General features: G+C 39.1%; 2 protein-coding genes across 2 annotated transcripts in view; one reads left to right on the plus strand and one right to left on the minus strand.

The window, feature by feature from the left end:
* The window catches only part of Dhrs9 (dehydrogenase/reductase 9), an 11,036-nt gene extending 4,268 nt beyond the window's left edge, over positions 1–6,768 (plus strand). The window contains exons 3-4 of the mRNA XM_026389583.2: positions 1,319–1,482; positions 6,545–6,768. Of these exons, the coding sequence (XP_026245368.1) occupies positions 1,319–1,482; positions 6,545–6,768 (388 nt within the window). The remainder of the gene's footprint in view (positions 1–1,318; positions 1,483–6,544) is intronic.
* Positions 6,769–35,232: 28,464 nt separating this feature from the next.
* On the minus strand, positions 35,233–226,146 carry Lrp2 (LDL receptor related protein 2). Its single transcript, XM_077794842.1, has 81 exons — positions 226,013–226,146; positions 219,706–219,835; positions 205,294–205,327; positions 199,619–199,726; positions 196,900–197,022; positions 193,568–193,684; positions 179,474–179,584; positions 179,049–179,162; positions 177,606–177,722; positions 176,306–176,455; positions 174,778–174,897; positions 169,557–169,685; positions 167,420–167,589; positions 166,023–166,246; positions 164,653–164,859; positions 161,930–162,132; positions 159,085–159,225; positions 157,322–157,525; positions 154,234–154,426; positions 150,060–150,185; positions 149,086–149,216; positions 146,360–146,497; positions 145,478–145,759; positions 143,784–144,026; positions 142,259–142,378; positions 142,031–142,147; positions 139,449–139,826; positions 138,054–138,302; positions 136,209–136,420; positions 135,101–135,285; positions 133,882–134,110; positions 132,776–132,953; positions 131,158–131,286; positions 126,650–126,816; positions 125,584–125,727; positions 120,001–120,110; positions 115,551–115,728; positions 113,453–113,666; positions 112,084–112,323; positions 109,137–109,325; positions 106,298–107,218; positions 105,687–105,852; positions 105,132–105,290; positions 103,317–103,606; positions 102,411–102,614; positions 101,328–101,570; positions 97,701–97,826; positions 96,201–96,323; positions 94,924–95,055; positions 93,491–93,692; positions 89,795–90,090; positions 87,242–87,758; positions 84,089–84,241; positions 83,404–83,574; positions 81,468–81,691; positions 72,864–73,041; positions 71,680–71,876; positions 70,496–70,741; positions 69,707–69,835; positions 68,676–68,795; positions 67,416–67,532; positions 64,289–64,405; positions 63,615–63,752; positions 61,207–61,329; positions 58,877–59,005; positions 55,408–55,539; positions 54,337–54,468; positions 52,352–52,495; positions 50,834–50,999; positions 49,044–49,172; positions 47,805–48,025; positions 46,871–47,047; positions 45,480–45,599; positions 43,008–43,098; positions 42,109–42,176; positions 41,801–41,921; positions 41,172–41,301; positions 39,960–40,061; positions 38,392–38,493; positions 35,565–35,636; positions 35,233–35,394 (listed from the first exon to the last, which is right to left on the minus strand). Exons 1-81 carry the CDS (start codon positions 226,144–226,146, stop codon positions 35,233–35,235), a joined length of 14,178 nt encoding a protein of 4,725 aa, XP_077650968.1.
* Positions 226,147–288,358: the final 62,212 nt, after the last annotated feature.

Below are 288,358 nucleotides of genomic sequence, written 5' to 3' on the forward strand. Positions count from 1 at the left end.
AAATATATTTCAAACTTTACAATAGTGACATTGCTAGAAGATAGAATCTACAATAAATTAAATCACATTTTAAGTTCACAAAGAGAGCTTTTAAGAAACCTTTGGTGAGGATTTCTGTAAAACTCGTTATATATTTCTGGTGGAAACATATACATATCAAATTTAGGAAATGATTATTCATGCACTGGTTTGCAATACATTGTTTTACTTTAAAGGAAGGGGTGAACCAGGTGTGATGGCATGCACCTGTGGTGCCAGCTACTTTTAAACCCAAGAGTTCAGGGCCAGCCTGGACAACATAGAAAGATCCCATCTGTTGAAACAATAGAAAGAATAAAGGAAGGAAGGAAGGAAGAGAGAGAGAGAGAGAGAGAGAGAGAGAGAGAGAGAGAGAGAGAGAGAGAGAAGAAGAAGAAGAAGAAGAAGAAGAAGAAGAAGAAGAAGAAGAAGAAGAAGAAGAAGGAGAAGAAGAAGAAGAAGAAGAAGAAGAAGGAGGAGGAGGAGGAGGAGGAGGAGGAGGAGGAGGAGGAGGAGGAGGAGGAGAAAGGGAGGGAAGGAGGGAGGGAGGGTTGCTATGATTCCTTTAAAACCTTGATGTCCAGTAAATGAGCAGACTTCTGGTTTTCTGTGGTGATGGGATGAAAGACCTTGCTCAGCAGCAGAGGGCTCAGGTGGGCACAGCAGGGATCATCACTTTGTGTCCTTTACTTTTGTGCTGCCATCTATCACATTCCTAAGATGGAGGTAAACTTGTCCATCCAGGCCAGTCATCAGTCCATTTTCCCAGAAGGTACTTTGAGTGTGGAAAGGGAACAGTCTTAACCAAGAGCTCATCAATTTAATGAGGAGGGTATGGCTTCAGGAGAGGAGCACTGGACGGATGTGGGGCTGAGAGGTCCCACCCAGATCCCTTTCCTCTTTTGCCATTAACCAGCTCCCCCTTCACCATGAGCTTCAGTTTCCTTATTTGAAATGAGAGGGTAGAATGGAACACTTCTTTCCAGTGCACCCAATTCTGATATTCTATGAAAAGATGCATGAGAAAATAGTCACTCATATAGAATACATTCCCCAAATAAATTTGGATTAAACACTTAAAAATATAATAATAATAATATAAAATAAGGGCTACAGATGTAGTTCAGTGGTAGAGTGCTTGCCTAGTATGTGAGAGGCCTTGGGTTCAGTCCTTGGCATTACAAAAGGAAAGAGAGAGAGAGAGAGAGAGAGAGAGAGAGAGAGAGAGAGAGAACAAATAATTTTTTTTAAATAACAATAAAATTTAAAAAAAAAACATTTTCACCTGTTCTTTTCACAGACGGGATATGAAAGTTTTTGGCATTCACGTCTCATGTATTGAACCAGGATTCTTCAAAACAGAATTGTCAGATCCAATAAAGGCAACTGAAAAAAAGCTTGCCATTTGGAAACATCTGTCTCCAGATATCAAAGAACAATATGGAGAAGGTTATATTGAAAAAAGTAAGTTTCTGGGTGTGCCAGTGTCCTCTGGGATTCGTTGTCTTAGGCAGCCTGAAGGAGGCTCAAACACAAGTGGAGAACCAAGGTTCCCACAGTAACACACCAACAGGGATCTTAAATACGCGGATCAGGATCTCTGTTCATTCCTGTCCTCTATACTTCTCTGAGGATCAATGAACATTAACTGAGCAATTGATAAATGTCAGGTTCTATAAATGCCTAATGAATTATATCATTTACTCCTCAGAAAAGCTGCTAGAATAGTAAGCAGAGGCTTGGAAAGGTGAAGTGTCTTCCACAAAGCCAGGCAGTGCCTCCTGATCATACCAGGACCAGGCAGGCTGGCCCGGCAACCCGTGATCTTAGTCTCTACACACACCTCCCCTTCTGTTAAACTCCACTCAGCATTATTCAAGGAAGGTTCAGACTCTGACCCTCAACTAGCTTAACATCTAGTTGAGAATAAAAAGTAATCAAGTGAGGCTCTACAGTATACAGGAAAATTGGTCCTCCTTAGATGTGACCCTGAGGCACAGAAGAGGTGGAAAATGGTGTGGCCTCTAGTTGCTCACAGAGTTCAGACCAGGAAAAGAGCGTTTCTTGGGAAAGATCAGGTTTGAGTCAGGCCTGAAAAACAGGAAGGAATTATTTGGGTGGAAGTTTTATGGAGCAGGAACACATAAAGGAGGAAATGGAAGGAAAGGTAACCGAAGTCAAAAGACTGAGTCAAGGAGGAAGAATAATAATAAAGATTATGTAATAATGACTAACCCAGCAAACATTTACTACCTACTCTGTAACCATTCTAAGTGCTTTACGTGGACTCTTTCATTTATAATCCCCAAACAAACTTGATGAAGTAGATACTATCAGGGTTTTTTTTCCCCTCAGTTTTTAGAAATAGAGGCATAGAGAAGTAACTTACCTAAAATTGCACAGCTAGTAAGTGGAAAAGTTAGATTTGAACCCAGCCAGCCCCACTCTGCCATGTATTTTTGGATACTGCAATACGGTGTGAACAAGAAACTAAGGAATTGGATCGTATTTCCTGTATCAGTATTCCCCTTCCGCCTCAGACTCCCTGTTAAGATTTGCTTGCTATTACTGAGCTCCTGCTTCAAGTTCAACAGATTCCTGTCTCCATGTATCACTCTATCCCTCCAAACTGTGATCCTACCAGAGCCAAGTCAGATCCACCTGGAGAAGTTTTTAACATGACCGACTCCCCCAGATCCCCACCCCTCCACAGCACATGCACACACACAAACAATCACACACACACACAAACAATCACACACATACACAATCACACACTATATATATATATGTATATATATATGTCTTGATATATAGTTTATATATTTTTCTTGATTTATAATTTATATATTTTTCTTACTATATAATTTACATATATTTATATATTTTATATATAAGTTATATATTTTATATATAGTCTTGATATATAATTTATATATTTTTCATATATATCATATTTATCTATAATGTATATCACATATATATTAAAATATATAAATTATATATCAAAGCTATATAAATATAATGAATTATAAATATATATATATATATATATATATATATATATATATATATATAATAGAAAACCACTGGGTTCAATTCCCAGCACTATAAAGTTTAAAAAATTAAAATTAAAAAATAAATAAATAATAGACAGGTATATACATGTATATATATATATATATATATATATAATGTTTAGTTGACAAACCTCACAGTTTGAGTAAAAATTGTTTTGAATCTAATTGTTTTGATTTAAAGACATTAAAGGCTCTATTTCTTCAAGGCAGGAATAGGATTTCACAGGTTCTCTATGTGGGATATTAAGACAGGCATTGACACACTCGAGATGAGTCCCCCAGGTCTGGTGGGCACAGCCTGAATTTTCTGGTGGGAGCCACTAGTTTATTTCTATAGTACACTTTTACAATTTTTCTCTCTATACCTTTTCACCATAAGCAAGAGGATTTTTGCCAGGTTGGATTATGGATGGACTATGTCTCAGAAGAAAAGTTTACAGTACCCCCATTTCCACCAAGGTCAACCTTGGCATTATTGGTGCAGATTCCAAGCACAAAACAGAAAAGGAACATTCACTAAATACTTGTATGACGAAACATCAGGCACTGCTTTTTTCCCATGTCATTTAACCTTTTCATGTAAGGTACAAACAGTCCCCAGTTTCTGATGGTTCAACTTAAGATTTTTTAACTTTTCAATGGAGTGAAAAATCTAACCATACAAACATCTGTTTCCCATGTTTAGTCAAGTAGTCAATAAATTACATGAGATAGTCAACACTTTGTTATTCACTAGGCTTTATGTTAGGTAATTCACTCAACTGTAAGTGAATATAAATTTTCTGAGAACATTTAAGGTGGGCTGTACTAAGCCATGATGTTTGGTGGTAGGTCAGATATACTAAATATATTTCCAACTTATGATTTCAACTCACAATGAGTTGATCAGGAAGTAATCCCATCCTACACGGAAGAACATGTTGAAAACCTCAACACTACTGGGCTGGCATTAGGAGGTAGGCTTTGGACTTGATTGGATTGTGAAGGCACACCTTCATGAATGGGATTAATGCCTTATAAGAAACCCTAAAGGGTTGCCTTGCCTCTTCCATATTGACCATCTATGAATCAAGACATGAACTCTCACCAGAATGCAAATCTGCCAACCCCTTGATCTTGGACTTCCCAGCCTCCACAACAGTCATAAATAAACTTCTATTGTTTATAAAAAAAAAAAAAAAGGCTCTATTTCTCACATACTGATTCAAGTTTCTGTGCAGGTTCGGTGTAAGAATAAACTTAATCCTTCAGATTTAATACTTCAGAAAAAAAATCCCTCATTTAAAAGCCTTTCTATGTTTGAAATGGACACTTATACTTTTTAAATGCCTATGAGTACATCACCAAATTCCAAATTTCAAGCTATCTTTATTTAATTGACACATTATAATTGATACATATTTATGGAGCACCGTGTGATATTTCAGTACATGTATACAAAGTGAAATGATCAGATCAGGGTAATTGCTATACTGATTATTTTCAATATCTATCATTTCTTTGTGTTGGAAACATTTAAATCTTCTATACCAAGATATATCAAAAAGCATTAGCCCAGTTTTATGCTGGTTATTTTTAAGTTTTTCCAAGTCTGGACCTAGACATCGGCCGTATCCACAGACCCAAAATAGGCCATACATTTAAAGCTAATTTTCTTCATTTTCCTGGCTAGGGTGGTAGGAATCTCAAATAATCATTAATTTAAGACTTATTGTATTCTTTGAACAATTTATATTTAGTTGGCACTAAAGTTATAAGAAAAATCTAGAGTCATAAATTTTCTCTTGAGAAGACAACTCAGGTATATTTTAAAAGCATATGAGAATCATATAGTACTTAGAATTTTTTTGAGAAATCTCCATATTGTTTTCCATAATGACTATACTAAGTTACATTTCCACCAACGATATGCAAGAGTTCCCCTTTCTGTACACCTTTATCAATGTTTGTTATCTCTTGTTTTTTTCATAATATTCATTTTAACAGGTATGATATGTCATTATGGTTTGAATTTATATTTCTCCGATAAGTAGTGATATGATCATATTTTTTTCACATGCCTGTTGGCCATTTGTATATCTTCTTTTGAGAAATGTCTATTTAGGTCCTATTCCATTTATTTATTTATTTATTCATTCTAAATTTTATTTTATTTTATTTTGCAGTGCTAGGGATTGAACCCAAGGGTTCTCCACTACTGAGCTATATCCCCAGCCCTTTTTACTTTTTATTTTGAGACAGGATCTTGCTAAGTTGCTGAGGATGATTTTGAACTTGCAATCTTTCTGCCTCGGCCTGCTAAGTCCCTTAGATTACAGGCATGTGCCATTGTGCCTGGCTCCCTTTCCATTTTGTAAATCAGATTTTTATTTTCTTGCTATTGAGGTTTTTTAGTTCCTTTTACATTTTTGGATATTATTCCCTTATCAGATGTATGGTTTGCAAGTAAATTTACCATTCCATAAGTTGTCTCTTCATTGTTTTAACTGTTTCCTTTGCTGTTAGAAAGATTTTTCATTTGCTGTAATTCCAACTATATTTTTGCATGGTTATCCATGTTTTGGGGGTCATGTCTAAAAAAATCTTTGCCCAGACCAAAGACGAGAAGTTTTTTCCCCATATTTTCTTCTAGTAATTTTACAGCTTCTGGTGGTACATCTAACTCTTTAATCCATTTTGAGTTGCTTTTTTATATGGTATGAGAGAAGAATCCAATTTAATTTCTCTGCATGTGAATATTCACTCTTCACAATGAAAGCCTGAGGCTCCAAACCATTAGCAAGCCCTCATCAAATACCTATCTCTCTAAATATGTCTTAGCCCATCACACAAGTACTTCACCTGCCTGAGAACCACATACTTAAGCTTCCTGATTAGGGACATTTATGGAATGAATTGCTCTTTTTACATAGAATTATAGAGTGGGGAAGCATGTGAGTGCACTCTCTCATAACACATGTGCATGCACACATGTGCCCAAGCACACGTGCACACCTACATTTCCTATAAACACAGCACTCCCTTAAAACAAATTAATAATCAAACCCATGGCTTCTTAGAGTCAGGAGCTTCATGATATACAGTATCTTTCCCCATTGCTTTAGAGCAGTAGTCTTCAAAGTTCAGTCCCTGGACTAGCAACATTAGCACCCCTTGGAGATTTGTTTGAAATGCAAGTACCTACTGACTCAGGAACTCAGAAATTTCAATATTTGTAAGCTCTCCAAGCAACTCTGCTGTCCGCCCTATTTAGAGAGCCCTGATCTAAAGAAAGCACTATAGCATCCTTTTCTGAGGACTAAGTAGAAAACAATCAGAGTGGGTCTCAATTATAATAATAAATTCAAAATAAATTCCCTCACATACAACCTCCACCTTGTCCCCTAGCCTCCCATTCTGCTCTTCCTCTTTTGAAGAATAAGTGTGCTTTTTGTCTCTTTTTATAGGTCTAGACAAGCTGAAAAGCACTACAACCTGGGTGAATTTGGACCTCTCTCTGGTGGTAGAGTGCATGGACCATGCTCTGACAAGTCTCTTTCCAAAGACTCGCTATGCTGCTGGAAAAGATGCCAAGACTTTTTGGATCCCTCTTTCTCACATGCCAGCAGTTTTGCAAGACTTTTTATTGTTGAAAGAGAAAGTAGAGCTGGCTAATCCCAAAGCCGTGTGACTCAGCTGATCACAGATACCTTCCCCAGGCTATGGGATTAGCCAAATTCAAGGACACATCTACTTTTCCATCCCATTCCTTACCTAATCCAACCTGGACTCATTTAAACCAGGCTTATTTATAGAAAAGAAGGAGTCTTACAATCATCAGTAGTGTCTCAGGGTCCCTTCTCAAGCCTTCTTTGACAAGAAGGATAGAGATGGCACATCACATAGGCAAAAACAGTCCTGAGGCTTTGCCTGCTGGATAGAATATAAGAGAAATTGGAAGACTTCCTCCAAATAATGTATACCTTATTGAATATTGAATAATCCTTCCCCATGCTTATTGAATAAGCCTGAATGTCAAGTACTATCTCCTATCAATACTAAGGTAACCAGAATGCTTTCATAAGTGGGTTAAAAATGTTCTGTTATTTGCTGAAAATAAGACCGAAGGACTGGAACTCAGCTCTCATAAGGTTGGATGGGAACCAGAAAGGAAGAGAGAGAAAGCATTATGTGACATTGGTATAAGTAAAGGGCAACAGAAAAGCAGTAGGTAGACCCGCAAGTAGAAAAGATGAAAAAGAGAGGAAAGGAAATAAGAAGCTGCAAAAAAATGAATATGTAGAGTGGGAGACTGCAGGATAACTCTTCCTGTTTAAGAAGGAGACATAAAGGATGGATAGCCTACTGAAGGTCACTGTGATCATTGATGCACACAGCTTTCTGGTGGAAGTGGGGATTGCAAAGTAAACAACCACTCCAAAGGAGAAAAATATAGGATATTCATGTTTATTCTGGTAATTGTCAAAATAACAAAAACCAGAATATCTGGTACAACTTACACCTGAGATGGTTGGAAGTCCTGCCTTTTAGGCATCTCTGAAGCCCAAAAAGACAGAACTGAAGTGAAAGGCTTTTCAGCCTACAGTGATGATAGCATCTTGCTATATCTATGGTTCTAAGTTGGGTTGATTATGAGTAGCACCACACCCAGAAGAAATTGTTCCCTAAACAGATGTTTCCCAGATTTCATTCCCAGTACCACTTGTTGAATGTTTACATGAAGAAGCCTGGACTGGAGTGGCAGAATTCAACATTTTTTTTGCAGAATAATATGGTGTGGAAGGGCCAGGAAAATGTGCAAATGCTTATTATAAAGAAAATATTTAACATCTGCTTTAACATGACCATTTAAAGGTATCAGTGATTCTATTCATTTCATTCACCTTTCTAGAAACATCTGCACATGTAATAATTTTTTTTCCTTTTTTTAAGTATACAACATAATAACTACTGAAAAATATAATTACCGATTGGTGTCAGTCCACCTGAACATATATGTTATAATTTTGAGGGAATATGGGCTCATCCTTTTTGTATCCAAAAAAGAAAAAATCACAGCAAGAATGAGAGAAGAATTCTCAAAGTTGGCTGAACTCTCATTACCATCTACCTGTGAAGTAGCTTGATTCTTGCTCAGAGACACTTCATCTATAGATTTCTGATTTCTCCTGGTTTCAGTTAACCACCTCACCACCTATCCGTGGAGCTGAAGTTCACCAATATTGTTTTCAATGGTCCTTTCTTCTGATCTTGAATTCCTAGCTCTTGGCTTCACTTCAGTGCCTTAAAATTTGTGACATGCTGTTCCCTGACTTTCCAGACCTCCCAGAGTTAACAGGAATTTAAGAATGTGAAGGAACCTCCTCTACTTCCTGCCACACTGTTGGGCCAACCTAATTTGTGTTGTTCCTTTGTTTTGCCTATTGAGTTCTTTCTCATTTCTTCTAATAGTTACAATTTGATAACTCTTTGTTTCAACCACCAAAAACTTCTCTCCTTAAAACTAGTGTCACCAAACATGATATCACTCCAAAATAAAGCCAAATATATTCACTCAAGCAACTTTAAAAGATCTATAAACTAAAGGAGAAGGTGAGGTGTTTCAGTGTAGAGAAGTCTCAACAAAACCACAGACCTGGGAGGGAGGGAGGAAGCAGGGGAAGGTCACAGGAGGGCATCATATGTGGGTTGCTAGACTTCTCTCCATCTCACCCTCACATCTTCTTCTCTGTGCTTTTGGGGGAAAATAACTCTTTAATTTTTTCTGTAAATATTTGAGGAAACATATTATGGACTGGGCATACTGGTCTACAATAAGGAATAAGTTAGATATGAACTTTTTCTTCTTAATATAATAATACAGCTTAATACAAATCGAAGACCGAGGCCAATACTCAGGATGCTTTAGAGGAGTTTCTCCCAGAGTTCAAGGCCAACATGAATTTCGATGTTTTCTGCCACATCCAGCTTGGAGTACCCTTTGTCACTTAGTTTGGAGGGACCAGGAGAATTTTCCAAACCTTCCTTCTGATCTGATCTACGAATCCCACTGGGCCCACTCTAGCTCCACCTAGACATTCACAATATATTCAAATCTGAAGTTTCTATCTCCCCCACTCCACGTATCCTTTCCCAAACCCAGCACCAACTACTCTACTGCTAATTTTATCTCCTGAAGAGCTCTCAAGTCCATCTACTTCTCTTCAACCCCAGCGTAATCACCTGTTCAAGCTGTCACCATGTCATCTATTGTATCAGCTATAGCCATGTTTGTCCTGGTGCACCTTTGATAATTTCCTCTCACTACAGTCATAATTATTCATTAAAATCAAATCTTCTATTCTTCTCCCCACCACCACTTTCTTAAACACTTCAATGCATTCTCACTATACTTGGACTAAAGACTAACATTCGTGACATAAACCCTGTTCCCCAACAAGCCTCATTAGCCCACTTTTGGGCCACCATCCTCTTCACCTTGACACCTTAGACCTTTGCCCATGATCCTTCCTGAAAAGTTCCCATTTCTCTGGTTGTCTAGTTTCTATGTCCTCAGAGAGCCTCAGAGAAGCCCAGAGTTTCAAATCTGACCACCATATTTTCATCCCAACTAGGTTTCCATTTTGGACAACCTCACCATGCCCTGTAATTTATTTCAGGACATTTATCAGAGTCTGTATTTGTATGGTGAGTTAGTCAGTATTGGTCTCCCATATCAGACTGTGAGCTCTATGAAATCAGAAACCATGATGGTTTGCTTATCTTTTATTCCCTGACCTGCCCCGTTACTAACATGCAGCCCGGTATTCAATGAAGATTTGTTGAATGAATGTAGAAATCAGCATATTCAAACTAAGGGGCAATCTACCATTAAGATAAACCTTGCCAATTACATTAGTTGTGCTATCAATGTCAGTCCATTTTAGTAACTCCCTTTAAGCCTTTGTTTCCTCCCTAGCTCGGGCTCTGTGATCAGCCTCCCCTTATAGACTGCTCAGGGTTGCCATAGTGATTTCCCTTAACCTGTTAGTTCACAGACACTGTGACAGAGCCTGCCACCATGAAAAGTCATCCTGAGCCTGGTGGTCACAGAATAAAGACAGTATCAGAATAATTTAGTCTGTGCCTACAGCAAGATGTGTCTAAATCCCCTCGCTGAAGAAGAACTCTTCCATTCAAACCTCTCCAGAAATTTCATAATGTCTGAGGACAACTCAGCCCAATATTTAATGAGGAAAACTTCCATGAAGCTTCTAAGAAAATTGTTCAATTTGAGCTTTTATCTCTACTATTAATCTCAATAGTTCTCAAGAACATAAGAGAGAGGGAAAAAAAGAACATAAGAAATCACTGTCCCATCAGTGTGGGGAAAACAGCTAAACATTCTTAAAATGAAAACCTATGGATATTTAGAAATTGTTACAAATTAATATAAGTTGTAGTTTATAAGGATAAATCTGGACAACAGTTTCATGAACTTTTGCATGTTGAAAAATAATTCTGTTGATATTCATAATACTAGCATACTTCCTCAATTTTGATTGACTTTTTAAAATATTTTTGGCTGTAGATGGACACAATACCTTTATTTCATTTACTTTTTTTTTAAAGAGAGAGAGAATTTTTTAATATTTATTTTTTAGTTTTTTCGGCAGACACAACATCTTTGTTTGTATGTGGTACTGAGGATCGAACCTGGGCCGCACGCATGCCAGGCGAGCATGCTACCGCTTGAGCCATATCCCCAGCCCCAATATTTCATTTACTTTTATGTGGTGCTGAGGATCAAAATCAGTGCTTCATACAAGTGAGATAAGCCCTCAACCACTGAACTTATACATAATTCCCCAGCTCCTAATTGACTTTTTTTTCCCCCAGTACCGGGGATTGAACTCAGGGTCACTCAACCACTGAGCCACATCCCAGCCCTATTTTGTAATTTTTTTTTTTTTTTTTTGAGTCGGGGTCTCATTGAGCTGCTTTCACTGAGTTGCTTGCACCTCGCCGTTGCTGAGGCTGACTTTGAACTCAGGATCCTCCTGCCTCAGCCTCCTAAACTATGGGGATTATAGATGTGCACCATCTCATGCGGCCTCCTAATTGACTTTTAAAAAAGGAATGAGTAATTCGCATCCAGGTGTATGAGGCCCTGTAACAGCAAGAGCTTCAACACAGTGTGATCTAATGGCATTTCCAGTCTCCTTTTGCATATAGCACCCACCCAAGAAACAATAAGATTGAAGCTTTTGTCTGGACCCTGGAAATAACACTTCAGCTTGAAATAGATAAGGGTGATACAGCATTCTGTCACTGTCACTTAATACAAGCAGCAACTGCCCTACACTGCTCCATTTCCTTTTTTCTTCTTCTCCTCCTCCTCCCCTTCCCCCTCCTCTGCTCCCCCTCCCCTCCCCCTCCTATGCTCCCCCTCTCCCCTCCTCATCCTTCCTCTTCCCTTACCTCCTACTCTTCTTCTCTTCCCCTTCTCCTCCTCCTCCTCCCCTTCCCCTCCTCCTCCTCCCCTTCCCTTCTCCTTCTCCTCCCCTTCCCCTTCCCCTGCTCCTCCCTTTCCCCTCCTCCTCCCCTTCCCCTCCACCTCCTCCTCCTCCTCCCCTTCCCCTTCCCCTGCTCCCCCCTTCCCTTCCTCCTCCCCTTCCTCCTCCCCTTCCTCCTCCTCCTCCTCCTCCTCTTCCTTCTCCTCCTCTTCCTTCTTCTTTTTAGTACTGGGGATTGAACCCAGAGGTGCTTTACCATTGAGCTATATCCTCAGCCCTTCTTACTATGATTTTGAGACAGGATCTCTCTACATTGCTCAAGCTGGCCTCAAACTTGGGATCTGCCTGCCTCAGTCTCTTGAGTCACTGGGATTACAGGCATGTGCCACCATGTCCAGCTCCATTTCCTTTTGAGAAACTGGAGACCGAAAGAGTTCTGCTATGAATTCACAATACAATCCAGGCAACATAGGCAAAACGATTTTGCCTGGATCCTCCTAGATGATAACTCTGATTTAAACACCATACCACCTAATGAGTGGTGGTACCTGGGTTATGAAAGGGCAACCCAAACCCTTGCCTTCACAAGGGCTTAATAGGAAAAAATGGCAGATTCTTAATACATTTGCTGAATGCTACATGAGTGATTTTATCTAACCCTAACCACATCTCCGTTAGCTGTGTTTTTAAGAAGTAGAGAAATGAAGTCATAGAGAGGTGAACACAATTTTCCCAAGGTCTTTCTTCTAGTAGGTGTGGGCCAGGGCTCAAACCCTGTCAGCTTCATGACAGAGTCCCTGCTCAGAGTAGTGTGCTATAGAATAAAAAATTTGAGTCTTACAGACTATTTTTCTAAACTTTGACTCTGGTTTTACAAAAACAAAAATCTTTATTAAATCAATCTAATATTAGACTTGCCTAGCCAATAATAATTATGCATAAGATTGATACGTAATTTTGAGCAATATTTGAAAAACTCTTTTTTGTTTTCCTGTATTCTATTTTTGGACTTTTCTCACAAATAAATAAAATAATAAAAGCCCTGATACATAATTCCCTAGATCCTTGAATTGTTCTACCCAGATTTCTGGATTTTCAATCTTTTCTTTTTTTTCTCCCCTCTTTTTTCTTGTTCTGGGTCTTATTTATTTGTTATTGATAGTTGTTTTAGAAATTCACTTGTAGTCACTTTTGCTAATCTCAATGAAGACTTTAGATCAACTGTCCTGACCAACACTTTAGATCTTTCAGCTTTTAAGATCAGACAAAGGAAAATGACCAAAGATTAGAGTCCCACAAATATTATGTTTCCCTATGGCTGTATATTCCCCCCCCCCAAGTAAAAGTGGGACAGACTGTCCTCGTCACTCTGGTGGGGCTATCCCTAGGTACTCTTATGAAAGAAAGAAAGGATCCTACCCAGAATGAGGTCAGGGCCTCCCAGGACTACCAGAAACAATCTAAGAAAATACTAGTAAGTCGCTGGGCCTTCTAATTTGGCTAGAAAAGGTCATATAGTCCAGCATCTGTCTCACAGAGACATTTCACCAAGAACATTCCCAATATGACAAGCTTCTGCTCCAATACCACTGAAGAATGGAAGGTCACCACCTCCTAATCACTTTGTCAATTAGCTCGAGTTACTAGAACGTTTTTTATTATTTTTGAGTAAAATCTATGGGGGAGTGGCTGCCACTTCTGCTGCCATCGTGATAAGTCACCCACATTCACTAAGCCTCTATGGTGAGCCCAGCTCCACCCCGAGTGCCGACCGACCATCACAGTCCTTACCTGGCAGTGATTTTTACTGTTCTGTTTTACAAATGAACAAAGATTTAAGACTTTTTCATCTTCAGTCATCTACGAGTCCTAACCTGCCCCCCCCCCATGTCCCTCCCCTCTGCCACCTTGGTCAAATGCTAGTTGAAAGGAACGAGGGATGGAAGGTAGACAAAGGACTCTTCTAGCCCAAAATGCTTCCTTAAAGTTCTTTCTTGCCGTGGGGCCATCCTAAATCAGAAACTGGAAAACTCTGAGGGTTGAAGCTTCAGACTAACCTCCCAGTCTGTGATCCCCAGGCTCCTTCTCCATACCTCGATCCCTTAAGAGGAGGGATGGACAAGGTACACAGGCTCTTCTCATTTCCAACTCACTCTCCATTCCCTGTTGCAATCATCTCCTGAGAAATACAAGTGGGTTGGTTTGTTTGTTTCCATTGGTAGAAATACAAACAGGTATCCCTCTTACTTCACACTTGATTCTGCTCATTATGAATGGAATAAATTAAAATTTTCCGGTGAGAAGATCCTCCAAGCACTTAAGTCTCCTTTGGGTCCTCCTCTCTCCCAGTTGGCCCCTCTTTTACCTTCAAAGTGGAAAGGACTCTGATCTGAGTTCTGTTGCTAAAGGGGGTAACTTTTGTCATTGATCTAGAGGGAGAGAGGGAGGCAAGTTTGTTGACACACCAGGGGAACACGTGAGAAGACAGAAGCTGGGTCTTATATGTCACTGTGAGGTCTAACCATGGCCTAACAAGATGAGATGCTAAAGGGAAAGGTGCAAGGTTCTTGTGAGCTTACAGAAACACAAGCATGGGACTCTGGGCCACGCTGTGGCCATGACAGGAGTTTTATGCAATAATCAGCTCAACATGAGTCAGCAGAGGGATGCAGTAGTGCAATATTACTACCCCTCACCCACAAGGAGAAAAAGGAAATGATGCTTTGATCCTGGCCTAAATTTTAAGTTGGCAACTTATAAAGGAAAGTTGGTGATGTCTGCTCCTGACAGTTCGGAGCACTGGTAAAATTTGCCTTCACCATTGAGAAGCTCACCCGATGTTATCTACCACAGGCATTGTGTTGGAGCTGCAAGAGGTCAAAGTTAGCTGAAGCTCAGGTTATGTAAAGAAGAGATGAAGAAACTGAGGTTGTTAATATGGGGAAGAGGTTGAGGGGAGACAGAATAGAACACTTGAAGGGCACTGATGGTAGGGCCGGGTCATGGGTGGAAGGTTCATAGAGTTCAAGTTCAACATTGCATAAGGATTATTTTTGCACGTAGGAGTTTGAGGGCAAGCATTTGAGGATGGGGCTCTGGGCAGGGATTTTGGATACAAATTCCAAAGATCTGGGGTTGGGTTGAGCTTGCTGACTTTGTTTAAGTTTGCAGATTCTTAATCACCTCAGATTCTGTGATGGGGAAAGGGTTTTCTCAGCTAGGCAGATACCAGGACATAGTAAGAATTTCTAGTCTCTAAAGCTTGAGGAACAACAAACTAAATTCCTCTCAGCCCAGTTCTCACAGGCATGAATTTTATTTCTTTAAGCCCTGAAAACCTGTCTTAGCCTCTGATAGGAAGAGGAGGCAGGTGCTAGAAGAGAGGGCCTAGAAACCAAAGTACACTAAATTTCAGACCTTGCCTAGAGGCAGCCCCACGCTGACACAGGGAAAAGGAGGTTGGAAGGATTCTTGGAGCAACTTGCAACCTGAGGTCTTTGGCTCATTCAGCTGCATGCGTGCAGTTATCAGAAACATGTTCTTACATTTGGTCCTCTATATCCATTGGTTCTGCAACCAGGGATTCAGCCAACCACAGATTGAAAAAATAAATTTTAATTGCACCTGTATGAACTTTTTTCTTGTCATTTTCCCTAAATAATACAGTATTTCAACTATTTCCATAGTTTTTATGTTGTATTAGATATATAAATAATCAAGAAATGATTTAAAGCATGTGGGGGCATAGCTCAATGGCAGAATGCTTGTGTACCATACACATGGTCCTGGGTTCAATCCCTAGGACCACAAAAAAAATATATCTATATCTATATATATCTATATCTATCTATCTATCTATATATATATATGCATATACATATATATATGTGTATGGATGTATACACACACAGAGGATGATATGTGTAGGTCATATGCAAATACTGTGCCATTTTTCATGAGACTTGAGCATCTGCAGATTGTGACATCTGTGAAGGATCCTGGAACCAAACCATGTGGATACCTTGGATGACTTATTAAAATAAGTACTATAAATGAACACAGTATAAATAAATCAATAAAAATATTCAAAAGATGTACAGTGAAAACTTAGTCTCCCCTACTCCCCGACCTCTAGTCTCCAGCTAGGAGTTTCTCATGTGTCCTTTTTGAGATATGTTGATATAGATGTATAGGCACCCTTCTTGCATACTTGTTTATACAAATTAGCAGAGCTAGATTCACTTTTCTCTACTTTGTTTTTTTAAATATTTATTTTTTAGTTTTTAGTGGACACAATATTTTTATTTTACATTTATGTGATGCTGAGGATAGAACTCAGTGCCTCAAGCATGCTAGACGAACCCTCTACCACTAAGCCACAACCCCAGCCCACTTTTCTCTACTCTGTATTACATGTTCAAATTTTAATAAAATAGAAGTCTAGAAACCCTAAAAAAAAAAAAAAAAAGATGCTTATGGTCATCCTGTTCAAGTCCAGCCCACCCTAGGCAATGGTTGGCTATAATTCCATTGGTTTACTTCATCAGTGCCCGACTTAACAAACCAACATGTAAAGTGATTAAATAACAATGCTGTTATTATATCATTAAATACATCTTGAAGTTAGTATTCCCTACACTCTGGTTTCCTCTCTAATTTAGTACAGCAATTATCTTTGTTCTGGATAAAATAAGAAAGGAGATAATTGTGTTGATTGTAAACAGTTCTTAAGAACATAATGCCATTTATCAACAATAGCAGCTGTAAATAGAATCATCTCTCCATTAGTAAATGATTCTGAAGGTAAGTTGTTCCTCTATACATAATTATTACTTCTTTTAGGAAACCATTTAGAAAATGCTACATTCCCATTTGTGAATATCTAATTCCAAAATGGTGCTTAATTCACTGAGAATCCCTTTTATGACATCCACAGTCATGTCTTCTAAAAGTTACACATTGACTAAAACTTTTTTTAATGTATTTTTTCTTTATTAAACCTGTTTTTTTCTGGTTTTTGAGGATTAGTACACAGAGATCTGCTTACTTGACTATTAACTAAAAGCTACAAATGAGTTATTAACAAAGTTATCCGATCTGATTCTAGAAGCTAAGCTTTTTTGACAGTTCTTTGTTAACAAATCACATCCCTGCTGTGAGGAAATGGAGTCATCACACTGATTATTACCTCAAAATGACAGAGGGGACTATATGTGTTGAAATGAAACTCCCCCTCCCCCACAAAAAGATATGTTGGTGTTCTAAGCCCCTAGTATCTCAGAATATGACCTCATTTGAGGATAGGGTCTTTACTGAGGTAATCAAGGTGAAATGAAGTCATTAGAGTGGACTTTAATCCAGTATGATTAATGTCCTCCTGAGAAGGAAACAATTTGGACACAGAAACAAACATGCTCAGAGGAAGATAAAAATAAATGATACAAAATGGTATGTACAAGCCAAAGAGAAAGGCAGGAATAGATCCTTCCTTCACAGATGGAGTGAAACCAACCCTCCCACCATCTTGATTTCTGATTTTTAGCCTTCAGAAACAGGAGACAATAAATTTCTGTTGTTTAAAACTACTTAATTTATGATTCTTTATTATGAAGCAATGTGGTGATATTAATGTGACATTTGAATTGGCAGAATCAGAGAGTGAAATCAATCTTCAAAAATTTATCTAGTCTACTTTCTTGTCACTAAGCATTTTCTCAGATTCATACTTAAAAATTTTTGTGAGTATATGTCTGGAAGTGCTTCATACATGGTCAAGAACAAAGACTCCTAGACAAGCTGCTGGAGTTAAAATTCAGCCCTGCGCTTAGCATTGCTTGGCTCCTCACAGGTTACTCAATTTCTCTAAACCTTAAGAACACTTAGAATAGCTGTAGAATGGGGATGAGAAGAGTACCTACCTCAGTCAGTCTTGAGAATGAAGATTGAGTGTATGTCAGAGCCTAGTGTGGTGCTGAATAAACGTCAGTTATTGTTCTTCATTTTGTAGACAGTTGCTCAAATTAAGCTAAGTTCAAGGCAAAGCCTAGTTATATGTCAATCCTCGTATTGATCTATTATTGGAATAAATTGACAAGGAAAAGAGCAATATTCCAATTTCTTCCTTCCCAAGGGCACACAGAATGATGAAATGGAGAAGAACCAAGACTTGTGAGATACAATAACCACACAGAACCTCTATATCGGTCGCCATTTTCCCTGCATCTGCTCTGTAAAGAGTTCTACTCTTGGTGCTATGGAGCTGGAAGAGTAGAGTCTGAAGACGAAGACCCAGCCTGGCAACACCTTCAGTTAACAAAAAGGAGGTTATGATCCAGAGTAACAGAGTTGCACGATCATTCAGATCTCTGACACACCTCCTAATTTCAAAGAAATTACCATCAGGTAATTTCAAAGAAAAGGGAACAGAAACCCTAAAAGGAAGGGGGGCTGGAACCCTATTATCTAACAGATTCAGGACAGAGCAAGACCTGGACAGGATGAAATGGGCTTCCTCTGGTTTGAGAAAGATAAGAGAGTTCTGTTACATAGCAGGAAGACTCAGAGAGTGACCAAAATAGAGAACTAAGAGCCCAACACCGCATCCTTGACTAGTTGCAAAAAGATGACAACCATGAGCACACCTAATATTAAGCAACTGTTATGTAACAGTGTTATGTATTAATCAACAACTGTTAATGGGACTGCATTAATTGCACGCATGGTGACCTCATTTAATCTTCACACGACAACCTTGCAAAATGGTTATGAAAAATAGCTGTGCTCAGATGGGTTATGTAACTGATCCTGTATCTCAGAGCCACAGGTAGCAATTGGGACCGTCAGTCTCTACCCTGGATAGTCTCTTAGAGGCTGCCCAAAGCCCTTCTTGTACTGTGATTATATATTTCTAGAACATCCACAGCACTGAGAATTTTTATCTTATAGCAGTGAAGTTGATTCACTGATTTTCCATATAGAGTTTTGAAATACAAATACCATAATTGTCAAAAATAATGACCACAATCATCTTTGTAAAAGGACAGGTTCTCACAAAAAATCTTGGTGAATTGGGGGTCTGGTGCTGATTGCTCTTCTTGCTTTTCTCCTGGGTAAGGACACAGCAGTGTCTCCCTTTGTACTTTTCTAGCACAGAGTAATGAAATACAATAGAAACCACAGGAAATACTGTGGTCAGGTTTTGAACTTGAGGTTTCACTCTCAGCCTAATACTGTGACAAGGAAACTGGAGAATAAAAAAAAAAAAAGAAAGAAAGAAAGGCATAATGGGCAGGTCTTCATCCTTATTTAGGTGACAAAAGTTTGTGGATGACAAGAGAAGCATCCATGGAAAATGAGGGATCCGACGTATGGCTCCTGATTGCAAATACCTTTGTTTGTACCTAAACTAAGAAATGTTTTCTGGCAGGATTTCATAAAAGCTCCTCTATGCCTCATCCCTAGATGGTTAAAGTAATGATTGCTCTTCCAGTTTAGCAGGAAGTGAAGTAAGAGCACCTGTGCTTCCGTAAATTGCCAAGGAAACTTGCAAAATTGTACAGTACAGACCCAAAATACATTAGCTCAGAAAGAAAGTGTGAATGAATTACAGGAGACATAGGATGTATTGTTTTTCTATCTCATGCAGTCTTCTCAACACCCTACGTGCCACAATGATATCTCATTTTACAGATGCAAAAAGTAGAGATTTTGGAAAGGTTGAGTGTCAAGGACACACACACACACTTAATTGGAGACTCCATCCTGGTTCATCAGACATTTATGGGTGTCTCCATCTCTTCTGGCCCTACCCCCAAAACAAGGTGTTATGGTTCAGATATGAGATGCCCCACAAAAGTTCATATGTGAGATTAATCCACTGATATGGATTAACTAGGTGGTAATTGTAGGCAGATAAGGTGTTGTTGGAGAAAGTAGGTCACTGGGGCCATAACTTTGGGGTTTATCTTTTGTTCCTGGCAAATGGAGCTCTCTCTGCTTCCTGGTTACCATGTCCTGAGCTGTTTTCCTCCTACACACCCCTCCATCATAATGTTCTGCCTCACCTCTGGCTCAGAGCTATGGATTCTGTCAACAATGAACTCAACCTCTGAAACCATAAGCCAAAATAAACTTTTCCTCCTCTGCTTTGTTCTCGTTGGGTCTTTTGGTCATGGTGATAACAAAAAAAAATATGACTAAAACACAAGGCAAGTTTTCAAAATGATCTGTGCATGTATTCAAATTTATTTCCCCTTTCTTTTAGATAAGACTATAGGAAAAGCAACTGGTCTTTAAAATATTTGCATTTTTACATAGGCCCACATTTAACCTGCTCTACTTAAGCTACCGATAATTCCTCTTATCTCTTTCCATAGTAAAAATGGAAAGGCAGAAAAGTATTTTCTAATTAATCCAAACTCTTCTTTAATAGAAAAGCTGCCCCTAAGTAAATTCAAAATAAGAGAAAATTAGAAGCTCTGCAGATTTGGCGATTGTTAGGATGTTTTAGTCAGTTTTTCCACCGCTGTGACCAAAAGAGCTGACAAGAAAAATTTTAGAGGAGGAAAAGTTTATTTAGTGCTCATGGTTTCTGAGGTCTCTCTCAGTCCTTAGACGGCCAACTTCATTCCTTGGGGCTTGAGAAGAGGCAGAAGATCATGGCAGAACTATGTGGGAGGAGGAAAGCAGATCAGAACACGACAATCAGAAAGCAGAAAAAGACTAAGCTCCCTAGGGACAAAATATAAATCCCAACGTACGCCCCCCAGGGACCCACCTCCTCCAGCCACACCTACCATTTACCATCCAGTTAATCTATTCAAGTGGATTAATGCACTGATTAGGTTAAGAGCTCTTGCATCGTCTCACATATGAGTTTTGGGAAATACCTCACAACTAAACCATAAAATAGGCGAAAGTTTTGATAATACCTTAGAGTAGGTCAGTAGGACAATTGATTTGAGACTTTCAGTGAAGCCACAGTGCTATGTCAGCAAGACATGGGTTATCATTTCCAGAGGTTCTCAGGGCCACCCATTCGTGAGCCACCTCACTCAGCAGCTCTGGCTCCAGGGCTATGGCCCAGCAGTTTTCATGACTGTCAAAGAGCAAATGGCTACATGTAAATTGTAATCAATTAAAACAGCGAAACAACGACAGCAAAACCCTCACCACCATATTTTTATGGACATAAATAGCATATTCATGAACACAACCACGGGAATCTGTTTCAAACTAGGGCGGAGGGACCGGCAAGAGGCAAAGGGGACCAGAATTTACTGAGAAGCAGCAAGCACTTCCTATAAATTGTCTCTCATTCTCTCAGGATTCTTCTAATAATCCTAAAAACACAATTCCCACCACCGTTTGAAAGAAAGGTTAAGTGCTTAGTCCAAGGGCACCCTGTTGGTTAGTGGATAAGCATAGCAGGAGTGGAACTCCAGTCTCTTTCACTCCCAGATCTAACTTGTTTCCACCACCTAAACATGGTCTCTAAGGAAGTCTCCAACGTCGACTGTCCCTAACCTAAGGGTTGAGGTTTGAGCACTAGTCACCGCAGCTTCCAGGGGATTGGACAAGCCGCTTCCCGACGCCAACTCCTCCCTCCGCCCATCCCCCCACCAATGCCACAGGCCTAGGAGATGAATGAAAATCAATTTTGGCAGAATTGAAGCATGCAAGGCCACTGCTGCCACGAGGGCGCTAGGGGGCGCCTGATGTTCATAAAATCTCGGGATCCCAACAAGGGTGGGGCAGCTGCTGCTTGATTTTAGGAATTGGGAAGGAACATATTCCATTCCTCTGACCCCGAGTACTACCATAATAATACCTTAGAGTAGGTCAGTAGGACAATTGATTTGAGACTTCTACAAACTTGTTTCAAATTCAACATGCCTCCAGCATAGTATTAGAACATAATAAACTAACAAGTACCCACTGTGTGATAGAAAACCAAATCCCTCCAACCCAGCCCTTTAGGATAATCCAGAGTCACACAGGAAACAATCAGTCCATGATAAATATGATATTAAAAAAATCCAAGTGATGAAAAATATCCCCAAATATTCCAAGGCATAAAAGAAGAATAGCCATGTCTCCAAAGTCTCACCCACGTCCTGTACCCACAGCTCTCTGTGCACACCCACCTTTATGGAGGGAAGCACATGTCTGAATTTGGCCACTTGGAGAAGCCCTCCATCCTTGCACTTGAGGAAGCCCAGAGAGCACCAGAAAGAAGATACAGGGGAGGCAGAGTGTTTTCATTGTGTGAAAGCTTTGCAGAGGTCCCAGGTGCCCCCCTGGACACAGATGCCTTTCAAAACTGGGCTCTTGGCAACAACCTCTGAAATGACTAGGTGCTGGCCACACAGGTTTGGCATTAATATGCAAATAAGAATACACAAGTCTCCCACTTCATGCTTCTGGATCATTTTAAATATGCAGCCACTAACCATGACTAACAATATACAAAGGAGAAAGAAAAAAAATGGTATGACCTTCTCTTGGTTTCTCCCACTGACCTCCTTGTGCGGGAGCCAAGACACTTTTCAAACCAGAGAGAGAGATGGCTGGGCTCCACCAGGAACCAGGGGCTGCAGAGGCCAAAGACATATTCGCCTCTCTTCTCTAACAAAACCATTGAGATGGATAAATAGGCACTACTCTGTCAATCAACTTCACTCACTGTTTTCATTGCTCCTAAGAGCTATAAAAGCCAAAGTTTGCTACAAAGCCCCCCCCCCAATGTATTCAGGGAAATCGTGGGGAGACTTCACAGGGTCCTGTTTGTAACTTGCCAGGCTGCTAATTGTGCGTATCATTTTCTTACAGTCTCTCCATCCTGTCACTCTGGACTGAATAATCACTTTGGCTTCCATACTTCTTCCTTTGTTGGCCTGCTCCCCAGTGATGGGCCTGCGGGGAGGAGCTTAAGAGGCAAGCACATCTCTATAATAAGATGTGACAATGACTTTGGGGAATTCACTGACTAAACATAATTACGAAAAAGAAATTTTGCATCATTATCCATTGTTTTTCTGAGACACGGTCATGAGTGGTAAGGCGCTCTCAACCCCACTGCTCTGAGGGCACAGGGAAGCACACAATAGGTATTGACTGACCAACCAAATGACAAAGCCACACTGCCAGTGGGGGAAGGGAAGAAGTTCAGTACAGCCCCAATCAGCTGTCAACCCAAATCAAATCCAAACACCTAAATGATGAAGGAACAACAACAACAAAAAATCATATTGTCCTTAGATGAATTGCACCTCTGTTAAAAAAAAAAAAATTCCTGATACCCTTTAAGAGGAATCAGAGTACATGGACATTTCTTTGTGGTAGTATCCTCAGGGATCAGGGGATTTCAAGATATTGCTGCAAGGATAATGCCTTGAGATACAGGACTAGAGACAGGGCAAGGACTACACAGTCAGGAAGAGGTAGCCTTGTGTCAAATGGTGCATGACAACCCTACTAACAAGGGTGGAAAGGCACCCTGCCAGCTCCCACTTCTGCAGATTGGCAGAAAAATAACTTCCAGGTTCCCAGCCCTACCATTGAATTCCCCTAGCTCTCCTGCTTTGGATAACTGACCTTGCCATATGCATGAAACACAGTCATGTCCCTACTGCTTACGGACCCTGCCCTTTGATGGGGTTTAGAACATGCTACCCCATAATATGGCACCTTGGCATTTGAGAAAATGGCAAAAGCAGCAAGGTCTCTCTCACGCTCCCTTTACCCTTCCTCTCTGAAGCAGGCCATAAGACTCCCAAGAAGATGGAAAGGACAAGAGACACAGACAAGTATCTGAGCAAACAGGACTTGCTGAGTTTCCCGTTTATTACTGTTGATCACACCCATCTGCTCTCCAAGCTCTCCACAGCTGTTCACTCATTTCCTGTTTCTTCAGTGTCTTTATTTCTGAAGGCTCCCATGTCACATAAAACTTACATTAAATAAATTTGCATGTTTTTCTCTTGTTAACCTGTCTTTGGTTCTAGGGGTGTCAGCATGGACCTAGGCATGGGTGAGGAAAGAAATACTCCCCTCAGCCCCTGCACATATCCTTCTTCCAGGTGACAGCACCTCCTGGCATTTCTTGTCATTGGTGGTGGTTGATCTTCTCTTGTTGGGATGGGGACAGATATTGGCAATCTTACTTTTCATTTTCAAGACACGGTCTCCCTAAGTTGTCCTTACCCTGTTCTGGTGCTTTCTCCTGCAGATCCATTGTGTCACCTCAGTGCCTTGGCTCTTCCCTGGGGCAGTGGACAACAAGCTGCCACTATCTGGCAACTCTCCTAAGATGGGGCAAGGCAAGAGAGTGAGTGAGTTTAAGTTTCAGAATTATCTTTCATTCTTTTTCTTTTCTTTTTTCTTTTTCTTTTCTTTTTTCTTTTTGTACAAGGGATTGAACTCAGGAGCACTTAACCACTGAGCCACATCCCCAGACCTTTTATATTTTATTTAGAGACAGGGTCTTGCTAGGTTGCTCAGGACCTTGCTAAGTTGCTGAAGCTGGCTTTGCTTGCGATCCTCCTGCTTCAGCCTCCTGAGCCTCTGGGATTACAGGAGTGCAACACCACACTCAGCTTAGCTTCTTTTGTATAATGTGGCATATTTTTTTTTAAGATAATCCAATATTTTCTAGCCTGTGAAAGAAACATAACATTCAGATAGTGTGCTACAAGCTCTGCTGTGTTAGGTCAACCCCCAAGTCATGTTTCTTCTTCTCTAATCCTTTGGCAAATAATTCCCAGCACTTTTATTGCAGACAGAGAGAGGGGAAGGGGGCAGTGGGAAGCAATATGGTGACCCTTTGAGTGAAATTTTGTCAAATCAGTTTCCCATAACTAGCAAGCGGAAGCAGGGAACTTGTTAGAAACAAATGTGTCTAATGTAATCTGTTGGTTCCATTGACATTTCAACCCCTCTGACCAGCTCCTCATATTCCTCCTCTCTCTTCCTCATTAGAGGGAAGGTGGGAGGAGGCTGCAAATTGAAATTCACAGGGTAAAATCCCAAATTTCAAAGGTTATGTATTGTACAAGTCTCCTTGGAAAACACTCAGGAGTGTTGGAGCTCAGCTAGCCTCCGGACCAGCTGGTGCATGGGCGCTTCTCATCATGTTGAGCTGTTCCCTCTGTTGAAACACTCTCTGGAATGTTATGGAGAGAAAGTATCCTTGGGCTCCAATTGCTCCCTTCCATTGATTCAAGAATTTTCTGCCCTGGGCCTGTCAGCCCAAGATTCACTTTCACTCCCTTCCTGGGGCCTACAAGCTCTTTTTATGCAAATGGAACTCCCTAAAACCCCAACACTCCCTCCCCCCCACATACACACTCATATAAATACACACACACACACACACACACACACACACACACACACACGTAGGCAGGCCTGATTTGTCTGGATTCCAGGACAAGGCACAGAACCCGCTTTATTCTGAGGCCCACACCATTAATCATCGGTTGGGAATTGACAATGAATTTCTCATAGCAACAATGCGTCAACTGGTGATTCAGGTCCCCTCCAGCTGGCAAGAGCTTACTGAATCCAAAATTTGGCCCAGTTGTAGAATTAACTGTACTAGGGTCTGGTTCTGTGATTTGAAAACAAGGTCACACAATCAGAAGGGAAGAGAATACAGTTAAAAGAGAAAGAATTTCTTCCTTTTCTGGGTACAGGACTTGTCCTGGGAAAGTTCCTGAAACAATCCAAGTATGTTGTTTCTTTGGCTTCCTGCCACTCCCTCAGGCACTCCTTCAAGAGGGACTCTTCTCAAGCATTCCAGGACCTTTGCTGTGTAAAATTTCATAGAGCACACCACACCCAGGCCTGGTCCACCCCTTAGCAGGCTTCAGGCACCATTAAGTCTATTTTCCACCCTGACCCAACAACCTTTGCTAGATTCTCATTAGAGAGCCAAATGCAAGAGCTCCCAGTAGACGTGCAGGTGGGTGAGAAGCCTAAGCAGCTACGTGGCTCTGAGCACCACTGTGCTCCAGCCCTCACTAAGTAGGTTCCTTACACCAGTTATTCAGCCAATGTTGTTCTTGATTTCTCAACTTCTTCTGAAGCTCTCTTGCCTTCTGCATTCATGGATTCTCAAGAGACCCCACATCTCCTCTGAGCTGAGGTGGGGTCAAGAAGGCTGGGAGACATGGGCCCCATGGGAAATCAAGCTGCCTTTGTGACACAGCCCCCATGGATCTAATTAGAGTTCTTCTTAAGCTTCCTTAAAGCCTCAAGAAAGGCTAATTATCAAAGAGGTGAGTCATTGTACAGACAACTTCATCTTAAAATAAAACATTTATAACAAGAGATTTCTTCAAGGGCTATTATCCGGAATCTAAATGACTGGTATATTTTACACACAAAAAAATAAAAATCATGAGCAAACTTCCCTTTGTAATCCAGTGTGAGACATACTGCACTCACCAGTCAGTGAGCTGAAGAAGCAAGGGGAGACCTCGGAAGGGGGCCAAGCTGAAATCTGGGTCAGCGGAGTCTGAACCCTGACCTTTCTGTCATTGAGTATTGGATCTGGGCCAAGTTCATAGTTCTGCAAAGGCAAATAGAAGCACCCAGAACGTGCTTCCTTGCTAACATTTGCTCTCAGAGAAACTCCCTTTTCATCTATAAGACCGGAATGCCTCCCTTCTGAACTGAGGAACTTTAAGTGCCACCTAGTTCTGTTTTAATTCTGTACTCTGGGAAGATGGTTGGCCATCACCTTCCACTTGGAACCACTGTCATATGTGCATTTCTGGTCAGCAAAACATTCCTCCCTACCCTCCCAGCCTCCTTCTCTAGGCAAGTCTGGGAGGACCAAGATCACAGGCCTTAAAGCCTGCCTCCGACTGCTTAGCTCGAGAACCAAACTAAGAGAGAAGCAGGGAAAAGATGGAGACATGAAGGGGCAGGGTGGGGTTAGGGAATCTTCCTTTAGGGCTTAGTCTGGTGATGGCTGCTTTATCAGAAAATCTGACAAATCTGACAATGGAAGGCCAGGTCATCTTTATTTGCAGGTTAATTTATCCTTTCCTAAACATGACAGTCTTGGCTAGGCTTTTTTTTTTTTTTTTTTTTTTTTTTTTTCACTAAATTGCTGAGTCTGGCCTTGAACTTGTGATCCTTCTGCCACGTCCTCCCAAGCTACTGGGATTACAGATATGTGCCACCATGCCTAATTTAGGCAATTGTTATGCTGCATTCTGTTCTGGCAAATCCAGTGCTAGGATATGGTGACAGCATCCAATGGAAGTTGAAGACACCATGATACCCTTTCTGGGTCCTGTGCACCCATCCCCCAGGTGCTGAAGGCTAACAGCTGTGCTTCCCACTAGATTTGCCCTGCAACCAGGATGCTGTCTCACCCATATTTATGGGGTGTCAGTGTCCCATGTCTGGCTGATGGGGAGATCCAAAGGTGTGGTACCTGCCTCAGTTTGGGACAAGTCAGTAGGACCACTGCCAATTCCAGTGAATCCTAAAGGATTAGCTAAAGCTTACATGGCAATGGCAGCCCTATCCTCCCCACGCTTCCCAGAACATTCCTGAGGTCTTGCAAAGTTAATATGTACTTTCATAAAAGGAAAGATCCAAGCATCTTTCTCATATATATGATGATGAAGGATGATGAGAAGTCTTTTGTTCCACTCCTTCAGTAGAAAGGGTTTAGGTTAACAGTAAGTTGGCTCTCTGCCATCAACCAGGATTTTGAAAGCTCTTCTTTGAAAGAGCTCTCTCTACCATGAATGGCTATGCTCTGTCACCTGATCTGGGGGATTACCTTGCCCAGGGTTAGATGGGAATTAGCAAGTGGCACTAGAGTACCCTCTATGCCATATCAATTCCTTCAGTGGGAAAAGACATTGTCTTGTGCCTAAACTTCCCTGTATCTTTCAAGTAAGCTTCACAAAGAAAATGATTGAATTATGAAATTCAGAATCGAATGAGACCTTAAAGAATATTCCTTCCAGCAATTTCCAACCTAGAGTCCCCAGACTTTTAAAAAGCAGAAATGGAGCTCTTCACATATCTTCAACATTTTCAGCAACCAAACTGAAATGATGTATCTACCATTTAATTGCAGGAGCTAACAGGTCCATTAACACCAATAAATCAGATTCTTCAGCTTAACAAATCTTTTGAGTACCCAATAGGTAGTGGACCTTAGAGACATAGAAGTGAATAAAACAGACGGGCCTATGCATAAGCTTCCTTTCTGAAGGAAGAAATAGACAATATTAAGTGAACAGAGGGGCTTATTAAATAAAGATGGTGACTATATTAGTCAGCTTTGCATCACTAAAACAAAATACATGAGGCAGCTAACTTTAGAAAAAGTTATTTAGCTCAAGGTTTTGAAGAGTATAAAAATGTTCACATTGACTCGGTTCTGGAAATACCCTCGTGGCAAATGGCAGTGTTTTTCAGACAAAAAAGAAAAATAGCTAATGATGTAACACAGAAAAATGGAGGATGGAAACTACTTTCGATAAAGCAGACAGGCAGGACCTCCTGAAACGGATAACTCTCATTTGACTTAATTAGTGGGAAGTGAAAACAAAGTCATTGCTATTCAATAAATATAATTCTTTTGAAAAATACTTCTAAAAGCCCCACAGAACTAACAAAAGGGGAGTTCTTCTTTTAGGAAAGAGTCAAAATTACTGATCTGATTCAATTCCCTATTTATGATTACAAACAACTTGTTGGGGTCCCATTGACAATGCTTGGTCAACTTGGGACAAAAACTTGGGTTTGCAGAGCTTAGAACAGGGCTTTTCCCATTATATCATACCTCCAACCACAGAGATGGCTCCAAAGCTATGGACCATGGTTACAATATAGTATGAACTGAAGCCTCCTGGGTTCAAAGCCTGGCTCTGTGGCTTATTAGATTATGCTGTTTAAAGTCTGCCTCAGTTTCATCCTCCATAAAATGAGGATACACTAATAACAGTAACTTCCTCGCATTGTTATTCATGGTAAATGGGATACCACATACGGGTCCCTTGGAGCAGAGTAGAATGTGGTAACTGCTTGATAGATGCCAGTCATTATACCCTAGGATTCCTCCCTAGTCTGGTCTCAAATAGTCAAAACCCCTGAGTGGGCTTCCTGGATGGTTCTCTCAGTCCTGTTCTGGGCAGAAACTCTGCTAAATTTCAGGGATCAAATGACACAAAGAGGTGAGGAACCTTGCTATCTGTATCCCAGTGAACTTTCAGTAATGGCTCATTACCTCACTACCTCTCAGGAATCTTTTTATTATTCTTCATCATCACTCACACAACAATTTGGCTGTTCTAGTCAATTAAAAGCCTATATCCCAGGATCCTAGGAGACAAAAGTCAAGATACAGATTTAAAAGACACTGATGACCAGAGTAACATTGAGTTAGGAATTTAGGATAAAAAACGGTATGTACTGAGTTTTAAAGGAAACGCCCTGTATCCGTTGATACAGGAGATACAGGAAGCACAGATGTAAATGTCCTAGACGTGCCCTTGACCCAAGTCATTGTAAAATGAGGGAAATACGCAAGTGCAGAGTGGGAACTTGTGCAGCTCCACCATGAATCCATCAGAGTCTGGCCCTTAACTACAGCCCTTCTATAAATATTGGACCCCCAACCTAAGAGGGGCTTCTCACTCTGGAGATAGCTCTTATTCTCCCCTGAATGTGTATCTACCTCCTAAATAAATCTGTCTATGCCTTTGTCTGGCTCCTGCTGAAATTCTTTTCTACCTATGCCAAGAATACCACTGGTCCTGACTTGAATTCCCCCCTTCCCCTGGGAACTCCTCCAATGCTTCGCCCATGACAACATCACCTGCCTCAACTCCTAGGAATCTCTGAGTGCTCATGCTACACTAACCAGTGAGGCAGGCAGGATACAGAGGCACCTTGGGATCATTTGTTATCCCTGGAGGCTCAGGATTTAATGGAAGAATCTCTTTCTTGTCTTGACCTTTATCTTTTTTTCCCATTTATTTAGTTAACATTTATTCAGCATACAGTGAGTGTCAAGTTCAATGTTAGAGGCTTTGGGTGGAGCTGTGAACGCTGGCATTGCCCCCAAGACACACACACAGGGCAGCAGAAAGATACAAGAGAAAGGGCAGCCATTAAACACAGTTAGACTGGAATGGAGATCGGCTTGGGAGATCCTGGGAGTGCTGAGAGGGAAATATTTCCCACTTGACTGAACAAACACCTAACCAGGAAATTACAAATAAAAATTAAGATGAGCTTAGCTGTCCAAGCTGCTTAATGCCACCTTGTATTTTGAGACCAACCTTAAAAAACTCCCTTGAATTTTCTTTCACAAAATTTCTCCCTTTGTTTTCCAGGAATGAGTCAGAAACAGGGTCAAAATGCACACAACTAATATCTAGCTCCTCCTGGCAGATTTAATTCTTCACAGACTAAGTCAAGACATTGATGCATTATACATTTAAGTGCTAATGACTTGTGTGAAGACACACAAGACTTTTGTTTTGACAGTCTTGGCACAGACAGTCAGGGCTGCTTGGAGTTTTACACAGGAGAAATGTCAGCACTAACTTGGGAAGGAGCGCTCCAAGAGTCCAGCTCACCCCAGGAGGTCCCTCCAAGAGTCCAGCTCACCCCAGGAGGTCCCTCGTGAGTCCTGAGCCTTCTCCTCCCCAGGCTTTTGGTAACTGAAGTGTTTACTGAAGGCAAGGGAATGGCACACACATGGGCCAAAACTGATTTATCTGCCCTCAGTAGAACATAAGCCACGGAAGGCTTCCTTTGGGGCAGGAAGTTTTGATAGGAGTTAAGGTTGTAAGACTAGAGGGCTGTTGTGCAGTTGGTCAGAGTAGAATAGGGGTGGAGTGGAAGTTAGGAGTGGGGGACTAGAGTAGTTTTGTGATAGAACTGTGAAACATGATGGTGCGGAGTGCAGACTGACCCAGTTAGGGTCCTGGATCCAACACCTCGCCTCTATTTCCTCATCTATAACATGAGAATGATAATAATACTAATCTAATATCACAGGGTTTTGGGGAGAATTAAATGGACAAATACTAGGAAAGTACTTAGAAGTATTAACACAAAAGAAATATTCAACAAATCAATATTGTTATTGATGTTACCAAACGGTATGGGTCTCTCAAAGTCCAGTCAAAATGGAGATGGTAAAGGCAAATTTTTCCTAGGTCCCAATCTCATGGTCTAACATATTGTATGGTGCTTTATAATTTAAAAACATCTCCCCATATGTTATCTTGGTCTGGATACAGGGGATTGAATCCAGGGGCACTCTGCCAGCAAGTTACATCACCAGTTGTTTTGTTTTTTTTATTTTGAGCAAGGTCTCACTAAGTGGTGGAGGCAGGCCTTGAACTTATCATTCTTCTGCCCCAGCCTTCCAAGTTGGTGGAATAACAGGCATGCACCAGCACACCTGGCTTGTTATCTTAGCTTGCTGATGTGAAAAATGATAAATATAATACTTCCATTATAAGGCTGCCAGCAGGATTGAATTTACTTCACCTAAAGTGTTCAGTAAATGGAAGCTGTTGCTATTTGGTGGATGCTTACTCAATATTTGTTGAGTGAATAAATACATATTATCTTCATGGAAACCTTGTGAAGACCATCTCTGCTTTTTTTGATGATTTTTTTGGTGGTGGTGGTGCCAAAGATGTATCCCAGAGTCTTGCACATGATAAGCATGAATTCTACCAATGAGCAACTCCCCCAAGCTATCTCCATTTTTTTTTTTTTTTTTTTTTTTAAGATGAGAAGTTGAAAGTCAGTTAGGGAGAATCATGGTTCCAAGTAGGTGGTCATCTGCTTAAGTCATTAATAAGCGTGCATCTTTTTATTTTTCTTAAGTATTTATTTCTTAGTTGTAGGTGGACACAATACCTTTATTTTATTTTCATATGGTTCTGATGATTGAACCCAGTGCCTCATGCATGCTAAGCAAGTGCTCTACCTCTGAGCTACAACCCCAGCCCTGCTTAAGTCATTAACATGGTGGGTTTTTGCTCTCACCACCACAGCCATGGCCCACTCTGAAAAGTAATTCACACAACATCATAGCTGACCAATGACTGGGCCAGGCTGAGCTGTGTTTCCTTCTATTTTGGCAGGGAGGGGGAGCTTGGTCAGTCAGAATTTTAGAAGGAGATAATCATGACTCGGTGATTTTCAAAACCATCATAGGCAATTTTCCAAGGCCATCTTGCAAAACAAAAACAGACCCCACAAATCAAATTAATGATTAGAAGTTCAAGTTTAAAATGAAAGACAAAAAAAAAATCAAGTTAACTTCCAAAGAATGGGAAATTATAATTGATTTATTTTACTTCTGAACTTATGCATTCTTTAATCCAAAGTCCAATCCTGAGGCTCTGGTCCCATCAGAAGTCAGCAAGTTGCTGTTGTTCCTTCCCAGGTGGCTGCCTGCTCCTCAGGCAAGTTTTATTCCCTGAGCAGGAGCTCCTTTTTAACCTTAAGGAACTCATTGTGAAACCAGGAACCCTGCAGCCTCAATCTGATAAAGTTATTTGCAGGAGACTCCTGCAGAGAGGAATCCAGCACAGCAATTTTCAGCCCTGAAACTAATAAACAGGACTTCAGATACTATAAAAATAAAAAAATAAAGCATTTCCTAAAGAACATCTCTCTCACACGGCTCACCTAAAGACAGCATTGGAGGATAAAAATTAAGATGCCATCATTGAATCTGCTTTCTTAGAAATTGCTATAACAAGCTTAGAACTTACTGAAACAGCTGCAGTAAGTTTGAAATTAACAAAATTCCAAATGAAGACCGGAATAGAGATAAATTGTTGAGCCATTGCATTTGAAAGCTAGAAGAGAATTTAGAGATAAATTGTTCAACCCCTTTGCCTTATGAAGCTACTAATCTGAAGATGAAACTTACTCAAGGTCACACCGCCTGTTAGAGTTCACTCGCTTCATGAAAATTATGACTTGCCAACTGACTTGAGTCTGTACCGCCATGTTAAGCAGGGCTCTTAACAAAGATCAAAGAAAAAAAAACGGATTCCTCTGCCCAAAGCCTAGGTACCACCCCACAATGTGCGTGACCATTATTGGGGACTGCAAATAGCCTCCATCACCCTTCATGGAATAAATTTGTTTGCTTTAAGATTTGGGAAAATGGCATAAAACACTGAGCTCAAGGTTGCTTATCTCCCCAAACCAATGGCTCCCTTGCTTTACTTTACTCTTTACTCAAAATTCTCCCAAGGAAATTACAGCTGTAATCAGACACAGGGAAATTAACAAATAAGAACATAACTAAAGAAAAGTCCCTTGTAGTTAGGCCCAGAAACATGGGAAACAAGGAGAAAAGAAATTCATACATCAATTTGTTGTTTCATTTCACAAAGGTGCAAGGTGCTAGACTTAGGGACTTCCACACCCCTTTCATTGGGGCAAGGTGGTGTAACCTTGAGAGGTTCATGGGGAACCTCTGTTCCCCATGCTATGACCCAAACGTGCACTTGAGCTTTTTTTTTAGCCCTGGTTCTCCCATTTTTCATATGAAAGCATGTTTATCATCTTGTGTGTGTGTGTGTGTCTGTCCATAGACAACAAACTGTGACCAAACTTTTTATCATCTCCACCCCAGCTGTGCAGTAAAATCACCTGAGGAGGTTTTAAAGGACAGACGTGCCTCTTCAGTTTTCTCTCTACTTTATCAGTTATGACCATCATGGCCACTAATGATGGGGGGCTGACTACACCAGGCTCCGGGCTACACTCTTTACCTATATTTTCACCCTGGACACGTACAACCCATTTGATAGAAGCAGCAGCTGAGGCTCAGAGATATTCACAGCTGGAGAATGGCCTGGCCTTTGTGATGAAAGCAATGGCTGGTAAATGACTATTCTTAGGGAACAGGAACATGTGTCTTTCCTCTCTGGCCTGCACCAGCCACATACAGCGTTCTGGAAATGACTGGTAATATTGTTGGCTAAGCAGGACACTGACTTTTCCTGGTTTCTGGAGACCTGTTTGCTATAACTTATTCTGTTATATCATAGACACAAACAGAATGAATGCAGAGGTTTGTTGATTTTCAAACAAATGGGTCTAGGTTCGGGTCCAGGAAGTAGAATCCATGTGAATAGAAGGCATTCAAGCTTTCTGCATGGCAAAACACAACCCAGTCATGACTTTAAGAAGCACCCAGAAAACATCTGATAAAATACACATTTATTAGAAATTTTTCAGCAGCATCATTTTCCAGTTGCTTTTCTAATCAAAGTACATTTCCAAGGAATTATAATCAGCCCTCAAAATATGAACAACAAATATTTTGAGAACCGAGGCATAAAATAATCAGTAGTACATTTCATTCATCCATCCATTCGTCCATTCATTGTTCAACAAATGTGCAATATCAGCACGAGAACCAGGATTGCTACTTGCCGTGGTGATTGTGTTCCTGCCATGGCTCCTGTTGGGGAGACCATCCCGGCTGCTCAGAGGAGAGCCGGGCTGTACAGTACATTCTGATACAAATGTATGGATTTAGGCAAAGGACCTGAAAAAGGCTCAATAAGAACAGTTTCCCTTTCTATTCATGCTCAACTCACTAAATAAATAGTCATTATAATGATATTTTTCCACACACAGAAACAAAAACCTAGTTGAGGCTTCACTTAACTGGTATTTGTTTTGCACCTTACTTTAAGAAGACACAGTTTTGGTTTTAGTAATTCAGCTACCGAGCTCCAGTCACTGGGGTAGGGGACCACCTGAGATGCCAGGCGAGGGCAGAAGCTGCTCTAGGATCCGCCAAGGGAAAGAGCTCATTGAATTAGATACAAACATAGCCCAGGACACTTGTGCTTAATGACATGGGATTTCCTCAAAGACGTTAGGAATAAAAATGTTGACCTGGCAGCTAGCGAGAGGACACAGAGGACAGGGAGGATTCTGGATGGGCAACAGAAAACACACAGAAGGGTGAAATTGAGTCTCTTCTTCTACCTTCTGTACTGTCTGAGGCATTGGCAGTCAGATCCAGTGTTTCTACAACACTCAGTGGCCTCTATTGATAAGCCCATTCATCAAGTTTATGTGGAATATTGAACATTAATTAAGTGCTGATATGTAAAAATGGACCCAAGAGTGGGGCCTGGACTCCTTTCCCTGGATAATTCTAAAGAAAAGATGAAGGGTGCCCTTTCTTTAACCATGACAAAAAGCCCCAAGTGAACTCCTTTCCTCACTGGATCATTTACTAAGATCACCAACCCATTCAACAGATACCTTTATTAGCCAATTCAGTGATGCGACAATCTTTCCAAAATTTACAAATGTACAGTATTTTTAGCATTACCTTCAGACAGCTTTAGTGCAAAGATATACATATAGTACATCGTGATAATTATTTGTAAAAATATGAAACGGCATAAGTAAAAAACAAAAAAAGAAAAAAGACACACCAGACATTTCCAAATACAGGCAAACAGAGAAAAATATACTTTCTTTTTTTTTTTTTTTTGTAAAGGACTGAACATGAACATTTTTTTTCATTTGTTTGTAAAAAATATACGTGCAAAAATGTGTTTCTAATTATTCCCTACATCACTGGTGTGTGGCTATACCTCAGAATCTTCTTTCACAAGATTTGCCGTGTCTTTAAAAGTGTCCTCTGTTGCAGTGTAGCCTGGACTTGGGTCTTTTTTCGGGGAAGTCTTGGTAGGGAGAGAAGGAGATGGAGGTGGGGCCACGGCCACGCTTTCCTTCTGCTCCGGGTCCATCTACAACCACAAGGAAACATTTATTCTCCCAACATGACCAGAAACAGTTTTGAGTAAAGACTAATCTTTGCCAATTTGCTCAGAAAAATCTGAGCTTATGTCCAATGTAGTGTTTCTTTAAACAAACAAAAAAAAAAAGAAAATGCACTCAGAACAATTGTTAAAATTACCTCTGCGTAGATCGGATTTTCAAAGTTGGTAGTTTGTTTTGGCTTTCGTTTGAAGATATTCCATTTTGTAGCCTAAATGAAAAGAAAAGAAAAAAAAAACATTCAGTTATGGAATTTCTTTGGGGGTACCTTTTCCTTGGTGCAGCTTTTAAAATTTCTTCTTGCAGAAGCACAAAGGAGTTTGGAACCTGGTTCATGTGGTAAATTGTTCTATTCTTCTATTGCTCCCAAAACAATAACTGAAACTTGTCTGGGCTCTTCTCGTTTAATAATTTCAAAATGGTTCTTTCTTTGAAGTGTACAGTTTACCAATCTGGACCCACAGTGTCAAGACGCTTTGCCACGCTGATGGCTCTGGCTAAAACTAAGACACACAAGAGGTTTCTAGGGCTGCCCAGAGACTGGAAGAAAAAGCCAAATTGTAGCTCTTGTTTTCTAAAAGAGTGTCCTGATTCTTGTCTGGTTCAAGTGTGTCCTCTCTCACGTCATCATTTCCTCCCAAAATCATCATAACCATAGAAACAACTAACATTTATTGAGTGCTTACTCTGGGTCAGGAACTACACTAAGATTTTTACAAGTTTCTGATTTAATCTTCTCGACAACCCTCTGAGGTAGGTCCTCTTATGATCCCTGTATGACAGATTCTGAGTCAGAGCGAGATTGAGCAGCGAGCAGGCAGTGAATACTCAAAGGCTCAGGGAAGCCCATAAGTTGAAAGATCCAAAAGGAAACCACCTTAGTCAATGGTGGGTGGCTCTCACCTTACTGAAGCATTACCTGGCAGGAGATAAGGGAAGAGACAGCCTACTCCAACAGGGAGCGGAGGCAGTTTTAAGGGATGGTTCTTGCTCTGTGAAAGTTAGGACCAGCATGTGATAGGAAGCACATGACCACAGGAGATCCAGAAGAGGACATTCACTTAACCCAAATTGCAAAGAGCACCTACTCTATACATGGTGCCACCTCAGGAAGATGAAGACATGCAGGTCGAGCCCTGTCTGTCCATGGAGAATGGTAGAACCAAGCCCAGAAGTTCCTATTCGTGACTTTGAGGCCTTGCAGCCTATGTACTGACGAAAGATAAAGACTCCTTGGCATATTTGAGCCAATCTCCACTGATCTTAACCAAGTACCTCTATTGCTTTTAAGTCACACTAGTGCTCAGCTACCAAGAGACAACAGGAACAGAAAGATCCCTGGGTACACTGTGGAGAACAAATCTTAGAGGGTTTCAGCCTCAACTCACTTAAAAAAGTAAGAGGAAGAATCAATGTGCTGCAAGACAGAGATGAGAAAGGAAGAGTCTCATCTGAAACAGCTTTCTGTTTTCTTTCTTTCTCTGAGCACTGAGGAGCAGGCCAGAGGTGACAGTCCCCCTACTGCAATCTCCTTCCTGCACAGTCTGGGGGAGAGCTGTCAAACAAGGTCACTAGACTTAAAATGGAATTAGAAAAGATGGCGAGAGTATAAACTAAATCTGGCACTGCCCTGGGGTTGAGTCAGACTGAGGACCCAATATGGGACATTCAAGTATTCTGGTGTCTGTGGAAAATTTATTTGCAACATCCATTTTTAAATGTAGGGGAAAAAAGTTCAGTCCCTTGAAAATTATGAAACTGAAAATTCCTTTCTAAGACAACACCTATGTGAGTGTGTGTTTGTGTGTGTGTGTGTGTGTGTGTGTGTGACAAGAGAAGAAATAAATAATGAAAAGGTACACAGAGACCTTAGACATAAGCTCTTCTCATTAGCAACAATTTAACCAATAAGCTTTCATTTTGACCCAAATGAACAGAACCAATGTCTGAGGTGCTTCATAGCTAAACATCTCAGGAGATTTCCAAATTAACTTTGCAGATACCATTTTGTTTATGGATTATACAACTTGGGATATGATGACTGATTAAAAGGGTACTATCTTAAAATTTCATTTCTTCATATTACTTCACAAAATCACAGAATCTCAGAACTGAGACATTCTAGATCTTATTGTTCTTACCTGGGGGAATGTGAGAGAGAGAGTGTGCGTGTGTGTGTGTGTGTGTGTTTGTGTGTACGTGTGGGTAATGGATGATTTCTGGGGTCATAATGAGTATTATTGGACAGGCATCAAGAATACTGAAATATCCTACAATGCACAGGACACATTTTCTAGCCCAAAGAACTGTCCTACTCAATATTCTGATAGTGACCCTAGTGAGGCACATTATTGATGACTTTAGGGTCCAGAGAAAATGGCTTGTCCAGAATTAAATAGCAAGGTCTGGGATAGCTGCGTCTGTGTCCATTAAAATTGGAGATACATTATCCATTATAACAGCTTTACATCTAATGTATTTATTGAATTTCTATATGCATTCCAAATAATCCTCAAATTGCAAAGATCTAACAGACATGGTAGAGAAACTCCACTAGATGGTCTTTTTCTTTTAATCTCCACTACTAAACACTATGCCTGGTTGAGTGACACACCATTGGTTCACTGGCCAGAGAAGAGGGTATAAATTAGTGCCATCTAGTGGTCAATATTGGTAATATCGGTGGAGCTTAAAAAACAAACAAAAAAACCATCTCTACATTATTAAGGAAATAATACATTAGAAGGAAGAGTCATTTATATGTATCCTCAGCACAGTGAAATATTTATTCAAGATAAGTGAGTACCTCCAATTAGATTTCCCTGTTCTGCAGATACTGGATCTATAAGTCTGTTTTCCCTTCTTTGTGATATGATCTCTCATGGATTAATATCCACCCAGCAATTCCTAAATTCTTTGCAAATTCCACTCATTTGGAATGATGTTATCTGAGTTACCAGTGTTACCTGAGTTCCATCAGCATCCGGGGAGGTTGGTTTTGGCTCTATCTCAGAAGGGTTTATGGAACTTCCATAATTCTTATTATCCACATTTCCAGACATTGTCATCTGTAAACATATTAAGTCCCTTATCCAGTTTTCAAAGAATTCAGTAATAAATAGATTTACCACAAAGTTTCTTATCAACTTTTTTGGTCCTGTTTATCACTTTGTCCTCCCACATATGTGGTCAGAAACCATTTTTGTTATATGGATAGACCAGAATTAAATGCTACTTCCAGCTCCCCCCAGTCAAAAGCACCACCCCTACATCATCTCAGGCCTTAATCCTGGGAAGCAAAGGTACTGCTCACTGGCCACACTCCTAGTTATTAATAGCAATTCCTGCTGTTTTCTCTATAACTCTCTATTCCTGCTATTGACCATATTTTTAAATAAAAGTTGAATACAGGCAGCCAGGTCATAGAAGAACAGTGTGAATAATTCCCCAAACTCACTGGTGAACTAAGAATCCCACCTTCTAATACTAAAAATAAAATTAATAATTTCAGAGAACTGTTTAAAAGAGGTTGAATTTTTTAACTATAATGAAATTAAGACCCCTTTGCACATTTTTATAACATTCATATATTTCCAAGCTTCCCTCTTAAACCCAAATTACCCTGAATATATAAATTACAAGGAAGATAATCAGCTCCTTGTCCTCTAATTTCACATTTACCACTTTGTTTCTCTCAAACTTGGGTACGTGTTTACGTACACAGCCTCATTTTGTTTCAAGTGAAAATGCAATGAAATGTCATATCTGTTTTCACCATGCGTTAAAGTTTTGCTATCTGGTTATTAAAAAGGATCAGGGCAAATGCATTCAAGATTCAAATATTTCTGCTCTGAAGAAAGCTATTTGTAAAACATTTCCATATATTAAAATATGCTGAATTTAAAAGCAGTTTAGGTGTTCGGGTTAGAAGTTATTTATTGTCACTGAGACTATGGTTGTTTGTATAAATGAGGTAGAGGTGACAGGTGCTGGGGCTACTGGTCCAGACCTAATGAAAAGTTCTTTTCCTTCACCTGTACGCCCATCTCTTCTCCCAGCTCCACTTCTTGACTTTGGAGACCTCACACTTTTCAGAAAAGTAGTGCAAAGGCAACTATAGGGAGGTCCCTGGGCCTTTGACATACCTCAAATCACACCCTTGCGACACCAATCATTCACTCACTCACTTCCTACACATTCAGAAAGAGCCTATGACACATCAGGCCCTGTGCTTGCCTGGCCTCTGAACGACTCAGTTCTCACTCACTCTGACTCCTCTCAAAATGAGCAGCTGAGGGGAATGATAGCACCCCAGCACGGCTACCATGACTCAGGACCCTGTGGCAGCACAGGGTTCTGAGCATCCGCAGGGCGGGGTCCAGGGGCCAGCCAAACACTGCAGGGTGAAGCTGAGGCATGGGCTGCTGCACTTCCTTCCATTTGGAGGAAGGTTAGGAGACTCTCCCTGGGACACTACTCAATGCAACAAGATCCAGCAGCAGCAGCTGACAGGAAGAGCTGCGTGATGTCCCACCTGGGATGGCAGGACCACTTGGACGGCACCGTCTCTGGCTGCGTACATTGGGTTTTCAAATATTACAGGCTGCTTCCCCATTTCCATGGCAAATTGTTCATCCTGATGGGATAAGGAAGAAAAATCTTACTTCACTGATCTGATTCATAGGCAGAGAAATGGGCCCCCCTCGAACCTGTAGGCACACTAGGCGCCTCACCAAACTTATTCAAAAGACGAAAGGCTAAAGAGCATGATAAAATGGGGGTGCAGCTCAGTAGTAGAGGTGTTGCTTAGCATGCACAAAGCCCTGGGTTGATCCCCAGCACAGAAAAACAAAACAAAACAAAGAACAGAGACACAAAGCTTCCAAATGGCAAATCATTATTTAAGGTCACAGAAACGCACTAAAATATCAGCTCAAGAAAACAGAAACACTCTTTCTATATCTGAATTCTCTACACCAAAAACTCACTGGGGAATGGGTATGAACAACTGGAAAGAGTGGGTGGTAGAAGAAGAGAAAGCAGAATAAGAAGAGAGAACGGGATAATATTGCACTTTCAGGCAGGGCAAAAAGTGGCATTTGGGGGAGGAACAAAATACTGAAAGTGGATTATAGGGAGTCCTCTCTGTGCCAAGACTATGCTAATCTCCTCCTAAACTATCTTGTTTGGTCCTCACAGGAGATATTCATGTACCCATTCCACAGTTGGGAACAGCAAAGGTCAAAGAGAGCAAGCTCCATGCCTATCATCACATACTTAGAAGGTGGCAGGGCCATAGTAAAAATCAATTCTGACTTTAAAATCACTATTCCCTCAGTATACATAAATGCAAAAATATATAACTTGGAAAAATATGATTCTTTTCTCCTTTTATACACATAAAATGTTATTAAATAAAACCAAAATATTGTGTTCTTTCACCCTCAAAAAAAAGAGAGAGAGAGAGAGAGATGAAAAAAGAAAACCCACCCATAAAACTTTTTAGATTTTAATTAAATTTAATAAGACTATGGTTTCAGTGGAACAGTGAAGCTTAGAGTGCACATAAATTTCAACTTTATTATTACCATTCCTAATGTTTTTAGGTGAATTTCTGCAACATACAGTGCAGACTTTATTCTTCACTTCAATATTTTTAAGGTTAATTTTATTCTTTATAAAAGATTCTTTTATAAAATCACAAAAAAGGACAACCTTCAAATAATCATTTGGAAACCCTACTCACCAATGCCATTGATCTGTCAATAATAGACTCAGGGCCAAAATCAGATACTCCAATATCCATGTTCACATCTGCCCCTGATCTGAAGGTCACCCCATTTCCATTTTCAGAGGGTTTGACAAGACTGCTTAAGCTGGAAGGAACCACAACAGTGTTTTATCATTTAAAAAAAAAAATTGCAACAGTTCCCTTTCCTCCTTCACATGCTAACTCTTACTTATATAAAATGTGCAATTCCCACCCTGAATGTACAAACATCAAATATGGGAGTGAGTCGCTTTGTTTACCTGGAAACATTAAAACACATTCTCCAATGCTGAGATCTAAGAGACCTGTGGGGCACGTCCAGGAATAAAGCCCTGTGATACACAGTGGCACAGCCACCTGTCCTAGCTAACTGTCCTGTACCCTAACTGTCGTGGGGCACACCAGTAGACGCAACCATCTGGACTATAGAACATGATCTGTCACTCAAGCTTCAGAGACTACTCGATGAAGAAGTATTGACTTGAAATGACAGCTTTAAATCCTTAGTACTTTTTCTTTCTGCAGAATAGGTGAACTTTTGTACTTTTAAAAACCTATTTATTCATATGATCATACAGGCTTCTATTTCATATTATGAAACTGACCTTGGCAGCTTGGGCAGGGCAGGCAAAAGGGAGCCAGTTTTCCTATAGTGGAAAAATCCTACAATTGCCAGAGCTCCAATTATGATGATCAGGAGGATTGTCAACAGCGCAGCCATTGCTGCTGTTAAAAAAGGAAGAAACAGAGAGCATATCAACACACACGGAGAAGGAAAAGAACCCACAAGCTTAGCAGGAGGAGCTGGAGGCTAGGACCATGAATTCTTTAAAGACTAGGTTAAAAAGAATAAATGACAGCATTCAAGTTAGGAGCCCTGAGTGTTCCCAGGCTGCTCATATTCTTGACTTACTTGTTCCTGGAGGGATGCCTTTCGAAAGCCCAATTTGACAATGAGTTCCTGTGTAGCCACTAGAACACCTGGAAGTAAAAGGAGAAGCTTTCACTAGCCCTGTTGCCTCTTAGGCCCCACTACAATTTTATAAGCACTCCGAGGAAGAGAGAGCTTTGACTGAGTAAATTACACGTTGAGCACACCATGCTGCCTGCATAACTTCTGTTTATCCTGCCAAGAGATGACGAGTAGAAAGAACAGGGTCTGACTTCAGAAATTCACTCACAATGGAGTAGCTGTGACAGTACACGGTCAGTCCCATCAAATAAACCTATGCGTGTCTTCTCTACTCTATGGAATTTTCATCTAGAAAGTGCAAATGGAAACCATAGTTGTTTTCCTCTCCACTGAAGTGCTTTTGTTAAACTTTTAAAACTTTTTAAAAAGTTTCTGTTTCTCTTGCTCTGTGTATGAGCTTTCTCAACAGCTTTCTTCTTTGCAAATCTTTGGCCCTGTCTTTCTGCATACCAGGGGTGCTATGACAGCTATTCTCCCACCCTCCCACTGACATGTCATCATCCCAGGCGAGCAAGAAAGAGACAGTTGCCATTTCTCTAATTCCTTGCTCCCCAAGTGTGGCCCCCAGCTTGTGGCATCCCCAAGAGCTTGTTAGAAATGCAGAATGTGAATGAGAATGAGCATTTTTACCAGATCCCCAGATGATTCGTTGGCCTATTATAGTTTGAGAAGCACTGCTTTAGTCCTCTGAGACCACCCCAAAGGAGGGCAAGCTGGTTAAACTGAGAAAATTAGTGAACCAGCAAGGCACCTGCACTTGTTTTCCAGGCTACGTTAAGGTCTCGAGTTCCCCCAGCTGACACAAGGCCTGTGGCTGGGACCTCAGCATCCAGACTTACTTGCATTGGGGGAGGTTGTTCTCATCAAAATAGCAAGTTCCTCCGAACATACACCTGCATGGGGGGGGCATGGCGATAGGAGGTTCGATGGCTGCAGAAAGGGAAAGCCATGCATGTGTTAGTTGGCTACTCAGCAAGGTACCCACACCATGCAAATGTGTCCAGGGTTGGGGCTGGGGTGGGCCAGCTAACAGTCTCCCTGTCAAGCCGTCACCTGCCCCTTAAGTCAAGTGAATTTCCTTATCAATAAAAAGCTCTTCAGAGCAATATACATTTTGTAGAAAGAAAATAGGCAGTTGATAGTAGAGAGATGCTAAACTCCAGAACTTGTATGAATAGTTAAAAGAGCCTCATGGTAAGAGAATCTCTAAAGACATTTACATTCTCGTTTGAAGTTTTCCAAATTCTCCTCAATGACCATTAAAATTGAGAGTTTAATTTAGATGCACTTCAACACTATATAGCAAAGGCTCCAAAGCATCAGTGGATCAACTAATCAACACACAGATATACACAGGCGGACACCTAGATACTTGATGGACACTGAGCAGGAGATCTTCCTTCCAATGTAAGGAATAATTCCTCCTTCCCATAGGTCCTGAGCCTGGTTCAGGACCTATGATGTGTGGAAGATATCACCTGCCAAAGGTGTAAGAAAACTAGATGTTCCTGTCCAGTAAGACTTCACCACGTGGACCCCAAACGCCCCCATTGTCAAGACTTGTGCGGGAGATGCAAAGGCAAATGCCTGTCTTGCGGCAGCACTTTCAGCTTCAAATATATCATTTAGTGAAAGAAAAAAGTTCTGCTGAATGTGTGCTAATGGAGTTGGCATGGGAGCTTTTCCCAGGCTCCTTTCTACCTCTCCCTCCTCAAAATACTTGATGAAAGGCAGTGTATTTTGATGAAGCCTTCAAAATAAAGGTATTGCAAAACAGTTTTTTAAAAAAAGGAATATCAAAGGAAAAATCAAAGGAATATATGATGTCATATATTCCTTTGATGTGCCTGATGGGTCAGTAATGATCCAATGCCTTATACTTAGAACATGTTTCATAGATATTTTTGTGTATTTTACTTAAGGAGTTGACTATCCTCCTGGTTCAGGCCTTCAATTTGAGTCTCTACTCAATGTTACTTTTACCAAAGAGGCCCTCCTGATTCTGTCTGCAAAAGCAAGCAAAAAACCACCTGCTCATTCTCTCACTCTGCTTTCTTGTCTGCATGGTACTTTCCCTATTACATGTTTACAGGTTTCCTCTCTTTATTGTCCTGTTAGAAAGCACAATTAACGAGAGCAGATAGAGAGTTTTGTTCACTTCTGTTCATTCCAGTATTCAGAATGGTGCCTAGCACATAGAGGGCACTCAATAACTACTTACAGTGCTAACTGAAAAATTAATATACCGCTCCAAGACCATATGGAATGAATACCATCATTAATATGCTCACTTTGGTGTGAGTTGTTTTAGATGAGACTCAACATAACCCATTTGGCACAAAGTTTAAGAGAGGAAGGTAGCAGATGAGGTGACAACTTACACCTCCTCTACAACGTGAAACCACAATAAATGTCAGAAGGATCCATGTGCAGCATAGAACAAATTTTGTTCAAAATATTGCTCAAGATATTGAAATCTTGCCAATATTTCCCCAGCAGTGCTGGGATGAGCATGGGAGCAAAAGGGAAGCGGGTTTTTGTCTCCGAGTTCATTCTCCAAAATGGGCCAACTTTTCAGTCTGGTTTGGATGAGTAAAAGGGCTTAACCCTGTTTAAACACTTGCTCCCCCTGCTGGTAGAAGGAGATTAAGCCTCTCCATTTCCCCATCAGCTAAAAAGTGGAGGGCAGCCCCAAAGTGTTTTTTAAGCCTAGGAAAATAGTTAGAGACACTAGTTGTTCCCCACGATTTACTAACTCTTTAATTTAAAAGAGTCATTGAAAAACAGAGTCTTTCCCAGAAATTATCCACAGCATTTGCGATGAGAATTAAATCTCTTTCTTATTCTGGCCTTCATTTCCCAATGACATAAGGTATCTTTCAAAATATGGCTCCTTTTCAGTTGTCAGAACTCTGAAATGAGCATGTGAGAAAAACCATGAACATCCTCTAGCCCTCCTGTCTGTACTATACAAGCCCCTCCCACCTCAAGAATATGGTTCTTCGCCTTGATCTCAGGTAAGGCTAAGTGAATTCAGGGACAACAGAAATCCACTTCTGGGTGAAGGAAAGAGGAAGAAAACTCACCCTTCAAAAGGTCTTTACAAGGCAACACAAGTGTAGATTTAGGACCTGTTTCTCTTCAGATCTTAGCAAATCTCAGAAATCCTTGTTTGGCCCCTGGAGTCCACTCATCTCTGTTTGTGTTTCCCACACCACTCATCCCTCCTTCTAGCTACCCCTTTCACCTACTTTGTTCTGCAAAGGACACAGCACACAGGGATTCTCAGGCTGCCCGGAGGGTGTCCCTACCTGCATCACACATAGTGTTGCTCCCTGTTATAAAGTTGGACCCTTGGGGACAGGCACAGCTGTATCCTCCAGGTCTCAGTAGACAGAGGTGGCTGCAGATCTGTTTGCAAGGGTTGGACACTGGAAAGCAGATGAGAACAGCAGTTAGGTCCTGATAGGAGAATGAATACTCCACTAAGGGTGTGTCCATCCGCTGGGTGTGGTCCTACAGCTTCCCAACATCTCTAGACCATTATGTGTTACCTGGAAACTCACCTTCATTCACACTTTCATCCTTGCCACCCCACCAAAGTGGCACAGAACGCCCCCCCCCCCCGTGTCCTCCATCCCATCTCTCTATCGCTTGCATTGTCTATTGGTACCACTTATCTCCTCTATTGCCCTAGTAGGTTTGGAAAGTGGGTATCTGTTGGTCAAACCTCCAAATGTAACTAGTGCTAAGCAATTTGAGATGGTTCAGAAGACCAACAAGACCCCAGGATTACACCCAGATTTGGTTTTACCCAGATCTGGGCAGGTCATGATATACAATCTACCCAAGGCATACACTGGATGAGATTCCCACCCCAAACCTCTAAGAAGAATTTTCTTCTGGTCTCAGTTCACTAAATAAATGCAAGAATCTTGGCTTCCCCACTGACTCACATACAAGGATCAAAGGAAGTGCCCTGTCAGAATTCAACCTGCAACTAGGCATACTAACTACTGAGCCAGATCTTGCAAACTGAGCTTTGAGTTGGAGAGAATTAAACTTATCATTTCTTTTAGTAAGGAGAGAACCTGAAGTGAGGAACTTACTACAAGCTATTTATTTCCTTTTCTCATTTCAAAACTTTCCTCTCCCCTTCATCTTGCACTACACAATGCTGAAAAATGAACCATAATACAGTTAACCTGAGGAGGTAGGACCCAGAGCTAAGAAGCCAAAAGAGGGGAGAAAGTAGAAATTCACGTGACTGACAATTTTGAACTAAGACTCAAGTATCTGAGCAGTGTGGCCTGACCACTTAAAGAGTGGTTCAAACTGATATTCGTGAAACCCATTTTGTGACTTCTTAATTCAACTTCACAGGGGTCTGATGTCTACTGGATTCTATGGCCCAGAAGTACATATCCACAACGCCAAACAAGGAGGACTGAAATATTTTTACATTGACTATGTTTTTTTTTTTTTTTTTTAATGCTGGTGGTTTGTACGATTTCATTTGACCTCCAATATTCTTTCTTTTGTCAAAATGGTTCATCTTCCTACCATACCCCCACATAACCTCTTTAATGCACCAAGAGAGCAGCCTATTCTTACCCACTACCCCTTGCCAATACTATAGCCATTCTTTTGAAATGAGCCTTCCAGATAATAAAGAGCATTTTATCCCAAGGTTGGTGATTACCTGATCGATTATATCTCAGTTGATGAAAGATCCGTACTTGAGTGAGCCAAGGGTTCACGACCAGCATTTTCTCTTTCTGTCCTTTCCCAAATTTATTTTGTTTCCACACTTCTCCTTTATCCTTAGATACCCAGTATAGCTGATCTTCAAAGATGTCCAGACTGTAAGGCTTCAATGCTGCTTATGACAGCAATGGCAGAAAAACAAGACAAGGTATTAAAAAGATAAGATCCCAGTGCATATCTGATGATATCCAGACTGAATTAATCCCAAATGCCTGGAAACTCCTGGAACATTCAGGCATATTTTCTGTACATGTGACCATGAAAGTGCTGCACTGGGAGATCAAGGTGACAGAAATTACATGAGATTAATGCATGCTGCCTGACACCAATTACAGGGCACTAGCTCACATTCAAATTGCTGATTTGGTTTCATCTTTGGAAAACAATTTGTAGAGCAGAGATTTCAGGTTTTCCTTTGAACATAAGATACCATTGTTCAGATAGGGAAAATGTGACATGTACTGGACCACTGCAACTCTGCAGAGTCTGGACAAGAAAACAAAATGCTCCTTTTTTTTTTTTTCTAGATGTTTCCAGTCATGAACAATGAAACAATCTCGCATAACACACAGAAGCAATCAGACATGGATTGATATGGGTACTCATGAACATGCTTCAGGGCAAGCCAACAGAAATCTCAGTTATTACAATATCTACACTTGAGAGGCATTTCTTAAAATTCTGTAAAAGGAGCAAAAAAGAATTTAATTACTGCTAGGGATTCATTTGCATTTACTTTAGCAGCTGGGAGTTGATGGGCAGCATTATGGAATCCATTTCCTAAGATCAGGGTTCCTTCTTGAGAAAATGAGCAAAGAGACTAGAAATATGTTAAATACTTTATGTATTAAATCTAACTGATTTCTAACCTGTTTTTATAATGGTTCTCCTATCAGTTCCATCATAGTTTATGGTTTCAATGACGTCCTCCTTGGAGTCACTCCAATAGATCCGGTCATTGTTCAGATAGTCAATAGAAAGGCCAGTTGGCCAACCGAGGTCCTCGGAAACCAGGATGCTGCGATGCTCCCCATTCATCCAGGCGGACTCGATTTTAGATTCTTTCCCCTGGTCAGTCCAGTACATGAGCCTGTAACAGAAGTATTCTTCATTGTAGCTTCTTCCCTAGTGGTTTCCCCACTAGCATGGAGAGTGGAACAGTACCAACAAAGCACAGTCTTTCACAGAGACCTGGGTGCTAAGTGAAAATATTTTTATACTCTTCAGTATATAAGGAGCTTCAGTAGATAAGGAGCTTTTCTTTGCTCTTAAGATATTATATATGTAAGATACAAGAAGGAAGGACTAATGTTGAGGTTAGGTCCACATTACAGTTTAATCTTATCAGGCAAGCATTTTTTAAGTGTCATTGCTAAGTTTCTATGGGCGTTATTTAACATGAAAGAATGAAAGAATGAAAGTCAGGATAGTTTGTAGTACTTTAGGTACAATTACCCGCACTACAAAGGGTCATACTGGTCTTGTCCAAATAGGAGAAGTGTTTGGGGCTACTCAAAAAAAAAAAAAAAAAAAATTTTTTAAGTTACTACTCTGAAGCCAAATTAAATAAGTAAATATCAATTTATCTAGTCCTAAATGTCTTGAAATGCAGAGAAAAATGACAAAACTAGTTCTCATGCTGAGATGATAAACCACAAATTGGAACATTTCTATAAATCAATAGAACATATTTTATACATATGTTATTTGATGTACTTGCATATTTGGGAAATAAATGTTTAATTCTATCCAATGAAATATAACCAAATCCCTAGTTGAATTTCAATAAATGAGTTACTCTTATGAAAGGAAAACCAACTCTGATTAAGCCTTTGCTTAAAGAAGTAAAGAACCCAATATGCAAAGAATTTTAAAGTTCAGTCAAGGAGTTTGTGTAACGGGAAAGGTTCTCAGGAATGTTCTCAAAGGAATTTCTCCATCAGAAATTATTGGTCCTTTTATGATCCCAGGTCATATTATAATTCTTTAAACAGTCATAAATTCCATTCTAAAATATCAGAGGACTGTTTCAGTACAATTAGAAAAAAAATTTTATGGAAACCCAGTGGAGATTATCCCAATCATAGAAGATTCCTTGAAGGACTCACCCTAGTTTGGGATTCACAACGACGGCAGCGGGCTGGTCCAACTGAGTGGAAATCAGCCACTTTCTGTACCTTCCATCAAGCTTCGCCACTTCAATTCGTTGGTTCTTGGCATCAGACCAGTAAATATGCCTAAGTTCCGAGGGACAAAGTTAAACAATGGAAACGTCTAGACTGAATATTTCTGGGGGAGAGGTTTAAGATGAGAAAATTCAGTTTGGCAGCTCTGGTCAACAAAACAGCTACTGAGATACTGAGATACCTGTAATCGAGCACAGAGCCCCTCTCTCAGGAACACCCTAATCTTTCCAGACAAGGGAACATCTTTGGAAAGTTACCTATGGAAGAATGATCAGCCAAAGCAGCTGAATCAGCGAGAGGATTGGTAATAGAGGTGGATGCCGCAGTCGGGCTGGTCTCTTATCAGCCATTTTTATGAGACATGTGTTTCAGGTAGAACTCATAAGGCATAAGCCTGGCTGCCCAAGAGTCTATTTCCTCCTCAGCAAAGAGCCCCCACTGGAATCAATAGGAATCTGGTATCAGATGAGTGGAATCAGCATTCAAAATAACCAAGTCAGCAAGGCCACTCTGACCTTATTTCCACTTCTAAGCCTGCAGGTCTCTGTGGCTTACAAGCAGAAAGAGCTGCCAGGATTTCTTAATTCCCTCATCCATTAAGGCTGAGAAACGGGTAACACTTCAAACAAGAGGATCTGCCATTGCCTGGTTGGTTTTCCAAAGGAAGTGTTAAATGTCTAGAGTTTCAAGCTTCTGACTCCACTAATAGTTCTCGGAGGCCCCATTTTCTGACAGAAAAAAATGTTGAAGTGAGTCTCCTGGAAGCCTGCGGGCACAGTGGGGACCCAATTAACTTCTTCAGAGAAGCTCAAGTCTTCCAAGAGCCCCAGAAGGGTTTGTTAAAAGGTGAGAATGAATTTACACTGCAAATGAGTCTCCATTCTCCAGGAGGGCAGTGAGCTGCTGAGGCTTTCCTCTCCCACATCTCTCCATTATGAGTTCATTTGGAAGGACACAGGGGATGCTGATGCTATGAATGCTTGAGTTCTTTTGCATGTAATTACTTTCACTTGAGTGCCAGCCTCCTCCTTGAAGAAGGAGCTGAATAACTTTCTCGCCCTGGTTTGCATTCCTTGCATCTTCCTGAGGGTTCTGACTTAGGGATCACCCAAAATGTGTGGTTCTGGTCCCTAGAAAGGATCTTAAAGCCAGATGGTTCTATAAGGTCTAAAAGAAAAGAACAGAGCAGATGCCTCCATTAACTCAAAAGCCAAAGATGAAGCAGGAAAGTCAAATTCTCAATCAGTTCCAGAGAGCTAGCCTGCTACAACACAAGATGCGGTTTGTTCCTCCCCAAAGTCATTACCAGAGAGAAAACAGTTGAATCTCAACTGCTTTGCTTGGAGAATTGTGAGGCTGTTCCCTTGCTTCACAAAATGTACAGTGCTGCCATAACTGAAAGTCAATTTTGGAATCCAGAACTCTGTCTGCAAGAAAGCTCTACCCGCTAGAATACAGAATCTTGATCTGGGTGCTTTCTCAAACCTTCTCATGACACACATAGAAAACAGGAAAAGGATGATGTTTACATGACACACTAGGGTAAGCAGAGGAGGTTGCCAGGCCAAAGGCAAGCCCAGGCATTGCCAAGTGACACCAACAGCTGAGCACATCCATACCTGGGCCCAACTGAGTCAACTGCCAATGTGAGCAGCAGAGAGCTCTAGCCAGGAAAACAGAACAAGCAAGAAGGAGATGTGTGGCAAATTTACCTTCCAACCCAGTCCACTGCTAGTCCATCTGGCTGCATTACGTATTTCAGGCCCAGGTCAACTTCCTGAACGGGGTTATTGCTGCCGGATTCAAAGTTGGGGATGTAGGCACGTTTGATAGCACCAAACTCAGAGCCCTGTGCCAATACAGTATAATACACAACACCTACAAAGGAAGACACATGCCAGTTTCATTTTAAGAACATCATGTAAGGGAGGAAATGGGGTCTAATCAAGTGAACTGCTACTCATCTATTAACATCTCTACTTCCCCTTTGTTTTTATAATACTAATAATTCAATTACATCAATATGATCAAACCTCAAACCTATCATACTTGAGCTATTTGCTACAAATATTTCAACTGACAACTTATTAATATTTTCTTAGTCATCTCTATTTGAGGGTAACTCATTAAAATATTGATCAAGAGCCTATTTGCTCTCAGGTCTAGTTTCCAAAACAGAATGTATTAAAAAAAAAAAACCAATTCATATGCAGTATCAGTGGCAATAGAAGAGACAGGTAGATGAGGAGTTCTTTTTTATGTACAGATGAAAGGACAATATACAGCAAGTATGTTAAAAGCACAGGGAGACTGAGTTTTAAAGCATATATTGGGCATCTGCTGCTTTCCTAGATACACATCTTTCTTGAAAAGTTTATTTTTTGCATGAATACATGTGGAGGAAATACAACAATAATAAATCTTTCATTGATGTAGTTACTGATATTTTTCAAAGCATTTCATATGAATTATGTAATTCAACTTCCAAAATAACTCTCAGAGGTAGGTAGGAAGAATAAGATGACTACTTTCATTTTACATATAAAACATTGAGATACAGAAAATGGTTACAATTGCTTAAGGTTATAAATGTAGTATAGGAGGCAAACAAGGAGAGAAGATGAGCTATAGGTATAGAACACCAGTTTTCTGACTTTTACCCACTACTACTTCCCATATAGCCCCGAGAGGCCCAATTATAGGCTTTATACTTTTTCCCTGCACCCAAACTAAGCTTTTAGAGCACCCACCACATGTACTGTGCCAGATATTAGGCATATAGAAATGAACGAGATCTCTGTCTCCAGAGAGCACATGTTTAGTGCATAGGGAGAAAAATCTGTGTACCACTAGCTATATAGCTCAATGTCACATGTGCTTTGGTAGAAGTGTGTACACAATGCTGCAGGCTCATGGGTGCATTACACAATTACATTACAGATGTCCCAGAGGACATGACATTGGGACTTTGAGGTCTGAGTAGAAATTTCCCAAGTGTACAATGGTAGGGAAGAATGGGAGTTGTACAAGTAAAGATAAGATGTTGGGAGAAGGTTTGAAGCAAAATTGGGAGAAGTTGGCAGGAACTCAAGTCCACTGTAAGGCATCAGGAGCTTTTTTCCATGGGGGAAACAAAATCCCCTTGTTAAAAAACAAATTCCCCCAATTCAACATCTAAATATTAATAAAGTCATTTATTATCAATGATAGATGCCAAAGTTCATACTCACTGAGGTCTATGCCCTCGGGATCCCAGTCATAATCAAGAGTTTGGATACGTTCCTCCTCTTCAAGGTACTCTGAGAACTTCTCAGATGACATATTGTATTTTCGAATTCGAACATTCTCAGGCAGGAGCAACAATGGAGGGTCACCTGGAAACAAAAAGAGACTACTTTATCGGTTTGAATTCAACCTGAACTGTTAAAATATAAAGTAGGATCTAAGATGCATAGCAGGTATTCCCGCCTCCCTTTAAAAAACATGATGTACAACTGCAAGAATAAGATCCTAATTAGAATGTTATGCTCCATGTATGTCTAACATGTCAATATACACTATGTATCTAAAAAGAACACATAAAATAAATAAGGGGGGGAAAAGCCATGAATTTTTATAGGAATCTGACCATCTCTGTTAATCAATAAAGCTGACCATACAACTGAGTTCCAAAATCCATGACTGTGGACATTCTCATCCCCATTTCAGGTGGAAAGCTAATATCTCTGCTTAGCCATATTATCATTTCTTTATTCTGTGTCCTTAGTGACAGTTTAGAGCAAAGCGAGGCTGAGAAAATGAGATCCCTCATTTTCATTGAATTATTTTCTTTATTTGCTGACATTAAAACAGACAAGATTATAGACATTCAGTCTCACAGAAGGGAAATAACATTCACAGCCTCACCAAAAGTTTACCAGGAAGTTCTTGTTCCTCACTCTTTACTGACAGATTTTATGATTCTTTTAGCAGGTAATCATCTCTATGACCCAATTTAGCTCCTAGCTAGTGAGAAAAAAAGCAGCAGCTTGTTTTTATTTTTTTAAAAAATTACCTACAGCAGCTTTCAATGATGATTCATCCCAAGATGCTTTTCTAGAATTTTAAAAATTTAATCTACTCGCATAATGTCAATCAAATACAATTTAAGTAACTTCTAAAAGTTCATTTTATATATTTCCTCCATCTTGACATTATGCTTTGTATGAATATTCTAACTTATTTTAATCATCTCCTTAGTTAAAAGATTTAAACAGCTTAAAGTTTGCTGCTTAATTACCAGACCAACTGTTCAAATGCCATCACTCTGGTTTTCATTCACTGTCAAAAATGTTTGGAGGATAAAATACTTAAGTATTTGTCCTATTTAAGTCAAACATATGCTTTAGAAGCCCAATTTATATGAATATATAGAATATCCATTTGCCCACAATTAACAAAATGAAAGGACAATTTTCTTAAACTCTAGTAAAAATTTTAAATTCAAAAAAAAGCCATATGGGATTTAGAGCAGGCCTGTGAAATTTCATGTATAAAACCTCTGACTTATATTCCTTCTCTTTTGTCTTTGCTGTCTGGTACATATTACTGCTTTTCACTTGGCCTGAATCTAAATATAATTTAGCCTAATGCTAAATATAATTAATCTAAAATATAAACTAATGACTGTGCTATGAATGCACCAGACTCCTCCTGTCTGTTGCCAAAAGTCCATGAACAATAACAAAGGGAAGGGCAGCAGAGTGTCTCTGACTTGCCCCACCCGCCCCAGTTCAATGTTTTTTGTGCCCACTTTGGATTACACGGCCTCAGACCCTGACCTTGTTAGAGTGGCAGCTCAAGGGCCTCCTCAGTTACCTTCTATTGGTGACGATCCCTCCTGCAAGCTCTTGCTGCAGTGGAATCTTCTGGAGGGTAACATCTTGTCTACTTTTCGAAATATTTATATTAAGGTAGACAAGAGGCCAAACCCAGAATTATAAACAATACCTGACTCTTGCTTTAATCCTATGTATTGGTGGGAGATTGTAGTTAGCATTTCAAACTGACAGAGGCGAAGAGAGAAGTGGAGGACAGAAACTGGGAAGGTATTGGAAGAAAAGTATCTGGTCAGTTAACAGGAAGACTGAGAGTTGAAAGTTCATCTCCTGGTATGGGGTGCTCTTGGCATTTGCTTCCCCCTAACGTTGTCAGATGCAACTTGAGCCCAACATACCGTCAGCTGCACACCGTTCTCCGTAGCGGGCACTCATCGACCTGAAGCCGTCTGCACAGAAACACTCATAACTTCCCTTGGTATTTTGACAGTTCTGGGGACAGACCCCAAATTGCTCACATTCGTTGATGTCTGCAGGCAAAATAAAACCAAATATGCAACATCTGTTCACACCCATTCCTTAGAGACCCTGTTTTTGTTTAAATTCATATTCACAGGCAACAAGAATCAAGAAGAGTGCAGATGAAAATAAACAATGATACATTTGAGGACCACTTATTAAGGTTCAGATGCTGATTCTCATGGGTTTTTTTTTTTTACTAATTTCATATATTTTTTAAAAAACAAAACCTGTATGAAGTATGGACTATCATTAAGCCCAAAGTCCCAAAGCTCATCAGTAATGGAGATAGGGTTTAATTGAAGCTGTGTGAATTCATACAAAACAGAGCAATTCTTCACCCAGAAAGCATCTGTAGTGTTATTTTTGGTATCACTTCCCTTCAGCCAACTTGTTTCAGGAACAACAGTCATCGATTTGCTTTCTCAATTGAGTTCTTAAGCGTCAGCGTGCAAAAGAACTCTTACAATCATTTAAGTATGACACATAAATTAGACACAGCAAATTCACAAAATAAAAGACACCTAGAATCAGACTCATCATTGATATTCTTGATATGCTTCTTTCCAACTCTATACCTCATTCATGCATCACCTACACAGGTATGTAATAAATACTTGTTGTTGGACTCAAGATAAAGGTAGTAAGCCTGGTGATTGTCTTTAATTGATCATACACTGAGACAATAAATAGCCACCATCACCAAGGTCTTCACTATTCACCACAATTTCAGATATTTTGCGCACACACTAGTTGCTAGGCATTTTGCTAGGCATGCAGGGAAGAAAAGCAATTGGCATTCTTGAGTATTTTGATGCCCCAAAACCATGAGTTTAGCCCCATGAAGAGAATAAAATAGTGGTTTAACAAAAGGTAATAGCCAGAGATACTTTTTTTTTTTTTTAAAGTATAAGAGTCTCTTAATAAGGACTGAAGGAAATATACTCTACCTTGACAGGAGTTTCTGTCCAAAATACCAGCTTTGAACCCAGTTCTACAAGAGCAGATAAATCCTCCTTCACTTAACTGGGTACAATTCTGTTCACATAGATTTTCAGCACATGTTCTTTCTTTTCCCATATCTGAAAAATGAAATCCAGCATGACAAATGGAAGGCACAAGCCAAACAGTTGAGTGTTGTATCAGAGGGAAGAGCTGTAAAGCATCTTGGGAGGATCCCTTTCCAGAAGCTTCCAGAAGTCAGGGTGCATTTTTATTCTAATTTCTGGGAACAGCCTGAATGCCATTCACACAAACGTATGTAAGGTTACAGCCTGGAGGTGATTTTCCTGTTTCATAAGACTCTGCCAGGCTCACCCTCAGAGCACCCAATTCTGGACTCAAAAACTATGAAGCCAGGGGCTTTGCAACTATCACCACCTACCGTGCTATCTCTCATCCTATATCTATAACATCCTATATCTAGATAGACAGACAGACAGCACTGATTCAAATTAGAACCAAACTATAAATAAAGAGAAATTATATAGTTTTAAGACTAGAATTTGCCAAATATTGACCAATTCATTATACACATATCAAGTGTTGCCCAGGGTACAATAAAATGCATAGTCACGTCATATAATAGCATGTCATACATGGTATTTGAACCATAAGTTAGTATGTATGGAAGGGAACTTTATAATATCTCTATCTATCTATCTCTATCTATCTATCTAATATATATATATATATATCAAGGTTTTAAAAAATATTCTATCATCTATCTATATCTATCTATATATATATATCTATATATCTATATATCTATATCTATATATATAGATATATATCAAGGTTTTAAAAAAATATTCATACTGGAGTGGGATGTAGCTTAGAAGTAGAGGGCTTGCCTAGCGTGTGCAAGGCTGACCCTTCAGCACTATAGCATAAAATAATAAATAAAAGTAAAGATCTTTTACTTTTTTACCCAGTTATTTCACATTAATGAACTCTTCCCCCATGAAGGAATAAAACAAGACTTGTATTTAAGGATCATAACATTACAGCAAGAAAATGTTGAAAACAACTCAAATATCTATTCAACAGTAAGGAATAAATTATGTTATAGTGTATTTTATCAAATCTAAGACACCACTGATGATGCACCATTATTTTATGTAACATTAAAATAGAATAAGTCTGGAACTTACACTATGGCATGTTATCAACTGTAAGATGCACCTTGGTTTCAGAGATGTTAAAATATAAAAATAAGTATACATCTTAGAAGCAATGAGTTATGATTATTTACATGATTGATTTTTATGCAGTCATTAAAATTCAAGGCTTCAAATGATACTCTGACATAGGAAATATCTATAATAAAATGGAGAAAAAGATTGTAAAACTATTTAATATAGAATATTCTTTAAATTTGTTCAATATCAAAAAATTTATGTGCACATATATGTGCAAAAAAAAAAAGACAGCAAAAGTTTACAAGACTTTCAGAAGAGTTCTCTCTTAGTAATGGGATTCAAATTCTTTTCTTTTCTTTTTTTTTTTTTTTGATACTGAACCCAGGGCCTTGCACATGCTAAGCACATGCTCTACCACTGAGCCTCACCCTAGACCCTACTCTTAATTATTAATGTGTTTTCTAGGTTTTACAACCTTTGTAGTTAAATCAACCAATACTTTATTTTCATAGGGCCTATATGAATAGCTCATGTGGTCCCTGCCATTCTGGGTCCAGATGCTCCCAGATAGGCTTTTCACAGTTCTGACTCTACCCAAGCACTTCATTGCTCCCTGTTGCCCATGGTGCTGTCTCTGCCAATGTCTGTCCCTGGCATCTGGCTTTCATCCTTGTCATTCTTATCAGTGTGCTTCTTTCATCCTCAGTCTCCATCTACCCCCAAACCTCAGTCTTAGAGAGAAGCTGACAAAGATGGACAAAGATAAAGGAGTGGGGCATGGTGTTTATCTCCATAAAGGAGTCAAGTTGCATCCACCTGCCTGTTGGTCACAGGCTTCTAAATATTTTAGCCAAAGGAACTGTGGAATCTCCTGGTTCAGTTCTCTCAAATCCCAATAGATTTATATTTCTGTCCTCCATAGTATCTGATGAGAGGATCTTTAACCACATCTCAGGGTCCCTTAGGGTACAATAACTGTAATAGTTTATATAGTTTAAATAGACTAAACCACCAAATTTCAAGAAAAGAAAAATAACCACAAAGTACAATGACTCCCTAGTACCACCCGCTTCCCAAAGAAAAAACACAATGGCATCTGATGGAATACAGAAGTACACACTCCACACCATATTCACAAAAGCTTTACAATAAAGATCTATTCTGATCTTATAACAACTACACATTGCTAAACATATCTATTCATACTTTATTTCTTATTGAGCCACTCTCAGTGTCTTGTGTCTAAGAATTTGGCTATTCATATAAGCAGCCTAGCCACAGTTGTTCATAGCATTAGTCCCTATTATCTTCCAAATGTCTGCAGGACTGGTAGTCATGTCTCATCCACATTACTAAATGCACAACAATTATTATTAGCTCAGATATCCTTGAACAAGCCACAAAACCTCTCTAGGTCTCATGTGTATAGACTTTATAATCTTCTCCCAGCTCTAATATCTATAATATGATTAGGATTCCCAGGATGCAAATGTTCTGGATCAAGTGTTCACCAAGAGTCCTCAACAAAATCAGAAATTGCATGGAATTGTGGGCTTCCTCCTCAAATTTGAGGTCCTATAACTTCATCCTAACTGTGCCCTGAAGTTCAAATCTTGACACAATCTTGACACAGTGAGATCCTAGCCAATTTATATAATGTCTAAGCTGGTTTCTTCATTTGTATATTTTTTAAAAGGAATAATAGGCTGGGAAGGTAGCTCAGTAGTAGACAGTGTACCTAGAATGAGTAAGGCCCTGAGTTTAATCCCCAGTACTGGGAAAAAAAGCAGGGGTGATGGATAATACCCAACTCATAAGAGTCTTAAAAGGATGAAATGGAGATAACCCATGTAGGATATTTATCTGTTTGTTTGTTTGTTTATTGTACCAGGGATTGAACCTACAGGCTCTTAACCACTAAGCCACATACCCAGCCCTTTTTTATATTTTATTTAGAGACAGAGTCTTGCTGAGTTGCTTAGTACCTCGCTGAGTTGCTGACGCTGGCTTTGAATTCAACAATAGTCCTGCCTCAGCCCTGTGAGCCACTGGGATTATAGGCATGATCCACTGCACCTGACCCACATAGGATATTTAGCATAAAGCCTTGGTACAGGATAAATACTCAATAACAGGTAGCTGTGAGCTTGATCACAGGTTGGAGCACAAAGTAAATTCAAGAGAAGTACATGGTCATCACCCACTTTATCCTATTATATGTTTTAATTAGGTGAACTTAAGTTACCACAATGAAGCCCAAAAATAAGTGTTAACTTACTGCAGCCTGTTTCATCCGAACGGTCACCACAATCATCAACATCATCACATACATACTGCTGTGAAATACAATTTCCATTGCTGCACTTAAATTCATTTTCTGTACAAGGTTTCGGGGTTGGTTTTCTGCCTGTAATTTAAAAACAAGTTAAAGTTAAAACATGAAGATGAAACAAGATGCTTCCCTCTGGTAGAAACAGTTATTGCTCACCAAATAAATATATGCTTCCCTACATTTTTCCAGTCTTCCTTTCATCCAGTTTGGGACTATGTCCATGGGAGTAGTTCTAGCCAGTGGTAAATGAGTTGGCAGTGACATGTGTCACCTTTGAGCAGAAGCAATTAAAAGCCCATGGACCTCTCTGTCTCTTATGCTCCTGAAGCAATCTTGGAAGCCATGTGACAGGTGGCAAAACAAAGGGTGGAGAGCTGTACAAATCACACTGGCCTTCCCGTGAATGAAAAGGAAGTCTCTGTTATGTTCCACCACTGAGACTTTGAGATTTGTTGGTTGCAGCAGCTACAGCAGAGTGATGAGAGAAGAGTATTTCCAAAGCAAAAACCTAAAATGTCTGACATTGGCTTAACAGAAGGCAAGCAATGAGGAAACTGATATTGGAGGCAGAAAAGATGGAGATGAATGTTCTGCAATGGCAAAGCATGCGGGAAGGGTATACCACAGAAGATCTGGAAGGAAGCTTGCGTGCTTACTGAACTTGAGGATCTAAGAAGAGAGATAAGAAGACAGAATGTTAGCAATGTGCACTGGTTGCAATTACCTGAATTTGACCAGGTAGTATAAGAAAGAGAAAAGCTCAGGGGGAAATTGTCTGATTAGTAAGCAGAAATGAAAGGAAATTAAGCCCAGAAATTTGCAGTGTGGGAAAGTTAATTAAAAGTCTGATGTTTAAAAGGTTTTGAGACACAAAGGCCCAGTAAAACATCTTAGATGGATAAAATGACTGCCCATCTATTTTTTTTTTTTTAAGATGGCCTGAGTATAAGTGACCATCAGTTGATATTGAGGTGTGTAACAGAAAGCATGCAAAGAAACAAGGCAGATTTAAGAGCAAGGTCTCAAAAGGAACTCTGGGTGAAATCATTAAATTTTAGAACTGACCAGAAGCAATGAGTTCAAATGCCTGCTAGTTCCTGAGAGATACTGATGATCAAATAAACTAAAATAATATGGCTGACTGAGATTTAAAAAAAAAAAAAACACCCTTGAACCCAACATTCTACATGTAAGAAGCAGGTTTAGAAAACGGTACTGTCCCTAAGGAGGGCATATTTCCCCCTTCCTTCTTCATTAGAAGAGGAAAATGAACAAGGAAAACTGATAAAAAGTAGAATGAAAACATTAAGGGAAAATGGGCATAGGAGCTCCTCTCCCAGAGCAGCTCCAAGACCTGTAGGGGCCTTTCCCAGTATCTGCAGAGGGTGGCACTATAGTGTACTCTCCATGCCGGTGTGCTTATGAGAGTGAAAGCAGTGCTACTGCTAATACTGACACCAGACAGATCAAGTGTCACCCATGATACATGCCCATATCGTTTCAGAGTTCCAGTATTTCAGAACTGCTACAGACAGGTAATTTCAAGGAGTCATTAATTCATTCATTCCAAAGGAAACATCTATTTCTGCTATGCTTTCTCTGTTCCTCCACTATCTTCTGTGAAAGGTAAAACTAGGGTATTAGTTAGTTTATGGGTCACCACACCAAGAGGAACCCCTTCTGGAATTAATGGAGTCACTAAGGTCCATTACCCAGAGCTCCTGGGTTTCAGTTACTGAATGAGACTATGAGTTATGTCACGTAGGGACGGATGAAGCTTGTTGTGTTGTGAGGGAGGGGGAGTATAAAGGGATATTTTGTGGCACAAGGGTCAATTGTGATGGAAATAATTGATGCTCACTATGCTTCCCTGCATTTCCCAATGCCCTTTGTAGTTAGATTGGGGCCATGTGACTAGTTCTGACCAATCAACTGAGCTCAAGTGATGTCTGTCACTTCCAGACCTGGGAAGTCAAAAACCTGTATGCCCTCACCATTTCTCTCTTCACCTGCCTTGGCATCCACGAAGACCATGGGCTCCTGGTGGCATAATTTTAGGAAGGACACCTAATTGTGATGGAAAGCAGCAGCTAAACCTACTAAAACTCCTAAAACTCTGTTCCTCGGGAAGAGTTAGTTTACCACTACTTTTTTTCCCACTCTGGGATTTGATTATATCCTATAAAGCTGAATGTTGCAATGTTGTCAACAGCCTCTCTGACACACAGTCCCTGCTGGGATGGGGGCCCTTAGTGTCTCCTTCTCCCTTTTCTTACAGTTCTCCTCTTTCTCATCGGTTCCATCTCCACAGTCATCCACACCATTGCACAGTTGTTGAGCATAAATGCAGCGACTATTGTCACACCGGAAACGATGGGGTGTTTCACAGGGAACATTGACTGAAAAAAAAAAAAAAAAAGAAAAAGGTGGAAAAATTAAATTGCAAGTGAAGAGGAGAAAAAGAATGTCAATACCTAAAACTGCCACACCGGACCAGCACAGGCTTGCTTTGTTCATTCATTTGCTCATTTGATTAAATCAATCAGCAAATACATTTCGAGTGTCCAGCACACACCAAGGCACAGTACCAAGCACTAAACACATGGAGGGACAGAAAGACATGGTTCTTGTCTTCATGGAACTTGTAGCAGAAAAGCAGCCCTCCACCCACTGACTGTTCTGTTATATCTGAGAAGCACCTACTAGGGGATCTGTCATATGGCACAGGAAGGAAGGGTCATAAGAGGATGATTCTCAATCAGAGAGGAGCATGGCAGGTTTGGGGAGCTTTATAAAGGTTCCTGGCTGGAGTGCAGAGTGAGGAGGAAGCAGAGGTCATGAGAGGCCAATGGGACCACATGGGGCTCTCTTCCCAGTAGCGTGAGGGCCATTCATTGTTCAATCCTTCTGGCTACTGCTGTTCTCATAGAGTCTCTAGAGCATGAAGTCTTCATGAAGTTTTAACCCTGTGATGGATGTTCCTTGCTGAATTCCCTCACTTCTTAAATTTAATGGTGAATCTCACCATGAAATCCTGACTCATTTTATGGTCCAGATTGAGACCTCCAGCTGCTGCTAACATAGCTGAGAAGAAACTAAGGGTAGTACCCGGGTTCCTCATTTGTGGGGTACAGGGGACATGATCTTCTCTGCCCATGCCAAAAATTCAGTGAACTCTGTATACATGTGCATCTTCTTTCACATAGAGGACCTGGGCTATTTGATTTTTCCTTCTGACTTGACACCGCACATAGAGATCAAGAGGAGAAACTTGTAAAAAGATGGGTTCAGGGAGGGGAAATAGTCAGATCTGAGGATTGGTTCTTGGAAGTATTAATAGAACCATCTCCAAGAATTATTTGCTGTGAAGGGTTAAGGCAACATTAGAGCAGTGCTGATTATTGTCAAAATACGGGTGTGTCACCACCTATCCAAACCATAATTTTACTAGCTATGGCATTTTGGCTTATGAAAAGAAGTTACTTGCTAAGGACTTCCTTGAAAACTTTACATGGCTTCATATGTTTTTCAAGAAGCACCAAAATAAGAAACAAAATAATAAACAAAATAAAAAATAGCTAGCTTCCAACAATGAAAGAGATGGCCAAAAAAAGGTGTTGGAATGCCACTGTGACATGTACATACTTGAGGGAAAGAAATACTCTGATGTATCATAAGAAAGAGTAGAAGAGGTAATGTGAACTTCAGAAGACAAATGTAGCCAAGTCAGACCGGCAACTACCTCCATGAGTGCTCCAGGGATCCCTTCTCCGGCACTGATGATTTTACTTATACAAAGTCCTTTAATTTTAGCTTGTATCAGAATTACTTGGAAGTCTCATTCATGCAGACATAGACTATCAGCCCTATGGCTGGTGGGACCTGTGAATTTGCATTTCTCAGATGACAATGATATTCCTAGTCCACGGAAGACACTTTGAGAACTAAGGTCCTAGCTTTTCTACTACGAATTCAAAGCATGTGACCAGTTGGTTGAAATAATTTCTATTTTCATTCATTTTGTTAAAGCCAATAGTGACTAAACTAAAACGGTAAGGAGCTTTAAAAAACACCCCGTCCTTAGAGATTCCACCTCATTAGGCCTGAGCCAAGGCTGAGGCCAGGACACATGAGACCAGGACAGTCTTCCCCCATTGATTCTGCCCCATATCTGAAATTCACCAGTTTGAAAAATAAATGTGTATCACATAACAACAGGGATTTGATGGCCTTAGAATTATGACATTAAAGGGAAGTAACTTAAAGGACAAAGTCTCAAAAGTTTCTAAAGTACTCCAGGAAGCTCTAGGGATTTGGAGTGAGTATTTCAAGGGGCACTAAAATTAGAACGGAGCAGAACAGTCACAATCTCCCTCCTGCCCCTCCTTGACTTCAAACCAGCAGATCTGTCTCTATTCAGGCACACTGAGTGTCCAGGTAAAACCTCTTCTGAAGAAATTGTTTCCTAAGGCCACAAAACATTTAAAATCGTGGATGTTGGCCCAGTGTTCTCAGGTTACAGAACTGAAGCAAGAAGACCAAGTGACATTGCACCAATACCCATCATTCATCTAGTCCTCAAAAATTGCAAAACTGTCCCCCCAAGATCACACACTGCATGTAAAGAACAGCAGCTTCTGCCGGACACCAGCACCTCCTCTCCGCCCACTCTTCTCCCTCTTACAGCACAGGTGAAGTTCTTCATCAGAACCATCGCCACAGTCGTCACTGCCGTCACAGGTCCAGAAGGACTGGATACAAACATGGTTTTTGCATTCGAACATGGCAGCTGGGCAGTATGTACCATTGGGAAAGCGAGTTGCTGTAGGTGCGGGGAGACACATTCAAATCATAAGACAAATGAACTCATTCATTTGGGAAAGCTTTCCTGCTATTTCCCCCTCACTTCTGCTGTAATGTCCTACTCTTCCCAATTCATCCTGGAACACTCAACCCAAGTTCTTTACACCGGTCTACTCGTTGCCTGAATTTTCTTTATCTGAAATGTTTTTAATCTAATTAATGATTAGCATAGTAGTTAATAATAGAGACACACTTTGGTAACACAGATGACTTAATATATTCTCTATTCAAGATATTGTCACTGGGCACAGTGGGGCATGCCTATAATCCCAGTGGCTTGGGAGGCTGAGGCAGGAGGATTGAGAGTTCAAAGCCAGCCTCAGCAAAAGTGAGGCACTAAGCAACTCAGTGAGACCCTGTGTCTAAATAAAACACAACACTGAGGATGTGGCTCAGTGGTTGAGTGTCCCTGTGTAAGGAGTAGTAGCTAGCAGGTGTCTAAACCACCTGCTGCACATTCTCAGGTGAGCAGAACCACAGGTGTCAGGGACTTACGGCAAGTGGACTCATCAGAGGCATCCAAACAGTCAGCTCTTCCATCACATTTGAATTGGCTGGGAATACAGTGTCCACTGGCACACTGAAAATGTTCAGGATGACAGGTCTTCAGCTCTGAGGAGAAAAGAATGTCATTCCCGGAGGCCTTGTCATTTTCAACAAGTATGAGGGACATGGAGAGTGATGAGTGCTTCATCACATTCCTACCCACACCCTGACAGCAGCGCACAGCACACCCTCAGCTGTGGCTGGCAGGTGAGTAAACTCTCAAACTCACACTTGCTCCAGTCAACAGGGAGACAGAAGTACCTACCTCCCCACTATTAACTAATCTCCAGATCTTCAGCTTTTCCTCAGGAAGCAGAATTCTCCAATTTTCAATGTTCCCTGATTTTCCTCAGACCCAACATTTAATCCATAAAAAGCTATAGCAATTATTTGGTGTTGAGGATTCTCCTCCCAATACTTTGACCTCTACATAAAGGAGACCTTGTGGAATACCTGGAAGACCAGTGTGTGGTATGTGTATGTTTACAAGACCAAGGTAGATTAAAGTCTGCTCCAAGGGATGTCTAAACTAAAATGGGACTTAAAAATGGCTTCATATTAGTGCACCATGATCAAGTGGGGTTCATTCCAGGCATGCAAGGTTGGTTCAACATATGGAAATCAATAAACATAATTCATCACATCAGTAGACTTAAAGACAAGAATCACACGTTTATCAATAGATACAGAAAAAGAATTTGACAAAATACAGCATCCATTCATGTCAAAACACATTTAAAAAAAACTAGGGATAGTAGGATCAAACCTCAATATTGTAAAAGCTATGTATGCTAAACCCACAGCCAAGATCATTCTAAATGGAAAAAAAAATGAAAGTATTCCCTTAAAAACTAGAACAGGGATGCCCTCTTTTACCACTTCTATTCAACATAGTCCTGGAAATTCTAGCCACAGCAGTTAGACAGAAGAATGAAATTAAAGGAATACAAATAGGAAAAGAAGAACTCAAACTATCACTATCTGCCAATGGCATGATTCTATATTTAGAAGACCCAAGAACTCCACTAGAAAACTTCTAGAACTCAAAAATGAATTCAGCAAACTAGCAGGATATAAAATTAACACCCAAAAATAAATTTCATTCCTGTATATCAGTGATGAAACAACTGAAAGAGAAATTAGGAAAACTATCTCATTCACAATAGCCTCAAAAAAAAAAAAAAGAAATTGGGGAAATCAATCTAACAAAAGAGGTGAAAGAACTCTACAATAAAAATTAAAGAACTCTAAAGAAAGAAATTGAAGAAGACCTTAGAAGAGGGAAAGATCTCCCATGTTCTTAGATAAGCAGAATTGATATTGTCAAAAAGGCCATACCTCCAAAACCACTACACAGATTTTATGCAATTCCTATTAAGTTTCCAGTGATGTCCTTCGTGGAAACAGAAAAAGCAGTCATGAAATTCATTTGGGAAAAATAAGAGGCCCAGAATAGCCAAAACAATCTTAGCAAGAGAAGTGAAGCAGGAGGCATCACAATACCAAACCTTAAATTATACTACAGAGCTATAGTAACAAACATGGCGTGGTATTGCACCTAAACAGACATAAAGTCCAAGAGTACAGAATAGAAGACACAGGGACAAAATTTATGTGGATAAATACTAGACAAAGGTGCCATAAACACATTGAATAAAAGATAGCCTGTTCAAAAGATGGTGTTGGGAAAACTGGAAATCTATACATAGCAGAATGAAATTAGACCCCTATCTCTCACCATGCACAAAACTCAACTCGAAATGATCAAGGGAATAGGCATTAGACCAGAAACCTCACACCTACTAGAAGAAAATGGAGGCCCAAATCTCCATAATTTTGCCTTAGGAACAGACTTCCTCCACAAGGCTCCAAAATATGCAAGAAGTAAAATCAAGAATCAACAAATGGGATGTATCAAACTAAAAAGCTTCTTCATGGCAAAAAAACAATCAATAATATAAAGAGGGAGCCTAGAGAATGGGAGAAAATCTTTTAACACCTGAATCTCAGATAGAGCATTAATTTCCAGAATAGTAAAGAACTCAAAAAACTTGAAATACAACTGGTCAAATATATGAAAAAATGTTCAACATCTTTAGCAATTATAGAAATGCAAATCAAAACCACACAGAGATTTCATCTCACTTCAGTCAGAATGACAATTATCAAGAATACAAGTAACAAAAAATGTTGGTGAGAATGTGGGAAAAAGATATACTCTACTGGTGAACTGCAAATTGGTGCCACTCTAGAAAGCAGTGTGGAGATTCCTCAGAAAATGTGGAATAGAACCACCATTTGACCCAGCTATCCCACTCCTCAGTATATGCCCAAAGGACTTAAAATTAGCATACTATAGTGACATAGCCACATAATGTTTATAACAGCTCAATTCCTGAAAACTAAGCTATGGAACCAACCTAGGTACTCTATGAAAGATAAATGGATAAAGAAAATGTGGCACATATATACAATGGAATATTACTCAGCCATAAAGAAGAATGAAATTATGGCATTTGACAGTAAATGGATGGAACTGGAGACTATTATGCTAAGTAAAATAAGCTGATCACACAAAAAAATGCCAAATGTTCTCTCTGATATGTGGATGCTGACTCACAGTCAGTGAAGGGGAGGGAGGAGTGGAGGTTCACTGGATTGGACAGCAGGAGGCGGGTATGGGAATCAGAAAGACAGCGGAATGAATCAAACATAACTTTCCTATGTTCATATATGAATACGCAACCAGTGTAACTCCACATCATGTACAACAACAAAAAATGGGAAGTTATATTCCATGTATGTATGATATGTCAAAATACAGTCTACTGTCAGTTATAACTAAAAAGAACAAATAAAAAAATTTTTTAAATGGCTTCATATTTTCTCTTGTTTAAGTTTTAAAAAGCATAGAAAATACAGAGTGGAATATACCGTGTAATGCTAAGGTTTACATACTGCATAAATTACACAAAAGCCATTTTACTCTAAAAAGCCTTATCAACACTAGTTCGAAGTCCCTACTGTCACAGTGTGGGAGTCCACTATAAGCCTCTCAAAAACCCCTGACACTTACCACAGTCCCGCTCATCCGAGTTGTCCCCACAGTCATTGTCTTGGTCACAAACCCATCGAGAAGGAATGCAATGCTGATCCGCGCATCGAAACTCGCTCTCTGTGCACTCCCGGGGAGCTGAAAGAGAAAGCCACATGGCCATCAGGGTGCTCTGGGAGTCACTCAGGGAAATAGGCTATGAACTAGCCCCTGCACCCCCCCCCCAACACACACACGCGCACACACACACACACACACACACACACACACACACACTCTTCCCCCAATGCCCAATCCTTTCTCTTCCAAAACCAGACCTTTCTACCTCAACTTTAAGTGTGTAAAGAATAGCCTTTAAGAGGTTTATCCAAAGGTGCTTGGACCTTAAGATACTTTTTTATTTCATGAATCTTCAGATAATCTCTCTCTTTCCCCTGCCCCTTCTCTCATATCTTTCTCTGGTGCTGGGGGTCAAAACAATAAAATGCCACTGGGACCTCCCTGTTGCATAACAAGTTTTGAGCTGCAGGTATAATCAACATCCTAATTTTCTCAACTGCAAATGGCAAATGGTGACCACTTCTTACTTCCAAAAGGTAACTAAAGATGAAATGTATTTCATATTAGAAAAATTGGAAATTGAGTATATATTATAAATGCTCAGGGTAAGGCTTCATGAAAGTTGTTTGGAAAACACACTCAATTATTCTGGTCTGACCATTTGGTATAGTGGGATCCAGCCCTTGGGCTGCCTTGCCTCAACCTCCCTGTCCAATTCCTTGCAGTCACACCTTCACTTAGAAGAGAAAAACTAAAGCCTGACCTGATATTTAGCTATGATCCCTCCTAAAACAGCTTCTCCAGGAAGGATGCCATTCAAACATGAGTCTCTCTTCTCTGTTACAGGGCCATTTGGGGGAAAGAGCTGAGAAGCAGGTCTTAGGGTTCACACCTTTCCTTCCTCTACTTCTCTTGGTCCTGATTTTCTATTTTCTTACTACATTAGTCCTTTATCATAAGTTACTTCAAGTTCTTTTTGGAAGAGAAGGCGAATAAAGAAATTCAACAGACAAAAATATAATCTTCAATAAATACCGTCCTCCCATAGCTTGATTATAATAAGCATCTCAGGAAGAGACACTGATGTGTATAGTTAGAAAAGGAGAAATACACCAACCAGCATAAGCAGCTGCTGGGCCACCATTTGAGGAAGAATGGCACAGCAGGTCGGATATGGACAAAGAGCACCTCCCTGTCCCTGTGACACGTAAAGACACTCACCGCAGTTCTCTTCATCTGAGTTGTCTCCACAGTCATTGTACCCATCACATTTCCAGCGAAGAGGGACGCACTGGTGATTCTTACAGCGGAAATCCCCCAAAGGATTGCATGTCATTGCCTCTGAAAAGCACAGTCATCGAAAGGACTCCGTAAAGCAAGAAATGCACAAAGTAGCCTTTATTGGCTTGCTTGTGAGACAGTCTGACAATTTTGTTACCATGTTCTTGAGGCTCCCAAAGAGGGATGCTGGCACCACTCATTGTCAAAATCCCTTTCAGCTAAGCTGAACCCATCCTAACTGCTTAAAGCTAAATTCAACTCCTTTTTGTTGAAATTGTCCAAAAAATAGGAATTTGCAACGGAGACTTGGGAGGTTAAAATGTCACCTGTAGGCAATAGAACATCTTAGTCACTTTGCTTTTACTGGTTGAGACTCAGTGTTATGAAAACTACCCATTTCTTCCTTATTTCTCTCCTAACTAAACCACGTGCGTGTGCACACATACACACATGCAGACACTTTGGTTCCAAGTTAGAACACTTGCCTGATTTTGACAACCTGTATTGATTTATTTGATCTTTTGCCCATAAATTCTTTTCATGTTGCCTAAGTGACTATAGCTGTCCAATGGATGATATGGCAAGTCAGAAAGAAAAAAACACTCAGAATATGAAAAATCATCAAGTAAGAAAGATTCTTTTTTCCCTCCCCCCTTCCACAAAGTTCGATCAATCCATAAGATCAGAGAAATTATTTAAATTTGTCCAGTCTGAATAAGGATTCCACATTTGGGAGAAATAACACAAATTCATAATATCTTAATAATGTCTTTCTCAATTATAGCATCCTTTGGGATTGGAAGTCATTTCAGATGATATAAATTAAATTCCCTCAATAACTCTAAAAATGCTACAAAAAATGCAAAGTGCCATTAGAAGCATCAATGAGCAATCCTTTCTCAGGGAAACAAAGAATGATGACGTGGGAAAACACAGCCCTTTCCCCTCCCCCTTCCCTGCAGGCCTCCTACCACAGCCCTGCTCGTCACTGTTGTCCCTGCAGTCATCCGCCCCGTTGCACACGGCCCACTGCGGGACGCATCGGTAGTTCGTCTTACAGCTGAACTCTGTGTGGTTGTCACAGCTGTGGGCAGAGCTCACTGAAAGAGAGGAGACAGCAAAGTCAGGTCCAAGTGTCAGTCCTGCTGGGAAATGCCACCAAAAACACCTTTCTGTTGTCATACTGAGGACTGGAGGTGCTGACAAGCCACAAAAAATCACCATGTTATCAACAAGACTGACTCCAGTGACAGGTGATCTGTTTCCTGTGAGCGAAAAAACAGAGTCCTCAGTCTCAGTACCCCTCATTTATTCTATAATGTAAATTTGTAGGGGGTACAAAAGGACTGGATTTGAAGTTAAAAACCTGAGTTGAGGTAGTAGGGCGGCCACTGACCATCCACTTAATATGAGCCTCACATTCTTCATCTGTAGAATGGGGCCTGGTTAACCCTGACCTTCTCTGCCTCAAGGTCCTCAGGTGAGAAGTACTAGATATACAAAATGTAATACTCTGGGTGGGCAGACATACATTGTATCAAGAGGCAGCATCAGAGACTTCAGGAAGAGAACGTCTTATGGTTTTCTAGTTCAAACTGTCAGACATTGGACCATACTTTGCCTCGCAGTGCCAGAGTTTGCAGGGAGAACCCAGAGGGAGCCACTCACGGAGCTGAGTGAGGGATTCCATGACCCTTCTGGATGCACACAAAGGTTCTCCCTGCTTTGGTCATGCAGGGAGTCTTCCCCAAGAAACTTACTGCATTCACTGATGGGCTCATCAGAAAAATCTCCACAGTCATTATCGACATCACACTTCCAGGACTGAGGGATACAGCGGCCATTGTCACACCTAAACTGGCCTGGCTTGCAGGTCCTGCTGGCACAGTGAGAACTGTCTTCGTCCGAGTTATCCCCACAGTCGTTCACTGAGTCGCACTGCCAGGCCTCTGGGATGCAGCGTTTGTTGGCACACTGCCATTCATTGGATTCGCACCGGTGGTTCTCTGTAAGGGGGGACATTTGGATATCAGCTTACTTGGTATCCAGAATGAAAGCTCCTGCCGGACATAGTGGCGCACGCCTGTAATCCCAGTGGTTCAGAAGGCTGAAGCAGGAGGATCGAGAGTTCAAAACCAGCCTCAGCAAAAAGCAACTTGCTGAGCAACTCAGTGAGACCCTGTCTCTAAATAGAATACCAAATAGGGCTGGGGATCTGGCTCAGTGGTTAAGTACCCCCTGAGTTCAATCCCTGGTAAAAAAAAAAAAAAAAAATTGAAATCTCTTTAATTTACTCTAATGGAAACAGGAGAATTCAATCATAATTTCTTTTCATAGGACTTACATCTTAACATGCCTATTATCAACCAGTGCTACTTTGATGTGAGTAGTTATACCTTTGTCTATTACTGTCTTCCAAGTCCTTAAATATCACTCTCTTGCATACAGAATTAAGAGACAGGGACTTAACAAGGGTCTGCTAATCCCCTGTCCTGCTAATCTCTCCTGTCTTTGTTCCCCTATGAATAATGGTCTTCAAGCTTCCTGTGTGTTGCTATTGTTGGTGTGTGGTTTTTAACTTAGCAGCAGTGGGTTGGGGGATTTTTTTTTTTTTTGCATTTCTAAGTGAAAATGAAAATAAATATTGCAATTGAGAGTTCTTCTTTTAATGGGAGTAAGAAATTGCTCTCAAGGAGGGTTCTATGCCCTAACACGTGGTAAAGAAACACCAATCTAGAATATCTACCTCAAACATTTGCTCTTTAAAGACCTTAGAATTCCTATTTTTAAAGCTCTGTAGACATAGACCTAGGGTGGGTCCTGACCTTCCTCCTAAGACTTTGAACCAGTTTTCATCTTCTGACATTCAGGAAAAACCCTAGAAAATCATGATTGTACACAAATATAGAAGTGGGGAAAAGAGGTGTAAAGCAATTCAACACACCACAAAGAACCTGGTCTTCGTCAGACCCATCAGAGCAATCCCGGTGAGCATTGCACAAGGACTGGGGGCTGGTGCAGTTGCCATCCTTGCACTGGAACTGTCCGAGCCGGCAGAAGCGATGTGGGCACAGAGCAGATTCATCAGAACCGTCAGTGCAGTCTTTCTGTCCGTCACATTTCCACCAAATAGGAATACACCTGCATGAAAAAAAAAGAAAAAAAAAAGCACTGGGGTGGCAGTGAGCAACAGTTGTCAGGAGAGAAGAAATCAACACCGAATCCCAAGCAATGACATGCATGAGTTCTCCCATTGTCCCGAAGAGGAACCATTAAATCTCAGTTACCATGGTGTGTTTTCAGAAAAAAAAGATAACTCAGTGAGATAGCACAGGTGTGTTAAGACCGAAATACACTGAAAATATGTTTTGGATATGATAATTAAATTCCTTCCACAATGAACAATAAAGTGTGTGTGTTTGTGAGCTGTGGTTCTAGAAGTGGTGATGAGATTGCCTGCCAGGGTGGTATAAGACATCAGGGATTGGCTGGGAAACTGGAGGACCCAAATAACCATTAAGTGCCCACGTCATGAAGAGTACGATAGATTTGTAATCTCATATATTCTATCTAGGAACCAAAATAGTCTGCTGTTACATCTTAGATTCTATGATTTGCATTAACATCTCTCTCTCTACTCACTCTCTGACTCTACTCACTCTCTGAATTATCAATGGTTTGTTATGGAAATAACCTACAACCATATCTCACAGCAAACACCGATGATCAAAAGTGGACTCAAACTGTAATCCTGGATCCACTGACATAGGTAAATAAGGAGGTAGCACTGTATAAAGGTGGCAAAAATGGGGAACTTCTGTCCCTCTTGAAGGCTATTTTCATTAGATAGTTAGGTATACTCTGGCCCTAACACTCAGGACAATTTATTAGAAATAAGAAATAGTTTCCTTTCTCTCTACAAAAACCTACCCACATAAGCATTATCATTTTGGTTAGCCAATTCCTTCTGTTCATGAGAGGAATTATCTGAAGTTAAAGACGGAAAGTCTTGGTATGTTCCTCACAAAACAAAGTAATTAGCCAAAACCTTGGTTCATGGAGAACCCCCATCCCTAAAGCCTCCAAGTTCAACTTGCCTAAGTGGGGAGAGGGGAAAGGACACCTTACTTTTCACCATTAGCACACAGGAACTGGGTGCTGGAGCACATGGGCAGGCAGATGGTTCTGCCACTCAGCTGAAGGGACTGGAAGTCATCTGGACACTGACAGGTGAATCCTCCTCCTCCTGCCTTGATGAGGCAGAGATGAGAGCAGCCACCATTGTTGGTACCACAGGGATTGTTCACTAGGGAAAAAGGGAGAAAATAGATGTTCATTTGCTTAAAGAGAGTGTCCGGAATGGATTGGCTAATTATCCAGCTTGACAACTGGACTCATCACCTCTTAGAAAGAAGGAAAAATCATAATCCTAGTTTTATCCTTTACCCAAAGTTTCTAAATTAGACAGATGGTAGAGTTATAGAAGCATCGACCTTGTGCTTTGAGAAAATGCACTTATGTGCTACCAGAAGTGACATGCTCACTGAAGTCTGCTAGAAAAGACATGTTTCTGGAAGTCCTTGGGGAGCTTACGTACCAGAACCTGAGCAAGAGTTTTAACGTGCAGCCGATGCCTCCCTTGTCCTAAAGACACAGGCAGCAAAAGTCTGACCATGAGTGACATGGGTGGCTACATGAGCAGTGTCCACACTAGGTTTCTGAGTCATCTGTTGGAGGTGAAGACTAACCTGATCTTCTAGTAAAATAATATGAAGAATATCATCTTCCAGAAAGAAAATATCTGAAAACTTTTATTTTATTCCTTCTCATTTTTCCTTACTTCCAAGTTTGTCATCTGTGTTGGCAAGACATCACTCACAACAAAGCAGACCCAGAAAAGCCAGCCTGTCCCCAAGGCATCCTCCAGACATTTGCTAGACTATCTCTAAGTCACCAAATGACTTTCACTACATGAAGAGGAATACAAGATCACAAGAAAAGCAGATTCTCTTATTTAGGAGAAACTAAAGTGAGCTGTTCTTGCCATTATTATCTTCAATATAGGAATAACATTTGTTTGTTATATAATACAACATCATATGCAAATAGACATTTAATAAGTGTTTGTGATGACTATGATTTTCTTTGAAACACCTTCTCTAAGGTGATCTTGGTATTAAGGGATGATTGCTAATTTCTTAGGCATGAAAATTATATTATGGTTAGATAAGAAAATGCCCTTCCTTATTTTGCAAAGGTGCTTCTTTAAGTAGTTAGGGTTGAAATATCATGATATTTTTAATTCATTTTAAAATACTTCAATCCTCCTATGAAACTAGATGAAGTAACTATGGCAACATAACAACAAGAAAATCGCATCAAAAACAAATGAAACCCCCAAATTGTTCTTTAAGAATAGGAAAAGTTTTCAGAAAAAGAAGTTATTTGGCTGAGGAGGGAAGATGGCGGCGAAGGGAGTGCATCACCCCAGTGCGCCGCGTCACTGAGTGGGAGAAAGACGATGTGAATCGCCTGAAGGCTATCTTGTTGGGAATTTCCAGTGAAATTGAGGTGCTCCAGAATCTAGTGGACAGATTTCCATTGTGCGAAGTTCGACTGCGGGAGCTCCATTTCTCCCCACGGAGGGTCGCATAGCCTAATAGGCAATCGCCCCGCGGCTGGAGCCTGTGGTGCGCGCTGGGGAGCGGCAAGGTGCCAGAGCGGGGGAGCAGCGATACGGATTCGGGGGGCTCCCGCCAGTGGTACATTGGCAGCGCTGAGTGCTGAGTTCCGGCGTTGAGACAGAGGAGAGAAGCGGGCCAGTTTGGTTCCAGACACCGGTCGGACCACAGAGGAGGACAGCAGCCGCCATTTCGGAGAGATGATGTAATCATCCCCATGTTCTACTGATCTCAGCTCATTCAGCTATGGAACAGGTGATTTCAGGCTGGTATTTGCCTGCGTCTAGCAGACAGATTTCTTGCTCAGGCTCGGGACTGGGATCTTGTGGAGAATACTCCTAGAGGAGCGTGCCTGGCAAGGCGTGCACCGGGCACTGAGCAGCTGGATTCTGGTTCCCGGGGCTAACCTGGCCCAGGTCTGAGGAAACTGCGGAGACTGCCGGTGGAGGCCAGCTCCAAGTGGAGGGTGCGCTGAGCTTGGGGCGACTGGGCTCTGACTCCCGGAACAGTCTTGGCCTGGGGCTGGGGAACCCGTGGGGGTCGCTCGCTGGAGCCAGCTCCCAGCGGAGAGTGTATCGGGATCCGAGAGACGGGGTTCTGGCTACCGAAGCTGCTTCGGCCCAAGGCTAGGGAACCGGCGGTGACTGCTTCTCAATCAGGGTCCGGCGGAGTGTTGTAGGGACAGAGTGGAGCTTCCACCTGCGCCCAGAGCAGGCCAAGTGACTGGCCGGCGTGGTATCATGACACACCAAACGCAGCTGGGGCTGAAGAGAGTAGCCGCCCACGCCTAGAATAGGACCAGCGACCCCGCGGCATGGTAGCCAAGTAACCTCATTTGGAGTAGGGGCTGTGCAGAGCTGACATCCGAGCAAGCAGGGCAGGCAGACCTGCGGCCCACTGGAAAGACAGGCCAGGTAGCTTGCCAGCGTGGTGGACACATAACACCGAGGCAGTCGCATAACACTGGTTGGAGTGGGGGTGGAGCAGGGTCGCCGCCCGGGTCAGGAGGGGGCTCAGCGACCCGTTGGAGAGGTAGTCAGGTACCCCCATTGGGAGTGGGGGCTGTGCAGAACTGCGACCCACCGGCCTAGAGGCCTGCCAGCGTGGTAGACACGTCACACCAATTGGAGTGGGGACCCAGCAGAGCCGCCACCCACATCCAGATCAGGACCAACGACCCCAGGGCGTGGTAGTTACGTTACCACAATTGGAGTGGGGACAGAGCAGAGCCGCCACCCGTGCCCACAGGGGGGGCAGACCTGCGACCGATCAGCGTGGTAGACAGATCACCCTAATTAGAGGAGGAGCACAGCCACTACCCGCCCTACAAGGGAGACTTCCCAACTATACAAGAGCAATATAAATAAATAGGGGGTAAATTTCAAAAACACAACAGTTGCACCAAGGAGAAAGAAACGTGAGCAGTATGAAAAGACAAGGAAAGAAAGGACCACAAGCAATGCAGGTCAACTCAACTTTAGAAGAGGTAATAGCTGCAACAGATGGAATGTCAGATAAAGAGTTCAGGATATATATGCTTCCGATGATCTGGAGTCTCAAGGAAGACATGAGACAGCAAAATCAGACAATGAAAGATCACATTGACAAACAAATCCAGGAAGTAAAAGATCAATTTCACAGGGAGATAGAGGTAATAAAAAACAAACAAATAGAAATCCTAGAAATGCAGGAAACAATAAACCAACTTAAAAACTCAATTGAGAATACTACCAGCAGAGTAGATCACTTAGAAGAGAGAACATCAGACAATGAAGACAAAGTATTTCAACTGGAAAAGAACATAGACAGCTCAGCAAGTCTGCTAAGAAACCATGAGCAGAACATCCAAGAATTATGGGACAATATCAAAAGACCAAATTTAAGAGTCATTGGGATACAGGAAGGCACAGAGCTCCATACCAAAGGAATAAACAGTCTATTCAGTGAAATAATACGAGAAAACTTCCCAGACTTGAAGAATGAGACAGAATCCCAAATCCTAGAAGCCTACAGGACGCCAAATGTGCAAAATCATAAGAGATCCACACCTAGACACATTATAATGAAGATGTCCAACATACAGAATAAGGAGAGAATTTTAAAAGCTGCAAGAGAAAGAAAGCAGATTACATTTAGGGGTAAACCAATCAGGATAACAGCTGATCTCTCAACACAGACTCTGAAAGCTAGAAGATCCTGGAACAACATATTTCAAACACTGAAAGAAAATGGGTTCCAACCAAGAATCGTGTATCCGGCGAAATTAAGCTTCAGGATAGAAGATGAAATTAAAACCTTCCACAATAAACAAAAGTTAAAAGAATTCGCAGCTAGAAAACCATCTCTTCAAAAAATCCTTGGCAAAACATTACAGGAAGAGGAAATGGAAAATAACATTGAAAACCAACAATGGGAGGTAGGACAGTAAAGGGGGGAAAGTAGTCAAAGAGGATAATAAATCAGGTTTAGTAACATCAATAAACAAATATGGCTAGAAGAACAAACCATATCTCAATAATAACCCTAAATGTTAATGGCTTAAACTCACCAATCAAGAGACACAGGCTAGTAGAATGGATCACAAAACAAGACCCAACAATATGCTGCCTACAGGCGACGCATCTGATAGGAAAAGATATTCATAGACTGAAGGTGAAAGGTTGGGAAAAATCATACCACTCATATGGACTGCGGAAACAAGCAGGAGTGGCCATACTCATATCTAATAAAATAGATTTCAAGCCAAAGTTAATCAAAAGGGATAAAGAAGGACACTTCATACTGCTCAAGGGAACCATACACCAACAAGACATAACAATCATAAATATATATGCCCCAAATAATGGTGCAGCTGTGTTCATCAAGCAAACTCTTCTCAAGTTCAAGAGTCTAATAGACCACCATACAATAATCATGGGAGACTTCAACACACCTCTCTCACCACTGGACAGATCTTCCAAACAAAAGTTAAATAAGGAAACTATAGAACTCAATAACACAATTAACAACCTAGACTTAATTGACATATATAGACTATACCACCCAACATCAAGTAGTTACACTTTTTTCTCAGCAGGACAAGGAACCTTCTCAAAAATAGACCATATATTATGTCACAGGGCAACTCTTAGACAATATAAAGGGGTAGAGATAATACCATGCATCTTATCTGATCACAATGGAATGAAACTGAAAATCAATGATAAAAGAAGGAAGGAAAAATCAAGCATCACTTGGAGAATGAACAATAGGTTGCTGAATGATCAATGGGTTTTAGAAGACATCAAGGAGGAAATTAAAAACTTCCTAGAGTTAAATGAAAACACAGACACAACGTATCAGAATCTATGGGACACATTGAAAGCAGTTCTAAGAGGAAAATTCATTGCTTGGAGTTCATTCCTCAAAAAAAGAAAAAAACAACAAATAAATGATCTCATACTTCATCTCAAAATCCTAGAAAAAGAAGAGCAAAACAACAGCAAAAGAAGTAGAAGGCAAGAAATAATTAAAATCAGAGCTGAAATTAATGAAATTGAAACAAAAGAAACAATTGAAAAAATTGACAAAACTAAAAGTTGGTTCTTTGAAAAAATAAATAAAATTGACAGACCCTTAGCCATGCTAACGAAGAGAAGAAGAGAGAGAACCCAAATTACTAGCATACGGGATGAAAAAGGCAATATCACAACAGACACTTCAGAAATACAGTAGATAATCAGAAATTATTTTGAATCCTTATACTCCAATAAAATAGAAGATAGTGAAGGCATAGATAAATTCCTTAAGTCTTATGATCTGCCCAGATTGAGTCAGGAGGATATAGACAACCTAAACAGACCAATAACAATAGAGGAAATAGAAGAAACCATCAAAAGATTACCAACTAAGAAAAGCCCAGGACCGGATGGGTATACAGCAGAGTTTTACAAAACCTTTAAAGAGGAACTAACACCAATACTTTTCAAGCTATTTCAGGAAATAGAAAAAGAGGGAGAACTTCCAAATTCATTCTACAAGGCCAACATCACTCTGATTCCGAAACCAGACAAAGACACTTCAAAGAAAGAAAACTACAGACCAATATCTCTAATGAACCTTGACGCAAAAATCCTCAATAAAATTCTGGCGAATCAGATTCAAATACATATCAAAAAAATTATACATCATGATCAAGTAGGATTCATCCCTGGGATGCAAGGCTGGTTCAATATACGGAAATCAATAAATGTTATTCACCACATCAATAGACTTAAAAATAAGAACCATATGATCATCTCGATAGATGCAGAAAAAGCATTCGACAAAGTACAGCATCCCTTTATGTTCAAAACTCTAGAAAAATTAGGGATAACTGGATCATACCTCAACATTGTAAAAGCAATCTATGATAAGCCACAGGCCAGCATCATTCTGAATGGAGAAAAATTGAAGGCATTCCCTCTAAGATCTGGTACAAGACAGGGATGCCCTCTCTCACCACTTCTGTTCAACATAGTCCTCGAAACACTGGCCAGAGCAATTAGGCAGACGAAAGAAATTAAAGGCATAAAAATAGGAAAAGAAGAACTTAAATTATCACTATTTGCAGATGATATGATTCTATACCTAGCAGACCCAAAAGGGTCTACAAAGAAGCTATTAGAGCTAATAAATGAATTCAGCAAAGTGGCAGGATATAAGATCAACACGCATAAATCAAAGGCATTCCTGTATATCAGCGACAAATCCTCTGAAACGGAAATGAGGACAACTACTCCATTCACAATATCCCCCCAAAAAATAAAATACTTGGGAATCAACCTAACAAAAGAGGTGAAAGATTTATACAATGAAAATTACAGAACCCTAAAGAAAGATATAGAAGAAGACCTTAGAAGATGGAAAAATATACCCTGCTCATGGATAGGCAGAACTAACATCATCAAAATGGCGATAATACCAAAAGTTTTCTATAAGTTCACTGCAATGCCAATCAAAATCCCAACAGCATATCTTGTAGAAATAGATAAAAGAATCATGAAATTCATATGGAATAATAAAAGACCCAGAATAGCAAAAACAATGCTAAGCAGGAAGTGTGAATCAGGTGGTATAGCGATACCAGACTTCAAACTATACTACAGAGCAATAGTAACAAAAACAGCATGGTACTGGTACCAAAACAGGCGGGTGGACCAATGGTTCAGAATAGAGGACACAGTAACCAATCCACAAAACTACAACTATCTTATATTTGATAAAGGGGCTAAAAGCATGCAATGGAGGAAGGATAGCATCTTCAACAAATGGTGCTGGCAAAACTGGAAATCCATTTGCATCAAAATGAATCTGAATCCCTATCTCTCGCCATGCACAAAAGTTAACTCCAAATGGATCAAGGAGCTTGATATTAAATCAGAGACACCGCATCTGATAGAAGAAAAAGTTGGTTATGATCTACATGCTGTGGGATCGGGCTCCAAATTCCTCAATAGGACACCCATAGCGCAAGAGTTAACAACTAGAATCAACAAATGGGACTTACTCAAACTAAAAAGTTTTTTCTCAGCAAAAGAAACAATAAGAGAGATAAACAGGGAGCCTACATCCTGGGAACAAATCTTTACTCCACACACTTCAGATAGAGCCCTAATAACCAGAATATACAAAGAACTCAAAAAATTAGACAATAAGATAACAAATAACCCAATCAATAAATGGGCCAAGGACCTGAACAGACACTTCTCAGAGGAGGACATACAATCAATCAATAAGTACATGAAAAAATGCTCACCATCGCTAGCAGTCAGAGAAATGCAAATCAAAACTACCCTAAGATACCATCTCACTCCAGTAAGATTGGCAGCCATTAGGAAGTCAAACAACAATAAGTGCTGGAGAGGATGCAGGGAAAAGGGCACTCTTGTTCATTGCTGGTGGGACTGCAAATTGGTGCAGCCAATTTGGAAAGCAGTATGGAGATTTCTTGGAAAGCTGGGAATGGAACCACCATTTGACCCAGCTATTCCCCTTCTCGGTCTATTCCCTAAAGACCTAATAAGAGCATGCTACAGGGACACTGCTACATCCATGTTCATAGCAGCTCAATTCACGATAGCAAGACTGTGGAACCAGCCTAGATGCCCTTCAATAGATGAATGGATAAAAAAAATGTGGCATTTATACACTATGGAGTATTACTCTGCATTAAAAAATGACAAAATCATAGAATTTGGAGGGAAATGGATGGCATTAGAGCAGATTATGCTAAGTGAAGCTAGTCAATCTTTAAAAAACAAATACCAAATGACTCCTTTGATATAAGGGGAGTAAACAAGGACACGGTAGTGACGAAGAGCTTGAGAAGAAGATTTACATTAAACAGGGATGAGAGGTGGGAGGGAAAGGGAGTGAGAAGGGAAATCGCATGGAAATGGAAGGCGATCCTCAGGGTTATACAAAATGACATATAAGAGGAAAGGAGGGGTAAGACAAGATAATACAAATGGAAGAAATGATTTACAGTAGAAGGGGTAGAGAGAGAAAAGGGGAGGGGAGGGGAGGGGAGGGGGGATAGTAGAGAATAGGACAGACAGCAGAATACATCAGACACTAGAAAGGCAATATGTCAATCAATGGAAGGGTAACTGATGTGATACAGCAATCTGTATAAGGGGTAAAAGTGGGAGTTCATAACCCACTTGAATCAAACCGTGTAATATGATGTATTAAGAACTATGTAATGTTTTGAACGACCAATAATAAAAAAAAAAAGAAGAAGTTATTTGCATTCTTCCTGGAGCTGGGGATGAAGCTCATTGGTAATTCACTTGCCTTGTGAGACCCGGGGTCCAGTAAAAAAAAAACAAAAACAATACTCAAAAGTAGGGTTAGAGGATAAATTCTAAAGGTATCTGCATACTCCCAATATTCTAAAGGTATCTGCATACTCCCAACATTAACAAGTAAATCGTGATATTTGTAAATCATGGTATTTGTGCTTAAAGAAGGAATCATGATACCACGCAACCCAAAGCAACCTTGCCAAACTCCTCCATTACTCACTCACCGATCGGCTGCCGGTACGGATGGTACACATGGATGTCAAAGGGCCTGTGTGTGGTGTTCACCAGCACCTTCCTATCTGATCCATCATATTTGTTTCCCTTTTCAACTGTCCTTGTATTCCAGTCTGTCCAGTAAATAGTGTCTTCAAAAACGGTAATAGCAAAGGGGTGAGGCAGCGTCCCGTCATACACTGTGTGACGATGGCGACCCTCCAAATCTGAGTACCTGGGGCAGCGGGAAGAGACACTCCCTCAGTGAGGAAAATAACGTAACCCCACTTCAAATGCTTTGCAGGATGAGTGAACAAAAAAAAAAAAAAAAACACTTAATAAAACTACCCTCCTGGTCTTTAATGCAAACTAAAGCTAAACTTTTATTTCAACTGACCAAAAGATAGAAAAGTTAGAAAAGCCATGCTTCAAAATTAGGAACAGCCACAGAGGTAAACAATCACTGACTCCTAACCCCAGCTGGTATCCTACAGCTGCAGCTGGCATGGCTGTGGAAGGTTTGTGATCTCTCATGCTGATGTTTTCCATTAAGCAACCTTTGGATTTCCTAGGGTGAACACCATTCTTGTTTCCTAAAGTCATTGGAAGAAACCAGAAATGGCAACATAAAGCTGGAATCCCATCTTCTTGGGAACATTCTTAAGAGTGAAGCTGTTGTAAGAGACAGGTTCTCAGTGTAACCCCAGGTAATATGCCTTATGGGCCTGCAGGGTTAACTTAACACTTGTCAAAGAACATTTAGTACTAATCATGCCATGGGCATGAATAAACCATCAGAAGGGAGTCTCTGATTTTGAGATGTCACAGGGCATCCATAGTCATAGCTGAATTTCCAAGTCATCTTAGTTCTCAGTCATTTCTATGAATCTATGCCAAAAGTCACTTCTAAAATACTGATATTTTAATATTTTGAAAATTTGGAACAGCTCCTAAAATTCAAACAAGAAGTAGAATAAGTTACCAACCAAAAAGTATGATCATATTAGCCTTGAAGTGTTAGAAATATTTCCCCAGAAGCTAGGAAAACCTGAGCTAGGAAAGCCTGTGTTGATAACAATGAAGATAAAGGATCAGAACACAGCTACCAGGTGACAGAACTTCTAAGGGCCTTTGAAGTAGCTCTCCTGAATGACTGGTACTTCTAAGCTTTTGAATGCAAGACATTACTATGTTCCAGTCAGGGCCATAAATAGCCATGCCCCCAAAATAAACATGTACTAGTTGGTTAATATTATATTACCTTTTTTAAAATAAGAATTTTGGGGGCTGGAGTTGTGGCTCGGCAGTAGAGCACTTGCCTAGCACGTGAGGGGCCTTGGGTTTGATCCTCAGCACCATATAAAAATAAATAAATAAAATAAAGGTATTGTGTCCAACTACACCTAAAAAATAAATATTTTTTTAAAAATAAGAATTTTCACTGCCTATTATAATACTTCACACAATTTTAAAAAATTATCCTGATGCCAGAAAGGTTTCAATGCATTATGACATTGAATAAATGATAACAGACCCTGTTGCTAGGCAAAATATTTTACTTATCAATAAATGCACCAATGCTTTTGTTCCTTTTATTTTTTTCAAGGACTATATGGAAACTATGAAATTAATCATATATTTGGGAGGGGAAAACAAAGCAAAGGGAAAAGGAAATCAAGGTGGGTATTGAATATTAAGGGGAGAGATTACTAACTTTATTTTCTAGAGGAAGAAGAAAAGGAAGAAGTGAAAGTACCAAGTTATCAACCCTGATAGTACAACTTCAAAGTTCACTCTCTTTCTACTGTACCATACCATAGGACTCAGTGAACTACTTATAGGAATAAGGCCAGCTAAAAGATACACAGGACAAATACGCTGGAAGTACAAACCCTGGAATCTGCACTAAACAGTGGCCCTGTTGTTTTGTTCTTTTCTATTACTTACTCAATGTAACCCAGGTGAGCATCTGCCCAGTACAGGAGATCGTTGGTGTAATCGATGGTGATGGCATTGGGCCACTCTAACTTGGTAGAGATAATCACAGACTTATTGGATCCATCCATGCCCATTCTCCCAATGTACGCACGGTAAGCCCAGTCTGCCCAGTAGACATGCCTATAGGAGCAAACAGAGGGTCAGTCCCTGAAGCTGAAGGAAGTCAGTAGCCAAAAGACACAGCTTTTCTCCCTTTAGAGAAATGGAGTTTATATCCCACAGAGCCTCTTAGAAAGGGAAGAAAGCTAACAGAAAATAATCTAGAAGAGATTAAAGGGAATGAGGTACAGGAAATGCTCAAGGAAGAATGATTAACTATGGACTTCAGTGATTTGACATGGAGAGTCCAGGAAAAAAATGTTTCTTTTACCACAGTATTCTTTGCATGCAGCCAAAACGTGTAACTTGACAAAAAAAAAAAAAAATGAAAAGGTGTGCCATGGCAAAGATAACAGAAGAGCAGATGAGGATCACTTGAACAAGCCATGCTTCTACCCATGACACTAAACCATTTACCAGGTAGGAAAAGCAGAAGACAAATCCCAGCAAGATACTGGCCTTGAGAGAGCCTTTTTGATAACAGAGGCGGAATAAGGGCATGAAAGAAGAGCCCAAGATTACAGGGAGACAATACCCATATTGAGGGTGAAGGACAATTCCTCTGGGATTATCAAAGCAGAAGGTGTTGTTGGCATCCACACAGTGCTGGGCCAGGGTGCGGCGGTATCGACCTTCCAGGTCGGAGACGAAGAGGCTATCTAGGTGGGCATCCACCCAGTAAAGCTTCCTGAAATAAGAGAGCGAGGGGTTACTGACAGAATCACTTGGTTCAGCCTCCCAATCTCCTGTTCAAGCTTCCTGAGAATCACACAGGCAGCTGTTGGAAGGCACATTTCCCAGGCCAAAAGAAGGTGGGAGGGAGTCTGAAGTTAACTCTGCAGCAATGAGGCAATGGAAGGTACCAGAGTGTCTGCTACAGTTCCCACTTTCAGGGGATGTCATGCAGGGAATTCTGAGGCCACACCTCACAGCAGGAGTCTGGTTTTACCTCCTTCCTGCGGCCAAAGGCACCTTCTCAGGCAGTGCCAAGGTTTACTGGATGGGGAAGCAGAAACAGATGCCATGAATTACGGTTTGAATGGTGGAATCAAGGAAACGGACTTGTCTAGTGTGCACAAAGGAACTCTGAATTCTGACCCCCTTGATGTAAAGGGGTACCTCTCCCATCATGGCCCAGTCAGACTAGACTGGCAGAATGAGTTTCTTACGCTATGATGTATTTTACTTAATCGAACTTAAGAAGCCTTGGCAATGTATTAGAATCTGTTAGAAACTTCTGCCTCAGGGACGTTTCAGGTCTGAGTGTACTGATGTTCAATAAAACCAATTTATTTTCTGTAGAGCAGGTGTTTGTAATCAAAGAAGCCTGGACTTTGGGGGTCTGTACACCATCCAAAACTGATGCAAATTGTGTAAGCACAAGTGGGTAAGTGCTTTTATCCATCAAGGGGCCCAGGGTTTTCATCGGAATCTTAAAATATCCCAAAGATCAATATTCCTAGAATTGGAGGGTCATCAATACCAATTGAACAGAGAATGGTCTTCTTCTAAAGGGCTTAAATGCTTCTTTGCATGACATAAGCCCAGTCCAACTGTGCTAGAGGCCAGAATAGCAGCACCCTGTTCTTATGAGGAGGGATAAATGAATAAATGGACATGCCTTGCCAATTAAGACACTTGAGTAAGTCCCAATGAGTGAGATGACCACAATCTACATCTTGGATTCCATCATTGTAGTGGCCAAGAATACCAATAATAGTGGTAGCTATATATTGAATACTTACTAAATGCTAGGCCCTAGACTAAGAAATTTTTAAGACATTGTATTACTTAAGATCACAGCAACCCTGAAAGGAGATACTATTATTCCCATCTTCCTGATGAGACTGCAGAAGCCCCAATGTTATATAACTAGTAAGTGGCAGAGCAGGAATTCAAGATTGGCTACACTCCACCACAGGGCACTTGTACTCTGTTGAGGTTCTGCATTTCCATTAAGTTCTCTTCACTCCATAGTTGAAAGACTGATCCTGTGATCAGACGCTTGGAGAGAACATGAAGACCTTCTTTGTCTGCACTACTGGAAATATTAAGAAGACAAAAAGCCAGCACTATCTTCCAACATGCATAGTGGTGTTTTAAAAAATCAGTAGCTCAGACATTATTACCCTCTGTACATATATAACTATATGGCTGGTGTGATTCTATATCATGTACAACCAGAAGAATGAGAAATTATACTCCATTATATATGATGCATCAAAGTGCATTCTACTGTCATGTATAACTAATTAAAACAAATTTTAAAATTAGATCAAGTTTAAAAGCTTTGGAAACTAAACAATCTCATATTGGCTGTGCACTTTTGTATTAAGTTCTTGCTGAATAATGTATTAATTTGTATTAATGTTGTATTAATGTTAGGGGAAAACGTTTCTAATTTCAATGTAGTTCCTATCTTATGTCTCCTACCAATGCAAATGTGACTGAGTTCTATCTTTCGTGTTTTAAGGACTATTTAACCTGGCTGTGCTTCTTCCTAGACTTTTGAGAAAAGGTGTGGGCCATTTTCCCCCAGCCTCACTCAGATTTCCTTGCTCTGTCTTCCTCACTACCACACACAGAAATAATTCTCCTTTCTGATCAAGAATATGTCACAGTAGAGAAAAAAAAGGGCTGAAACCCAGACGGAAATAATATTCTACGAGTTTGGGGGGGAGAGGGTTAAATGACATTATCTTTGAGTTATAGTATTATTTTCCCCTGCACTGCAGCAAATGATGGGGACAGGAATTGGACCATGGTTAGTTCTGTTCCTGTAAATCATTAATCACTATGTTTTTGGACATGGAGTAGAGCCATATTCATATTCATGCTGTCAATGCTTCATACATTATTCAGCAAGAACTTAGGAGCACGTCTGGCAGGCCAGCTGCTCAGGGAGAACCGGGCACCAAATTCTCCCTCTGGTTTTAGGCCCTTTCCCCTGAAGATGGCCACAAAGCAAGGAGCCACCTGGAGGTCTGGGCTGACTGCAACTAGAATATTTACATTAGTGCCTATAGCTTCATGTCTATTAACCACACAGTCAACTGGCTTATGCTTCCAAGTATCTAACAGACTTGATATGTAACAGAGACATTAAGAAGTGTGCCTGATCAGGTAATGTTTCAATTATAACATCATCATCCTACCTTGAAAACCCTCAGTCTCTAGAAGAACTATCTCAAAAGAAAAGCATTTCAGATCAGCCATCCTCTGCCTCATGACGAACCCAGATTTGGGGATGATTAAGCATTGGAAGCAAGCCTGTGGACTCCAGAACAGCAAGGGCTTTGCCTGCCTGTTCACCTCCTGGTCCCCAGTGCCCACCATCACACCTGGCAGGGAGGAGGTACTCAGCATATTTAAATGACTGAATGCACCAATGAATGTGAGGATCAGTCCTTAATATCATCTCCAGTTAACTGAAGGCCTACGGATAGCGGGGTTCTTTCCTCCCTTGTGATACCCTTCTCCATAAAAGTAATATCAGAAATTCTTACAATCACTAAAGTTCTGTGGTATCCTATTCGAGTATTAAGTAAAAAGCAGAAAAAAACATGCAGAAGTATTAAATGCATCCACATATTAACACAGGTTGAAAAGATCAATTCCCTATCCAGATAAAACACAGTATTTTCCTTGTAATTTTTAACTTTTAAAAAGCTCATCAGTGTTTCCTCACCTGGCAACCCAGTCAACAGCCAGACTTTCTGCAGCTGGTAGTCTGTGGCTTATGATTGTCTCCCTGTTTGTCTTGTTCAGAAACATCCTCTCGATGACTTGCCTCTGTCTATCAATCCAGTACAATCTCTTTTCTACTCTGTCAAAATCCAGTGCCACAACATTGCCCAATCCTTGTAAAATGAGCGAGTAAGAATAGCCATCTACAGTTAAATTTCTCAAGTAGTAACGGTTGCTAAAAATGAGATAGGGTTCAATGTTACTGTTCTGCCGGCAGGTCTTCCCATCTGGCTCACGGATGTAGCCTGGGGCACACTTGCAGATGTAGGAGCCTATCTCGTTCTCACACTTCTGGCTGCAGACATAGGGCGTCTCCTTGCACTCATCAACATCAACACAAGTCCGCTTGTCAGACATAAGCTTGTAGCCAGGATGACAAGAGCAATAGAAACTGGTGAGGGTATCTGTGCAGTTGTGGTCACAGCCACTGATGGAAGGATCCTGGCACTCATTAATGCCTGTAGGTAAAAGACAGTTGTTATTATTATTTTGGTATAAAAAACGTCAGTGATGTCAACATTTCTCCTGGCAATATCAATTTTTTTTTTAAAGAGAGTGAGAGAGAGAGAGAGAGAGAGAGAGAATTTTTTAATATTTATTTTTTAGTTTTCGGCGGGCATAACATCTTTGTTTGTATGTGGTGCTGAGGATCAAACCCGGGCCGCACGCATGCCAGGCAAGCGCGCCACCGCTTGAGCCACATCCCCAGCCCCGCAATATCAATTCTTAATGAATCATGCCAGAAAACTGTCGACCATGGGGTGATTCAAAAGCCACTATTTTTTCAACTTTCTCTCCCACTTAATCCTTCAACTGTGGTTTTCACACTCAATACTGGTAACAAAGGTAGCTGACTTCTAGTGCTGTGCTTGCCAACCTCTCATTAAACAATAGTTTTAAAAATAAAATGGCAGGAGAAAGGAGAACAGAGGGTCCTGCCTAGAGTGTAGGCAAAACAGAATCCCCTTAAGGAAGAGGGAAAAGGCTGATTTGTAATATCCCCTATTGCAGTGATGGGATAGGCACACCCTGGCCATTCTCAAGCTACCAGCTTGCCACCACTGACTACAGAGTGGCAAAAAGTTATCACCATGTGCCTCTCACAGGACAGCATGAGCATGGACGTGAGCTCATCACCAGGAGCACCACAACAGTAGGTGTGCCTTGGCTGGTCCTGTGACGCATGGCCAAGCTCACTCAGAAACCATCTGCAAAGGGAGGGGAACAGGTGCTTATTAATTCTCTATTCAGCCAGGAGCCACAGATTAAAAATTACTTCATGTGCTAAAAAAAAAAAAAAAATCAGACCTTATACTGCTGCTGATTTACCAGGTAACACTAAGCAATTCATTTCATATCTACAGGCTAAAGTTGTATTATTTGCAAAAGAAAGAGGGTTTACATGATCAACCAGATTTGTTCTGGTTATAAGAGTAGATGTTTAGTACCTTTGGAAGAGACCTCATGAGATCAAACTAAAATTTTACATTTGCATTATGTACAATTGAGAATTTGGTTTTGGTTTCAATAGGCACAGAAAAATTAATTAAAGCCTAATGAGAATCTAACCAAATTAGGACTAAATATAAGAAAATTCTCTTAAGAGTTTTGGTATAAATGTCTAAAAGTAATAGGTGTATTTTTATTTATTTAATGGTTTCTGAAACTTTTGGTAGAAACTAACAGTAGTTTTTCTTGTATTAGAGCAAATAATTAGTTTTTGCATTTTTTATGTTATACGTATGTATTCCCTTCTCTAAATTTCCATAGCACATTCTCTCTGAGTTTCTCTGTCTACAGCTTGATTTTTATGTTAAGAACAGAAACCACATTATATATTCTGGGTCAATTAGGCAATGCACTTAATGACCACTGATAGTGAATCAGTGGAAGAAAAAAAATAAATAAAAAGATATGACCTTTCTTTCAAAGCATTTGTCTTTGATTAAAGAGACAATGCCAGCATACAATGTTCCTGTGATCAAACTCCACAAACAGGAATTCAAGATGCTGCTAAGCAAACAGTACCCATTTTGTAAATTCTCCACTGGTTTGCTTAAGGTGGTGGGGTAAGGAGGAGATTAAAATTCTCCTATTGAGCGCCTGAGGACAAAACTGAAGAGCCAGCTAAACAGTCCTAGCAGAGAGATGCTTCAGGCAATACGTCATTCCAAGGGTCTAAAGATCATCAACACTGTTCATTCTTGGGCACCTTATTCAGCAGACCTCTTAAAAAAAAATGGCCTGTATATTTGTTCATCTTCTATTCTTTCTAATGGTTGCTTAACTCAAGAATTATCTCCCAAAATATGGTGGTGTGCCTGTCTTGCATGCCAGGAAATCTTTGCCTTTTGATATCAAAGCCACAAGAAATTTTTGGAAATGTGCACACAGAAAACAGATGGTAAAGTCCTGGTCAGTCTTGAAGGATTGAGAATCCACACCAAGCCGTTAGCCACCTCTGTCCTTTTGGTAAGTTTTCCACTGTACTCACCACAGCCTTTCTCATCACTGTTGTCGGAACAGTCATCCAGGTGGTTGCAGACTTTCACCATCTCGAGGCAGCGCCCATTGTCACATTTGAACTGATGAGGCGGGCATGTGGCTTCTGGGGTGTGGCACAGGTGCTCCAGCTCATCAGAGTTGTCCCCACAGTCGTTCTCCTCATCACAGACAAAGTCCTCATTAATGCAGCGCCCATTCTGACAGGTAAACTCACTCTTACTGCAGGTGGGGTAGGAGCAGCCCCTCTCATCACTATAGTCACCACAGTCATTGCGCCGGTCACACCTGTGTGAAGGGACCCAGAGTGGCTGACAAGACTCATCTCTCATCCAAGTGTTTCTTCTCTATCCACCTGAATGACAGCTTAAGCTTGATCATTTCAATAAGATGGGCAATGACTCGGTCCCCTTCCCTCCAGAAACTTCATCTTCCTCACCAATAATAATGTGGCATTTGTACAGCATGCCCAGGTGCTACCATGAGAATGTGGATCTAGAGCTTTAAAAAAAAAAACCCACATTCATCCTTTCCCCTAGTTGATAGATTAGAATATTCCTCAGATGATAAGATAGCTTAATTGCACAGTCAATATCCCAGTGATAGAAGTACCCATACGCAAGTGGAAACTCAAAAGGGTGAGTATTGTGTATATAAAGGTTAAGATCATTGGGTGTGACTGCTAAGAACATGTTCTCTTCCAACTGGAATCATATTTGCACTAGCAGTCCTATTCATTCTATCCTTCCATAGTCCCATGGCCATTTGTCATGAGATATGGGCCATTATGGTTCTGGGAAGGAGGGAAAATTAATAGATTAACATGAATGGTATTGGCAAAGGAAGAAGGCCTATTGTAGTCCTAGAAGCTATTTGGGGACCTAACATTCCCAGGCACGAGGACCATATAGTTCCCTCAAGTGATGTGAACCAAACAGGTCTTTCTTCTCTACACTATTCCAAGATCCCATAAAAGTCATGATTACTAAAGAGGGTTCTGCTGACAATAGCAAACTCATCCTAAGTGTAAAGGAATTTAGGCTAAGGACAGACAAAACTCATTTTGATAATTCACACAACAATTTAGAATAGAAGGCCCAGGAGCTGGAGGCAGAACATTGCAAGACCTTAAAAGGCACAGAAGGTGAAAGTGATCAATCTTACCAACAACCTACAATCAACTTGCTAATCGCAGTTGCCATCCACAGACCCAGGTCCCTGCCAATGTGATTAACACCACAACATATGCATGGACCTGTGAAGAAAGCCAGGGCCACAGCACACTGGCTCAGCCCCACCTGGCCTCGTGGGAGCTATTACAACTCATTTCTGAATGCTTTGAGACACCAATGTTTTCCTCTCTCTAATTCCAGCTCAAGAGGGAAAGTCAGGTGAACAAATCACCATGATTTTAGGCACAATTGTGTGTCATTACTCCAGTGAGCTGCTCAAAACTCAATCTCGGGCAGGTGCTTTGGCAGCATTAGTAACAAGCCCAGGAAAATAGTCAACAGGAAAATAATCCCATCCATTGAACCAAATTGGGGAGCACGCATTCTGCCAAGCAAGCAAAAGGATGCACGTTTATAGGACACTTGGAGATGAATGGTGCTCCAGACACACAGAAGTTCAAGTTATTTTTAACCCTATAGCTCAGGCTTCCAGGCATATGGGATTTGGAATATTGGGTTTTTGGTTTTTGGTTTTTTTTTTGGTTGTTGTTATTACTCTCATTGTTTTTCCTGTTCTGTTTTGCCATATCCCTAGTCAAAAGCAATTTTGGAAATTTCAGGGGGAAAAAGATAGGAAGGGAGAGAAATAGGAAGAGGGGAGGGGAGGAGGGCAAGAGAGAAGAAGAAAAGGAAAGATGAATTAAGTCAGTAGAAATCTATTCAGACAGAAATAAGTCATCTGGGAGATCATAGTAAGAACAAAGCAGAGCTCAGAATGCTTAGAAAGGGAGCAAAAAAACCCAGAGTCTGACCAAAATTAAGCCTTGTTAGAATTGTATTCCATAGATTTTATGCCTAGGTTTTCAGAATATATTAATATCTAAGACTAATGATATTAACTATTTACTATATTCAGAACCAAAGAGAAGTATAACATAAAATACAGATTAATTTCACCATAAAAAGCAATCCAGAGATTATATCAGTTAAATACAAACAAAGCATGTTGAATGCAGTTTCACTACAAAATGAGACAGTTCCCTACTCCTGAATATCTTCCAATTGTCAATGAAGAAATTCTGCCCATTTGGCAAAGTCCACTTGGTCCTCATCAGGGATGAGACATCCTGTAGAGCACATTTTCTACATAACATTTATTTACTTTAATCATTTCTAATCTTTGATCATCATGCTAAGCCCCTGCTTCATTTTCAGCCTTCACAGAACATGACTTAACCTTCTCTTCTTCTCCAGGACCCCATCATAAACATGCAATTTATACCACACTGTATCCCAGATGCAAGTCAGCACCTATTGATGGACATCTGCCACTAAAGCAAATAGCCCCAGAAATTCTGTTGCTCCAGTCCTGGGCCTGCTTCCTCTAGCTTGCCATCTCCTTCCCCAGCAGGATATAAGCTGACAGTTCTGAAGCTCTCAGTATGCCTGTGAGGCCTTTAACCATCCATGGCACATGCAATATCTTTCTTAGCTTCCATTCCATGTGTCTAAATGCCTAGCATATATTTTCACCTCAGGAAGTCCTACGACATCAAACTCACCTCCTCTGCCCTTGTAAAAACCCCTTTCTGGGCTCCCCTATCTTTATTAATGCTCTTACTATTTTTCTTGTCCATCAGGATTACCCTTCCTTCTATATCCAAATATTTGCTAAATGGGGGTGATACAAGTTTGGGGTATTAAGAAAATATAAATCACTTGAAGTGGCATATTTGAAGAAAGTGCTAATAGGATACATAATAGGATATTACAGGAGTGATCCCCCAAACTGTTGAGCTATGAGCTAAATCAGTTTGACCCACAGAGTATTTTAAGAATTTAAATATTTTTTGGGGGGAGACATTTAAAGTCAGAATATTTTGCATGGAAATCCGTATTTCCAACTTTTCCTTTAAAAGGAGCATCAGAAGATCTGGCCCCCTACACTCCTGCATGCAGTATTCAGCTAGAACACACATCTCAGTTCACCCCCCACCCCCGCCTCTCCCTGTTGTCTCCTTGACCCTGAGCTAAGTGCCAAGCTCCATTTATCATCATGCTTGCACTGTTATTTTTCTTACAGCTGAGACAGGAAAGTGAAAAATTTTTGCTCCCATGCTTTTACTCCAAGTGGAAAATGAAGAGGGTCACTGGCTTTGAGAAAGAACTTTCTTACATCAAGCCCAGTGCATTCATCTCCCTATCTCTGCACAAGGCCACATGATAACTTTCATGGGTGCTACACACTTTTGCCTTCATGGGCCCCTTTATCCATAAAATTATTTAAAATTCTGTTAGGTGACCACATTGATATAAGGGCAGACATGTCAATATTGCATGTTAAAATGCTCCCTTTGACCAACGTTATTCTTTTTTTTTTCTTTGGATTTCAAAGGAATTCAAACATCTTCTTGCTGTGGGTTCTAGGTACTGTGGCTACTGGGCTTCATGGATAAGTCAACCCTGACCCTCAGGTATTTGAGGTTTCTGGGAGATTTTTTCCATCCCCAATTCACCTGTATGTTGATCGGATGCACAGTCCGTTACTGCAGGTGAATTCATCTCCAGAGCAAGATCTCCTGGTGCAGTTCTGATGCTCATCAAAGGCATCAGCACAATCCGCATCACCATCACAGACCCAGGACTGGGGAATGCATTTCCTGGCTGGAGGTCTGCTATTTACACAGAAAAACTCGGAACTTGAGCAGTTTTGAGCCTCTGAAACCAAAGCACACAAGAATCAGATGATAGTCTTTACAAATAGTCCGTTCTCTTGCTTATGGTACTGAACACTCTGATGGATGAAAGAAAATGGGAGGAAAGCAGGAAGACAAATCACCTGGCTACAATAATAATAGATCATGACATAAGTACCTCCAAAAGTCCTGTTTTAATTGCTTTAGACTCTGGATTTTTCAAAAGAAATCAACATAATAAAACACCTCACCCAGTTTTCCCTAAAATTAACAGAAGATCATATTTTTCCCCTTAGGCTTCAAAAATTCTCTTCCATTGTATTAATTGGATACCAAATGCCTTAACATTTTGATAACATTTTTTAGATTACAAGAAGTATCATAAATACAAAGTGAGATAGGTTTTTTGTTTTGTTTTGTTGTTTTTTGTTTTGTTTTTGTTATTGGTACTGGGGATTAAACCCAGTGGTGCTCTACTACTGAATTACATCCCCAGCCCTTTTTGTTTTTTGAGATAAGGTCTCACTAAGTTGCTGTCCATCCTCTTGCAACAGCCTCCCAAGGACCTGGTTAGTGAGATAGGTATTTTTATGACAATTTTACAGATGAGAAAATTTAAGCTTAACATGGCTAACTAGATGGCTCAAAATCTGAGAACTAGGAAAAAGAGCTAGTGCTTCAAACTCAGGTCTTTTTTCTCCAAAGGTAGTGCATCTCCAACTACATTATAGCAGCTACCCCAAGTAGAATGAGGGTGAACAGGAGAAATATGTGTCAATAAGAGCTGTCAGAAACCATGACACTGGGAAGAAAGAGATGTAGACACAGAATTGTTAGTGTCTGCAGAATAAAAGAATGTTACCCAAACCCATTGTTGATTCATGAGGCAAAAGAAGAAAGGGGTAAAGTGTTTGCTACAGTCCATGTACCCACCTCAAAGAGAGAGAGCATTTGAGGAGCTGTGGACTACCCCCAGAGTCATTATGTATAGGGCTAATGTCAAATACAAGAATCAGGAAGCCACTGCTCTTATTAACACCCTGCTAAGACACCTCAGATAAGAACTTCCAGCTCTGTTAACAAAAGAAAATGGTGTTATGCAACCCACTGAAAACAAATAATTGCAATATTCTATGAGTGTGCAGTCAATTAAGCAGGAATGTGCCTGACAATCAGACCTTCCAAACCCAGAAGAATGACTGTACCAGTCCCTCGAATGCCACTCTGCAGAAGATGTGACTGGCCTCACTCACCACATTGGTGTCTCTCATCTTCATCACTCATGTCCCCACAGTCATTGTCACCATCACAAATCCATTCTTTTGGGATGCACCTGCCACCATCACATTTGAACTCTTGACTTGAGCACGTTCGCTCATGGTGTGCTAAAAAGAGTTAAGAAGTAGTCTCAGTGAAAACAGTGGCTACTGTACACACCTAACAATTATTATATCTTGTGCAGATCCTCAAAATACTATGTGCCCTTTGTTTTCTGTGTAAGGGGAAAGAAACCTGACAAAGAGTTCTGGATAACACTCTGTAACCACCAGCATTAGAACTAACAATCTGCATTTAAATGTAAAACTATGCTAGTGGTGCTAAGAAAATATCCCCTAAATAAAAAGTTTTATATGTGATAGTATTTATATACATATGTGATAGTATTTACCATAACAATATTAATAATAGGAAAAAAGTAAACTCAATTCTTAATAATAGAGGCAGTTAACTCTATGATAACATAACCACTCAATGGAATATTATATGTCATAAAAAGGGAGTATAAAACAATACAACAAGGGTGAGTAAACTTTATCTCAACCAAACAGTAAATATTATAGGCTTGCAGGCTACATAGTCTCGGCCACACTTACTTGACATTGACATTGTGCAGGAAGCAACCATGGGCAATATGTGACTGCAGTCTAATAAAACTGTCTATAAACATGAACAACTGGCCCACAGTCAGAGTTTGATCACTTATATAGCAATATGATTTATCAACAGATTATAAAAGCAGTCTCCAAATGCAAACAAGGTACAATGGCTTCCAGGAATACAACAAGAGGGTCCCTCAAAGTTCATAGGAAGCTCAGGCAGCTGGGGAACTTCACCCCAGAAGCTTCACTGACACAAAACAGAGTTTGTGTGCCTACGGTGTGCTCCTTCTGTATGTGTGTGTGTGTGTGTGTGTGTGTGAAGAGTCCAATCATTTTTGCCTCTTCCCAGTCTTATGAGCCAGAACTCAGCCAAATTCAGAAGTTCCAACTGAGAGTCAACTACAAGCAGGCACTGTATTAGGAGCCTAATCTCATTTCATCAGCAGCAACCAGCGACTTCCATATTCTGGTCAGCAACTTACACAGGTCTTTAATGAACATCTGCAGAACTGTTGTGGCATCCCAGCTGGGAGCAGGAGCAGGGAGACCTAGTGTCCTGCAACATGACTCTACTCTGCATGTGAAGTGGTTGAAAGAGACCAGAGTTCTCTAGCTGCACCTTCTGCTTTCAAGCGCGATCACTCTCTTACCACAAGAGGCAGGTTCATCGGAGCCATCGAGGCAATCAATCTCTTCATCACAGTGCCAGTGTGATGGAATACAGCGCGGGGGAGTTGTGCACTGGAACTCACTACTGGTGCACGTGTGAGTGGCTGGGGGAGGGAAAGAAGATGACAGGTGTGAGCAGGCACAGCATGGGCCCATCAGCCTTAGCAATCTGCCTATACCTCTAAACTGCATAACAGCTGCTGAGAAACAGAGGCTGGGACCTGAGAAATAATGGGCTTTTATGTGAGCTTTGCATGGGGAGGGAGGAGTACTGGAGATAAATAGAAGGCAATATGCCCCAGTTTCCCAGAATTTCCATTCCAGATTCCAGAAATCCAAAATATAAATTCTATTTGATAGAAATACCAAAGAACTGTCTTTGTGATATATAAAATAAAATAAATCATGTAAAATACACTAGTTTTATTTTTCTGCTATAGTAGAAAATCAAACAAATTCTACTGAAGAAATTAAAAGCAGTGAGATTTTATCTGAGTTCACCCCACACACATCTTAACCATGTTAGACTATGATCGAGTTAGTAAAGTTCTCATCATCTTTATTTTTATAATCCAGAACTTTTATTTGAGAAAGCAGGAGAGTCTGCCAAATGTTTAAACATTCGTTCTCTTCTCAAGTAAACTTAGGTGGCTCTGATTGGATATATTCTTGAATACACAGGTACAAACCTGAATTAAGTCTTGTCATTCTTCTCCTCTACAAGGCTCTCTTGCTTTGGCCCAAAAGGTTTGATGATTTGCCAAGGAAATATTGTTAGGGAAACAAGGTCCCTGAAAGGTCAGCAAAAACTCCAATCTGCCAAGCCCTCTCTGGTGACTGCACCCTGAATTTTGCTTCCTTAGGTTGCTCTTAATACAACTGATTCCTGTCTCAGACGATAGCCTGGCCTAGTGAAAAATTTTTATCATGCCCTGTGGTTTGCTTGGGAGAGGACCAGTGACCAGTGACTACGGGGAAGGACAATTACTAAATTCTTAGAGTATGAATGTTTACACTAACAGTCTCAAAGTGATACTACACAGCTTAAAAAAGACCTTCTGATTTGTCTTAATGAACAAAGTTGCTAAATAAAGCTTCCTGAAATTAAAATATTAAAAGGCTATAAAAATACTTTCAGTTACTAATGGCCACCACCATCATATTTTGACTAAATAGTAGGAGTTTAATATGCAAACCCTGCCTGGAGCTCTGGAAGAGCTTCAACACTGGGAAAATGGCTTTCCAATTGTAGGAGGTCTCTGGAAATATTTGGGGGCTGAGCATTCAGGCAGGGCATAGAGGGAAGGGGTTTCTCTTGCCCCTCCACCCACATCCTAGAGCAAGTGCCTTCGGCATCTGCTCACAAACTAAACTTTCAGATGATAACTGAAAAAAGTACAGATACCCAGGTTCTATCTTTGCTTCAGCTCAAAATATGCACCTCCAGAATCAGGAAATGAAGCGATTTTTATCATACTCACTGCAATAAGTAGGGTTTTCATCGCTCATATCTCCACAGTCATTGTCGCCATCACACAAGTACATTCGAGGAATACAAATGTTTGTACTCTGACATTTTGTGTATCCAGACTGGCAAGTGCGATCAGCTTGAAAAGGACAACCAGATAAACATTTGGAACATATCCACCAAATATACAGTATCAACACTGTCTATGCCAGCAGACCTACTACAGACTTCAAACCACAGGAGGGGGATTTGAGAAGCCCAGTCCCTGACATTGATGTTACCTACAGATTATCTAGTGAAGAGATACTGCCAGCTGATGCTAAACAGGGAACCAAATAGAGAGCTGAGGAGAGAAGGAGAGGTAGATTGCCATTTAAATTCAATTCTTTATTTAATGAATTTAATGATATCAACAAAAGGCTCAACTCAACTAAACCATGGCATATCCACACATCTATAGCTATAAAAATAATGCTCTATAAGTGGATACACAATGGCAGTATGATCTCCAGGATATATTGTTAACAGTAATAGAAGATTACCTTTTGGGGGAGGGGGAGAAGAAAAAGATAATTATACAGCTTGAGTGTTCCTTTTCAGAAATGCTTGGGACAACAAGTCTTTCAAATTTTGACATTTCTGGATTTTGGAATATTTGCATATGTATAATGAGATATCTTAGGGATAGAACCCAAAGTCTAAACACTAAATTCATTCATGTTTTCATACAGATAGCCTGAGGCACTTTCATGTAATTCATGATGTGAAATTTTCTAACTGTGGTTCATGTCAGCAATTAAAAAGTTTTATGTTTTGGATTGGGGTTGATCAGCATGTGTCCGGGTATATGTGTGTGTGTGTGTGTGTGTGTGTGTGTGTGTGTGTGTGTAGTGAGCAAAAGAGAGAGAGATGTTTCTATTAAAAGCAATAATTATTATGAAAAATAAACTAAAGAAAATCATCACCCCGTGGGAAGATTGAGATAGATAGAGATGACAAAACTTCCGTAAATGCACCTTGTCATAGTTTTAACTTCAGAGCCACGTACATTATTTTGTACAAATAAAACAATGTAATCAAAGTGAAAAAAGAAAATCGATTCTTAAAATTTGGCAAAAATACAAAGGAGGCTAACTGTAAAACAAGTTGATACTATAACCCTACAAAGAAAAAAAATTCAAATGTGTTTAAAAGCAGTATATTGCCTCTATGTCATGGGGGCATAATCTAAGAATAAGAAAGACCTTCCATATATTTATTGTTATAAAATTATTTCTGTGGTTATAAAAATCTTGAAATTATTACAGGCATTTCAAAATTATTGCAAAATAAAGGAAACAAGTAACCTATGTTAATGTCATTAAGAACCAAAATTTTAAGCATAAGAGAAAGGATGGATTTATAAATCTATTAAGTGAACAATCTATAATCATAAATTTAAATGATAAATACAAATTTAATATTTTTTTCTTAAAAAAAACTGCATTTCCTAATTCTGTCCACCGAATAAGCCTATAGACAATGAAAACCCAGTAGGAAGGGGCATTCAACACTGCAATAATTTCTAAATACCCACAAAAAAAAAAAAAGACGGATGACATTTCCTTGGATAAGAGGCTAATTGCTGGTCTGGGACAGAAAACGTACAAGACAAAACAGACTATGCTATACAAGACCAAATGGGGTCACATCAAAAACAGAGAACTAACTTGATAGAACTTCAACTGGCCTAAAATAGGATATTCAGATACCAAAAAAAAAAAAAGAATAAACGTGGACATTGTATTTAAACAAATATGTAGATATCCTTGAATTCAATAATATTAAAACATAAACTTATTGTTCACTGATCACCAACTCCTTACTCTGAAAAACAAATGGAAAGAATTAAGCAATTCACTGTGCAGATTGTAATTACCATTAAATGGTTGATAAAGAAAATTTATTTTTAAAGAACTTCAGTGAATAAATGGAGAGCAAAAATAGAATTTTACAATGTCCACTTTGGAACATAATTGATTTATGCAATGACTATTCGTGGGTGCTAAAAGCACTGGGTGAAAAGTTGATGGGAACTTGGTAAGGAAAGACTCAGGATGACACCTGGGTCCACCCATGTTATGCAGAATGGGACAAGCAAACATTCTGTGCCTCATGATTTGATATAACAAGAAATGCACAGCTCCCCAGAAGCACTCCTACCCAAAGAGTACACCCTAACACAATCAAACCTCTACTCTAAATTCCATGCACAGAAAATAAGAGGGATGAAATTAATTCAATGGACCAATTATAGGAGTAGTCAAATTAAGAATGTGGGATATTTCCCAGGAAAAAAATCTGCCAATTTTTCTTCCAAATCAGTGACAAAAAGGATGGAATTGTTGTGACATAAAAGTGATTAAAAAAATCAAAAAAATCAATGTGCAGATCTTGTCTGAATCTTAATTTTGAGCAGAATTAACAGTAACTAAAGGTGAAAAAAAATTGAATGTAGACTGGGTGGTCAAAGATATTAAGTAAGTATTGTTGCTTTTTCTAGGTTTCATAAAGGCACTGTAGTCGTTATGGTTTTGATGTGAGGTGACCTCAAAAGCTCATGTGTCAGAAATGCAAGGTTTAGAGGTTTAATGATTGGGTTGTGACAACCTTAACCCAATCAGTGAATTAATCCCCTGATAGGGATTAACTGAGTGGTAACTGAAGTCAGGTAAGGTGTGGCTAGAGGAGGTGGGTTCCCTTCTATGGACTGAGACCTCTGGAACTGAGATCCCTCAAATAAACTCTTCCTCCTCCAATTGTTCTTGTCAGATATTTTAATCACAGCAGCAAAAAACATGACTAAAACAGTAGTTGTATTTTGAAATGTCTTTATCTGTGAAATCCATGTTGCTTTAAAATTCTAGAAAAAATGGGGAGAGAGGTGAAACAAGGTATGTATGGCTGATAATTGTTGAAGTTGGGTGAGGGTATACTGTACTATTTTTTTTTTTTTGGTATATGTTTGAAATTTTCATAGGAATTTTTTTTTTTTTTAAAGCTTGCCTGGCATGTGCTAGGCTCTGGGTTCTATCCACCAAAAAAAAAAAAAAAAAAAAAAGACCCAAATAAATACACTAGTGTATAGAATAGCTCTTATCTACAAAGCCACAAAACTGGTTTATCACAGCCAAACTAAAAATATCACACTAGAACCTACATTCTGGATCTTTTGTCTTCCTAAGATGCTAAGGTACAGTTCAAAAATCAATTCACTACAAAGCTATTTCCCAGAAAAACTAAAGAGTAAAACTAATTTAGTCAACATGGTATAATATAGTTTTTTTGCACAACAAACATTAACCACAATACACTTAGGCAATAAATTTTGCAAAGATTTTTTAAAAACAACAAAAAAAATTATTAAGAGGATCTGTAATCTAGCAGATTTGTAAACCAAGGACAAAATATTCAAGATTAAAATATTCAACAATTGCATGAACTCACCAATTTAAGTGAATAAAAAGGAGGTAGAGTTGTGTTTTATAGAATTTAGTGCACTGTATCAAAAGGAAACTGTGTTTCAGAAAGCCTTTGTTTTTATGTAAAAATTTCAACTCTTGACATTCGAAAATACAGGAAGTACTAAAGTTAGACTTACGGCAATTTATCTCATCTGAAGTGCTGTTATCATGGCAGTTATTTATGCCATTGCAGACAAACTCGATGGGTATGCACCTCCCATTACCGCAGGTAAACTCCGTGGTGTTATCACATTTCCTGTACAGACACCCGGCCTCATCACTGTTGTCCCCACAGTCATTGTAGAAATCACAGCGATAGCTATATTGGACACATCGCCCGTTGTCACAGGTGAAAGCCGTAGGCAGACAGGTGTGAAATGCTGGGTGGGGAGGGGACATCAAAAGAAAACCTCTAGATAAAAGCATCCTTCTAGTTTCTAAAACACTACAATAAAATAAAATGAACTCTGAGTTTACCTTCCCAGGCAAATATGGCTGCAAATCGGACTGCATGCCAAGCGAGATAACACTTTAAGCAAAAATAATGTTGTATGCCTTTTTTAAACAAAGTATTGCAAGAAAAAAAAATCAAAATCACTCCAATTCTCAATTTAAAAGTTTATGTCAGTCACAGGAAAGCATTTAAACACAGTTTATTTGGGGAAAACAAAAACTCCTAGCCCTTACATGATCTGTTAGGGAAAGTTTCCAACCTTCAACCTCCCTGATAAATTTTCATGGTCTTCCTCATTCCATTCACATGACAGCTGAGGACTGGGAGTGACTTCAATACAAGTATTGCATTAATAAACTTTGGGCTATGATAATTAATAAAATAACAATCACATATTAGATTTCTCAGTCTTGGGATCTTATCACACCCTATGCTAAGTGTTTTTATTATGGCTCTCTTGCTCCTCACAAGAACCCTAGTGATCATTCTATTTTACAGACGAGCTGTCTGAAGCAAATAACTCTCCCAGGGCTATATAGATTATAAACCACATGGCCAGGATTTTAATCCAGTGATTTTGCTTATAACCATTCCAGAGGTAATTTAACCAAAGTACAGTCTGGGTTATCCGAATAAACGTTTTTCAGCTCTGACAGAATTCTTAGGCACTAATTTCAACCTCATTCACACACAACAGGATTCTGCACCAAGCCCTATCGTAAAGATGTCTTCAGCGCCCACGAAAAGCATGGAGAGTCCAACTCACCACAGACGTTTTCCAGCTCATCACTGCCATCGCCACAGTCATCCTCATTATCACATTTCCACTGCTCTGAGATGCAGTGCCCAGTGAAGCAGGTGAAATAGGATGCATTACACCGGGCCCCAGTGTCCACAATACAGTGTTTATTATTATTGGCCAGATACCATTGACCCTCATGTGGACACTGGCACTCAGCTCCATTTGGACCTGGGAACAAGAGAAACCACAAGATTAGTGCAGCAAACATTCAGAGTCTCCTCCAGAGTAGCTTTTGCAATAGCTTCTACATGAAACACTTACCCATTAGCCTTTCAACCATATTCTGAGTCACTCTTCCATTAAGAATGACAACCACCGATTTCTAATAAATGTGCTAATTTACTGTAATCTTCAGACAACTACCTAGCATCTGCAAGAGCAATGATTCTCTTTTCTCGGTAGAATTTACAAAGTAACAGTACCAGAAAGCACATATTCCTTCAAATTTTTCTTCACGAAATACTATGAAACACATATCTCACCCTAAAATATCATCAGAAATACTTCAAACCACAAACAATACTTCCTAAGCAGAAAATTAAATCTTTTTATGAGGAACATAAGCTCATGGACGGAATTTTCTATGCAAGTCATGAAGTGGGATGGCCAAAGCCCTCATCTTATTTTCTACCTTTACCAAGTTTGTATTTAAGACACCTTCATAAGATGGCTCCGTGTGGAATAGAAAAGAAACCTAGCAAAGACTTTCCCTCAAAATATAACCCCATCTATTTCATAAGTTACCTTGAAATCAAGGATATTTGGGCTTTTTCTCTTCTTGTTAAGATGAACATTTCTTCCACCTCCCTTGCCAGGTGTTTTTACTATGATTATTCTATAGGTTTTCACCTTCAAGGGGCAACACCTTACCTGGCACACAGATGTGGCTGCAGCCTCCATTAAACTGATCACAAGGATTGCTACACTGCTGTTGTTCATTTTTCCTAACAGTGCAAATACCCTTAGGCTGAACAGGCAAACTTGGAGTCATGGCCATCAGATCTGACCCATCATATTTGTTAGCTCGGTAAATTCTTCTTGTGTAGAAGTCTGTCCAGTAAATATACTGGCCATAGAGAGTCAAGCCAAAAGAATGAAAGGCTGTGCTGACAATGACTTCCCGGGCCATGCCAGTGAGAGTGCTGCGCTCAATCTTCTGCCTGAAGTGGAGGGGGGGAAAAAAAGAACAAGAAATTGCTGAAATCTGGGAAGAATAATGATTAGGCCCACGCATTCATTTATACACACCCCAACTGTCTTTTCAATCGAGGTATATGGCAGCTGGAAATGTTTCTTTTGATGATGGGAGGTCTTAACAAACAATTACCTACCCATATTATTGACTTCCAGAAATGAATATAACCTACAAGAGACCCTACAAAAGGAACCAAGCTGTCATTAAAAACAAGAGAGCAGGGGCTGGGGTTGTGGCTCAGTGGTAGAGCACTTGCCTAGCATGCGTGAGGCCCTAGGTTCGATCCTCAGCACCACATATCAATTAATTAATTAATTAGTTAATTAAAGGTATTGTGTCCAACTACAACTAAAAAAATGAAAATTAAAAAAAAGAGAGCAATATGAAAAGATACATGTCATGCATGGTACTTGGTGTGGAGTGCCCTGTAAAGGCCCCCAAAATGTTCACTCTTTGTCCTGTCCACTCCCTTGGTGACTTTTTCAACTTGACATTTTTTGAGTACTTTGAGATATTTATCTAAAATGATCCAAAATCAGACACACAAAACTGCTCAAATATAAAATGAGCAGTTTTGTTTTGTTTTGTTTTGATGAGAAAATGAAGACAAGATCTGGATATTGAATTCTGGGCACCACAAGACCAAACTTGTGAGGAAATATGTTCCTTGTGAGGAAATGTGTTTACCAATTACAAAAACCATGCATATTCCATTAGGATGACTGGAATGTGAGACGTTTTGGGGTCACTTGGAGAAACTACATGCAACATTAGACATGACAAAATTTATAAGGAAAACATTATGAAATTTGCTGAGAAGAAGCATACCAAAGGAAAAGGATTATTTGAGAAGAGGGCCAAAAGTCGAAGACTAAAGAGGATCATGTTTTAAAAGACACTGAATGATAAAGCCCAGGAAAAATTTTAATATCACTATATATTTAAAAGTCATTCATGCCAGGCACGTTGGCACATCCCTGTAATACCAGCAGCTGAGGAGGCTGAGGCAGGAGGACTGCAATTCAAAGCTAGCCTCAACAACTTAACAGGGCCCTAACAACTCAGTGAGACCCTGTCTCAAAATAAAAAACAAAAAGGGCCGAGGATGTGGGTCAGTGGTTAAGTACCCCTAGGTTCAATTCCCAGTACCAAATACATATATATTTTTTTCTGAGAGTTACCTAGAATCTTTTGATCATAAATTGAGTAGTTACATTTGCAATTATAGTTGAAATTGCACATACAATTTAGTGATACATCTTTAGATATCTTTTAGCTCATAATTATTCAATCTCACAATAAAGTTAAATTTTCACAGATAGAACATACTCAAGCTAGAATATCATATAGTTCCAAAAACTGTGATTCTATGTTTTGGAAATAACTTTCTGGCAAATTATATTTCATCACATTAAGCAAATCTCTCTGCTTTGGAAGTAGGAGGAAGAACTCCTCTTCTTAACCCCACATGAACTACCAGAGACACATACAGACTAGCATCCGCCCAATACAGAAGGTCTGTCTCATAGTCCAGAGTGAGTCCATTGGGCCAAACCAGACTGGTGTTCACAATGGGGACCCGGAAGTTTCCTGCAAGTGTGGCTCTCTCGATTTTGGCATTAGTGCCCCAGTCAGTCCAATACATGTACCTAGTCATCCAAAAGAAGAAGTCATAATTAGTTCCACAAGAAACCTCAGAGTCCTTTTCACTTAAAAAAGTAGTAGCAATCTTTAATTACAAATTGTCATTAATATGGGTCTCAGGTAGGGAACCTACTCCATTCCTAGCCACATGATTTACCCAAAAGGGATTTACTGAGCATTGATTTCCTAGGATGCTGCCAACTTTCCTCCCACAGGAATGAAGCTCAAAACTCCCCTTCCCAGGTAAAAAACCACTTAACACTCATTTACCCTTCTATGCACAGTCACAGAGTTATGAACCCTTAAGATACTGGCTCTCTATGAACATAAAATAATTTCTGGCCCCACTTCCTCCAGAAACAAGCAAACAAAAATACAACAAAAGACGGGGACATACATACCCTCTGCAAGGATCTAACACAATGGCTCTTGGTTTTGAAACGCGGGCTATCACGGTACGCTGAGATCCATCTTCAGCCATGGAACTAATGGTCTGGTTGTGGTAGTCACTGTAGTAAATTCTTCTATTGATCCAATCAAAGGCAATGCCATCAGCAATCCCTACATCTGGACACACACCAGCAGGGAGACACAAACACACATGAAGACATCAGAATCATAGTGCACTCTAAGAACACTCGGGCCAGGTGCAGTGGTGCACACCTATAATCTCAGTTACTCCAGAGACTGAGACAGGAAGATCACAAGCTCAAGGCCAGCCTGGGAAACTTAACAAGGCCCTGTCTGGGGCTGTAGCTTAATAGCTTGTCTCACATGCATGAGGCCCTGGGTTTGAACCCCAGCACCACCACCAAAAAAGAAGAAGAAGAAGAAGGAGGAGGAGGAGGAGGAGGAGGAGGAGGAGGAGGAGGAGGAGAAGAAGAAGAAGAAGAAGAAGAAGAAGAAGAAGAAGAAGAAGAAGAAGAAGAAGAAGAAGAAGAAGAAAATTATTCATGCATGTTGACCCTGTTTTATCTACACCTGAGATAAACTCCAGTTAGAGTGCACTTACCCGAAGCAACGACAGTTGGAGTATGGATCCCAGAATACAGGCTGACATAGGAAATCTGTCCACGTTCAGAATCTACATTTTGTGTGAAGTAGATTCTATTATTTATGCTGTCATAGTCCACAGCAATGGCATTTTTTTCCACATTTATGCTTTGGAAAGGTGGACTATGGTCTTCAGGGTCAAAGTGTAAACTTCTCAAAGAATTATCCAAGGCAAAGATGAGGAAGTTTTCTGTTGAAATGGCACAGCTCTTGCCATCATGTTCCAAGGTCCCAAAGGCACAGCCACATTTTGGAGTATGCAAATCAGGTATAGCAAAGCAGAAATGAGAGCACCCACCATTATTTTCCAAGCAAGGGTTGTTGTTGACCTCTGCTGGTGTCCGGGGCTGGACACGTTCATCAAAGATGGTCACATCTCTCAGCCAGTTGATATCATCTCTTATTACTGTGACTGACTCATTGTTCTCTGGTTCCTTGCTGGCTTGGAAGATTTTTTTCAAATTCCTATCTACCCATATGATAGAATTTCCAAAAACAGTGATGCCATAAGGAGTTGGGTATCGATTGCCATAACGAACCACTTCAGATTCCCCTCCGTGAAGAGGGATCCTTGCAATTATGTCTAAGGAATCATCAACCCAATAAATAAAGCCATTGCTGTGGTCCACTGCCAAGCCCCGTGGTGTGACAATGCCCTCTGAGACAAGTACAGTTCGATTGGTACAGTCAAGAAAAGAGCGTTCAATCTTCGGTTTCTGCCCATAGTCGGCCCAGAAGAGATATCTGTTCTTGGGGTCTACGACAATGTGCCTAGGCATATCTACTGTGGTTTTCAGGAGAACACGGCGGTAGGTGGTATTGATCCGCAGCACTTCTATCAGTGTTTCAAACGCAAAGGCATTGGTGAAGTAAAGATTTCCTAAAGGAAAATAGGAGAGGATGCTGATGAATGGAAAACCAAGAAGAGAAAAGGAAGGGAAGACCTTTTCAAATTCAGGACAAAATATGTGAGGTTGAAGTTGGGGTCAGTAAATGCCATCATTTCCAAGATAATAAATAAATATCTCAGTGTAGCTTAGAAAAATAAGTACTTACTCTTAAGAACTAAAGAAACCATGTCTTCAAATTCAGAGAGAAGGTGCCCATCTTCAGCTTCTGAAGCAGATTAGAATGCGTAGCAAATGTCCTAGCTCGCTTTCTACCAAAAGGTAAATTTTCCAGAATGTCCTTCCACTTCTACCGAAAGCACTAAATTTTTAACACTCACTTAAAAAACCCTAAATACACATTATCATGGCATAATTTCTACTCTAACTTGACAAAAGAAGCATAGAGGGACAGCCATCAGCACCTCCTGTTGCTACCAATATTATGGAAGGCTCTCTGTGTTTATAAGTAACATGAGATGTTTTTCTATCTTTTCTAATGAATGTTGTTGTTCCCATTCCATGGACCTTCTAAAAGCCACCAAATCCATGGTCCAATTCCCTTTGAGTGTTACAGCACAATACAAACACTAGAACGAAACAACAATCACATGAAGATAGTATCATGAATAAAGAGTGATCCCGAATTATTGATTCCATATAGTTAAAAATCTGTTGTTGAACTATCAATACTGCTTACCAAGGCATACATAGTTTGTGCCTATATCTGACTCAAAACACCTCTAGAGAAATCAAGCTATATTAAATATGTTCCTGGTATCTTTTCTTCAATACCTAACTCTACTTGAGAGCTCTCTCTCTCTCTCTCTCTCTCTCTCTCTCTCTCTCTCTCTCTCTCTCTCTCTCTCTCTCTCAGAGAGAGATCCCCAATCCTTTAATCCAGAATTGCCAAACTTTCCTCAATAGAGCAGATATAAATATTTTAGGCTCTGCAGTGTATTTGGTTGCTTTCACAGTACTCAACTGTGCCTTGAAACATGAAAGCAGCCATAGATAACACATAAGTGAACGGGCATAGCTCTGTTGACTATACAACTTTATTCACAAAAAGAGGCAGTAGGCTATATTTATTCCACTACCCATACTTTACTGACCCTGCTTTTATAATCAGGAATGATGGTTAGGAACTCAGTTAAAGCCTTATTTAACTATGCTACCATATTTATGATTTGCAATAAACTATTATAGACCTAGATGTTAATATTTCATAATAGATATTAATATTTCCAAGTGTTGCCTGCTTACCACACTTGATAACACCCACTTACATCTATTTTGACTAGAATTGGATTATATTCCAAAAAATTATAACACATTTGTTTCCTAGAGTATAAGTAAAAATGAGCAGTAATTCAAACGTTAAGTGTATGAATCAATACAATTAATGTATACTGCACCAGTCATACCAAGAAAATGCTATTAGAAGCATATAAGGACCAAAAGGACTTTTATACATTAACAAGAGAAGCAAGTAAGTATTTGCAACTAAAAATTGCTTGACTTTAAAAGTATGAACTTCATTTTATGATTTACATCATATTTAATATCACTTTTTCTTTGAAAATTTAGGCATTTCTAATTCAGAAACAGGGGCAAAATCCAAGTGTAAAAACCACAAATTGATCTAATTTGACATTTCTAGCCATTTTTTCCTGCAGTTTTGATTGTTCTAATAATAGAAGAAAATGATATGGTTAATCTGCAATGAATCTGTCAACTGAAACACCTTATCATTTATTTAATACACACAATTTATCTCAAATGAACTCAATGATTGTCTGGAAAAATAAATCAATATCACTTGTAGTTAGGTTAAACTCCTCAGCATAAAATTAGATGACAGGCAAACACAAAAAAAATTTCAATAAAATCACTCTATAGTTTACATACCTGCCACCCAATCCACTGCAATGCCACGAATTCCATTTCCTCCTATCCCATATGTAACGATGTTTGTGAAAGAAGACCCATCTGGTTTGATTCTACGGATTGCATTGTAAGATGCCACAGAGCTGCTATAATCACACCAGTAAATAAAGCCAGAGGCCACATGGACATCCACATGTAGCACATTTCGCCCTAGAACATTTAGGAAAAGATCATCAGACAATGCCCAAACTGGAAACAGTGCTTTTAAACACCAGCACTTCCTCTCAAATACCCATTCCCAGCTCCTAGCTCTAACCATTCCCCTTGTTAGGAGGTGAACCTATTTGTTTACCAGTTATTTAAAACAAACATACTTACCAAATCTTGGCTTCTGAACAGTATTTCCTACAATAAGGAGCTACAGCTCCTGGGAGAAAGGGCTGATTATAAGTTTGGGACATCAATAGAGGTTTGGGAAAGGCATTAGCCTAGAATATCTTATGGTACCAAGAAACAAGGAAGCACTCAAACACTAATGGGATCATGTCAAAAAACAGGGAGCCACTTGAAGACAAGACTTTCCCTACCCAAGATGGATCAATCAGAGCATCCAAAGATTAATTATAATAATTGAACATAACACTAATTTTTGACAGCTGAAATTAACACCTTACAATTTATTTAACAAACATATAGATTATTTAATAAACATATAGATTAATCTGGGGGGCTGGGGTTGTAGCTCAGTGATAGAGCACGTGCCTCACACATGTGAGGCACTGGGTTTGATCTTCAGCACTATACAAAAATAAATAGATATTTAATAAATGTAATAAATAGGTATTGTGTTCATCTACCAAACTAAAAAAAAATATATATATATATATATATTTAAAAAAATAAATTGGGGTGGGAATTTTCCTTTATAGAGTATTATCTAGGAATGTAAAGAAATGATAGAATGAGAAAATCACCATTTATAATCCCCACTGAAATAATCACTGCAGACAAAAATCATCAATGGCTGCTTAAAAACAATGGGTAAAGGTGCTAGGCACCAAGATATTCACAGGACCAAAACATAACTCTATAGGGCTGGGGATATGGCTCAAGCGGTAGCGCGCTCGCCTGGCATGCGTGCGGCCCAGGTTCGATCCTCAGCACCACATACCAACAAAGATGTTGTGTCCGCCGAGAACTAAAAAAATAAATATTAAAAAATTCTCTCTCTCTCTCTCTCCTCTCTCTCTCTTTAAAAAAAAACATAACTCTATAGATTTCACAGTAATTAAAAGGGGGAATATACTATATAAAGGAGGGATTTTTGGTGACCAACTTAACCAAGAAATCAATCTTGAGTGTCACTACAAGCAGGACAAGTTATGTATATGATCTTCCTAATGAGATTCCATATCAAGTACACAGTACCACCTACCAAGTACTGCCAAATGTTTTTAACCTCAATATAATCAAGCAACTAGAGCTAACTTCCATTTGATAGGAAATGCAGAGTATAAACTGAGTGACAGATTAGATGACTTAAGGAAACAGACAAATCCTTCATGTAGAATTCTAAAAGACAATAGTTGATTTACCTCTTTAAAAAAAAATCAATGTCATTAAAAAAAACTAAGCAATTACTCCATATTAATGACAAATAAAGAGAACTTCCAAATGCAATGCATAACTATGGATTAGATCTTGGCTAGAACAAATCAACAGCTATATACAACTGGACAAATAATGTAAGTATCAGATAATAATACCCTTGGAGCTGCAAGCTAAATTAGATTGGGGGAAAGTGTCATGGTACCTGATATCTGATATTTGCTTTCAAAAGATTCATAAAAATGTGTGTATAAGTGTGTGTGTACATGTGTGTGTGGTTGTGTGTACATACATGTGCATACAGAGGGATTAAAAACTGAGAGGTGATGAAATGTTAACAACAGTTAAATTTTGGTGACAGGTATAAAAAGTCTGCTCTACCTTTTCTTTCAATTTTTCTGTTTGAGATTTTCCAAAATGAAAAGTAGGAAGAAATAAAATATTGATGTTTTAGTATCTTTACAAGATGATAAATTAGATCCACAACTTTTTAGAAACAAAAAGACAAAGATGAGTTGTGACAGCAGGTAAACATGAGCATGAGCAGGTACCAGGTGTGTATGTATCCTTCACCAGAGCCTTTCTGTCTGCACTGACCATTTCTCCTGCCCCTCCATTCCCTTCATCCTTTTTCTTTTCTTCCTACCCTCTATTCCTCTATTCTTACTTATGCCTTGTGACTCTCCTAAACTCTTAATTCCTCTTGTGGTAATGTATACCTGCAAAATTTGGCTCATCTAGGAGTCACGTTATCATTTTATACATTCAGAGTTCACAAGCAAAAAGAGGAGCAAAGATATGGTTATTAAGGAGTGACTGGTACTGTAAACTATTACTTCAATTCACCAAATATATGCTAATAAATCAGACCTCAGACTATTTCATTACTGTATTACATATTATTTAACTATTTTATTATTAAACTATTTCATTACTATATTAAATTTCATTAAAGTGTGCCCTCTACTCTAACTCTCTATTAACAGTCAGAAATAAGGGCACTGTAAACACTTCTTGAACTCAAGCGACTTTCTATATTGCTCTAGGTCTAGGGTCCTCGGGAATCAGCAACCTCTGCATGCCCTGGGAAAAGGTTAGGAATACAGATTACTACCCGTCCCCCAGTCTACTAATTCAGAAAAATCTAGGAATAGGGCTCTGATCTATGTTTAACAGTCCTCTCCAGATGATTCTGATACACATTAAAGTTTATAAACCACTCTAGGCTAAGACAGGTTATTTAAAGAGAAAGAGAAGCTTCATTATGTGCTGAATCTAAGCCTGAAGAAATGCTTTTATGATATCAAGGATTTCAGCTGGGCACCAGATGAAGTCAAGTCTTATTTCTGAGTTGGCGTACCTTGGCCGGCCACTGGCACCATGGCCTCTGAATGATCTGACAATTCCAAGCTAAAGCCTCTGATTGCATACAGCATCGAAACAACAATGAAAGAGTTATACGGAGAACAGGTCCGATTATCAGGATTGAGTTTAAATCCAGTGGCACAGGCGCAGGAGAACAGCCCTCCTGGTACAGGCAGGCAAATCTGCTGACAAGCATTCACATTGTTGCTACAGCCATTTGAGGATCCAGCAATGTCTAAATGAAATAAAAATCAGATTGTGACTTGATCCTACCTACTTGTCACTCCAACTCCAATTTTTAAAACTTTATTTTATTCTGCCCACCTATAACTAAAAAAAAAATCAATATTAAAAAATGAAGTGAAAAAAAAATAAAACTCAGTTACCAAATGATTCATTATAAAAATTAATAACACACATATGGTAGGTGGGTTAAAAGCCTAAAAGTAATATTGAGATACTGAAGCTTATGCAATAACACCTAAAAATATTAAAAGAATACCACAACTATTGCATAATAGTTATAAAATGGGGCATCAATTATTTTTCTTCCAGAAAGCATGCAAGAATTAGAAAAGTCAATATACAAATCTATTCATTTTTGCCCTCTTGACCTATGCACTGCCACTTAAAATTATATGAGTTTAATTACATGATGGATGTAATTATATGATGGATGTTTGTTTTAAACATATGTAATAAGAATACTTAAAAGGTATTTTTCCACATGCAAGAAAAATAAGCACCAAGCAACAAACCTAGGTTATAAGATAGGAAAGAAATTGACCATCTTTGGTTAGAAACTAAAAGCTATAGAATGCCCAAGCTATTTTTAAAATCTCTATTATAACACTAACATAAATGGACAAATTCAAAGCTAAAATATGTCTGAAAAAAATATATATTGAAATAGACAACATCTAAGAATAATCCTTTTAAGATTCTATCCTGTTAACATTTTCCCAGCAGATATCCAACCAATATTCTCTATTCTTGTTACTGGGCATAAAGCAGTAAACAAAACAGACAAGACATCTGTCCTTACAGAGGTTAGATTCAATAAGGAATGCAGACAATAAAAAAATAAATAAATAGATGATGTATCAGGGAGTGCTGAAGCAAAAGCAAATAGTTAAAAGTGATGGGAAAAGAATGGGAATAAGTTTATTCTGAAGACAATATGGTCTTTCAGATGATGTTTAACCATGCTTAAGGCATGGTCATCATTTAAAAAAATATATTCTGAGTAATTTCAATTCACATGTGCATATACACAGACCATGTGTGGACAGATCATTACAGAATGTGTAGAGTGTGAATCCACACCATACATCCATGAAGGTCTCTTAGTGGCAAATACTTACTGCGTCTATGATAAACTTGAAGACCCCTCAGATTTGGAACATTCTCTCTCAAGACTACTTTGTTGGCCCCAGAGGCCTTGTCAACTCTTTCGATGACCTCATACTGTTCATCAGTATAATATAGGAAGGAATCAAAGACTGCAATTCCCCATGGGTGGGAAAGATGGTGCACCAGGATCATTCGCTCTGTACCGTCCACATTTCCTCTTTCAATCTACAAAATCAGAGCTCTCATTAGTTTCACTGATTCATAGTGAAATGAAAGAACATTCTAAAGCTAATATTCTCCTAACAGTAATAACACCTCACACGTATAAGCCCTCTATTCTTTGTAGTGCTTTTTCTTATCTATTGTATGATTGGGGCATCACAAACTAGACTGAACAGGGGTTGGGTAAACATCAGTTTGAGTATTTCATTGATAATAAAGTCAGTTAGCTTTCTCAACTAGCACGGTGAAGAAAAGGGAGTTAAACCTCTAGTCCCTGAGTGTGATATTCTGGTCAAGGGTACCCTGAAATGTCTAATATCAGCCATCACATAGGAGCTGACTGACCCTGGCTTTAACGTTCACCAACAATTTCTGTAATAGAGATAGGAAAAGTCCCCCCGCCAATCACAGGGGAGCAAGACTAGATAGGAGCCAGATGGTGCTGTTATGTTAGAACAGGCAATAAGCCTTAGCCATAATGGCTTTGGTAAACTGGAAAAGAACCTACAAGAATGGAATTCCTCAGGGGAAATGAAAAGTCTTGTGCTTCTTGGAGAAAAATAAAATGTACCTGCAGCTATTTTCACTTCATTCCCAAAACCTGTTCCAAGTGCTTTCCCCGTGCTAGGATCTAAGCTGGGCATGAGGGAAACAAGTTCTGACTTACTGCCTCACTAGACAAAGGAACCAGCAGATTCATGATGGGATTATGCCCCAGAAACTATGGAACATTCCAGAGGCTACAGTACAAGGAACCTGAGTCTCAGAGTTGCTGGTGACCAGACCAGATTAGCTGAATGAGCTCAGTTTTCTGATGGAATTTTTTGGGTCTTCTAGGTATAGAATCATATCATTGGCAAATAGTGCTAATTTGAATTCTTCTTTTCCTAGTCCTATCCCTTTAATTTCTTTCCTCTGTCTAATTGCTCTGGCCAGTGTTTCAAGAACTATGTTAAATAGAAGTGGTGAAAGAGGACAGCCCTGTCTTATTCCAGTTTTTAGGGGGAATGCTCTCCATTTTTCTCCATTTAGAATGATGTTGGCCTGGAGCTTAGCATAGATAGCTTTTACAATGCTGAGATATGTTCCCGTTATCCCTAGTTGTTAGTTGTTGAACAGAAAATGAACTGAGAGGAAAACCTACTGCACAGTATTACGGAGATCGTCAGCATCAAAGATTAGAAATGACTACTGTTTAGAAAGCAAGGAAGAGTCTAGCACATATTCTTCATTCAAAGCAATGCTAAATTGATCAGTTATTTTTATCAAGCACTTCCTATGTGCCTCATCTCAGCTCAGCTGCATGAGCGTAGCAGTAAAGGTCAAGAACTATTTCAATGAAAGTTCATAATTCCTGTTCCTTATTAAAGGATTTAATGAACTTGATCTTGGAGTTTAAAATTACCAGTAAAGGAAATTTCATACATGCATCAACCATATTTGGACATTAGAGAAGAATCTGTAGCTAAGAGAGGATGCTGACCTCAGAAGCTTACAGCCCTCTCTCCCTCTGCTCTCTGCAATGAGAGACTCTAGAGTATTTTCAAAGAAAAGCATTAAAATCACTAAAACATGAAATAAATATCTCTAAAGGACAAATATGAACTGACAAATGGAGTTAATTTATCCTGGAAAATTAACTTTAACTTTTGGAAAAACCAAGAGTTAGTGTGTGGGGCAGAGAGGATTAATGAATAGCATTCTCTAGGGAACTGTTATATCCATACTATGAATCAGACTTCAACTAGGGCACAATTTGAATAAGGGAGAGAAGTTACTGGAAGACAGGGCAGTAAATACTGGTCAAGTTGTCAGACAACTTAGCACGTTCAGAATCAGCACTCCAGCTCAGCAGGGAAGAACCAAGAGTGCTCAGGGTGCTCGTACCACTCCTCTGCTGGTGACTCCCCAGTAGAGTTTCTGCTCCTTGATGTCAAGGGTGATAACCTCCAGGTGTTCAAGGTTCCCAGTGAAGAGAATTTTTAAAGATGTACCATCCATGTTAGCACTTGCAATCTTGGCAGGAACCCCACTGTCCGTTCCTTGATCTGACCAGTACAGTTTCCTACAACCGTGAAAAACACCAGCATTTAACAACAGGTAGATATGAGGGTGAATGGCATATATAACTTAAATATTTCATGAAAAATGTTTCTTTAGTTTTTAATTTAAAATATGTTTTATTTTTAAATTTGTTATAGATGACAGCAGAATGCATTACAATTCATATTACACATATAGAGCACAATTTTTCATACCTCTGGTTGTATAAAAAGTAGTCACACCATTCGTGTCTTCATACATGTACTTAGGGTAATGATGTTCATCTCTTTCCTACCTCCGTGTCCCCTCATTTCTCCTCCCTCCACGTTGCCCTATCTAGAGTTCATCTCATCCCCCCATGCCCCACCCTAACCCCATTATGAATCAGCTTCCTTAAATCAGAGAAGTCATTCAGCATTTGGTTTTTGGGACTGGCTAACTTCACTTAGCATTATATTCTCCAACTCCATCCATTTGCCTGCAAATGCCATGATTTTATTCTCTTATAGTGCTGAATAATGATAATATTCCGTTTTGTATATATACCACATTCTTTATCCATTCATCTATTGAAGGGCATCTAGGTTGCTTCCACAGTTTAGCTATTATGAATTGTGCTGCTGTTAACATTGATGTGGCTGTGTCCCCTGGAGTATGCTGTTTTTAAGTCCTGTTTCTTGTTCTCAAGGTGCTTACAGTCCAATGGAGGAATCTGAAACATCAGTGTCTTGTATACAATATGTTATGAGCACTTAACCAGTGTTCTATCAATGTCTACATAATTCCCTAGTTAATTTGGGGGTGTGGGCAGAGGCTTTAAAATTGGTATCCAAAACAGGATTTTCCATTGGTGGCTAAACTTTAGCTTGTATGACAGGTGGGAAGCTGATGACAACAGACTACATCAATTGCCAATCCCTCTTCAGAGAATCACATAAAACCCAGTACACTGGGAAGGCCAAAGTCTGTATAAAAAATTGCCAAGTATATCCCTGCTCACTAATCAAATCTCAATTCTCTTCCACATCACCATCTACCACAAGACCAGCTACTATCTTGATCTGATCTCTATTATGAAAAATGATAAGCTTTGCAGGGTGCAGTGGCACATGCCTATCATCCAGCAGGTGGGGAGGCTGAGGCAGTTCAAAGCCAGCCTCAGCAACTTAGTGAGATCCTGTCTCTAAATAAAATTTTAAAAAGGATTGGGAATGTGGCTCAATGGTTAAGTGTCCCTAGATTCAATCTCCAGTACCCACCCCCCCACCCCCCTCTGCAAAAGAAAAGTTTTGAAATTCAATGCAAAATACAAGAGAATGCATAAAACATTCCTGGGAAAGTAGAATACCATTAGCATGCTCACATCAGGGAGTAACTATGACTTTCTTCTCTTCGTATATCACAGTGAAACCAATGAACTATATTCGCTATGTTCACATACAGCATTACCACATCTGAGATATATGAAAATTCATTACAATATTTGAAGGGCTGCTTTCCATTTTCACTGACAACATGATTTTTTTTAAATCCAAGTTTTAATCCTCTTTTTACCTCATCTCCTGCTACAGCCTCAAGATGTAATCTTTCTACACCTTTTCTCAAAGTACTCAAGGCCTTTAATGCAAATAGTCTTTTTTCATATATCCACCATCCAATCAATAGACTCATCTCATTGACTTCTCTTCAGCTCTAGGTTTCTCTGCCTCTAAGTTCACAAACTTGAAATTATCTGCTTTGAATAAAATCTTCCATCCCTTCCATGCTCCAATTTTACTTTTCCTGTTAAACTTGTTCTTTGACCTTAAACTGCCTGAATTCCCAACTCTTCTGTCTTTCTGCATCCAGACCTCATTGTAGCCATTTTGATATTATTCTTATTTATCTCTTGAACTCACGTTGTTTCTATCTTGCTAATTTCTAACTCCTAGTTCCTAGTTCCTGTTTTTCCCTCTCCTCCCCCATTTTTCCCTATGTTTGCTAAACAAAGCACAAAGTAGAGTAGTAGAATGAGGATTCTCATCCCTCCCTGACTTTATGTCAAGTTCCCCATACTGTCCCTAACAAGTCATTTCTATTCTTCATAAATTCCTGTTTCCTTCCCCCTTAACTTTCACTCTCAATTATGTCTTAATCAGTGAATTTTTGTCTACTCCCACAAATATGCTCAGGCTCCCCTAGTCTAAAAACAAGTTTCCTGTTATATCTGAACTACAAGTTTATCTTTCCCTAATTCTTCAATACAACACTCATAAGAGAGTAGTCTAACCTTTTTACCCTTTCTATCTTGATTGAACTTCCTCTCCCAGATGTCACCAGGGACTCTATAATTGCCTCAACCATTTACTCAACCATTTATTAGTGATCATCCACAGTGATATTTTTCTGTAGCAAAAGATTAATGACACTGACCATAACTTTCTCAAGGCTGTTTCTTTACTGAGCATCCAAAACACAGACACAAGTCTCTGACCTGTTTCTCTTCCCACTTCTGAAGAATCTAAGCCTTTCTAATTGCTTCCCAACCCAACTGCTGTTCTATGCTACTTGAACATGATCTCGCTTTTCTATCCCTTTGCTCTTGACATTAATCCCTTCCATCATGGGTGATTCCTCCAAAGCCAACTCTGCCTATTAAATCCTATGGCTGCTTTAAGACCCAGGCCAAATGACCTGGATTATTGATATTTATACACAGGTTTTATCCTTCTTTTTAAGCTATAAATTCTTGACATTGCAGATTATGACTTTATTCATCCTTGAGTCTGCTCCCATGTCAGAGACTGCTTCTGCTCGCTAAAATCAATGTCTTCCTTAACTTTCTGGATAAAAAGCTAGACTCATTTCCTTCCTAGCAGGCAGCTATGTTCCAGTGACTGAATCCTAGTTGAAGGAATGTGAGCTGAGTGATGTTCACTATTTGTAGGTCTGGCCCATAAGAACCTCCCAGCACATTCCTGAATGTTCCTTTCTTTACTACTCCGAAGATATTGACACTCAAAATGACCTTGGAAACCTCCTCCTGAAGACAGCAAAGCCCCCATCAGCCGGGTCCCTGAATGACTATACAGAATAACTTCCTCCCATCCTCTGCCCAAGCTCTGGTGCCCACATGGAAAACCAATGAATTATTTCCTCTGAACCATTACATATTTTGGCACTTACGTGCTTCCACAGTTAGCCTGTCTTAACTAATACACTACCTGGCAATAGGTGTACAATACATAAATTTCATATGAATAAAAAAATGAATAATTGGACTCAGGTTTCAAGAATGGAACTTCAAATCAAGGAGGTCCTTCTTCTAGGAAGGATAACTGAAAACTAGGACCAGCCAGAAAGCACAGAATGAAATTTTTACTTTGATGGATTGAATTTAGTTAGTATGTCATCCTTATTTGAGCACTAATACAAACTACTCCTTCAGTTCCCTTCAAGGGCTAAGAATCTGATGACCTCCAAATAGAAAGTCCAAAATCCACTTGGAATGAAATGACTACTTCTTTAAAAACAAAAAATGAATGCTCATACTCTACAACTTGTTATTTCTGGTTTATAATACAAAAAAAATGAAGAAACAAAATTAATAACTGATTAAACTGACTGGCAGACTAGTCTGTATCCAATAAGACCTGTTCTTCTAGAGTCCCTGTGGCCAGCCTCTCTCCACCCCAGTCCCGACCAATCTTTCTACCACACAGATTCAATCCTTTCACTGCCTCAAAATTCTCTACTGTCTCTACTTACTTAAAAGAATAAAATCCAATCCACAGCATAACATTAAAGCCCCCCCCACACAATTTGTCTCCAAATGACCTTAGCGGCTGTATCACCATTGTGGTCAACTGCCCCCTACTCTTAAGCTTCTGGTTCAGCCCCTCCCACAATCATGCTAAATCCCATCATGCTCCTTTGCCTTGCCCACCCTCTGGCCTCACCTACCACTCCCCAGATTCAACCCACTCTCCACCTACAGGAAGCCTCTCATCCTTCAAGGTCTGCTGCCAATGACCTTAGTTCCCTTAGAGCTTTCAGTGTTCATTCAAAGTCAGAATGCATTGTAAGTCTTATAATTCTACTTTTCAATTCCTAAAGTTCTTGATTTGGAATTAACTTTCAGTCCAGTGTTATTAATTTGAAGAACACAGAACAAAGTATAAATTATATTCTTCACATTAAATACAGCTCAAAGCTATTTCTCGTCCTCACTGAGGTCTATAGTTTTCAAATGTTGACATAGGAAATCAGAAAATGCCCTAAGGAACATGTTGTTATGAACATGTGTGCCACTCACCCACGGGCAGGATCAACAGTTATGCCTATTGGAACACCTACTCCAAGAGCTGTGCCATCATTGGTGATCAGTGTTTTTCTGTATCTGGTGTTTCCCCGGAGTGTCAACACCTAAAGAACAAAGTCACTTATTAGAACTGAATTTCATTCTGGAAAACAAACACAGTTGAAATGAAGAACTTACACAAGAAATGCTAAAGCGTGATTAGGGATGAATGAGAAACAATTGCTAGAGATTAGGGTGATCTCTAATCACATTTGAGGGCTTCAATAAATCAGTCCAATAGGAAATTAAGAGTTTCTCACCATCGCTAGCAGTCAGAGAAATGCAAATCAAAACCACCCTAAGATACCATCTCACTCCAGTAATATTGGCAGCCATTATGAAGTCAAACAACAACAAGTGCTGGTGAGGATGTGGGGAAAAGGGTACACTTGTTCATTGTTGGTGGGACTGCAAATTGGTGCAGCCAATTTGGAAAGCAGTATGGAGATTTCTTGGAAAGCTGGGAATGGAACCACCATTTGACCCAGCTATTCCCCTTCTCGTTCTATTCCCTAAAGACCTAAAAAGAACATGCTACAGGGACACTGCTACATCGATGCTCATAGCAGCACAATTCACAATAGCAAGATTGTGGAATCAGCCTAGATGCCCTTCAATAGACGAATGGATTAAAAAAATGTGGCATTTATACACTATGGAGTATTACTCTGCATTAAAAAATGACAAAATTGTAGAATTTGGAGGGAAATGGATGGCATTAGAGCAGATTATGCTAAGTGAAGCCAGCCCATCCCTAAAAAACAAATGCCAAATGTCTTCTTTGATATAAGGAGAGTAACTAAGAACAGAGTAGGGACAAAGAGCATGAGAAGAAGATTAACATTAAACAGGGATGAGGGTGGGAGGGAAAGGGAGAGAGAAGGGAAATTGCATGGAAATGGAAGGAGACCCTCAGGGTTATACAAAAGTACATACAAGAGGAAGTGGAGGGAAAGGGAAAAATAATACAAGGAGGAGAAATGAATTATAGTAGATGGGGTAGAGAGAGAAGAGGGGAGGGAAGGGGAGGGGAGCAGGGATAGTAGAGGATAGGAAAGGCAGCAGAATACAACAAACACTAGTATGGCAATATGTAAATCAATGGAAATTTAACTGATGTGATTCTGCAATCTGTATACGGGGTAAAAATGGGAGTTCATAACCCACTTGAATCAAAGTGTGAAATATGATATATCAAGAACTATGTAATGTTTTGAACAACCAACAATAAAAAAAATTTAAAAAAAGAGTTTCAAGAAAGGCAAAATCACCTTCCAAATTCTTATTTTCAATGCACCCAAAATTTTAGGAGAAGGAACTAAGATGGATGAGAGAGATTCAAATGGATAAACATACAGAACCACTGCCTAGAGAGATTGCAGAATGCCTTCAGAAGCAGCGGAGAGAATTCCCTAGAAGACATAGGAGCCTCACAGCTTCCTGTGCCCCAGTGACAGAGCCATGGCACTAAGGGGCCCATGACTGCAAACAGTTGCTCAAAGCAGTCCAAATCCACTCAGAGTTCAGAGAATTCTGTTTCAAATCAATAGCCTGAGTTAAAACACAAATCTTTGCCCTGCCAGGTCCTGACCAAATGACCTGAGGCAAGAAATCCACCTCTGAATATAGTTCCTTCACCAGTAAAATGTGGGTTTTAACAGCAACTTCAGGCTAGAATTCACAGGACTGAAAGATAATATAGGGAAAGCACTCAGACCAGTGCACAGCATGACTGTGTTTAATACATGTCTCCTATTTTTTATTGGTCCATTCATGGGTCACTTGCTATGTGCTAGGCATTATTAATTACATATTCCCATCCTCACAAATAAGTTTGTGAGAGAGATACTACTATTATTATGCTCATATTATGGATGATGAGAAAGAGAACTGCAGAATGAAATTGACCAATTGTGCTATGTACATGAATGAATTCCATCTTTATGGCTATCTATAAAGCACCAATTAAAAATCAATCAATAAATAGAAAAAAGACTAGTAGAGTAGAGGAAGGGGAGCAGGGAGAGGGAGGAGGGGAGGGAAAGAGGAAGTACTGGGGTCTGAAATGGAACAAATTATACTCCATGCATGTCTGAGTAAATCAAAACGAACCTCATGACTATGTATAATTACAATCACTAATAAAAACAGTTGTTAAAAGGAGGCCTAGGGAGGTTTAGTGGCTTTCCCAAAGCCACCATTTTAGTTATTATTGTTGTAATCACAATGTTAACAAGACATGCTAGAAACCTGGATTATCAGACTAGCAGCATGTTTCTTAGGGGAATGCAGCTATTTTAATATGCATCTGAGACGGTTGGAGAGACACCTAGTAAGGAATTAGAAAATGCCTGTTGACTTGCATCAGGGCTTTCTACAAAACTGCCTTGAAGTACAAATAGATTATTTGTATGTCTGCTTCTCTCCCTCCCCTCTCCCCCACCACACACACACACACACACTCACACACACACACACACACACACACACACACACCCTCTTCTCTCCCTTATTTTCTCTCAGTTTCTCTCTCTCTCCTATCTCATGTCTTTTGCTCCCGCTTGGACTAAGATAATTTTCCTCTTTCCAGTCTGCCTCTCTCTCCTCTTCCTAGGCCTAAGGATCTCTTTGGTTCAAAATCAAGTTCCTCTCTGTTTTGCAGACTGCATCTCTCACCGCCATTCTGAGGGCTTCACTTTTCAGCTAAAAGCTCTTCAGTCCTTTAGTGCATAGACACACAGCTACCCCTAGTGGAGAACAATTTCTTCAACCTTTCTTTTCTATTGTCAAGCTGGAATTAAATGGCAATTACCAACGCTGAAAGAGCATACAAATAATAAGTGAACACTAGTCCAGTTTTCTTAACTAATATAACATTCACCTGAAAGAATTGTTTAAATTTATATCACTTAAGAAAAAATACAATAAAAACATTAAAAGGGCCATTTTCCCTTGGATCTTTATTCTCTTTTGGACCTTCTAAATACATTGATAATTTGAGGGAAATGGCACTCTGTATTCACAAAATGCCATAAAATACTTTTACTTATGGAGCCATTACCTGATTTCACAGATAAGGAAATGGAGGCACAAAGAAGTAATGTGTCCAAGGCCAAACAGCTCACAAACAGCAATTGTTTCTCATTCATCCCTAATCACAGAGCTATCCCCAAGTCATAAAAATGCATTTTCATATTTCAGGGTCTTCATTTAAGTGTTTATCTCTGACTGGGATGCCTCTTCCCTACTTTTTCATTGGAAGAAACAAGTATTGGTCATTCTTCAAGGCTCATCTCACAAGTCACCACTAACAGAAAGCCAACTCCTCTTTCCCTTCATTTCTACCTCTGACCTGAGACCTGGCACTTTATATTCACTGCTTTATCACACTGAAGCAAAGTTATTTGTTTATGTGTCTCTCAAATGGGTTAGAAAAAATACTTTATTCACTTTTGATCACTCAGGACACACCATGGGACTAACCCATAGAAAACATTTGCTAGTGATTGTTGAATGAGTGACCGATAGGAGTTGGCAGGATGGACTCAAGAGTAAGGTCTCTGGACTCCAAATCTGAAAGTCTTTCCCTGGGCTACAAGGCACTGGGGCACTATTACAAACTTTAGGTTTATGTGGCTGAAGTGGCCTTAACAAGACACACACAACACACTCAGTTATTCTCCAGTGGACAGCCTTTTCATTATACCTAACTAATGGAGAAGACTTGTTCCCTGCTTTGGAAGAACTTCCAGGTTAAAAGACAAGAACCCCATTTATGACATGGTGGCACACACCTATAATCCCAGTGGCTCAGGGGGCTGAGACAGGAGGATCACGAGTTCAAAGCCAGCCTCAGCAACAGTGAGGCACTAAGTAACTCAGTGAGACCCTGTCTCTAAGTAAAATACAAAAATGGAGCTGGGGATGTGGCTCAGTGTGGAGTGCCCCTGAGTTCAATCCCAAGCACACACACACACACAAAAAAAAAAAAAAAAAAGAAAACCATTTACCAAGTAAGGAACTGAGAGACACAAAAAGAGCATAATAATTGTCATTTGGGATTAAGACAGCTTTGCACCGATTGGCCTCCAGGGAAATATGAGTTTTTATTGAGGGTCATAGGCAGTCCATTTTACTCCTGTTTAAATGAGAGGATGATCGTTTTTAGTTGAGATTGTAAAAAAACACTTTCTGCCACTGTCAAAGGGCATTAGAAAGGCCTGGATTTCTGGAGCTGTGGCTTGTAAGAATGCAAAGGCAGACGGCCACCCAGCATCCAGAAGCTGACCATCCAAGGCAACTTTTCCACTTTTGTGAACCTCAGTTTTTTGTGTAAAAAACAAAAGGCTTGAACTAGAGAGTCTCCAGGGGCATTTCGTGTTAAGTGAACAGCTGTATGTCCACCTGCCCTTGGGCATGCCATGAGGAGTAAATGAGATGGGAAAGACTTTGTGAACTAGGAAGCACTGTTCCAGCTTGAGCCCCACCTGGCCAATCTATTCTAATTTGTTACCAGGCTGCTGTGCACTTTCCTCATCTCCAGCATCTATCTCCAAAGAGCAGCCCCCTTACTAGCTGGTACCCACCCAGAGCAGTGAATGGTCACTCTGCAGGACCCTGCTAAACTCAGAAAACCCTCCCTCTGCCTTACGAAGTTTCACTTTCAAAATTATCATGAATTAATAATCCTGTACAGGTTGTGTCCTTGTCCTGCAGCAGAGACACATAATATCAGTCAAGTTACCTTGGATTTAACTTACTTCATGTGATTTCAAACTTGCAACCTATCTAAAATTTCTTCTGGGAATTGGAGTAAAAAGAACACTTATTTCAAAGAAGACAGTATCAAAGGAATTAGAATCAAGTTTCTACTTTCTGTTTCACTGCTAGGAAAACTGTATTGGAGCGAAAGAGAGATCCCCATCTAAGAATAGTGGCAACTTATAAATTCAGTTAAGAACTCAAATAGCATTAAAGATTAGATGACAAAAAAAAAGCGAAATTTTCCTTCCTACCCTAATCTTCTCTTTTTGCTAAATTTCTTATTCAATTTTCATTTATCTTCTTACATATTATTTTTACAAATTACCTAATATCCTTTCATAGGAACACGGTAGTATAGTTCCAATAACTTATTTTTAAGGTAGTTTTCCTCCTTGGTTTCAGAGAGTTTGATGTTTAGTAACAATACTTCTCTGTGTTTGCTTCTTATTTGGGGGGGGGGGAGAGTTGGGAGAAGGGTACCAGGGATTGAACCCATAGGCACTCGGCCACTGAGCCACATCCCCATCCCTTTTTTGTATTTTATTTAGAGACAGGGTCTCACTGAGTTACTTAGTGCCTTGCTTTTTGCTGAGACTGGCTTTGAACTCGTGATCCTCCTGTCTCAACCTCCTGAGCCACGGGGATGACAGGCAGGCACCACCGCGCCCAGCTCCTGTTTGTTTCTTGTTTACAAATAATTTCAAAATTCATGTGAGACCATTTCTGAGAATCAATTGGACATGGATTCAAAACCTATTATTATGGAACCATTACCTCGATGGACTGACTTCCAGGAGTTGTGTAATAAATATTTCTGGATAACCAATCTAAGGCCAAGCTCATCGAGTCCCCCAGCTGAGACAGAGGAGAGAACAGCGTCCTATTGGTGCCATCTGTCTTCACTCTGTGAATTTCACCCTGGGAAGAAAGACAACAGAGGTGAGCTGTATGCAGGCCACATCAGGAGCTTTCCCCTACAGGTTGGCTGTTGGGTTTCTTTAACTTTCCTCACATGGTGGGGGCAAAGGCTCAGGGCTCGCTGTGGGTCCTGCTAATGCCAGCAACCTTTCAAAGACACTGATATTTTCAGTGTGTCACAAGAATACACAGGCTTACCATTCAGCTTACCTCAGGTAAGGGCCACAGAGATATATCTTAGTGACTACAGGTATAAAAGTCATAAAATAACTCAAGTCTCAGATGTGGACCAGAAGCCACGAACATATTTGACATCAAACACAGTGATCTTCCTCCCCTCCTCCTTTCTATTCTCCTTGTCCTTTCCCCATTCTTGCAGGTTGCTTTCATGAGGAAACGGAACCAAGCAGAAGGGTAGTGGAGCTTGCATTCTTACCCTGGGGCAAAGATCCTGATCAAAGGCTCCTGCAACCCCATCAAGAGCTTTGCTGGAATTCCCTTAGGAAACTACTGCTTTTGTCTTGAGTTATGATCATTTTTATATTAATCTCATCTACAAGCTCAAAGCCCCTCTAGGGCAAGCTTTGTGACTATGGTTTGCCAGCAGGTGCTCTACAGTTAGGTCATTCAGTGTCAGGCAAGTGGTAAACACTTAGTAAATGTTTGCTGAATCAATAAATAATACCCCTAAGCTTCTATTTGCTTAGTATTTTAAAGCTAAAGAGTTTTTTTTTTATCTTTACTCCAAACCAAGTTCACATTAAGATGCATCCCTAAATAAAAAAAAAAAAAATAGTGACAAATTAATTTCTGGACCATTTCCTTTTTATCCATCCAACAGAAGTCTGTCTATAAGAAGGCATCAGCATCGTTGGACTCTTCCAGATGAAGTTACAGACTTGAAATGTTAATCAAAACTTACTGGATTCTCAACCCAATAGATGAATTGTTCTGAGTCATCAAATTCAACTTCAAAACCATTGTGTATGCCGGCTATGGGCACCATAGCATCATTGCTCTTCACCTCAGGATTAAGGGAAATGCCAAAAATCACATGGTTTCTTACAGTTATCAAGAAAGGTTGGTCATCTGTGAAAAGAACAGGATATCTGTCAAAATTATATTAAACAATTCCCAGACCTTCACCTTACTCTTCATTAATTCCTCACTCACACTGTTGAGCCATCAGTGTTGGATAAACATCACAGTTAGAAAGTTCTTCCCTTCCGACACACAAACAAACCTCACTAGTTCCAGAAACTCAGGCAAAGGGGAGTTGGGCTTGGAAAAAGAAAAAGGAAATAATGCGAAAGGGAACATTGGTAAATGGCAGCTTACCAGCTTCAAGCATGTTCAAAAAATAAAATATTACGAAATGTCACCTAGGACTCGTTACTCTAATAAATAAATTTATAATCTCATCCGAGTTGACTACTATCTGCCTTCCTCACTAGATTCCCACTGCCAAAGAGTGATTATGTTTCATTTTTTTCACTGTTGTGTACCCAGAACCTGGCATACAATAGTTGCCCAATAAATATCTGCAGTAAATATTTATGGTCAGGAATGACCACATAACTGAATAAATGTATGAACGAATATGCAAATAGTGTCTTTGAAAGTTCTCAAAAATGCAAATATCTCCATAACATTTGAATTAAACCATTAGTCACTTAGGCTCTTGAACAGATAGTAAAAATTCATTTTTTAAAAATAATTTAATACTTATACTGGTTATTGCTCCATCATCAAATAATCAATATTAATAAAATTCAAGAATTCCTCTCTCAGAAAAGGAGAAACTTTTAGAACATAAGTTTCTAAAAGCATAAGATGTTTCACATATTAAGAGAAAGTATAAAATGATTAATCATTGCATAACTCTCAAGAGCTAAAAATGATATTTTCATTATTTTGATCATCCAGGAAGCTTTTCATGATCAGCAGGATTTTCTTGACACTTTTTCTTAATTTATTTTTGACAGTTCATTAACTTTTCCTTGTTCTTACCATTTTTATTACTGGGAAATAACTCTTCATTTACTAACCTAGTACAAATTTAAATTTGATTTAATGTAAATCATGCAACTGTTAATGCTTCACTTTTATAAACATCTAGTGTTTAGTACAACAACATCTAGCTTGCAAAGTTGTGTTCAGCTGAGGCAAATGAAACTTGCAGGAACTATGTCACTGCTGCAGGGAACAATGTAATAAAAGATGGGCCATTAACACCCAAACCCTTGTCTCCACTGCTCCACATTCCACATCAGTCATTGCTTCTGAACAACTGCAATTGCCAAAATACACCCCCCAATATGTTGAGATGGGGCACATTATATGTGTCACACAGCATGCATCAGGTAAATATAATTTCACTTAATTTATCTCCCTGAAGCCTCATAATTCTGTGTTACAGTTATCTCCCCCAGCTTGCAAATGAAGATCAAAAAAATTAAGCTATTTAGCCAAGGTCACAGACCAAAAATATATCTTCTCCATCACTAGATCACTATACTGCAAAAAGGCCAGGTACTAAATATTGACTATCAAATGACCACTCATTTAGTTTAACTGTAATAATGAAAAATGAGGGTTATAAAAGTTTCAGACATACCTTGAAATTATGAGATACTATTCAATGATTTATTGATTACATATTATAAATGCTCATTTGTTCAGTAAGAAAAAAACATTTCTTAATTTGTAAAATTAAGAAATAGTAAAATTTTAAACTTCACCCATTCAAAACCTGATCCTGTTTTTTGTTTATTTGTTTTTTTGTTGTTTTTTTTGGTTTTTTTGATGGGTAATCTTCCTCTTACTTAACTAGAGTAATCCTCAACCAAAGCCTGATTCAAAGCCTGGAAGACTGGGGTTCTCATTCATCAAATGTATTCCTTCCTGACTCTTCCCTTGAGCTTCACCCAGTTCTAGTCCTTCCTCACCCATTACTTCTTCCTGGGGATCTTGCCAGGTTCTTTATGTGATTGCTGCTGGTGTATCTGAGATTTACCACCAATGAACACTGTGAGCAGAAAAACCACAGTGTTCAAAAGCCAGGGTGAGGAAAGGTGCCAGAGCAGCACCTGAGAAGAAGCCACCAGTGAGGCACAGATGGCATGGACAGGAGGGGGCACATGAAAAGTGTTCAGTGGAAAAGAAAAAAGAAGTGACACTATACAGCTACCTAAGGGGCAAATGGGTGAAAAACAGAATATTCAACATATGCCACAAAGTACCATCAGCAATGGGCAGACATGCACAAATCAGCCAAAGGCTTGACCCTCAAGAATTTAGCACCTAGCGTTCAAGACTAGGCCCGTGGGTCCTGATAGCTTCCTATGATATGGAAGGAGCAGGCACAGAGGATAGACAGTAGAGGGCTCAGGAAAGGTGAGAGCTAAGCTGTCCTCAGTCACAGGTCTCAAGTCTTCTGAAATTGAAGATCATCTGCTCCTGTCTATTTTTCATATCATGATCCCTTTATGGTTAGTGACGGCAGAGGAGTGAAGGGACCATAGTCAGAATGGAAGTTAATGGTGACATTAAATGGTGACGTTTGTGATCCTCAAATAAACGTCCTCCTTTAGTCACAAACTGATGGGCCCTGCAGCCTCTCCTGGAGTAGAAGGAGTGTATTCTTCTCATTTTGCACAGAATACTAAAGCAAGTGCCCTGGGCCTCTCAGACTGAATGGAGATGAGGATATTAAGGGTTTCTGGACTGAGTTTTATTTTATTTAGTTTGGGCATTGTGGAGAACATATTTTCTAAATAAAAAGAATAAAAATTTAAAATTTATGACACTTCTCATTTTAAAATTAAATAATACAAAATTTGGGGGAAAAAAAAAGAAATCTCTCAGAATTCCCCATCTAACTGTAACCACTATTGGTGTTTATATATGTTTTCTTCCAGATATTTTAATGCATGTTTTTAAAAGGTGATCTTAGACAATATCAGTGTTTTCTTGTAAGAGTACCACTCAAGCACTTCCAAAGATATTCCAGACAATCAACACTACTTAAGACTATAGAATAATTAAATCAAGTAAAATGTTTTCATCTACATATGTTAAATCTTCTAAACATCTTACTTAGCATATGTTGACAGTCAAGTTCCCCAACTCCAGCTCAGAAACCAAGTGTGAAGTATGAGAAAGTTCCACATCAGCAAAGTCCACCCACGGGAACAACACGAGTGGAGCCATTTGTGAAACAACAAGAGGCACTATTTAGAATTAACATTTATCAATCACCATGAGGTCGTAATATTGATTACACCAATCCCCAATGCACAGTTAAAAACCTTTATGTAGTGAAAGAATGCTTTGTATCCAAAATGTCTATAGCCCAGATTAATCTTCTCCTGAAAGACTCTGAGGACACACTAAATTAAACAATGTCAACAAGGATTAGGAGCATAATAAGTCTCTGTAGAAAAATGGTAAATGCCAGTCCCTTTTGTAAGCATTACCAATAATTAAAAATCTTTCATCATGAAGGTATCATTGTACAATATCACATACTGATGGAATTTGATTTTCAGTAAGCCCATGGACCTACCTGCACAGTCTATAAACACTATAAATTTCCTGGACACAATATAAATTTTCCATTTGAAATCTGAATTTTACTCTAGATTCTGATTCTGTTATCTCTTCATTTAGGAGTAGGTTATCATTAACATTTTATTTGTATTTGTCTCTAGCTATTTTTATCAGTATCAAAACACATTTACTCCTCTTTACTCAGAAATGAAAAGGAACAAGTTTAAAATAACTTTTCATATTTTTAAGCAATGGAGAATAATCTTTTAAAGAGTTTATAATACACAAGTATATTATCCTGAAGAAATCTCTTTTCTTTCTTTTGTATTCCCTAAAGTACTTAAATAACCCTCCACATACTCTTCAATCAACCCAGTAAAATAACACTACGATGAAATGAAGATTAAATTGCTCCAACAATCACTTATAATATTTCACCAAGAGACAGCTGCCATTTTTGAAGAATCAGATAGTACTAAAGGTACTGAAATTGGGGTCAGAAGACCCAGACCACAACATGGACTATTGGTTATAAAATAAAATTGAGACAATGGACCTGAAAATGAAACCAGATACAAATGTCAAGAACTTCCAGTTATCATACTTCATCAGAAAGTCTAACTATAGTCAAGTGTGAGAAAATAGGAGGTTAAAAACTGTTTAATCATATGCATACATAACATTAGTTTCATATACAGAAACTGTATTACAGCGGAGGTGTTCAATGAAATCCCCCCACACAGCACACACTCCGCGGACCCCTGCACTATCAAAGGGAACACGGCACATGCTCAATCCCAAGTGGGCTTGGAGCTTCCAAGGTCTGGCACAAACTGTGACCAGCTCCATCTTCACAGCATAATGAAGGGCATACTGTACCTTTCACACAATTCACAGAATCCCGGGAGAGATTCCACCCCGAAGGACAAGCACAGGAGTAAAACTTAGGCCCCTGTGAGGAAAGCAGGCACAGGTGGCTGCAGGGGGCAGAGGCACACGGATTCACAGCTGTAGGAGAAAAGAGAAGTAGGCATCAGAGAATGGAGTGGCTCCCACATCACAGTGCACAGGGTCCTGCTCTCATTTTTCCCCCAGAGGCTCCCTGTTTGTGGAGACATGAGTACCTCTGCTGTCTTATCTTGTTTGATTTTCTCTAAATGACTTTACCCTTCCTTAACAACTTGCTTTCAACATAAAATTCAGAAGAGGGAAAAGAGGGAGGAGGGACTTATCCAAGGTCACAGATGGATACCCAGAATATGAACCAACAGCCACTAAGTCGCCTGAACTTGTAATAGAAATATGATGCTAAATAATATGTGTCCTTGCAGGACCTACAAGAGAACCTTCTGCAGCAAATGAAACCAGACTGTGTGTTTGCTATGTGACCTTGACATTTACTTGGGATTTTCCAAGATTGGGTTAGATAATAATCTCTTGGGTTTCTAATGATGACATGTTTTGTCTGAAAAGAGGAACCCTGTGTGTATCCCAAGCTGAAAAGCTGTTTCCTAGATGCTATCTGTTCATGTTAGAATTAGATTATTAATCTAATTCATTCATTCCCCCAAAGAATGCTAAGCATTCACTATATACCAAACACTATTCTCAGCACTGGGACTATTGTAAACATGGAGTATATATTCTACCCAAAAGAGACAGAACTAAACTCATAAATTGCTTGGGGCTAGGGGCTAGAATGTGAAGGTAATGAGCAAAAGAATTATGAGTGGCTATTTTACATAAGGTGATCGAGGATGGCTGCTCTGAGAAAGTTATATTTAAGCAGACTCCTAAATGACATGAAGAAGCAACTCCTGCAGAGACCTGGAAGACAGCAGTTCCAGGCAGAATAAAGAGCAGGTGCAGAAATTCAGAGGCGGGAACTGGCCTGGGGTGCTTCTGAACACACTGTAGTCCAGAGTGGAGAGAGGAAGTGGGCTAAGGGGGCAGGCAAGAGGAGGGGCTGGATTCTGAAGTGAGATGAGAAGCCACAAGAAGGCTTCAAGGATACAGTATGTTTGATTGACTTATTTCCCCTTCCCTCCAGAAAGAACCCTGCCAAGGCCAAATGTTGAAATCACCCAGCCACCATCACCACTTGCTTGAGAGTGGCTTGGGGTAGCCACAACAGAGCATCAGGGACACATGGGGCCGGAATAAGCAAGTCTTCCCAACAAGCTGCTTTAAAACACTGAGAGTTTCGGATAAGAGGCTTGAGGTGCTGTCTGGTCTCTGTTTGCAATTGTCCAATGAGGACACTGAGTCTCAGAGAAAAGCCAACAGAGGCAGTAGCCGCTTGCAGAAGAAAATGACACAATCCAGATGTGCCCTTTTTCCTGTCAAGGTTTGACTTTCCCAGGGTCAATAAAAGTAAGAGCAATAAAAGGACTGGGGAAAGCATGAAAAGAAAAGGAAAATGTGTCACCTAAACACGTGAGTCGGCCACAGTCAGCATTCCCAGAAGAAGCGGTTTCCACACACTACTCCCACTTACAATCTGGTTGTTTTGCAGGATGAACCGCGACGATCCCCAGGGGCCGGAAGATATTATACATTATAATTGACTGGTTTCCCCCATGCCATTTGTTGGCCTGAACGACATTGCGAGTAGCACGGTCCGTCCAGTACACGGATTCTTCAAAGAGGGTCAGGGTGTAGGGATGCCGCAGCACCTGAGAAGCAGAACCGGACCGACCATAAGACCTCACTCACCCAGCAACAAAGGCCAACTGAACTATGTAGCAAAGGATGTCTGCTCAGGAAGCCGCTTTCCCTTAGCATTGGAGTGTTCAATAAAGACACAGGAAAGTAATGGCACAAGAGACAAGCAAACAAATACATCACTTGTCCCAAATCCTACTGTACCACTGGAACTATTTCCAGATACATGCGTCTACTCTGATAATGACACTGGGCATCCATTTTAAAAATGAAAACAAAACTGAAACACAGAAAGTAAGGGGCTCTGTCTGGATCACCAACTAGTTACAGGTTAGATGTGACCAGCCAGGGGTTCTCGTCCCCTACCCGACTCTCAGTGCTACTGCCACTCACTGAATCACATCAACCTGTCACAGTAGGGAGGCTTTCCCAGAGCCTCTTCAAGTCCCAGGAACTAGAAACAATGGGAATCTTAAATGAAACATAATCTCAGCTCTTTGGAAAAATACTCCCTTTCTGAATTTCCCCATTTAAATTGTGTAAATAAGTAAATAATAGATTCATATTTTAATTGAGAAATATAAATATAAAATATAAATAAATTTATATATAAATATATATATAAATAAATAAATTTATATATAAATATAGTTAAGGTATTGACTGCTGTTAAACTTAATTTTTAAAAGCAACAGATCAGCATCTATAGGTCAACTAAATCATATGAGCTATTATTAATTCTCCCTGGAGTGTCACAATCTGACAATGAACTGTTTACTTTTCTGTTAGTAATAAGGACGGATTACCCCTTACTGTTGATATTCCCTGCATTGCTGTGGTAATGCCTATAACTCAAAAATTAATTTTAGTTTTCTGGAGTCTGTTTTCTACCTAGCTGCTATCATAGTTTTAATTTGGTTTTCCTCACTATCAACTTACCAAATCACTGGCTACCACCTGCCTCCGATTTTGCCCATTATAATCACAAAAGTCTATGTAATCAAGATAGGCATCCATGAAGTAGAGCAGTCTGTTGGGGTAGTCAATAGTTAAGCCACAGGGCCAGTAAATCTTGTCCTGGACAATGACCGTGCGCAAGCTGCCGTCCATGCTAGCACGCTCGATGCGAGGGTGATGGCCCCAGTCGGACCAGAACATTAGATGGTCACTGTGAAAAGAAACTAGTTACCTATTAGAAGGCACATATTTCAACATGAAAAATAACTCATTTAAAATTACACAGCATCCTGCTCACGCCCTGCTTAAAATAAATCATCTCTAGTTCAGAATGCATGCGCAGAGTTTATTATTTCCTCTGAGTGTCACAAAGTAAAACTGTAATCATAATGTAATCACAAGCCATCTGGGTGTTTTTATAATGTTCATAAACCATGCCGTACATCATGACACGGAAATGTCTCAATGCCAAATCATGTTTGTGTACAATCCATAAATAGTTGGTCTAGAAAAATCCATCTGTCCTTGTTTGTCTACCCTGTCGTGTTTTAGATAAGAGAATCAATTTATTCCTCTTCAGAGATGTGTCACAAATTTTACTGGTGTGTAATACTTTGTAATATATAGGAAGCCAGCATCACATTGAACACGAATTGCCTAATTCACCATCCTGCAGATAGGATCTATAGAATCTAAGTAAATTCAAGGAAAGAAGCTTCAAAGATTTCTAAACACATGGGCAAATTTCTTTCTTCCTTTTATAACCAGCAGGCAAAATTTTTCTTTTTTATACAATTTAAAATGTTGTTCTAGTAAATAACATGAGACTCAAGCAGGAAAATTTGGCTTTCTTCTTTTGTGACCATAAGGTATCAAAGTCACAGCTAAGTGACCCATCTATGGAATATTATAGCATGTGTTTGTTAGAAACTTAATTATATATTTATACAACAATCATTTCAACCATTGCACTGTCAAGCTCATAAGTCAGTGCCATCTTAAAGTGAACAACCAATTGCTCATATGTACTTTATGAGGAAGACTACTCAGATGAAAGAGTTGGTAATAACCAGTTGATGCCTACCATGCTAAAACAAGGGAGAATTTAATTCTGTGTTATGCATATCAGCTACATCATGTTATCATTTCTGTCATTATATTCATGTAAAGAAAAAATATATATATATATTTTAAGTCTTACTTCATTCTGGGGTCTAATGCAAGTCCCCTTGGATTTGTTACATTTTTGCTGATCAGTACCATCCTGTGGCTCCCATCAATTTTAGAGACTTCAATGGTTTCTAGAGCATAGTCTGTCCAGTAAAGATTCCGACCTATCCAATCTACCGCAATAGACTCAGTCATGCTGACGCCGCTGTTGTGCACCTAAAGACAAGTGAGTAAAGGAAATGTGTTAAAGAAAATGAACGCAAACACGGATGCTATACATGAAAATCTAGAATAAAGTATCTAATTTCTGCTACAGTGGCTTGATGGGCTTAGAAAAGTTTGGTCTTCCCATTAACTAAGCAGGAAATCAATATTGCAAAAATATACAAGATTTCATAATTCTGAATATTCTAAGATAATCCTATTATGGAATTAGTGGGTAGTTTCATTCTGACTTCAAAATGGTTTTGCATTTACACAAAAGCTCTACCTATTTGCTAACTTGGCAACTTTATTAAACTTTATAATGTTTGGAGCTGGGGTTGTAGCTCAGTGGTGGAGCGCTTACCTCACACATGTGAGGCACTGGGTTCGACCCTCAGTACCACATAAAAATAAAATAAAATAAAATAAAAGCATGTGTCCATCTAAAATTTTTTAAACATATATTCATATGCCAAGAGGAATATCTGCATTAAGTGCCAACATTTACAAAATAAAATTCTGAGGGCCAGAGGAAACAACAATCAAAGGTGGAAAACTGAAACTGTAGGAGATGGATTAATAAAATGGAACTAAAAGAAAGCCAGGAAAAGCAACCCTTTGACTCTCCTGTCCTCTCCTCTACTCTCATCCACAAAAGACTGCAAAAGGGACTCCAGAGTCTCCAGGTAAAGTCTTTGAATCACTGGACCTGGAATTCAGAATCATGGTGGGACCCTCAGACACCACACTCTTACTAAAATACCCACAGATTAGGAGCTAGGAACCTTTAGGCTTCTGAGTGTGATGTGCTTCAGAGGAACTATGAGAATACTCCAGGATTGGAGAGGCAGGGCCTCCTCTCACTAGTGAACAACAAGAAGGAGATTTAAGACGGGAGGACTAGGCAGGCAGAAGGTCCCCACAAATGTACTTACTACTCTCTTGTCTGTTCCATTTTGAAATGCACTCCAGGTTTTGCCCTGACTTGAGTCAGACCAAAAGATACGACCACTGACTGAATCAAAATCAAGAGCTACAATATGAGAACCATCCTGGATCAATGCATAGATATTGTGGAACTGGGAGGTGATATTGTCAGCAATAATTTTGTTCTGACTTGCCACCAGCAACAGCAGACTTTCGGATGCTATCCAATAGAGAAGGGGAAAGGCAAAAATGTCAATGATTCTGGGAGAAAACACAATTAAAGGGTCTCAAAACATTTCATATAATACTTTTGATAACAGAAGGAAGATGTGATTTTGAACTACAGTGATCAGGAGAGAAAAGCCCTGTAAGAATTATTTTAATATTTTTAACCTTAAGAGTTAACTGATTTTCATGAATATTTTAGGCTCTAAAATATCTTTCTTCCTTCAATACTATTTCAACAAGTATCTAAATACCCATCTGGAGTGAACTACACTTACGGTCCTCTTTGCATTGTGTTTATTTTTGTACTTTCTTCTCTGCTTTACTAGGCTGTCAGCTTTTTCACAGCAGGTATCATCTCTTAAACATTTGTGTTTTCCCTGAGGCATTTTGCTGCAGCAGAAGGTTCTAATTGTCTCCCATTATCCCCTCCCCAATTTCACCTCTTTAGTAACAAGACATGCCAAGTTTTAGCTTGGCACGTAGCCACCCAGCTAGACAGAGTCTCTGCCTCCACTGAAATTTGAAGTGACCACATGACTAACTTCTGGCCAACAGGATGTGAGTAGAATGACACAGGCCACAGCCTTAAAAGGAAGCTACTTGCCCTCCACTTTGTTTTCCCCTTTCCTACTTTCTGAGAGAAGGCAAAAGCATTGGATCCTAGACAGAATCCATGCCAGGTGTGGTGGCGCACACCTAGGATCCCAGCGACTCAGGAGGCTGAGGCAGGAAGATCACAGTTCAAAGCAGCCTCAGCAAGTTAGAATAAAAATTAAAAGGGGTTGAGGATGTAGACCATGGTAAAGTAACCTCTGGGTTAAATCCCCAGTGCCAAAAATTAAAAATAAATCCTGGATGAAAGTCACAGAATGAAGATAACAGGCCAGCTCTATTCCCTAGACTGCCTACAGACTCCTATTTATTTGTTTAAAAAAAAAAAACTTTCATTTTGTTTTATAGTTCTTCATTTGGTGACTTTGGAAGCAGCTAAATCAATATTCTAATATACAGTATAGCTACTTTAATCAAATAGAAACTTAATGAGTACTGCTGAATCTATTAAGTCTTATGTAAAGATATATGCATATCATTGGACTAGACAAAGGAAAGGGAAGGGAAGAGAGAGGCAATAGGAGGAAAGAGTAGAATGAACAGGATATAACTTTCCTATGTTCCGATGTGAATACACAACCAGTAAAACCCCACATCACGTACAACCACAAGAATGGTATCTTAATTAAAATAAGTTACACTCTCTGTATGTATAATATGTCAAAATGCAGTCTACTATCATGTATATCTAAAAAGAACAAATTTTTAAAAGATGTTTAAGTATAATTTGTTTTAAAATATGTTTTAAAAATTTATATTTTATAAATAAAATGTTCTACAAATATTTAAATAATAAAAAAGATGATTTTCTACCTACAAATGTTTTAACCTCTATTTTCCAAAATACATTAAGACTTTGAGGTTGAAAGACATTATGCAAATCTTTCCAGGATTCAAGTTGGTCTGACTCCTAATTAACATTATCCAATGATTCTGCACAACACTAGATCATAAGCTCTGGCACGTACAGTTAAACAGAATGGAGTTAGCTCATATATAAGTTCAATGATTACCTGTAACTTTGCAAGTCCTCCCGTCCTCTTCTAACATGTATTCTTTATCACAAGAGCACCGGAAAGAACCTCTCGTATTGTAACAGTGTTGGCTACAAAAGCCTGGAATGTCACATTCATCTATGTCCTCACAGGTTTTACTATCATTGGCAAGTTGGTACCCCAATGGGCAGATGCATTTAGCCCCAAAAGGCCCTTGAATACACTCATGAGTACAACCACCATTGAAATGCGAGCAGGTGTCCTCGTCTGGAATAAAGAAAGAGAATCACAAAGGGAAAAAGTCAGACATCTTTCCTTGATGCTCTCTGATGTAATATTTGCCATCTAGACCCATTCCACCTTCAATGTGATGCCCAGATCAGAGCTAATAACAACATTGACTTGGATGAACTCCACAGGCTATTCAGTGTCTGCTCTGATTTGCCTGAGGATTTACTATCCATTGGACTAGGACCACTTTCTCCACCACCAGCATAACTCCATTTAGTGCAATCAGAGAATCTTGAGGACATATGGTTGTCATTGATAATGCATGCAAAGACACTTCACACTTGCTGCCTCTGAAATTCTTCTATCTATATAGAAATGCAACACAGGACTTAATATTTTAAAAGAAAAGGCTAGAAAATCTACAAACAAATGGAAGGGTAAAGGTAACAGAATATTAGACAGCACAGATCCACTAATACACTGTCATTCCTTACTCTCAGGGCCAAAACAGCAACATTGGAAGCCACCTAAAGACAAGTCACATGCCTAGGGATACAAACCCCCTCTATTTCCATAAAAACTCTAACTTATTTATAAGAGTCATGACATAGAACATGCACTAGCAGGGTTAAGTCACAAAAATTAGAACATTTTCAGCACAAACACAACACATATGAAATCATAAAAATCTAAGATACTTCACAATCATACCTGGCTGCGGTTCATCTGAGAGTGAGCATTGATTAAATAGGAAAGAAAGAAAGGACAGAAATTAGGATCACATGCCAATCACAGCAAACACAAATCGCTGGACTTCATTTGTTTTGTGGCAAGTTCTGATTGAAATTAGAAAATACTGAAGTTAGAAAATTTCATGAGCACATTACCAACAGAATCAAATTTAATTTGACAGTCTAATGGCCTCACTAAGCCTCATTTTTCTAAATGGTGAAATGAAAATAAGGAAAAACACATAGCCAAGTGCAAAGGTTTTAATGAGAAATATTATCCAGTGATGATTTATTTGAATTCAATTATGCTTATCCCTACACAGAGTTGAAGTCATAGAGAAACTAAAAATCCCTTCCTGAAAGCTACACAGGGACTATGACAATGGCAAGGCACACCAGGCTACTGCTCAGAAGGAATTCACGTCCAGTAAACTGTGGTTGGGAAACTTACTGCAAAGTGGGGACTCATCTGTCCCATTGGGGCAGTCAAAGATGTCATCACACAGTGCACTCAGATTCACACAGATGCTATAGCCAGGACACTCCCACTGCCAGCTAGGACAGTGAAAGGCCTCAGCAGGGCAGTCCTTCTCATCACTCATATCCCTGCAGTCATTGTCCCCGTCGCAGACCCACTCTTTGTAAATGCAGTTTCCGTTGTTACAGAGGAAATGAGACGGAGAGCAGGTTTTGGTGACACAGCCTCGGTGCTCATCAGACCCTTGGGTGCAGTCTGGATGCCCATCACACTCCCAGGTGTCTGGAATGCAGGTACCATCTCCTTGGCACTGAAATTCATCTGAGTGGCACATACCAGGAGGCCTGGTTGCTAGGAGAAACACACGGGAGAAAACGAGCTTGTGAATGCAATTTATCACCCTTTCAATAGCCAAGATTCACAGGATGCTGTTTTGGATCAATAGCGGGTAGAATAATAACTATGACACAATTAGTACTAAAAGCTGAAATGCTAGAGGATCTTCTCCCACACTGTGGTACATAAAATATTTCTACGTGTCAGATTAGTGGATATGACAACAAAGTACAGGATGCACAATTTTTGAATAGAAGATGAGTACCTGAATCAAAAGAACATTCTGTTTCCTGCATTTATAATATTCATTCAGTTGCAGATTCAATAATATAATTTTTCCATCTCTCTATCAAAAAAATCACCATATCTACTGTCATGTATATCTAAAGGGAAAAAATTTTTAAAATTTTTTTAAATCACCATAGCATTTCAATAGAACTTAAATAGCTATGGTTGCATTGAACTTTATATGCTTAATATCATATGTTTAAATGTTCTAATTTTCCTTCAAATGAACTCTATATCCAATGAAACCAGCACACATTAAGTAAACTTAAAAGCATTAAGTAAATGCTTGATTCTTTGCAAACTTTACACTATTTATCAAGCAATCTTTGAGGGATAGGTAAGAATGGCTTCCCTATTTGTTAAAGCTACACCCAAGCTTCCTCCCAGGAACTTCATGAGGCAACAGCAAGTCAGAGGAATTAGCAGTTCCCCACAGATCAAAGAGTTCCATGTTTTCTATGTGCAATAGGAAAATTAGAGATTAAGGAATATTTGATTGCCAAACAAATAAAAAAGGATTTAAGCATTTTAGTTAACTTTCCTTTTTACCCATAGATTTATACACTTCCTTCCTAATTCAGGAAAATTAATGAAAATCTATTGTCCAAAACACCACTGTTCATGCAAATGACCAACTCGTTGATGATTTTTTTACAAGCCTAAAATCCATTAAACATGATCAGTAGGCAATTTTTTAAATCATGTTATTTTAGGTTTCCAGCCTATGAATACTATAGATTTTATATTATATAACATTCTCACTGAATCCCCTGACTAGAAGGAATTCTTTTCCCTAAACCTCCATAGAATTGTATTTACCACTTCTACCACTTCTTCCTTGGAAAACTAGGAATGGAACCATCATTTGACCCAGCTATCTCTCTCCTTGGTTTATACCCAAAGGAAATAAAACAGCATATTACAGGGATACAGACACATAATTTTTTACAGCAGCACAATTCACAATAGCTAAATTGTAGAATCAACCTAGGTGTCCTTCAGTAGATGAATGGATTTTTAAAAATGTGGTATATACACACAATGGATTATTACTCAGCAATAAAAGAGAATAGAATCATGGCATTTGCAGGCAAATGGATGGAGTTAGAGAAGATAATGTTAAGTGAAGTTAGCCAATCCCAAAAAAATCAAATGCTGATGTTTTCTGATATAAGGAGGCTGATTCATAGTGGGGCAGGGAAAGGGTTCATGGGAAGAATAGATGAACTCTAGATAGGGCAGAGGGGTGAAAATGGGAGGGAGGGGGCACGGGCATAGAAATGAGGGTGGAATGAGATGGACATCGTTATCCAAAGTACATGTATGAAGACACAAATGGTGTGAATATACTTTGTATACAACCAGAGATATGAAAAATTGTGTAACATGAATTGTAGTGCATTCTGCTGTCATATATAACAAATTAGAATTTAAAAATCAATAATAATAATAATAATAATAAAGAATTTTATCTACCACTTCAAAGGCTCTCCTAACTGTCTACCTTGCTTGAAGTGTCTTTTCCTTCTATAATTCTATAATTCTCCTTACCACACTACATATAACATTAGCAGCTATTCAACAAATGATAGCTGAAAGGGTGAATTTGCACAAGTCAAACAGCTCTGTGCCATTTGACCTCCTGACTGAGGTGTCCAAGGAAAAATTAAAACCGAGAACAAAAATATCTAAGAAATGCTTAACCCACCTGGAAAACTATCTGAAGTGCCCACTTGAATGGCTAATGATAAATCATTATATGGTAAGGCCTAGGCAATTTCATTGTAGTTCAATACTGATTGTTTTAAGAATATTTTTCAGTTCAGGATTTCTGCCCTCCCGTTTGTCAGAATAGAGAATATGTGCAGCGGCATCAACAAGTAACAATGACATGACCCCTGTCTGAAACACACTGGGTGGGTGGTACTTACGACAGCCTGCCTCATCAGAGTTATCGCTGCAGTCAAAAACACCATCGCAACGGTAACTGTTGCTAATACATTTACTCCCATCAGCACACTTGAATTGAGAAGCAGTACAGTTTAATACTAACAATGGAAGAGAAAAACATTAGAAATTAGTTCAGAGAGAAAATGACCAAACACTGAGATTTCTGTAAACGCTGAGGGGGAAAAAAAAAAGCAAAGCAATCCACTTACCACAGTCGACCTCATCAGACCCATCAATACAGTCCTTGTCCCCATCACAGACAAAAGACGGGTCAATACACCGATGGTTGGGGCAACGAAACTGACTAGGTTGGCATGTTCCGGAAGTTTCTAATGTAAACAAAGCCAAGTAAGTTTATTTACTATTCAACATGTACCAGAGCCAAATCGAAAAATACTAAGAAGCTACACAAGTTTTCTCGGTTATACGTGGGTTCAAGATTCTGTCAAATGAGCCCCATTGTCAGAGTCAGCAACATGAGAACTTTTAAAACTAGGCAATTTTTGGAATCAAAAATTAAAAGAATACAGAGCAGAGTCAGAAAGTGTGATTGCATCTTGAAAACTGGACTACATTTAGCAAGTAAACATGAAGGGCTTGGACAGCCACCACATCTCACAAACACTGTTAAGTCCGTGACTCGACTAAAGCTAAGCAAAGGAGCCCAAGGAGGCAACATGGGATCTGCAACCCACATGCCAATAGCTTCAGTGTATAGACAGATCACAATGACTGGGATTAATATAAAGTCTAAACAATTACAAAAACCAGGGTCCTACCTTGTTAAAACACCTTCAAGTTTTGCTAAATGCAGAAACTAGAATAGAATGCAAAAACTAGAAGGGACTTTAAAGTTCATCTACTCCAAGAGGAAACTGACTTGCCTAATCACACAACCAGGATTAGAATTTACTCTGGAGAGCTTTGCTTCACCTTAAATTATCATTGCAGACATGCAAATGAACAATAACTTAAAAGGGTAAGAACTGGAAAGAGGAAAACCAGGTAGGTAAGAGTACCAGAAATTTAAATTTTCTGTACACCTTTATTATTCTGTTGTCTTTTTGCCTTGCATCAAGTGAAAAGAATTGTATCTACCACTTCAAAGGCCCTCCTAACTGTCTACCTTGCTTTAAGTGTCTTTGCCTTCTATGATTCTCCTTACCACAGTCTATGGACAAACACTATATATAACATTAACAGCTATTCTACAAATGATAGCTGAAAGGGTGAATTTGTACAAGTCAATACCACATACAGCTCTTTACCATTTGACCTCCTGACTGAGATGTCCAAGGAAAAACAAAAAACCGAGAACAAAAATATCTAAGAAATCCATTGCCAAATGTCTGGATATGTTTATATGATTTCTTAAATTTGCTTTAAATATCTGAATAGTTAGTTGAGGGACTCTTTTTTCAGCAGGGTTTCACTATATGGTCCAGGCTGTTATCAACTACAGGGATCAAGAGATCCTCCAGCCTCAGCCTCCTGAGTAACTGGGAGTATAGGTATGTGCCACTTTTTTTCAGGTCCTATCTGAATGTTTGGCATGAGAGAACAGCCCATTTTCTTCCACAGAATTTAAGATCTGTAGGACTCTGGTACATGCCTTGATTTTTCAGCCCATTGATACACAGATGGACAGACAGAATAAGAGTGCCCAAAGAACAATGAAAATAGTTTGGCCTACTGACTAGCTGACCAACCAAGAGACACTCGTGCAAAACTTACGGCAGTGCTTCTCGTCAGATCCATCCCCACAGTCATTGTCTGTGTCGCAGACCCAGTTCCTTGGGATACAAAGATTATTATCACAGGTGAAGTAGGACCCTGAGCAGGAAGCAGGTGCGCGGGTGGGACAGTTTTGCTCATCACTGCCATCCACACAGTCATTTTGCTTGTCACAGCGCCAGTGTGCAGGGATGCACTCTCCTCCATGAGCACAGGTGAATGCCGTAGGCGAACAGGTGTTATCTGCAAAGCAGTGAACTGGTCATGAAGATATTTGCTTTTCCAGCATTTTACTTGAGTTCTTGCCTTGTGGGCCAAAGGCTCTCCTTTTTCAGTGACAGCATTATATAAAATACGGAGAGATGTGCATCAAATGATACCCTCTAATCATCAAAATCCTCTAAGTACTATACGTACACTTAATATGTTTATGTTTGTATATCTGTAAGGATATATATATCCTCTCTTAATTCTCACAACAATACTATGAAGTATGCATAATTATCTGCATTTTACAAATATAGAAAACTGAGACTCTGAGAGACTTAGAAATCTGCCTAAGATCACCAGGTGCAGTGGCGCACTCCTGTAATTCCAGAGGCTCAGGAGGCTCAGGCAGGAGGATCATGAGTTTAAAGCCAACCTCAGCAACAGTGAGGCACTAAGCAACTCAGGGAGATCCCGTCTCTAAATACAATACAAAATAGGACTGGGGATGTGGCTCAGTGGTTGAGTGCCCAAGTTCAATCCCCAGTACCAAAAAAGAAAAGAAATCTGCCTAAGATCCAAGCTGTAGTTGATGTGGTCAATAGGTACATCTTTAACTTCTAAAGGAAGCTTCACTTCCTCTAATCATAACTTCAAACTCAGTCTACAGAAACCTTGAAATAGATAAAATATCCAAGTACAAATGGACAATCTGAGAAGCAGGAAAATAATTCATAGAAAGATAAAACTTTCAGAAATTCCAGAAAAACCGCACAAGTGAACACTTCTATTTTTCAATTCTGGCACTCTTCTTTTTCTCCAAAAAGACAGGTTACTATTACTTTTGGTCTCACCTTCACAGAGATTTCTAAGATTTCAACTGTCCTCTAACTTTATTGTTTAAAACTTCAATGGGATACATATGCCTTCTGTAATAGCATTTTATTAAACCTCAAACTTCAAAGACTAGAAAACCAGCAAATAACAGGTAAAGGTTAAGACCGTCATTTCACCCTTAATTCATGTTACTCCAAAAGGTGGGGAAAAGAAATATAACATATGACATTTGCAAAGACTATGATGGCAAGTACCCATTGTGATAATATTTTCTCAGATACTAAAGGCTATATCCATTTTGATTCAACTGTGTGGGGGGCAGGGGCGGGGGATGGAATCAGGGCCTCATGTACACTAAGCAAGTGCTTCATCACTAAGCCAGATCCCTAATCCTGACTCAACTTTTTGAGTGCTTATCAAGATGTAATGACTCTGAATTGGTCCAAAGAGCTAATGTCCAAACAAATTTATTGAAGATAATCTAAATCAATGCTGGAAACTATTTGTGACATTATATGAAAGGCATTTATTGCTTAGCTTCCTAAAAGCCTTTGGAGTACATGTTAAGAATCTGAAATTCTAAAAGATATTTTTCCTATATAAATAACCTAAGCTTCTTCAGGAAATATCTCCCGAGCACAGCTACTTACTAGATGCACCACACAGATGCTCGTCACTGTTATCATGACAGTCGTCAACTCCATCACAGCGGTAGTAACTGGGCACACATCGGCCATTGTTGCAGGAGAAGGAAAAAGAGCCACACTGCTCAGTGGGTGGTTCACGGACCGGGTCTCCCTCGCAATTCAAGTGATTGGAAGTCAGCTTCATTCCATAGGGGCACCCACATACCCGCTGGAAATTTGGCACTGGGAAGCAGAAGTGGCTGCAATCGCCATTGGGGTGGCTGGGTTGACTGCAGTAGTTAGATCCTGAAAATGGAAAATGCAAAGCCCTGACAGAGTAAGTTCTGCACATGCCCATTACATTGATCACAGGTTTGATTCATGAAGGCACACAAACAGGAAAGAACACTGTTCATACCCAGTATTAAAACATAGCAAGCATCCTCTTGGAAGTAATAACATAATAAATATGTTATTATACCCTGCTACAAACACCAGGGTATAATAACATATTTAAGTAGATAGGAGCCTAACAGTTGTGTGCAGTACACAAGCTATCCAGCCATCCACAGAGCTTTGTTTTCAAAACTAAACAAACTAGCCATTTCATGGTGCAAGTTTACACTCTTATCCCCAGCAGCTCAACTCAGAGAAGCTTGTCTACCCTCAAGAAGGCGGCTGAGAGAAGGAAGGTTGAAATTTCTATTTAAAACAGAAAAGTGCTAAAAATGTGTATTTCTCAATGACACTTTCAGAATTGAAGAGACTTAAAGAGTGACAGGAATATAGAATTATCAAGAGCTATATTAATAAGTATTTAAAGCAAAAAGGAGTCACCATATTTGATATGGATGTACTTTTTATATGGATATATAAAAAAAAAAAAAACTTGACAAGCTCACTCACCTGTCTGGATGCTGATGTCATATGACTTCACATGCATTATGTTGTTGATGCCACTTCGAATGACCCTCATATCTCCCCCATCCGTTTTCCTGACTTGAACAATTGCACCCAGTCTCCAATCGGTAAAAAACACGTAATCTAAAAAGAATGGGAGTTCATAACTCACTTGAAACTAATGTCTGAAATATGATATGTCAAGAGCCGTGTAAGGTTTTGAACAACCAATAAAAAAATAAATAAATTTAAAAAAAAAAGGAATACAGAGGATTTGTACTTTCAGTCATCACTTACTTATAAATCAATCACTTAGGGAATTAACTTACTTATAAATAAATTTCTGAGAGAAAGCAATAGGCTTGTAATGCTTCTCACAATTCCAAGACTCTTCTCCCACAAATATCTCTAATCTGTCTCTTGTAACCATTTTCCATGACCAGTTATTCTCTATAAATGCTCTTTGGAAGTCTACATTTTATTAATATCATCGTCAGGTTCAGGGCAAGTATGCATGAAATTTTATGATGGCATTTAGATTTAAACTTTGATAGGAAAAAGTTTTTTTTTTTATTCTCAATGTTCTACATGAGGCCCCTTAAGACTAGGCTCTTCTCCCAACATTAAGTTGCCTAGTGGGTAAGCAAAATACTTAACTATGTGAAGACAACATCTAACATCCCTTCCAAGTCCAAAATTGCGTAGCCCATGTCTGCATGAGAATGCTTAATTTTTTAATGTTCAACTTTGATAAGTTATTGAGAAGGAAAAGTACAAATCTAGTCCAAAGAGGAACTTTCAGTATGTTTGGGGATTGGTAAAAATATCAACATAAGGGTTCATACACCTGCAACCTCATCCATGTTCCATGGTGCTCAGAATGGCAAAACAGAGGCAGCATAAGATTTTAACCTAACAAAAATTTAATCATGTTCACTTTATACTAACTACTGAAGCAAGGAAGTAAACACATAGACATCAACAGTGTTCAAAAGAAAAAACTGAATCAACATGGATTTTCTCTTGGGCTATCGTTGAAAATTCCAATTAACTAGAAAACATTTAAGATGCCACAAATTTGATCATGAGATCAATTTTCCTTATCTGTGGCCTAATCAATGACCAATCAGTTATTGGACTCACTAAATATTTTTTCCATGACAAAGTCAGTCCCACCATTCAGGAGGTATATATAATAACATATTTAAGTAGATTAGGAGCTCAATCAAACTTTCAGTCCTGTGCAATGTATAGTCAACCTAGTCTGTTGGTAAAAAGGGGCATAATGTCCACGGTATGACACAACAAAAGAACTTTCCATTAGAGATCCACCCTGTGAGCCAGGGTTGGAAGAAACTGCTCTCGTTATTTTGGGAATATCATGTTGTTCTCATGGGGATGCACTCGAGTTGTTGTTCATACTGATGAAACCAAAAGGTACTGAAATTGCATTTTTATTCAATCCCAAAACATTTCAGCACAGAGCAGAGAGAATACAACATTCTTATAATATTCCTATATAGCAGCAAATAGCATGTATCTGATATCATTAGAGAAAAGGGAGTAAATACTTGAGAGGGTGGCTATTTATAATTGACTCATCTCACCAAAAATCTCACAAGAGCATGTCTTAAATATTTTTAAATACCACACACTCCAAAGATAAAACAGACAGCAGGGTGGAATATGCAATATATTTACTCTTCATTCCACACTCTATGCACGTGAGAAAATTGTTGATTTATGGCCAATGTCTAGTTTTTTTTTAAGGATTATACTGATTATTCAAAGTAGTTTCAACTAGCATATACTTAGGGCCTTTGGTGGCCACTATACAGTGTCACCCTTCGAACTGATTATGGTTTTTCATGCATAACCAGAATAGACATCAATCTCTCCTCACTCGTGGCCTAACAGTTGTGTGAAGTACACAAGCTATCCAGCCATCCACAGAGCTTTGTTTTCAAAACTAAACAAACTAGCCATTTCATGGTGCAAGTTTACACTCTTATCCCCAGCAGCTCAACTCAGAGAAGCTTGCCTATACTCAAGAAGGGGGCTGAGAGAAGGAAGGTTGAAGCACTGGCTGGGATCATGGCGGCGGTGTTTTCCCAGAATCCCAAGCTTCCCAGCAATCTCTACGAGTAACATGAAAATTCTTTGGAAATAGTGTTAAAGAAATAATCATGTCTTTCTGTTTTTTTAAGTAGTACCCTAACATTTCTCTACAACAAAGATAATTACCCAACATTTTGATGAACAAGCTTCAAAATTATTCAATGGATACACGTAATCATTTTTCTACAAGGTTCTGATGAGGTTCTTGCAAACAGAGAACAATGAAATCCTATAATAGTTCCTATAAACAACTCTTGCTATCTAATTCTTGAATGACTTTAAATCATTCAATGACTTTAAATCATTTCTTCACGTGAAACTTAGTTATGTAAGTACATACTCAGGAATTGTAGAAGTGTAAACTACAAAGTGCTATGCCTAAATAATTAATCGACATTCTTATCTAAATGTGTCCAAAGCAACACACTCTAAAACTCTTATTTTCCATCAACAAACCAACTGTTTTGTCTACATATACTAGCACCATTTTAATTTTTTGTATTTTAAAGTAACAAGCTTTTCTGAAATTGTGAGAGAGACCAATGAGAATGGTTTTACTGTTATGAATTGCAAAGTATAAAACAACACACACTTTTTATTGATTCAAAACATACCTTTAAAGACAGTAAGTCCAAATGGATGTGTCATCTGCTCGATATGGCCCAGAGTTCTTCTATCTAAGCCATCAAAGGTGCTGTGCTCAATTTTATCAAAAAAGGCATCTACCCAGTATAATCGTGAAGCACTAAAACAATAAAATACTTAAGTTATCCATTATCCAAAAACCAGCAGATCACCCTGAGGGAATTCAAAATCAAAATGCTCAATCAACACCTTTATCAAACAAAGTTTGATAAAGTTTTAGGTCCCTCAGAAAAGGAGAGCTACTTTCATCAAATGACTTTCAATTAACTATCTTTGAAAACTTGAAATGTTGCTATCTTTGAGTGGGGATTTTATTTTTCTCCTTGTAAAATCCATAAATTAAGAAAAATATTGGTAATATCACCTATGTTTAAAAGGCTAAATACATTTCTTCCTTTTTTTCCCTCCCATAACTACTTTGGCATATCATATTTGTAAGCTAATTTATATTTTCCTTTTCCATATTCCTAGATGGATCATCAATTTTCTAGAACTATATCTCATACCTCAAAATTCTCCCAAAATGCATATAAACAAATGCACATTTGTTGACTGACTTCAAAATTTTCCTATCCTCAAGACACCCCTGGAGGAAATTACACATAACCAGTGTTTCATCAAATCCTTATTCTACTACTAATAGGGTTGGGACTCACTTCCTCCCTCTCGACCCTCCACTATGCCCTGTCATTCTGTTGCTTCTAGAAATTTCCTCAGAAAATTCATGAAAGCATTGGTTTTCATCCCACCAGTAACTGGCCAACCACGTTTGTGTTCTTATATCATTTAACATCCTCCTCCCATCTCAATTAATGATTAAAAAGTTTCTGAGGACATGGAGTGTGCTTATCCTTACTCCATCATGGCAACCCACTTTGCCTTATATCTGTGTTGCACTAAGTGGGAACTCAGTAACGAATGATATGGGGTGATTCCTACTTACCCCCAATCGATGGCCAATCCATTGGGCCATCCAAGAGTGGTATTCACTATAGGCTCAAGGTGAGATCCATCAGTCCATGCTCTCAAAATTTTTGCAGGACGGAACCAATCAGAGAAGAATATATACCTGGAAAAAGAGGTAATAAATCATGGATGTTAACGAGGGATAAATTACATGACTCAGGGATTTCACAAAAACAAATTTTCTAGAGACTTGCTGCAATTAATTTCATTTTCTGTATATGCTGTGAAGCTTAACAGACTATTGTATAACTAATATAATTCTTAGTTAAAAGTACAGTTATCAATATGTAATCAAAGTGAAAAACACACATGGTATTAAAATAAACATCCAAAACAGAAAACCACTGTCCTAGACTTTAAAACCTAAAACAATTGTCACCCAATACTCCATGTTATTGAAATAAAATAATAGACCACCATGAGCAATAAAGTAGATTGTATCCTCTCTTTCTCTTTGGATTAAACATCCAGGACCCACTAGATCTACTAGATTACTTCCTATTATTCTTCTATAAGGAGTTGATAAATTTGCAATAAAAACATTTCATCCCAGATGAAGAAAAGCATCCAAATCAATATAATACTCAAATAATATCGCACTCAAAGCATCTTTTTGTTTTTATTATGAGGACTGGGGAAAAAATGTAAGTCTATGGGGGAAAGAAATCCTTTCCTCTTTCATATAATCCCTAGGAATCAAAATTAGTCATTTCCAAAGTGTGACTTTCTGAAATGTGACTTCATATCATTTTAAATGAAAAAGCCATTAAGAATTTAACCACTTTACAAAACCACATGCCAAAGAGTTAGTTAAGATAAATTCACTAGAAAAAAATCTATGGTTTACCTCTCTATAGGACCACAGAATTTCTTATCAATGATATCAGTTTTAAAGTATGTTTCTTCTAGTGTTTTACAAAGAGAAAATAAAAATATAAAGTGCATACTGCAGAGGTGGCAGAGAGACCTGGGTTAGGCAGAGCTGTACATAGAACAGAGCTGGAGTATGAACACTAACTCTCAGCAATGACTGAGTCCTCCACAAGTCCCTAACATGGGCATTATACATACTTTTTCACAAACTGGTTTCGGGATTAGATGAGAGTATGTATGTTAAGGGCTCACTACATAAATGAATCGGGCTTCAGTGAATGACCACTGCTCTTTTTCCATCCAAATACAACAACCTACCTTGCTGCAAACAATCATGTCAGCTATTAAACATATTTTTAAAATCTTTTTGTTATTACATTATAGATACACATGATAGAGGGGTTCATTTGACATATTCATAAATGCATAAAACAGTTTGCTCCATTTTGATCTCTAGTACTTCCCTTTTCCCTTCTCACCTTCCCCTCCCCCCCATGATCTCCTTCTTTTACTCTATTGTTATTCCCCCTATTTATTTTTAATTGGTGCATTATAATTATGCATAAAATTAGAATGCATTATGATATCTTCAAACATGCACACAATGTGATCTGGAACCTTTACTCCCCAGTCGTTCCTCTTGCCCTCCCCTCCTCCCCATCCTTGGTCCCCTTTTTATTAGTTCTCTTTAGTTGTATATAACATTAGGGTTCATTCTGATGTAATTATGAAAGCGTGGAATCTACTTTGTTCTAATTCAATCCCCAGTACTTTTCCTCTCCCTCACCTCCTCCCTCCCCGTTCCCTTCCCTTTACTCTACTAATCCTTCTGCTATTTACCTCTAGGTTTTCTTTATCTAGTTTGTGTCTTGTGGATGTACAAGATGATGGGACTCAGTGTAGCATAATCACGTATACACATAGGAAAGTCGGGTCAGATCCACTTCACTGTTCTTCCCTTATAGCATCCCTTCTCCCTCCCCCTCAGTCCCTGTTACAGTTTGGATGTGTGGTGCCCTCCAAAAGCTCATGTGTGAAACAATGCAAGAACATTCAGAGGTGAAATTATTGAATTATGAGGCCTTAACCTGATCAGTGAATTAGTCCCCTGCTAGGGATTACCTGAGTGGCAACTGAAGGTGAGTAGGACGTGGCTGGAGGAGGTGGGTCACTGGGGGCATGGCTTTGGGGTATATATTTGGTGAGCTGAGCTTAGTGTCTCTCTCTCTCTCTCTCTCTCTCTCTCTCTCTCTCTCTCTCTCTCTCTCTTCTCCCCACCGCCTTTTGGATACTCATGTGAGCTGCTTCCCTTAGCCATGATATTCAGCCTTACTAAAGCCCCAAGGAATGAAGCCGGCTGTCTATGGACTGAGACCTCTGAAACCATGAACCCCCCAAATAAACTTTTCAACCTCTAAAATTATTCTTATCAGGTCTTTTAGTCATGGCAGAAAAAAGGCTGACCAAAGCAGTCCTCTTCATCTAACCTAGTGATCTTTTTTCAATTACCTTTCTCTTTCTTTTTCTCTCTTTTTTTGCCCCTTATTTTGGACTAGCTTCTGCAGACCAGAGAAAAACATTCAAACTTTGGCTTCCTGGGTCTAACTTATTTCACTTAGTATGATAGTTTCCTGTTCCATCCATTAGCTGGAAAATGTCATAATTTCATTCTTCTTTATGACTGAGTAATACTCCATTGTGTGTGTGTGTGTGTGTGTGTGTGTGTGTGTGCGTACACACACACACACATTTCCTTTATCCATTCATCTGCTGAAAAGCACCTTGATTCGTTCCCTAGCTTGGCTATTGTGAATTGTACTGCTATTGACAATGATGTGGCTATATCCCTCTAGTATTTTATAGCTAATTTTAGATCTTTTGGATATATAGCAAGGAGTGGGATAGCTGAGTCATATGGTGGTTCCACCCCAGTTTTTTGAGGAATCTCCATACTGCTTTCCAGAGTGGCTGCACTAATTTGTAGTCCCACCAACAACCTCTGAGTGTACCTTTTTCCCCACATCCTCACCAACACTTATTATTTGTGTACTTGATAATTGCCATTCTGACTAGAGTGAGTCGAAACTCAGTGTAGTTTTGATTTGCATTTCCCTGATGGCTAGCGATGTGGAACATTTTTTCATATATTTGTTGGGCCAATCATATTTCTTCTTTTGAGAAGTATCTGTTTAGTTCTTTTGCCAATTTATTAATTGGGTTATTTGATTTTTTTTTGGTGTCAAGCTTTTTGAGTTCTTTATATATTCCAGATATTAATGCCCTATCCAAGAAACAAAGACATTCTCCCATTCTGTAGGCTATCTAGTCATACTCTTAACTGTTTCCTTTGCTGTGCAGAAGTTTTTAAGTTTGATGCCATCCTATCTATTGATTTTTGGTTTTATTTCTTACACTTTAGAAATCTTGTTAAGAAAGTCATTTCCTGGTGCTGGGGTTGTAGCTCAGTGGTAGAGCGCTTGCCTAGCATGTATGAGGCACTAGGTTCAATTCTCAGCACCACATAAAAATAAATAAATTAAATAAAGGTATTATGTCCATCTACAAATAATCATGATTTTTAAAATAATTATGATTTTTAAAAAGTCAGTTCCTGAGCCTACATTTTGGAGTGGTGGGTCTATATTTTCTTCTAGCAGTTACAGAGTTTGTTCTCATTCCTGGGTCTCTGATCCACTTTGAGTTGACTTTACAAGGGCAAGAGATAAAGGTCAAGCTTCATTCTTCTACATATCCAGTTTCCCAGTGCCATTTGTATGAAACATATTTTAAAAGAAAGGTAAGAACCAAAAAGGAATACTGTGGACTGTTCTGTCTTTTCTTCTCTGACCCCCATCAATGACATGAAACTGCCTGTGATCTAGAAAACTTCTTACTCTGAAAACTACCGAATGATTAAGCATGTTTTGTTACATTTCATAAGAATTCATTAAAACAGGGCAAGAATTGGAGTCTTTCCTCCTAATTCTGCTGTGTATCTTGTTCCTTCCCCAACAAATCTGTACTGCAACCATGGTCCTCTGCAACCATGAAAAAAACCACACCAGTACAAACCAGGGAAGCTGAGACTGAGAATAGTTTTTTGAAGGAGATAAAATGATTACTTAAGCTTATGCTAATGGAGGAAAATTTAAGGTGATTTCAAGTTACATAGTTCAACCTTATATTTACTAAACTTGCCAAAAACCCCTAGGACATCACTTTTCCATGACTAAAAGAGGCGTGGTTTCAAGCTCTTAGAAAAACAGGCACATACTTACCCAGCAAGAGGATGAACCACAATTGACCGGGGATTATTTAAATTCTCAATGATTTCCCGTCTGGATTTATCAGCAAGCTTCATGACACTAACAGTCTGATAAGAAGGGTCTGTCCAGTAGAGATTCTTAGAAATCCAGTCAAAAGTCAGACTTTCAACATTTTCCACCCTATTTGCTGTGAGAATTTCTCTTCCTGTAAGTTCAAACATGGACATGGTTTAAACTAAGTATATCACATAAGACATAAATTTTCCTATTACTGCATATTTAAATTCTGTGTCAGTCAGAGCACATTTCAGGTACATGAGGAATTAAAAAAAAAAAAACACTGAGCAACAACATGAGATAAACCTCAAATTTATTCATTCCCCAAAGTTTGGATCTCAAAGAATAGATATGATACTTATAAATATAACCAGGAGTGGTGTAGTCTGGACTCACTCCCTTGTTCAAACTTCAAGGAAAAAAAAAAATTCTCATTGCAGAACATCAGAAAAAAAAAAAAAAAAAAAAAGATACCTGAGTTCACCTACTACCACCCCCAGACGGCTCCAAGGAGCTGATACTGCCAGGTACAACCAGGGGGTGACCGGAGGTGTTACCGCCCAACCCTCTCACCAGTCTTTCAACAGACTTTCACAACCACAAAGTTGCCAAGTTTGGAAAAGACCAGCAAAGATACCAGGAAGGAAATCAGAACTGGGTACAGGAGAAAAGAAACCACTTTCCTCTCTGAAAAAAAATTTATGCTTTTCCCCTCTCTTCTTTCTTTTCTTTTTCTCTAGTCAAGAAAAAAATCTCAGTCAGAATAGGTAATTAGATCTTTATTTTACAGTTTTTAAAAAAAAAAGTCCTAGTATTTTCTGTCATTGTTTCAGAAAATCATAAAAATAAAGCCCTCTATGAGATAGACAACATATTAGATATTTAGGTAACATAATATTGCTAATAATAGCTTACGGTAATTGAGCATTTACTATGATCCAGGAATTGATAAAAAAAAAAAAGACTTTTTATGGATTCACCCATCCTCATGGCCACTTAATCAAGTTGGCATTATTTTGTCCATTTTCTAGATGAGGAAAGTGAGTCATAGAGAAGTAAAGCATCTAGAAAGATGCCCTCAAAGAACTTTATGTCTCGGAGAGAGGAAGACACAATTGTGCCCAGAGGCAGAAATAAAAGAGTGCTGGGTGCTGTGATGGAGGTGTGCCGAGGATGGTGCCCAGCACAGACTCCTGGCATATGGCATGAGTGCAGACGGTGGGGACACATGGAGAGTTCCTCCAAAGGGAAGCAGGGAACTGGGGGCTACAGGAGAGCAAACCTTGTGACTGAGAGGGAGAGAGATTAAGAACTCCCTGGGGACCATGGGGGTCAATGGGTTAATAACAGAAACAAAAGCAGAGGAAGAAGATCACAAGAAATCCAGGCTGTGCGGAGGCAGGAAGGAACAAGCAGTTGTACTCTTCTTCTAAGGCAGAGAGTCTGGAAAGAATGGGATGAAGGGGTCCACTGGCCATGTTGATTTCAAACTGGTTGTGGATATCTAGAAGAGGCAGCCTGGATCTGAACCTCAGAGAGATTGCCCAGGCCTGCCTTTCATTCCCCAGGTTAGGAAGACACTCGACTAGTCAACATTCTGCAAAAAGGCTCCCACAGTAATTTAACAACAACTAATGCACAAATGGGAATCAAACACCTAGACATTAGGACATTATGCAGAAAAAGGACCAATGCTGAACTCCAGAGATTAATGTTAGGACAGGCAAAGGACAAAAGACTTCTAAGGGGGCTGGGGATGTGGCTCAAGCGGTAGCGCGCTCGCCTGGCATGCATGCAGCCCAGATTCGACCCTCAGCACCACATACAAACAAAGATGTTGTGTCCGCTGAAAACTAAAAATATTTTTTAAATTCTCTCTCTCTCTCTCTCAAAAAAAAAAAATTATAAAGACTTCTAAGGGACACAAGAAGGAATGGACAAGAAATGAAAGGAAATCGAAACATTTTTTGAGAAGATGACCAAAGAATCAAAGATAGGGACTAGAAAACATGGGATCCAAGATGATGGCGAGGAGGTAGGCTAAGATTAACTCCTCTAGGGTTGAAATCAAAGAAGACCGCTGACCAAAGAAGTGGGTGACGGAGAACATGCACAGCCTCACAATCTTGCAAGGTCAGAAGCTCAGAGAGACTCAGTAATGCTGGTTACTGGAACACAAAACAGGACTGAAGACAATTATTTAATTTAGCAACAAAGAGATGAGCAAGATGAGAGGGGTTCCAGGGAGGTGATGGGCAGATAGATTTTGAGGTGAGGAGTCAGAAGAGGGGACAGGAAAGGGCAGACCAATCTTTCAAGAAAATTGCCCATGAAATAAATGAAGGAGAAAGGGCTGTCACTGGAAAGGAATATGCACTGGCAAATGGCCTACATTTTAAAAAAAGAAAAAGACAAGTATACCTAATAGGGCAAAGTCAGTAGAAAAAGATAATTTTTTTTTAATTTCAGATTAATTTTTAATTTCAGGTATAGAGATCAACAGATCATGCCATCAACCAAATAAAGTACCCAAAAGGAAAGTGTGGCTGACCATAATTTATCTGTCTTCTTTGACCATTATAAAAATTTTAACAGAATTTTAATCAATTAAAACTTAAGTGTGGATTTACAAATCCAAATCTCATATAATTCACTTTTTAAGAAATTATTGTCATTCCAAGTTCAGCCATTGGCACAAAAGTAGGCCAGTATCCCCAAAGAAACATCATCCCATTGGACCAATCTGAACCTTTAAGCTATTGAGGGTTTCTAGACACTTGACCTTCTTCTCCTGTTAATATTGTCATTATTAAAATACACCATCACTTATAACTTGTTTTGAAAATAAAAAGTGCTTGTTTCCAACATAATTTATTTTTTAAAAAAAACAACAAATTTCTTTTCTCAATCCAAAAGTATTTATCAAGCCTAATAAAGATCCTGCTTAAAAAGTGGATCTTAAAAGTTAAACTGAATGAATTATTTGCATGATTACTGAAAATAGCCAACACACACACACACACACATACACACATTTTCTTACCTGTGCCATCAATCTTTTGCTTATAAATCATATCTTTTGATGTATCTGAAAAAAAGATTGAACTCTCCTGGGCATCAAAATCAATCCCAAGAAAAAAAGAAGGATTCCCCGTCACTGGAACCATGACATCCTCCTGGGTGGAGGGGGTGAATGGGATCCCACGCACAGCCAGTTCAGATGAAAAGATCAAGAAGTTCTTAATAGCTGTAGGAGGAAGAACAGCACAGTCAGCCACAGCATGGTTCTTGCCTTCACCAAATCCCAGACAAATCACATTGTTCATAAAGACACTTTACCATCATGAAATATAATTTTGAAATAAACATAACAAATTTGTGAAAACCATAGCTGGTAATAATAGAAGGGAAGAAGAAGAAAAATGCAACTACAAAGGTGATACATGTATTCAAAACTTCTTCCTGAGAAATTTATCCTTAGGGTTTATTGGCATTAAAAGCAGTGTCCACATACTATAAATTTTAAAATAGAATTTGCTAAACTCCACAGTAATTCCATCAAAATTCTCAAGTTGGAATAACTTTTGGACAGAAATTGACACCAACAATCATAAGGCAGCTTTTGGAGTGTCAAGATCAGAAAGAAAAAAAGAATCAACATCAATGGAATGAGACAAGGTGAGGGAGAGGAGGAACAAAGGAAAGGGATAGGAAGAAGTGATTATCAAAAGCCAAGAAGGAGACAGACAGTACATCAGGAATTCAAAAAGACAGTGATAAAGGCAGTAGAGCCAAGACATAATAACTGCAAAAAGGAATTTAAAAACAAAATCATTAGACAATGTACTACTGATAAAAGTTATATACATATGGCTTTTTAAATGAGGGAGATTTTTATCTGAATCTAGGACTACCCCCAATGTTAACAAATTTATCTTAGTTAGATAAAAAGTCCATAGAAGCTTCCAGAAGGACCATCTGGGAAGCAAGGATTTATCAAAGAGATGAAAAGAGAATTGCAAAAGGTAAAATGAAATAAATATTATAGTCACATATTTCATTGTTGGTTAGGGGCCTAGGCCATGGGTGAATAATGAGGAAACCTGCAGGCAAACCAAGAGGAAGAAAGGAAAGCTTCAATGGAAGAGTGAAACAGGAGCTGAGAGACAGGTGTAAAAATCAAAGTTTGAACTGGAATGAAAAACTTCATGAGGAACGCAAGAGTTTGTTACTCAAGAGTTTGTTTTGGATACAGCAATAAAGCCAGATGAGGTTAAGGTGCGATTACCTGGCTCAAAGGGGCATATGTGGTGGTCTAAGAGAAGTCAATAAAAGGGATGGGCTACCTCCCTTCCCATCAAAGCTCAGGCTAATGTCTAAAGTGGAAGTGGTAGGCTGGAGTACAGCACTTGTCTAAAGTACACGAGAGTCTGGGCTTCATCCCCAGTACTGAAAAACAAAAAGAATTGGAAACAGTAGACATAGTATGGAAAAGAACACCAAGAGCAGTCACATGGAATTCAGAAATCACAGTAAAAAGAGATGAATGCTTCAGGAAACAAAGAGGAAAGGAAGACCAAGAAAATCCTAGATGAGGATTTAAAGGAAAGACGGAATTTTACATCTTCAAATATAGCTATATGTACAGAGAACATGGTGCCTACCAAAGAAGCTGTTCTGTGGGCTAGAGAAAGCTTTTTTGCAGTGAAGAAGTCAGACAGAGACCTGGCCCAGTGCCCAGCAGCAGCAGCTGTCTGGCTATCCTGTGCTGCCTGCCAGAAGGACCCACCAACACAGATTTCTTACCAACACAGCGGCGCTCATCCCGATCCAGCTCAAAGCCAAATAAGCACTTGCAACGGTAACCCAAACCGTCGTTATCGGTTCTGTGGCTGAGGACGCAGACATGCTCACAGCCCCCTTTGTTATCTCCACATGGGTTGCTAGCTGGGGGAGAAATACACAGGATTCAATCACAATTAGACTGATGTAACACTCCAAGTCAGGTGAAGCCACTTCAGCCCTGTAGATGAACCCAGTGATGGGTTTGCAACACTGTGGAGTCATCACTCCAGATGTGGTTACCACATCCGGCTGCGCAAACCCTCCCAAGCCACTGCTCTCCTGTCCATTCTCAAACTGGTGATTACAAAAATCAGGACTCCCACCACCGGATAACCATGGGATTCTTTTCCCACAGTAATTATAGGGTCTGTCTGCTAGCCTCAATGATTAGAATTAACTACCCACCCCCGAATTTTTCTTTTCTTTTCTTTTTTGTTTGTTTGTTTGTTTATTTTTGGTACCAGTGAACCCAGGGGTGCTTAACCACTGAACCAAATCCCCAGGCCTTTTTTTTTTTTAATTTTATTTAGAGATAGGGTCTCGCTAATTTGCTGAGGCTGGCTTTGAACTTATGATCCTCCTGCCTCAGTCTCCTGAGCCTCCTGAGTTGTGCCACCGCACTCGGCACCACCCCAAATTTTTTAAAAATAAAAACCTTCAGTACTATCCTTATCATTCATAAAATATAATAAGTAACTATTACTCACTGGGTACTTATTTTGTACAAAACTCCAATAAATAACCAATAACCCCAAGGAGTAAACATTATTACCCCAATTTTACAGAAGTCTCTGAAAGGTTAGACAACTTGTCCAAGATTATTCATGCCTAAATAGCTAATTCTAATTGAGACCTGATTCCAAAACCCTATGTATCTGCCTCCCAAACTAGTTTATGTTTCCCAAAGCCATCTTTCAAGTTGTAACCTTGGGAAGCTCACTGCACACTGTACAAAACTGTCACAGAAAAAACTTTCAGATTTACTTTCTAAATTGTCTTCTGAACCTTTGAATGGTCTCTTTCTCTTCTCAAGTGGATTTATTTGGGGAAATAATCTGGACGATCAAACTGGGTAAAGGCACATGTGAAATTAGTAGCTTTATAAATTGAGTCTGCAAAGTACTCCAAATTGAGATTTCCAACATGTTTTCAGATATATTTTCCCAGGATGAAGATATCAAAGGTTATTCATCTTCAATATCTATTCAATTCTAGTATATTTTTTAAGCAACCTAATTGCCTGTTGTCTCTCTCCATCCTAAACAGTTTCATCACTTAATATGAGAGTTTGAAAACAAATCTGTATTTCTCCAAATTACCGTTCACCAACATTAAGCTTTCTACCAACTTAGTCTAGTTTTGGTGTATTTCTTTTCTACGATCCACAAACAAATACAGAAGAGCCATAGACAGTTCAAATGGACATGTCAAAGCTCAATTCAAAACTCTGAAACACAAAGTTATTATAAAATAACAAAAAAATAACCAGTGTCTGAATCAAAATATTTCTTTTCTTTAATAAGTGACCAATCAGAAACACCAAACCCAGTTGAACCATAACAGACCCAATACAAACCAAAGAACAGATCCATATGTATACAACAGTGAAGAAATAAAATGGTCCCCATGCTATGCAAAATGAGTGTTTAGAATATGCTATTTTCCTCTATGGGGCCTCGGTTTCCTTATCCTTAACTATAATATTAGAGTTTTGAAATAGGACAATTCTCCCAGTAGAATGAGGGTAGGTGTTGTGGTCTAAACTAATCAATAAAATCAGTAAGAGTGTAAGTTATATATTAGTAATATATATATATATATATATATATATATATATATATATGTGTGTGTGTGTGTGTGTGTGTGTGTGTGTGTGTGTGTGTGTGTGATAGACATAATAAGTGAGATAAGACAATTATAAGCAAGAACTGTCATAGATAGGTCTAAGACTCCATTTTGCTGCCTTGTATAAAAAATTCTGTTACAAGAACTATTTCTGAGAAACTGAAATGAAAGCTGTTTTCTTACAATATATTGTTTTCTGTACTTTGTACCCCACAAAATGTACTCAACCCAGGATATGGTAGTCTTGGTGACCCAAGACTTTGAAGTAGATTCTTTTCCCCACATAACCACCTGCTCGAACTCAGGATACGGCTGTCTAACACCTGCTCAGACCCAAGATGTAGTTAACTGAGTTACAAGCTGATTGCCTTTTTCTAGCTTCTCTACTTGCTTGCTTGCTAACTGGAAAACTCTAGTCCTGCTTAGGGCTCTCAGGTCCCGCTTGCTATTGTTTTAACTTCTGTGATTGGCTTGCTTGAATGATGCTCAGGAAAGCCCCTGAGTTGTGGTTTTCCTCTTTAAGTTCCCAGGATACAGGCCAGGAAATTGCTGCTCTCCCACAGAGCTTCAGTCTCTACGGGTGGGTGACAGTCCCTGGCCAGGTAAATAAAGCTTGTTTTATGAAGTGGCTCCCCATAACATAGGTATCTGGATTTGGTCTGTTTATAGCTAGACCCCCAGCACCTAGACCTGGCACCCTGCAGGGGCCAGTAAACATCTATTAAATGAATCTCTAAATTTCCTCTAGATTCAGTACTTTTAATTCTAATTTCATGAAAAGCCCATGATCTGCAGAGTCGATTCCTGAGGGTTTAATACTCTAGATAATCCTCTGTATGTTTGAGAATATCACCCAGATCCCAGGAGGAGATCTCTCATCATTAACTTCCACAGCTTTGGAAAAAAACGTTTCTAACAAATCTAGTACCAAACAGGGTCTCACCACTATTGTGTGGCTTACCAGTGGGCTGCCTGAGGGCGTGGTAAACAGTCACCCCATAGGGCCTCAGAGAAGACTGATGGTACACCTGTGGGCTGCTGTCTGTGAACTTGTTTGCCTTCATTACAGCCATCTTGGTCCAGTCAGTGAAGAACACTTGGTCCTCAAACAAGCTTATTCCAAAGGGATGAGGGATGATGGAGCCTCCATGAACTACGGTCTTCCTGTTACAAAAGATACGTAGACATCACACAATTTTTTGTTTTGCTTTATTTTCATTAAAGGTGTAGGTAGTTCAGTTAAATGCTTGAAAAAGCTAAATAATTTATTGTTGAAATAATAGAATATACAGAAAGATACACGTGAAATTCCATTTACATTTGATAGGATTTCCATACTGCTTCTTGGTAAAGACCATTGAGGTTTGAATCCTGGTCCTAGTCAATCCTCTAGCCTGTTCTAGATTTTGAGGTGAAATTAGTGTTTTCTCACTAATTCTTCATCCCTTTAAGGTTGCCTGGCCTATAAAAGGTAAGATTCGAAAGAACATTCCAAATTCCATAGGTGAAAGAGTATAATAAGGGTGAGAAGTCCAATGGACGATGTCCCCAACAAATACTTCCTATAACTGCACTGACCATTTCTCAGCAACTAGCACACGGAATGGCGAGCAGCAGAGTTCAACCCCCAGTTTGATGAAACTATCAATGGATCATACTTGTAACGGAGGCACAGAATGCGCAGAGCTGCATAAGAAGAAAACAGAAGCAAGAGGTGCCCAGCAAGGAAAAGAAATCAATAGCACCTGTCATGACTAACTCTATGTAAGTGATGAATCAGTTAGACACATGCACAAAATGAAGAGAAGGATGATTCCTGAGGAAAAACTCTTATTTTCTTTTTTTTTATAGATATACAAGGGAAAGAAAGAAAGAAAGAAAGAAAGAAAGAAAGAAAGAAAGAAAGAAAGAAAGAAAGAAAGAAAGAAAGATATTTGCAGCCCTTGAAAGCTAAAAAGCATAATAGGGCTCTAAGAAAGGAATTGGAGGCACTAAAACTGGCTAAGGTGACAAGTTGGTACACACTTAGAAACACTTCATAATGACATGGCACACTGAAATGAGAGAATGGTTTTCTTTTTTTTGGTTGGCAAATTCTAGAACCCTGAATGCCACCTGCTGGCAAAGCCAGAGGCAATGACTCTGTGATTACAGCTGTGCTCACGAGCTTTTATATTTCTTTGGTGTTTCTTCACAGCCAGCAAAACACTCAGATCTTTCTGAAACTCCACTGATTTTTGTCTATTGTATTTTACTTCAACCTTAGCATAAAAATATTGAGTATAATGCTAAAATGCCCCCATGGAAAAGAGAAAAACATTTAAGCAAATTTCCCAATTGGTTTTATAAGACATCAGGTTGACTAATACTTTCTCATTAAATTAATGTTCTGGATACAGCAACCTTTAGTGACAGGCAGTCATAGTATTAAAACCCAATAGCTTCACTTATAAAAGAAGAGATTTTTTTTTTCTAAGAATATGTAATCCAGTGGCAAACTGTGATATTATCCTTACAAAATAGAGAAAAAATAACCAGAATATTCCTTTCAGTGAAAAAACAATGAGGTCACTTGTAAAAATTAAATTGACCAGTCTATTTGCAGAATACCTGTGGCTTAGCATGCATTGACCCTGGATATAATCCTCAGCACCAGAACAGCAACAACAAAAATAAAAAATAAAAATAATTTGTCCTTGAAATTTGATATATTCAAAAGTAAAGTAAAATCCAATTAATACCCACTGAATAATGTTAAATAAATAATAAATATTTATTTATTATTTATTTATTTATCAAGGGAAAGTTTAAAAACTAAAAGGCAAATTGTGGTATATATACAAAATGGAATATTACTTAGCATTAAAAGAGAATAAAATTATGGCATCTGCAAGTAAATGGATGGAGTTGGAGAATATCATGCTAAGCAAAGTAAGCCAATCCCAGAAAGAAAAAAAAATGTTCTCTCTGATAAGTGGATGCTGATCCATGGGTAGGGGTTGGGGAGGCATGGGAAAAATAGAGGAACTTTGATTGGACAAAGGGGAGGAAGGGGTGGGAAGGGCCCATGAGGGCAGGAAAGATGGACATTATTACCCTAGGTACATGTATGACTGCACATATGGTGCGATGCAACATCATGTACAACCAAAGAAATGAAAAGTTGTGCTGCAACTGTGTACAATGAATCAAAATGCATTCTGCTGTCATATATACCTAATTGAAATAGATTAATTAATTTTAAAAAACTAAAAAGATACAGTGGTTCTTGGAAAACAAAGTATGAGGAACCCAGAAAAATAATGGTCTCAGGAGTAAATGAAAATAACAAATTCATCCAGGAATCAGAAATGGGTTTTATTTTGGTTTGGATTTTTTTTTTTTTTGGTGGGGGGTTGGGTAACCAGGAATTGAACCAGGGCTTTGCACATGCTAGGCAAGTGTTCCCCCAGTGAGCTACACTCCCAGCTCAGAGAAAGACTGGAGAAAATGAATGTTATTATGGAACACAAGAAAGTTTAAAATTAAGAGCCTGTCACTTCATGCAGATCTCAATGCATAGGTCAGTTAAACTATCATGTCAATCAACAAAGTGATATTTTAATTCTGGCCCCATGGCATGCATCTCTGTCAATTTTATGCACTTTCCTTCAAACTCATAAAGCCCCAGAAAACACTTCTTACCTTTGAAGTCCATCATAAGTTACAGTTTCAATGTAGTCGAACCGCGAGTCCACCCAATACACACGCTTGGCTGTCAAATCCAGGGTGATGCCAGCAGGCCATCCCAGCTTTGTCTTCACCAAGTCTTTCCGGATGCTGCCATCCATGAAAGCCCTTTCCAACTTAGGTTCCCCAGAAAGGCTCGCCCAATCTGAGAAAAATAGGTAACTACAAAAGGAAAACAAAAGACAAAAAGTCTGTTATTTCACAAGTTTACCTGAGTAATTTTTTTTTCATACATAGCATGTTTGGATCAATGGGATTTCCCATTGAATAACAAACCATGGCTGTATAAAACAATAGAAATTTTACAAGCATTTTAAAAAACAGACTGGGAGGGCCCATCAGGAGACTCAATAACTCTAAATAGCAACCTTAACATGCAATAATTTAGCAGCCTAAAATTTTATGTTCACCTTCCCTTACTGACTCTTTTACTTCTCATTTTACACCCAAGAAAATTTATATATATATTTTTTTCTTGTTGGTTCTGGGGATTGAACCCAGGGCCTTGTGCATGTGAGCAAACACTCTACCAACTGAGCTATATATCCCCACCCTGAAAATTTATATTTTAAATGAGCTATTAAATTCTCTTCCTCAACCCTCTACTCAGTAGTATAACCCAAAGAAAATGTCCCACCATTTTCAAGGAAAAATTGCTGATATTACAAAGTAGAAATGAATAATCACCAGTCACCAACACTTAAGTAGCCTAAATTTCATCCAAGGGGCCTAAGACTCAACTATGAAATGCTAGGAGAACTGTCTCTTAAGACTCTTCTCAAATGTGTAAAACAGGAAATTTTTCGTTAAACCTGAAGAAAAGTAAACAGGAGCAAGCATTCTGCTAGGCTGATTCACATTGAACAACCCAGCTTGACATCTCAACTGCCACTCACAACAAGAAAGCACTAAAAGAGATAGTTGCAACTATTTCCCTCTCTTAAAAATTTTTCAGCTAATTCATGTTAGCATGATCATCTTAATAATGGTAATTTGCAGTAATGTTTGGTGTAATAATTTAGTAATTGAGTCAGAACACAGAATTCAATCTCTTAGCTTGGCAAATACTAAGAAAAAAAATTCATATGCCCAAAACATCAAGTAGCACACCAATAAGTGTGTTTGGATGACATATCCTTGAACAGGATTATATTTAGTCAACTCCTTTAAAGCTTCTATGAATAGACACATAAAACAAACATGGATTCTAGAGTAGAGAACCTAAAAGAAATCAGAATTAACCTCCAATTAAGATATGTAAGATGTATAGGCAGAGAGACAAAATTCTAAAAATGCCGAAATCTATGTGTTTTCACATCACTCACCCAACAGTTGGGTCCAGAGCGATTCCTCTAGGATGCCCCAAATTTTCAGTTATAAGGGTAACCCTGTGGCTTCCATCCAAATCTGTCATATCTATGCGATTAACCCTGGTCTCCACCACATAAAGTTTATTATTAATCCAGTCCACAGCCAGATTTTCTGGAGTGTCAACAGAAACATTGAGAACTTCTTGGATATTTAAACCATTGATGTCAACTGAAAAAACCTGAAAGAAAACCCAAAATTATTATATTTCTGTTTTTTTTTATTTGTTCTAATTAGTTATACAGGACAGTAGAATGCATTCAACACATCATACATAAATGGAGTATAACTTCTCATTCTTCTGGTTGTACATGATGTAGGATCATACCAGTCGTGTAGAAATAAGCATGACTATAGGTACAGTTTTCCTGTCTTCATTCAGTGTATCTATTTTATAGGAAGCAATCATGTAGACCCCAAAAAAGTTCACTGGCAGCTTGCTATTTTACATTGTGTATTATTGGGAGAACATGGGTTTTTTCCAGAGTATAGGAGATACAAATACAGGAGTTGGTTTTCACTTTTATTTTTTTTATTTTTTTATTTTTGTTTTCTTAAAGCCTGTATTTCCCATTCTTGGAAGTTATCAAAAGCTTAATTAAATAATGTGGATTTTTGGTGAAGGAAGTGGTGGTAGTGGTTTGTTTTGATTTTTAGTTGTTATCAAATCAGAGTTGTTAGTAACCCAAATTCTCAATTTTTAGAAATTTTATGCAAGCTATCATTGAAGTGAATAAGAATTTTATTACCGGTACAAAGAAATGTAAGAGGAATAAATAAACAAAATTCCATAACTCTTTAGGAGTCTCTAAAATGTATGCTTTAAAAACTTCCATCACATTACTCAAAATTGAACTTAAATCCATGAGACTTTCCATATAAGATGCTGTAAATGAAATTTTGGCTGTTACACAAAATTCTGTCAATATTTGTTACTCAATCCTCCATTACAGTTCCATTTAAAAGATGCAGGCAAAAATCTGATTTTTATCATCCAGAAAAGTAGAGTATTTTTTACATTTTAAGTGATCAAGTTTCAAAAATTACTACCAAATATCTTTCCAGTTTTGAAAGAATGTCTACTATTTCTTTTAATTAGACTTTTGGACTCCTTTTTGAATAAAATTAAAAGTTGCTCAAGGCTAATCCATATAATAGACTGCTTTGTTTAATAGGTCACATGTAACAGTATAGCACAGAAAGGTGCTGATTAACATAAACTATCTCAAGGGCCTTTTTTGTTAGGAAACAAAGGAACTTTCCCCTTGACTCCCCCCAAAATGAGAAGCTATCAACACTTTGTGCTTGAGGTTCTATTCAGCTCCTAAGCTACACTCCTGAAATTTCTATTTACCTTATCTCGAACGGTGTCTGTCCAAAAAACTCTCCGTAGGTGATGGTGAAAATCCACACCCACGGCCACTCCACGATTTTGAGACTCCACCAGAATCTGGAAGCTTCTTCCTTGAATATCACCAATTAGCAAATCCCGACCATTAGAGAAGATAATGGAGGCCTCACCAGCTAGATGTGAAGAAGAAAACTGTGACTACTCCAGGTGAGTCAGGAAGTGGAATAGCTTACAACTGATAGGCTTCCTGCTTTTTCAAATGCTTTCTTCTGTTGTCTTCTTTGATTCTAAAATAAACCACTGATGCACACGGCAATCATTCTACCCATTTTGTTCATGTGCAAACTGAAGCACAAAGATGTTTAATGAAGTACCCCAAAATCACTGAAAGTTAAAAACAGAATCTGGAAAGATTTCAAGTGTCCTGATTGCTAGTCCATGAACTTTCAATGACACTGAAGAGACTATAGCAGGGATTTCCAAGAATTCTTGATGACATAGGCACCTTACCTCCATGTACAACTTTTGGTTGTGTTAAACACAAAACATGAATTAAAGAGTACTAGGGTAGGGTAGGGATGTAGCTCAGGGGTTGAGCACTTGCCTAGAATGCACAAAATCCTGGGTTCTAGCCAACACACACACACACACACACACACACAGATTTTCAGGAAATCACTCTGTAAAAACTGTAAAGGGGCTGGGGTTGTAGCTCAGTGGTAGAGCGCTTGCCTAGCATATGAGGTACTGGATTCGATCCTCAGCACCACATATAAATAAATAAAAAATAAAGGTCCAGAGACAACTAAAAAACATTTAAAAAAAAAAAACTATAAAAATCATTGCGATGGTGGATCCAATCTGCTCTGTCTATAAACTTACAAGTATGAAAAATCACATATGAATAATATACAATCTTTTTGCAAAAGCTAAAGACAAGAAATTATTTAAAACTCCATCAGAGGAGGACTGGTTAAATAAATTAACTAACTGCATACTAATTATATACAAAAATGGAATGTTTTGCCACTATAAAAAAAAGAATTGAGCTTTATATGCTAATACCTCTCAAAGGTATATTAAGTGACATTAGCAAGATGCAGTAATGAGCATACAGCTTGTGAGCATATTCACAAAGGAGTTAAATATCTATATTTGTGTACCCTGATGTATCCATTTAAAAATCTCTAGAATCAAAATAAAGAAACAGCAATTACCCAGGGAAGAGGGGAAGTAGAAACTTAACAATGGGGGAAGGGATAAAGGGAGACATTTTACTTGATTTCTTCTTACAATTTAAAATCATTGAACATACATTACCTATTTTAAAATAAATGAATTCAATGGTTAAAAATCAGCTGCACCTAAAAGTTAGTACACAACAAATCAGGTATTTTTATGCACGCAAAAACAAATAGAAAATGAACAATTCATGGATCATGTGACCAGTGAAATTTCAGAAGGCACCAAAGGCACTTCAAAATCAAGTGTGAAATCATAGCTGAAAAAAGGAATTAGAGCAGGGGGGCAGAGCACTTGCCTAGAGTGCACAAGACCCTGGGTTCAGTCCCCAGAAGGAAGGAAAGAGGGAAGGAAAGGAGTTGGGGAGTTAAACTTGAGACCCAGAAATTAATGATGACAAAACTGCTTTGAGCACTACAGTACTATTAGACCAATTCCAACAAAATGCCTGTGATAAGGATATTCACACAAATTTTAATCCAAAGACAATCTGTCCATTTTGAAATACTCCCAAATTTTGCATGAGCAATACCAAAATTATTTCTATAAATAAACGCCACCTACATTTGTGGTGAGTAAATTAATTAAAATTTCAATGTCCACGTCAGTCAAATACAGCCGTAAGAACTTATTCCACAGCTGTATATGAGGGGGTGATATAATAGCCTAGACCAATAAATATTTATTATGGCCACCATTAACATAAAGATTGGTCCTTAATAATCAAAGTACAAATTAATGTTGACTCATTCTTCGAAGCAGCCAGGACCACCCCTGATTTGTGATGATAAAACCCTGCTGCCTGCTTAAAGGCTGACATTTCTTTCCCCCTCGGCTGTGGAAAGACAGCTAGCAGAAGTCTATTGCTCAGAGACACAGGTGTCCACCATGTACTCACAGGAATCATTAGCTTTGCAATGGTTTCCTCGCTCCAGTATATACCCTTCTTCACAGTGGCACACATGATGGCCCATTCGGTTTTCACACTTCTGGTCACAAATGCCCCATATCTGGCAATCATCAAAATCTGCCACGTAAGAAAAATACACTCATAATCATGTTTATCAGCATTTCTTGAGCAGTCTCAGACAATACTCCTGGTCAAGATGACCCTCCTCTGAAGGTTGGTACACGTTCCAAATACTTCAAAGGGAAGTGTTTATACCCAAATCCATATATATATTTGGATATATGGATTTTTTTTGCAAAGTGTGCTTTCCAAATGCTATCCACTTGTCCCTATGGTTATCTAAATTCATATTTAGATTAATTAAAATTAAGTTAATAATTCAGTTTCTCAGTCATATGTGTCACAGTTTAGGTCCTCAATAGACCACTAGTTACCAAATTGGAGAGTGAAGATATAGGAATATTTGCCATGTTGCTGAAAGACCAATTGGATAGAATATTCCATAACAAAGACTGATCTATACTCATCTTCAAGAAGACATGATCTGTCACTGCAGTAAAGTGTTTGGAAAGGTCTATTTACCCAGCTGTCGTCCCTTTGATATCAAAAAATTATAACTGAAATTAAAAATATTTTCAAGGCATGAAGACTATCTTCTAGTTTTTCATTAATTTATTCATTCATTTAATAAGTTTTTTAAAAAATCCTTACATGGAAAAGCTCAATTCATAGCCATAGAAGCCCCAGTTCTGCTGTGTGAAAAATTTCAATGTAATTGGCAAAGATCAGATGGTGCCATCATTGGTGAATCATGGCTGTCATTTGAGCTCCAAGTCCACCACCACCCTCTATAATCCTTCTCTCTGCTCTCTTCCCTGGGAGGGTGATCTCCACAGCCTATACCAACAGAATTCCCATCCCTTCTAGCTTTAGGAAGTTCTCAAGATTATACTTTCTGAAACTGTTGCACCCTCGGGTCTAAAATTCTCCAGGTTTCTGCAATCTGATTTCATTTGCAGATGAATGTCAGTGGTGTGAACTGGGTTCCACTACATATGTTGTGTGGTCCCCCATCCCAGGACTCCCAACTAGAAAGGACCAAGAAAGTTCCGGGATCAAGCGAGAATTATTCCATTTTTTTCCCCTCCAGGCTAAAACCTGACAACATGGCTCATCACATCTTTCTTGCCAACTACTATGACTAACCAAAGGCAGGGAAATCAATCCTCTCTTGATAGAAGGTAAAAAACCACACAGGAGTGAAAGGCCCTCATGGATAAAACTCCTCACATCAACCCCAAGAAAGCTCCACCTGAGGCTTCACCTGAGTGGGAATGAAAAGTATAAGACATTCCCCTGAAAGCCCCCAGAATGTCATACCCTCATTTGGACAGACTATGTGTAAGGGTCTGGAGTCACCTGTGAGCAGGAGTTCTGATGTCAAACAGAGGAAAAGCAAAGTCAGAACAGAATTCTTAGGCTCAAAAACCTTTCGTATCACCTGTGCTCCAAATGCACTTTTGAACAAGTGCATAAAATCACTGTCACTTTTAATGACTGAGATTATATCCTTTAGATACTTAGGGTGGAAAACAAAGGCTAATTAAATATCTGTCATCAGTCAAAGACAAGAAAATGAAAGTGGAATTGAGGGTTTTCATGAGGGCAGAGAATGGTGGAAACTATGTATAACACGGAAACTATTTTACAACCTCTCTCTCTCTCTCTCTCTCTCTCTCTCTCTCTCTCTCTCTCTCTCTCTCTCACACACACACACACACACACACACACACACACATCATTTTCTTTTCTATTTACTCTTTGCCTCCTCCTACCAATAAATGCTGCTTTGAAAATAACTAAAAGCCCTTCTTAGCTTAGACCCCCTTGGACACCTCTGATCCATCTGACTGTGTGAAACTCCGCCAAGCCGAATGACCTCCCTGCCCTAACTCTGCACCACGATGTCAGCCTGTCAACAAATAGCATGTCCTGTCAATCAGAAACAATGAGCCCAGCAAACTGTTTCAGCATGCCACAGAGCTTCCACTGCCAGGTCAAGACTACCAAGAGCACATGAATGGCAAAAAGACACCAGATTCATGTCAAGATTATTCAGTTTTATTCTTGATTACTACCAAGGCATTCACGGGAGAACCATGTCTAAGATGACAAATGTTGCAGGGGCTTCCAACACCTGAAGCCTCTGGGACAAATCAGCTATGCAGAGGGTTACAGCCATACAGAGTGTTTGTTGAATTGAAGTGCCTGTGAGAGCAAACCAAAACAGCAATTCCCCTAGAATTTCAGCTCTGCTTAAACAAGTATAACTGGCTTTTTAATGTCATGTGTTTAAACTAAAGAGTTCTCTTTACAAAGAGAAAATTGAAGTCTTCTTTGAAACAAATATCAAATAAATGTTAAGTCAAGGGCAAATCGTGCATCCTTAAAGGACAGGAAAGGTCACAGAAAAGGTCTCCGCAGACGGTAAGGGGGCATCACATTCAAAAAGGACCTCAAACGTAGACTTCTGAGCTTTTCTCTAAATAAGGTTATCTGTAGTAAAGTTCCAGAAACACACTGGGGACTTGAAAGATGTCTGTTGTGGAACTTAAAAACTAGTGTGCCAGTGTTGGACCACACGACTTCCAATGTGCTATGAACTAAATACAAATCCTGAAAAGATCTTGTGCATAACATAATATTGCAATTTTCTGTATTGCATTCATTAGTAGTTTACATATAAAAATTTACAACCACAATAACCTTGTTATGTCAACTTTCATATCTTTAAGAGCTGCAAAAAAACTGAGGTAGCTCAAGCCTCTGACATGTAAGAAATCCTAGATACTTGGAAATATAAGCCAAGGCTCGTCACAGACTAATGTACGGAAAAGATGGCAAACATGCTATCTGAGCGCTAGAGTGAAAAAAAAAAAAAGGCTGAGAACAGGTTGTGGGCTTCGCAAGACTGAACTAGGAGAGAAAAAAAAAAAAAGGAAAAGGAGAGAAAAGTTGACGTAATCCTGAGATGAGGCTTCTGGTATTTCTATTGGAATTCCTTTTCTAGTAGGAGAAAAGGGACTCGCCCAAAGAACTAAAAAGCTGGAAATCGGATTGGCAGCTGGGTGGCAGCAAAGGGGAGTAGAGAAGCCTGACATTTGCCAAAAACAAAGCAGCAGCCTCACCCCTACAGATGAGTACCACTCAGAAAAAAAAGGGATGTTGCAGGGACACTGGGAAGCACGAAGAGCGCTTTCAAAGACACCTGCCAAATGAGGACATGTGTGTAAAAAGTGATTTTAAATTCCCCGACTACATCACCAATGCACTGATGATAATAAATTTTAAAATCACACTGAAGGCCAGTTGCAGATCACAATGCTTTACTTCTAAAATGTCTTGAAATGATGAGAAACTTGGGGGCTTTTAAAATAATTTGGGGGAGGTCTCCAGGATCCCTCAGACTGACTTGAATGAACCACTCGATCTTAACCCACTTTGCCAAATGCAGTTACTTAAGAGGAGCAACTATGTTGTGATCAAACCTGAGACACGGACTTGATATCAAAAACCTAAAAATATCTGCTTTGCACACCACAAGAACAAACTCAATTGGATTATTTAATCAACTGTGAAAATCCAGTTTTTCTCAGCATATTATAGTTCTCAGTTATACTGAAGAACAGACTTTCTCAAGAATTTCAAGTTAAATTTGCAAACTAGTGTTTACTTCTGGTACCAAAAGGTTCTTCTGGCCACACATACTTAAGATCAACCACTTGTAATAAAATATAATTATGTTGAAAGCCAAGTATTGAGTGAGAGGGAAGAGTGAATAGCCTCACTAGGTTTATCCAAATTCAGTATTTTTTGCTATTTTATATTAAAATTTTAGAAATTTATTTTAAATTCTAGGGTTGAGGATGTAGCATGTGCAAAGCCGTGGGTATAATCCCCAGTACCGCCAAAAAGTAAAAATGAAAAATTTAATAAAAATATTTCTTATGCATATCACGTTTGTTTATTTGTTTAAAATTTAGAAATCCCTAAAGAATCTCAAATTCCTAAGGATCCAAAGAACATCAATTCTGGGAAAATTCTGAATCATCTATGTTTTGGAGATCCATATATGGCTACTAAATTGAACTTTAATAAGTAGTTACAATTACCTCCCAAACACCTTTCTCCAATACCAATGAAAACAAAGTTTCTTTAAACCTCTGTGATTGGGGCTGGGGTTGTGGCTTAGCAATAGAGCACTTGTCTAGCACTTGCAAGGCCCTGGATTCTATCCATAGCTCCACATAAAAATAAAATAAATAAAATAAAGGTATTTTTAAAAAACTAAAATGGAAAAAATCAAAAAAAAAAAAACTCTGATCATGTCTGCCTATGTGTTTGTTGTTCATATACCAAAAATAGGGGGAAAAAATAAATCAGAGCTACAAACTCATTGTTCATATCCTAAGAAATCAAACATTGATGTCTAATTCTCCCAACATAAGTCTCCATATTTCTCACAGCAAATTATGCTGACATCAGATTCAAAAATCTCCCCATGGGAAGAATCATTTTTATAATTCAGATAAGAGAGATGTGGGGAATTATTCAATCAATTGGTGTCCAGCTCAAGGGCAACCACTAGCTAGAAGCACCATGATAAAGAATTTGCTCATCTTGAATGTCAATTCTAAGCAAAGGTGAAAAGCAGTGGAATTAACACTAAACACAGTACAGGCAGTGACCCACCAACGCGGTCACCAGAGCAGTGACAACTCTAGTTGCTGGATCCTAGGGATATTTGTGCTTCCTAGAGAAGAGGCCAACGGAGCTTAATGGACTGAAAGCAGCAACTATCTCTCCACCACATGAATGGAAGTATCTGAGCATTGCATAACCAGCCTGGCCATACCAATCCTGCTTCCAAACCTTGATAAAGGAAACCCAAAAGGACTACCCCTATCATCAGGCAGCAGACAGGTCCACGAGGCTAGTCAACTCACTCATCACAAATCCACTCCTAAGCTTACTGCACTTCACAAGAGCTTCTCAGAATTAAAAATTACTCTTTCCAGGTTTTCTTTTGAGTATTATGCTGCTCCTGTTATACAGGCAATCACTCCTACCCACAATTACAAACTCCTGCATGTCAGGATCCTGGAGCCCAACTGTGATGAAAAGTCAGGAGCTCCCACCTGTCACTTACCAACACAGGTGCGACTGTCATTTTGGTTGATGATAAAAGACGGAGGGCAAAAACAATCTCCTCCATATGGTGTCTTGTGGCATTGATACTCACAGTTTAGGAGAGGGCACATGCTCATACCTAGACAGAGAAAAAAAAATCTTTGTTGAATTTATGGTAACCTCTGGACAAGGCTGATCCACCCAAAAGCTTTTATTATTCTACAAGTAAAAGCCTAGTGTGCATGTCATAGAGGTACAGAGAATCTGCCCCATGAAATTCTTCTGCAACATTATATAATAAAAGCTTGATCCAAATTTTAAAAAATAAAACTCCTTTTTAAAAATTACAACTACTGTTACAACCAAGTGTAAGTCATTATAAATGCTATTTATGGAAAAATCAGGTCATAAGTCTTTTTGTCCACATCATAGAAGAGACTAAGAATTCCCAAGTAACTATCACGAAAATACACCTAAAAATGTTAAACATGGCTAGCTTCAAGTGGTGAGATTTCAAGGTATTGGAATTTTTTTCATATTGTTAAATGAAAGTTAACTACATATCTCATTAACTTTTAAGCTTTTATGATAGAACTCCCAAATGAAAGGGTAGGGGATGCCATAGAAATCTTTCTCTCAGCATATTTAAACATTATGAGTTTTGTCAGGGAAAAAAAGTTCTTGGGGTTACAGTTACTTGGGCACAGCTAGGCAGCCACAGGTCTGGTTAGAAGGTGTACAGCTGATGAAATCAGGGCACACATTGTATTTCCCTGCAGGACAATCAACTGTCCACACAGTTTATGGGTTGGGGGGGTTATATTCTACAACCACTAACTCTAGTGATTGACCACATAAAATATTATCAAGCAACACTGTGTGGCCAATCCAATGTTACCACTGGAAAAACAACTCAAAGTACATAATCTAGAAACTAGTCGCATTTGTGGGTAGGGAGATACAGCCAGACAAGACTTTTTTTCATAAGTAAAAGACAAGAAATAAAATATCCAGAAGAGGGCAGGAGTTCCAGTTCACAGACGAGCACTTGTCTAGTGTGCAAAAGACCCCAACACCTCAAATAATAGTAATAATGATAATGATAATGATATCTCCAGAACATCTTTAAAATCATCAAAATAGTCATTAAGACAAACCTCCCTATTGGAGGGGAAGGCACAATTTTTTTAAGTTCCCCCATCAAGAAATGGAAACTACTTCTTCAAGCCATTCTGGGCTCAGCCAAGTGTCCCACCATGTCACTAAGACATTAGCAAACATGACACAGGTTTGAGCATTAGGGTTTGCTCTTTCCACCACCATGATAACAAGCCTAGGCTAGCCCCAGCTTTTACTGCAACATTCTGACATGCGAGTGAGCTAGTCTAAGCCAGAAAAACCACTATTTAGCCTACAGAATTGTGAGAAATAATAAAAGGTGCAATTTAAGCCACTAAGTCTTGGAGAACTGTGTTGTGCAAATGACAACCGATACACTATGTATTTGAGAATCTGTTCTGAAAGCTACCCATATTTTCCATACTCACTACAAAAGTGTCTATTAGTGGTACTGTTTTCATCTTCTCCTCCCGGACAATCTAAATTCCCATCACAAACTTGAAATATTGAGATGCATAGTCCAGACTCTGGGCAAGCCCATTCTCTTGGGTAACACACATGATGACGACGATTGCTCTCTGTGGGGAAAAAAGAGAGAGTTACAGGCCATGAGAGGGAGAATCAGTCCTTTTTAATCCATGATTAAGAGAAGATAGAAGATATAAACCAAGTAGACAGTAGAAATCCACAAATGACCTATATTTTACAATAAATTCATAGTTTCATACGCTACCATTAGCCTTTTATTGAGATTCTAAAGAGTGAGAAAATGGAATTATTTAAGTTCCACTCTTTCTGAAAGAGGCAGCCCCCAGCCAAGCTGTAAGAGCAGAAATCTGATATGAACCTGAAATATCAACAAACTAGATTCACAGCCCTGAAGAGAAGGTTCATGTATTTAAATCATGAATTACAGAATGAGGGCCATCAAGGTAACTCCAGAGTCCCTAAGTTTGGGTTTTGGTTGTTTGATTTAGTGAAATGTTGACAGAAGAAGAAAAACCATAATTCTTGGACACTGAAACATGAGACAGATGGATGGTTCCAGAACAAACATCGTCTTTATTAGATCTAGGACAGGAACAGTGCAGGCAACTTGAAGTATGGTGTGGTGTTAGTAACTTCAGGACAGCTGATGATAACAGCAAGGTAAGGAAGGGCATGATATTTGCAATTATCTTTTCAAATAATCTTTAAACACTTGACTAAATAGTAGTCTGCCCTGCACCTGCTAGTCCCTAGTTCCATCCCACTGTTCCCAGTGTGGCCTGTCCATCACCACTAATGTCAATGTCTCACCTGGAAATCAGAATTTACAAAAACTCAAAACAAAACTGAACTGTTGCCACAGTTCAAAGTTATTTTTAAAGGTTGTAAGGTCTAAGAGAAATAATCACATTTTACCCTATTTTTCGTACATCCTCTAGTCTACAACTTTTACACAGGTAAAGCAGGCAGAGTGGAATACAGAGGAAAGGACCAGAATGTGATGAGAGAGAAAAGAGACAGTCCCAACTACTTTGCCTTAATAATAGGAAGGAAGAGGTTAAAAGTTATGCTACATTTGGGTTCAGACATTTTAGGAAAAGCTAGTGAAGTCACCTTCTTCTAATCCACCCACTAATTAATTAAACCCCAGACAATTCTGAGGGTTAAAAAATTCTAACAAGGAAGGGAGGAAAAACTTAAAAGAAATGCTTTTCAGTAGGAATCTCGCCTCCTCCTTACCACAGCCATCTTCATCTGCAAAGCCTTGACAGTCATCCTGTCCGTCACAAACCCAGTTTTGATGAATGCACTGGCCATTGGGGCAAGTGAACTGGTGGCCACCACAGGTCTGATAGTCTGGAAGAGAGAAACAGCTGCATTACACAGTCAAAAGTCCAAGTGCTCACCCTACTACCTGAACTGGGCTCCTAGAAACTGAAGTTTCTACATCAGTATCTTGACAAAACGTGAAAAAAAAAAAAAAAAAAAAAAAAGCAGGAGGAGAAGGAGGAAGATAAAAAGAAGGAAAGGAAAAGATAATAGCAGCTAGCAGCTTTGGGTCCAGGAAGCGAACTCAGGTGCCAGTCTCTATTTCTCAAGATTAAGAATCTAGGAATAGGTTGACACAGAACAGAGGAGGCAAACTGATCCAGATGCTGAATGTGCCAGTGACCAACATTCTCTTACTTTGCCACAAGCACCATCACAGCTATTTCGGACCACAGGATTCTGGGTCACCATCCCATGATGTCACAGTCTCTTTAAGACTGTCACCAAGGTCTGGGATTGTGGCTCAGCAGTAGAGCGCTCATCTAGCACGTGCGAGGCCCTGGGTTCAATCCTTAGCACCACATAAAGATAAATTTAAAAAATAAAGGTATTGTGTCCAACTACAACTAAAAAATAAAAATGTTTAAAAACAAATACTGTCCAGAAATAAGATCAGGCCCCCACTCATAGAAAATTAGGATGATAATGAAAATATTCAGTGACCCCATAAAGCATGGGTACCAACCAATCAAAACAGATGTAGAGAAAAATCATTCATTCTAGTAAATAAATGACCACAAAAACCTGCCAGTGAATTGGAATTAAAATTCCCCCAGAGTTTCCTTTCTAATGTTACATATTCCTAAAAAAAAGGAGATGGCAAAAGTAAGAGAAAGGGCATTCAAACTGCAGGCTACAGCACAAAAATAAAAGTAGGATCAGGGCAAAGAAGCAGAGGCAACAGAAGCCATCTATAGCACACTGAAACTTTCTTGACCCTCCAATTTGAATGTGGCAGTGATTTCAAAGAAGAAAGGAAAACCATTGCTAGTAGGGCGCTCCTTCCCTTTGGAGCTCTTCTTCCACTCCACTATCAAAGTGATTGGGTCCATTCCTGAGCTATGGGTAATCTGAATCCTGAGATACAATATACCCGTACCCCTGCAGCCTAAGGAAAGAATGCAAACTGTCCGTCAGCAACCCTTCAACTCTACACAGATCTTTGAAAGATAAAGGAATCCAGGCCCAATACATGGCTAAGGCTCAAGCCCACGGCCCCCAAATGAATTTTTGGTTCCATGTGTAATCAAATACAGTGACTCTTTCCTTAGAGGAAAATGGGTATCTGGTGGGAAAAAAAACAAACATAAAATACTCCTAACCACATGACCCAGCATAAGGGAATCACCGTACTGCAATTATGTTCATCACTGCTGTCTTCACAGTCGTGGTCATGGTCACAGACATAGGCGCGAGGGATACACTCTCCATTGCCACACTGAAATTCGTCACGCAAGCATGTCTCAGCTGGAACACAAGGTTAACAAAGGAAAGAAAAGGGAGAATTTCAATTCCACTGCAGCCATTTCATCTCACAAGAAGATTCTGTCTCAAGTTTAAAAAGAGACTCTTATTGTCGGCAGTGTGCTGGTAAATGTTTAACAACCCCTTCTCCAGCTTTGTGATGTTTACCGATTATCATGGTATAAATACTCCCACCAGAGGCTGACTACAGACCACCAAAATGAATTTGCTGAATGTGGGCTTGGAAAGATGTGCAGATAATTGGCTCTCTCAAGCTGCAACACACCACAGCACCTCTTACACACATTACTTACTGCAGTTGGCTTCATCAGAAGAGTCCCTGCAATCAACTTTCGAATCACACTTCTGACTCGTGTTATAGCAGGCTCCATTAGCACAAGTAAGCTGCTCACATACTGGATATTCTATTTTTAAAAAGAACAGAAACAGCAAGTGAACCTTAAGTTAAGACATTTCTTCAGCAAACATTTCTTGAGTGACAGCTATATGCTAGGCACTAAATGGTGAACATATATTGGTATACAAAGAGATATGATCCCTGGCCTCCTATTAGATAAGAGAGAGGGACCATAATCAAATAATGACACAAATAGCAGATGACAAACTAGGTTACATGCCAATGCAGAGACTACAGAAAGCTATGAGCTGAACAGTAGGGGGATTTGGAAACCCAGGGATCTCTCCCTTAAAGAAATAAGTGGCTTTTGAGTGAAGAACTGAAGAATTGGAAAGAATTTAACAGTTCAAAATGGAACCTTTTTTTACATGATACAAATGACATCCCAGGAAACTCGTGTACCCCCACACATGATCTGGGAAATAAAGGGTCATTTTTTTCATTGAAATGACAGAAAGAGAAAATAGGTCTGAGCCCAGGGATCTCACTCAGCAGCTATTTGCTCTTATTCAACTGTTTACCCTCTCTCTGTCACTACTTCTTCTTCCCCCTGTCTAGATAATCTACTGAAGCCTGTAGAGGGACCTAAAAAGACAACACCTGGGAACTGACAAGCATAATTGTTCCATAAGCACAAATTACAGTCATCCCTCAGTATCCACAGGGGATACTGTGGATTGGTTCCAAGACCACCCAATGCATACCAAAACTCAAAGATGCCCAATACCCTTTTGTAAAATGGTGCAGTATTTGCATTATTTGCAGTATTTGCATTACACACATCCTTTCATTTGCTTTACTTATTTATTTTTTATTTATTTTATTTTTTTAAATAACAGCAGAATGCATTACAATTCTTATTACTCATATAGAGCACAATTTTTTATATCTTTATATATAAAATATGTTCACACCAATTCATGACTTTCTACATGTACTTTTGGTGTGTTTTTTTGCATTACAATTCTTATTACACATATATACCACAATTTTTCATATCTCTGCTTGTATATAAGGAAGATTGACACCCAATTCATGTCTTCATACATGTGCTTTGGATAATGATGTCCATCACATTCCACCATCCTTGCTAATCCCCTGCCTCTTCCCTTTCCCTCCCTCCCCTCTTCCCTATCTAGAATTCATCTATTCCTTCACTTACTTTAAATAATCTCTAGTTCATACATAATACCTAGCATATAAATGCTATGTAAGTACTTATCATACTATATTCTTTAGGGAATAATGAGGGGGAAAAGCCTGTGCATGTTAGTTCAGGCAATTTTTTCCAAATATTTTTACCCATAGTTGGTTGAATCCAAGGAATGGGGAATCAATGTATTCTGGGGATAACTGTCTTATGGCCATATTATACATATATGGTCATCTCAATGCTATTAACTAGATGTTTAACCCTGCAGAAAATCAGGATGTCCCTTGAAGAACAAAATAGTGTCTGTCCCTCCTGTTTCCTCATACTTGAAACAGGTATCCCTCATGACTCCTAACCAAAGGATTTGTTCTGTTGGTTTCTTATCTGTTTTCCCCATAGCTTAATAAAAACCCCTGAGGACAAGGAACCTGCCTTATCATTTTAGAATTCTTAGCAGTAAGACACTACTCAGTATGCTCAAGAAATGCTCAGTACTGCTATAGAGTTATCACAGGAGACCATTTTAAACAGCTTTTGAAATATCTGAACATCTGCTTTTTATGGTCTTTGACTACCCTACTTCCCGCATGTATGATATCATCCTTGGTCTATATTTTTAATTAAAAATGTTTCCTAGTGATTCTCACGCAGTCTTCAGATTTCTTTTTAACCAAGGAAAAGGCATGTCTTAGTTAAGATTTCAAAGATCAGATTACACAGTTCCACATTGAGGCTAAATTTGCATTTAAGAACCCAATGTGATGTTTTAGAGACATATAAAGATGCATCAGACAGTTCTTTGGATGATCCCAAAGTCTTTTCAAGCAGAAGATGTGCACAAAATTCTGTACTAAAACTGTATTAAACTTGTCCTCTGTTAAGAACTCACACTTTTAAAACAAAATCTCTCAAATTATATTTTCATGTTTTGTGTATAGAAAAGGAATAAACCTAAATCTTCTCATCTCCAGAAGTTCAAACCTCATCTATCAAGAGTTCTTGAGTATCTAACTGGCAAAAGTTACAGAACCAGTCACATCAAACGGAAGGCTCTTTTCCATGACACTCCAAAGGCTTCAAGATGAAGCTCAGTATCTCCTTCCCAGCTACAGGCTGCCAAAAACTCACTGAAGCCAACAATGAACACCAGCTTCCTACTTTTTATGAGAAGGGTATGGCCACAGAAGTTGCTGCTGTGCTATGGGTGAAGATTAGAAGGATCATGTGATCTGAATCAGTGGTAGGAACAAAGAACAAGGTTTTCCCATGAAGCAGGTGTCCTGACCCATGACCACATCCACCTGCTACAAAGTAAGAAGAAAATTCCCAACACAAACCAGAACTGAAAAAAGTACAAATCTGTTAGGGGATGCCAATCTGAGTGTTTTCAACTTGACTACTGGGTTGAATAAAGGGGAAAGAAGAGTATTCCTGGACTAATACTAGTGTCTCTCATCACCCTGGGCCCAAGCTGGCATAATCTGCAAACCTTTCAATCTGTAAAGAAGATGTTGGCTGGGCAAGGGGGTACATCCCAGCGGCTCAGGAGACTGAGGCAGGAGGATCACCAGTTCAAAGATAGTCTCAGCAACTTAACAAGGCCCTAAGCAACTCAGCAAGATCCTATCTCTAAATAAAACATTTAAAAAAAAAAAAAAAAGCTGGGATGTGGTTCAGTGGTTGAGCACCCCTGGGTTTGATCCCTGATACCAAAAAAATAAAAATAAAAATAAATGTCCATCACTATATTGTCAGAAAGCCCTTAAACAAAGAAAGCAAGAAACAAAGTATTCAGCTTGTCACTCCATGTGTCCTGAAACATAGATGCCAGCATATTGCTCTGAAGAAACAGTATACTAAAAAGATAAGAAAGAGGCTACAGAATATGCTGAACTTTTGGCCAAGAGACTGACAGAAGCCAAAGAAAAATGCCAGGAACAAATTTCTGAGAGATCTGATTCTCAGTCCAGTCAAATAAAACTTTAAGTGTAACAAATAAATAAGCTGGATCCTAGAGGGTGGGGTGGGGATGGTATGCAAGGCATTTTTAAATAGCTGTTTAAATTTCTAAATTTTTTCTGAACTTCATTTTATTTGTTAATCATCCAAAAATGAGCAAGTGCTTAAGGTTATTGCTGTCTTTCCATCATTAAGATGGTATGCTTTGTAAAAGTGCCTTTAAAATGGTTCAGACAACTCTGTTTACTAATTCTGTCTTCAAGAGATGCAAAAGGCCAGGTGAGGCCAGCAAGCAATTCCCGTCCCGCCATGTACCAGATAGCTCCTGGTGTCAGTGTGTTATCTAGCCTTTTAAGAGCAGCAGCAAGCAGCAGGGAGAAAAAAAAATCTTTAAAAACCCAGCTCTTTGCAATAGATAAGCTATCTGTCAAGAGGAAAATTTATTTGAACTGGGACTGTACCACACTTTTGGTGATTATTATGGATATGAGGGATCTGGAAGAAATGTATTAGGCAGGTCTCTTGTTTTTTCTGTCCTGCTTTTTGAGAGCCATTGCCATAAAACTGAAAGGAGTAGAACAAAAACAGTACCCACTGACATGGCTCATGCCCCTAAACAACTGGGCCAGCTTGATGTCATCAGGGAGGGTATTGTGTTGGCCAAAGGTCAGCAGTTGACAAACAGCTTTCTTGTCTCCTTCCATGCTGATAATGAATCTCTCTCAATCAGCAGAGGACTCTCTCAACCCCCTGCACACCTTCTGGTCTTTGCTATGCATAGATAACCTGAGGTATATGCTGACTCACTAAATATAGAAAATACTTGGAAATATGTTTCCAAATGGTTTTCTCCTTTGGAGACCCACAAAGAGGGAACAGAGTTTTGCTCTGAGCAAAGAAATGAATTAGATCCTTCTTCTCTTGCTAAAGACATTCATGAATGAGTTTCTCTATACCCCAGGAAGCAGGAAGTCACAATCCTTTGAGTTTTCCATTGGGAGATATCTTAAAATCTTATTTGGTTTTTTTTTTTGTTTTTTTTTTTATGCTTGGCAAGACTGAGGCTAATCTTTTTCCCTTGGAGCAAATCCATCAAGGGGCTGAAACGTCCTACAGAATTCCAAGTATGGGGAAAGTACAATGTGAGAGGACACATACAAGAACACAAAGGAACTCTTCCTTCTGAGCTTAATTTGAATAGAAGGATTGACAAGTACCTATTAACCAGTGTCCAAACTGTTTATCAGAAACAAAAAACGTGGGAATACCCTTTTTCCCACCATCCCTTGCTTCTCTCTTTTTCACCTTCTCCCAGTTCCAAATGATACATGCTCTGGTTTATCCACACACACATATGCCCCAAAATATGCCTACAAGACTGGTGCTTGAGGATATTTTAAGTGTTTTCTCTGTCAATGATTTAATTCGGAGCAAGAAAGTTTCATGCTATAGTTCTATTTATATAATCAAGGAAGACGATGTAGTTTGAGGACCTTATAAACCTCCCACAATGGAAATCATTTACATCAGAGCATGATATAAAGTGCTATTCTTTATTATCTTGTCAGGGAGAATGTAAATATATCCTATTGTCACAATTTGACAAAATGGCCAAAAAGAACATAGAAAAAAAAGGCAAACTGATTATAATGGAAGTGAAGGCAGCTGGGCATGTTGGCTTCTTGGGAGACTGAGACAGAAGAATCACAAGTTCAAGGCCAGCCTGGGCAATATAGCAAGACCTTGTCTCAAAACAAAAATAAAGAGATTGGGGATATAGCTCAGTAGTAGGGCATCCCTGGGTCCAATCCCAGGTGCCACAAGAAAAGAAAAGAAGAAAGAAGGAAAGAAGGAAGGGGAAGGCAGCATCTTAAATGTAGATTTAAAAATGAGCCCAAGATTGAAAATAAAACAAGAAGTTATTGATGTAAGTGCAGCCCAGAAACCTGGGACTTCTCAAGGTTGCAGAGTCAACCTTGTTTCTTATTTTGGCTCTAAGACAGACTAATTCAGTTCAAGTAATGATTTGCCAGAAGAAGCTTACTAGTTGGGCTGCCAGGACTTAGTTGTGAATACTACCCATAAAATTAAATAAGCAACACCATCATCACCATTATCACCATCGTCACTGGTAACATACACTGAACAGTGTGTCACAGAAACATGTTATAGTACTTGATGTGTATGAAACTTATTCCATCCTTAGAACTACCCCATAAGGTATGCACTTTGATTTCTCCCATTTTCTACATAAGAAGCCTTTAAAAATAATTAGAAGTTGCTGGGCATGGTGGTTCACGCCTATAATCCCAGCAGCTCGGGAGGCTGAGACAGGAGTTTGGCAAGTTCTGATATATATATATATAATATATATATATATATTTTATATATATATATATTATATATATATTTTTTATATATATATATATATTTTATATATATATATATATAAAATCAGATTTATAAAATGGAAATAGAAAATCAACACCTTGGAAAGAGAAAGAAAATATGGTGATCCCAAGACTAGTAGAATTTCACTCACACGTCAAGTTCAGTCTAAGCCACTTTAAGGAAGCCAAGTCAAAAAGGGAGATCCATGAAGTTATCAAGGTTTCCTTATCCTGCTCCCTTTGTACTAGCCAGGGCTTAAGCCCCCAAATTCCTATCTAGTCTCTATCAGTTGGGACCTGATCTTAGAAATGTGTCTGAGAGGAACTCTGGATCCGGAGCCCCTCCATCTTCCCATACATGGAGCTATCACCAAAATCCGCAGGGCAGATAAAGACTGATACAATACTAAATTGCTTAAAAATAAGTTTGAAAAACCTCACCCAAGCTCTAATACTGGAGTAAATGAGACACAAGATGGAAAATTGTACATCAAAAGCTCCAAAGAACAGTGCAAAGAAGTAAGAGGCCTTGTCACGGATGAGCAAACATGTACAACGTGCACTGTATCAGAGACACTGGTTCTACATAGGAGGAATTATGGGCCCCACATGTTTTCACTCAGGGCCACAAAATACCTTGGTGTCTTTCCCATCTCTTCCTATTTCCAATGACTTTGGCAGAATATACAGGCAAAGACTAATCAAAGAGATAGGAAGGCTAACTGCTCCCCAGGATTATGGGAGGCCACATTCCAGTCACTAGAAATGGTGTAGTTATCCCCCTGCTGGGAACTTGGACCAAGATAATTCAGACAGTCATCTGGGTGAAATGTCAGTAGGCCAGGAACCAGTTATTCCTCAGGGCACACTGCCTGCCTTAGTTAGAATTCTGTCCTACTGAAGATATGGTTATTGAAATCTGACTTCCTGGATACTGTGAATACAGAGGTAAATTAAAAGCAAACTAGAAGTTCCCACAGTCTTTCTTAGATATTCATTCAAAAGAACTAAATAGCGAGAGAGAGAAAAAAATGAAAATCCCTGCTCTCATGGTACTTATACTCTGTTTGGAGGAAAGGAACACTGGACACAAAAGTAAATGTGCATGGATAAAAGTGTTACAAAAATAAAGCAGAGTCAAATAACAAACAGTGACAGTGGGGAGTATCTCTGGGGAGGAGATATTTGAACAAGAACCATTAGGTTCAGCAAAATGGCAGCCAGTGGTGCATTAACAAGAATGTTTTCAGAGGATTGGTGGAAATCCAGGATCACTTTCAGTAGCCTCAAGAAAAAAAGGAGGAGAGTAAATAGAAACAGTCATTAAAGACATTTCCACATCACATTGTTTTAAAAAGGAGCACAGAAATTGGGCAATGGCTGGGAGAGATCTCAAGAGTCTTTTTAAAGTCAGGAAATATTTAGAAAGAACTTGAATGATGGAAACATTCAAAAGATATACAAAAGATTCTCCTCTTTCCTCAAGGTCTCAGGCTCTGACTCCTGTCTCGACTGTGAGAATGCTGCAAAGGTGCATGTGTGCTGTGGCATGTGAGATGGGGTCACTGCAGCAAGGCTTGACAGGCAGGCTAACATGTGGAACTGAGTTGAAAGAAGGTGCCCTTCGGAAGCCCTCACAGTCGAGAGAATGACTACCATCTTCATCACTCCCTTCCAACTGTTCCCCCAGTTGGAGTTTCAGCAGTTAGATATACAAAGGGAAATGTTTAAATCCTAAAGAACAGAAAGTCAATAGGAATAAAACTTCAGGGACAAAGCGGCCCCAGTTGCAGGCAGACCAAACACTGCTGATTACCAGCAAGAAAGCCTTCATTGTAGCAGGGATTGTACCCTTTCTTTGGCATTCCTAAGGAACAAAGGAGAAGTGCTGCAAACCCACGATAATTAGCGATAGTTTTACTCACACCAAAATCATTCTAATATGGTACTCAATAAAACAAAATAATCTTTTTATTTCCCTGAAAAAAAGACTGCAGTATTTTTGAGCAACCCAAAGTCACTTCAATATATTAATTGAATGACCCATAATTGCTGCATTGTTCTGATGTTTATCTTACACTCTGCATGAGTGGGTTTTCCTTGATGCTAATCCCATTAGAAGTAAAATGGACTGCAGTTTTGAATCTGTTCCTTAAAAAAGAAAAAAAAATTAATTGACAAGTTGTTGAATATCAGATCCCTGATGACCAGACTGAATAATAAAATAACTTAGGGGGAAATATGAGTTTTTACCTGTTTCACAAATATAAATATAGGCTTAGATAGAGACACACACACATATATAGATACATATATACAAACATATTCAGAAATATTTCACAAGCTGTAGAATATTCTTAAGCCTCTAAGAATATAGCAGGTAAAAAGACGGAGATACGAATCTCTCATGCTATACCAAATTTATTTCCAAGGTAATCTTTTTATTGGGACCCTAATACCCTCCTCGCCTTTCTCACCACCTCATTCATTTTCTTACCTCCCTTCTCCCTACCTCCCTGAGAAGACTCTCACACACTAGTCTTTGTTCTAGAAAGGAATGCCTGGAATGGACACAAGTTTCTCTGTCTTGGAGCCCAATGTCTTGATTTTAGAAGCTTGAAAGTGTAGGCACTCTAACACAGGGTCTGGTCTAACAGGCAGGGCCCTGAGCTCCAGGGATAGGCTTCTTGATTCTTTCAAATATTGGGAGGTGTGTTGGGGGGAGGGGGGGGATGGAATTAAGTTCTTCCTTGAAACTTTTTCAACATCCCTCCCTGTGGTTTCTAGGTGCCAAATATATTTAGACTCATCCAGATAGACAATCTTATTTATTTCTGAGAAACAGAAAAAAGTCAAATCCATAGGCACATATGACATTTATAGAGAAGTAATGGTTCCTATGCTTCATGACTGTGGAAACAATAAAATAAACATTATTTCTGGTCAAATCTCACTTGATCCTTGATAACATGGGAAATACTCTAATAGCTTAAATTTCATTTAAAATATCTAAGCACCACTATGACTAAATGGATCTCAGCAATTATAATCAATGGCCGCTAACATCACAAAGAGAGCGGGTGGCATTGTGTGCCCCCTGATGGAAACATACAACCTTAAACACAAATTATTCTCACCTTGATGAACCACCTCCACCCCTCCTCTGATTTAAAGGTTCAATACTCTAGATTAGTCATTTTTATTTTTTTTTAATTTTTATTATTGGTTGTTCAAAACATTACAAAGTTCTTGACATATCATATTTCATACATTTGATTCAAGTGGGTTATGAACTCCCATTTTTACCCCGTATACAGATTGCAGAATCACATCGGTTACACATCCACTGTTTTACATACTGCCATACTAGTGTCTGTTGTATTCTGCTGCCTTTCCTATCCTCTACTATCCACCCTCCCCTCCCCTCCCCTCCCCTCTTCTCTCTCTACCCCATCTTCTGTAGTTCATTTCTCCCCCTTGTTTTTTTTCCCTTTCCCCTCACTTCCTCGTATATGTAATTTTGTATAACAATGAGGGTCTCCTTCCATTTCCATGCAATTTCCCTTCTCTCTCCCTTTCCCTCCCACCTCTCGTCCCTGTTTAATGTTAATCTTCAATAGATGAATGGATTAAAAAATGTGGCATTTATACACAATGGAGTATTACTCTGCACTAAAAAATGACAAAATCATGGAATTTGCATGGAAATGGATGGCATTAGAGCAGAATATTCTAGATTAGTCATTTTAATTGAAGCAGTACGAAGGTGATTTTTGTGCCAAAAGATGTTTGACAAAATTTGAGGACATTTTTTAGTTGTCACAACTGGGAGGTACTCAAATACACAGAGACCAGGGATACTGCTGGACATTCCATAATGCACAAGACAGCCCAGCATAATAAAAATTTATCTGGCCCCAAATGTCATTAGTGCTACAGTTGACATCTAGGTAATTTCAGATCTAGGCAATTTCCAGGTAATTCAAAGGCGAGAAGAACATGTTAAAGGACATTGAGGATGAAATAAGCAAAGTCCAGATTGTGGAAAACACCAAGACAAGTAACCTGTTTTGCTTTGTTTTGTTTTCACCAATTGTAAGGAGTAAAGAACAGAAATAGAAAAAAAAACCTCCAAATAAAAATTCTTAAGAAATATATCAACTACCTCCTAAATATTTTATTTGGATTCTAAATTAAGTAACAAAACTGTAAAAATAATAGCAAGACAATTTAGGGAATTTTTTTTAAAAACTGACTATATATCTAATTATTTTAAAGAACAGTTGTTTTAACTTTTTAGGTATGATAATGATATTGTGGTTTTGTTTATTATACAGATAAATACTAAAATATTAACAGATAAAATTATATGATCCTGAGAATTGCCTCATAATATGGTGTAAGGAGAATAAATGGATGTAGGTAAAATGAGACTATTCATGAACTGATAATTGATATAACTGAGTGATAAGTAGAAAGAGATTCACTATACAGTTCATTCTGCTTTCCTATGTTAAAACCTCCACAGTAAAATAATTTTTTTAAATAGCTAAGTAATCTTCAGGCAAAACTATTTTATAAATGTTTTTTATTAAAGAACAGTATTCTAAGAGCATGGAGCACTGGCAGTTTAAATGTAGGTTAATGTTACAACTCCTCTGCCCTGGCTTCTTGGTAAACTTTATAATCTCCATAAAGCAGGAGATTACACCTGCCAATGAGAAAAGTGCCCAGGATAGTGACTGGTGCTTAGTGAATGGCAGTCCCCTTCCCCATTTTCCACAAGGGCCTCAAACAGAGGGAAAACAAAACAGAGCCAATCCTGCCCCACCACCATACGGACACTTTCTAAGGACTTTGATCCTGGCCATTCATGTCCTTCTGTGTCTATCTGGCTATCAACAGATCAAAGCACTAATGAGTAAGTATGAAGATCCTTTTCTTAATTTCCTCCGAAGTGTGAGGGTTTTTAACACTCTTCCACAAATAAAAAAAAAAAATAAAAACAAAAAAATAAGGTAGAGGGGAAATAGGAAAGAAGATCTCATCACAGAATCCCTTATATGAGCCAGGCATGGAGGCACACGCCTATAATCCCAGCCAGGATTATCCCTAAGGAAGCTGAGGCAGGAGGGTCACAAGTTCAAGGCTGGCCTCAGCGATTTAGCAAGAACATGTCTCAAAATTAAAAATATAAAGGGCAGGGATGTAGCTTAGTGGTAAGTGTCCCTGGTTCAATTCCCAGTACCACAAGGAAAAAAACTTGTGTTTAGGGTCATGCTGTGTCCTGAAAAATTTATGATTTACATGATTCCAGAAAGAACCAGCTATAAATCCAGATGTCTTTCTTAACGAATTCTTATTTCACCAATTAGTTGTACTGAATTATTTTTTTAATAAAAATGTTTGATTAAAAATTCCTACTTGGTTATTTTATAAAGCTCAGCTTCTTCCCTTCATTCCTTTTATCAGGGCTACTTGCATGCTCATATCCTGCCAGGCTTTTCCAGACGGTCCATTGGCAAAGTTGTGAGGCAGTTGTACTAGCAACTTTAGACTTGGCTGCAGGGTGCTCATGGAAAACGTCCAAACCGTCTGTTTCAGCTGCCTTTTATTTTCCCCAAAGTAGCATTTCCATTGCATTTGCAATAAGGCACTCATTTTTATCCACTTGCAAATAAGGGATAAAGATACAGGCTATTGGCGGGTGACACAAGCCTCCAGTACTCTTTTAAACTGGCATAAGGGAGGACTCTCCTCTTCTGTCCTTCATGAGGGGCAATCTCTAGACATGAAACCAGACAATGAGCCAAGCACCAACTCTGCCACACAATCTTGAATGAGCCAGTCTAGACCCTTTGAAGTTTTCATTTCTTTATTCATAAGAACGTAAATAACTGCCTGCCTTATTGTTCTCATTAAGGAACCTAATAATAATAATAATTTATATAATGACCTGAAATTTACAAAATGTTGCAAAAATATATGATTTATCACCATAATTAATCAAAAATATTTTCTTCACTTGTCTCAGTGAAAGACCTAGTGTTTGCCTCACAAAGTCGTGAGAGTCCTTGACTTGCGGGCTGGCTGTGCACTACCATCTCTAAAACTACTAGTGTAAGATCTAAATGCTCTGCATAATTTCCAAAGTGAAGGGAAATTCAAATTGTAGGTACCATAATCTCTTTCAAAAGAGAACATTTAGAATGAAAATTATTCCAGAATATAAAAGTACCAGAAATTCTGCTAGAAAATAGATAAATAGCACAGACCTTTCTTTCAAAAAAAGAAAAATAAGTGAAGTAAGTAACATTTGATGGAAGAAAAACTGGAGAAGTATTGTTTTTAAAATGTCCAAGCGTGGGGTTTCAGGTGTAGTTCAGTGGTAGAGCACTTGCCTAGCCTACATGAGACCTTGGGTTGGATTCCCAGCATTGCAACACAAAATAAAATAAAATTGTACAAGAGTGGAAATGGTTCATATTCAATATGAATCTGGACATATAAAAATATAGGAATTAGTTACTGTGTCTTTCTTATTTTTTTGTATGATTCTAGGGATTGAACCCAGGCACAGGTCTTTCCATTTCTCATATACAAATATTTCCTCCATTAACAGAAGCAACTTGCTTACCATAGTTAATTTATGTAAGCTTCCACCCTATATATGGCACCATGTTGGAAAGATTAGTTTAAAAAAATTATAGAAAATAGACCTTTCATTAAGAGGCATAAAATATACCACTTGGCTCAAAGGAAGGGACTTAGAGAGAGCCCAGAGAACTAAAATTAAATCAAAATTTTCAAACAGTAGAGGTGGTATCCCATGAGAACAGGCTAAAGCTTAAAACTTAAATTCACTGGATACATAATAACTGAGAAGCATTTGATCAAAGTTTCTAAGATACATAAAATCTGTTCACCAGTTATTGGAATACTTGATGTTGTGTTTTAGATTTGAGGTGTCCACCAATAGCTCATGTGTGAAACAATACAAGAATTTTCAGAAGTGAAATGACTGGATTATGAGAGATGTAACCTAATCAGTGGATTAATCCACTGATATGGATTGACTGAGTGGTAGGGTATGCCTAGAGGAAGTAGATCATAGGGGGTATGCTTTTGGGGTTTATATTTTGTCCCTGGTGAGCAGAGCTCCTTCTGCTTCCTGGTTGCCATGTTCAGAGATGCTTTCCTCCACCACACCATAGCCCAGAGCTATGGAGTCAGCATATCATGGACTGAACCTCTGAAACTGTGAGCCAAAATAAACTTTCCCTCCTGAATATTGTTTTTGTCAGGTATTTTGGTCACAGTGACAAAAAAAGCTTCCTTGAAGCTTTAAACATAAATTTAAGAGCAAAACAAAGGAAGCATCTCCATGAAGCATGTGATAAACTTACACAAGAGTATGCTAAAAATAATGTCAGGAAGAAAACGTATAAAAACTCAAGGAAGTTATGGATAAATTCACAATGGCAGACTTTTAAGAGAAACTGGGTATTTCTAAGGTTAAAGACAGAATTAGATTGACTATAAACCTGACACAAGATCAGGTACTGTAGTGCACGACTGTAATCCCAGCCTCTCAGGAGGTTGAGACATGAAGATTGGAAGTTTGAGGCCAACGTTGGCAATTTAACCAGACTCTAACTCAAAATTTAAAAAACGGCTGAGAATGTAGCTCAAAGACAGAGCATTTGCTTAGCATGTACAATGACTTGGGTTCAATCCCCAGCATTACATTCAAAAATTAAAGAATGACACAGTAGCTAATTTCTATATTTTTATATTCATTCTAACAATTTGGTATAAACCTCAAGAGAGGCAGTTGACTCTTGTTAGTACATAATGCAACATGTCTGTATTTTCTTGCTTTGGTTATGGTAATATCTATGTATTACACACAGAATATTGTAACTTATATGCCTTAGCTTATGGCAATCAGTTACAAACTGATATATTGCCATTATAGGGAAAACCATTTGCTCTCCTTCTGCCTGTCATTTCCAGGCGGGGCGGGGAGGGGAGCTACACCCCAGCCCAGGAAAGCCATTTTCAGAATATAATACTTTCCAAAGATAATCTGGAAAATGTGGTATCCACAAAAGCGGGAAAAAAATTAATGAGAAACTGTATCCACCAATTTTCTATAGCAGTGTAATAAAAGTTAAAATTGACCAAATTCTATTTTATACTCAGCATATTCAATCATCTTTCTAGATTCTATGTTAAAAGTTTCCTACTTCAAAACATGCAAAAACTTGATGGGCTAAGTAAGGCAGGACAAACTTACAATGTCTTGTTAAAAATAGACTCCTATCAGAACATCACCCTTAATCCACAAAAGAATCTGCCAAGAGATTTCAACAACAAGAGGAGTATTGTAGGCATTTCTGTCCATCAACAAATCTAACAAATTGATTAAAATGCCAAAGGGACAAGGGTGAAACTAAATACAGTGCAAAGACTGAAACAGACTCACGGCAGTCTCTCTCGTCAGTTCCATCTGAGCAGTCTCTGACATGGTCGCACAGGTATTCCCTTGGAACACACTCACCGTTGGAGCACGTCAACTGATGGCTTGAGCATGTCCTCCCAGCTGTGAAGGGGAAAGACATTACTTAATTTATCATCACAGTCTGACACAAACTAACCGGCTGATAGTTCCCAAATATGAATGAGGATGTTGGAAAGCAGAGCAGATACTGGGCATAAAAGTTCACAGGGATACAAGGCAGAGTACCCTGCTACCACCAAGCTAAGCTTACCATGCAAAAGCAAAGATACTATATTGTCAAAATGCCCTCAGAACAAAAAAGACACTCCAGCATCCTAGTGTAGACAAGTGCATGATCCACCTGTGCTGAGAATACAATATATACTGGAAAGATACATGGTAAAGATGATGAGTGAAATAAGACATAGGGATTAAGCAAGGATTGGTAAGCACCCCTCCCCCACTGAAATCCTTTTTTGAACAAGGAAATATGTCAAAGGATCAACAGTGGTTATTCCTGAATGGTGGGAATATGAGTGATTTTATGGGCTTTTTTCTTTACAGTTTTCTGTTTTATAAAGTGTCTACATTGGCCATGTGTCAATTTTATGAACAAAAAAATCTTTAGTTTGATTTTATCCTATGTCGATGAGTTCAGGTAAAAGCAGGGCATCAGCAGTTTGTCAAGTGAGTCTCTGAACAAAACATAAAATAGAATGATTGTTGCCTGCAAGCATGAGGGAAAGGTGTTCTGTAGCTCAGGCAGGAACTACCTAGACTTGGTAACGTTATCTTATCCACATAAAAAGAGAAGCATTTGAGAAACATGATTGTCTAAAAAAAAAAAAAAAATGTAATCCTCTAATGGAAGAAAGAGGTTTTCGCCTGAATTTTACAGAGCTTCCTATACCTCTGTATAGTTAAATATATATATATATATATGTATATATATATATATATATATGTATATATATATATATATTTGTATGCCATCAAAATTGTTAGAAAAACCTTTCTAAGAGACAAGTAAAAAATGACAGCTTTAGAGTTTATACTTGAAATTTCAAACATTCAGAATTTCATGTATATTTTTTGAAAACCCTTTCCATGTTTAATTGATTGTATCTTTCCTGTCACTTTGTTCCTTCCTTCAATTTGCTTTCTCATGAATGTGTCATGTAATTCTTTTTTTTTTTGTCATGTAATTCTTGAATAGGAAATAAAATGTTTTGCAGTCTGCCTATTTCTGAAATGCTTACAGATTTCATATTTTCTCCCATCACTGAGTATCTGAAGACTAAATTTTACTTTTATTAATAAGGTCAGAATAGATAAACTCTTCTAGAAGGCACTTCAATGTCTAAATTCTACCCACGACAGAAACACTATTTTACCTTGAATAAGGTTTAAAAGATTATATTTCCACATAATGTATTTAAATATATATTTTCAATTGTCACATAAAATTAAAGAGATTTATTTTATTCCTGAAAAGGTAGGTTATGAGTGGTCTTAAGTATGAAAAGAAACTAAAGCAGGTGCCAGTATTATGTTAATGATCATGGCTTTCTTCTTAAAATCAAGCCCAAATAATTCTATATTTTGGACTTAAGATTTCAAAGAGTTTGAGGGAGTAATTAAAAGCTCATTAAATGTAGAGAAAAATTACATAATCCCATGAGCTGATCTAATGCTTTATTTGCTCATTACACAAACATCTATTGAGGGTCTACTAGGTGCCACCAAGTTCACCAACATTGAGAATCTAAAGATGAATTAGGCACAATCCCTGTCTTTAAGGAGTTCATAGTCTTCTGGGGGAGCCTTTTAAGAAATAATTAGAAAATAATTATGAAAGTAAATTACATGAACTATAGAAACATCACAGGAACTATAAAAACATCACAGAAGGGTCCCAAATTTACTCTGGGACAGGAACATGGGATTGGGACAGTTTCCTGAGGAAGGGACACCTCTGCTGGGTTTTAAAGGAGAAGTAGCAGTAATCTAGACCAAAAGGAAACAAGGACTATGTAGCAATGATTCTTCAGGCAGGAGGAATGGAGGAAAAAGGCTGGAACAGGAAACTGCAAGCACTACGGTGCCCCATATGGACATTTCCAGACAGGAATCACAACTGGAGGTGATGGAGAGTGGGCAAAGGGTTTTGGTTAGATCTTTTCATCAGTGTTGGGGAGACCCTGAGCGGGGCACAGGACTGGAGGCAAAGAAGCCAATCCGGAGGCTGTTGCAGCCATCCAGGTGAGAGATGCTGACAGTGAGTGGTCACATAATGGAAAACAAGAAAGAAACCTTAGAAATGTTTATAAGGTAAATTAGGCAGGAGTCGGTGAAGGAGAGGAAAGAATCAAGAACAACTTCCAAGTTTCTAGCATGGTCGCCAAGGGGGTTGTAATAACCTTCCCATGTGAATTGATTACCTCTTTCATGTCATTTACAAATTATTTTTATGTAATGAAATACTTACATTATGAAATGTATTTCATGAAGTATAGGTTAACAAGTAAAAGAGCCCCAATTAGGCTACTTCTGATTTTGTATTATCTTCCAGTAACTTCTAGTGGGCTAAATTTTATTTCTATTAATAGAGATAAAGCACATAGACCAGCAAATACAGTGGGAAAAGTCAGTTCAGTGGGGGAAGACAACTGGTTTCAGTTGAGGCAGCTTTTGTTTGAGGCACCTTGGAGATATTCAAAAAGTAGTTTAATCCACAAGACTAAAGTATAGGCATGGATTTGGGTCTCATCAGCCCACAGAAGGTCACTGAAATCATGAGCATGATGAGATTATAGTGGGGCCTTATCCAGGGATGCACCCATTGCCAGGGTCCACTCATTGCTAATATTTTCTTTCTTGTGGCAGCTCATACCATGTAGTAACACTGAAGTCACTACCAACAATGCCTCTAGCTTGTAGTAGTCCAAAAAAGAGAGTTTAATACTTGGGTCACAGAGGTGAAAGTACTGAATGCAGAGAGGGCCCCTGGAGCAAACGGATTTCATCCAACTGCCAACCATGCGAATGAGCAAATATTTTCTTTCTTACTTGAACATAATATAAACCAAATTAAAGATTGGGAACCTATCCCAGTTCCAAATTGCTGGGACATATTTCTAAGTCTTTAGTACATTCACCCTTTTCAATGTCATTCACCCTCTGAATTGCTGGCATAGGTTCTCTGGTCACTTAATATCTAGCTCAGTATTTATGTACAAAGAATCATCACATTGTGTGTAACCTGTGACAGATTAGAATTGAAATGTCCAAAAAAACAAAATAAGATAAACACATACGGCAATGCTGATGTTCATCTGAGCCATCCGAGCAGTCCTCCTCATTGTCACACACCCAGATATGGGGGATGCAGTTTCCTTCACTCTCACACTGGAAATTACCCGACTGGCAGGACTGACGAGCTGAAACAACCAAAAAAGAACTCACTATGGCAAACATCTGTCCCATTATACCAGAAAAACATTCTTACGGCAAAAGACCATATGTCACCAAGCATGGCAGCACCTGCCTATAATCCTAGCTACTAGGGAGACTGAGGCAGGAGGATCTGAAGTTCAAGGCCAGCCTGGACAACTTAGTGAGACCTGTCTCAAAAATAAAATAAAAAGGTCTGGGAATATAATTCAGTGGTAGAGCACTGTGGGTTCAATGTTCAGTACTACCAAAACAAAAAACAAAACAAAACACTATGTCACCAGGGGCAGTGTCACACTTCTATAATTTCATCTACTCGGGAGGCTGAAGCAAGAAGCTCACAGGTTCAAGGCCAGTCTCAGCAATTCAGCAAGATATTGTCTCAAAATAAAAAAATAAAAAGGATTGGGATGTAATTCATTGGTTCAGCACCCTAAACTCAATCCCTAGTATCACACACTCACACACACACACACACACACACACACACACACACACACGTCAAGTCCTGCTCAATATATTTGAAGTCTGAACTTTATTAAAGTTCATTTTCAGATAATCTCATCAATGGCATCAAAACAAACTGTTGACCCAAACATTATAAAAACAGAGAATAGCCAGACTCAGTGGCACACTCCTGTAATCCCAGCTACCCGAGAAGCTGAGAAAAGAGGATCACAAATTCCAGGCCAGCCTCAGCAATTTACTGGGCTCCAGGTTAACTCAGACCCTGCCTCAAAATAAAGAAAAAAAATTAAAAATACTGGAGATGTTGCTCCATGGTAGAGCACTTGCCTAGCATGCAGCAGACCCTGGGTTTGATCCCAGTAGCAAAAAAAGAAAAAACAATAAAAGAAATAGCCCAACTATACATTTACCAAATATATGACAAAATTATTAAATTAATTTAATCAAAATTAACCATGAGTGTTTGTTATACTGTTTGAAATGTTTTTCAAACAAATGTTTTTCATCTAATACTGAAGTATCATGATGAGCCAGAAAATCCATGAGATATGGAAAAGAAGACCCAGAATCAAATAATCATTATTCCCACAATTTATTTGCTTTAGGATCTTTGGCAAGTTCTCTGAGCCTTACTACATGCATTATAAAATGGAGACTATTCTTATCTCATAGTTCATTGTAAAAAAATAAATAAATAATATCTCCAAAAGTGCCATATGATGCTGGTTGCTATCATCTTTGTCTTTGGTATTGTTGTCATAAGACCTTGATATGTAGTAACACTCTCAGAAGACTTGGTGGTATAACTTTTCCTTTATTCCTCTATCCCAGATTACACTGTTCAATTTGCTTCCTCTGAGCTTTTTGCTCATATTATTTAAAAAAAAAAAAAAAAGTGAACTCAGTAAGACCAAAGGAAGCAAACTGATAGCACAGGATGATGTCTCCACAAAATAGCTGCTCTCCTATTCCAAGTATGAGCATCAAGTGTCAGCTGGGAACTTTGAGATGTGGAGAATCTCTGGTCCCACCCCATACACATGGAGTCAAAATATGCACTTTCACAAGTTCCAAGGTGATCCATTTGTGCCTGAAAGTTTGAGAAGCACTGGATGGGTCCAATTTCTTACCCTTCCCGACATTTTCAAATGAGTCATCATCAAACAAAACACCCAAGTTTGGCAGTTCTGGGGTGCCCACAGGATGTGGACAATTCAAAACAAGGGTTTTTCACCTACTTTCCTGGTCATGGGATGATAACCCGTGTCTGCTTACCTATTACAGCAGAGTGATTGATCACCTAAGCCAAGTAAGAAAGAGCAGTGGACTGAAGGGCAGGGTCTTGTGCAAGGCACTCACCAACTGTGAGGCTACAATAAGCAATAACTTCTTTAGAGCTCACTTTCCTAATCTAAAAGCCACATCAGCATAATTTTGGAAGCTATATAAATACATGTAAAAGTTATTTTATAATTACTTACATTTAGGATTTACTTTATCACATTTTTAACTAGAATTTTTAAAAAACAATATCACACTAAACACTTTTTTATTTCTTTATTCACAAGTTACACTACATTTGTTTTTATTTTTTTATTATTAATTTGAAACAGGGTTTCACTAAGTTGCTGAGGCTGGCCTCAAACTTGTGATCCTCATGCCTCAGCATCCAAGGTCACTGGGATTACAGGTGTGCACCACCACGCCCAGCTCTACATTACATCTTTTATATAAGAATAGACTCCTCATTGAAATACAAATCAGAGTACTTCAGATAACATATTTTTTTTTATTTTTGTTGATTTGAAAAACTTCCAGAGTGAATAGATCAGCAACAGTCACTTATAGATTTCAAAAAACTAATGGCAAAATCAATTTCCATATCAAAGTTGTGGCCATGGGACAAGGGTAAGATAGAAACTGATGTAAATTGAACATCTTTGGTAAAGGGAGTGAAACTATTATTAATACCATGGATTCTCTTTTTCAGTTATACAGATTACAAATGATTTGAGCCCAGCCCTGGATCTATCATTAAGCATAGCTCTTTTCTTTGATAGGCTGAAATCAACACAAAGCATCAAAAAGAGCTTAGCCTGGTCCTTCCCCACTTACGGCAGCCAGCTTCATCTGTGTCGTCCGAACAGTCCCCGGTACCATCACACCTCCAGGCTTCAGGGATACAGTGCCCATTTCCACAGCGAAAATGCCCACTGTCACATTCTATAATACCCAAGAAACAGAAAAAACAGTTTTAAAATAAAATTTAAAGCTTCAGACATTTTATTAAAGAAATACAAATTTTTGATAAAAATGAAAAAATATTCAACTAATTAGTAACCAAAGAAATGCAAAACATTTTTTTTAATTAGGAAACACTTTTTTTTATCGGTTGTTCAAAACATTACAAAGCTCATGACATATCATCTTTCATACATTTGATTCAAGTGGGTTATGAACTCCCATTTTTACCCCAAATACAGATTGCAGAATCACATTGGTTACACATCCACGTTTTTACATAATGCCATATTAGTGACTGTTGTATTCTGCTACCTTTCCTATCCCCTACTATCCCCCCTCCCCTTCCCTCTCATCTTCCCTCTCTACCCCATCTGATAATATTAAAAAAATTTCCTTGGAGGTCTGTAGAAAGGTCATTTTCATAATATAGTTGATTAGACCGTACCCTGATGTGACCAATTTGACAAAGTGCATCCTGTTTTTAAAAAATGTTCTCTTTTTTACCTTAGTAATTTTTTTCTAAGTATTTTTTTCTCAGGACCTAACCAGAGAATTAGACAAATATTTAAGTAAATATAAAGATTTTTATCACATTATTTATAATAAAAGAAATTTCAAGCCTCCTACTATGAATTTTTGAAAATGGTTATGAGAATTTCTAATTATTTTTGGAGAAATATTTACAATGGAATGTAAACAAAGACAAGGATACAAATTTTACCTCTAACAAAGTCACATACAGAAAAAAGAAAAATGTCAAAAAAGATCAAAATGTTACCAGTGGTTATCTCTGGTTGATAACATCATGTTTAACTTTTGATCTGCTTGACTGTGCTTTTTTGAGTTTCTCACCTTACATTTTTCAAATCAGCACTTCATCCTTAAATTCAGATCAATATTCTGGCTTTTTTAAATGAATTTGTAAATTGTCAAGTCTGTAAGCTCATTTCTTCAAATGAATACTTTGTTTAAAGGCAAAAAAAAAAATTCTGCAGCCAACTATAAGTGTACAAGCTTGGCACCAAAGGTTATCTCGTCCCCAAGTGGCAATAGTATCCCCTACTGACATTAGAAAGAGAACATGACTTAAACAAATTAATTTCATTCAGCAAATATATCCTGCAATTTCCCTGGGTCTCTCCAGGGAACTAATTTGGCAATTGGAAATCCTCCAAGCTTCCCCAAATATCTGGCCAGTGAACTTCCCAAGCATTATGTGCCAAGTACAAATTTTTTTTTAAAGAAAACAGCCAACAACCAGCCCAACTTGGAGAAGACTCAAAATTATTCTTTCACAAACCCAAGGGATAGGGAGTAATTTTCAGAGTTGGAAGAATGATTTTATTTTCCCCCCTTACTGAAGCAATCATGCTAAATTACCCATTTCAATTTTTGGCTAATTAACCCCAAATTAGGTAAATATACACATCAATTACATATTCCCAGAATAAATAAACAATGTGTTATCCTGACTTGGGTAAATGCAGGCATATCAACAACAGGACATAAACATAGTTAAGTGATCTATTCCTAGGGAATATGGGCTACTTTGTTCATGGAATGTTCAAATCTGATTGTCTGGTAGTGACATCCTGATTTATAATGTATGCTGCAAATGGTCAGAAACTTCCCTTGGCTAAATGGTGGTACCGAGTGGTACAGAAGCACGTACACCCAAATACCTTCTATAGACTAATGCATGATGGTGGTTGGTGGTGCAGGTCTGGGGTTGGTGGTGCAGGTCTCTTATCAACTACCTTTAAAACACAACAACCTCCCTTGCAAAAATGCCCCTAAGGAATGTACAAATTCACTCTGGAATCCCAGAACTTCTCATTGGATTTTGTTCTACAAAGCAATATTTCCATGGGAGATTAGAGGCTTTAGAGGCTTAGCTATTAACACTACATATATTAAGTCACTTTTACCAATTAGGTCTATTGTTAGTAATCCAACATAATATATTTGTAAGTTCAGTACATTTGTCTCTCTTAGTATCTAATCAGTTCTGATTGAAAAATTATAACTGTAAAGGATAGTCCACATACAGAGTTTCATATTGCTGTGGGAAAAAGAAAAGTACTATCTCAGAAATTGAGTATATAAAAGAAAATTCCCAGAATGATATATTGCCTGTTTTGAAAACACATATTAATACTATTTCTTTTTATCACAAGTCAAATTGGAAAGTTTTTTGTTGCTTGTTTTTAGCTCAAATACCAGGTTAAATACATCATGAAAAGAATACAAAATAGGGACCCAAAAGTTTTTTTGTTTTGGTTTGGTTTGGTTTTTCAGAACACTAAAAGGCCAATTTTCTAAAATCATACATATAAAAATTGAAACTGATGGGAAATATTGCAATCAGGTAAGTCTTTACAGGCAGTGATTTTCACAGCTGAGCTCACAATCACTCCATTATCTAAAGTAATAGATCACATCCAATTTACTCAATGTATCAACAGATCCATGATAATTCATTTGTCAAATTCACCTTTTCAATGGTAACTTCCATGCCTGTTAGAACTCCCAAATGACTATTGTTTGAAAATCTCTCTCCAGAAAAAACAAACAGATACTTTATCACTGCTGGGTGGCCTCTCAGCAACCATCCAAAATGTTTCATTGGTGTCAGAAGCCTGTCATTCATTTTATTATAAAGGGAATATACGTTGTTTAAAAATAAACTGCTAATAAAAAGGCCTGGATTAGACTTGATAACAATTTCAGGTGACCCTGGTTTCAGTGGGTTTGTACATACTTTATTTCCTTAGTATATTGTTTTAAATAAGTAGCCCTTACTCACACGCCCTACAAGGGGCTTATAACAGCCCTATGAGATAGATGTCATTTAGATGAACATCATTTAGATGAACATTTTACAGATAAAGAAATTGAGGCACAGAGCAGTCAGTAACTTTCCCAGCTACAAAGCAAATACGTGCAAAATAAGGATTTGAACCTGACAGTCCTAGGTTCTAGGACCTATGCACACCCTAACCCTTTCACAAAAAAAAAAAAAAAAAAAAAAAAAAAAACTAAACTCAAAATCAAACATAAAAATCCAATTTTTTTTCCTTCCCCAAACTTTGAGTTCATTTATTGTACTGATGTAGAATTCACAGTGCTTACATTCTTTGGTTGGAGGAGAAAGAGTCATCTAATTTGCAGCTAACATTGCACTAAAATATCCTTGGGCTTCAGAAAATTTGCAACAATCAAAAGCAACAAAGAGAAATGAGACCTTTGTCACTTCAGGAAAACTGATATCAGAAATAAGGACAGATTTGTTTCCCAAGCTTATAGAGCCCAAAGATATTAAAATACCCAAAAAAAAAAAAAAAACAAGAGTAATCCTTTCTTTATAAATAGCCATGTCCCAAGCTTCCTGGTCCAAGTGTTAGACTAAGAATGTGTTAAGATAAGATATTAGAGTCACAGATAGTGCCCAGAGGAGGGAAGGAGTCATTTGTTTGTTTTTAAGGGCAGGGAACAGTCCTGGATCGAGAAGATCTCTTCTTGTATCATCCACAGTGTCTGGCCCAGAGCTGGGCACACGTGGGATTGTGAATGTGTGTTCATCAGCAGTGAAGATTCCTCTTTGTAAAATTCAATCTATTGAGACACTTATACATCAAAGACATATAAAACCATCTGAGCAAACAGTGAGACTTAAAAGTGAATTTATGATCTTAAATCCATAGGGAAAAAATGGAATCTGGAATAATCTGAAATAAAAGGAATCTGCAAAAAGTTTATAATAAAGAAACACTGAATCATATTAGTTAGTTTCATTTTTTTACCCTTCCTATACAGTTTATTTTCCCTTCCATGAATTCTCTTCTGAAAAGAGAAAAGCAAGTGGTAGTCAATGGAACATTGTCCAGAGTTAACAGAGTAGGGTAATTTCTATGGCAAATCCTATTTTTCTGCTAGATCCTCTTAACCAGTCCTTCCAAATACTTGGTCCACTGGAGGGGTACATAAGTTCTTTTTTAAAAACGTGGACAACTACTTCATATCATAATAGTCCTACCTGCAATGAACTCAAAGAAACAAATTTAAGAAGACAGCACTTGGGCTGGGGTTGTAGCTCAGTGGTAGAGCACATGCCTCTCATGCATGCGTGAGGCACTGGATTCGATCCTCAGCCCCGCATAAAAATAAATAAATAAAAATATTATGTCCATCTACACTATTTTTTTTTAATTTTAAAAAGAAAAAGAAAAAGCTCTTAATTGACCCATAATTTTCACTTCACTTTTTCTGTACTTAATTTTCTTTACTTTGGACATACTTCTGATATTTACAAGGTGGGTGACACCTACAATTCCCACACACATTACTCATATAAATAAGGCCAATCCTCTTTTGAAGATTTAGGGTCACCTGCTAATTTCCAAAACTTTACACTGTAACCACGACAACAAATTACATGGAAGACCCTGCCCAGTCAAGGATTCAATTAATGGAACTGAAATAAGAGCATGCGGAGCAAGCCAACCTCCTACTGTCTTCCTTGGTACATTCTGGCTGCCTTCGTTTCCTAATTAGATCACCAAATAGGTGATCTGAAATTCTTTAGTTCAGATGATAAACTGTTAGATCAACTGCTTTTTTTTTTCCAAATTATTGTTTTAGAACCCTCCATAGAGTTTACAAGTTTACTGGGGACAAAAGTAATACACATTATAAATTCCATACCCACACAACAATAGCTGGTATTTATTGAGCACCTGCCATGTGTCCCATAATATACAAAGCTTTATATACACCCACTGGTTCCTCTTAAAACTGTATGAAAAGATTTATTCTTACTTAATAGAAGGGAAACTAAGCCTCAGTGACATTAACCAACTTCCCCAAGGTCACAAAGGTGAAAATGTCAAAGTCCAATTCAGACCCAGGACTGTGTGTTCCAGAGCTGCTGCTTCTCATCATCCCACTTCCTACAAAACAAATGCCATCTTATGTTCACCCAGAACTTGCCAGCCATTTATTTTAAGTAGATTGTCCTGCCCATCCTCAGAACAACCCTGTGAGAGAGTATCAGTAGCCCCACTTCACAGATGAGGATACTGAGGCTTGACCAATCTCACAGCTGGTGAGTGGTGGAGTGGGGATTCACACCCAGGCAATCTGACTCAACGCTATGCTATAAGGCAGTGGACAACAGAGATAATAAAAACCAACTGGCCTTGGTGGGAGCCTGGGTAACACACAGTGGAAGTGATCAGAGAAGTCTTTGAGAACAGACTACCCTGGGTGTTTATGAATAAGCAGAATTTGGGCAGGTAAAAATGGGAACCAAGTTTATATGGGGTTGAAACAACTTAAGGAAATCCCAGCACAGGTGAAGGGTAATAAGCAGGCCTCCATGCCCAAGCAGAGGGAGGATCTCCGGGAGTGTGGACAGTAAGGATAAGAAGATGGATCAAGACAGTGCCTTGATTGTCAAGCTAAAGAATGACAACAGCAAATGGGATGATCATTCATGCCAGTAACTGGGTCACTCTGGGGACATAACCCAGAACTAGCAGGCAGACTCTGGCCATAAGAAGGGCTTAGAGTTCCACTTTGCTCCCCAGAATTTCACCCACATGGGCCAGTGAGCAAGCTGGTAGGCAGTTCCCCAAGAGGCTGCTGGCAGAGATGGGTCTCACTATGTAGCCCTTCCAGTTGCCCCGGACCTAAACCAAAGCGGCTCCACTTGTATCTTGCATCTTGCCAATGGTTCCACAGGATATCACCACCAATATCCAGGTGACTTTAACCTTTCGTCCTCTCCAAGTTGAATGTGTCTGAGCATCCAGCCCACAGAATTCGGTCAGCTGTCAAGACAGTCAGCTCATCTCAAAACTCACTATCTTAGCTGAGTAATTAAAATATAGTGCCTTTTAGTGACCAAAAGTCAGCAGAATAATGGGACACGCTATTCAAGTAGCCTCTCAATGCTGAGATGAGGAATGAAAGTGACCACCTGCCATAACCAGCCTACTCTTCTCCACTTCCATCTAACTACTAGTTCTCCCCTTCCTGTCTCTCACATCCCATTTATTTCTCATTAAGCCTCTCTGGCCCTTGCAGTCTGGCTGACCATCAGCACTACAGAGCATCATAAACAAAGCCACACTTCTCAGGGGTTCTTGAGAGGTCGCTGGGGGCATTTAGGATGAGGCAGTTAACTCATCTTGCAGAACTGTCCTGAGCAAGGCAGGATCCACAGCATTCCTGGCCCCCACCTGTGGAATGCCAGCAGTGCCTCCCACCCCCAGTCACTGTGACAACAAAAAACACTCTCATTCACATCTAAACACCCCTTCAGGGTGGCAGTACCACGCCAGTGGAGACCAACTCAGAACCTCTAAGCAGCTTGGACATTCAGAGCTCAAAATGTCTTAACCCACATAAAAGAGATCATCTAAGAAAACCTCTATAATAAATTCTTCCCTTCTAAAGATAATAAAATTTCTTAAGCAGCAATCCCACTCCTTCCTACTCATCAATAAAAGGACCTGGGATTGGGCAATATCATGCCGCAGCTGCTGGTACCAGCAACTTGAAATTAACTCCCCTGGGAGTGTGATAAAGAATCTAATTCCAGGGAGGCTTGCTTCTCCCTGGAACATCCACTCTGTGTTCACAGGCTTACTAGTTCAAGGGGTGGGGGGTGGGGATGCAGATCAGGGGGAAAAAAATGATCCAAACATCTAAAATCCTCTAAATTCATTGACTGGGTTAAGGCTCTTGTAACCCAATCTTCTCCTCTGAATTTTCTTGCATTGTCCCACACATGAGCTTTTGGAGGACACCTCACATCCAAACCATAACAACTCTCAAAAAAATAAAAATAAAAAGATAATGAATAATCACTTACATGACCAAAACATTCAAAAGAATCTCCAAGATTTTACCAATAACTTTCAGCAATGAAAACTTGCTACCAGTTAGTACCAACCAAAGAGCTGAATCTGTGTTTATATTGTGTGTTCTGTTATATACCCTGAATAATTCGTGTAGGGCTTTCTCTATCATCACTGATGGTCTCTAGAGGGACTTCCCTTTGCATAGAAGAAAATTAAACTCAAGACCTTCCTCTCCCCAGCACTGACCCCTCTAGGAACTAACTGGCCATTTACATCTTTAATGGCAAAAAAAGCTACACTTATAGCATGTTAAAAAGAACACTATCTAAATAGCAGAAAACTTAAAAGTTAGTCTATCCAGACAGGTAAATAAGAATCCAATGAATCAAACTACTTAAGTAAAATGCCTTCCACACTTAATAATTTAACACAACTGCACAAAAATTATAAATAGCACAGGGCATGGTGGTACACACCTGTAATCCCAGTGACTAGTGAGCCTGAGGCAGGTGGATCACAAGTTCGAGACCAGCCTCAGCAACTTAGAGAGTCCTTAAGCAACTTAGAAAGAACCTGTCTCAGCTCAATGGTAAAGTTATCTCTGATTTCAATTCCCAGTCCAAAAAAAAAAAAGATAGATAGCTCACATTGAAAAGCTGCTTTCAATCCCAATCACACAAAGGATTCCTATACTCCTGATTACAGCAATGTTAACATTGGAAAATGAGTGAATGGAATCAAACACTAAAAAAGAAAATGGGTACATGAGAAATAAATGACTCATCTCCAGGCAGGGAGCCTCCCTGCTCAAAAGTTTTAAGATAAACACAGCTGGATGGACAGCATCAAACCAGAGCTTTCCTGATTTATTCAGGTCCAAGTGTTGAGCCCTAAGTGAGGCTGACATGGTTGTGGTAAGTGCAGACGTCAGTTATTTCAGTCATCTTAACAATCAGGTTAGATCACCACACTATCAAGTAAACAATGGTTTGATACTGCAAGTTGTGACAATAGGGGTAAGAGAAGAAACCGACTGCCAACTGGTGGAAATGTCATTCTCTAGAGTCACAGGCTATCTTGTTTATAACCACTGAACAGATCTTCCTGACTGGATCAAATAAACACCTTGCTATGTTCCTTCTCTCTGACTCCATCTATTTAGTTCTTAACCATCACAATGGTTACAACAACAAGCTCTAAAAACATGAAAAGAGAGAGAAGACACACACACACACAAAAAGGAGAAAGGCAGGAGGGAGAAGAGAGATGTCAAGGTTAGTAATCAGTGTGCAAACACTAAATTTAATTTAATTAAACAATAAATTTAATGTGCCCTAAACCTCTCTTTGGTACAATGGCAACTCATCCTTATTTAGCTATGGCCCAAATTCAGACTAGACTGGTATGTAATTGTTAAATGGGTTTATAAGTCGCAAATTACGTTCTCAGGACTAAATTCCTGATCATTTTAATTATGTATATTTCAGAAAGTAGAAAAAAATATATATATATATATAATTTATTTGGATGCAATCAATGCTTCAACCATTCTGATGGCAATTCTAATTTGGAATGTTGATGTTAACCAGGCACAGTGGCATATCCCTGTAATCCCAGTACTGCAGGGAGGGGGGGGAATGTTGATGATTATGGTGGAGCTCACTGCATTATTACTTACACAAACATTGAACTTCACCAATAGTTCATTTGTTAGGTGAACAGTGAGGTACATGTACATGCATGACTGAACCTTGACAATTTAGCTAAGGGCATGTATGACTTATGTCAACAAAATAAGAACTTCCTTCAATTGCCAAGAACTATTGCACAGCAAGAATGCCAAAAAGATAGGCTTCTTGGGCTGGGGTTATGGCTCAGTGGCAGAGTGCTTGCTTCACATATGTGAGGCACTGGGTTCCATCTTCAGCACCACATAAAAATAAGTAAAACAAAATAAAAATACTGTTTGTTTTTTAAAAAAAAAAAAAAGTCTTTTCTTGCCAGGCACAGTGGCACACACCTGTAAATCCAGCAGCTTGGGGGACTGAGGCAGGAGGTTCATGAGTTCAAAGCTAGCCTCAGCAAATAAAATACAAAATAGGGATGGGGATGTGGCTCAGTCGTTGAGTGCCCCTGAGTTCAATCCCTGGTATCCCACCAAAATAAAAAAATATATAAGTATTTTCTTGGTCAATAAGTACCAGAATTAATAATCTAGTAAACTAATCATTTTTCGTAAAGATGTATTATATTATTTCCTTTCTTAACAAATTAGTTTTGCTGACATTTTGAGCAGTATTTTTGTGATAGTTTTTCTAAAAAAAGTTACATCTCAGAAAGGACTTTATAAACAGATGTTCGAAATTGTCCCACCATGATCTGACAGATGAAAAATAAAGAACGAAGAACCAATAAGACTAAGTGGGGCTGGGGTTATAGCTTAGTGGTAAAGCGCTTGCCTTGCTCATGTGAGGCACTGGGTTTGATCCTCAGCACCACATAAAAATAAAGGAACAAATAAAATAAAAGTTTTTTAAAAAAGGCTAAGTAATCAAAAAAAGGCTGACAAGTGACAGGAGTTTATTATGAATCTACCATAAACAGAGCATTATTGGTAAGTGTAATCTAAAGGCAAAAATTAATGTTTCTGTATTCCCAGTGCCTAGCACAGTACTCCTAGGATTCACCTGACCCTCAGTAAATTGTGACTATTTGATGCAATAGAATATATAGGTGAAGCCAAAATGACTTCCAGAAAACTATAAGAGATCTAGATAATTTGTAGATTTTTAATAATGGATCATACTGTTACTGTTTCTTTCAATTTAATCAATTGTTCAACAACCATCTTCAAAGCTGTCCTTCAGGAGCAGAAAGAAAGACTCTTAGAAATCAAGCTGACACTTTGTGGCACATGCCTGTAATCCCAGCAGCACAGGAGGCTGAGGCAGGAAGATCATGAGTTCAAAGCCAGCCTCAGCCAAAGTGAGGTGCTAAGCAACTTAGTGAGACCCTGTCTCTAAATAAAATACAAAATAGAGTTAGGGATGTGGCTCAGCAGTTGAATGCCCCTGAGTTCAATCCCTGGTACCAAAAAAGAAAAACCCTCATGATAAAGCACGATTCTGGAGCATACAGAGTATTCTGTATCCAAAATAAAAAAGCTACAATAACATGCATAAATCAAAATTTTTAATTTTTATTATAAGCAATTTCTAACAAGCATAATCATAATTTTTCTTTCTTTTTGGTGGTACTGGGAATTGAACCCAGGGCCTTGCACATGCTATGCAAGTGCTCTATCACTAATGCACACCCCCAGTCCTAATAATGATTTTAATTTCATAAACAAAGGTAAAGATGATTTTTTAAATTTGTGAATCCATAAACAGCAGTTATGTCATTTTCAAAGACTCTTGTGGTAGAATGATACTAAACTTCCTTTGTCTTCTCTACTAAGTTGATTATAACAGAGCAAAAAGAACTTCGGAACTTGTCTCAGCAGCAGCTTATCTGTTGCACCAGGTGGCTGTTGGCTGTAGACTGTTTTGCCTGGGCTCAAACAGCATTTATAGGTCTCCAAATCACTTCCAGGCTCTATAAATGTCATCACATTATGTTATAATGTGATTGTGATGACTCATAACAGCTCAATGGCTTGTTGACACAGAATCAACAACATTACATTGTCACCAACTGATAGCCATGTGTGATGAACTAGGGTTCAGCTTTCTGCCCATATATGGTGAAGCCATGATGTGTCAATATCACTAGTTGCTTAAATAAAATTTCAAGTCTGTCTGCAATGACTGACAGACAAAAAGATTTTTAAAGATAGAGTGCATTTCCTAATACTTTGCCTATTCTGTGTTTTAAGTATCCTGGGTAATGAAAGTACAAATCTATTGTCACTCATAAATTTTTAACCATATATTATTATTATATTATTATTATATTATTGTATTACATTATTATATTATTGTCAAAAATAGAATTTTTAATGGTCATCTCAATTCTGGATACTGGATAGCTATAGTTACAGCATTGAATTAATCAATGAGTGAATGATCTAATATTCAAAATATGGGGCCTTAAGAATTATAATAATTAAATAAAATTTAAATTAAAGTCTAAGAACTTCAGTTTTTTTTTTTTCAATAAGGACTAAAATAAGAAGATAGCAATGGGAGAAAAAATAAATATTAGCCAGGCCAGGTATGATGGCACATACATGTAACTCAAGAGGCTGAGGCAGAGGATCACAAGTTAGAAGCCAGCCTTAGCAACTCAGCAAAATTGTGTCTCAAGATAAAAAAAATAAAAAGATCTGGGGATGTAGCACAGTGGTAGAGCACTTGTGAGGTACAATTCCTAGTATCACAAAAAAAAAAAAAAATTCTAGCCTAAGAGTCAAAGACCCATGAATTTCTCTTTTTTTTATTTATTTTTATTTGTTCTAATTAGTTATACATGACAGCAGAATGCATTTCGATTCATTGTACACAATTGCAACACAACTTTTCATTTCTCTGGTTGTATACGTTGTAGTGTTGCACCATAAGTACAGTCATACATGTACCTAGACTAATGATGTTCATCTCTTCCACCATCTTTCCTACCCCCATGTTCCCTCTCCTCCCCTCACTCCCCTTTGCCCAATCACAGTTTCTCCATTTTTCCAATGCCCTGCCCCCATTATGGATCAGCATCCACTTATCAGAGAGAACATTGGGCCTATGGTTTTTTAGAAACCCACAAATTTCAATCCTGACTCTCAAAAGCACTGACTCTGTTCCCACACCATTCCAAACTATAAGTTCCCTGAGGGCAGGAACTATTTGTCTTATCCATCAATTCAATAAATATTTGTTGCTTAAATGATGTAGCTTGATGAACTTGGGTTTAAAAATGATATGCAGTTTTCTCTCCTAAAAATTTTCTGACCTTCCAGCCCAGCATGGTGGGCCACAACTGTAATCCAGACAAGTCAGGAGGCTGAGGCAGGAGGATCAAGGTCAGCTTGGGTAACTTACTGAGGCCCTATGCAATTTAAGCAAGACCCTATCTCAAAAAAAAAAAAAAAAAAAAAAAAGAATAAAATAAAAAAGGGCTAACTGATGATGTAGCTCAGTCATCAAGTGTCTCTGTATTCAACCCCAGTCCCCTAACCCCCCAAAAGTTTCTGACCTGCAAAAGCTTGTTATAATGAGTATTAAAGAAAAGCATGTTTTAATGAGTATTAAAGAAGTTCCCATCAATGACCAGCACAATGTCTAAGCACAGCCTCCCTCCCAGGCTCTCTCTCCTATCCCTCATCCAACTCTAACAGTCCAAAGAGTTGTTTCCCTGCTGTCTAATCAAGATAAAACTTTGAAAACCTGAGCCACCTAGCTTGGCAGGAAGCTCAGAGGCAAGAGTGAGGAAGTTGATGGTTGCCTTACCTGCTCCCATAGACAAAGAATCATTGGCCCAGTCTTGGGTCAAGTACAAGATTGAAAATCATTTCTTCCAGGACATACATGTCTAGCTAAATCCAAAACCAATCCTATCACCAATTTCCTATTTTCTATTTTCTCAAAATGCACATTTTTTTATTGTTGGTTATTCAAAACATTACATACAAAATGCACATTTTTATGATTTTTGTCTATTTTATCTCTGGTGATTCTCGGGAGTTTTACGTGAAATATTGTCAGTATATAATTTTGACAACTCCCAATACTATACTAATAAATATAAAGGTTTCCCAAGAGTAGACCTTCCACAATTAAACTGTACATTAAACTTGATCATGGCTATCTTTCTATAATCATAAAAGGATTTCTGTTGACTTCAGTTTTTACCTCAGCATAAGGTACAGAATTAGGAACAAAGATTAATTCAGGAAGTAGGGCCCAGTGTGGCATGCCTGTAATCCCAGCAGCTCAAGAGGCTGAGGCAGGAGGATTGTAAATTTGAGGCCACCCTCACCAACTTAGTGAGACCTTGTCTCAAAATAAAAAACAAAAAGGATTGGGGATATAGCCTGGATTCAAGTTCATACCTAGCAGGGTAGGGGGAAATCAGGATCTTAATCTCTATCTAGGAAAAATATTTTTCAACTAAAATAATATATATAAAGGTCCTTATAATACATTCAAAGGAAGATTTTTATCATCCTAAATCATTATCTTATTTGTGGTTGAATAAGAATAAACCTGGGCTGGGCATGGTGGTCCACACCTGTAATCCCAGCAGCTCAGGAGGCTGAGGCAGGAGGATAATAAGTTCAGAGCCATCCTCAGCAATTTAATCAGGCCCTAAACAACTCAGGGAAACCTCGTCTCTAAATAAAATACAAAAAATGGCTCAGTGGTTAAGTGTCCCTGGGTTCAATCCCCGGTATCAAAAACTAAATAAAAACAAAAATGAACCTAGACATCCAACACCTCCAAAGGAGGAATGAAATATGTCTTTACCCCGACCACACCCCTTAACAGAGAGCCCTTATCCCCTCCTAAGTATTCACTGCACAGAGTGAGCCTCCAACCCACTTGACACAGCTAACATGTGGAGGCTCTGGTAAACCACTAACTAGTGGCTCTTTGGGAGGTAGAAGAACAGTGGTCAGGAAATGGCTGCCTTGCCCAGTTTGGCTGCCCAGGTTGGCAAGCCAGGTCAACCAGCCCATCTCCCCCCAGGAACCAAGGAGCTGGGGTAAGCAGGTACCCAGAAGGCCATGCTCACTGTTTACTGTGACACTTCCCGAGAGCGCTGGATAAAGTTACAAAGAGGAAAAGCAACTTAAACTTAAAAGGCTCTTCTGATAGTCCAGGAATGAGGCGATTAGAGCCTTATCTGGTCAAAGGATCCCACCTCAGCTTCATTTCCCCCACCCCCTCTAAAAAAATCCCTTCCTTCTCACTCCCTTAATGTGACCAGAGTTGCCATGGCTCTCCACCCTGACCCCAAAAATCTGTTCCCAAGTGAACTTATCCACGGAAAGGCTTAGTGATTTTTAAAGCCTTCTCTGGGTATTTGCATTTTCTAAAGAAAACAGGAAACCCTCAAGGGGATGAATTTTGTGATTGTAGCACTTTAGGCATCTAACACCCAAATGCCTTCTCTCTGTATTTTCCTTCTTCCATTTCTGCTTGATTGAGCAGATTTCAGGGGCACAGTGTATCTTATCAGGGTTCCTAACATCGTACCATATAGGCTGTGGTATGTGCACAAGGCCATCTCTGCTGATTACAGAAACCTAGTCATCAGTAAGACATTTTTCCATGTTAAAAGCACAGGCTAGTTAAAATAAAATCAAAGAGCTTCCTGGGACAATATGGTGACATTTCTGGATCAGTGTAATATGTTTTAGATTAATCCAGGCTGAAGAAATAGGCTCTAGGAAAATATTGCAAAACCAACAACTCCCAGGAACTCAAGAGAATCTACCAACAAAAGAATATGATGCGTTAAAACACTGCCGTTTGGGTTCCTTTGTAAACTGAAAGCCTTTCCTGTACTATTTGTAACTCAAGGAGTTCCTTCCACTAGAAACAAGATTCCCAGTTGCACCCAATGGACTACATATGTTCGTGTACGTGTACCACCAGTACGTGTACCACCAGCACGTGGACACACTCAAGCCTGACAGTGCCCAGAAGTCTACCAGATCAAGGAAAGGACTTGATACCCATTCATAAAGCTGTGCTGTAGAGCATCATCGCTCAGCCATGAGTTTGTTTGCCATCGCTGGATTAAGTCAAGATGCTTCCATGAACTGGACCCCTTATTGGTTCAACTACTGCTGCATATGGAATCATTATAACTTCAAGTATAGGAGTCTATATTTGCCTTCTTCCACTCTGCCCAGCATATCTAAAAGCCACCCACTCATCCACATAAAGCCAAGAGGCAAAGTGTACATTACTAGATGGCTACACACTACTGACAGAGTGATGTGAAGTTACTGTGGGGCAAGGAAAGGGGAAAGCGACAACCACTCAGAAGCCAAGTAACTCTCCAAGTCCCTGTCATCATGTACCCTGGGCTCAAAACCCAACCCCACCTCTGGACTCTGGAAGTCATGTCAATGTCTGTGCCTCGGTTTCCTCATCTGAAAATGGTGATAATAAGATAACATTCACAGGAGGATAGAGAGAGAAGAATGGCCTGGAGCTTAAAGTAGTGTTCAGCAAATTCTGGCTCTCCTTACTAGTCTTAATTAGGCAAGTGTTTCCTGATCCTTTAGACTCTACATATTGTCTCCCTTCGACTCTATAAGGGTTTGTTTCCAGTTTCATATATATTTGCTTATACACTATAGCACTTTCATATTTATAATCTGCAACAAAGTTGGAGAATCTTTTAAAATCAATCTAATTATGATAGTTTATTCTCCCATAAAAACTGATTTAACACAGAAATTTGAGTATTAAGTTATTACTAAATTATCATTTTTACTTTAATCATATTCTCCTTAACTAAATATTTCTTGTATCTCAGGTTCATACAAAATAATATAGTTGTGTCCAAAATAAAACCAAATTAGAAAAATGGAACTTAATTCACAAAACCAGGGAAGTTTTCAAGCCCATATCTATTACATATATCAAAAATATATCATCTACTCAGTGAAATAAAGTAATTCTTTGCTAGATTATTTCTATTGTTGATAATAGCTCTGAATTTTGTTGGTGTTGGTTATTTGTGTGTGGGTTGGGGGTGTTGTTTGCTTTTCTTGTGATTTGTTTTGTGGTGTTTGGGATTGAACCCAGGGTCTCCAACATGCTAGGTGAGTGCTCTACCACTAAGCTATATCCCAGCCCTTTTCTTTTTGTTTTAAGACAGGGTCTTGCCAAGTTGCCCAGGCTGGCCCCCTAAGCTTTCAATCCTCCTGCTGCAGCTTCCTGAGTCACTGGGATTACAGACATGTACCACGACAGCCAGTGGGAAATTGTCTCTGACCTGATGACATTTTTTTTAAAAAATCAAGCATGAAGGAAATATAGAACTTACATCTCACAAAAGGAAAAATACTGAGTTTTTCAAAATTCAGACTGTTAATAGTATTATCACCACACCAACCATTGAACCAAAGTTTTAATGAATAAAACAGAATGAGAAATATTTCTCACCTCAAAATCACAGATTCGGGGAATGCAATCGTATGATATATATATCTGTACTGTAAAGATCAAAGGTCAAGAAAGATCTTAAAGTCAAATCCAGCATTTCGGTGAGTAGATAGATTCTACATGCCTACAATTTCCTTCCTATGACTTGGAGTCATTCAGAATAAGTTTTATCATTCTTCCATATAATAGTCCCTCAAATACTTCAAGAGAGCTAGCCCTTGTTCTCATTCTTCTCTTCTTCTAAAGAAACGTCCCCAGTTTTCACATGATTCCTCCCAAAACACTGTTTCCAATTCTCCCACCATCCTTGTTTCTCTCCTCCAAACTCTTCAAATTTTCCATGCCTTTCCCAAAATGTGGTATTAAAAGCTGGATTAAAGATGCCCAGTGTCCACCTGACCATCTGTGGGCCAGCACCAGAACTAGTATATCACAACATTCATTTCCCCCTTCCTTTTTAATAATGGAACCCCAGTATTATTCAGGTGAACAATGCACTCAGCTAGGAGGAAGCTCCACTCCCAAATTTTAAATAAGTGTGGTCCTGGGACTAAGTGTCAACCAGTGAGATCAAATGCAAGCATTGGTGTTGTGCAGGACCTCTGGAAAGTCTTCCTTCTTTTTCCTCCTCTATTCCCGCTACCTGGTATAGAGAAAGGATGGCATTGGCAAGAGCAGCCATTTTGGACAACGAGGAAGCCACAAACTGAGGGTGGTGATCAGGAAAATAGGTGCTACGTCCCTGATGATACCATGGGAGTACCAAACCAGCCTTCTATTGCTGCTTATGTAATAGAAAAATGAATATTTATCTCACTCAAGCCAAACAAAATCCCTTTTGCAACAGGAATCCAGAGTAGAGAATGCCATCCTGCGTATGGACTTGCTTCACTACAACTCATGTTAGTCTTTTAAATTTCCATGAAGCAAAGATGTCTTGAGTTCTTGTTTATGCTGGCACTGTGCCATGCATAGGAGCCCAGAGGAAGCACAGATGACACCTCGCATCTATGCTCCTAGATTACATATACATAAATAATTATAATTCTTGGTATGATGATAAGTGCTGTAAGAGAGATTCAGGTAACATCCAGTGGAGATCCAGAAAGGCCCTGTAGAGGAAGGACCACTTAAACTACAAATATGTGGGTCTGAGGGGAGGGGATTCCTCCCAGAGGAAATGAACTGGAATGAGCACAGAGGCAGGAAAGTGCAAGACATGTTCAGGACAGAGCCACATTCTTCTTCTGATGTCACTGACACCTGTCTTCAAGGTCCAAAGATTGTACTTGAGACAGATTTTCTTTTACATTAAAATTTTTTTAAAAACCGTATTTCCAAGATTCATGATATCCTCTAAAGCTACTCAGTACCAACATGGAAACAATTCCTTTCCTTTTAGGCATTTATGGAGCACCAACTGTTTTTTTCAAATAAGTTTCTCCCAATCCACAAAGCCACCATACTTTTCAAAAAATGTTATCAAAATTTTTTTATATTTTAAAAAGAAAACACTTGGAGGTGGTAATTTGGCAGCATTCTACTGAACCAGCAGAAATGTTCCCAAGAGGTGTATTCTGATATATAATACACTAGAAACGCCTAAAGAAAATGCAGTTCTTTTCCTCTTATAACTAATCATTTTGTTAAATCGAGTACATGTTACATAAAAGTTACATGATATTAAAAGTTATGGAATCAAGACAGTAGAGCCTGTGGAAATAATAGAGCACCCGTGGTAAGTATGCGAGACCCAGAGTAAACTCTCCCACTCTGCCTCGGCTTGCTCATCAACAAAAAGGGGATCATTACTGGTATCTACCTCCCTAGGCCATCATAAGGTTCCATAATGTTCTAGTTATGGTGACTGTATACCAAGTTTCAGTAAATGACAGCTCTCAGTACCAATATGACCCTCCTGTCTCTCTCTTCACTCCCTACCTACCAAGACGGGCAATACTGACATCTGTGCCTGGAAAATTCTTTGAAGTGTGGGACTGTCCTGTGTATTGAAGCTGGTTTCCATCTTCATCTTCTGTCTCTAAATGCTAGTAATGATACTCAGGCATTGTGACAACTAAAAAATGCCCCAGTGCATTTCCAGATGCTCCCTCAGGGAACTGATCCAAGTAAAAATCCATCAACTAAACCAGAGAAAATGTCACTCACTACACCACAGTGGTCAAGAAGCTAGAACTTTCCAGGCGCAGTGGTATACACCTGTAATCCCAGCAACTTGGGAGACTGAGGCAAGTTCAAAGGCAGCCTTAGCAGCTTAGTGAGGCCCTAAGCAACTTAGCAAGACTCCGTCTCTAAATTTTAGAAATATATAAAAAGGGGTGGGGATGTGGCTCAGTGGTTAAGGGCCCCTGGGTTCAATCCCTAGTACCAAAAAAATGAAAAAGAAGATGCAGGAATTTTTCAAACAGGAAGATTTTTTAAACTGGGGATGTAGCTCAGTGGCTCAGGTGAAGAACCAAATGTCTATCATACACAAAGCTAGTTCTACCCCCAGCACTGCAACAAAACACTAAGAATTTATGCCACTATTTATGAATGTTAATTAACATGCACATACATTGAGATAACATGGCTAATATTCCTATCAATAAAACATATTTGCTTATAAAAATAATGGGAATTATCAAAAACAGAAACAAATGCAAGCTTTCTCTGCATCCCATGGTGACTCGGTCCCCTTCTCGTCACCTCTAGGTCCACAAGTGGAGTTTGAGCCTCATCATCTGTCACCCAGATAATTCCAGTAAGTAATCCTCTAACTTAACTGATTGCTCTGCTTTTCCTCATTGCAGCAAGTATTATCTTGCTGCAAAATGGAAGTCTGATGACAGTACTTGCCAGCTTACATAGCTCTGAAGCACACATCCCCCACAACGCACTCCCCAACATCTCCTGCAACACCCTCCTACAAGACAGGTTTTTTTTTTTCCTTTATCTTTCCTTTTGGTACTGGGGATTGAACCCAGGGGTGCTTAACCACTGAGCCACATCCCCACCCCAACTCTTGCTGAGTTGCCTAGGGCTTTGATAAATTGCTGGAGTTGGCTTTGAACTTGCAATCCTCCTGCCTCAGTCCCCCTAGCTGCTGAAACTCAATTCTAATAGCAAATCTACACCACCATCCTTGCCCTCAGGCCCCTCATGCCTCCTGCCCATCATCATCCCCTCTTCTGTGTTTCTAAACCTCTATTTTACCTCAAATGCTTATTTTCATGTCTCTTCATCTATATATCACAAGTTCCTGACACAACAGGCTTTCAGTAAATATTTGTGCAATAAATACAGCAGAGATAATTTTTATAGTTAAAATTACTAGCCCAGACTAGTTTAATAGCTTTCTCACCTGTAGAATTTCTCACTGACCTTTCTAAGTTTCATTAATAAGGGGCTCTTAAAAGAAAGAAAGAAAAAAAAAGCATAGACGATGATTCTTACATGTTCTGTTTAAAACTTCTCACAAAGTCAAGGGTTCATCTTCAAGTGTACCTTCCCTCTGGAAATGCTTCTCCTTGGCCAGAGAACACCCGTGACTTCTACTCAGACCCATGCTTCTATCATTCTTGTCCTCAGAGTTACAGAAATATCACCAGTAAACTCTGAACAAAGCCAAGTTTACAGGAAACAATTCCAGGGCACATGAAACTCACAGAAAACAGAGTCTGCTGAGAAGTTTGAACTCAGGAACATGACATCAGGGTCTGTGCCTTCAAGACCTGGGAGGTGAAGGACTAAATGTTCTTGGGGTGGACAGGCAGATTACAAGGTCTTGTCTTCTAATAGTGCCTCATCTGATAGTTCCATCTCCTTTAAAAAAAAAACTGTAGTTTTCCCCCCAGCAATTCCTATGAATAGAGAATTTGACAAGTGGTTTCTTTATTTCAAAAGACCACAGCATGCTGGCTGCTCTGAGGCACTGACCCAACCAAGAGCTGGTCAACTATGAACGATTTAGTACCAGGTTCCCATAGGGCCAAATGTTTGCTGAACACTCACCAAGTGCCAGGACCTTGCACACGATGTCCTTTAAATAGTCCCGGGAACCTGTGAGGTAGAAATGACTAATATCCACTGGACAGACCAGGAAACTGCAGAGAGGTCAACGGGAACACATCTGGAAAGCAGCAGATCAAAACCTCCAAGCTCTAATTCAGGCCATGTCCCAGTATCAGAAAGGGTTTGGCCACAGGTTAACTCTGTCCCTGAAAAACCTGCTGAGATTGGCGATCCTGGGCAAGTGAGAAAGGGCCCTGGGAGCATGACCCAGAACTTCTATAATAGTGGGAGAGCCCAGTTTGACTTGGCAGCCAGAGATTGAAATGTGCATCCCTGAATTCAGTTCATTCCCAAAATGAAGGCCACCTTCTATAGCTTTGAGGAAACCACAGAAATTTTTCTTTACAAAAATGGGAGTGATTTTAGCATAGAATTTTTTTTTGAAATTTTTTAATAGTTTTTTTTTTTTTTTTTTTTAATTATCGGCGGACACAACATTTTTGTCTGTATGTGGTGCTGAGGATCGAACCCGGGCCGCACGCATGCCAGGCAAGCGCGCTACTGCTTGAGCCACATCCCCAGCCCTAGTATAGAATTTTTGCAAATATGAAAATATTTACTAACTCCTCAAAGGCTATTCAAATATTCCTTCCTGGCTGGCACAGTTCTAAACAACCCTATGTCATCTGTCTTTCAATGCAAGTCCTCCAAGTGTTCAGTGTCTTTCAGAAAATGCAAAGGCACACTCAAAGCTATGAAATACAGTTTATAATAGTCTGGTCCATATTTCACTGGAGACCAGGACACAGTAAAGTCATGTAACCAAGGAAGGGAATTATAAATGATAAATATTTTTTAAAGTAACAACTTTTCAGTTGTATATGTGTGTGGTATCTTAACAATCAAGATTTAAAGATGAATGCAAACTTACATAGGTAATGACAGATAGCTATGAGTTCAATCCCAGTCCCAAAAAATAAAGGTAAAAATACATATACCCCAATGTTTTGATAAATTCCTTCTAAATAGAGTTCCTAAGTGTCCATTAAAGTTTACTGCTAGCTAAAACCCCAAATCTGTTTCATTTTATTATATCCCTCAATCAGCTTTAATATAGGAAAAGGAAAAGAAAACATTAAATGATTCAATAATTAGCTTATCCTAGAGTGAGTTGCAGCATTACTTTCAACTCCCATTATCCTTTAATGTTAATAAGTACACGCTTACTTATTAAGTTTCAATTCCCTAAATCATTCTTTCAAAATGTGCTGAGATGAAGGAGCAAAGGTGTCTCTACACTTGACTTTTCCTTAAAACCATATATTAAGCGTTACTCTGGTGTGTTCCTCTCAAACTAAAACTGGCTTAAGGATTCTCATTATTAAGAGTAAGGATGGCAGGGAGGGAATGAGGAGGAGAAATCTCTAATTTGTCATCAACAAAATAAATCAGGAAACAGTCTTTCATCTTAAGAGTACAATTTACTGATTTAGTCATTTATTTACAAAATTGATGGAAATTGTTAACAAGGAGTTAATTGATTTAAGTCACCTGATTACCACAGTTAATTAACCACACTGACTTAATCTACTTTGAAAACATCAACTAATCATTTCCCAGGTGTCAAGGGGTAAATCGTTAAATAAAAAATAAACCTCTGTCTCCTCTTCCAGGGAAATTTCTTGAGTGTGTTTTCTTTGCAGATTCCAATCTAGCAACAAGTAAGGTTGTGGAAAAAAAAAATTTATATGGCAATACTGAAAGAGCTGCCATCTTTCCAGAGTTTTTTCTCCCATTATAATAAAGGACAGGCAGTCTTGCAAACTTACTAACCATGTCATTTTGAATTACTTCAAAAATGAGCAAGGCACACTTCCTGCATAAAAATGAACAAATGAAAGGCAATGGAGACTTTCATCTGGGAAAGTGAGTTTTCAAAAAAGGAACTTGAGAAACACTGTTTAGATAGAGTGACTACAAAGAAGCAGTACAAGGGAATGGGGGTTACTGAACTGTTCTAATCCTGATTGTGGTGGTGGTGGTGGTTACACAGATACAAACATGTATTAGAACTTACAGAAACAGGGGCTGGGGGTGGAGCTCAGTGGTGGAGCACTTGGCTAGCATGCATAAGGCCCTGGGTTCCATCCCCAGTCCTGCAAAAAGAAAAAGGAAGGAAAGGAAAAGAAATGTACACACATCAATTTTAGCCTATGTTAATTTTTAAAATAAAATAAGCACTTCATAAATGCCAATACCTGTACAACCAGAGAAATGAAAAGTTGTGCTGCAATTGTGTCCAATGAATCGAAATGCATTCTGCTGTCATGTATAACTAATTAGAACAAATTAAAAAATAAAAATAAAATAAATGCCCATACTCAAAGCTTGCCTCTCTGGGAACTGTAAAATTTTATTCCCCTTTTTACAGACACCTGCCCCTTACAAAAGGCCTATGTGTCTCTTGCTCATCTAGTTCTCAATTAGTAGATCCACTGCTTCTCGAGAAAAACAGAGCTACTACTATCTTTGATCTACTAATATGCCCATGGAACAGGAAGGCCCTGGAGGGAACCAAAGTTCCCAGGTCACTATGACAAGGCACGCTGAGATCTCCTAAAGGGCAAGAGTACTGAGGCTTTAATAAACGTTCATTCCTCCTCCCTTCTCTTTTTCATTCCTTTAATCACAGCAAAACGCTTGAAAAATAAATCTGATTACAGTGAGATTTTGGTGCACATATTCACAATCTGCAACAACTATTAAAGACCCTTTGATTTCCCTCACAGAGAAGTCCAAGTGTTGGATAAAATATGCATCCTTCTCAGTCAAGTCTCTCTGGGTGCCAAGATCTCTCCTGTCTGCACTCTTGAGTTTAATTATTTACAGTGAGAAGCATCTACCTTCCACTGTCCTCCAGTTAGTATCTTCAATTTTTAAGCCATGCATTTTTGTTTTTCACTAGAATCTCAACCTCTAGTGATTACTTAGCAAATTCTTTCAACACCTCACTGCACCAAATATTAGGGAAGGAGTAAATTTTTACGACAGAAATAAACTGGAAAAAAATTTTGGTACATAAAAATTAACTATTTAAAAGACAGTTACAGTGGCATATCCCTATAATCCCAGCTACTCAGGAGGCTGGGGCAGGAGGATCACAAATTTGAGGCCAGCCTGTGCAACTGAGCATGATATAAAATTTTAAAAGGGTTGGCACCCCTGGTTCCATCCCTCATATGGTAAAAAAAAAAAAATCAATCTTTCAGTAATTGACTTGGGATATTGTGTATTTGACTTTATTCATTTGTAAATTCTTTACTAGACACTAACATAAAAGAAAAACAGAATTTCCTATCAGCAGCAGCAATCATTGTGATTTAGAAATATAAAAACTGCCATTGGCATTCCAATCCAAGATCTTCCTCTCAAACTTGTATACAGGTCCTGACAGATCCCTAAGGGATTATTAATAGAGTCTTCAACTTTATTGCTTCCAGGGCTGGTCTCTAATTTTCTTCTAACAATTCTATTTCAATCCAGTTAACTAAGGAAAGCCACGCCAGGTGGAAAAAAACTTCTCTTTGAGACCCACTTAATATCCATAGTAGAAACTTCCCCTAAAGCCACCCTAAGGAAAGGGAACACTACCTTTTGTCCCCAAAAAGGACAGGTGCATTCCTTTTAAGACTACCTCAAACCTTCGGGTACCTTCTTTAGTCCCCATCAAAACATATTAAACTCAAATCTCATTCTCCCTGAACCCTTCTCTGACAAGCATTGACTATGCATTACTATCTCAACCAACTATTTTTCCCTATAGGAGAAAACCTTTCTGCTTTGTAACTCGAGTTTCAGGGGGCTACACTGTCTTACTCTGAATAACTGGCTCTAGCAATGACAGAACAGACATCTTTGACAACAATGAATGGTATTTTGGGGCAAGAGACTTTTAAACATATCCAGCACATAGGAGATACCTTCTCTAAATCTACAAAGCAGACTCCTCTGGGATATAAAGAGACTTAGCTCTCATTTTGGATGTTCAGACTTTCTTCTAGGACTTTAAGAAGACTTGGGAATTTTTCCATCAATATGAAGCAACAAAACCTTTACAAATCTATATATCGCTGCCATCCCTGATGAGAAGTTTGGAATAGAACTTTGGTTAGATAAGGGTGCTCTGAATGAAAAGACATGTAATTATAGAGAAAAGGATGTTCCTAGATAATAGAACCCCAGCAGGCAAGAATCAGAATGAAGCTAATGAGTGTAGAAGGAATAGAAATGGACACACAGCTATTTTGGACAGGGCCCATATGGAGGTGATCCCTAAAATTTGTAGTACCTCATTACCTTATGCCTGGAACATGATAAGGTCATGATCAACACGTACTCAATGAACTGCCAAAAGTATTGCGAAAATGCCCAAAAGTTGAAACTGACATGAGAAGGTACCAGCCTCTGAAATGGCGTTGACTTATCATTGTAAGAGTCACTAAGTAAAGGTTTACAGAAAAACTATCTTCCACTTTCTCTTATTTATCCACAATGACAACATTGGTTTTCTGAGTTCAAATCTTAGCTCTAGCACCTAACTGAATGGCTTTTGGCAAATTATCCCACCTGTCTTTGCCTTGGTCCGTTACACATACAATCTGGACTGTTAATAAAGAAGCAAGTAGACTAATAACTGAAAAACATCTAGGACCTGGTACACAGAAGGTATTAAAAAAATTGAGTAATTATTAGAGCTGGGGATGTAGCTCATTGGTAGAGTGTTTGCCCCGCATACACGAGGCCCTGGGTTTGATCCCTGGCATCACATACACACACAAAGGTAGGTATTACTTTAGCTCATTCCTCCATCATCTCTACCCGTACATGCATGTAACCCAGCACTCCCCTCTAACTTAATTGCTACATATGGAATCCTAAAAAGAATGGGGACTGACATGAGAAAGTCTGTGCCCAAAGGACAAACAGCCACAGGCCTTTTTCAACAGTCTGGGGCCCTGTTTGGTTGGGCCATTTTTCCTTCATTCATCAAGAACAAGGCTCAGGAACGCCCTGACTGGACTTGTGGTGTTCTTGCCACCACTGTCCAAGAGGCCCCCCTGAGTTTGGAAGCCCCTCCCCTCTCCAAAGAAGGCCTTTTGTCTCACCAAGGCTGTTTTCACTGTGCCATGATCTCAGAAAGCTTTCCTTTGTGTTCTGTTTAAACACAGAATGACAGTCCACTAACATAATGTCTAAAAACTTTGGCTTATCTTTTTGTAAAAGCTACTGTATCAAATCTGTGGTAAAAATAGCAGAATGACCTATTCTGTAGCATAGGGAAATTCTCACAGGGTAACCAAGAGTCTGGGATGGAAGTTACAAAGACTGATGCAGAATCAGCTACTCTCAAGTGCACTGGGAGTCACCAGGGGGTGGGGGCCCATGGGCACAGAGGTGTACAAAAGCTGGGAGTCAAATGAAGAGAAACAGCGTTGCTAAGCCACTTGCTTTCATAGAGACAGCAATTTTCTTTTTTTTTCCATCAGGATCTTGATGGGGCCTCCAGAGGCCTGGGGGAATATAGGGCTGGTAAGACCAGGAGCATGGTGATGAGCTGAGGATGCCTGTTCTTAACATCCATGGTGGCATCTGTGCACCACCGTTCAACTTTATTTAGCCCTATTTGGGACACTACAGATAAAGTAATGAATAAAAGAGATGAAAATCCATCTCATCGCAGAATAGAAAAGACTTATTGGCAAATAAACAAATTAAGTAATTTAATTAACGTACCTTCTCAGATGGTGAGAAATGTAATGGAGAAAGGAAATCGGGAAAGAATCAGAGAAGACCACACCCCAGCAGGTATCCATGAGCAAATACCTGTAGGAGGCAAGTCATGCACAAACTGACAATCTGACAGAAAGCAAATGGAAAGGCCTGAGAGGGCTCACTGTGCTGGGGGAAAGCAATGTATCACTGTGCCTGAGGCATTGAGCTGGGGAGACGAGGACGTGAGGTCAGGGAGGCCAGATGGTTGGAATCTTATAGACCATTGGAAGGACTTAGACTCTTCATGAGATGCAGCAGGGCAGGACACCTAGAGATGAACAACTCAGTTTCCCCTTCAAGGTAGGACCAGCTGCAGGGAAGGACTTTCTACCTGCAATCAGCTTTTTGGGGGATCTGCCTCAGCTGGAGAAGGCCACCTGCCCAAGGTCATGTCTTCCCAGGGCAGGCCATATGCAGTAGCTGAGCAAGGATATTACCTGGGCCTGAAACAGATCTCTTTAATAGGCAACTCTTGCTCCAGGACTTCTGCAGTGTTGCCCAAGGCCTTGTCCCAGTTCAAGTTCTTCTTCTGCCCATCCTTTTTCTCTTTCCTCTCACAGGCATTGGTCATAGCAAATATCTTGTGCTCCAAGCTCTGTCTCAGTGTCTATTTCTAGACAAACCAGCCTGTTTGTGACAGAAACCACCAGAGCTTTTTGAACAGAGAAGTGCCATGATCTGACTGATTTTAGGAGAGGGCTCCTTGAGCTACTACAGACAGTAGAGAGGAATGGGACAGAGGAAAGAAGGTGACCATAAGGAAGCTGTTGCCATAATCCAGGCAAGATGGTGGTCACATGGACCCAAGTGATGAAGCCAAAGATGGTGAAAGTGACTGGATTCTACAAATAGTTTGAAGATCGAAACAATGGGGTTTTCTGAAAGATTAGGTAAGGGGTAAAAAACAAAAAGAGGAATCAACACAGAATCCAAGCTTTGGGGCCTGAGCAAGAAAGGAGCAGAGAAGACCACACCCCAGCAGGTATCCATGAGCAAATACCTGTAGGAGGCAAGTCAGGCACAATCTGAAAGCTTTGGGGCCTGAACAAGAATGGAGCAGCCATTTCCTGGGGTGAGGAATTCCAGGTGGAAAACAGATTTGGAGGATTAGTGGAGATCAGGAGCTTCCTTTGGGATCCATTAAGTCTGAGATGGCTATTGGACAACCAAATAGATAAGTCAAATGAGCAGACAGAGATATTGGTCTGGAGTTTAGGGTAGTGGTCTGGATTAGTACATAAATTTGAAAGATATCAGCATATAAGTGAGACAGGATGAGGCCAAAGAAACAGAGCGGCTAGGAAAAAAAAAAAAAAAAAAGGAAGAACACCAGGAGAGTGTAATTTTTTGGAAATCAAAGGAAGAGTTTCACTGAAGAAGACGGGATACACTGTGTCTAGAACTGCTCATGGGTTAAAGAGGATCTGAGCTAGAACAGGGCTATAACTCAGTGGCAGAGCATTTGCCTAACATGTGCAAGGACTTGTTCCTCAGTACCCCAAAAAGAATAATAAGGGGCTGGGGATGTGGCTCAAGCGGTAGCGTGCTCGCCTGGCATGCGTGCGGCCCGGGTTCGATCCTCAGCACCACATACCAACAAAGATGTTGTGTCCGCCGAGAACTAAAAATAAATAAATATTTAAAAAAAAAAAAAGAATAATAAGACCAGAGCTGAGAATGAATCAGTGGATTTAACATGGAGTTCATCAGTGACTTTGACAAAGAGATATGTGTCAAGGGTGATGGCAAAAACCTGAAGGGAAGAGATTTGAGGAAAAAATGGAGAGAAATTATAGTGGATATCGTCAAACTGTCAGTGTTTGCTGTAAAGAAGAACAGAGAAGTGAGAGTGGTATCTAGAAGGGGATGTGGAACAAAGAGGATTTTGTAGAAGAGAAAGGATTCGATTACTAAGAGATGAGAAAGAATGGGATCCAGAACATGAATGAAGCAGTTAGACTTAAGAGCAAGGACTATTCTTCCAGAATAATAGGAGGAAGACAGAATAAACAGGCTGAAGAGCAAGAGATGATGGTCAAGGGTTTCGAGCTCCTGCTGGCTTCTACTTTCACATTTACTAAAAACAAAAAACATTCGAGCAGACAGTCTCAAAGGTTGAAGGAAACAGGAGGTGTTAGTGGGTCATAAAATATAAGCTACGGAAGCAAATTAATGAGTAATTTGAGGGACGGTGCAGACAAGGTAGGATCAACAAACTGGAAGTCCCAGTGAGGGCCACAGACAAGGTTAAGAAATAAAGAAAATGAACTATCAGGTTTTACAATATTCCCATTCCAACCATGGAATCCATGGCTGTCCTAGACGCTCTTGGACATGGTCAAGGATGCTCTGAATAAATTTCTACCTTAAGTGAGAAAGGAAAAGAAGACCTCTCACTCACACTTGTTTACATCATGTAGTGAGAACAAGAGCTTCAAGTGTGCCCAGGGAAAGGGCAAAGAACACAATTAAGACACAAACAGTGGCAGAGATTTAACATGGAGGACCTGTTGTTCTGGCCAGGAAAGGAGATGGTCTTACCCTCAGACAATAAGAGTAGTTATTCTTATAACTCTGCCTTCCAGAGCAAGCAATAGATTTAACCAAGTACACTAACCTGCCACTCAAAGGACCCTGCAGTGACTGGTCACCTATCTCTAAGTCTCAGTTTATAAAACTAAAAAAATAAGAGGTATTACCTAGCTCAGTTGTTCCCAAATTGTCTGACCCTCAGAACCACCTAGAAACTCTTCAAAACAAATTCCCATATCTTTGATTTAGTAAGCATGGATTTTGACCTAAGAATATATATAGTTTATAAAGCTCCACGGGTGATTTTTATGATATGACAACTTTGGGAAGCTAACTGGCATCTATCTAAGGTCCTTAGAAATTATAACATTTTAAGTTCCTTTGATGAAATAATGCTTTTAAGAATATAACTAAAACCTTTTTCAAGGCTGAATATTCCTCTAAGCGTGATCAAGGAAACAAGCAGCCCCATTTGCCTTGGCTGCAATATTACAACCATATGGGAAACCAGACTGAAAACAAAGCTGAAACTTAGAGGGGAGTTGAGTCAAAAAAAAAAAAAAAAAACACAAAGAAAGGGAACCAGAGCCCTGACGACACCTCACCTGAACTCCACTCTGTCTCAGGGTTTTTCACCTACATGAGCCAATGAATACCCTTTGTTCTTTAAGCCAGTTTGAGTTGGGTTTTCTATTTCTGGTTTCTTGAAACAAGAATGTCCTCCAAACCCTTCCCCAAACCAAAATTAAGCTCATGTGGAAATAATAGCATTTTCCTCTTATAGTAAGGTCAAATGTGGGTGAGAGTGACATATTTCAGATAAACTATGTCAATTCTGCAGTTCAACTTTATGGATTATTCTATGAAATAAATGGTTTAATTTTTTGAGTCAGAAAAGTACTCCTCGTTAATGAGATAAAAAACAAAGAATTGGGCCTGAAATGACATACAAATCCCTGACATTGTAAGACAGGATATTTTTATATAAGAATCCAAGAAATTGTAGCATAACAAAATTGTGGCTACTTTCCTCTTCCTCTTCTTCAGGTTTCCTCAACACCCACTGGGCCCAAAAAGCAGTTATGTTGACACTTTAATGTCAATCAAGAGACAAATGAATTAAGGCTTATTTTCCAAGTTATGAGGAACCTTCATGTGTTATTGGCTGGGGTGCATAAATTGAAAAGAGACCTTTGGGTATTGCTTACAAACTTGAATCTCAAGATCTAAACAATACACAAGTCATTGTATCCTTGATAACAGTGGCTTAACTTTTCAATGCACAGAATGGCAACCCTCTCCTTTCACTCATTTCTCACTGTTTCCTACAACCTTGAGGTCAGGCATGACCCAAGGGCTAAGGACCAAAAAGTATCGAGATTTCAACATGAAACTTTAAATTGTCTAATATGTCATTTTTCTAGGAAAAATTGTGTGTCACTGCTGTCCTAAATCAGACATGCCCAAATATGAAAGTTAACCATCCTAGTTTAGGAATAATAATGTTTTCGTTTTCTTAGCACAAGCTATTCAAATTAAGAATGTAAATTAACCACCAACAAAATAGCCACCTGCACAGCGTATATTTTTTGGCTTTTGAAAATTACTCCAGTAAGGTAGAAAAGATATCTGTTCTACCATCTGTGGAAGAAGTCCCTAGGTTAAAGACCCCTAGACATGCACCAGGATATAGTCTATCTCCATGGAAGCATCTTAACCTATCTTCAGACTCTTCTCTCTTCTTTCCATCTATCTCATTCCCATAGCTGAGATCCATATGTGGAAAAGGAACAAACAAGGGAGTGAAATAAGCTGGAGAAGGAGTTAGGGGTCACAGAAAAAAAAAAAAAGGAAGCCTACAATGGACTCAAAGAGTTCCTATATTCTGTTTCTCTGCTCATTTTCTAGAATTTCCCTGTCCATCATAAAGGTCTGCACCAAATAAGAAAATATGGGGCTCCAAATAAATCTTCTCAAAGTCTTTCCTTCTCCTGTTCTTTCCCTAAACTTGCATCATGATTCTAGGAACACAGAGCACCATGTCTTTTAATATTTCTAATAAATATTTTTCTCCCTTCAATTCATTGAGTCATCTGAGGACTGTCAGCCTTTTCAAGTCTGATTTCACATACAGAATAAAAATAACATCAGTCAACCTTTTCTGTTAAGGTGTACTGGTCATTTTTGCAGCTCAGCATCTGTTTGCCCTTCTCCTGGTAGCCTTACCCCAAATCCCCTCTTAGGTCCACACTTAATCCATGACCTCAGGGACCAAGTAAGAGACACATGCCTAAGTTATAGGAACACTTCATAACCCTGGATATGGCAGTCATTTGTCCCAAGAGCCTAAGGCCTTGAAAAGTCCCTGTGATCCTCTGAGACATTTGCTGAAACCAATCAAACTCTTGCTCTTTCCCAGTGGAGATGATCGGACAGCAGATGACTGACAGCCATTTTACACTAAAGAACATGTTTGGGAGTGGCTTCATCTTAGTGACCACTAAACCATAGTGGTAACAATATTTTACCATTTTGTCAACAATTTTTAAAAAGGAGATGATGAGAAAACAAGACTGGTACAACATAGGGCAAGCCTCTATTTTGTATTTGATTGAACCAAATGAAACTGCCAATATCTGACTATTTCCGCCTGGAAAAAAAAAAAGGCAAACTGAGATAGCTCAGCTTAATATCTGTACCTTTTGGAATAATTTCAATAATTTTCCTTGGCTTCAGTTGGTTTAGCATAGATTTCTGTCATTTACAAATACCTTGAAAAATGTAAAATTTTCACAGTCACTAAGAGGACACATCAATCTGTGCGCGTGTGTCCTCGGAACTGACTGCAAAGAAGATACCTAGATACTAAAGTAATTCCACCCCCAGGTTATAAAAAATCAAATTCTTGAGGAAGATGATAATGTTGGATAGGAATCTATGAGACTTCACAGTCATTGCCTCATTCGATCTGCATAACCATCCTGTGAGGTAGATATGGACCCATTTTACAAAAAAGAAAACTGACCCAGAGCACTAAGAGTCATTGTACTGGATTTCCTAGATAGTGAAAAGCAGAGCTAAAATTCAACCCCAGATCCTCTAATTCCAAAATCTCAAATTCCTCATATTTCATAATAACAAGATTGCCGAGAAATTATTCAAGGAACATTCCCTTTCAATTCAAAATATTTTGTCAGCACCCTCTACTTTCTATGTACTCTGTTCTAGCTGGTAGGACTTAGCAGACACACCAAAGTCGTTATTACCATGTTTCTAGTAACACAAGAAATACATCTAGGTTCATAATATCATTATTTTAAATTATAATAAAAATTCTAATTCAAAAACCTGTCAGTGTTCTTAGAGTGCCACCTGGACAAATGATTAACCATGACCTAAAAAGTACCTTGAACAAGACTAAAAATCTAGTTCTATCCCAGTCAGCACTAGAAAATCCAAAGAATGTGTTTTGATGGTCCAAAGATTTGCAAAATGGATCTGGAGGCATGGTCCTTGGGAGTTGGGGGCTCCATTCCAATGTGGCAGAAGCGCTGAGTACATGCACATGGTTGTACTGACCCACCACAGGATTCCTCTTTGGCCTGGAGCAAGAGACCTACCCAGTTTTTTTAAAGATTCACGAAGGTCATCTACTTGTCATACTCTGACTCATCTGATAAGTGAGGATCAACTGAAAGGAATTAGAAATCTCTGGGACTAAAGAGGGTGGGGACTTTCAGATGACCTGTATCAAGAAAAAATGGTCAAGTGCAAAGACTGGGAATGAGATGCTCAGATGCAGATCTTAGCTCTACTGCAGTCTTCATACCCTAAGGCTAGGTACTTAATTCCCTTCCCTTTCACTCCTTTCAGCCCTCCTCCCTCCCCTCTCCTGGGTTAATTGTTTATCTGTAAAATAATACAAGCAGACCAGTTGATATCTAAGGCTCCCTTTAACTGCAAAAATTCTTGTTTCCACCACATGGTTGAAGGGAGTTCAGGCAGAAGCCCTATAAAGAACAGAATAGAGGAATCTCAAGTAGAGAAATATAAGCCAATTGCTGTGAAATAAAAGCATTAATCAGGTATAAGAAGTGAGATGTGACAAAAACACAATTCTTTGAAACATACAAACTTCACTCAAAGATGCAAATGTCATAAGGACATCACCAAATTTTACTGGACTAAAGATATAACTTTGTTGAAGGTCAATACTATAAAAAAAAATAAAAATAAAGAGTACATCCTCAAGTCTGGGAATTCCTTAAAGACCTATTAGTTGAAAATGCTTAAAGAAGACTTTTCTACATGCAGTTGAAAATTGGAAATATGAACAATAAGCAGGAGTATATTACTTTAAGTGTTGATAAATATAAAAATAGTACTTTCCTAACAAGTGTAAGGTCCTGGGTTCAATCCCCCAATACCTCAAAAAATATATACATACACTACTAGTTTATTTTCATGATCTATATACCATACATCATGCTAAGTATTTTACCATTTTAGCGTTTCATGTTCATATAGAATGCCACGGGATAAGTTCTTATTATCATGTCAATTTTGCAGTTGAACACCTGAGCCATGCAAAGTTAGGTGCCTTCTCCAAGGTCACACAGCTAAAATGTAGTGAAGCCACGACTGCAACCTAGAGAACTTAACTCCTGAAGGCACTCCTAATTTTTTTTTCTTGAAAAGCATTATGAAAAAGATGAAGAAAATGCAAATAATTTTTACAGACATGGAATTTTTAAAACAGAAAAGCTAACCATGCAACACTCAACATTCTGCTCTTCCAATTTCTAGTGGCACAAAGTTAGTTCTGGTTTTCTACCTAAAATGCAATGCTTAACTAAAGGTATTTACAATTTCATCATATTTTATTTCATATTTTATTTCATATCATATGATTCTATAAGGCAAAATCAAAACAAGGGGAATACAGAAGATTCTTCAACCAACCAGGCTCAGGACATTTAGAGGACATATATCTAAAAATATATCAGATATGAAGACTAAGAATGAAGAGACTTGAGTTCAGATCTTAGAAACCTGAAGTTTCTGAAAAAATATCCACCATCCATGGTTATGAAGCAGCAGGTGAATTTTACCCAGTAGGGACTTACAAAATGCTTCTGGCCTTCTTTAATAACCTCACACATGTACAACATTTTTTTTTAGCTGTTGATAGATCTTTTTATTTTATTTTTTTATACCCAGTGCTGAGAATTGAACTCAATGCGCCTCACACATGCCAGGCAGGTGCACTACCACTGAGCCACAGCCTCAGCCCCAACTTACCACAACACTTTTAGCACAAAACAAAAGAGAAACAGAGAAAACATACCATAATGGTTAAATTATGGACTCTATGGAGTCAGAATTCCCTAGGTTTGCCTCATACCTTTGCCATTTTCTAGTAATATGAACCATGGGCAATTCTTAATTGCTAGATGCCTCCATTTTCCCATCTGTAAATTAGGGATAATAACACTACTTTCTTTAAAAGGATATTATAAAGGCAAAGTGAATAGATAACTGTAAGATACTCAGAACAGGACTTGTCACATATGTAAATGTGTGCTGTGTTAGTACTACTACACATATTGTTACAATATATTATCATAGAATAAAGATACATGGATGTCAACTACCAAGAAGAGAAGAAACTGGTTATTTAAAGACTAAACCATCCACCCAGGGAAAAGAATATGTTTTAGATGTACAGGGACTTTGTAAATTAATCAGGGCAAGATGTCCTTCTGCCAGGCAGGAACAGAAACATGTAGTAAATCCTATTGCTATATTTAGCACATGAGATATATAGATATACATAAATATAATATATACATATATATTTGCACTGTGCAAACTTCCCACAATAAAAATAAATTCTTTCTGTTTCCAACACTGAAAAAGCTGTCCAAAGAAAGAATTATTAACGGTCTCACCCTGCCTCCCCTTCCTTTCCAAAAGATTTTTGCAAAACCAGTGGGGTTTGTTGGCATTTCCAAACTTCTTCCCAGGAAGTCTGAAATGGGTGCTGCTAGGAGTTGCTGTATAATTACTTACTTGATTCTCTCTAAGGAGCTTATGCTAAGAATTGAAGAAAGAAAGCAGATTAACCATTTGAATACATGCCACGGCCCATCCACAAGCCCTCCCCTCTCTCCTCCATAAATGGGGGCTTCCACAGTACCCACCCGTCAACCCCAATACGTGATCCAGGGAAATCAATTTATTGCTTTGGCTAATCCTGCAACAATAGGGGTTTCATTTTTATTGTAGGGCAATTAAGATGTCCGACGGGAAGGAGCAGGGGGGGGGGAAGGGGGGACTCCCCCATCCCCACAGACAGATTAGTCCCTGCAGTGGCAGCAGTGTCCGCTCTGTCTGTCTGGTGGTCGGTCACACGCAGCTCGCGGCTGCTACCTAGCAACGGAAAGCCAGGGAGAGAGCTCGCGGGTTCTCCGGTAGCCTCCTGGCCCTTTCCATTCATCCCAGCTCGCTCTCTCTCGGGCGCTGGCGCTCGCTCTCTGGCGCTGGCCCCCACCCCCAAGACCCCCATGCTCTCTCGCTCTTTCTCCCCTCCTTCTCTCCATGCCTTTCACTTGCTTGTCTTTCCCTCTCTCCTCAGCTTCTCTTACTGTTTTTATTCCCTCCACTTCTCCTCCCTTCCCTCTGTTTCTGTAAAAACAACTCTCCAACAACTTGAGAAGTTTAAAGCCATACTAGAAACTTTCTGCATTCGAGCCCCAAAACTGGCGGCGCAAACTGGCCCCATTCATGCACACAAAAGCCCCCACCTCCCTGTTGGAAAGCAAAACTCCTCAAGAAAATACTCCAGTATCTCAGCTGCACTCTCGGCCAATCCCGCCTCCCGGTCTTATCTTGGCTCGTAAATGATCTGTATCATGAGATGCGGTCTCTTGGGGGTCACCGCGGGACCAAGTTTCGCCGGTGATGGGAGGGGGAACCCTGGCCTGCGGCCCTGAGCGCGCTAAGCGATCTCCCTAGCCAAGCGCTGCAGGTGGAGAACTGCGCTCAGAGCTGCGAGGTCGCTCAGACTCCAATAAAGAAATCCTTGGTAGGTGCAGGTTGCAGATCTGCAAAAAGATCCTCTTTTCCCGGTCCCAACTCCAAAGTGTTTTCCAGAAGGGTCAACAACCTTTTCAACCCGCGTGGGAAGAAAGACGAGGATCCCTATGGAGTGAGCTGTCACCAAAACCAGTAGAGCTGCGTTCTCAAGTTGGCGGCTGCCGAGTTCCCGGGCCAGCGTTGGGGCGCTAGCGCTAGTCCGCTCGCAGGGCAACCTTAGTTCCCCCCAAGAAGAGTAGCTGCCGCGCAGCCGCCCTACCCTGGTCGCTCCTCTCCGCTGAACTCTACCCTGCCATGCCCAAGGAAGTCCATAGCCCCTGCATGGCTCTGGCCAGTGGGTGCTTACCTTGACCACTGACCCGCACCAGGCAAGCGGCGAGAGCCAGCAGTAGCTTGCACCTCACCGCCGCCGGGCGCTCCATCCTCCCGAAAGTCCCCTGCCTCGCCGTTCCTTCCCCGGGAGGTGGGCGCGCGTCCCTCACAGCACCAGCAGCGCCTCCTCTTGTGATTGCTCCTTGCAGTCCGCACCTCAGCTCGCCTCTAACAGCAGAAAGCCTGCCCGGAGGCCTGAGGCATCCCGTTTTCTACCCGCGCCAGACCCCACCCTCCAGACAGTGCATAAAGCCCTTTAGACCCGACCGCCCCGGAACTAGCATGCGGGAATCCAGCGGGGCAGGCCCCCTGCCGCCCGGCCCGCCCCCTGCACTTTGCAGCGCAAGGAGGAGTGGGCACTCGAACACAAGCGCGCTCACACATGCACACTCCACACACGCGTACACTCATGCACGAACTAATTCAGGCACACACACTGCTCACTGCCACACAAATTGATTCAGTCACGCAAGCGCGCACTTTTCACAGTCACACTAAAACACTGACATGGTCACTCTTAAGCATACTCATACGCCAGCGTTTGCGCTGCCTTCGCCTCTCTGCAGGATTTGCCTCCGAACAGAAGCAGGCTAGGCGTCCCACGGGGAAATCGGCCAGGGACATAAACTTAGAAACTAAATGAGCAATGCAACGGAATAGAGAAGGCGGGGGAGGTCAGGAATAGAGAAGAGAAAGAAAAATAAGTGATAGAAAAGGAAAAACGAAAAGATAGACAAGGGGGGGAAAAAAGCGCGGAGGGAAAAGAAGGAAAGGGAAGGGTGTTTAACACCAAGAAAGGGGAAAGGGCAAGAGTCAGTTGGAAAGATCTGCGACCTTCATTCCCAGACCTGAACTCTCCCGCCTCCCTCGGAGTCCCTGACTTCCCCAGATAGGATTCAGGCTGCCCAAATGGAGTCTTCGTGTTTTTATAAGTTCGAGAGTCTTCGTGTTTTTATAAGTTTGGATCATTGTTGAGGAAACCATTGGCACGTTTAGCTTTTAAGTGCCGCGTCTACAGGTGTCGCGGACAGGTTGCGCTTCTTTACTAGTCTGTTCATTTTGAAACAAACTGAAAAGAATGTCTTCTCCGTAGTTATTAAGAAGAAGCAGCACTAGGGGTTTAGGAAACTCCGAGGTTCCCTTTTGGGGGGCCACATTGAACAGGCAGGCGGGGACCGGGCTCCCAAGAGCACTGAGAGTGAGCCTTACACGCGACCTCAGAGCCGGGTCCCCAGCCTGTACGCGTCACCGTAGCACAGAGAGAAAAGAAGAAATGGTGCAACTTAATGCCGACACTGAGAGCTCAATATGAAGAGGGGTTGGTTCCGGACTCAGGCTTTCCCAGAATCTTCTGCCCGGACCCCTGAAGCAGCGCGGCCAGTACAGGATCCTGGTCCAAGAAGCCCTTTCCCTCAGCTCCCTCAAGGGAGCTGTGACGCGTGCAGGCTACAAGCTCTATATCCACGTGGTCCCTGGACAAGGTCCCGCCGCCTCCCCTCTCCACAGGGGTGACAACGTGCCAATTCCTGCTAGCCCCTTTTTCCCAGAGTACTGACCACCTGGGGCTCAGCTGACCCCAACAGTCCTGATCGTATAGCTTGGGTAGACTCTGGTTGGAGCAGCTTTGGAGATCAGGGGTGGAATGGATGTAGACAAACAACTCTTAAGAGTTGTGAAGAGTAGTTTCTTAACAGGGAATTCCAGAGTTCTGTGCTCTGGCCACTGGAATTCTATTTGCTTCATGCTGTGCCCTGCCTAGGAGGAAGCACAGTTGGGGACCGGCGGGGCTAGAAGGGGGACTGGAGAGGGAGAGAGACGACCCCGGTGGGAGGAGGGAGGCGGTCAGGGGGCGCGTTGTTGCACTCCAGTCTCTGCGGGTGATTTATGCCGGTTCCGGGCGGCCGGGGCGATGGTACGAGACCGCGCAGGGGTCAGGCCAGTGCGACTCCCGCAAGGGCCGTGTTGCATAGTCAATGAGCGTCCCCGCACCTCCTAGTTACAAAGAGCAGCCGCGCGTGCTAGGGAGGCGCGCGCGCTTGAGCGAGCGGATGGGAGGGAGTACCGCGTGTGGGAGGGGCTGGGCTTCCTCTTGGTGCGCGCGTGGGTGCGCAGGCGCGAGTGTGAGTGTGTGTGTGTGTGTGTGTGTGTGTGTGTGTGTGTGTGTCCTTTCAATGTAGCAGTCGGGGCTCCAAACATTCCTTTCTGCACTGAAGGGTTTTCCTCATTGTTGTTGTCTTTGTGCTCCAGTGTTGCCAACTTACTGGAATTCCTGACGTGGTTGCACAGCAGGGCTCAGGCGGACGGTAGGAGCCAGCTGCATTTGTATGTCGGGCTGACCCAGCCGCTAATCCCAAAATAACGCAGAAGGGGTAAAGAAGAGAGGAGGGGAACAGAAAAGGGTAGGGATGGGAGACCGAAGAGGATCCGTCTATCCTCACTCACTTTCTTAAAAATAAATTCTTAAAAGAATATCTTTGTAATCCCAAATTCATGGCACTTGGAAATAGCCTGCACCATGCAGGTATCTATTCCTTACTGAGAATGCATGTTGCTAGATTTGGAGAATTAAGACTATGGAACAGCATCTGAGAAAGCCCAGACTACTTCACTTGTGATGTAAAGCACCAATACAAGTTTAAATTATTTTTCACACTTCTCTTTCTCTGCATATAGGACTGTATAGGGCAGATAACCAAAAAAGCATTGGGAAAAGTGCTGAAAAGTGAAATTCCTTCTAGCAAATTTATGCTAATTAGCTTCCTTGGTATATTTTTCACTTGATCATACCAAATTACAGGAAATATTTCCAGAAAATTTGTTTCTATCCCTAACTAACTTCATGCTTCCTGCAGTGGGCATGAGGTAGTAAAATCTCTGTAAGTAAAATCCAACTTCAGTTTGCTAAGAATCCAACCTTGATTTTCTTTCTAAGTGACACAGACCCAGTTGCCCAATGGACATCTCCAATCCAACATTCTAAGATCTCAAATTCAACACCATGGAGTCTGAACCTTAATGCTTAGGTATCTCAATAAGAAGAACCACAACCACCATCTACCCCAAAGGCAGAGCCAGAAATTTGTGTCAGTCTTGATACCTCCCTCTTTTCTCCACACTCAAATGCCATCAATCATGAATTGTTTCAACTCAAGTTTCTCAACCTATTCACTTCTCCTTTAAATATAGCCACTTTTCTCAACCTGTTTGTTAGTAGCTACCAATCTCTCTCACCTGAATTATGGCAAAATTTATTATAGGCTCCTTGCTATCAGTTTTACTCCTCCCATCTATTTTCCAGATGATTCAAAGTGATAGTTCCATCAGATTGGTGTTTTCTAGTGGAGGTCTTCACCCATTAGAGAGGGATTAAATCAGTTTAGTAGGCCATATTTCTCATATGCTTCTCAGTCAAAAAAATTTTGAGGTATCATCCCACAAATTACTTATTAATTAGGGAAAAGAGTAACTTTAAGCAGGAAGACCTGGAAAGTGTTTTAATAGGTTCTATTATTATTTGTGTATGTAAGGACAACAGATCAAGAGACACTTGCCATTAAAAATAAAGTTTTATAAATTCTCTCTCTCTCTTTCTCTCTTTCTCTCTCTCTCTCTCTCTCTCTCCTCTCTCACTCTCTCTTATAAAATAAATAAATAAATAAAGTTTTATGGGACTGGGGTTGTGGCTCAGTGGTAGAGAGCTGGCCTCGAGCGTGTGAGACCCTGGGTTCGATCCTCAGCACCACATAAAAATAAATAAACAAAATAAAGATATTGTGCCCATGTATAACTTAAAAAGATATTTTTTTTAAAAATAAATTAATTAAATTAAATAAAGTTTGTCAGCCAGGCGCAGTGATGCGTGACTATAATCCCAATGACGCAGGGGGCTGAGGCGGAGAATAGCTAGTTTGTGGCTAGACTCAGCAACTTAGCAAGATCCTGTCTCGAATTTTTAAAATAAAATTAAAAGGGCTAGGGATGTAGCTCAGTGGTAGAGCACCTCTGGACTCAATCTCCAGCACCAAAAGAAAATATACGGGCTGGGGATGTGGCTCAAGCGATAGCGCACTTGCCTGGCATGTGTGCGGCCTGGGTTCGATTCTCAGCACCACATACAAACAAAGATGTTGTGTCCGCAGAAAACTAAAAAATAAATATTAAAATTCAAAAAAATATATAATTTGTCTATATTCTTTCCAGTTGCCATGTCATGTCCTGAGTTACTTTGTTCAACCATGCCCTTCTGCCATGATGTGCTACCTCTCCTTGGGCCCAAAGCTATGGATTTGATCATCTTTGGACTCAGATTTCTGAAACCATAAGCCTCGAATAAAAGTACTCTCCTTTAAAAGAGAAAGAAAGAAAGAAAGGAAAAAGAGAAAGAGAGAGAGGTATTTGTAGTGAGGACACAGTATAAACAAACATGGCTGCTTCCATTATAACCCTTTGAATGGAAGAAAGTAACATCCAGAAAGAAAAGGGCTTAACAGAAAACCGGGTGACTCTGACAGACCACTGAACTACTGTGCTGCTAACGGCCTGCATGGGTCAGCTTCAGGTCTGCTCTTAGCTGCAATTATTACCATCTTCCCCTAGATCTCCAACTATATCCACAGGATCAATTCAATGACTGCAAATAATTAAACAAAAAAGTCTCTGGCACTGGAATATACATCATGCCATAGGAGACTACACAAGAAGGCAGAAGAAAGAGGAACTGTGGGCAAGTACATTTACTGTGATTTCCATGGGCAAGTAGGTTTAGGATAGACCAGATTTGAGTTTGAAAAAGAGGCAGGAGGCAGAATGTCAAGGCAAGGTGACTCAGGCACATTATCAGGTGGTCCAGCACAAGGTATGCCTGGCATGTGGGAGAGATGTTAAAGCATTAAGTTTACAGGAGCTAGAAACATAAACACAATAAACACATTGATCAAGGAATCAAAGATAACACAAGAAAACTAATACAGGACAAACTGACATCATGTGACACACAGTCAAGGACACAGCAGCACCTGACAAAAATGGTATTACTGACAAAAGTGAATAAACTAAACCTGACTGTGAAAAAAATTAGACAATCTGGTATTTTCTCATTTCATAGACTATCCAAACTGAAGGACATTCTATAAAATAACGACTTGTATCATCAAAAGTGACATAGCCACAAAAGACAAATAAAGGGGAAGGAAAGGGGGAGATATTGGGAAATGGAATTGATCAATTAATGTTATATGCATGTACAAATATGTCCCAATGAATTACACTATAATGTATAATTATAATGCACAAATAAAAACATTTTTTTAGGGGCTGGGGATGTGGCTCAAGCGGTATCGCGCTCGCCTAGCATGCGTGCGGCCCGGGTTCGATCCTCAGCAGCACCACATACCAACAAAGGATGTTGTGTCCGCCGAGAACTAAGAAAAAATAAAATAAAATGTTAAAATTCTCTCTCTCTCTCTCTCTCTCTCTCTCTCTCTCTCTCCCTCTCTCTCTTAAAAAAAAAAAAAAAAAACATTTTTTTAAAAGACAAAGACAGAGAAACTAATTAGAGATATAACAAGTAAATGGAATACCCAACCCTGACATGGATCTTGGACTGGAGAGAAATAACAACTCAAGAATATTGTTGGGGGGGTGGGGATGTGGCTCAAGCAGTAGCGCGCTCCCCTGGCCCAGGTTCGATCCTCAGCACCACATACAAACAAAGATGTTGTGTTTGCCGAAAACTAAAATGTAAATAAAATATTTTTTTAAAAAAAGAATATTGTTGGCACACTGGGGTTGTGGAGTGTTGATGGAGCGTTTGCCTAGCACTTGCGAGGCCCTGGGTTCGATCCTCAGCACCACGTAAAAATAAATGACTAAAATACTAAAAATTAAATATTAAAAAAAGAATATTGTTGGCCATAATATAAATGATGATACACACTCATAATTCCAGTGAGTCAGGAGGCTGAGGCAAGTGGATCACTTGTTCAAGTCTGGGGGATGGGGTCTGGGGGTGTGAATTAGGAGTAAAGTCCCTCTGGATTCTATCTCCAGTATAAGGAAAGAAAGGAAGGAAGGAAGGATGGACGAATGAACATTATCGGTAATATCAGAGGTGTCTTCAGAGCACTTTCTTTAGTCAACCACATGTAACACTTGCATTCCTGTGGCCTTCCCCAAACTCTTCTCTCTCTGTAGTCAAAAAAAAATCATCTTCTTGTATCTAGGTATCCTAATGCATGTCTGAAATTCCAGCTACTCAGGAGGCTGAGGCAGGAGGATGCCAAGTCCAAGGTCAGTCTGGGCAAATTAGTAAGACCCCTGTCTCAAATAAAAATTAAAAGGTATAGTTCAGTGGTGGTACTTGCCTAGCATGTGCCCTGGGTTCAATCCCCAATACCACCAATAATTATTATTATTATAATATTCTTGCAATCATTATACATACCATATTTAGTAAGACCCCTGTCTCAAATAAAAATTAAAAGGATGCAGTTCAGTGGTGGTACTTGCCTAGCATGTGCCCTGGGTTCAATCCCCAATACCACCAATAATTATTATTATTATATTCTTGCAATCATTATACATACCATATTGCTTGTCTTCAATGTTTTCCCAGTATTTCTAAAATAAATTCCCCAAATTTTTGCATAATCTGTGATCCTCTGCATGAGCTTGCCCTTGCCTGGCTCTCAAACCTCAAATGACAGTCAAGTCACATCAGTCTTCCTTTGGTTGCTCAAAGATACTATCTGCTTTCCCAGCCTTGCATGTAAGCTTAACAGACCTAGAGTTTAGGAGAGAAAGGCAGAGGTTCATGAAGTTGCCTAAACTCCTGGCAGCTCTCCAGGTCTACTTTATCCTAGTGTATCCTTTCAAAAGTCCCCTTTTGCTTGGATGAGCTTAAAAAAATCTCTGACCCTTGCAAAACAAAGCCACACTGATTCCATCAAAAACTGTTAAAAGCAAGGAGATGGAGCTTATGCCCAGTATGCCTGAGGCCCTGGCTTCTATCCCTGGCACGCAAAGAAAATGAAAAATTGCCAAAAAGACATCAAAAGGTATCTCACCTACTAGAAAGCCCCTGAATTCATGACACTTTTTTGTTCCTGAAGACTTTTTACCTACTAATAATTTTGGTCTTGCCAGTCTCAGGACTAGATCATGGGCCAAAAATTAACTGTATGTTCCTGATGAGTAGCCAGGGCCAGGAAAACCTCAGCAAGACTTAAAAGGGACAACCAGCATAGCAGCCATATTTTCTGCTCCAAAAAGGAAGACCCTAAGTATAGTATGACAATAAAATCCTCTTGGTTTGTGAATAAAGTTACATGAAGTGCCTTGGCAAAGGTTTAGAGAAAGAGCAGGATCTATCAAGTCTTGCTGATTAAAAATAAGTTAAATAAAAATAGACTTTCCTGGAAAAAGCTCAAGATCTAAAGATGCCATCACAGGTAGTCCTGGGAGACACCTGGGACTAAGGCAGGCATAAGAGTTCCAGCTAACCAGTGCCCTAAGCACCTGAGTCAAGGTCCTGTGCCATGAGACTTTACAGTGCAGAGTGAAAAGGCTAGCAGTCCAGCAGCAGGGTCAAAATGGCCAGATACCCTGCTTTTAAATTCTTCTCTCTCGAGAGCAATTTCTGCAGGTAAAGGTCAATGAACACATCTAGCTAGATAGTGAGTCTTGAGGGCCAGAAGACTTATGTGATTCCATCATCCCCACAGTTTCTATCTTATCTCAGTGATTGTGAAAGGGCTGGAGTTCATAGAAAAGTCTGTGATAAGGAGTAGGAAACATAAAAAAAAAAAAAAAAAAAAAGAACTATATGAATCAAGACCTGTACCTGATCTCTGGAGAGAAATTAATTAGAACGACTACTAGGGATCACCATTACAAGTAAATATGATCTTCATTGTTCACAAATTGGGGGACATGCAATAGAATTCAGCCAAGGTCCCTGTCAAAGGAAATAGGCCTATCAGGTTCATCACCAAATCCCCAGTACCTAGCAAAGGACCTGATACATGGCAGGCCCTCAGTAAATGTTTGGTGAATGAATGAATAAAATAAAACAGCAGAAACACTACCTTCGGCTCCTGGCATTTCACCCAAGTCAAGATCTAATCACTGGAGTGGACTTACAGAATAAACTTAAGCTGAAGAGATCTTGAGATCCCAGGAGATGCAACCTCGGGCGGTTTCAGAATCTTAATTTCTCCTTAGCCACACTTGCCTTTAAGGCCTACAATTGACTTTGCAATGTGAGCAGAAATATAGCAGTATTTCTCTAATGTCCGGAAGGGATATTTGGCAGTATTTGGAGACCTTTCTGATTGTCACAACTGGGGGGTTCTACTGTCATCTAGAGGGGAGAGGCCAGGGATATTGCTAAACATTTTACAATGCACAGGAAGTCCCTCACAACAAAGAATTATCTACCCCCAAATTTGAACAGTGCAAGGTCAAGAAACCCTGAAATAGAATAATCAGATCTTTAATTCAGACCTTGAGGTCAAGAACAAAATCACAGGATTCATTTAAAAAGCATTTCTGCTAATGGTATCTTTCTATTCTTGTACTTTATTTATTTTATTTTTTAACAATAACAGGAATGGAATCTGAGCCTCACACATGCTAGGTTAGCACCCTACTATTTATGCTATGTGCCCATCCCCCCTCTTTTAGGATATCATTCTGTAGATGAAATTCTAGTCAAAAGAAACAGACATTAAGATGGGACATACCAAGAAGTACTTCAAAATGGGAAAGACAAATACCTGTTCCTATGCTTCAGTGCAGTTTAAACACAAACTAAACACGAAAAATACTTCTTTCTCCTCTTCTCTTTGGTTCACTAACTGCAAATAGCCCTAGTTCAATATGTTTCCTCCTTTGTGGGAAAAGTTCTCCCCCTCTCTTCTTTTTTCTGTAATCCTATCCCACCAAACACTTTCAGTAGGATTCTCACCTCATGGGTATAAATTATTTGGTTATATTTTATTGTCTCCCCCAATAAAGTTTATACTCCTCAAGGTCTTGTTTTTTTTTAAATAAAATTTTTAAATGTAAAACTGACTTACAGAATAACTGCAAAGACAGTGTAGAGGATTTCCATACATCCCACATGAGTTTAGCCTCTTATTAACATCTTACTTTGGTATGGTTCATTCATCACCATCAATAAGCCATTACACTATTATTAAATAGAGTCTATACTTTATTCAGATTTCCTTAGTTTTTACCCAATACTTTTTTTTCCAAGATCCTATCCAAGATATCACATGACATTAATCATCATGCCTCCTTAGTTTCCTCTTGGCAAGATAGTTTCGAAGACATTTCTTGTTTTTGATGATTTTGACAGTTTTGAGATATACTATAAAATATTCCTCAGTTGGGTTTTAGGTTTTAGGGGCAAGAACACAGAGATAAAATGCTGTTCTCCTCATGTTGTTTGAAGGGTAGATACTATCTGCATGGCTTATGATAAGTCATGACTTAGGCTAAGCTGATGTTAACTTTGATCACCTGGTCAAAGTACTGTTGATCAGGTTTCTTTACAGACATTCCTGTTCCCCTTTATTTTCTCTACTCTTTAGAAAGAAGTCACTATGAGAAGATCACACTTAAAAACCTCTTCCACCTCTTTGAGGGATAGAAAGAACTGTCAGTCCACTCCCCTTTATTTATTTATTTAGCCAATCTATTTATATCAATATAGAATTATGGGTATTTATTTTATAGTTTGGGTTATAATTAAATAGTGCATTCTTTTGTTGGTCAAATTGTTCCGGGTTTGACCATTGAGAATTCTTTGGCTTGGCTCCTTTTTCACTTTGACTTATCCATCATTGTGAGGGTTGGTTTTATTTTGTTTATTTGGGTTTGGTTTGGTTTGGTTTTGAGCACGTCCCTAGATTTCAACACTACAAGATGTTCCAGGCTCATCTTGTACATTTCCTGTCCCAGTCACAGAATCACTCAGGTCTTCTTTTTATTCTTTATTTTATGCTACAAAACTGAATACTCACTATGTGCTGAAGACTCACTATATGCCAGAAATGAAAACTAATAAAAATCATACATTGCAATGTACACCTACTTACTGACATTAGGCAACATTCCAGCTAACTAGTATGCAATTGATAAAACTTGCAATAACACATTGCATGGGGAGATATTTTATTTCTATAATCTTAGAATGGGAAAGCCTACCTATGTGAGGCATGAAGGCTACAATCCAGAGTGGAAAGTATTGCTGATTTTGTCTATTAAAAAAAAAAATCAGGGGCTAGAGCTGGGGCTCAGTGGTAGTGCCCTTTCCTGGCATGTGTGATGCACTGGGTTCGATTCTCAACACCATATATAAATAAAGGAGGGGGCTGGGGATGTGGCTCAAGCGGTAGCGCAATCGCCTGGCATCCGTGCGGCCCGGGTTCGATCCTCAGCACCACATACAAACAAAGATGCTGTGTCCGCAGAAAACTAAAAAAATAAATATTAAAAAAAAAATTCTCTCCTCTCTCTCTCTCTCTCTCTCTCTCTCTCTTCTATAAATAAATAAATAAATAAATAAATAAATAAATAAACATTCATCAAAAAAAAAAATCAAATGAAACCAGGTATGGTGGCACATGCACATAGTGTCAGATACTCAGGAGGTTAAGGATAACTTGAGCTTAAAATTCAAGGCAAACCTGAGCAACTAAGAGAGATCATGTCTCAAACAAATAAACAAAACAAAACAATTTTGTAAGGTAAAAAAGCACAATAAACAATGCTGAAAGACAAAACTGAGAAAAGTATTTTACATGCATGATAATAAATAAAGGTAAATATTTAGTATTATAAAAAAATTCTTAGAAACTATTAAAGTACCCCAATAGAAAAAAATGATCTGCAAACACGGTAAAAACTAACATTTATATGATTCCTACAATGAAGTTGACAGTTCAAAGTTCTTTATGAACACCACCTCGTTTATTCCTTGCATCAATACTATGAAGTAGGTGCCATAATTACTCCCATTTTATAGATAAGGAAACTGAACCCAGAGAATTTAAGTAATTTTTCCCCAAGATCACCTAGCTAGTTAGTAGCAGACCTGGAATTTTTCCCAAGATTACAAAGCTAGTTAGTAGCATACTTGGAATTTGAACCCAATCTGATCAGCTCCAGAATACCTAAGCTTGTACTTTCCCTGAAAGCAGATCCATGGTCTGAAGACTTAGGGGTATGTAATTTATTTGAGAAATTACTGCAAGGAGCAATAGGGATAAGATTGTGTGAGATAAGGAAGGGAGAGAGACTAGATAGGGGTGATTTATCAAGGGCACTTAATTCTAAGGAAGGTAGAGAATTCTCAGAATTGCCTTCCAGAGGATCAGCTAGAAGTATTTATCCTTCAGCTCCCATTCCCTGTTGGTTAAGGGTTATCCTCAGGGCATCAAGTCTCTGTAACCTGGAATGAGAGCTGTGCTTGCTGAGCCCACCAGTGTCTAGAGCAATGTAGAAGCTCTAGAGCAGAAGGTAAAAGGAAAAATATAGCCCAACTAGACCCGAACAATGCTTCCAGCATAAGGCAAGTTGACATCCATATGAGAAGCTAAGTGACCAGGCAGTTGTCCTACCCCACTGCTCTGCAGTCATCTTACTACCAGTAGTAATCAGGATTTCTAATCCAGCAAAGCCAAAGAATACAGATGAGAAGCAAGTTCTTGAGGTGATGGTCAAAAACACTGATCTTTCTACTTCTTAGGAATAGAGCATCACATACCTTTCATAGACCACGTCCTGAAAAAGCAGTTTTGTCTTTGAACTGCTGATTTTTTTTTTCTTGACAGTGCTGGGGATTGAAGCTGGAGCCTTTGCATGCTAAGTACACACTCTACCACTGATCTACACCCCCAGTCTGAACTGGAGATTTAATAGGAATCTATCATTCAGTTTGTTCCTTCAGGTGTTTGCTTCTAGTTATGAGGTATATAACATGACCAGGCATTCCAAGGTCACATAGCTAGTGTTGCACTTCCTTCACTATGAGTAAGTTGTTTCTCTCACACTTGGAGAATCTGTCCATTCTAGTAAAGACATATTACTTCTCCCTCCACATGGAAAGGGTCAGTTTTTGTTTTAGTTTTAGTTTTTTTTTTTTTTTTTTTTTTTTTTTTGTGTGTGTGTGTGTGGTACTGGGGATTGATTCCAGGGGTACTTTACCTCTGAGCTACATCTCCAACTCTTTATGTTTTTTGTTGTGAGACAAAGTCTCACTAAGTTTCTGAGGCTGGCTTCAAACTTGCAATCCTGCCTCAGCATCTCGAGTCTTTGGGATTACAGGGAAGTGGCACCACAGCAACTGAAAGGGTCTGATGTGATCAACATACCACCCACCATATCTTCTCATGTCAGTGTGGAAATTTATGCATTTCTAGGAAATTTTCCATTTCACCTAAACTTTCAAATACATTGGCATAAATTCATTCATTGTATCTTCTTATCATCTTAGAGTCAGCATGATTTGTGGTACTGTCACCTCTTTTCATTGCTGTATTGGTTGTTTGCTGCCTTTTTTCCTTTTTCTTTCTAAATATCATCAGTTTTGTCTTTTCAAAGAACCAATTTTGTATTTGTCTTCAATTAATTTTTTTTATTTGAATTGTTCCACAGCTGGGAGTGTAGCTCAATGGTAGAACACTTGCCTAGCATGCACAAGGTCCTGGGCTCAATTCCCACTACCAAAAAAAATAAGAAAAAGCATTAAAATTATACATATTAGGGCTGGGGCTGAGGCTCAGTGTGTGAGGTACTCAGTACCACATATAAATAAAGGTCTACTGACAACTAAAAAAATCTTTAGATTATACATATTAATGGGGTACCATTTAAAGTTTTGATACATGTATACATTGTATAATGTTTAAATCAGGTTAAACAGGGGCTGGGTATGTGGCTCAAGCGGTAGCGCGCTTGCCTGGCATGCGTGCGGCCCGGGTTCGATCCTTAGCACCACATACCAACAAAGATGTTGTGTCCGCCGAGAACTAGAAAATAAATATTAAATTTAAAAAAAAAAAAAGAACATATCCTGTTTTAAAAATAAATAAATAAATAAATAAATCAGGTTAAACATATCTGTCTTTTCAAATATTTATCATTTCTTGGTGGCAAAACTTTCAAAATTCTTTCTTTTAGCTTTTTTTCTTTTTTTTTTTGGTACTGGTGCTTAACCACTGAGCCACATCCCCAGAACTTTTTTATATTTTATTAGAGACAGGGTCTCACTGAGTTGCTAAGTGCCTTGCTAAGTTGCTGAGGCTGGCTTTGAACTTGTGATTCCCCTGCCTCAGCCTCTCAAACTGCTGGGATTACAGGCACGTGCCACCTCACATGATTGTATGGCAGTGTTTTCCATCACTGTGGCCAAGACCCCTGACAAGAGCAACTTAGAGGAGAAAATGTTTACCTGGGGATCATGGGTTCAGAGGTCTCAGAACACATATGGCAGACTCAGTTACTCTGGGCCCAAGGTAAGGCATCCCATCATGGGGGAGGGGCCCAGCAGAGGAAAGCTATTCACCTGAGGGCGGCAAAGAGGCAGAGGGAGAGCCAGAGACAAAAAGAGGGTGGGGCAAGGGTCACTGGGATGAGGCACCCTTCCAGGGCATGGCCCCAGTGAACCACGTCCTCCAGCCATGACCCACCTGCCCACCAAACCCAGCTCTTTTAGTTTTTTGAAATGTACAGTACATTTTGTCATTTAGAGTCACCCTACTCTGAAATGGCACGCCAGAACTTCTTAACATCTAATTGTAATTTAGTACACATATTTTTCTTTTACATATCACTGAAAATCTTCTCTTTTATTCTTTTCTCCTTCTTACTTACTTGGGGTTTTATATACTCTACTATCAAACCCATCTATTAAACTTTTATTTCCGTCATTATATTTTTAGTTTCAAAGTTTCTACCCAAATCTTTTTTAGAAGACTTTGCGAACACCTCTCCTTTGGCATGGATTTTCTTGTACTTCTCAATCATAATTATTTTATTTTTTATTTTATTTGGGGGTGGATACTAGGGATTGAAACTGGGGCACTAGGATATAAAATCAACATGCATAAATCAAAGGCATTTCTGTATATCAGCGACAAAACTTCTGAAATGGAAATGAGGAAAAACACCCCATTCACAATATCCTCAAAAAAAAATAAAATACTTGGGAATCAACCTAACAAAAGAGGTGAAAGGTTTATACAATGAAAACTACAGAACGCTAAGAGAGAAATAGAAGATCTTAGAAGATGGAAAAATATACCCTGTTCATGGATAGGCAGAACTAACATCATCAAAATGGCGATATTACCAAAAGTTCTCTATAGATTTAATGCAATGCCAATAAAAATCCCAATGGCATTTCTTGTAGAAATAGATAAAGTAATCATGAAATTCATATGGAAAAATAAAAGACCCAGAATAGCAAAAGCAACTCTAAGCAGGAAGTGTGAATCAGGCGGCATAGCGATACCAGATTTCAAACTATACTACAGAGCAATAGTAACAAAAACAGCATGGTACTGGTACCAAAACAGGTGGGTGGACCAATGGTACAGAATAGAGAACACAGAGACTAATCCACAAAGTTACAACTATCTTATATTTGATAAAGGGGCTAAAAGCATGCAATGGAGGAAGGATAGCATCTTCAACAAATGGTGCTGGGAAAACTGGAAATCCATATGCAACAAAATGAAACTGAATCCCCTTCTCTCGCCATGCACCAAAGTTAACTCAAAATGGATCAAGGAGCTTGATATCAAATCAGAGACTCTGCATCTGATAGAAGAAAAAGTTGGCTCCGATCTACATATTGTGGGGTCAGGCTCCAAATTCCTTAATAGGACACCCATAGCACAAGAGTTAATAACAAGAATCAACAAATGGGACTTACTTAAACTAAAAAGTTTTTTCTAAGCAAGAGAAACAATAAGAGAGGTAAATAGGGAGTCTACATCCTGGGAACAAATCTTTACTCCTCACACTTCAGATAGAGCCCTAATATCCAGAGTATACAAAGAACTCAAAAAATTAAACAATAAGATAACAAATAACCCAATCAACAAATGGGCCAAGGACCTGAACAGACACTTCTCAGAGGAGGACATACAATCAATCAACAAGTACATGAAAAAATGCTCAGCATCTCTAGCAGTCAGAGAAATGCAAATCAAAACCACCCTAAGATACCATCTCACTCCAGTAAGATTAGCAGCCATTATGAAGTCAAACAACAACAAGTGCTGGCGGGGATGTGGGGAAAAGGGTACACTTGTACATTGCTGGTGGGGCTGCAAATTGGTATGGCCAATTTGGAAAGCAGTATGAAGATTCCTTGGAAAGCTGGGAATGGAACCACCATTTGACCCAGCTATTCCCCTTCTTGGACTATTCCCTAAGACCTTAAAAGAGCATACTGTAGGGATACTGCTATAACCATGTTCATAGCAGCACAACTCACAATAGCTAGACTGTGGAACCAACCTAGATGCCCTTCAATAGATGAATGGATAAAAAAAATGTGGCATTTATACACAATGGAGTATTACTCTGCACTAAAAAATGACAAAATCATGGAATTTGCAGGGAAATGGATGGTACTAGAGCAGATTATGCTAGGTGAAGCTAGCCAATCCCTAAAAAACAAATGCCAAATGTCATCTTTGATATAAGGAGAGCAACTAAGAACAGAATAGGGAGGAAGAGCACGAGAAGAAGATCACCATTAAACAGGGACGAGAGGGGTTAGGGAAAGAGAGAGAGAAGGGAAATTGCATGGTAAAGGAAGGAGACCCTCATTGTTATACAAAATTACATATAAGAGGAAGTGAGGGGAAAGAGGAAAAAAAAAACAAGAGAGAGAAATGAATTACAGTAGATAGGGTAGAGAGAGAAGATGGGAGGGGAGGGGAGGGGGGATAGTAGAGGATAGGAAGGGCAGCAGAATACAACAGACACTAGTATGGCAGTATGTAAAAAAGTGGATTTGTAACCGATGTGAATCTGCAATATGCATACGGGGTAAAAATGGGAGTTCATAATCTGCTTGAATCAAATGTATGAAATATGATATGTCAAGAGCTTTGTAATGTTTTGAACAACTAATAATAAAAATAAATAAATGAAATCAAAATATTTAAAAAAAAAAAAAAAGAAACTGGGGCACTTTACCACTGACATACATCCCCAGTCCAAGTTATTTTGAGACACAGTCTCAATAACTTGTCCAGGCTGACCTTGAACTTGAGATCTTCCTGCCTCAGCTTTCCCAGTCACTGGAATTACTGGAGTGCACCACCATGTTGGCATGATTTTTTTTTAATGGATTTTTCCTCATGCCACCTCTCTCTTTAAAAAAAAAAAAAACAATGTTTTTAGTTGTGCATGAACACAATGCCTTTATTTCATTTATTTATTTTTATATGGTGCTGAGGATTGAACTCAGTGCCCCACACATTGCAAGGCAAGCACTTTACCACTGAGCCACAACCCCAGCCACCAGCATGATTATTAGAGTCTGTGCCCAGTAACTCTAATGTTTACCTTGCCTCTGTTGTTTGTCCTTGTTTACAATCATGTCATCCCATCTCCAGGTATGCCTGGCAAATTTCTTTTTAATATTTATTTTTTAGTTGTAGTTGGTTGGACACAATACCTTTACTTTATTTATTTTTATGTGGTGCTGAGGATGGAACTCAGGGCCTCGCACATGCTAGACAAGTGCTCTACCACTGAGCCACAACCCCAGCCCTGCCTGGCAAATTTTAACTAAATAATTTATATCAAGTATGAAAAACTATGCAAGCTATGATGTTATTTTCTCCAAGGAGGATTTCTTTCCTTCAAGGAAGAAGCTGAAATAGAAGTAAACCCTGACTTGATCTGAGTGATCTTAAGAGTAGATTTCAAAATAATGTAGAGTAAGGGGTTGGGGGGCGGCGCAGGGAGGAGGTGAGGGCAAGGAGAGGTACTGAGGAATGAAACTGATCAAGTTATATTTTGTGCATGTACAAATATGCCACAATGAAACCCTTTATTCTTCATGATTATTATACATCAATAAAAAGGGTTTTGCTTTGTTTTTTAAGTTGGATTTCTGTCTTCTCTTCCCCCTTGCTGTGGACATTGAATCCAGGGCTTTGTGCATGCTAGGCAAGCACTCACTACTGCCCTCCACCTCAGCCCTGGACTTTGGTCTTGTCCCTACTAACAGGATGTAGTCCTTCAGACATCTCAGTGGCAAAATGGGGGGTTTTCCAGGCCTTCTCTTCCTTGACTCTTAACTCAAAGTGTATCTCACCATCATCAGGATAGACTATCAGAAGCTCTGATTTTTTAAAATATCTTAGTTTCCAGTTTTTATTAGATTCCTCCACATAACATCTCTGACAAATTAAAAATTCCTTGAAGAATAAAAAAAAAAATTCAAACTGATCTCAATATTTTTCCTTCCTATCTTGGGTCCTTGTCTCTCGTGTGCTGGATATCTTGTTGTTCCTGTGTCTTTAAACAGTTGTTTTGTAGTTTAAATTTTAAAATATATTTTTGGGTAATTATGGGTATTCTCTAATACTCCATCAAAACTCAGTTTCTTAAAGGTTAATTGCAACATGGAATCTGAAACTATTATCAAAATTAACTATTCACCCTCAATTACATTAAAACTACTAGTATACCTTTCACTGTTAGTGGATTTTATACCATTATAATTTGTCACTTGGAAAATATTTCTTCACTGCTATTTGGTTCTTCTAAAACTTGATATGTTTTATTTTAGAATATTCTTAAAATCACTATTGCAAATATTACCACCAAATGCATCCAAAACAACTTAATTGTATAGCTATCAAGATCTAAGTGTCAGATACAAATTTTCCAAAATTCTAAGTTTTCAGTTGAAAACATAATATGTTATACCCAAGGATTACAGTACACCTTATTGTTACAGGAATCTTTCCTCCCCACCCCCACCTCCCACAAGAACCTCTTTAGTAACATGTATAACAACAAAAAAAAAAACCTATTATTTGAATATAATGCAAGAATTTGGATGGCATATAATAAAAGGTCTAAATAAAAATTTACTTATATTCCTCAGAAATTGTACATCATATCAGCATGAAGGTAATAGCTATTTAATACTAAAAGTACCTCAACTTGAAAAGCAAATTAGGTTAAATAGGAAATTTTTTCAAGTTAGAATAAAAACAAAATACCACGTGCCATCAACAGTGAGTGGCAGGGTAGACAGCACAGGACGCAGCAGCTGCTGCCATTTTACCTCACTGACCGTGGAAATTGTGGATAAAGTGACAGAAAACTTTTTAACCAAGTGACTCAAAAATTATTCTATAAAATTGATTTACTGTTGATGTAACTCTTTTTTGGGGGGGGGGGAAGTTTGCTTTCTTTCTTTTTAAATTTTTTAATTATAGGTGGACACAATACCTTTATTTTATTTATTTATTTTTATGCGGTGCTGAGGATCAAATCCCACGCCTCACACGTGCCAGGCAAGCGCTCTACCACTGAGCTACAACCCCAGCCCCTCTTATAGTCTTTATTATGCATTATAATTATACATAATGTTTCATGTAACTCTTTGTAGTCAAAATCCTTATAATTTCTTAAGTTGGAAAATTAGCGTCACTTTACAACACAGGTTTTAGAAAAGATCTCTGCAAATTCTTTTCTTCCAGCCCCCTTTGAGTAGGTGGATAAAGATAAGGTTATTTTCCTTTCTTGAGTGCCTTTCCCTCCCCTGCCTCCGGGTTGGCTGGTTTTCATCTGGGTTTCTGTCTTCACTCCCCAGCCAGAGGAACCTTCTCTCCACCGTTCCTTCTTGTTCATATAATTGTTTCGACAAGTAATTAGACAACTGCCTCAAACTTGGTGATCCTCCTGCCTCAGCCCCCAGAGTCATCATGATTACAGGTGTGTGCCACCACACCTGGTAGCATTGTTTTCCTATCCATTATGTTTAAGAAATCAGTTTTCAAAGTAGCATGGATTACATGCCATTCTGTTAAGTTTTTTTTTTTTGTTTGTTTGTTTTTGTGTGTGTGTGTGTGTGTATATGTGTGTGTCTGTGTGTGTAGAAAGGTGGATGAGATCAAGGCCAAGATCCAGCTGACTCTGAAGAAAGTCACTAAAGCCGATATTAATCGTGGTATTTGAGATGACCATTTTTTAATTTTTTTTTTTTTTTTACATTTTTGTTTAAATTATCCATATTGTCCATTACAGATTTCCCAGAGTCTATTTGATCACCTATCTTACTCTCCATATTTCAAGAACATTTAGGTAATTTCCTAAAGCCACCAACAAGCTGGTAACATAGTCACAGACTTTCTGACAGCTAAGTTGGGGGTCTCACTATGTTCCTACTGGGTTATTTGCACTCGTTTGTTTTAGGCTTTCTAATGGTGGTGTTTGGTGGTTGGTTGGTTTTTACACTGCAACAAAAATAACTACAGAAAGGACTTCCCCAGGACTCCTAAGGAAGCAGTTAAGTTCCTCCCTTTATGACCTTGGATTGACCCTTTACGAAATTACAGATCTTTTCCTCAAAGATCCATATGATTAACATTTTCTCCTTAAGACTCTTCATCTGAATCCAGCTTAGGGTGAAAAAATAGGGCACCTTAATGGAGAGAAGGGTGTTAATTTTTTCCTCACTGGATAACAGACTGGCACTTGTTTCAGCAATGGTCATGTTAGAGTGAATGCAAAAAAAAAAATGTGACCAGCAAAAATATGAGTGCTCCATTTCATTCTCAACTGGCTGCCACTGAAGTGCACTGGGAATCCTATTCCTTTCTTCTCCTATTTGATGATTGTCCTGACTGCATAATCCATAGCAGTAGCAAATGCTAGTCACCAGTGGCAGTCACCTCAACAGCATGGCTTATGACTCTTTGGAAACATACTTTCAATAGGAAAAACAAAGACTGTTTGCATTCTTGATGTAGGATAAATTTTTTAAATCTGAGGTTATTGAACACATTTGCTAAGTGTTTGTTTTCCATTCTACCCATATGAACATTTTCTATTTTCTTCCTGAGAAACACCTTATTTCTTTTTTTTTAATAGAGAGAGATAATTTTTTAATATTTATTTTTTAGTTTTCGGCGGACACAACATCTTTGTTGGTATGTGGTGCTGAGGATCGAACCCGGGCCGCACACATGCCAGGCGAGCGCGTTACCGCTTGAGCCACATCCCCAGCCCAACACCTTATTTCTTACAGAAGAAAAAAAAAATCTTGATTAAACTTTCATGAAGCACAAAGACAATTTTTCACAGAACACACAAATAAATCCTGAAGGTAAGCTAGGAAGGACTTTTTGGATGGTTAGTTATCAAGCCCTGAATTTAGCCTAAAAAGATATTTACTAAATATTTGTATACAGCAATATCTAAGGTAAGGAACTAACCTAGGTGCCCTTCAAACTAAAGTGCTGCTTCACAGCAAAGGAAACAATCAAGAACATGAATAGAGGGCTGGGGATATAGTTCAGCTGGTAGAGTGCTTGCCTCACATGCACAAGGCCATGGGTTTAATCCCCAGCACCACAAGAAAAAAAAAGTGAATAAAGAGTCTTCAGAATGGGAAAAAAACCCAATTAATAAGTGGGCAAAGGAACTGAACAGACACTTCACTGAAGAAGAAATACAACTGGTCAACAAATATATGAAAAGATGTTCAACATCTCTATCAATTAGAGAATTGCAATTAAAACAACACTGAGAGCCAGGCATGATGCAGCACACCTGTAATCCCAGAGGCTCCGGAGGCTGAGGCGGGAGGATCATGAGTTCAACGCCAGCCCCAGCAATGGCAAGGTGCTAAGCAACTCAGTGGGACCCTGTCTCTAAATAAAATATAAAATAGGGCTGCGGCAATCCCTGGTACCATGCCCCCCCCAAAAAAAACCCACCCTGAGATTTCACCTCACTCCAGTCAGAATGGCAATTTTCAAGAATACAAGTAGCAATAAATGTTGGTGAGGATGTGCGGGGAAAGGTAAACTCATACATTGCTGCAAATTGGTGCAACCACTCTAGAAATCGGTATTTCCATTCCTCAGAAGGCGGTATTTCCATTCCTCAGAAAACTTGGAATGGAATCACCATTTGACCCAGTTATCTCACCCTTCAGCACATACCCAAAGGACTTAAAATCAGCATAGTACAGTGACTCAGCCAAATCAATATTTTTAGCAGCTCAATTCACAATAGCTAAGCTATGGAACCTAGATGCCGTACAACAGATGAATGGATAAAGAAAATATGGTATATACACACAATGCAATATTACTCAGCATATAAGTGAAATAAGTCAATCCCAAAAAAATAAAGGCTAAATATTCTCTCTAATGTGCAGATACTAACACACAATAAAGGGTGGGGAGGGAAGAATAGAAGTTCATTGGATTAGACAAAGAGGAATGAAGGGAAGGGAAGTGGGATGGTAATAGGAAAGACAGTAGAATGAATCAGACATAACTTTCCTATATTCACATACATGAATACATGACCAGTGTAACTCCACATCAAGTACAACCACAAGAATGGGAAGTTATATATACTCCATGTGTGTATAATATGTGAAAATACACTCTACTATCATGTATATCTAAAAAGAACAAATAAAAAAATTTGAAAAATATTTGTGTGTCAGGCACTAAGGTTAGAGAGATTAATAAAAAGTTACCTTGGGGCTGGGGATGTGGCTCAAGTGGTAGTGCGCTCGCCTGGCATGCGTGCGGCCCGGGTTCGATCCTCAGTACCACATACCAACAAAGATATTGTGTCCGCCGAAAACTAAAATAAATATTTTTTAAAAATAAATAAATAGATAAATAAAATAAAATAAAAAGTTACCAGCCCCCGCCCTAATTTTTTTTAGGAATTTATGGTTCATTAAAACAATATGGCCTGATACATATTATAAGCAATGTATTTGCACCAATTATAAGAAGCCTAAAAGCATAAACTCTTGGGATCCTCTCTCAGTGTGTCTTATCTTTAGAGAAAAGTGATCATTGTCCTTTTGTTTGGTGGGGTTCTCCTCATCCACAATCAAACGAAACTTGGGGATCAGGTTGTGAAGTCCCTGATGTCCATTCATAATTGATAGGTCTCATGCATCAAGCTAGAATCCAAACTGGAGCTGTTGGTGTAAGCATAGCAGTCTGTCCTTTTCCCCATGTGATCAGAGGCATAGGGTCTTGTCATCCTGGGTCTGCTGGAATCCTAGATTTTACATAAATTTTTGGCAATTGCTGGTGGGAATAAAATGTCTATCCAAAGCAGACAACCAATTGTGAGTATAAGCGGTGAGCATAAAACTCTTTTGGAAGAGGAAAAAAAGGACTAGAAGAGAAAATTATCTGCCAGAGGAACATTGGAAAATGAGTCATTTGAATGGATGACAATGGGAAAGAGGAAAAAAATAACAGTCAATTATTTAGTACATTAGTTCCTACTGCTTTATCTAATAAGTATTTTTATCTACTCAGAATCTTCTTGTTATGTATAATTTATCCAAGTTCTTATCTTGAATATGTTTAGAGACCAAGATTATGGATTATCTCAAAAAACATTTTTTATAGAATTATTTACTTGAATTTTTAACAGATCATAAAAAAATTACAAATTGGCAGCTGTGTAAAGAACAATCTCAAAACATCTTAAATGTTTATACATTTAATATATTCTTAGTAAAAAAAATCACCATATCTGGTAGATAATTTTCTTCTCCAGTCTTTTTTTTCTTCCCCAAAAAGAGTTTTATGCTTACAGTTTATACTAAATGTTTATACATTTAATATATTCTTAGTAAAAAAAAATGTCACCATAGAATAGGGAGTATTTTTTACACATTATTGGAAAACTTGGAGAATCCTAAAGCAAGATTTTTATATATCATGGTCAAGACAAATGCAATAGAACACACCTGCAGTCCTAGCTGCTAGGGAGACTGAGGCAGAAGCAGTGCTTGAGCCCAGGAGCTTGAGATCAGTCTGGGAAACAGCCTGAGTGAGACCCCATCTCAAAAAAAAAGAAAGGTGCTTGATAGTATCACGGTCATTTTAGATTGTAGTTAAATTTGGTAGGATTCCTAGGCCTGACAAAAACAATGCAATGAATGAAATGGACAAATTCCTAGAAGCACACAGACGACCCAAACTGACCCAGGAAGAAACAGAAAATCTAGATAAACCTATAACAAGAAAGAAGATTGAATCAGTTAATAAAAACCTCCCAACAATGAAAATTCCAGGATTGCATGGCTTCCCTTGTGAATTCTATCAAACAGTTAAAGAAAAATTAACACCAATCATTTTCAAACTCTTTCAAAAAAATTGAAAAGAAGGGAATATTTACTAATTCATTTTATGAATCTAACATTTCCCTGAAAGCAAAACCAGAAAAAAACTATAAGAAAAAAATTAGGCTAATAACCCTTATAAATACATATGCAATAATCCTCAACAAAATACTAGTTAACCAAATTTGGCACCATATTAAAATGATTAAGCGCCATGACCAAGTGGAATTTATTCTCAGAATGCCAGGGTGCAGTAATATACAAAAATTCATCTATATGCCAGGAATGATGGCTCATGCCTATAATCCCAGCTTGGAAGGCTGAGGCAGGAGGATCACAAGTTTGAGGCCAGCCTTAGCAACTCAGCAAAACCCTGTCTCAAGACAAATAAATTTAAAAAGTTAAAAAGTCCAGGGATGTAGCTCAGAGGTAAAATACCCCTGAGTTCAATGCCCATCACCAAACAAACAAACAAAAAAAATCAATCAGTGTTAACATACCACATTAATAAAGCAAAAGAGAAAGAAACATGATCATCACAATTGATGCAGATAAAACATTTGACAAAATTTAATCTTTCATGATAAAACATTCAACAAATTAGGGACAGAAAGGAACTTCACCATAAATCCATACACGAAAAAGTCATAGCTTATATGATACACAATGATGAGAAAAAGAAAAGGCAAAGATGCTGACTCTCATTATTTCTATTCAGTGTAGTACTGGAAGATTTATCCAGAAAAAATAGATAAGAAAAAAAGAGGCAGTCAAGTTGTAAAGAAGTAAAACTCTCTCTATATTCAAAGATGACATGATTGTGTATGTAGAAAACTTTAGAGTACACACTCATACAAATATACAAACATGTATGTATGCTCACACACATATATATGTGCTAATCAGTGCTAATAAATGTGTTCCCCAAAGTTGCAGAATACAAAATCAACATGAAAAAAATCACTTATATGTCTGTACACTACAATGGACAATCTGGAAAGGAAATTGTTTTAAAATTCCAGCTAACAACAGCATCAAAAAGTATAAAATACATATGAATAAATTTAACCAAGGAGGCAAAAGACTGGAATTGAAAAATATTACAGAAGAAATTAAATGTATAAATAAAATGGAGAGACATTCTGTGTTCAGAAATTGGAGGATTTAATCCATGTAATACCTCTCAAAATCTCATTAATATATATAGAAAAGCCAACCCTAAAACCCATTTGGCAGTATACCCCAAATAGTCAAAAAAATCTTGGAAAGTAAAGTAGGAGGACTCAACTCACACTTCCTAATATAAAAACTTACTACCTACAATCCCAGAAACTTGGGAGGCTATGGTAGGAGGATCACAGCCTCAAAACAAAAAAGAAAAGATCAGGGATGGGGGATGTAGCTCAGTGGTAAAGTACCTTTGGGTTCAATCCCCAGTATTAGTTTAAAAAAAAAAACTTAATACACAGCTTTAATAATCATAGGAATGTGTTACTGGTATAGGTGTACACATACAGATCCATGTAAAAGAATTGGAAGTCCAAAAATAAACCTACACATCTATGGTCAATTGGTTTTCAACAGGAAGTCATGGCCATTCAAATGGAGAAAGAACAGGTTGTTGTTGTTTTTTCAACAATTGATGTTTAGACAATAGTATATCAGCTTGGAAAAGAATGAGATTAGATCCCTGCCTCACATCATATATGAAAGCTAACTCAAAGTGGATTAAAAGATCTTTCTAAAACCTCTTAAAAGAAAACAGGCCAGGGGCTGGGGATGTGGCTCAAGCGGTAGCGAGCTCTCCTGGCATGTGTGTGGCCAGGGTTCGATCCTCAGCACCACATACAAACAAAGATGTTGTGTCCGCAGAAAACTAAAAAAATAAATATTAAAAATTCTCTCTCTAAAAAAAATAAAACAGGCCAATCTCCATGAACTTGAATTTGGCAATGGTTTCTAAAATATGACACCAAAGATACAGCAATAAAAGAAAAAATGGATAAATTGGAATTTATCGAAAAATTTATCAAAAAGCTTCTGGGTGGGCCTGGGAATATAGCTCAGTGGTAGAGCACCTGCCTAGCATACAAGAGGACCTTGAAAACCTTGTGCTGAGTGAACTAAGCCAGACACAAAAGGACAATATTGTAGGATTCCACTTAGATATTTAGAATGGGCAAATTCATAGAGATAAAACAGAATGGTGGTTACCAGGGTGCGTGGGGAAGGAGGAATGTGAAGTTATTGCTTAATGGGCACACAGTTTCCTTTTGGGATGATGAAAAATTCTAGAGAATGAATAGAGATGACAATTGCATATCAATGTGAATGTGCTCAATGCCACTGAATCGTATGTGGAATTCAAGTTTTATTAGAGCACATCTACATCAATTCATTTAGTACTAACTGGGCCTGTGATGCTAAAACAGCAGAGTTGAATCATACAACAGAGACCGAAGAGCACACACAGCCAGAGCTATTTACTGCGAGGCTATTCACAGAAAAAGTTTGCCAACCCACAATCAAGAAGATGCAGTGAGCATACCTGTCATCCCAGCAGCTCAGGAGGTTGAGGCAGGAGGATCACAAGTTCAAAGCCAGCCTCAGCAGTTTTGGGAGGCCCTCAGCAATTCAGTGAGACCTTTGTCTCTAAAGAAAAAATAAAAAGGGCTAGGGATGTGGCTCAGTGGTTAAGCATCCCTGGGTTCAATCCCTGGTACCACAAAAAAAAAAAAAAAAAAAAAAAAAAAAAAAAAAAAAGAAGGAGGAGGAGAAGGAGAAGGAGGAAGAGTTGGAATGAAATGTATATTATATATGCAAACAACAGCAAATTCAGACAGGACGGGGTAAACACCATGTGAGTGACACATACCCTGTTCTGACCTGTTCTGAGAGTTCACGAACCACAAAGAATGGGGTGATCAAAGATGGCAACATGAAGCTGGTCTTGTAAGAACTGAAAAAGTTCCATTCAGAGATGGTTCAGGAAAGAAGCTCTGAACAAAAGGGAGAGTTTTCACAGAAAAAGAAGCAAAGGTAAAAGCCAGAAGAGACTTTGGGCCTCAGATACCCTAACTTGGCAGTAAAAAAGAATTACTGGGGAGTTGATGGTGTAGCTCAGTGATAGAGAACATGCGTAACATGGGTGAGGCCCTGGTTTCAATCCTAAGCACCAAAAAATTAAAAACAAAAAACAGAAATATTGGGAGCAAAGAATGTGAATAGCCCACTTGTTGTCCCCTCTTTATCACATGCTACAAATTATTAATAACCACAAACACCAGATTTTAAAAATAGTAGCACTTTTATTCTCACTCAACACTAGTATTGAGAATTTGGTGCATCCTCTGAACTATTAGAGCAAAGTGCATTGAAAATTACATAGTCTTAAGCAAAATAAGTCAAATTCAGGAAGTCAAAGATCATATGTCTTCTCATGTATGTGGAAATTAGAGAGGAAGAAGAAAAATTAAGGTGGGGGTGGATTTCCTAAAATTAAAGGGAGATCAGTAGAGGGAAGGGACCAAGGAGTGGGGGAAAGGGAAGAAGTGCTGGGGAGTGACATTGGCCAAATTATATTTTTGCATTATGTGCATGTGTAAATATGTTAACAACAAATCCCATAATATGTACAACTATAGTGCACCAGTAAAAATGTGGGAAATTTTTAAGATTAAAATTTTTTTAAAAAAATTGCAGGGCTGGAGATGTGGCTCAAGCAGTAGCGCGCTCACCTGGCATGCATGCAGCCCGGGTTTGATTCTCAGCACCACATACAAACAAAGATGTTGTGTCCACCAAAAACTAAAAATAAATATTAAAAAAATTTTCATTCTCTAAAAAAAAAATTGCATAGTCTGGGAAATAGAATATGCTTGGATGGAATTAGTCAACAGCCACACTACTGGTGATTTGAATAAAATGTATATGAACATCTATGATTTTATTCTTCAGATATACCACTCACCCCCCCCTATAAAAGTCCACATTTTATTATTGTATTTTAGTATGTCAAGCCCATAGTTTTGTGTCTAGTGGCTTAACAGGCAGTTAATAAGAATGTGCTGGTCCCCAGAAATCCTATATGACTGCCAAAGTAGATGACCTGTGTCAGTGGTCCAAAGGTTGTGAGCCTCCCAGCTTGATGGTCACTGAGTAGTCAATTTTTTACCCCTTTGCCAAGGTGTTTTCTCAGTTAGAACCTTCCCAGAAAATCATCTGAAGGAAAAAGCAAAGTTGCAACCCTTGGACCTGAGATGATTACGGTAACTGTTTTACTTGATAAACCGTGAAGGAATTTAGAAAAGGCAATGTTTAGCTCTTGGTGCTGCCTCTGTACACACTTTTAAAAGTGTGCATGGACACTTCATAGGCTTCATGGACCAGTGTGGTTGCACAGCTCCTCCAGGGCCGGGAAAGCACTTCAGTGGGGAGACTTATAGAGAGGTGGTATTTTCAACCACTGTCCCCAGATCCTCCCAGTATTAAAGTTAATAAGCCTATCACAGGCAGTCATCACTATTAAAAGCTACTCTGCCTTAGTTCAAACCCCAACTCTATTCTCCCATTTATGTATCCTTGGCAACAAATTTGAGTTGTCACCTCCCTGTGATTCAGAATCTTCAGCCATAAAATGGAACTAATAAAAGTGCTTACCTACAACAGGGGATTTGTAAGGATGAGTATCAGCATCAGCTTATTAGTATCAATGTCGCCAAAATGAGTCTTTTCAAAAATCAAGATGCCCACTTTTCTTTTTCTGTTCTCAGTCTTCTCCAGGATCCACTATAAATGACCCTGAATTTCCCACCATATAGTATAAACTTCCATTTCTTTTTTTTTTTAAGAGAGAGTGAGAGAGGAGAGAGAGAATTTTTAATATTTATTCTTTAGTTCTCGGCGGACACAACATCTTTGTTGGTATGTGGTGCTGAGGATCGAACCCGGGCCGCATGCCTGCCAGGCGAGTGCGCTACCGCTTGAGCCACATCCCCAGCCCCATAAACTTCCATTTCTGTGCAGTGTGTTCTGATTACCATAAGACACTCCAAGATCCTTTGTGAAATATAATAATTTCAACCTCAGGAAAGGCTGATCTATACCTTTCCAAGGATGAACAGGCTTGAATTCTATTGGAAGTGTCTACTGCTACTAGAGAACTGAGCTAGACACCATCTGAATTGCATTATCATTTACAACCAAGGTCTCCACAGATGCGAGTGAGCCATGGCTGCCCTTAGATCTCTCAAAAATCCCCCAAAGATCTGTAAGCCCTTGTTCAATAAACTGAAATGCTTCTGGCTCAAGAACTAGATATGTGGCTGTTAGAATAAGAATCAGAGACAAAGACCAGTAACTGTTAATGCTCAAGAAGTCTTGTAAAAACAAAGTAATAAGAGGGGCAGGGGTGTGTTTGTCGAAGAATTATCCATGAAAAGTCAACTGTTTCAGAAGAACTTCATTAGACTGAGGTTTAGGACTGGAGCTCAGTTGTAGAGTGCTTGCCTAGCATACACAAAGCCCTGGGTTCAATCCCCAACACTGAAAAAAAAAAAGTGAAGTTTGAGGTTTTGTCCTTACTTATCAGAAATCTGATGCAGTGTTTAAATTCAATGAATGTGTCTTTTTTTTCCAACTTATGACATGTCAAAGACCCATATGGGTGAATGGATTAATTCTGATGAAAAGAGAAACCTCTCAGCAGTTTCACTTGCTTTGAACACTTTCCAGCATGCATCAGAGTGGATTATAAATAATTAATTTGTGTCTTTGGGGGTGGTGTGGTGTGGACACATCAACAAAATGTTGTTTCTGTTTCCCTTTTAAGAAATACAGTCAGGTCTTTGTATTCTGAGTTTGAGGTTCTTGGTCCCAGAAAACAACTATATTTTTTATGGTTCCAACACTTTCTTTGGGAAAGCTCAGCACAGCCAAAAAATGATGTTAAGGTTTCTAAGCTTCCAAGGAAAGAAGTTTCACCATGATTCTCAAGAACCATTGGATCCTTACAAGACTGAGGGAGTAGAGGAAGGAGGTTCTATTGGAAGAGAAGCCTACACCAGTCTCTCTGCACCACCCTGGATGTGGAAAGGGGGCTGGGCACACAGATGCTTACAGAAGACCAGCACATTGGGAATAGCAGTGAGGCTCTGCATGGACAAACTTGCAGAAATTAGAAATGACTATGGTGAAGCGTCCCTCAGGTCTACCTAGAACTGAACAGTGAAGGACCAAGGCATTACAGGGCATCAAGTATCAGAAGGGGATTGATAATGGTAGCTCCATGTATCAAGGACCCATCCTTCCCTGTCATGTCCATAAGGTTCTTGTGCTGGCCAATAGTAGGTGACCTTGAAAAATTGGAATTTAGAAACAGATTCAATTTTATTTTTAAAAAATCAAAACAAGGGGCTGGGATTGTGGCTCAGCGGTAGAGCGCTCGCCTAGCACGGGCGGGACCCGAGTTCGATCCTCAGCACCACATAAAAATAAAGGCATTGTGTTGTGTCCATCTACACCTAAAAAATAAATTTTAAAAAATCAAAACAATATGACAAGCTGTTATCGAAAAATCCATGCCCATTATAAATTCTTTTACTCTCCCATAAAGTGAGGATAATAATAACATGCTTAGCATGTTCAAGATTCAAAAACCAAAAGTTATTGGTGTGGTAAATGATAAACCATGCGAAGGGTAAAGTGCCCTTCAAATGTCCCTTGTCTGTCATAGATACTCTTAGACAAGTCTAGTGCAGATTTTCTGTCCCTTGCTGGAATGTTGACTAATTGCTTGCCTTAACATTCTTCCTTCCCACCCACCCTGCAAAACTGAAGGCTTATTTCACTGCACCATCTGCCCTTTGGGAAATTACCTCTCCTCCCCACACCAGCACTCAGTGCTAACATGAGGCTGTGCGGCAGAAGCTCATATTGATGTCCAGGCTCCATATCCAAACCAGTTAAATCAGAATCTCTGGGAATAAGGCCGAGGCAGTACTGAATTTTAAACTCTTCCAGGTGATTCTAATGTGCAGACTGGTGGAAAATACTGACCCTTGGGGTGCTATTGCTTAAACAATATTAATAACTTAATGGACCTGTACAGACAGAATAATTAAAGGAAGGATTTGAAGCAGTTTGAATTGCAGTTAATTCCTGTTGGTATTAGTTACTTGTAAAATATGGACCTATAAATGTTTTTTTAGGTTGAGTCTATTTTTTCCAGTCAGGCAAATTAATTAACCCTATTCTTGCACACACAAAAAAGATTCTTAGTCCTTCCCTGTGGTTTTGTTTTGTGGGGTATGTATTTTGTATGTGTGTGTGTGTGTGTGTGTGTGTGTTTTAATTTCTCATCCACTCCAGGAATGACCTCTGAAGCTTCAGTGACTTGTAAGCATAGATTTAGTGAATGAAAAAATCCAGGCAAACACTGTAGGAAGCATTATTCAGCCTGAAATTCACCACTGTGACTCTCTTGATATTAAAGAGGAAATACTTTAAAATTCTGACTCCACCAGGTGCAGTGGCACATGCCTGTAATACCAGAGACCTGAGAGGCTGAGGTAGGAGGATTCCAATTTCAAGACCAGCCCCAGGCCCTAAGCAACTTAGCAAGAAGACCCTGTCACAAATAAAAATGGGTTGGGGATATATCTCAGTGGTAAAGCAATCTTGGGTTCAATCCCCAGTTTCAAAAAATAAAAATAAAATAAATTTCTGACTCCACAATTAAGAAGGACAATCCTGAGTTACTTAATAGATTATAACTAATCAGGTAAATATAGATAACATTTAGATGAATGTCTAAAATATGCTAACGGCTGAGTGCAGTAGCACACACCTGTAATTCCAGCAAATGGGGAGGCTAAGGCAGGATGATCACAAGTTCGAGGCCAGCAGCTTAGTGAGACTCTATCTTAAAATAAAAAATAAAAAGGCCTAGAGATATAGTTCAGTGGTAGAGAACCCCTAGGTTCCATCCTCAGTACTGCAAAATAAAAAATAAAAGAATCTAATGCAATATGCAAATGGACCTCACTCAACAGAATTTTAGTAAGTGTGCTCTAAACAATTTATTAATATTAAAGTAGCTAGAGGTCTTCTTAATGAGTCAAATTTTTTATACTGAAAAAATTACTCTGATAGTCCACATCAATCTCTGAGGTTATTTTTTTTCTTTTTTTTTTTTTTAAATCTCTGAGGTTATTAGCTTCAGTTACACAAGAGACAACAGCTAAAGAACATTTGCGTAATTTTCCCCATGTTTCAAGGTGTAGTAAATGGCAGAACAGGGATTGGAGCCCAGATTTGTCTGATCCAAAGTCTAGATTCCTGACCATGAAACTCTAAGGTCATTTTAGCCTTCGGACAACAGCAACACACATTTTTGCTCCCTAAGTCTGGTCTTATCTTGCCCAACCCAATCCCAGCCTCAAATAGGAATCTCTAACTCAGAGGCTTAGAGGGGCCAGTCTGGTAACAGGAATGAGTTAATATAGGTCATATTTAGGATGAAATCCTACACTGCTCACTATACATTTTGGCCATTCCTTGGCTTCATCCCACTATTGTCCTGCAATATGTGAGACCTAGGAATACCAGTTCTCCTAATTTTGTAACAGAAGACAGAAATCTATAATTTTTGGGAGAAACACTCCAATTTTTTAATGTTGGCCATAAATGTACTTGTTTCTTAAAAAGACATGACATGGAACAGATAAAGTATGTGGCCTGTAGTTTGAAAGAAAAAAATAGGGGGGAGATTAATTCAGTATTCTTATCTTTTGGTTTCCGATCCATTATCAGTTGGTTTAGCTACAAGTAAATGAATTTCTAGACAACACAGTAAGAGAAAGGGCAATGTCCGCAAGTCATCAGTAGGAAAACAATGTTGGCTCATTAATTAATCAGAGTCTCACTTTACATATACTATCTTTCATGATCTTAAATAAGAGTTTATGCCTTGATGACAAGGGAATACTGCATTCCTACAAATGTAGATAACAGGTAAAATTTACACATATTTTCTTTGATTGCTGCAAATATAGATATCATATGAAATTTACACATATCTCCTTTGACTAGCAAATGAATTTGATACAGTAGTTTAAAGCTACCTCAAAATCAACTCATTCCTTTAAGGCAAAAGCTCTCTTATCTGCAGTTGACCAAGGAAGCATTATCAGGATTGAAGGTAGGTTTTTGTTTTTCCCCCAGGAATGACAACTTAAATGAAAAGCCCTCAGGTTGAATTACAGCAAAAAGAGAAAAATTCCTATTTTCTAAAATCTCTCTTTAACTCTGGCTCTCAGATCTCTGAACTAGAGATAGGGTTGGAATGTGGATGCAGACTGGGGGGAGTAGTGCCATAATCTATTCAATGGATATGCTGCTAAGCACACAATTTTTAAAAGAAGTTTCCCAATATCACTCAATTGAAAAAAAGATTTGTTATTTAACCTCTTGGCCTCAAAATAAGTATTGAGCCAATACTTGTGTCTCCAATACTTTTGTCTCCATTTTTATTTGCACCACGCTACTCACGTTAGTAACTATAGCATTTTCTTTGATCTCTTTTTGTTTTCTCCTCTCAGCTACATACAGTTTTTTTTTTTCATATTTATTTTTTAATTGTAGGTGGACACAATACCTTTATTTTATTTTTACATGGTGCTGAGGATCGAACCCAGTGCCTCACGCATGCTAGATGAGCACTCTTCTGCTAGGCCACAACTCCAGCTCCTACATACAGTTTTTAAACCTCTAGTTGTATCTGAAGCTTTGTACCTTAAATCATTTTGGATGCTTCATTGCATTTATAAAGACACAGAATTCAAAAATGTACACTGAAAGATCAGAAGAGTGAAAATGAAGAACCAAAAAGGTTTGGAGACCCATTTCCATTTGCATTTTTGTCTGATACAATGATTTATTCTGAAGTTAAGGAAGAATCACATCCCTTCTACCCGAAGGCAGATTTGAGCCATTATTCTGTATGATGCCTAAGTTGGAGCTTGATATGTAACATCCAGTTTCATGAGTAGGAACTGCTGAACTGTATGACAAAGATTTTTAAAAACCTGAATTTTAAACAGCATTCAGTCCAAGTTTTTGGTCTTTTGAGTGTCTATTTGGTTTTCCTTACTCCTAAGTGTCTTTGGTGTGCCCTAAGATACACAGAGCGGGGACCTAGGAGTTTTGGCACACATTAGGGAACAAAAGGCAGGGAATGATTATATGAGCCAAATAAAAATTGTTGACAAGGGCTCCTGCCACTTCATCACTTCAGTGATGAAAGGAAAAAACTTATTTCTAAAATCAACCTATGTATTAAAAATAATAATTTTTTCATATTCATTCCAACCAAAAAATGGAAAGTAAATTTTTTAGAAATTTCCAAAACACTTCAAAAGAATTTTGAGCAATTCTGGGTACAAAAAAATATATATATAGGGGCTGGGGATGTGGCTCAAGCGGTAGCGAGCTCACCTGGCATGCGTGCGGCCCGGGTTCGATCCTCAGCACCACAAAGATGTTGTGTCCGCCAAAAACTGAAAAATAAATATTAAAAAAAAATTCTCTCTCTATCTCTTTAAAAAATATATGCATAATATTAATATATAATATTACATTTATATGTATGCATATATTGCATATATAAAAGAAAAGTTGTATGTGGTATTTTATCATATCTTCCCCACCCCCACCCCCAGAGGTGCTTAATCATTGAGCCACATTCCCAGCCTTTTTTTTTTTTTTTTTTAAGAGACAGAGTCTCACTAAGTTACTCAGGGCCTGCCTCATTGAATTGCTAAGACTGACTTTGAACTCATGGTCCTCCTGCCTCAGCCTCCCGAGCTGGGATTACAGGTGTTTGCCACTGTGCCCAGACTTTTAAAAAGTAGTGAATTAATGGGAATACAGAATCCTGAGATAAATATAAAAATGTTTCTAGAAAGTAACAGCTATTTTAAATATAAAATACACAAATTTTTCTATAATTAATTTAGCTTTTTACACTCTATTAAACTGCAAGAGATGCATGTGCCCTGGTGGCCTCTAAGGATGCCATATTTTCCATGGCAAAGCCTTAATTGAAACTTTTGAAGGCGGAGAGCATGGCAGAAGATCAAAGAAAGAGAAATAGGTGGTAGGCAGTGGTCAGTTCTACATCAATAGCATGCAGCCGCCTCCTCCTCCTATTGCTTGATAAAAACCCATTAATTCCCACTCCCTCCTGTGCTAACATTCATTTCAAGAAAAATATGCCTGGACCTGCTTAGCACATACATGCCTTTCCCACTGTGAGGAATGGAAGTATGGGAAGAGGCTGAACGTCTGAAATAGCTCTGTTCGACTGGGCTGTGCATCTGGCACCTCTGCCCCTCCTCCACCCACCTATGAGCTCCTTTCAAGCCAGGAGGAGGACTTATCATCCCCTTTACTGCCTGGGGTGGAAAGAAGATCAGATAAGGGCACATAAAAAGGTTATACAGTGACCAAACAGAGGACAAGCATCTACTCTAGGTTCTTGGTGAAAACCAGAAACCTATAAGCCCTCTGTTATTTTTTTTTTCCATACAGCTGAAGCAAAAGACTCCCATGGGGTAGATTTTTATCTGTTACATTTCTTAAATAGATTTGCTAATTTTGGAGAACGTGAATTTCCAGGAAAAGAAGGCAAAGACTGAGGCACAGGATTAAATATGACCATTCTGAAATGTAATTTTCTGTCCTGCCACTACTTGTTAAATCCTTCCTTTAAAGTGGGTAAAACATGGTACCTCAGTCTCGCATATAGATAACACCTACAATCTATACATACTTTTTTTTTTTTTGCAGTACTCAAGATTGAACCAAGGGCCTCATGTGTACAAGGTAATCACTGTACCACTAAGCTATATCCCCCACTCTCCCATATATATACTTTTAAGTACACTTTTTAAATTAAAAAGAAAGATACAGTGTGTGCTACTTAATAATGGAGACACATTCTGAAAAATGCACAGTTAGGCAATTTTGTTGTTGTGCTAACATCATAGAGTATATTTACACAAACCTAGATGACACAGCCTACCACACACCTAGGCCATAGGTGTATGTAGATGATAACCTGTTACCCCTTTGTGATTGTGATGCATAAGAGACTCAGTAAACTCAAAATGTATGAGATTGCTGCTGGTATAACACAGAAAACTATTTTATTAAGTCTTTTTTTATAAGTAGAAGACGTACACTCTAAAATAGTGATACAAAATATAGCATAATTAATACCTAAACAGTAACATAGTCCTTTATTATCATTACCAAGTGTCATGTACTATACATAATTGTATGTACTATACTTTTCATAAAATTTATATTTTTATATAATAACTTTGTTATACCAGCATCACCACAAACACATGAGTTAATATGATGGCTATGATGTCACTGGGGATAGGAATTTTTCAGCTCCATTATAATCTTATGGGACCACCCTCATATATGTGGCCTTTTGCTGATCTAAAACTTCCTTGTGAGTTTATATGCATGATTGCATATACTCTGATCATTAAGTATACATTTAGAACCAGGCGTGATAATGAATGCTTATGATCCCAGCTACTCCAGAGGCTGAGACAGAAAGATGGTAAGTTCAAAGCCTGCCTGAGCAACTAAGCAAGAACTTGTCACAAATTAAAATGGCTAGGGAAGTAGCTCAGGGGTAGATTGCTTGCCTTGCATATCTGAGCCCATCTGTTCAATTCCCAGCACCACAAAAATAAAATAAAATAAGATAAAAAGCATACAGCTAGAAGAATTTTTCACAAATTGATACATGTATCCAACACTATATCAAGAGACAGAATATCACATACTTGGGAGGTTGAGGCAAGATTGCAAGTTTGATATCTACCTGGGCAACTTAGCATCTCAGATGTTTTTTGTTCATTTACTTATTTAAAAAACAATGGTCTAAAGAGGTAGCTCAAAGGTAGAATGATTCTGAGCTCAATCCCCAATACCACCAAAAAACAAAACAAAAAAAGAGAAAGAAAGAATATCACCAGCATCCCTAAAACTTTCCTCATGACCTTTTTAGTTACTCTAATCCCCCAAGGGTAGCCAATATTCTGACTTTTAACCACATGGATCCATTGTAGGAAATACCTTTTTTTTTTTTTTTTGGTAGTGGGGATTGAACCCAGGAGCCCTGTATCACTGATCTTCATCCCCAGTCCTTCCTATTTTTTACATTGAAACAGGATCTCACTAAGTTGCTTAGGACCTTACTAAGTTGAACTTGTGATCCTCCTGCCTCAACCAGGAACAGCGACCATGACTGTAATCCCATCAACTTGAGAGGCTAAGGCAGGAGGATTGCAAGTTTAAGACCCTGTTTCAAAATAAAACAGAAAAAAAAGGGTTGGGCTGGGGATATGGCTCAGTAGTCAAGCAACCCTGGCTTCAAATCCCGGTACCAAAAAAAAAAAAAAAAAGGAAAAGAAAAGAATATATCCTTTCAACTATATATCACTTTCAATTATATTTATATAATACTGTACCTCTATTTTCCTTCAAAGACAAATATCTATTAAGGCACTGAATATGGCATGGTAAAAACAGATCCAGGCCTCCTGCCCTCATACAGTTTCCAGTCTTGTTCTAATTTAAGCAAAGAAATGAATGAATGGCTAACATAGAAGGAGAGAACCATGGACTTAATATACATTGGTCATTAGAAGACACTACTTTCCAAAGGTACACAGATCCAAGGAAACAGGGGCTCACTGACCTGACTTCACAGCCCAGTCTATCATAGGAAGAACTACAAAGTAGAGAGAATTTATCTTTAGTATCCCAAGCCTTAATGATCTTTGCTTTTTCCTCTACTCAGTAGGAACACTCTCTTCTGAAAGTGCTCAGTGCCCTTCTCTCTCCCCATCAAAATCCATCATTAAGATTAGTTTAAGTCTCATTAACATGTAAATGGTGGACAAGCCTGAATGCTTGCACTGACCATGACATTTCAATTTTAAGAAGTGAATCTCTAGTTACAGAATTTTATATCAGAGTTGGGAGAGCAGGTCACCTTTTAGAAAAGGAACAACCGCATTCATCCTATACAGGTAACCATGAAAACAACCTTCTCTCCTAATTGTAGTTAGCACCATTTACTGAGCACTTTCTGTGGCCAAAGTCGTGCCAAGCCCTCTAAGAACATCCTCTCATTTATTTCTGTAACAGTACAGTCCTTATCCATTTTTATTTCAAGGATAAAGAAACTGTTAGTTGGGGCTGGGATTGTGGCTCAGCGGTAGAGTGCTCACCTAACACATGTGAAGCACTGGGTTCAATCCTCAGCACCATATAAAAGTAAATAAAGACATTGTGTCCAACTATAACTAAAAAATTTTTAAAAAGAAAAGAAACTGTTAGTATCTAGCCCAAGGGGTCACAACAAAAGGTAGCAATCCCATCTTTGTCTTCTGAAGGGCTGTCCTGACCCTGGATGTAGCAGCAGTTACCAGACAAAAACAAAAGTAGAAATCAAAGGCCAAAGTTCTCCAGAGCAGCCCCAGGAAAGGACTCATTCTTCTGGATCATCGGTGGCAAAGGTCTGAGAGGCAAGAAAATAACACAACTACTCTTTTTTGCGCCATTGACATGCCCACCCCTCCTCCTGGTTGCGGACACTTTCAGATGCTGCACTAATGTTCTCAAGGCCTGACTGAGTTAAATAGCAGCCAGGCTGTGAAGGTGTAATGAAAGGCTGTCTAGAAGCCCTGCAGAGCAACCTGCCAGATCAACTTGCAGTCATGCCTGGCTAAGATGTCACTGAGGCTTCAGAGGCCAATGAGGACTTCAACTGTAAATCAAGGGCAGCTTCTAAACATCCTATCAGGGTGTCAAGTATTCACCACTCCCCTCTGTATGAAAGCACAGACCATTTCTCCTAACTCTCAAAGGCAGTGCTTCAGAGTTGCTCTAAAGGGCCTGTTTTATCCCTTTTGTAGAATTATAAAATTCTGAGGTGTTTGAAGGGCCATGAACTGGCCAGGAGTTTTAAATACTGCACAGAGAAAGAGAACACAGCTTGGTAACTGGTATGCCCAAGCACTTATCTCTGGGGTATCATTTATAATCTCCAGCGATATGGAGCAATACTCTGAAAGTGTTCAAAACCTAATCATAGCCTCTAACTGTGCTTGGGATGGGAAGGTATGTTGAAACCCAGCAGTAGAATGTAGCAACTCCAGGAACTTAGGACTCCACCTACCTGTTGAAGATATATCTCAACACATCGTGATTACATTGGTTTTAGAAAGATTACTGGCATTTTGTCCAGAACAGTTTCAATGTCATTCTAACATAATGGAAGGGTGAATCTGGGGCCAGAGGAACCCATAATAATCATTGAGACTTAATCATTGAGGCATCACTGTTTGTGGCATTAGAGATGCAAATCTTAAACTATTAAATTTGAAAATATGTTCAACTTGATTAAGAAGCTCAGAAATGGGCTGGGGATGTAGCTCAAGTGGTAGCGCGCTCGCCTGGCATGCGTGCGGCCCGGGTTCGATCCTCAGCATCACATACAAACAAAAATGTTGTGCCCGCCGATAACTAAAAAAAAAATAAATATTAAAATTCTCTCTCTCTCTCTCTACTTCTCTCTTTCTTTAAAAAAAAAAGAAACTCAGAAATGAAAAAACTCAGTCTACATTGTTTTCATCAAGGAAAGATTTTTTAAAAAAATATTTCTTAGTTGTAGTTGACACAATACCCTTATTTTACCCATTCATCTACATGTGGTGCTGAGGATCGAACCCAGGGCCTCACATGTGCCCCAAGGAAAAATTTTTAAAAGTTGATTTGCAAATATGTGGCCTTATGTATTATGGAATGTTTTCTTCTGGGCCCTTACAATGCTACCGTGTGTCCTGGGAGCCATGATATGGCTGTGGTATGGCTTACATGGACCATCAGCTTCTAAGAAGATTTATCAGCAAGTTTTAGATAAACAGAAGTCAGAAGTATGTTCAAGATTATTGGAGGGGTTTTGAAGGAGGAGGAGGAGAAGGGGCATCAAAGACTTGCAAACTGTCAGAGGTGAAGATGTCCAACTTCTCTGCGTTCCATTTCCTCTAATCTGGACTGGCATGTCTGACCAAATTCTTACTTTGTTGCCACTTCTAAAAATCCTAAAGGATGAGAACATCAGAGCATTATTCATTATCTTGTAAAAGTATGGTCTCGATTCCATATGAGGCATACCTATATTAACTTATACAAAGCAATGTCCAAGAAACATTATTAAATGTTTTTTTTTTTTAAGTTTTAGAATGACATGTTTACCCTACTAGTTGTATATAAAATAAGGTGAGGGAAGCTGGGTGTGCTCATAGCCTGTAGTGTCAGCCACTTGGGAGTCTGAAACAGGAGGAGCACCTTAAGCAGGAGAATTACTTGTACCCACCCAGGAGTTTGACGTCAGCCTGGGCAACACAATAACCTGTCTCAAAAAGAGAGAGAAGAGGGGCTGGGGTTGTGGCTTAGCAGGAGAGCTGTCACTTAGCACAGGGGAGGCGCTGGGTTCAATCCTCAGCACTACTTAAAAATAAATAAGTAAAATAAAGGTATTGTGCCCAACTACAGCTAAAAAATAAATATTTTTATAGAGAGAGCGAGAAGAGTTATATATACATAAATGCTGACGCACATGTAGAGTATACCTAGATTCCAGAAGGACACACTAAGAGATGATGATAAGGAGACTGTAAAGCTAGAGGTCCTCCTATACTGTATAACCTTTTGTAGATTGACCTTTTTCCTAGTTTGAAAAGGCAATCATAAACTAAAATATACCATGTCTGTGAGAGAGCTAAGTTTTCAAGACTCATATTTGACCTATGGGGACTTGGAGATTTCATATATTCAGTAAACTGCACAGAAATAAAAGTCACTTGATGATATCTCACAAAGCCGATCAAGCTCAGCTCAGAAAGATTTTTTCAAGTACAAATGTCAGCCTGCTTTTGTTACACATGCTTCTTTTGCTGCTATTTTCAGTCATTTTTTTCCTCCTCTGATTTCTAAAGATTAAAATTTTCACGGTGGTGAAAGAGAATTCACAAAAGACATTAATAGAGAAAATGCATCCAATTAGGTACTAAATAAAATCACTCTCCTAACTCTCTGGAGAGAGAGAATATTATGAAGAAAAGCTAGAGCCATGAGATATTTTCCCCGCTAACTACCTGTGAATATGGATCAAGATTGACACCCAGTGGCCAAATTGATTCTCTTTTTCAATGAAATTGCCTTTTTGTGTAATTAGCCATTTTCCAGACTATTCCATCATCTGTTTTAGATGGAAAATATTATTTAAATATATGACTTGAGGACTGAGCATGAACTGTATCTCAGAGAGATAGATACGTTAAATTAGTGGATCTTGTTTCACATAATTAATCAGCTTATTTTTGTATTCATTTGCACTTTTTTACCTAACATTAAAAAGCATTTGGTGATAGTAGAATGAAACAGACATTGTTACTTTATGTAAGTATGTGACTGTATGACCAATGTGATTCTATAATATGTATAATCAGAAAAATGAGAAATTATATCCAATCTATGTATGATATGTCAAAATATATAAGTGCATTCTACTGTTTTATATATAACTAATTAAAACAAATAAAAATTTTTTAAAAATAAATAAAAAGCATTTGGCTTTGGTTGACAAAAAAACATTCAATTTCTAGAACTAATGGGACGAGCTGGAATTAAGTAGCAAACCTAATTTGACAACCAGATAATTTATATCCACAACTTTTCCCATATCAAATAGTAAAATTATCTATTTCTGATAACTCAGCCACTCATAACAATTAAATGCTTTAATAATTTTAAAGCTTGGAGGGTGAAGCTTGGAGGGTGATGCAATTGTTCATTAAATATGCTAATTAGGGTTGAATTTTAGTTCCCTTTAAAGAGAAAGAACAAAACATTTATAACTATATAATTTTGTAGAATGAGCTCTTACATGAACACTTTGAAAGTTTGTGATAAGGTTGGCTGTGGTGATGCATACCTGTAATCTCAGCAACTTGGGAGGCTGAGGCAGGAGGACCTCAAGTTTCAGGCCAGTCATAACAATTTATCAAGGACCTAGCAATTTAGTGAGATCCTGTCTCAAAATTTAAAAGGCTGGGGATGCAGCTCTGTGATAAAGCACTCCTGGAAATCCCCAGTATAGGAAAGGAAAAGAAGAAAGAAAGAAAAAGAAAGTTTTGTGATAAGGTTTAGATGAAATGTGTGATGTGGCATACATTTTAAAGGTTCAAAAGAAGAGAAAGGAAAAATAGATTTTGAAGAAATTAATATTATATCAATATTTTATCAAATGCATCTAACATGTTTAACACAGACTACCAAACAGAAAAGTAGTGACATTTATGTATTTATTTATTTATTTATTTATTTTTGTGTTTTTGTATTATTTATTTTATTTTGTATTAACCTATGGGCTCTTAACCACTGAGCTACATCCCCAGTCTCTCTCTCTCTATATATATATTTTTTTAATTTTGAGACGAGGTCTCGCTAAGGAGCTTACTAAATTACTGAGGCTGACTTTGAACTCATGATCCTCCTGCCTCAGCCTACTGAGCTACTGGGATTACAGAGTGTGCTCTACCACATCAGGTTTATTTCTTTTATGGCACTGGAATGGAAACCAAGTCCTCCTACATGTTAGGCAAGCACTCTATCACTGAACTATACTCAGAGACCCATAATGAATTTGAGTTAGATCAAAGTCCAAATGCTAGCTGGGTAATCTTGAGAAAGTCTCTAAATTTTATTAAATTTCAATTTCTTTATCATTGTAAGTATTAAATAAGATATAAATTTAAAATGCTTGGGCTGGGGATGTGGCTCAAGTGGTAGTGCGCTCGCCTGGCATGCGTGTGGCCCGGGTTCGATCCTCAGCACCACATACAAAGAAAGAATAAACAAACTAAAAATAAATAAATAAATATTTAAAAACTCTCTCTCTCTCTCTCTCTCTCTCTCTCTCTCTCTCTCTCCCTTAAAAAAAATTTTAAAAAATGCTTATCATAGTTCCTGATACTTCCTGACCTTTTGAACTGATCAAGTATAAAATATACACAGTTAAATATTATTATTACAAGAATGTCAGGGGGAAAAAAAAGTTTACAAAAGTCAGACACACATGCAACCATTTCTTCTTCTTCTTCTTCTTCCTCCCCCTCTTCCCCTCCTCCACCACCACCTCCACCGCTGCCTTCATCCTCCTCTCCTTCTCCTTTTTCCTTTTTTGGCCCTGGAGATTGAACCCAGGGGTGCTTTACCACTGAGCTACATCCTCAGTCTGTATTATTTTTTATTTTGACATAGGGTCTTGCTAAAATGCTATGACTGGCTTTGAACTTGAGATGCTTCTACCTCAGTCCTCAGCCTCCTGAGTCAGCTCAGACATCTTTTATTGACTCAGCTTTACAGTACCTGCTTTGATGCAGAAGAACAGTGTCCCATATAATCTGAGTGTAAATAATCCAAACAACAAAATAATCAGATAAACCAGGCATGGTAGTGCATGTCTGTAATCCTAGCAACTTGGGAGGCTGAGGCAGAAAGATGACAAGTCTAAGGCCAGCCTCAGCAACTTTGTGAGACCCTGTCTTGAAATAAAATTAAAAAACACTGGGAATATATCTCGGTGGTAAAGTGTCTCTAGGTTCAATCCCCAGAACAAAATAATAATAATAATAATAATAATTTTAAAAATCTGAATAAATTCTTCTGTATTTCATATATTTCTGCATTTTCCTTCCTACTACATAATTTGAAAACAATTTGTCATTCTAGCTTCTTTCTGATACAAATACTTTAAATTAAAAATGTTCATTTGAGTACTGTTTCATCACAGAAATCCCAATGTTTTAAGAATTCATTATCACTTAATTCAAAGCACTTTTTATCTACTTTTCTTTCGCTTTCTTCCTTGACCTCTGAGATTCTAATAAATGTGCCATTTAATTTTTTTTCTTTTTTTATTGGTTGTTCAAAACATTACAATGCTCTTGACGTATCATATTTCATACATTTGATTCAAGTGGGTTATGAAATCCCATTTCTACCACGTATACAGATTGCAGATTCACATTGGTTACACATCCACGTTTATACATACTACCATACTAGTGTCTGTTGTATTTTGCCGCCTTTCCTATCCCCTTCCTATCCCCCCTCCCCTCCCCTCCTCTCCCATCTTCTCTCTCTACCCCATCTACTGTAATTCACTTCTCTCTTTTTTCCCTTTCCCCTCACATCCTCTTATATGTTATTTTGTATAACAATGAGGATCTCCTTCCATTTCCATGAAATTCCCCTTCTCTCTCCCTTTCCCTCCCACCTCTCCTCCCTGTTTAATGGTAATCTTCTCATGCTTGTGCCATTTAATTTTGAAATAGTTTACATATTGGGGTGGGGTTCTATATATCTTAAAGTGGTTGATTTATAAATCATGCAGGAAACACAGTCTGCATGATTTAAAATTTTAAAAAAGTAATGGAAATACTTTTTATATTGATTGTATTGGTTACATATGTATCAAAATTGATCAAATTGCATACTTCAAATATGCGCATTTTATTGTACTTCAATTTTACCTTGATAAATCTGTGGAAAAATAAATAAATATCTCAATAAAGTCATTTACAACTGAATTTGCATTAATAATATTTTTTAATGCTCAATTTACATTCATAATCATGTTTTTACAAAAAATTAAAATTAGATCAGAATCTAGAAGTCTCCAAACTCTTCCCTTTTCAGTACATAGTACATATTTTACAAACCTTCATATGTGATTGTTTTAAATTAGTTTATTTACGAACCATATTATATCACTTTTTTTTTAGTACTGGAGATTGAACCCAGGACCTTCCACATGTTAAGTAAGTGATCTACCACTGAACTATACCCTCCATCCTAATTACACTACTTATTATGTACATGGTAAAATATAGCCCCATAACTGATTTTTTTTTTTTGCTTGTTTTTGTTTTTGTATGGAGCTGAAGATCTAACCCAGGGTTTCATGCATGCTAGACAAGGGCCCTACCACTGAGCTATACCTTTAGAGATTTTTAAAGTGTGAGATATATATATCACATAAGTCAAAATGGAAACAATTCTCTTCTACCTGAGAGTGGAGTATTTTGCATATGACTGAGGTTGGTGAGGCAGTTATCCTAACAGTTCTCTGACTCTTGACCATTAAGGAGAGAAAGACAAACTGCTCGGTGCTCTGGCACTGTGGCACAGTGGAACAAGCCCAATCCTGCATTTGAAAACTGCTCTTCCATCTATGGCTGGTGTGGCCCTGGCAAGTATCCTACTCTTGTTGAGCCTCAGGATCCTCTTCCGTCAAAGGAGGGTGATTATATCTACAAATGGCACTGTCTATAATCACAGTGCTTGTATTATTATTACTTAGAGCTGACGGAAGCTTTGAAAGGTCACCTAGGTGGGCTGGGGAGGTGGCTCAAGCGGTAGCTCGCTCGCCTGGCATGCGTGCGGCCCAGGTTCGGTTCTCAGCACCACATACCAACAAAGATGTTGTGTCCGCCAAGAATTAAAAAATTAATATTAAGAAAAAAAAAAAAAAGAAAGGTCTCCTAGGACTCTGTGCCTAGAAAGATGTAGACTTCAGGACTTTTGAGTCTGGGAGACTTGCCAAAAGCCACAGGGCTGGTTAATGACAAATTTAGGATCATTTTGGTCTCCCTCTGAGGTTGACTGCCTCAAGAAATACGCAGTCAGATAAAGTTTTCCTGGGACTGAGAATATAAATTCCACTATAAGTTTCCCACACACACACACGGTTGCTCTGTGTGTAAATTACATGGAAGTACAATTAGAAGTTACCCATATCTTATCTTACTAAATAATTTTTAAAAACACACACATAGAGAGCCGGGTACAGTGGTGCACACAAGTCTGTGATCCCGGCAATTCAGGAGGCCAAGGTAGAAGGATCACAAATTGAAGGCCAGTCTCAGCAACTTAGTGAGACCTTGTTTCAAAATAAAATTAATTCTGGGCTGGGGATGTGGCTCAAGCGGTAGCGCGCTCGCCTCGCATGCGTGCGGCCCGCGTTCAATCCTCAGCACCACATGCAGACAAAGATGCTGTGTCCGCCAAATACTGAAAAATAAATATTAAAGTTCTCTCTCTCTCTCTCTCCCTCTTTAAAAAAAATAAAATTAAAATAATTCTTTCACTGCCACTCTTCTGCCATGGTGTTCTGCATCATCTTGGGCCCAAAACTATGGAGTGGGCCCACCGTGGACTGAACCTCTGAAACTGAGAGCCTAAAATAAACTTTTCTTCTTCTTAAATTTTTTTTTAATTAAACTAAATTTAAAAGGGCTGGAGATGTAACTCAGTAGTAGAACACTTGCTTAGCATGTGTGAAGCCATGGGTTCAATCACCAGCTTTAACACACACACACACACACACACACACACACACACACTTCCCACATAGTAAAAACATGTCCTATTATCAGTACCAAAAATGCAATGTATGTATTCAGTGGGGAAAGATCCAGTCTAGATGGAATATTACCTATATCTAGTCCCAGTTGTGACATGGACAAGCCATTTGATCACTCTATATCTCATTTTCCTCATATGTTAAGCAGGAGTTATATTATTTACACTTATTACAAGAACTACGTGCAATAATGCATATTGGTGAAAGGAGTCTACAAATAACAATCATTATTTTTAATGCCCCCTCAACAAGAGCAAAATTACACAATACACACATTTGAGAATTCAGTATCCTCCCAGCCCCATCCAAAAGGCCTGGTTCCTTAAGAGAAGAAAGCACCTACATTCCACCTACTACAGGTGGTCTCACTAACAAAAGGACTTATATTTTCTGTCTTCTCTGACCCCAAGAGAAGGATTGGCCCCAGGCCTAGGTCTGGTCTGAGCTATTCCTTATCTGCAACCCCAGGGCTTCTGGCCTATGGCCCCAGCTGATAGTTTGCTCAGGATGAGCCTTGGAATTCCAGATTGCAAGGTCACAGTATTTCCTATCACAATATTTCCCGTTTGACCTGTCCCTGACCTAGATGTTTTAGTCCTTAAGAAACCATCTGCCTTGACTTAGCTGTTTGGAGCTGTAGTCCTTTACTGGCACTGATGCCTTCTCAGATAAGAATAAAGACCATATTATAGGCCTACTACGGTGCAAGGTATTTACATACATTATTTTCACTCCTTACAACATCCTGTGAAGTAGGATTATTCTTCTGCTTTACAGTTATGGAAACTGAGAGATCCGAGAAGTTTAGAAACCTCCCAATCCCACACAGCTAGGAAAGAGAAATGCCCTAATAACCAGTTCAGTGGGGCTCAAAATCACTTGTTCTTTCCTAAACACCTCCAATCCTGACTCTTCACTTAGTTCCTGCCTAGGATACCCGAGGATTCTGGATCCTGCTTCCATTTTTGCTTGTGGGGACGTGCTGGGAACCCCCCCCCCCAGTTATCATCCTGCTTCTAGACTTACACCACACCTACATATTAACTACTCACACTTACATTTCCTACCTGTGTGTACCCTGACTTCCTGCTTGCCTGGCTTTTGTAGAAGATAATTAGGAAGCATAAATTCACTATGCTATCCTAAGAGTGAACTTAGAATGGGTAACTGTTTCCATCATTAAAAGAATATCCAGAGAAATATGCCAGACTCCCATAACCCATTAGCTCTAATTAGACTTTTAAGGTGTGATCACACATGCTTCTCTCTCTTCCTGTCCAAGGATAGAACACATATCACAAGTGGGATTTGTTTAAGCCAGCATTATTCTGTAAAGTGCGAAGGATGGAGAAAACACACGCTCTATGTTAATCCTGCAACAAGGCACTGTGCATCACTTTGGCATTATTATTATTTCTTTTCTGTACCAAAACTATGATGGGAAAAATAAGAAGATGTTAATTAAAGGATACAAACTTTCAGTTACGAGATGAGTAAGGAACTGGGGGTGTTGCTCAGTGGTAAAGCACTTGCCTAGTGTGGTCTAGGCCCTGGGTTCCATCCCTAGAACTGGGGAAAAAATTAGTTGGCTTGTAGAAATCTTTCGGAATGTGTATGTGTACCAAAACACCACATTACAGACCTTAAATATACACAATTTTTATTTTTCATGTATGGCTGGGGGTGTAGCTCAGTGGTAGAGCACTTGCCTAGCATGTGCAAAGCCCTGGGTTCAATTCCCAACACCAGCAGAAAGAAAATTAGGGTCTGGGCAGAGCACATGTGTGCAAGACACTGAGTGTGATCCTCACTTTCAAAAAAATTAAATCTTAATAAAGAAAATAACACCGCAAACTTCATATACTTATGAGGAACGGTAGCAAGCACCAGACCACTGTGTGCAACAGGCAAATTACCAAGAGAATCTTAAAGAGTAGAGATCAGAACTAATTAGCGTCAGTGCCCTAGCAAAACAGCCAGAATCCACTCAAAACTTCAGACTTCAAAGAGGACAATGGTTGGTTTCCACATAAGTTCCCATCAATGTTGACAGGGTCAGGGATGTCACCGTGTGTTGGCCCTTTTTCATGACTTACTGCTATAATAATGTATGCCTAGAGATTTTCATGCCAAAGAATCACTCTGATTGTTTTTAATTTGCAAACAAGAAACATCAGAAGTCTTTCAGTTAAATACAGAAACTGGCCTTTATATGTTCTTAAGCCTCCAAGGGAGATGGCCCCTATTTGGTGTCATCACATAACTGTTCAATAAATATTAGCTGCAATTATTTACTTGGTGTTGTTGTTGTTGAAGAACTATGGTTTATTAGGCACAGTAACAGACACTTGTAGTCCCAGCTCCTAAAGAAGCTTAGGTAGGAGGTTTGCAAGTTCAAGCCCAGCCTGGGCAATTTAGCAAACACATATCTCAAAATTTGGGGAAAAAAAATATTTTTTTAAAAGGCTGGGGTTGTAACTCAGAGGATGAGCACCACTGGGTCCAATACCTGGTACCAAAAGAAAGAGAGAGAGAGAGGAAGGAAGGAAGGAAGGAAGGAAGGAAGGAAGAAAGAAAGAAAGAAAGAAAGAAAGAAAGAAAGAAAGAAAGAAAGAAAGAAAGAAAGAAAAGAAAAGAAAATTAAAAATAGCTTGGGGGAAGACCATCCATTAAATTTTTTTAATAAAAAATCCCCTGATTGTTCTAAAAAATTTTGATTAAAAATTAATTGCTCCATACCAAACCTCTTCTACAGTAATCACAGCTTTATATCATTGGTTAACAACACAAAGATTGCTAGGAATGAATATTTTAACAATACACTGCTAAAGGATACTTTTCAAAAAAAGGTAAAATCATGCTTTCATATAGATATAAAAATGAACATATAAGAAGACTAACTCAGCAATAAAGCTGGGGAGATGTTACACCCAGCTTAAAAAATAAGTAAAAAAAAAAAACACAAATTCATGTTATTCCAATGTTGAAATTAGTGTTCAAACAGAGGCAAAAGTAGCATCCTCCCCAGTGGGAGAGGATAGTCAATTAGAACTGTACTAGACAAGACATAATCTGCATGTCTACTGACAAGAATGGTTTTATATTAATTTAGTTTATCAATAGTAAGGTCTTTTCCAATCTCATACATAAAAATATCACTCCATGTTCAACAGCAGTAGTAAATACAAGTATAGTACATATAGTTGGTTTCAGAATGCTGATTCAACCATTGTATTGTAGGTTTCCTGAGGAGTTACCACCCAAAATTATTTATTTGGACTATTGCTCTTTCTGCGTCTAAACATGGTTCATTTTTTACCACAAGACTAGGATCTATAAATCTGGAGAGAAGGAGAGAGAGAGAGAGAGAGAGAGAGAGAGAGAGAGAGAGAGAGAGCGCACACTCCTAGCACTATAATTAAGGTAATGTTAATTTGTAAATATAATGTCCCAAATTCATATACGCATATAAACTACCACCTGATCAATGATGAAAGTCCTCCTCTAGCATCTGTCTGGGGCCATCTGACTTTGATTTTTACTTTCTTTCTTTCTTTTTTTATTTAAATATGGCTCAACCAACTGAGATCTCATGAGTCTACGAAATAAAGAAAGTGATAATTCTCCTCTAGTTACCCCAGTTGCTAAAATGGAGTCAACTAACATGTCTACACCTACTTGCCTAACTCAGAAATCTGCAGTCCAGAAAGATAGAGGATATTTCAGTCAGTTGGTGGTTACTGCTAGGTTTGTCTCTTCAATGGAAATAAGAGGCAAAAATATTCATTGTCCAAAAAAAAAAAACAAAACAAAACAAAGAAAGGGGCTGGGCTATAGCTCAGTGGTAGAGTGCTTGCCTAACATGTGAGACACTGGGTTTGATCCTCAGCACCACATAAAAATAAATAATAAAAACAAAGTTATAAAACAAATAAACAAACAAAGCCCAGTCAGGACAACCTTACAAATGGCACCTCACTCCTTTCTTCTAAGCCAATTGAGGTCAATGGAAATATATACCACAGACCTGCCTGATAATGACGTGAGTGAGGAGAATATTTTTAAAATATTAAATTGATGCAGTTTGGTCTCCCTACTCCTAGTAAATCCTAGTCCCTGAAGCTTCCTATTTACCCAGCCTAGAACAAAGAAGCCACCTGAATTGCTCATGAGCTCACAGAAGACATGCAATCTGAAAGTCCAAGGGGTTGAATTGCAAGTGCTTGAGAAAGTACAATGATTGTTTTGTTTTGAATTGAAATAGGATTTGACTTTAGAAGCTCAGCTAAGGCCTAAAAGACTAAGCACAGAGTTTTTTACTTGCCATAGCAATGGTGCAATATAAAGTAAGGGCAGATTGTTACCTCTTATAAGGAGGATAAAAGACCTTCCTTAAATTGAGGGGGGAGGAGAAATGTTCAATGCAAGTGAAAAGTCTGCTTGTTCCCTCCTTACTCCTTTCACCTTGGATGAAATTCAGGCAATTCCAAACTTTCCTGGTCATTTTTAAATAATTACAAGCAAATACGGTCACACCAAATTGCAAACAAAGTCTCAACTGGGAAATGAAATTGTGCAATTTCAAGTAATTAACAAAACACTGAATTTGATACAATGGCATACATACATATATATGTACATATGTGTGTGTGTATTTAGTTGTTGATGGACCTTTATTTTATTTTATTTTATTTTATTTCTTTATTTATATGCAGTGCTGAGAATCAAACCTGGTCCCTCACACATTGCTAGGCAAACACTCTCCCACAACCCCAGCCCAGCCAAAACTATTCTTTCAACTGGAGTCTGTAGGTCATAATCAAAGAACAGAACATGGTCCAGTTTTCCTTCCCTAGGTTTCTACCACTTCCCCCAGCTTGGTTGTTTTCATCCCATATTTTCTGACTCCTCAAGGGTCAAAGCAGGAGGGGAAAAAAGGGAGGAAAGGACCCAGGAAAGAGAGAAGGGAAGTTTGGCATTTGTTTGTTAGTTTGGTTTGGTTTGGTTTGCTTTGAGGCAAAGTCTCGCTAATTTTCTCAGGCTGGCCTCCTGCCAGGAGATTCTCCTGCCTCAGCCTCCCAAATCACTGGAATTATTGGTGTGCACCACGGCACCTGACAAAAAGTTACTTCTTGGTTGGGAATGTCATAAGATAGTCTCACACATGTTTAAAGCTGCCTTTGAAATTTTTCTGAGAGTCCTTTCAGAGATCCAGGATTACTCAATTGTGTTTCCAGCTGCTCAACCCTGAGTATTCCAGAGTTGTTGATTTTCTCTCGGGTTCCCATCACTCAGTCCAGGCTTGGACAAGATTTCAAAGAGGCCCAGGCCTGCTCTTTCTCCCAAGTGGCCACATCTGGTCAAGGAAGCATGCATGCATCTTTTTTTTTTTTTTTAAGGAGATTATATTTTTTAGATATACATGACAGTACAGTGTATTTTGACATATAACACATACATGAAGTGTAACTTCCCATTCTTCTGGTTGTACATGATGTGGAGTTTCACTGGTTGTGTATTCGTACACGAACATAGAAAATATATGTCCATTTCATTCTACTGCCTTTCCTATTCCCATCCCATCTCCATTCCCTTCATTTCCCTTTGTCTAATCCAAATGAACTTCTATTCTTCTCTCTCCCTTATTGTATGCTAGCATTTGCATATCAGAGAGAATATTTGGCCTTGGTTTTGGGGGATGGGCTTATTTCACTTAGCATAATAGTCTCCAATGCCATCCATCAGCAAATGCCATAATTTCTTTCTTCTTTATGGCTGAGCAATACTCCATTATGTGTACCTAGAACATTTTCTTTATCCATCTGTGGGTTGGTTCCATAGCTTAGGTATTGTGAATTGAACTGCTATAAACATTGATTTGGCTGCATCACTGTAGTATGCTGATTTGAAATCTTTTGGGTATGTGCTGAGGAGTGAGATAACTGAGTCAAATGGTGGAGTTTTCTGAGGAATTTCCATACTGCTTTCCACAGCAGTTGCACCAATTTGCAGCCCACCAGCAATGTATGAGTGTATCTTTTCCCCCACATCCTTGCCAAAATTTATTGCTACTTGTATTCTAGATAATTGCCATTCTGACTAGAGTGAGATGAAATCTCAGTGTAGGGGTTTTTGGTTTTTGAGTTGTTTGTTTGTTTGTTTAGAGGTAGAGGGTGGGTACCAGGGATTGCCCCAGCTCTATTTTATTTAGGGACAGGATCTCACTGAGTTGCTTAGCACCTCACTGTTGCTAAGGCTGGCTTTGAACCCATTATCCTCCTGCCTCAGCCTCCCAAGCCACTGGGATTATAGGTGTGTGCCACTATGACTGACTTTTAACTTGCATTTCTCTAACTGCTAGAGATATTGAACATTTTTTCATATGTGACCAATTGTATTTCTTCTTGAAGAATCTGTTCTATTCCTTTGCCCACTCATTAACTGGGATATTTGTTTTGTTTTGGGGGTTTTTTGTGGGCTGTTTTTTTTTTTTTGGTGTTTTTTATATATCCTGGAGATTAATACTGTATCTGAGGTACAGATGGCAAAGATTTTGTCCCATTTTGTAGGCTCTCTATTCATGTTCTTGATTGTTTCCTTTGCTGTGAAGAAGCTTTTTAGTTTGATATCATCCCATTTATTGCTTCTTGATTTTATTTCTTGTGCTTTTGGAGTCCTATTAAGGAATTTGGTTCCTAAGCTGACATGATAGAGATTTGGGCCTACTTTTTCTTCTAATAGGCACAGGGTCTCTGGTCTAATTCCTAGGTCATTCCACTTTGAGTTGAGTTTTGTGCATGGTGAGACATAGGA

This window comes from Urocitellus parryii, chromosome 1 (assembly GCF_045843805.1).
Source record: "Urocitellus parryii isolate mUroPar1 chromosome 1, mUroPar1.hap1, whole genome shotgun sequence".
NCBI lineage: Eukaryota > Metazoa > Chordata > Mammalia > Rodentia > Sciuridae > Urocitellus > Urocitellus parryii.

Excerpts from the sequence above, each read along its gene's own strand:
- Lrp2 (XM_077794842.1), bottom strand. The coding sequence starts at position 226,146 with ATGACCAATGCCTGTGAGAGGAAAGAGAAAAAGGATGGGCAGAAGAAG. Across the intron at positions 174,898-176,305 it reads CACTAATAGACACTTTTGTA|GTATGAGCATGTGCCCTCTC; the intron begins GTGAGTATGGAA and ends TTCTCTGTCTAG. Across the intron at positions 131,287-132,775 it reads TCCTGCAAAACAACCAGATT|CTGTGAATCCGTGTGCCTCT; the intron begins GTAAGTGGGAGT and ends TTTCTCCTACAG.